Raw genomic sequence first — 288,358 nt, forward strand, 5'->3', positions numbered from 1 at the left:
TCGCAATTAGTGTGTCAGCGCACCGACCTTATCCCTATCACGCAAAAATGTGGCTTATTGGAAAAATGGTATCATTTGAATGTGTCATACACTGATGAATGAATGAAGAAATGAATGAATGAATGGTGTTTTATTTCTTTTCACATTGAAAAAGGGGAGACAGGACTAAAAGCTGGCGTACAATTTCACGAGGGTCCCGCCCCCTTATACGTTTGACAGCAGAGCACTGCAAAAACATCCCAAAAAATGCAACACTTGCAGCAAAGTAATATTGGACACCAGTGCACTTTCATCAAAAAGAAAAATCTAGCATAAAATTGGAGAAAATATATACTTACTTATATACACATACAATTTCGCATTTATGCATATATACACACATGCAGATGCATACGATATGCACAAGCAATGCACACAGATCTACATACATGCATGGACAGGTGTGCTAACACGCACTCATGACTGTAATATGTGAATAAAATATATGAGATTCTAGTCTATTTGGCATAACTGACAAAATAGTCTTATTTCATTATTGGAGTTGCATGAAGAATCAAAATCTTCCAGGGCGAGTTGATTAAGTAGAATGGGTACTGTAAGTGTTAATGATTGTTTGTAGTAGTTGGTCCGAGGTGTGCGTACGTGCCATTCCTCTTTATGCATAGTATCATGGATGCTACGGTCAGCTTTTAATTTGGCCAGAGAAAACACAATAGATTTATTAGACTTCAAGTATGACCTGTAGCTAAAAATTAAACAATAGTTGTATAAAGAGAATACAGGCAAGATTTGATACTTCGAGAACAGATTTGTCGTAGAAAATAAACGAGGGACATTGGCAATGTATCGCACTGGTCTTTTATGGAGCAGTGCGATACATTACGCACTCATACATACACGCACTCATGACTGTAATATGTGAATAAAATATATGAGATCCTAGTCTATTTGGCATAATTGACAAAATAGTCTTATTTCCTTATTGGATTTGCATGAAGGATCAAAATCTTCCTGGGCGAGTTGATTAAGTAGAATGGGCACTGTAAGTGTTAATGATTGTTTGTAATAATCGGTCCGAGGTGTGCGTACGTGCCATTCCTCTTTATGCCTAGTATCATGGATGCTACGGTTAGCTTTTAAATAGCCCAGAGAAAACACAATAGATCTATTAGACTTCAAGTATGACCTGTAGCTAAAAATTAAACAATAGTTGTATAAAGAGAATACAGGCAAGATTTCAAACTTTGAGAACAGATTTGTCGTAGAAAATAAACGAGGGACATTGGCAATGTATCGCACTGCTCCTTTCTGGAGCAAATGCAATTTCCTAAGGCTCACTTTGCTAGTAGGGCCCCAAACGAGGTTACAATATTGCAGAACTGACAATACTAAAGTATTATAATGTAAAATTTTAATTTTAACAAGAAGAAAGGATTTCAATCGAAGAAAGGATTTCAATCGACCTATTATACCTACAACAGAAGATAGCTTTTTACTTACATGTTCCACGTGATCATTCCAACTTGTCTTTAGCGAATGTCACGGCTAAGACAGAGACCGTGTTAACAATCTCTAATTGATCCGTTTCTATTTTAATGTTTACTGTACTTCGTAACTTTTTGCCTTTTTGCACATCGACAACAACTTTTGTCTTGCTGGCATTTATTCGCAAGCAGTTTGCATCAGCCCAATCTTTAGATTCTCTTAACGCTTAGTTCCCCTGAAGCTGTAGTTCAGTTTCTGACGTAGCAGTGATAAACATTGCTGTTTGAGCAGCATAAGAAAGAAATTTTGCCCGTTTTGAACTTTGTGGCATATTGTTTACAAACATTATGAACAGGAGTGGTCGAAGGACGCTTCCCTGCGGCACTCCAACTATTATAGCCCGAAGACTGGACTTTTCCTTTCCAACTCTACATATTGTGCTCGATGCAATAAATAAGATTTAAAGAGCTCTAAGGCGATACCACGGATGCCATAAGCTAGCAGCTTAGCGCGTAAAATTTTATGATTTGCAAGATCGAATGCTCTGGAAAAATCTATATATATTCCCATAAGTAATATTTTATTGTTGAACGCTTGTAGAATGGTTTGTTTATGAATTAAAAGAGCCGCTTCTGCGGAGCAATGCTTCCTAAAGCCATGTCGGAAATCTCCTAACAAATTATTTTTGTCAAGATATGATGCTATTTTTGCGTGAATTATTTTTCAATGCCTTTCGAAAATACTGGCAGGATTGAAATAGGACGATAATTGCGTAGCAAATTTTTGTCACCTTTTTAAACGGAGGCTGCACTAGAGCAATTTGCATGTCTTTCGGAAATTGGCCAGACGATAGAATTAAGTGGTAAATGTGAGTAAGAACAGGACAAATGATGTCAGGGACATGCTTTATAGGTCAGTTTGAATACCATCTGTGTCCTGCGATTTGATATTTTTAACAGAGCTTATAAAAGAAAGAACCTCAGCACAATTCATAGGAGTGAAGAAAAATTATTTCGCACTCATGTTTTTAATGGGCAATGCAAGTATCACAATGACTACTCTGTAAATCACTACAGGGGTTAACTTGTTGGATAAAGAAATCGTTAAAAGCATCTGCTAGTGCTGCGCCAGATAGCTGTTTGCCTTGATGTAGAAAGCTAACGGAAATAATGTGAGGTTTACCAGGGCCTAGCAGAACGATCAAATTTCTTCCTGTGACATCGGATCGCGTAGGCACCGGTTTTGAAAATAAGTTTTGTAGATAGAAGTTTTTAGCTGTTCTCAGTTTACTTGTAAGTTTATTTCGGTACGACCTATATTCTTCCAAACTAGCTGGCTATTTATGTTTAATAAAATGGGCGTACAACGCATTCTTATGCTTAATCATGTTTAATAATTCATAAGTAACCGAAGGTTTACGAGCTTTTGAAGTTTTTTCTAACTTTTTTAGTCGAAAATGTGCATGGTATATTTTTTTAAATGTAATGATGAAAGCGGAATATGCACTTTCACTATTGTTTGAATTTAAAACGTTGTCCCGCTGCTGCGAATTAATGGAGCTGCGAAAATCTTCCAGAGAACATGCCGTTATGGATTCAACATAGCGAATTGGTGTGCTCTTTTTTACTAAACGGAAGGTACTGTTAATATAACAATACCTAAATGGTTGCTGATATCTATATAAATAATATCCGCTATTACGTCATCAAAGTGTTTGTGATGAAAATATCTAACAGTGTGGCAGTTCCCTGAGTAACACGTGTTGGCGCTACACTCTAAAAACTAGGAAGGGTATCGCAGGAGTGAAGCTGCCGGTTCACTCTTCAAAGCGTCGTTTTACTCTCGCAAAATGTCGAGGAGAGTGAAATGCATTGTTCACTCTGTCACCAAGGAGAGAGTGAAATGTGCTTTTCACTCTCCCCTTCAGAGAGAGAGAGTGAAAAGACTCTTGCGACAATAGAAAAGAGGGACTCTTGCGGCAATAGAAAACAAAACGTAGCGTAATCTTCTGCTTCAACTGTAGGTGGCTGGCCCCGAACATGGCAATGTATCATTCATGCACGCTGAGCAAAGAACACATCGTTTTGCTTCTAAGAGAACAGGCCGCCGCAGTTCAAAGGAACGCGTAGCGAGCGCTCTACTTTTTCACTCGGAGTGGCTCCACCGCGCGCGCGCGCGCTCAAGACCGCGGAACAACACAGCACCGGAGAAAGGTGATCCGTCCAGCGAGCAAAGGCCAGCCGAGGGAGATCGTGTGTCAGCCATCTCGCATCGCCACGAAAACACGACAGTCGTTCGTCATGCCTTGGATATAACAACAAATCCTCCACGGTAAGTGAATTCTAACTTAGGTGCACATTCTCCGTATATATCATGCTATCGCCAGGAAGCCGTCGCTGCGCTTAGCCGACGCGATTGACAAAGGACTAGGCATACGCGCTGTGTCTCTCGATGTCAATCGAAAAAGCCAGTCGTCGCGATAACTGCATGTGATTTTATCACTTTGCCGTTGTCCGTAAGAGCTTTAAAAATCGCAAAAGCTGCCAGAACTATGGTATGTTCAATAAGACGCCAGGCGAGAGGACGCCTAAAATGGTTAGTTCACCAGCCCGTGATTCCGAGCCTATGCGGAGCGTGATTAGCGTGCGTTTTGTGTGTTTGAATTTATTCAGTTTGGCAGTCTACTGTGTACGGAACGCTGTTGAACTACGGAATCACATAACAGAAGGCGTCATTTTGCTGACAGCATGCTTTTTTTTTTATAAATAAACCGCGCGCTTGACGGTGTCTCGCGCAGGGGGAATCTGCGACCACTGAAGGTACGTGCAGCACCAGTGCTAGTTAGAAGCTTTGCCGCAGGCATTCAGCTGCATGCTGCATGAGGTCAGTTGGGCGCGTTATCTTGAACTGACTGAAAACGCATGAGGAATCCATGTTTTATGCTGCAAAAAGTATAAACCCCATATAAGCGATCTTGCGCGCGGCAGCTACAAGCGACGCGACGGAGATGGCTGTCGCGTTCGCTCGTCGCCTACAAGTCGTACTCCGTGCGAGCGACGATTTTGAGCGACGCCTCCGCGGTGTTGCCGGCATGAGGGCTGCAGTCACGCGTGACGCGTGCTTTAGTAATTTACGTTGATGTATTTTACTATAAAAAGTAGCATAAAATATTTCCGGAGGTCTTGCAGTACGTTCTTATCCTTGCACGTATAAAAATTGAATCATTTGCTCGTTCCGCGCGACAATCGGTAGTATTTGAGCGATGTATGTACATCCAGCTCCGGCTTCGCGCTATTGGCTAGTCACTCATAGCACTTCTGGGCGACGAGCGACGATTTCTAGATTTCCAGAACCGAGCCATCTGTTCAAGCGACGGCCCGTTTTGTCGCTCGAAGCCGTCGCTCGTCGCCGTCGCGCACTAAATCGCTCTCACAGTGTTTATCCCTAAGACTGAACTGTTTTTGCTCATTTTGAAATGGTGTGATTATAGGTCTGGTTTTGTCTCCTGTTGCGGTTTTCTTGCACGGTGCGAAACTGAAAGGATGCTTATGTCTACGAACTCGGTGAATTGTCGAGCAGCTAGTTACGCATCGGCATCGAATATAACGGCTGCTGTTTGGAATTACAATTGCAGGGGCGCTTTGCATACGCTTATTGTTTTGGACATGCCTGTGCATTTGCTAATATGAGTTGGCGTGTCAGAGTTATGTCATATGAACAGCTAAATCAGCCTTCCTCTGGGGGTTACAAGCGTATTGTGTGCATTTTGCTATAGCATGGCAGATCAAGATGTGTTTATCGCTTGAATATATTTAGTAGAGAAATAAAATATCAAAATAAAATGTTGCTTTAATTCCGTGTTACCAGTCTGTCGTACACAGAACAATAGGTTGGTGTAATAAACTAATAACTGCGGTTTAACTGCAACTTTTGCATGCCTACAAGAATCTAAAATGCTAGATTTCAAACTGCAGCAGTAGTCGGGTCTGTCAAAAATGAACTCCACTGCGCACCTCATGCATGAAAATAAGTTCATGCCTTTTAGTAAGCTTAGATGCAGGCCGCAGTGAACTTGTTAGTACTGAAATGTGGGTAAGCTTGCCATAACAAGCCTTGTTGTCCTTTTTTATAGGCACATCCATATATCCATTGAGCTGAAGGACAATATTTTCATCCCCACTGAGCATCATGTTTGCAGCTATAATCCTCAAATTATGGCTTCAGCAGTGGCACAACCAGGGATGGTGCGGGGGGGGGGGGGGGCACACTGGGCACGTGCTTAGGATGTGTCACAAGTGGTGTTTGCGATACACCAGACTCATGACAGACCTATGACGTCTGAAGATGACCAATATTCTATTCATTAGCAGGAGTATTCTAACATTCATGAACAACAAGGATGAACTGTAGTTTATTTGTTTTTTTGCTTAAATCTAAAAATTGAAGTTAGTTTAGCAGTTGACTGTTGCAGTCATTTGGATGTTTTCCATGCATTTCACTAGGCAGACTAAGAGCTAAGACTTTTTTCTTGCCATGGCCTTGACTGTCTTGATGTTGTTTTGCACCATGCCCTTGTGTTGACTTTTGCATACGATATTTTTCAGGCACCCGCTTTATATAACGCAAGAAGGCAGCTGCAAGGACGCGAGGATGTGAAAGAGCCAGTGCAGCGCGACTTCACGTAGTGCAGAGGACCCAATGCCAAAAAATCAAAATACATTGACATGTTATTTGGACAAGAAAACTAGTATGTGGGTATATTGGGTGTACCATTTGACCAAATGTCAACAAAATCAAGATACAGTATGTTACACGAAGATGAAAATTCTGACGTGCTCCAGGCAGTCATCTTAACATGGTATATTTATGTAATGTCTCTGATTGGAAAGTCAAATCAAGTATGCTCTCTGGAGACAAACACATAGCAGCAAGTGTCATTGAAAAGTTAAAAATGTGTTTTAAGAAAGCTGATTAGTTCTGAGAAGTGACTGCTTTTTGTCTTGCCTCTCAACAGATATATCCATGTGATAAAAAAATAGTGATACAATGAAATTGCATATTTGCTTAGCGACATGATACATACTTGCAATGAGCACGGTGCCTGTGTTTACTATAAAAAGCAACAGCCCATGCTTGGTTAGGTTAGGCCCACTACAACATGCAGGCATGGGTGATTGGCGCTTTTTTTATTTCTGTGTCGTGAGGTTTATTGACGTGCGTATAGGTGCAGTGGCACGCAGTATGGCTAGTACAAAAAAAGGGGGGGGGGGGGGGCAGATATATGTAGCTCACTGTACACGACACAGGGCAAAGGAAATCCGTGTTCAGCAACTATGTTAAATGCCATGTACGTAAATTTTACAACGCTACTCGTTCGAAGCGCGCACAGGTGCATATTGAAGAAAAGTTTCCAGGGTAGATAATTTAGTTCGTAATTTACACTAATTTTGCTCTAACCACGAGACATAATAATTTGAATATACTGCACGGAAAAACCTAGAGCGAATTAAATTGTGTGTCAGCTTCGTGTGTATGCATATAGTCTTTCCTATGCATTAGGTTTTTTGCGTAATGCTTTAACAGTTGACAGCCTATCTTATGATGTGTACTCTGTTTACATTACAGTTGTTTATTAGTTTACTCGTTTGTTTTGCGACTGATGAAATGCCGGCATATATATATTTTCAACATTTGACATAACCCTGTATGTTTTGCAGGGACAACCCAGGACGTGCATTTCTCAGCACCCAGTCAACTGCCAAAGTGACTCAAACACAGGCCACCAGTAAGTGGACATCAGTTGCAATTCCACATTATGCAGTTGGCGGCTGCCTTGTACGGAGGCTTTTTTTTAATGAGATGGTGATGTCGTTCTAATGTACATTTTGACCACAAAGGTGCGATCATGTCTCACAGAGGCATATATATGGTTGCTATTCTCTGCGAGGGACGTGTTCTCGTGTTCGCGAAGCATTTGTGTTTGGCAGTATTGTCGCCCAATGAGTCGGATATAAACACTAACTCGCCACTCCCGGCAAGTAGTTGCGAGAAACGGATTATGACGCTGTAAAGTTATTTCATTAATTCGAAGGAAAGTTTTGCAGCAGGAAAAAAGGTTGCTATTCCAGGTAAACATGTCTTTTTCTCACAGGTTATGTAGCCAAACTGTGGATGCATGAAATTCGTGACTTATGAATAGATTTTAATTTATTCTTTAGTAATGCTTCTAAAAGAGACTAGAAATAGCATGTGACTACCTCTGCAATCAGCAGACCATACATTTACAGTCATAAGTGGCAGTTCCATGCAGTCTCGCACTTTATATAACCTTTCCTTTCAGCAACATTGGAACTGGTGGCTGTGTTTTCAGAAGGAGAAGTGCACTTGACACTGTATATGTATGTGTGAATTCGGTTTTCTTTGTATGTGTCGGCTCACTGACAAACAGTGCAAAAATCTGTTGTACCATGAGCCTGACGATGCCTTCTGCTGCTAGAAATGCGGCACTTCGTATTTTATAGTACTGCATGACATTTAAATCAAAGCTACCACATAAAATGATCAAGAAAACTAACCGCTGTTATAGCTGTTTTCCTCAAAGAACGCTTGTCCTTTATGGGCTGTGTTAATCTGAGCTCTCCACCGATGTTTCAGTAGTATTATCCCTTAGTGAGTGAGAGATTGGGGGCAATTAATCGTGTTAGTGTTTAAGTGGTGTCCTAATTATGTGCATTTGTTCCAACAAAGTTGTCTAGATTAGTTTATTGTGTAGTGTAAAGCTTATGAAACCATCAGCAACTACTGAGTTGCTAACACGCATATGGATTTGTCACTATACAGGTGGAACTCGGCTGTACCACTCCAGTGCTGCGGAAATTGCCTTCACCAGCGGCTTTGCAACAGCTGTTTCGCAGCATGTCGGTATGTGTTAATTTATAATTATGTTGGGATGGGCTAGTATTATGGACCACTGCTACACTGTATTGTGACAGATCCATATGATAAGGGATGTAATGGGCACAGCGAAAACCTTTGAATTTTTTACTATGGTACATAAACAGGCTCTCCTTTTCGTCACTGCAGCAGGAGAGAAGGGCATGCAGGCACTCCTGAATGTACATATATTTCAAAACATGAGAGAGACATATACACACACACACACACACACACACACACACACACACACACACACACACACACACACACACACACACACACACACACACACACACACACACACACACACACACACACACACGCACACACACACACACACACACACACACACACACACACACACAATTAAACTAAAGGCAGGGACGTTCCATCTTTCATCTTGAATTGAATTGTGCAGCGCAAAAATACAACACAGACCACAGAGAAGCACACATGTTAACAGGTTTGATACACACGTTAGTTTAACAGATTTGATACTTCAAGTGTGCTATTTTACACAAGGGGGAAGGGAAAGGGGAGAAAATCTGAAAAAAAAGTGGAGTGGAAAAAAAGGAATCGTGCCAAAAAGCATGAGAAGCATCGCGCAGCCAGGATCACCAGCAGGACAACCTTACGTATAGTTTGTTTCAATCAACTCAGATCACATGCAGCCATTACTGCAATCAAGTTGTTTCCTTACGTCATATGAGGGAATGATGTGGGCCCAAAAAACTGTTTAGAGCTGAAGGATTATGTTCCATTCTAGCCTCATTGCCTGCTTTTTTATCATATTGTTATCAGCTGCTTATGTTAGGGATAAAAAGTAAGAGTACGAACTGTTTCCCGATTCGCCATTCCACACAACATGTCTTTGTGACTATATGTACATGCAGATGATCCATAGTTGAAAAATATTCAGTACAGTAGAATCTCATTACAAGATGCACTTCGTTGTAAGAGACATCTGAAAATGGTTTGGCTGGTTTTCCGATGTTTGCCACGTTAACAATACTGTATACAAGAGACACCTTTGTTACTAAGGATGACTTTTTAAGTATTCACTACTTCGAAGGGACACAACCCAGACACATTCACTTTGTGCACCTTGTGTGCTCCGAAGGGCGTAAAGATCACGCAATCCTTACACAAGTCAATCGCGCATGTCTCTTTTAGCATGAACCAGAAAAGGAGGGCAACGAGGACAGTCCAGGGCAGAAAGTGTCGGCAGTTCAAGCTGACGAGCGTCTAAGAGCACCTCAAAGGTACTGCGAGCAACAAGGCTTGCAAAGTGAAGTGTTTAAATTCCAGAAGTTGGGAAGGAAGCTAACACAATCTACAGTCACTAAAAAGCTGTGAATGTCTTCTTTAAAGGGCCCCTAAACCACCGAGGTTGAAATTGAGCTGCGGTGTTGCAGTTCTACACAATGAGGCAATGAACAGGTAGCCACGAGAATTTTTCGAAACGGTGCAGTAATAGTGGAGCTACGTGTGCTTGATTATCGAAAAGTAATCCCCACTCATTTTACTCTTTCATCTGGTACACGCCATATGGACAGTATAGTCTTTTCCTTGCCTAGTACACCTCCAAATGTTACGGGAAAGGCCAACACCAACGAGCTCTGTTGCTGCCGCGCTGGCCCGTCGTCCTGCGAGGGGTGGCGCTAATACAACGGAACTGTATGGTGACTCGTGTTGAAGAGCCTCATAGGGAGACCCTTCTGTTGGCGTTTCTGTTCTTTGCCCCCATTGGCTGCCCACAATGGCATCGCGCGCAACGCGACGAGAAAGAAGGAGTGTGTGTATTTGCTTGCAGGCCTTGCCGGCAGTCGTACACTTTCGTTCGACCAATCGACAGCACCGGAAACTGGTGACATCATCAGAGACAGCCTGGTGACGTCAGGACAAACTGGGGAGTGCAGCATTTGTCCAGAGAGGCGCACGGGGTCATTTTCTTCATATTGTGGTGCTCCGGCAGTGCTACGCACTCTGGCATTTGCCTTCGTCGACCCGCCGTGGTTGCTCAGTGGCTATGGTGTTCGGCTGCTGAGCACGAGGTCGCGGGATCGAATCCCGGCCACGGCGGCCGCATTTCGATGGGGGCGAAATGCGAAAACACCCGTGTACTTAGATTTAGGTGCACGTTAAAGAACCCCAGGTGGTCGAAATTTCCGGAGTCCCACACTACGGCGTGCCTCATAATCAGAAAGTGGTTTTGGCACGTAAAACCCCATAATTATTTCATTAATGCCTTCGTCGATCGTGACGGCATTCTGATTTCGATACGCGTGTTTACATGAAATGTTCAAGAAATGTCGAGAAGTGGTTTAGGGGCCCTTTAAGCCACCCTGAGCATTTATTCCTTCAGATATATCAAAACATACTTTAGTGATGATGCATAATAAAGTGATCTAGTCTGGCTCCTCAGGGTCTCAAAATTTTTGGTTTCGAGAGACATGTTTCCCGTGCCTCTTGAATATCTTCTGATGAGGCTTTACTGTAATATACAAAAACAATTGTGTAACTCCTCCCGGTAACTTATGTGCAAAGCTTGTGGTTAAGTCTTGATGTCCGTACTTTTTAGAGCTATGTTTATTAATTCATGCTGTTCTTATTGGTTCTTCGATGCAGGAGACAATGCCTACGAAATTATTGGCCCTGATCATGAGAGCCCTCACGGGGCAAACAACATCTCTGTTGCAGAAGTGAGCCCGATACCACTTGGAAGTTACCATGACAGATGACACGGCAGCAATAGATACAGAGACTGCCATGTCTACTGCAGCTGCAACAGTGTACAAGGCAAGCAGCAGCGCGTCAGCATCAGCAGCAGTGTCAGAAGGAACCACACCAGGCCTGGTAGAGCAACATGTGTGCTATCACTGACTTTTTTTGTAGTGGATACAACTCATTTGCTCAACATACAAAAGCTTTTCACCACGACTGTGAGCCAGTGTTATTGTGCAACAAGTGCAAGACTAAGTTAGGTGTTATAACAGAGTACAAGTATCACTTTAATATATGCAAATGCAAACATATTACAGTTGTTGCCTCCCCAGCCAGCCCACATAGTGACAACAATGTGGAACACATGGTGGGACACACCTCTCCCCCATTACAAGATAGTAGAGACTGTCAGTGTTGTTGCTAGATTGACTGGTCTTTGTAGGCAACTAGAAGGACAACACAGGTGTCATAAGATTGTTGTTGATGTTGTTGTTGAAGAGGTAAAAAAGAAGTTTGATGCAGCTGAAGTGCCAACTGATATTGAGCAAATCAAAAGCAACCACCTGAGAAAGCAACACTATCGAAATTTGGGTATCTATGTGCCGCCAACTCTGGTAAGAATGGCATAGGACAGAAGTGTGATGAAAATCACACAGACACTGCTGTTGCATCACTGGCCACAGTGAGCAGCGACTTGTAGGGCAAGAGAGTCAACTGAAACTAACATTATGATATAGTGTCATGCTCCCATGTCACCACTTTTCAAGTTATTTTGCAAGATACAGCTCAACCTCCAGAAACGAGACTGCAACTTGTCTGTAAAAAAGCTTTCACAAAAAATTATTCACAACACTATTAACATAGCAGTATCTTTTTTTTTTGTGTCAGTTCGAGGTTCCTGGCTGTCCATTAATGCAAAAATTGAGGAAAAAAAGAACATGTGTCGTACTTACACCTTTTTAACAAGTACGAGGGGGACAGAGCTTTTCTAGTCATGCATCTTCATCATACTATCAAGTTTTTAAATGCCTTTTATAATTATTATTACCAGTTATATCTGAGTGCATTGTATGCATGTAGCAGGTGTAAAATCAAGTCAGTTGGATCAGATGCCTTATCTGCAAGCGAGCCCTATGTTCAAGAAATTTGAATTAAAATAGTTACGTTAGAGACGCAGTCTTTCAGCACTTTATTGCCTGTGGTTTAAGCATTGCTCAATACTTTTGTGGGTGGCCATTTCAACCGGCACAGCACTGCGCTTTGCCACAGTCACATTTGTCTTCAAAGCGGTGTTTACCATTTGTGTTGATCTGTTTGTGTATGCATAGAGCAAGTTTTTAATTTATATTTTTCTGCATTCTTGTGCTTGCACTAAGCTTGTATAAGGCAGTTACAAAATGTGCGTCACTATAACGAACTGTTCTGTTGAGCTTACACTTGCAAATAATCGTGTTCAGATGGCCGCACTTCTATGCGAGTGCACCGCTAGCTTTGTGTATGTTCTCATGTTTGCATAAAGCTTATATAAGCTAGTTAGAAAATGTATGTCACTAAGCATTGTGATATTCTTTAAAGAACTGCTTGGTTGGTTTTACACTTGTGAATTAGTATTGAGGCGGTGGTATTCCGATGTATGCCCACTGCTAGCTTTCTGTGTCCTCACGTGTTTGTATTAAGTTTCTACAAGGGAGTTACAGCGTGTACGTCACTAAGCGCTGTGATATTTTTTAAAGAACTGCTTTGTTGGTTTTGCACCTGTGAGTAATAGTACTCGGGTGGCACTAGTCATGTGTAGGTACAGAGGGACCATTTGTATACATTATGCTCATGTAAAGCAGTTACAAAGTGTATGTCACTAATTACTGTGATATTTGTTGAATTGCTGTGATGGTTTTACACATGTGAATAATAGTGGTCAGGACACAGTACTTGGGGTGTATAGTTGAATTTATACACTGCCAAGACATGGGCTGCATACGTACCAAAAGAAATGTATGTCATTATATTGTTGTGATTATTACTGTTTGGATTTTATTAAACTGTAATAAAATTGTTTCTTGTATCTATTGAGGTATGGCAATTTGTCATGCAACCAAACTGAGGACCTGAACTTGTGCATACAAATAAACAGCTAATTTAAGAGTATACTGCTCATATTCTGCTAAACTAGTTTAACAAATCTTGTACTACAATGCTGGAAAAATGACAGAGCTGACTCGGATGTACAGAAAAAGTTCTGCACTGGCTGAAGGACTGCCCCACACTGGAGTTCGTAATGTTGCGTTTATTGGAGTAGAACAGAAAGTGCACTTCTATTAAAAATGCGACAGTCGGTGCAGAAACATAAGGCAGACGAGCGGATGTGGCACATTTTTTTTCAGGGCCATCCATGCCTACTACTGCATTTCTATTCTTCCTGTGCTCTGCGTATAAGCCCCTGTTCAGCCAAGGTTTTCACTCCATGACAGTTATTCTACTGGGTTCGTAGCAATATTGAAGAAAACAATTCAATGGTTTTCAAGGACTTTCGAGGCCCCGACACAGTAACTTCAAGGACCTCGTGCAATGTGTGTAGTAGTTTGGACAGGCAATAATTTGTTCAAGAACACCGTTAACTTTAATGCAAACAAAAGAAAACAAAACAAATCGCATTTCAGTGATTTCAAGCATTTGAAAGACTGCTAATTTGCCTTTCACCGCCCACCACTAAACGCACACAAGGAAGCATTTCAAGAAAGAGCTCAAAGTTTTTCTGCAATAGCACAATTAACTACTTGAACCTGCAAAATTTGCAGTTTTTGAATACTGTTTGGTTTGACAGTGTATGTGATGTCATCTGTTGCCTCAGCTTTTTTCACCATCAAATAAGCAATAGTCATTCCTAATTTCTTTTTATTGTGTCTGTCGCTCTCAATTCACTCTTCACGGCTTCTCTTCGAATGCCTCAACTGTTGAGCTTCCTGCTTCTGCTCCTCCAAGCACATTTGTCGCCGGTTCCATGTGCATAAAACTGGTATCTGCAGCTCCTTTGTAATTTCAACTTTAAGGATGTCGCTTTCCTTCTATTACCTCCAGAGACAATTTTCTGTGACATGCGAAAGAGTGTCACAGAAGGGAAAAAAAGCGCTTGGCAATATCTGCTAAGTCTAGCCAAGTGTACAAGTTTAAGGACTTTCCAGTACTTCTAAAAATTCAAGGGTTTTCAATGCCTTGAAAATTGCACTTCAGAAATAAAGGATTTTCAAGGATCGCTACAAACCCTGGATTCTAGCACCTAAATAATTTTACAAGCTTATTTTGGCATGGAGTTAGGAAATTCACGCTTTCTAGCTAACGCTGCACTATCTCTGTACAGTGAAGCCACGAGAGCGCAACTATTTTGGAGTAAAGAAAAATACTGAAAGCTTTTAATACCACACTTCTTTTTTTCTAGGGAGCTTCGTATTGCCTAGTTAAGTTTACGAATGTGCCTGGTTTTGGCGGGCGTTTCTTCGACATTTTCTGGAAGAAGCAGATGTCTAGCCCCCGTATTCAGAAATGTATCTTAATACAAAGCTCATGCTTGACTTGATATAAACGACGCCTGGTGCGAACGTCCCCCAAGACGCTCACTGCCTTTCTTTTGGTGCGTTCACGACTTGCGTCGTTTAGATCAAGTCAAGCATGGGCTTCAAGTTATGATGCATTTCTGCATATGGGGGTAAGCGTGTGCAATTCCGGGCAACGCACTGTGCCATTGACACTGAGAGGAAACTGGGAAAACAGAGTTAACCACTTATGCTCCTAAACTTTCGCGTACCTGTGGTGTGCGTGTATCGTGGAAGAAGAAACAGCGCAAACACAAGGACGAAAAAAAGCATCAACCACACGAGCGCTTCGTGGTGTGGCATGTTTTTGCGTCGTCCTTGTGTTGCGCTGTTTCTTCTAAAATGCTCAACCAACTAGCCGGCAAGTCCATCCTGTGCATATATAAATTGAACACACGCATGAGTGTAGATGGTCTTCGAAGCTTTTAGAACGAGCACTGCCACAGGATACGAGCAGTGCACGCGTAACAAGTGGACACATTAGTCATTTAAACAAGCGTACCAATGCATTTGACGCGGCTATCGGCATAAGCAGTCTCCAAATGCTGGAATGCATGCGCTTCAAAACGCTAACGATCCGCTGCTAATGCAGGACAACAGCTCACAGCGGACTGAACCAAACTCTAAACTAATGCACTTGAAAAGAACGCCTACACGGCAGCGTGAGGCACGTCGAAATGCCTGGTACTGGCGTCGCAGTTGCTCACCAGTATACGCGCGAATTAAATTCACATACGTGGATGGTTGGCGCAATACTTTGTATCCGCGTATTTTGGAGAACATGGACTGGAGAAGCACTCGATCATGAGCTGAACGGCACATTTTTTATTTTCCTGCGGTGACGACAAGCCGTGAATAGTTCTCACGTTGTCGTCTACGTTGTCTTAATTCGTTAGTCGTAGCAAGGAATGGAAATGATGCGAACGCACACGTATTCCAGTACACAACAGCACAGCACACTGCAGAGAAACCCCACCCACCACAGCCGACTCATCAAATACGTTTGGTATATATATAACCTCTAAAAGAACACGACTGGGCGTGGCGGCGCTGTGGTGTAATGGTTATGATATGTGTTTTGAATTGTACAATGCGAGTGTACGCGGGTTCGAATTCACATGATGTATAGAGCATTGTGATTCTTGATAAGTATGTGATTCCCTTGACAATTGTATTCTAATTAGATTGTGTGACTCCTGATTGGGAAATTTGCGAAGATATTTGCAGATTAAGTGTCAATTCGCTTTTTTTTTCTCCTCAGTGGCGTTCGTGACGCATACGCATAGGCCGCTTCAGAGCAGTCACGCCTCACGGTAGGCAGCAAATAGCCAGGAAAAAATGACTTTAAAATCCTGCATAACTTTGCTCACGCCTATTCTGAAGGCCGCTTGGAATCGGGCCAGTGTCTCTGAGGAGCCGCCTAGGGAACAGTATATCAGCGGCCCTAATTTGATCTGATTTCCTGCCTGCATGCGTGACCAGGACTTGGCTAAGAGGGTATTGGGAAGAGTACTAGCACTCTGTTTGGGGGAGTAGAAGTACTCGGTCTGGCGGTATACTATTAACCCTGCGGGGAGAGTATAAGCACTCTGCGGAAGAGTACTAGCACTCCCTGTGGGAAGAGTATTATCACTCTGCGGAAGAGTACTAGCAATCCCTTGCGGTGGAGTAACAAAACTCTGTCAGGAGGAGTTGACCTACTCTCTCTCAAAGAGGGTCGATCTACTCTCGAAAAGAGAGTGAAATATGGGACAAGCAGCTACTCCCTCAAAGAGAGTGCCCGGCACTCCCTTAGTTTTTAGAGTGTACAATTACATTGCTCAAACTGTTCGCGATTATCAGGTACTGAAATTGTTGCCTATAGTGCGTGTGCGTAAGCATGTCTACATTACACTCATCTCCTAAAAAAGATTAAAATTTTCCTCCACAACGTGACTGAAAAGCTTTCCCGTGCAACTGAAAAAGCAATTAAAATCACCGGAAGGTGGCCGGTAGATGACACAAAAAAGATTGCCGCTGTTTCGGAGTGTAAACACTTGGATATCAGAACTGATAGCGCCGAAATCGCCCACAATTTCACATGTGGTGCCCGCCTTAACAAAGATAGCAAGACCGCCTCCATATCTTCCTTCCCGATTTCAATAAAAACTTTGATAGCCAGGGGGACAAAACACTTGTGACATGTAAGCATTATACCCGTGAACGGCACATTTATTCTTTCCAGGCGCATTTCCATTTCATCTGTTTTATTTACTAATGAACGAACATTTTGGTGAAAAAAATGACAGTGATGTTTTTTTTGCATTCATCAGTATATAAACATAGTAAACTATGTATGTATGTTAACTAGTAAAAAACCCATAACTGAACACAAAAACGAAAAAGGAAAACACAAGAACGACTGAGCTTTCCTACACGACGTACCTTAAATCATCCAGGCTATTTGTGAGAACAGCAGGCGTCCTAGCCGATTAGCAAACGAATATTTTGCGGTTTCTTGTCCACGCATACTGCCATTTAAAATCTTTCCTCTTTTCATTCGCGGCACCGAATAGCCGGTCCATGGCAGGGCACAAATGCACGTTTACATAAACGGGCACTTTTGGTGAAAATCCGAAGGCATCGGAAGATAGCTTTTGTTTCCTAGCACTGTCTAGGAAGGAGTATCGTGATGATCTTCGGGCAAATTGAATGACAATGTTAGGAGCAGTAGTGTTGCCCGATGTTTTAACATGGTGGCAGATTTCAATGTCACAGTCCTCAAGGGGCATGCCTACTGCTTGTCCTAGTTTTTTGGCGATTTCTTTGATGCTTTTGTTCGAAGCATGTGGCACGCCCTTGACTTCTTCATTATTGCATCTCGAGTGCTGTTCACTGTGCATAAGTCTAGTCCATGTCGCTTCAGCTCGGCACACAGGGCATCATGCTGACACTCCAACACCCTAACACTTTCTTCTAAAACTTAATTTTCTCTTTTGGCTCGATCTGCGGACGCCTTCATTGACTCGTAGCCTTCGTTTATGAAGTCCAGGCTAGCCTTTCTTTCCCTGATGTTATTTCTTAAATCCCTCTGAAGGCTTTCCCGAAAATCACGAAATTCCTGCATCATTGTTCGCTTGAGATCCTCAAACAACTTATTCATTTCCTTTGTCGTAATGTGCAAGTACTGCGAAACTCAAAGCAGCAAGATTAAGCACAACACTACAACTAGATACAGAGAGTCAGTAATGCACAGCTTAAGAAAAAGTAGGCCCTATAAGAGCAACAGTAACAGCAGCAGCAGCAACGGCAGGAAAAGGTGACAGACACAACAAAAACTTGGTATAAACACACTGACTTGTACGGTGAAAATTTCAAGTGTAAGACAGGTATACACGCTTCCGCAAGCTGCTGCTGCTAAATGGAATGTTTCTGGGTCTTCGACGAGCTTTTAACGGCCACGCTGGAAACCACACAGGCGCATTACGATGCAGTCGGTGCAGGCGTTCCCACGAAGGAAACAGCAGGACGATATGGCTGGCGTCGCAGTGGTCTTTCAGCAGGATCGGTAACCGGCAGTCTGTACGGTAAAAATTTCAAGTGTCAGACAGGTATACACGTTTCGGCAAGCCGCTGCTTCCAAATGGAATGTTTCTGGGTCTTCGACGAGCTTTTAACGGCCATGCTGGAAACCACACAGGCGCATTACGATGCAGTCGGTGCACGCGTTCCCACGAAGGAAACAGCAGGACGATATGGCTGGCGTCGCAGTGGTCTTTCAGCAGGATCGGTAACCGGCAGTGTGTACGGTAAAAATTTCAAGTGTCAGACAGGTATACACGTTTCGGCAAGCTGCTGCTTCCAAATGGAATGTTTCTGGGTCTTCGACGAGCTTTTAACGGCCATGCTGGAAACCACGCAGGCGCAGTACGATGCAGTCGGTGCACGCGTTCCCACGAAGGAAACAGCAGGACGATATGGCTGGCGTCGCAGTGGTCTTTCAGCAGGATCGGTAACCGGCAGTGTGTACGGTAAAAATTTCAAGTGTCAGACAGGTATACACGTTTCGGCAAGCTGCTGCTTCCAAATGGAATGTTTCTGGGTCTTCGACGAGCTTTTAACGGCCATGCTGGAAACCACGCAGGCGCAGTACGATGCAGTCGGTGCACGCGTTCCCACGAAGGAAACAGCAGGACGATATGGCTGGCGTCGCAGTGGTCTTTCAGCAGGATCGGTAACCGGCAGTGTGTACGGTAAAAATTTCAAGTGTCAGACAGGTATACACGTTTCGGCAAGCTGCTGCTTCCAAATGGAATGTTTCTGGGTCTTCGACGAGCTTTTAACGGCCACGCTGGAAACCATGCAGGCGCAGTACGATGCAGTCGGGGCACGCGTTCCCACGAAGGAAACAGCAGAACGATAAGGCTGGCGCCGCAGTGGTCTTTCGGCAGGATCCGTAACCGGCAGTCTGTACGGTAAAAAATTCAAGTATCAGACAGGCATACACACTGCCGCAAGCCGCTGCTGCCAAATAGCTTCCAAAATGCTTCCAGGTCTGCTTGTTTATGTATGAGACATGCGCGTTTTGCTTTCCTTTCTACCCATGGGTTTCATTGAGCTGCTGGTGGTCGCAACATATGTGGTTCCGCAATTTCTCTACTCTTGTGTACGCGTCATCGAAGGCTGGGCTTTGTCGCTTCTTCTAAAGATGCACCAACAGGCCCCGCACCAGACCCTTCTGTTTGATACGCACGTGCTGTGGTGTGGGTGATGGCTTGGTTTGTTAGTTTGAATGCTGTGGTCAGTCTTGCGGCTACGTTGTATATCTCCGGCGACAAACTATTTCTTGCATTATTTTCCATGTTTCTAAACATAATGTTCAATTGGTAATAAACGTTGCATTGTCATATACCTTTAAATCTTTTGATGACTACTTCCCCTCCTTGCATGGCACTCAGTGGGTGCATCTTTTGCGGTCGCCTAGTGCACTATAGCGTCGAGCTATTTTATTTTGGTATTATTACAATATCATGACATCAAATTTGCGTACCCTTCGGCAGATGTATTGGGTGGTGATCTACAGCGTTGTTTGAACAGCCCACTACCCGCTCTCATTATTTATAAGAGATCACCTTTGCTTGATTTGAAAGGGAATAGCATTGCCTACCTTGAGAGGTTTTTATTGTAATAGCAAATATATGGACGCTGATGGCGCATTTCCGCCCTAGTCGTCGTCAGGATGTTTCGTACAAATTCCAAACATTGCAGCCGCATCCTGTATGCCGTGGGAGTGAGTGAAAACGTGCGAGAGTAAGCCGACAACCGCGGTCGCTTGGTCTCGTGCGCGAAAGGGAAGAAGGCAGGGAAGAGGCTATTGCACGCGAGGCAGCAAGTGGGAGTTCTACTCCAACGCCGGCTGCGTATGCAAAGCCTGAACGCGCTCGCGTGGGCCCTTCTTGAAAGTGATCTGCGGTGGGTACAAAGTCTAGGTGCTCCGAGAGCTGATGGCTTCGTGAGCTCTGTGTTCTCGCCGCTTAGATTAGATCACCTTAAAGGAAGCTGCAGCACGAAGGCTCGTTTGCTCGCTGCCGCTGCCGCTCTTACTCAAGTCAGCGTTCTGACAGTGACTGGCAAGGGTCTTCTGTAGAGATGTGCTCATGTTTGCAACCGTGCGCGTGACACCATGCTTAACAACTTAGTAAGCCAAGCTTAAGAAGTTTCACGACTACAATAGCTACGATGCCTACTTCATATTGCGGTCCAATAACTTGTGATGGGTATCATTGCTTCACCTTTCGAGGAAAACTGCAATATTTGTCTTATCAAATTGGTTGACAAGAGGTTAGCAGGGCGCAGAAATGGAACATGCTGGGGCCGTGCTTGTGCCGTTAACGTACGTAGATAACCGTGAGAGGTGAGCGGGGCTGGCGTGTGCAGTTGATCCACTTTGCGCAGCTTGCGGCGGCTGGTGGAAAACCACGGTGGCGTGTGACGGGGACTAAAGTGGGGAGACCCTATTCAAAAGTCACTTTCTTGCAGAAGAGTGATTGGTGTTTTTAAGTTTTATATATGCCCAAACGACCAGAAACATGTTCGGAGAAATTAGCTAACTATTATCAGTAGTTTGGCACTTACAGCGAGTTTTTCAACCCCTACTCTCATATTGGAAAACTGAAAGCACGTTGGACTCGTTTAGAAAATCGGTATTATCGAGGGCACAAGTGTTGGTGGTGCACTTTGCAGTGACCTTGGCAAAATTCGCCATGAGGGAAAAAGGCCGACGCCTCAATGAGTGAAACTGCGTGAACAAATGCTCGGATTAACGTCACATTTAACAGGGAGGTTTGTGTAAACGAAGTGAATCAGTGGCTTTGAAATGAACATTTGGTGCATTTTGGTCTGTGTTGGAACCCATACCTCCGGTGTGCGAGACGAGTACACTTTCGTTAAGCCATGGCTGGTCCATGGATCAGTCTTACTAACGGTGTGCCTAGTGCACGCCTGATCACACACGTCACGTGGTCGCAGAGACGCGCTTGTGTCACTGCTCGCGTGTTCTTCGCCGTCTTCTTCCACAGGTGGCTCCAATGCCGCTCATCACGCCAGCGTTCCCATACTGCCCCTCCTTCTCCGAAGGCACTGATGGCACTAGCCCACTACCAATAAGCGCAGCGATTTAGGCGAGTTCGGCGGTTGGCTCCGATGGATAGTTGCCCCAATTATCCATAAACACGTCTGAATCATGACAAAAAGTGTTCGAAGTGTGCAATCAGGCTTTCGCACTAACGTTCTACAAACGTGTAACACTTGCCTAATTTTTTCTTTAATTTACATATCATTCAAAATTATTTTTTTCATATTATGTTTGTAATATTCACAGGTACTGTTGTGCATAGTTGTGCGTTTGCTATTCTTTTAACATCTACAAATAGAGCCACAATGCCTAATGGGCTCTGTGTGGTGTTGTTGACATATTCAACGCGATTTGAAACATTTCTTTACAGTCTTTTTAAAGAAGACTGTTGCACCTGATATTACGCAAACTGTCATAATTTTCTGAATGAATAGTTTGAAATAAGATTTTGGACACTACTTTCTTAGATATACAAGCGCGCCACAAACTAGAACAAGTGAAATTGTTTCGACATTTTTGAATTTACAGCTTACTTTCCAAATAAATTTGGTCTAAATGGCCAATTTCAACGCGACAGCGTTAAGAGCTCGTGTCGCAGAAAAGCCGGTGTCGTCGGCGTCAGCCGTGAGTGATAAATCAAAGAAGGCACTTCATAAATGAAAAACATCTTGCAAGGAGGGTGGGACGGAGACGCTACCACTGAGCCACGAGCTCGATCGCTCAAAGCGGGACAAAATCGCCTCTAGTGAATGCGGTATTGCCTTAGAAACGTGCCGTAGAAAGTTATATTGCGGTGTATATCGGTAATTAGGACCAAGTAAATTACAGAAGTCGTAGTTTCACGAGTAGCGAAGTACGTTTCCGCTACATTTCTTCTGCGCACACGCAGAGCCATTTTGCGGCGAACACAGAAGACCCCCTCCTCGCAATGTACGACGCTGCCCCGACACGTAGCGCGCCACTCGCCCCATGATCGCGTCCGCCTTCATGGCGCTTCGCGACCCTGTTGTCCGTGCCGATCGAAACGTTTGGCTGGCGTAGATCGTTTGAGTAGGTGGTGCATATTTTCCCCACAGGGGCGCCTGCCTCAGCAGGCGTTTGGTGCGTTGCGACACCACGTACCCGAGCACACGAGGGTTCGCCCCTCCCGCCTTCTCCTTTCCTCTCTCTTCATCTTTTTCTCCCCACACCCCTTTCCCCGTGCAGTGCTGTTGAGGTGTCCTCCTGTGAGAGACAGTTACGGCACTGCACTTATCTCTTCCATTCTCTTTAAAATCACTTCACACAGTAGGTGGTGCGAACGGTGTGCGATAACGCTATCGCGTTCCACTCTTCAAGGTGAAGCTTAAGCGTCCTCTAATTTTTTTGACACTGGTTAGTTTTTCCAAACAATAATTACTTATTATTTATCACAATAAATTTATCCTTGTTCATCGCATAGGTCCCAGACTGCTTCATAAATGCCAAAGGTTTTCTAAATTCAGCAAGTTATTAGTCACCTACTATTGCTGGAGCGACTAGTCGTTGTAACACATTCTGTGACAAAAATTACCCGCCAAAATATACCACGAATGGTTAGGTAGATTTAATAGGACATACTTATTCAGAAAAAATACCTAAATCTTGGCTTATGATTAAACATTTTTTTTTAGATGTGGCCTTACACGTTTAAAATGCCACTAAAAAGAACCCTCAACAAAGTGTAGTTGGCAGAGCTATGTAATAGACTTGCTGAAAGGGCTCGACAGCGTAATAGCACTGCGTAATTTTTTTTAATGTAAAAAGAAAAATTGTTATCGCCGGCAGCACGGAGAAGCGAGTGCCAGAGCGATAGGCAGGTGGCCATCGTCTATCTTTCCGAACAGAGTGGTTTCCGGCAACTCCAGAAACTATTCTTTATAGTTCAGCGCATTAGTTCATGCTAAGGCTTACAGTTGACGTGGTGAAGCTTTCGAGGTTTTGTGACGTCGCGCGACAGACAGGTAAAGTGGCTGCAGCGTGACAAAAAAATTTGACCACGAGCAATAACTAATGACAACAAAGGTGTGTAATCTCAAATAACCTTTCTTTGTTCTTTTGTTCGGCCTAATCCTGCATAATCAGTGTTTACACTGCATATTAGATGAGATACCTTCGTAGTTTTTGCAGCCTCACGTGCAAAGCAGGTGAAGTGGGTTGGGTCCAAAATTTTGTGACCAATCCTGCAGAACGGAGAGAAATAGACTAGAAACAGAGTGGAAAAGCTTCACGTTAGAGTGCCCCTGCTTTTTGCAAACAAACACTATAATCTATAAATATATTGTGAAAGTCCGCTCTCCCTAGGTGTCTCTAAAGCATAAAGATATATTATTCTAACATCGTATCATATTGGGCAGCTTCATTTAGGGGCAAAACATTCAGGTTTGCTCGAAAACCGCCCGTGCAAAACCCAATCGTGCGAAGCGGGCCATACGTGCGCTTATACGCCAAAATCGCAGTCCTTTTTTACACGCCGCTTAATTTTGATGACACGCAGCGCTTCGTCGCCTTGCTACCGACAGAGCGGCTCTCCGAAGACAATTTCAGGTAAGTTTTTGTGAAGAAATCTATACCTTGTAATCTATACACTTCTACAGTCGCAAGACTGTATAACATTGCGCAATATGTACAAAAGGGGCTTTCTATTCAGCGGGACAGAAAGCGGACTTTTATTTCTGCAATTTCTTTAGCAGGCACACCGGTGTTGTGAATGTCCAGACTGCGGCCTTCCTCGAGCAGAATTCGGAACCTCTGCAGCAGTGACGTCATGTATAGGAACACCTCAGCGTTCGCCATGGACTCGCCCGGGCACATTCGCTTTCCTGGAAGCGAAGTAAACATTGGCACTATTATTACGTGCAGTGAACTCCTAATACTTTATCAACTTGAGTGAGGTGCTTTGGTCCAACAACGAATGTAGCTCTAATGAACGCTTCGATAAGGCGTCTCGTTTTCGCCAGGGGCGTTGTTTTCCGCTCCGGCAAAGAACCCAAGTCGAAACTTTGGCTCGAGCGACATTGCTTGTTCGAACACTGCTCATTACTTCAAGCCTCCATCTACCTGTGAACTTCTGGATTGTTAAGAATGACAGCGTTAAGTAGATGGTAGCGGAGAACTTCACATCATAATATACGTTTTGAGGCTTCTCCAAAGTATATGCGTTGATCTGTAGAAACTCTGATATTCTTGTCTAGCCATAGGAGCTATCTTGCACATGTTCGAGCGAGCCCAGTGTAAGCCCGCGCGTAAAACACCGCGATAGGCTGCGAATTAAACACCCGAAGAGGAGAACACTGGCATGAAAAATTATCTAAAAACGTATTATCTTACTTAAAATACTGCTCGTTCATTTTAAAGTATATATTTTTTTCAGTGTTTACTAGAGACAATCAACCTAATTCTGGTAGAAGCTGTTTCCCGGTGTAAACGCAACTACTTCAACAACTGTTGCCAGCGTCCGTAGGGTCGCAGTATATGTATGAAACGAATAGTAGTAAGCATGCATCTCCGACTGCTCGCTACCCCTATCACACGGTGTGTCCCTCTTATTCGTCATAATTTTTGGTTTGTTATATTTAAATGCATTTACCATTCTTTTAGAGGAACAGTACATTCAACTAGTTGGCAGGGAATCATAGCGCAAGTTTGCGCTTTAGGAATTATGCAGCACTCTTGGCCCACTTTCTGCATTTTGAGTTCAGCTGGTTCCGACCGTCCATCCGTCCGTCTGTCTGTCAGGGCGGTTGTGATAACATCGGGGTCTTTCCGTCATAGTCACACCACCTTCGTCATCAGACTCGTCATATCACCGTACAGTTCTCATCCCGTTGTCGTCAAGCCATAGTCGTCACCTGTCGTCGTACTATCGTCACCATTTCACAAACGCCAATTTGTCGTCACGCCGCCTTTCTCGTCCTATCGAAAACATTATTCCTCCATCATTCTATCGCAATCTTGTTGGCGTCATTCAGTTCGGACTATTCCGCCACGGTCCTTCTATAGTTGTGATTGCACCGTCGTCTCGCATCCGTTCTTGCACCTTCACTGTGGTCTCATTGTCTTCGATCCATCGTTCTCATTCCACCTTCCCCGCCTGATTCTGCTCTCCACCGTTGTGGACGGGCCGTCGTCGTCATGCCAGTGTCGTTAAATGGTCATTACTCATTTGCCGCCACACCATCGTTACCATGACGACGTCTGTATAGATCGTTATCTCTTGAGAATCGTCACCTTATTGTCGTCATGCCATCGATGGCGTAACGCCTTCATCGTTTCGCTATCCTTCATTCCTTGTCATCCCATCTTTGTCCCATCATTGGCATCATATAGTCGGGGTCATGGCCAGCCCTGGCAAGCGTCATAGCTCGGCATCAAGCAACCTTCCATGGATTATCGAGCGAAGACCCAGAAAGCTGGCTGGAGACTTACCAAAGAATCGCCACGTTCAACACTTGGAACTTCGGCGACAAGCTGCGGCATGTATACTTCGCCGTAGAAGACGCCGCCAATACGTGGATGGAGAACGGAGAGTCGAACCTGACAACAAGGGACCTGTTCCGCAATGGCTTCTTGCAGACCTTTACGAGGGTCGTGCGCAAGGAAAAGGCCCAAGCTCTCCTGGAAGCCCGAGTGCAACTTCCAAACGAAAGTATCACAATATGCACGGAGGAGATGACTCCCCTGTTCAGGCGCGCTGATCCCGACATACCAGAAGATAAAAAAAGTTCGATTCTTGATGGATAGTGTCTAGCAAGAGCTTTTCGACGGATTAATATGCAACCCGCCGAAGACAGTAACTGAATTTGCTTCAGAGGCCACAACAATCGAGAAAAGACTAGAAATTAGGAACAGGAAGTTCAACCGACGCATGCTCCCAATGAACTAAGCTGAAGTTCAACCTTTGGGCACCGATGACCAACGCGGGACCATCAGAGCAGTCGAGTGAGAGGAGCACCGGAGGATGTTCCCAAGATCGCAGCCTCGGGTTGCCCCGATCACTGACGTCACGCGAGAAGAAATCCAGCGGTTATTGGGATTTCCCGAAGGGCACCGGAATCGTCAGAGGCCCAGCCTGAAGCGATGACCTACGCCGCCGTTGGCCGCCGTCAAAGTAACCCTCTACGGCCGCGCCATGGCGCCGTAACGACACCGGTCCACCGTCCGCCGCGACCTCTAGCTCACCCACCCGTCGTCCAGCACAATTACCCAACGAAAACGCACGTCTGGCGTGTTCCTGACTATCGCCCGCTCGGATACCACTGCGGAGAAGTGGGCCACTTCTACCGCCCATACTGTCAAATGAGACTCAGAGGGTTCGCCGTCAACGCGCCGCATCCACAGCTTGGGGAGCGCCCACGTGACATCGCCGACTACAATGTCACCACTCAGACAAGCCTTCGACAACCGTCGCGTTCGCTGTTGCCAAGCCGCTACCTGTCGCTGCAGCGCTGAGTACACAATGGCCCAGCCTGGGGCCTGTCTGTCAGCCAATATCCGGAAAAATAAAAGCAGCAACCGATGGAGATGCGGTTGCTGTTTGTCGAACTGACGAAGATCCCCCCCTCCCCCACCGACGATGACGCCGAAGAGGCTATCTCCACGACATATCAACGAGAATCCGCTATACCGACGAACCCTGGAGGCAAAAATACGCCGACGAAAGAAGACCGGACAACGCGACATTCCAGCCACGGGTGAACAAGAGGCAGCCGTGATCCGACGCCAAGACCAAATTGTAACGCATGACAAAGAACCACCGTCATCTACGTGCTTCTCGACGGCCACGCAGTCACCGCTTTAGTGGACACAGGAGCCGACTACTCGATCATGAGTGGAGCCATCGCCGTCCAGATTAAGAAACACGGCATTCGAAGACCCTCAAATTCGGACAGCTGGAAGACACTTAATAACACCGACTGTAATCTGCACAGCAAGACTTACCGTTCTTGACCGGACTGACCCTCCCGCCTTCGTTATCCTCCAACACTTTTTAAGAGACGTCATTCTCGGCATGTCCTTCCTGATCCAACACGGTGGAAATATCGACCTGAAGTCGAAGTCGTTAACGCTACTTGAAGATCAAGCTATACCGCCGGAGCGACTTCGTAGTCACCACGCCTTTAGTGCGCTATAAGTTCAAGTGAGCATCCCTATTCGCTCCACCATTGCCATTTCCGTCGGCAGCGAAATACCCGCAGACGTAGAAGGCGTAATGGAGGGCGATGAGCGCCTACCGCTCAATCGCGAAATCTTCGTCGCAAGAGGGATCGCTCGAGTGCATGAAGGAAAAGCGAAAGTGATGCTGAGCAACTTGAGCCAGGAGCTCAAGCACGTCAGCAAGGGCACGACGATCGCATACTTTGAGGAAATTGTGGAAACCAGCAATGCGCTTGTCCTCTCGGGTTCTGCCGCATCTACCCCGACGGCCACAGTTTCAAACGAGACTTTGACATAAATCCAAGTGTCTTCTTGAGTAAGCAGCAACAGCTCGGAAGTCTCATCCGACAATACAACGACTGCTTTTTACGTCATCGAGGGTTCGACAAGAACCAAATACAAAGCATCCCATCAATTGCGCAAAAGTGCGCTCGACCACTCTCCCATAGCCCTTACCGACTTTCAAAACGAGAACCTGAAGCTGTACGGGAACAAGTCGACGAAATGCTGCGCTACGACATCATGCAGTCGTCGTAAAGCCCGTGCGCATCTTCTGTGGTCTTGGTGAAGAAAAAGGGGCAGAATCCTATGTTTCTGCGTAGATTATCGTCAACTGAACAAGATCACGGACAGCCGACGCATTGCGTCGGCTCAGCAACGGAAAATACTTCTCGTCGATGTATCTCAAGACTGGCTACTGGCAAATAGAAGTCGGCGAGACGGATAGACAAAAAACCACTTTCATTACGCCAGATAGCCTCTACGAGTTCATGGTCATATTATTCAGTCTGTGCTCGTCGCCTACAACGTTCCAGCGCGCGATGGACGCCGTGTTAGCAGGGTTGAAGTGGCAGACCTGTCTTGTGTTTTTCGATGACGTCGTCGTCTTCACTGATAATTTTTACGATCACTTTAGGCCGCTTGCGACAGTACTAGAGGTCATCAAGTCATAAGGGCTCATTCTCAAGCCAGAAAAGTGCCGCTTTGCTTACGATGAACTTCTATTCCTGGGCCATATCATAGCAAGTCTGAAGTATCCCCACAGCCCGCAGATGACAGCTGCCATCGCAAAGTTCTAGCAGCCCATCGACAAGAAGGCAGTGCGTAGATTCCTTGGCATGTGTGCCTACTACACGTGCTTTGGCAAGGACTTCTCACGCATCGCTGAGCCACTGACACATGTAACTAAATCTAATTTCAAGTTCTAGGGGTAAAAGCCGCAAGCCGACGCATTTCAAGAACTCAAACGACGCATGCAGTCGGCCCCGGTATTTGCGCACTATGACGAGGGCGCCGATACAAAAATCTAGACTGACACAAGTAGCCTACGCCTTGGTGCCATCCTAGACCAGAAGAAAGACGGACTTGAACAGGTGATATCTTACGCTACCTGGTCGCTGTAAAAAGCGGAATGCAATTATTCAACGACCGAAAAGGAATACCTCGCAATCATTTGGGCTACAGCAAAACTCTGCCACTACCTATGAGGCAGGCCATTCAAAGTCGTCAGGGACCATTACGCGTTGTGTCGGCTAGTGAATTTTAAAGGCCATTCAGGGTGCCTGGCGCGGTGGAGCCTCAGATTGCAAGAATATGACATCACTGTAATCCCGTGATGTCCAGGCATCCTATCCCGCGCCTCCATTGACCATCCGCGGCCAAACGACGATGGTGACGATGCCTTCCTTAGAATAATGAGTGCGGAAGACTTCTTTGAACCGAAGCGAGCAAGACCCGGAGGTAAGACGCCTCATCCAGTATTTGGATGGGAACCCCGACGTTGTGTCTAGGGCATATAACTGAGGATTGTCTTCGTTTCGCTTCACAACAAGGTACTCGTGAAAACCTTCTCACCAGTGCGCGCCAACTACCTTTTTGTTGTGCCCTCAACCCTTCGTCCAGAATTACTGCACGCCCTACATGACGTTCCAACCACTGGGCACCTCGTATTCTTCTAGACGCTATCCAGGACACAGGAAAGGTATTACTGAACGCGCCTGACCGCCGATGTTGTCCGTAACGTCAAGGCGTGCTGAGACGATCAGCGATGCAACACACCACCGAAAAAGCCAGTGGGATTACTACAGCCGATCGAACCTTCTTGCCGTCTATTTGAGCAGATCGCGATGGATTTGTTTGGACTATTTTCAACGTCAACATCCGCAAATATTTGGATCGTCGGGGCGACGGACTACCTCAACCGATTCGCTGAAGCTAAAGCTCTGCCGGAAAGTAGCACAGCCGAAGTCGCAAAATTCTTTGCCGAGAATATCCTGCTGCGACGTGGTGCCCCAGGAGTGCTCATCCCCGACAGAGGAACGGCCTTTACAGCACAGCTCACCTGAACCATTCTACAATACAGCCAGACAAGCCCCAGGAGGACAAATGCCTACCACCCGCAGACGAATGTTCTTACAAGACCTGAACAAGAACCTCGCCGACGTGCTGCAATATACGTCGAGGTTCAACACAAGACCTGGGATGCCGTCCGGCCGTACGTAATCTTCGCTTACAACACGGCGGTGCAAGAAACAACACAAATCACGCCGTTCAAGCTGGTTTACGGCAGGAACCCGACGACGGCTCATAATGCCACGTTGCCACACGTCACCAACGAAGGAAATCTTGATGTCACCACATATTCACGGACTAGTGGGCCAAGGCAGCGTCCTTGGCCCAATACTATTTCTTATTTATTGTAACGACATAGTTGATTTAGTAGAGGCCCCTGTCAATATTCGTCTGTTCGCAGACAACTGTATCATTGTTAACGATAATAATACAGTTCATGATCAACTATCTCTTCAGTTAGCCTTAAACAACATTCTTGAGTGGAGCAACAAGTGGGGAATGAAACTTAACTCAGATAAATCTGTGCTTCTACGTATAACAAACAAAAAACTACCCCTAAAATTTTCTTATTCTATCGGCCAAGATCCCTTGGCCGAAGTGAGCGAGTACAAGTATCTTGGAATTACAATTACTAATAACCTAAACTGGAATAGCCATATTGCTGCTACCGCCTCCGCGGCTTTCAGAAAGCTATGTCTACTTCCCCATAAGCTTAAACATGCATCCCATGAAGTAAAATCCTTAGCCTATACCACATTTATTCGACCCAAATTGGAATACTCGTGCGTTATTTGGGACCCGTTTACAAAAATCAACATTTACGCCCTTGAAAGGATACATAGAACAGCCATACGTTTTATTTTTTTTTTCAAATACGGCTTTCACACCCTTCAAACGAGGCGAAAAATAATACGCCTGCAGTTCCTTTACTCCTTGATAAACCGTAAATTTTCTTTAGATCCTAGTCCATAAATAACGCTTTCCGCATCCAGGAAAACCCGTCATTCCCACCCCCTCGCTCTCTCCCCTTACGTTGCCAGGACAAACCTCTTTAAATTTTTATTCTTTCCTCAAACCATAGAAGAATGGACCCTCATCCCTTTCCATCATCTGAACGCACCTGAATCAATTCAAACTCATGTTATTAGTATTTCCTAACTAACATTGCCGTTTCGTGTTATATTGTTTCATTTCTTGAATTTCATATTTTTGCAATTCTGCCTTTTATACATGTACTTTTATTTGTTACCATGCCCCTCCTGCTTGGGCCACACGGCCTGCAGTATGCTGTAAATAAATAAAATAAATAAATTTCCAGCGTGTCAAAGAAGCCTGACACCTCGCCCGCCTTCGGATTAAGAACCAGCACAGGACCGACAGCCCACACTACAACCTTCGACGACGCCCCGTCGAGTACCAGCCCGGCAACTATGTTTGGGTTTTGACCACAATAAGCCGACGAGGACTTAGCGAGAACCTTTTACGCTGCTATTCCGGACCCTACAGGATCATCGGACGCATTGGTGCACTTGACTATGAGGTCTTCCTAGATTGCATTTCGCTATCGCATAGGCACTCTTCACGACCGGAAATAGACCATGTTGTGCGACTTAAGCCTTTATACCAGCGCTAATGAACTTTAGGACTTTGCATAACTGGACTATATTGGACTCTGTTACATTGGACTTTGTTTCTTTGTTGTTTTGTTACTTTTGTTTAGCAAGTTTCATTTTGTGTTCCACTCTCCTGTTATGTTTGTAGCATCGGGATGATGCTTTATGAGAAGGGGTCATTAACGGGTGAACTTGTTTATTTTTTACAGGTGAGCGCTTTTCATCGCCTAACAAATGTTATCGCTCTGCGCAGGCCAGCGTCCCAGGACTATCTAATCCGAAAGCGGCCGGTCGTCAAGACAAGCCACCGCGGTCGCAAGGGACTGCCTTTGTGCACTGCGTCCGGGGCAACGGCAGATCATGTTCAATAGTTTCCTCGCTACCATAGTGGTGACACGCAGTACTATCTTATCATGCGGAAAGCAAAGATTTTGTTAACAGCTATGCCAAGCCGCCGTCGGAAAGCACTTTTCTATTTGGTTGGGATGGTTTAGGTCGAGGACAAAGTCGAGATAAATGGTCCAGCTGACGTAGACGTGTGTGCAGGAAGCTAGGTGTGTTCCACAACGAATATGTGGTATCATTAGCAGGCATTCGAAGTTTCATGCACTCGTGCACCTTGGATCGTCATACCTGCGCAAACAAACTTTCCGACTATTTGCTTGTTTCTGGGATGGTTTATTTGAATTTTATTTCGCAGACTCTTGTTGTTTAGCACTTCTTGAGGCGCACGTAGGTTGCTCTACTTTTGGCTGTTATTGCTTGGTGCAAGATCTGTATGGTGAATCATAAGCACTGTCATCATCTTGATGCATTCGACACCGAGAGCAGTAAGTCTAATCAAATGCGCGCGTGACAATAAAAGTGTTGCGCACCTGGAGTCTCAACGACACGTTTTGCATTAGCCTTACGTATGTTCTAAGGATATGGTTTTGGTATTTTATGTAATGTCTTACCGACTGAGAAGGCCAGAACCCCTTTCGGCCGCGTTAGCTGTACAGAACCGTCTTGCTTCAGGAACCTTCCGGGGTTGAATTCATTAGGTTTCTCCCATAGGTCAGGATTTCTTTGGGCCATCCACAGATTGGAGAGAATCACGCTGTGCTTGGGTATAAAGTGGCTGCCAAAATGCGCATCCTCAGCTGCCCTGCATAGCAGCAAAAATGAAGCTGAGCTGCTTACTTTGCAAATGCTATCACAAGCACAGACGTGATTATTTATATAAACCAACAAAATCACAAAGCGAGAAATTAATTATACATTATAGCCTTAGCATAGGAGTACCAAAGAAGACAATGTGATGCTTGTTTGTAAACGAAGGAAATCCGGTAATGTGGCAGAGTTAGAGTTAGGATGAGAGGGACAGCAAGAACGCTATGTATACACACACGCACATATATATATATATGTATATATATATATGTACATATATGTGCGGGTGCACTTTTTCGGCTTTTTCGGGGACCACTCTCACCGTCTAACAAATGTAATCCCTCAGCGCAGGGCCTGAGTGCATGTATCGGAAATTTCTCGAATGCTATCAATGGTTCTATTCGCTCTCTGTTGACAGTAAACGTTGTGTAATCTGATTACATGCATGCGCGCGAGAATGGCGTGGCACTTTTTGGAACACACGCGGGCGCGAGCGGTTACTCTGCAACCTTCGATGACTCTTGTATAAAAGCCGACGCGCTTGAGCGGCAAATGAGACTTTCCACGATCGCTGACTGTGTTCGCCGCTATCTCTGTGCTTTGATTGTAACTTGCATTTGTGGGCACACGTTCGCCGAATAAAAATTTAGGTTATTCACAGTTTCACTTCTGTGTTGTTCGCCGTCACTACTACGGGACATCTGGTGGAAGTGCTGGGTAGGTCTGGTCCCGGACGGTAATTCTTGCCCTGGAGATTCCAGCCGGCGTTATAAGGGGTTCTCCAGCGGTCCACATTTGAGGGCTGTCATGTGCAATCTTAACTTTCGTCAACTGGGCGGCATAGGGTCCACTCAATACCAATAAGTCTGCTCCTATGTGCACTAAAGCGGTGACTGCGTGGCCGTCGAGAAGCGCGTCGAGAAGCACGTGAAAGACAGTGGTTGCTTATTTCGTGTTGCAGTTTGGTCTTGGCGTCGGATCATGGCTGCGCCGCGTCAACCTGTCGTTGGTACATCCCGTGATCAGGTCTTCTTTTGCCGTCATATTCTGCGCTTCCAGTGTTCGGGGAGTTGGCGGCGTGTCCTTGATACGTCATCGACCTAGATCGTGAATTGAGGTGGTCGTCGGCTGGGGCTCTTCGGTCTTTCGACGTACAGGAACCGCACCTCCATCGGTTGCTGCTTTTAGTTTACCGGATATGCTATTGGCAACCGGCCCCGGTCTGGGCCAGTGTATGGTCTGCGTTGATATGACAGGTAGCGCCCTAGTGACAGGAAACGGGATGGTCGTCGAGAGCTAAACTGAGTGGCGGGGAGGCATTCGGCGATATCACGAGAGCGTTCACCTTGCTGCGGGCGCGGAGCGTTCGCAGAAATGTTTCGCTGTACGGGCACCAGCGGTGTACGTCGCCTACTTCTCCGCAGTGGTTGAAGAGCGGGCGGTGTTCGGAAGCACGCCCGACGTCTGTCTTCCTGGGGAATCTGTGATGGGCGACGGGCTGGCGTGCTGGTGGTGGCGGCGGAAGAGGAACTTGCAGCGTTGCGTGGCCGTGATGCGGGCGCAGAGCGGGAGCCTGGTGGCGTGCGATGGTGGCGTATGTCATCGCTTCCGGCTGGGGCTGCGGTGATTGTGGCTGTATATCAGCAGCGATTGCGGGCATTTGAGGCTGCAACCTTGCAAAGAGCTTCTGAAGTTCCTTACAAGCGACCGGTCTGGTGTTCCGAATGTCGTCGCGGCCGAGTGCTTGAAGATCATATGGCCTTGTCCGCACATGGAGCGCCTTCTCAATAGTTATTGCCTTGGAAACAAATTCAGAAACGGCCTCAGGTGGGTTGCACAACAATCCGGCGAGGAGCGCTTGCTTGACACTTCTCATCGAGAAGCGAACTTTTTTCTCTTTTGGCATGTCGCTGTAGGCAGTCAGAACAGGCGACGCATCTCTTTAGTGAAAATTACTATGTTCTCGTTGGGTAACTGAATTCGGGCGTCTAGGATGGCTTCGGACGTTTCCTTGCATACTACGCTCGTTAAGGTCCACAGCATGCCACTACGGAACAGGTACCATGCATGTTGTCAGGATCGACTTCAAGTTCTCAAACAACGTTATGGCGGTGTCTTCTAAGGCGAAGTATACAGGTCGCAGCTTGTAACCGGAGTTCCAGTTGTTGAAAGTCGCGATTCTTTCGTAGGTCTCCAGCCAGTTTCTGGGTCTTCAGCCGATGATCTATGGAAGGTTGGCGGCTCCCGAGGTTGCTGAAGCAAGAAGGGGCACGCTGTTGCAGCCGTGGGAGATGTTGACTTGGCCTTGAATTCTGTGGTCTTCTCGGTAACAGGCCCGTACTCTGGTAGCAGTGCTTGCAGCCTCGCAGATCCTTGATGACGTTGGTGTTGTCCTTCGGTGTCGGGCTTCGGTCCCGGCATTGCGGGGGCGTTCGGTACATGAACACACTAACACCTCTTCCAGATGTCACGTGGTAGTGACGTGGGAGAACACAGCAGCATAACTGTGAATAACGTTTTACTGGGCGAACATGTTCCCACAAAGCCAAGTTACAATCAAAGAGCAATGATAGCATGGAACACAGTCAGCGGTCGTCGATTACCTGATATGCCAGTCAAGATTGTCAGCTTTTATACAAGAGTCATCGAATGTTCCAGAGTAACCGCTGGTGCCCTCATGTCTTCCAGAAAGTATTGCACAATCTGCGTCACGCATACATGGAGTCAGATTATACAAGGTTCGTTTACAACGGACAGCGGATAGAACCATCGATAACATTCGAGAAACTTCCGGTGCATGAAGGCTTTTATTTCGCTGAGCGATAACATTTGCTAGACGGTGAAACATGGTCAGCCAATAAATAGAAAGTACACGTGTCAATATGAAATCATTGACTACTAAAAAACGGGCATTTCGGTTTCCGGTTTTAACGTCTATATATTGTCCAGTAGTATTGACGGTCAGGAATATAGTAACAAAACTGTGAATGATAAAACTAACTCTTTATTGGAGAAACCTGGCCCATGCACACAAAAGAAAACTACACTCAATGTACAACAATAGCGGCAAACCCAGTCAACAGCTCGTATATACTTCACAAGGTCCGCTCCCAAAATTCTTATGTCGCAACCCGCCGGCCGGCAGCACACCTCCAGCGGCAACGCGATCCCTCTGCTTTCTTTCAACGCGGTCACTTCACTGAGCGGTTAGGGTCCGTTGCTGCCGCTTGAAAACGTGGTGTCGTCCTTGTGTGTTGTGCTGCGCTTGTCCTGCCTCTATAACGTCTTCCGTGGATATCGTCGTCATGTCTGATGATACGCGCAATGCCGAGCCAGTGTTGTGTGCTGGTGTGCTCCGGCAATTCCGATATTGGGAAAAAAGGTGCAAGTATTTTCTTTCCCCAAAGATGAGGACACGCGAAAGAAGTGGATGAGACCCATTCCCCAAAAGTATTCCACATCAACTGCGTATAGTAAAGTAGAAGGTCCATAGCAATTGTATTCATGCTGCTATTTTTGCTCAGCAAGCAATTTTGTTTGTAGGTGAATGTAATACATGTTCTTGCAGCCAGCAAACAATACGAAGCCTTGCGAACTTATCGCATTCGTGACATCGCTATTTTTTTGTTGCTGTTTTTCTGTAGGTAAGAGAACGTTTTTTTTTTAACGCACAATTATTTCTGTGCAGGTATCGTGTAGCAGTTAGCCTGTGCAGGCTTTGTGTGGAGATTTGTCTAGGTATCTGTGCAACAGCTGGCCAGTTTGCTAGCAAACTGTGAGGCTACCATGCTTTTCAGTATTCTTTGCCAGCAGGGGAATGACCTTGCACGCGTTTCAAAGGAAGAAAGCACAAAAATAAACAGGAAAGCTCGTATCTTTACTAAGGAATGAAAAGTAAAAATTAACTGTATTGCAAGGATAAATTGCATAGTTGACGCATATTGGGTGTTAAAAAAGAATCCTTGTGAATTTTTTTATTCAAATACCCTAAAGGCCAGGGTAGGCATTACATAGGAGAGGAACAACAGTAAGCACAAAGCAACGCAGCACAACGATGTGTACAGAAGTCGTTGGCCCTCAGCAGCATGTTGAATAGAAAAATTCAAAATATAAAGACAGATAGCAACAAGCATCAACAAAAATTCAATTGTTACATACAGTAGCGCTACACTGTATATATACGCACATATAAAAGAAGGAGGGAGGGGAAGGATGAAGGTTACACCTCAAGGTGACGTTTACCGCTGGTTACAAACGCTTCGTAATCAATGACATATGCAACGGTGCCAGGCAGAAGATTCCATTGACGGATGGCTAGAACGAGTAGAGAATGAAAGAAAAGATTAGTGCGAGCAACGATGAGTTCGACTTTCAGCTGGTGGTCTATGCGTGGGAATATGCGATGCGCTGGCGTGAAACGGCACATAGCAGAGGTAGACTGGCGGCGATGTAATTTGTGGGAAAAGGACAGAAGGAAAGGGACAACTTGAGAGCTTTCTTCATTTCGGTCACACTTGCCGTACGCGAGTAGTTCTTTGATATGGATCGAGCGGCTTTGTTTTGAGGAGACTCCAATTTCGGTATTAAGTGTGCTTAGTACGGGTTCCATATCAAAGCCGCGTCATCAAACTTCTCGCGCACTAATCTGGTGTATGGTGAAATTTTTGTGCCTGCATTAGCTAAACGCAGATTGCGTCTGATAAATCCGGATATTTTAGAAGCCTGGCTAATAAGCGTATCTATGTGTATGTTTCACGGAAAGTCGGATGCGAAATGGATCCCTAAATATTTTGTGACAGGTACTGATTATACGGTCCTTCTGTTTAGAGTGTAATGACAAGGTTCGAGGTCAGATATTGTGGTAAATGTTAAGACTTGTGTTTTTGAGGTGTTAATTTCCATTTGGCATTGCGTCAACGCGGTTGGTTGATGGGCGAATCTATGCTTTTGATGTCCTTACGGCTCTTTTCTGACTTGTTTTCTCGTGCTATCAGTATTGCGTGCTTCTCTCGGCCGAGCGCCCTCATATTTTAGCTCTCTGTAGACTATTTTTCTTCTCTGCTCTCGAAATTGATGCACTCTATGTGAACATTACTATGGTGATGAATAGTGTTTAAAAACTGGACGCATTTGAATGTCATTCTGACAAATTGATAAGTGAACATCGTGTACGAAACAATTACTATGTATCTAATAGATATTGCGTATACGTGTAAATCATTTCGATATGTTAAAACCCTAGCTCTCCATCTGAACTGCCTTGTATTTATGAATAAACAATTAAGTAATTTGAATTTAATCTTATATAGAGAACTATTGCATTTCAGGTTACTCGTTCTTTGGAGCGTAATTTGCAAATTGTGCCATATTGAATAGTGTTGGCTGTGTTGACGTTATTTTCACTAAAGCATTCTGAATAATCGAAATAAAGGTTTAGCGATGCAGTTTCATATCAGTGTATTTTAACGAATGCGTTGATTGTTCCGATAAGTAATAATATCATTGTTAAAAGAACACCTCAGCAAATTGTCATTTGTTGGGTGTGTTGGTAAACACATATTGAAAGCCTATATAGTGCCAATGAACAAGGAACTTTCCAGTGCGAGAAAAGTTTGCGAAAATATGTCGGTTAACGAACCCGTACTGTAAGCCAGCTGTCAGATGATGTAGGAATAATCGTAAAGCACCAATGGGTTGCGTAGAAGCTGTTCTTTATGAGCTTCGGCTGTCCTGTGGGGAAAAATAGATAGGACAGATAAGAAGGTCTCTTAATGATCTGTTAAAAGAAGATAGTCTAAACGTGAGAAATACGCGATACGGTCACCCGTCAATTCGCTGTCAGGAATGCAGCTGGGCGCCAGTGTATCGGTCCTGCCGTGTTCTTGCGAATATGTGCGAGATTATTGAGGTTCAGGCTATCTGTGGGAATAGTGATACGTGTGTTAGTGCCCCTTCGGTTGACTTGTTAGATAAGGAGACACATTTTTTAAATGGATCAAAATTTAGATGATGTGGCGCCACTGTGCATGGGTTAAATAGGTGGTTGTTTCCTGAAAATAAAGTTGCTGAATTATCCTTGTTCGCAGGCGCTAAATATGCTTTCAAACTCAGCGAACGCCACCCGGCTTGAATCAAGTAGGGCACGACGTCTTAACGCTGTAGACAACCTTTCCAGGCTTCTATGTCCCAGCACCACTCAGGGAGCCTCCGTGCATGTGTGAATTGGTATTTATCGAGTGCTAGTGCGGAACCCAACTGAAGGACTGTGTGGCTTGTAAAGACAAAAAACGAATGTTTATGAAACCCGGCGGTATCACGCACTCAACGAATGAGGGGCAACGCACTGCGCTCGAGCAGGAGCGAGCTGGACGGCGCGCCGTGAGATTGCCCACATCACCTCACGTGACGCACAGGCCTGAGAACCCGTCTAGGATGTGCGGTACTGTGAAGAATCCTCTAAATCTGCTGTGCGGGTCAAGCGCATCGGCTTTTACACTGAGTCATTGAAGGTCGCCGAGTAATCGCTGGCGCCCGCGTGTCTTCCTGAAAGTATCACAGAATTCGCGTTGCGCGTACAATCGCGTCGCGCGATGTTCGGTAATAACAAACAACTGATAGACCCATCAATAATATTTTAGAGACGTCCGATACATGTCGGCGCGTCCTGCACTGAACGATAACGTTTAGCACTTGTCAGCCAGTGAAAATTGGTCAGCCGAGGAATATAACAAGTCCACGTGTCAATATATATATATATATATATATAGAGAGTTAAGTAGACGCGCGTATGAAGCGGTGTATTGACGTTTCAGCCGGGGTCCGGCCTTCATCAGAATACATTGCATGGTGTCAGTACAGTTAATATACACGTGCATATCAACCAAATGAAGATATGTTTACATGATAAACGAATAAAATGGGCGAACAAAATGCATCTAAATCGTTCAAACGACAGCTGATACGTGTATAGACCAATGGCGATTGCAAACATATCATCTAAAATACAAAGCATAAAAAATGCACCGAAATGAATTGCAAAAACCAATCGCCACGTGACAACAAAACGTCAATATGTGCTCAATATGTGCTATGTTATCAAGCAAACACAGACACAGAAAAAGGGGAACAGTGACGTACTAGTAGAAGAAGGGACAAGTGACGGGCTACAAAGACAGGCAACTCAATTTTCCTACACATTCATTCGCACCACACGCGACGGTAACAAACGTATAGATAAGGACGGATTCATGGGCTTCTCTATCATAATTCGAACGAAATCCAGATTCAAACAACGTGACTCTCAGTTTATCAAATGAGTGGTCAGGAAGATGCCCGTGTCTTGAGATGGGCAGGCTGGGCAAAGTGGTAGCGTGGGATTTATTATTGTTAAAGAGGAATCTGAAAGGCCCTTCTGTTTGTCCGATGTACCGTTTTTTGCACAGTGTACGTTCAAACATATATATTACGTTTTTGTGTCGCAGTCGAAATCGCCTTTGATTTTTAAACAAAAATTTGAAGACGTACTAGTAACCTGTTGCGATGTGACCATGTAGGGGCATAATTTACATCGCGGTTTTCGACAAGGATGGCATCCGATGGCATCAGGGCAGTCAGTCTTAGATGATGATGCTAGTATATCTCGAATATTTCTAGCTTTACGGTATACTGCTTTACGCGGATCAGAGAATATGTTTTTGAGGCGCTCACTTTGCATTAGAATATTGTGGTGTTTGTTTCATACACGCGAAACACTTGAGACTGACGCAGTGTGGGTTAGGACAAGATTTGTCTGGGGTGAGGGAGTCGGTTCGTTCTTAATGCAAAGAAGCGTCCTTCGGGCATGCACGTCTGCGCGTTTTAATATCATCCTCAATTATTTGTGGTGGGTAATTTTGTTTGGCTAAGGCGTTTATTAGGGTACAGCAATTTTTTTGAACCGTGATTGCCCAGAACAAAGTCATTTAAAACGTAAGGCTTGGCTATAAGGAATCCTAGTCTTGCAACGTTTATTTAACGTGGCTGCTATCGAAGTGCAAATATTGACATCTATCTGTCGGCTTTTTGTACAGGGCAGTAAATAGTTTACCATTTAGCACTGAAACGCTGACGTCAAGGAAGTTAATAGTAGCTGCAGAATACGTGTGAGAAAATGATATGGATGGATGGACATTATATGAAGGAAAGCAGCTCCTGTTCCCCATGAGGCCAAATCAGAAAAACATCGTCAATGTAACGTTTGTAATAAAAAGGTTTTAACGTCCTGGTTAAGAAAAATTCATCTTCTAGCTGACCCATAAATATATTGGTGTAGTTGGGCCCAATTCGCGTACCCATAGACGTCCCACTAACATGCACATAGTGCTGTCCTTCAAAGTTGAAGTTATTTAGTTCTAAAATAAGGGCTCGCAAAGTTGCCAATATATCGTTATCGATGAGTTTCTCGGGTGAGAAACACATTCGTAGCAATTGACGACAGCCATGATGCCATCAGAATGTGGAATGTTAGTATACAAAGATGCTACATCAAGTGTGACCAAAAGAGAACCTTGAGGAATAATGACATCGTTTATATCTTACAGGAAGTGGGTAGTATCTCTTACCTATGAGGCAAACGTAGCTGGGATATTACTAATCGGGGAATCTACGTAGCTGGACAAATTTTGTGTGACTGTACCTATACCAGAAATGATGGGACGACCTGGGTTGTTTATCTTATGTACTTTAGGTAAAAGGTAAAAACGACCAGCAACAGGACTTAGTGGAATTAGAGAATGAACCATATTGTCAGGCAGCTTCGTCCTCTTGACGAGATGTAGCAGTATTCTTTTGATCAGAGATCTATATTGCTCAGTGCGGTCATGATCAAGGCGTTTATTAAATGTATCAGCTGTCCTTTGAACGATTCAGATGCATTTTGTTCGCCCATTTTAATCGTTCTTTATGAAAACATATCTACATTCGGTCGATATGCACATGTATATTAACTGTACTGACACCATGAAATGTATTCTGATGAAGGCCGGACCCCGGCCGAAACGTCAATAAACCGCGTCATACGCGCGTCTACTTCACTGAGAATATTTAAACGGACCCAGAACTGCTTTGTTCTGGTATATATATATATATATATAACTATATATATATATATATATATATATATATATATATATATATATATATATATATATATATATATATATATATATATATGTGTGTGTGTGTGTGTGTGTGTGTGTGTGTGTGTGTGTCTGCCGTCTATCTAAAATTATTGTGGAATTTTGACCCGTCACCCGAAATCAACCACACAAAATGGCAATATGCAATCTTTACCGAATAATATATATGTATATGTATATGCATATATATATATATATATATATATATATATATATATATATATGCGTGTGGGGGGTGAGTAAAGAGCAATTCTTCAGGCTACTCTTCAAACGTGAAGAACTTGAGCGGTGCTACTAGGTAAAATGAACAAGGAGCTAATTTTAGCGGTTTCGACTGGCGGGCCGATATACATCAAGGTTTACAAGAAACAGCCCTTGGCACTGATAGTGAAGACAGCGAAGCGTGTGCGCGGTCGTTCTCGAATACATCAAACCGAAAGAAGCAGTTGTGACAGTGATTGGCTCTTTCTTAGCAGTCTGGCGGATTTAGTTTTCTTATTGGCAACGATGCACGGCAAGAGGTAGGCGGAGTCTCATGTATGTAAGACAAGGAGTCCAGAGAGAGAAAGGAAGAAAATTAAAATAAGCAAAATTAAAAACGGAAAAAACGAAGGATGCATAAGTCAGAGAAGGGCTGAGTGGGAGAGAGTAGTGGTAGCTAGGTTCCGGTTGACATGGCCCAAAGGAGGAGAAAATGGTCGCTTGGCACAACCAGTGCACGTGTCGCCGTTGTAGCGGGAGAGAGGGCAAGTTGAATCGGGCGGCGGGGGGCACAATAGACAAGGGGCCAAGGAGGAAGACAGAAGAGCGGCAACTTTTGGAAAGCAACATATAGTCACAGTACACATATACAAGGCATGGCCCGTTCCGGCGACTCCGTGGTCCAGCTGAGCTTGCGAAAAAGAAGAAATATATATATATATATATATATATATATATATATATATATATATATATATATATATATAAAGAATATTTACGCAGGAATCGCAAAGCGAGTGCTTCTTTTGGTTTATAGTTTTAGGGAGCCGGGTTTGGGAGCCCCGTGTGGTGCAGTTTTCGAAAGCTTACCGCACAATCGACACCACACCAGCTCGTGCGGATGGGCAATAAGTCAGTCAGAATGACTGCTGGAGTGGTAGAGGAAACTGCATGTATTAGTGTTCAGCTCACCCTCAGAGGAACACGTATAGGAAACAGCAAGCGGTGGCCAGCGTCTACGCTTTCGTGCAGAGAACACGTATTCGCGCACCCCACTGCATATCCCGGAGCAACGCCAGCCGCCCCGGACTCTCGTCAATTCCTTTAGCATACGTTCTAAATTTGCGAGTGAAAGACAATTCCCTCTGCTCGCGTGTGCGGGTGTGTTGGAAACCAGACTGCAAGATCAGGAAGCTCATGCGTTCATAGGAATGATCTGGCAGCCGAACGTGCCTGGAGAAAAGTAAATTCGGGAAATTTTTCACTTGCGCGTTGGGGTTTTGGAGGCGCATGCGAAAAGGAGTCTGTGTTTGTCCGATATGTTCCTGCTTACACACCATGCATTGAATTTTGTACACGACGTCACAGGTAGCACCGTCAATATATTCGTTAATTTTTATATGCAAAATTACTTCGATGCCTCAGCCATGTCAGTTGTCATGTGACGACACACTTTGCAGCTAGGTTTTCCACACGGTCCCCAACCGCTGGACGCGTTGGGCTTCTATGTCTTTGCCCGGATTAAAAGGTCGCTTAAATTTCTTTCTCCTTTACAATACATGAGGCGGCGGAAGGTAGGAGCGAGTCTGATGCTCTCTCTCATTAGGTTAAAATGGTGGTTGAGAATGACGTTGACCCGTGAAGCACTAGTGGTGCATGTGATTACCAAGTTGGGATCTGGCTGGGTATTGCTCTGGCTTATCTTTCCTCCCATTATGTAACATCGATCTAAGCAGCGGGTGCGCTCAATTGCACTATCTACTACTTGTGAAGGACATTTTTAGCATACAAGAGTGTATTTCAGTTCATCGCGGTGTCTCAGATTTGGAACGGATTCTTCAGAATCTGTGAGCCTGGGAGTAGGAGACGCTTGTTTTGTAGTGGTTGGGATGGCTATTATGGATATGCAGACATTGCTGATGATCTGTAGGTTCTTTGTATAGGGTCGCGGAAATGCGACCGTGACTTAGTGGCAGAGTGACGTCGAGGAAGCGAACAGCATCATGGAAGAAGTTGTGCGTGAAGCAAATTGACGGGTGCAAGGAATTGAAATAGGAATTCAAGTGTAGGTGACATTGTTCCTGTCGGCCCGCACAAAGAAAATATTCAGCAATCGCTTGTAAAATATTGGTACTAGGGTGCAGTATGAGAGCAAAGGGATTTCTAACGATGCCATCAAGGTTTTTGCATAATTTGGCACCATCTTCGTTCCCATGGCGATTCCTTTAATAGCAGATAATGGTTGGTGTCGAACTCGAAGTGATTATATTTAAGTACCAAATTCAGAATTGTCTCAATTGTATCCTTCTTTACATGGTTAAGTAGGTTGGAGCAAGCATAGGCGGAAACTCTGGAAGATTTGCCCTCGGCGTGCGGTAAGTTGGCGTACAAAAATGCGACATTTTGGTCTTTAAATATATATATATATATATATATATATATATATATGTATATATATATATATATATATATATATATACATATATATATATATATATATATATATATATATATATATATATATATATACTCTGACGAAGGCTGGTCCACCAGCCGAAAACGTTAAGTAAAGGCAGTCTTCCAAAAAGTTCGTCGTCTCTTTCCTGCGTATGCTACGTCGGGTCCTGCGTGCTGAACTTTGAAGAAAACCCCTATATATATATATATATATATATATATATATATATATATATATATATATATATATATATATATATATATATATATATTGCACTGAAGGTACTGGGCAGTGGGCATGGTGCTGGTGCAAGAGAAGACGACGAGAAGTGCCTGCTTCCCCGTTACGATATAGCGCCAACCTGTTTACGCCTAGCGCTACAACCTATATCTAGTTACCCTTCTTCTAGGCGAACACCCCCGTTGCATTTGGTGGAGGTGCTGGGTATAACAAGCAGCCACTTACGGCTGCTGGAATTGTAGTTGCGGCGGTACAGCAGGTTATCCCGAATGATGAAGTGCGTGGCTTGGCGACGAAGCGTCCGAGAGATCGGTGCTGGCGACTGGCTGGACAGGAAGTCAATAAGCGAAGAGATCCATCGGTCTTTGCGCTGCTCTGATGGCATGTCGGAAATGTTGAGGGCGAAGGCACCGCAGGTAGAAATAGACGAGTGGACAGGACCAGAGGGCAGGGGTGACCGGAATAGAGCGTCTGCGTCTGAATGCTTTCGGCCTGAGCGATAAACAACGCGGATGTCGTACTCTTGTAGGCGCAATGCCCAACGGGCAAGCCGACCAGTTGGATCATTTAGTGAAGATAACCAGCATAGGGCATGGTGGTCAGTCACGATGTCAAATGGACGCCCGTACACATATGGACGAAATTTGGCGATAGCCCAAATGATGGCCAGACATTCCTTCTCAGTAACCGAGTAGTTCGCCTCGGCTTTGGTAAGGGTGCGGCTGGCATACGCGACGACGTACTCTTCGAAGCCATCCTTGCGTTGTGCAAGAACAGCGCCGAGCCCGACATCACTAGCGTCCGTATGGATCTCAGTTGGAGCAGAGGGATCGAAGTGTCGCAGTACTGGAGGCGAGGTGAGAACGCGTCGTAGTTCTTGGAATGTGTCGTCGCACGCTGGGGACCAGGCTGATAGGTCAGAACTGCAGGTGAGAAGCTGCGTCAAGGGGGCGATGATAGAGGCAAAGTTACGGCTGAAGACCTCTGCCAAAGTTGCCGTGAAAGCCGACCAGGTGGTAAAATTGGCTTCATGATTGCGGAACCATAGGTTTGCCACGTCAGTCAAGTAAAAGATGACATTTGTGAGCTTGGCGCGGTCGTCCCACTTATTATAGGCGCTTACACGGTCATATTCGGCGAGCCAGTCTTCTACGTCGTGGTCGTCTGTGCCGCTAAATATAGCCGGATCGCGCTGCCGGATGACGCCAGAACAGACGATGGTGGGGGGAACGGCAGCAGCAGCCTGGGACGGTCCCGGTTCATCCATTGCAACAGCTGGTGGTAGCGTTCGGCTGCGGAGTTCCAGGATGTCGAAGAGAAACCCAGCAGCTCCACCAAATATATATATATACATGTGCGTGCGTGCGTGCGTGTGCGTGTGCGTGTGCGTGTGCGTGTGCGTGTGTGTGCGTGTGTGTGTGTGTGTGTGTGTGTGTGTGTGTGTGTGTGTGTGTGTGTGTGTGTGTATACAAAATTGCTTAAACATGGCCTGGAGTGCTGCCTGATCCCAGTGACCAGAACCGGTAACGCACTCCCTCACCAGAACAGGAGTGGCCACCCTGGTGCAGTACTTGGCCACAAACTCCTATATGAATACAACAATCAAACCCCGGCCCTCAGTCCCCAGCAGCTGCGAAGCAACTGACCACGGCGGCGGTCAGACCTGGGACGCAGCAGAGGGTGCTAAGGATCCCTGGATCCGGACAGGCCGCCATTGGAATCTGAACCTACCAACGTTTAACGCAAGAACGTTATCTAGTGAGGCGAGTCTAGCAGTGCTGTTGGAAGAATTAGAGGGGAGTAAATGGGATATAATAGGGCTCAGTGAAGTTACGAGGACTAATAGAAGCATATACAGTGCTAAAAAGCGGGCACGTCCTGTGCCACCGATGCTTAACGGAGAGACGAGAACTAGGAGTCGGATTCCTGATTCATAAGAATATAGCCGGTGACATGCAGGAATTCTATAGCATTAACGAGAGGGTGGCAGGTCTTGTTGTGTAACCTAATAAGCCGTACAAAATTAAGGTCGTACAGGTCTGCGCCCCTCCATCCAGTCATGATGACCAGGAAGTCGAAAGTTTCTGTGAAGACGTGGAATTAACGATGGGTAAAGTGAAAACAAAATACACTATACTAATGGGCAACTTCAATGCCAAGGTAGGCAAGAAGCAGGCTGGAGACAAGTCAGTGGGTAATATGGCATAGGCACTAGGAATATCAGGGGAGAGCTATTAGTAGACTTTCCGGAACAGAATAATATGCGGATAACGAATACCTTCTTCCGGAAGCGGGATAGCCGAAAGTGGACGTGGAGGAGCCCGAACGGCGACACTAGAAATGAAATAGACTTCATACTCTGCGCTAACCCTGGTATAATACAAGATGTGGACGTGCTCGGCAAGGTGCGCTGCAGTGACCATAGGAGGCTAAGAACTCGAATTAGCCTAGACCTGAGGAGGGAACGGAAGAAACTGGTACATAAGTAGCCGATCAATGAGTTAGCGGTAAGAGGGAAAATAGAGGAATTCCAGATCAAGCTATAGAACAGGTATTCGACTTTAACTCAGGAAGAGGACCTTAGTGTTGAAGCAATGAACGATAATCCTTAATAACGACAATCATTAAGGAGTGTGCAATCGAAATAGGTGCTAACTTCGTTATACAGGATAACAGTAAGCTATCGCAGGAGACGAAAGATCTGATCAAGAAACGCCAATGTATGAAAGCCTCTAACCCTACAGCTGGAATAGAACTGGCAGAACTTTCGAAGTTAATCAACAAGCGTAAGACAGCTGACAAAAGAAGTACAATATGGATGAAATTGAACATGCTCTCAGGAACGGCGGAAGCCTAAAAGCAGTGAAGCAGAAAGTAGGAATGGGCGAGAATCAGATGTATGCGTTAAGGAGACAAAGCCGGCAATATCATTACTAATATGGATGAGATAGTTCAAGTGGCTGAGGAGTTCTATGCAGATTTATACAGTACCAGTGGTGCCCACCATGATAATGGAAGAGAGAATAGTCTAGAGAAACTCGAAATCCCACAGGTAATGCCGCAAGAAGTTAAGAAAGCCTTGGGAGCTATTCAAAGGGGGAAGGCAGCTGGGGAGGATCAGGTAACACGACATTTTTTGGAGGAGGGTGGGCAGATTGTTCTAGAGAAATTGGCCACCCTGTATACGCAATGCCTCATGACCTCGAGCGTACCGGAATCTTGGAAGAACGCTAACATAATCCTAATCCATAAAACAGGGGACGCCAAAGACTTGAAAAATTATAGACCCATCAGTTTACCGTCCGTTGCCTACAAAGTATTTACTAAGGTAATTGCAAATAGAATCAGGAACACCTTAGACTTCCGTCAACCAAAGGACCAGGCAGGATTCCGTAAAGGCTACTCAACAATAGACCATATTCACACTATCAATCAGGTGATAGAAAAATGTGCGGAATATAACCAACCTTTATATATAGCTTTCATTGATTACGAGAAAGCGTTTGATTCAGTCGAAACCTCAGCAGTCGTGAAGGCATTGCGGAATCAGGATGTAGACGAGCCCTATGTAAAAATACTGAAAGATATATATAGCGGATCCGCAGCCACCATAGTCCTCCATAAAGAAAGCAAGAAAATCCCAATAAAGAAAGGCGTCAGGCAGGGAGATACGATCTCTCCAATGCTATTCACAGCGTGTTTACAGGAGGTATTCAGAGACCTGGATTGGGAAGAATTGGGGATAACAGTTAATGGGGAATACCTTAGTAACTTGCGATTCGCTGATGATATTGCCTTGCTTAGTAACTCAGGGGACCAATTGCAATGCATGCTCACTAACCTGGAGAGGCAAAGCAGAAGAGTGGGTCTAAAAATTAATCTGCACAAAACTAAAGTAATGTTTAACAGTCCCGGAAGAGAACAGCAATTCACAATAGGTAACGAGGCACTGGAATCGGTAAGGGAATATAGCTTCTTAGGGCAGGCAGCGACCGCGGATCGAGATCATAAGACGGAAATAATCAGAAGAATAATAATGGGCTGGGGTGCGTTTGGCAGGCATTCTCAGATCATGAACAGCAGGTTGCCATTATCGCTCAAAAGAAAAGTGTATAATAGCTGTGTCTTACCAGTACTCACAGGGCAGAAACATGGAGGCTTACGAAAAGGGTTCTACCTAAATTGAGGACGACGCAACGAGCTGTGGAAAGGACGTTATGATGGACGATGGGCTATGATGGGTGTAACGTTAAGCGTTAAGAAAAGAGCACATTGGGTGAGGGAACAAACGCGAGTTAATGACATCTTAGTTGAAATCAAGAAAAAAAAATGGGCATGGGCAGGACATGCGATGACGAGGGAAGATAACCGATGGTCATTAAGGGTTACGGACTGGATTCCAAGGGTAGGGAAGCGTAGCAGGGGGCGGATGAGATTACGAAGTTTGCAGGGACGACATGGCTACAATTAGTACATGACCGGGGTAGTTCGAGAAGTGTGGGAGAGGCGTTCGCCCTGCAATTGGCGTAACCAGGCTGATGATATATATATACATATATATATATATATATATATATGTGTGTGTGTGTGTGTGTGTGTGTGTGTGTGTGTGTGTGTGTGTGTGTGTGTGTGTGTGTGTGTGTGTGTGTGTGTGAGAGAGAGATATGGGTCTGAAATTGGCAACAATATTTTTGTCTCCTTTCTTGTGAATCGGTATTATTTTAGCCTTTTTCCAGTCGTGTGGTAGATTAGTAGTTGCTAGTGACTTACGAAAAATCTGTCCCAGATATCTACTGCACTACTGAGCATATTTTTTTAGGAATTCGTTAGGAATTTTGTCAGGGCCACGAGCTTTTTCAGGGTCAATGTTGAGGGGAAGATTGTAGATTCCGGTGTCCGTTATTATTAAGGGATCAAGCACTAAGGTGTACGATGGTGGAAGAAGGGGAAGTGTACCATTGTCTTCCGTGAATACTGACTTGAAGAAATCGCTATATTTATTTGCCGTTGCACTTGTTCCTTCGTCTGTTAGTTTGGTTGTTACATGCTCGGTACTGCGCAGATGTTTCCAGAATCTTCGTGAGTTATTTTTGGGAATTAGGAAGCTAAGAAGAGTGACGCTGTAGTAGTATTGTTTCGAATCTTTTAATTTTTTCCTGAATTGCCTAACTGCAGATTTTAACATCAAAGTATGTAGATGGTTTTGGCGTATTCTTGTTTGCCTTACGAAGCCGATTTGCGCGCCGTTTAGCATGGATGACTTCGCGTGTGATCCACGGATTCTTAAGGTGCTGTTTTTACTTTTGTATTGGAATATAATTAGTTATACAGTGCAGGAGAATGCTCTTGAAATGTAGCCACAAGGCATCTACATCAGTAGATTCCTGAGATGCTTTTTCCAAAAAGGAATCGAATTCATGCGACCGATAAGTTAGTAGGCTGGCGTCAGCTGCTTTATGAATGTTAAAAGAAGGTTTTACTGTAGACAAGGTAGTAATACAATGATCAAGCTGGAATGTACACATAGGTATACTGTGATCAGATATCCCATCAATAATAATGGTTGATAAGAAATATGAGGTCGAGGATATTTTTCGTTGAGCCTTGAACGCGAGTAGGACGAGTGACAAGTTTATGTAGGTTAAAATTTAACATTAAGTCTACTAGCACTTCTGAGATTTCTGATGTGTGATGCATTGTGGGCCTGTCTATATTAGCAAGAGTAAAGCCGCCCGCAAGAATAATCCTGGATTGATGGACATGACGCTGCATATATTCTTGAATTGCTGAAAGGCACGCACGGTCAGAAGAAGGGCCACAAATTCACAAATAGCCACTAATTCACAAATACACAATTCACACCAATTACAATTCACAAATAGCCCATGATACTAGAAAGAAACACGATGCCCATAGCTTCCGATGGCAGCGGAGTAGTGATATGCCGTAGTATTTTCAAGTCCGTATTGTTTGGCCCGCTGCTGCGAAGGGCCTTTTGGTAATTGCATCCCTAACGATGGCATCCCTAACGAGTTTCTTTATCGATACGCCGAATGGAATTCTAAATATCTTGCATTAATTTTCCGGTCTTCACTTCATAGCGGTTTTTTAACAAAGGTGTGGAAGCAAGCTAAAGTGATTCCTGTCCTCAAAAGCGGCGGTGCTGACAATTTAGCAAACTATCGCCCTATATCAATTACTAGTACCTGTTCAAAGATGCTTGAACATATCATCTCGAAACATCTGTTAAATTATATTAATGGATATAACCTGTTATCTATCCACCAACATGGCTTTCGCCAAGGCCTATCCACAACATCTCAGCTCATCGAATTAGCCCATGATCTTTCAGAAACTATTAACTCTCGGGGACAAACGGGTATGATCTTCATGGACATTGCGAAGGTATTTGATAAAGTGTCTCACCATAAACTACTAAGAAAAATTGATATTATATTCAATAATGCTGCTATAACACAATGGTTCTCATCCTATTTTCTTTCTCGCGAGCAATATGTCGAAACTAGTTGTACAAGGTCTCAGATTTCATGTGTTAAATCGGGAGTTCCCCAAGGCAGTGTTCTGGGCCCCCTTTTATTTCTCTTATTTATAAATGACCTCCCTAATGAAATAGACGTTTCCATCAGGCTCTTTGCAGATGACTGCATTATATACAATAAAATTAATACAGCAGGAGACCAGGCTAAATTACAAGCAAATTTACAGAACATAAAGAAATGGTGTGATGAATGGCAAATGGTGCTAAATCCATTAAAAACTGTAGTTATGACAGTCTCAAGAAAGTTAAATTTCTTAAACTACTCTTATTTTATTAATAATCATGAACTTATAAGAGTTCATCAGCATAAGTATCTTGGCATGATTTTCTCAAGTGATCTTCGCTGGAACCAACATATAGATTATGTGTGTGCCAAGGCCAACAAGTCACTCTGGTGTCTGAGGCGTAATTTACCTTTCGCAACTCAAGAAACAACACTTCTAGCTTATAACACATTAATTAGACCTATAGTTGAATATGCTAAGGTTGTCTGGGACCCTTACACTGCTATAAATATATCAAAACTCGAACGTTATTCATATTCAATGAATTCAATGAAGCGTTTGAAGCTTTTAGGTAGAAAGAAAAAAAATCTCATCTGTACGGAGCGTACAAAGTGAATGGTATGGTTAGGACAACGATACTACTTAGCCCCTATTGCATTACGTTTGGTACGACTCGTCATGTTTTGTTACAAGTTTGTAAAATTACGTTTTCACTCACCGCGAAAGAGTAGAGTGCATTAGTGTCGCAACACAAAGCACGGTGCATAGCGAGCACCGGCGAACGCTATGCGTTCTTTAATCAGTCCTCTTCTACACAATAGGGAAATACATGCACGCAAGGATTCATCATCAGCATCATAATCATCATCAGCTTATTTTATGTCCACTGCAGGACGAAGACCTGTCCATGCGATCTCCAATTACACCTGTCCTGCGCCAACTGATTCCAACTATGTTTTTGGTTACATTAAATTTCGGAGGTATTTTTTCGTACAGAACTCCGTGTTAATGACCTGGCCAAAGCAAGGATCCTAGTTCACTAGATCTACGAATGAATGGGGACGTTTAACAAAACAGCCACGGGGTGACCGTTACTTTATCTTGCTTCTGGAAGCGTCTAGGCAAAAGAAAGCCTACGCGAAGTTGGCACTATCTTACGGCTGCAGACGTTTACGTCATGCAGCGTCGTAACGCAAAAGAGCTCACGTACCTTGAATCATTGGTATTTGAAGCGGCAGACGATGGTAAGGCGCACGCCTCCACCGCAAAGTTGTTCGATTTCGTCTCCTGGCGAGACGACGCTGATGCGCGGAGGACCGCTGAAGCATGTTCATTGAGGTGCCGCACAACTTCGAAATCGTTTTTCCACATTACGTGGTCGGCAGTTGGAGAGCGCTGCCGTTGCGCCATATTTCGCAGCACGATGACCACGAGCGGCTAAATTACTACAACGAAACACGAGATTCTGCGCGCAGCCACTACATGTGCTCGCCGCGAACCTCTCCACAACACCAAGAAGGCGGGTCAAAACATCTGGCTCACTGCTGCCAGACGTCCGACCAATCTCGCGTATCCCGTGCGCAGTGCAGTATAAATATAAAGCTTGAATTCATTAGCTTTGTTTCTCCTTCTAAAAAGTATGCTGTGTTCAGTGAGGGTAACCTGTTAATACCGTGGATGGTGCTTGAGGGCTGTAAAAGATATGCGAATGCGTTGCAAAGCTTGTATATCGGTCTTCCCTCTTTGCTTATCTTGCTAACACGTTGGTAGGTAAAGGCATCATCCACTCGCCCAAAATGGACAGTTGCTAGTTCGGCATCTGCATTGTGTATGACCTGTCCGGGTTGCGAACTTTCAATTGCTAGTAAGTACAGCTGGGCGTGACACTTCCGGAGACGCCGGACGCTTGCGCTCATGCGCGAGTAAGAGCGGCTTCGAGAGAGGAAATGCGGGGATTCTTGCCCCTTGACTATATAGCTCTGCCTATAGTACTACGGAGGAGTATCTTAGCGCGTGTCGCATGTGTTTGTCCCTAGGCGTGCCGGCAGAAGTCGTGGGGCGCGGTAGTGCTGAACTTAGCGTCGCAAGTTGGCGGCTGGACTTAATTATATTTATTCAAACGTGTTTTTACTAACTGAAACAACATGTCATTATTTCGCATTATTAGAGGCGCCTCCTGAACATCAAAGTGGCAACGGGGACACGAAAGCTAGGACCCGGACTGGTCCGTGGGTTGCGGCTCGCCGAGGCCTGCGCGTGCCAGTGGTGTGTAAGAACGGCTGCCCACTATCGCGGACAGCCAGTTTTTTATGCGAAGACCTTCTGGCATGCTTAGGCCTCCACGGCTTAGGCTTCCAGCTTTGATTTCCCCGCTACCCTGGAGCGCCCTGGAGATCCTGCGCCGCCTGCTTTATTATAACCTCAGGTGTTCTCCTTAGGCATCCGTTTCCCGGTTACATGTGCCCTCCTGGGGCAGTGCTTGTAAAAGATGTAATCCTTCGTCGCGACGAAAAACCGACCTGCGAGTTAGGCAACAACGGTCAGAACCAGCGATCAGACACAGCGATCACCAAATCGGGCTCGACCGCACTCCGCAACGCCGGCATTCCTAGGGGACAAACGCATACAACACGCGCTAAGAAACTTCCTTCGTTGTACCTACGCAGAGTCACATATTCAAGGAGCAAAGGCCCCCAGATTTTCTCTCTCACACCAGCTTTTACTCGCGCTTGCGCAGAAACGTCAAGCGCCGCGAGACACACCACGCCCCGCTGTACGCACTAGCAATTGCAGAAATGCGTCTTGGTTCGAAGTCATTCTTGGTTCTCTACAATTCTGTGAACTTATCGAACTCAGTGTAGAACCAAAGGGTCTCAACTGCAGTTTTCTTAGGGGAGTAAAGGGCTAGCGTAGCACATTTTCATAATTTCGCAAATTTTCTCGGATTGTATATCTATCATTGATGAATGCATTTTGTATATTATAATGATGCCCTTAATGGGAATCACCTGGAAATGGTTGGAGGAGGCAGTATTAGGTCAAAGTGTGAAGCTGTGATAATACTTGAGGCTATTGAATCCGAAAATTTCCTTCTTGAATACCAAATCGCTTGTGCTCGCAAGCCACAAGGGTACAAAATAATAAGCGCAGCAACTGTGGTACTTTTCGCTTGAAGCCGTCTCTTGACCGGCACTTCTAAATTTAATTGACGGTTTAGGCTCATGAGAGTAAGGATCAAAATTGCCGGTTTCTTGGACAGTAACTATTTAGTGCAATAAAATTTCCGTCGGACAAGTTCTGCTGAAATTAACAAAATTAGACGATGTTTCTTTACTTTATAGATCCTCCCATAACTGCTTATTTCGATTGTTTGCTGCTATGTTATCCCCTTTTCATGGGACATCAACAAATGCACTTCATTGACATCAAGCCAGCCCGTTATTATTTCTACTCATACTGCCCCTCTTGAGCTCTCTGTAGTACTCTAAATATTTCCTAAGGACAAAACTATTTGTCTTCTCAATTTTATGAACAGCCTTTTTCATTGCAGCCAAGTTTAACAGATTCACTTTCAGTTTCAGTTCATTATCCTTTAGGTACAGTAAATGGGTTACAGGTTTCTTATGGCGGGCATTTTCAGCTACAGTTGTGAATCAAAAAGGAATACCTTTTATAAAAGAAGATCTTTTACCGCGAATTTCACCAGACCTGTAAGTAAAGAAAATTTGTTTGGTAGGCTACGCCGTATTGACTTCTAGGGGTAAGCAGCGCGGAAATAGTAGGACAGAAACCAAGACGTAAACACGCTTCACTTCGGTCGTAATATTTTCTTGCTCCTCCTTTCTAAATTTGTGTATCCGCAAGTTAAATCTGGGTACTTGTTTCGTAATATTGGGCGAAAGAAACTCGAACATGGTGTGAGAAAGTGCAGAATAAAATTTCTTTTGACAGACTTCCACATTTCTCCCGAGGATAGGGAGAGTGCCGATTCTTCACTACAAAAGTGATTCTTCTGTAGGCGTTTTCCGTCAGCGTACCTTTTCTTGCTGCCAGATTTACTGGACGAAAGGCGATTTCGAATAAATTAACTAAAACGTGTACGTAACACGTTTATTCAAAGGGATTTACTCAGAAACAAAAAAAAATACGAAAAGCTGCTAGAATTTTGTAAATGTTGAGGGAACAATGGCAGATGCAGTGATAAAAAAAATCTATATTACTGCAGAACAGAAAGTTGCTCTGGATAGACTGGCGCTCCGTTTGCGTTTCCAGTGTTGCGTACTCACTCTCTGGGAATACCAATGGGGGTCGGCGGCTTGCAGCGGTACATCTCCCATATAGCGGCCATGGTGAGGGGCATGGAGAGGCGATCCTCCCACGTGGGCAGCCGCTCACGGCCCACCACAGCGTCGATCTCGTGCTGTAGCTGCGCCTGCAGACCCTCCGGCTCGGAAGCGAGCTGCAGCAGGTGCGACTGAAGCACATTTGCCGTGGTGGCGGTCGCCGCAACCATCAGATCGCACACATTCCCTACCAGGCGGCTCTCTGCACAAGGTGCCAGGAGTTAATCAACAGGGCAGCGTGTTGGCATCAATGCACGAAATACCATTTATGTGTTTTATACTTTTTGCCTCCGCGAACATTTCACCACATGAAAGCGCACTCGTCTATGAACGCAATCCACGTGTATGTGGAAGTAGAAAGCCAGCAAGGCAAGGAGAAAACTTGTTATAATATTATACCATCCAAGGCTGGTTTTACACAATAGCTATTTTTTACCGTATTTCTTTGTATTCAGGGAATATACCGCGTCCTTCTCAGCAGAAAGTGGCGGTATAGTTCAAACATTAAACTCACCAGATCCTTGTAAATGTGAATAAATTTGCGCCTTCTAATTTCTCTGTTTCCTGTAACGTTTTCTCATGATGATTTACATGGTATGACGACTGGGTTTAGTCAGACAATCTTATTACAGTTTCGTTGATTGTAAGGGAACCCGATGGGAAGAAATGTGAATTTTCTCGAATATATCACGCACTGGTGTGCTGTCGCACATAGACACCACATCTTTCGAGAGGGTCTCACACTAAATATCTTTGGTGTTACTGATGCTTTATGGCTTATAATTTTACGTAAGGAACGACTGTCATGTACTAAGTAACACGAAGGTGCTAAAGAAACCCAATGCGGATACTTTTCGAAATATATCTTGGCAGGTAAAGTAAAAGGCTTGCATTTTACTTTACCTAGGCAGTGACTCCCTGAATTTATTTAAAGGGCCCTTCACCAGATTTGGCCATTGTAAGAAGACCGGCGCAGAGCGCAAATTAAGCTTAGAATTGTGGCTGCAAAGTACTGCGTGCGGCGAAACCAGTTGCAATCGAAATTGAAAGCCTCTTACTGGTGCTGAGGGAGCCCCGTTTTGCTCAAGCAGAGACCAGTCTACATGCGTCATTGACAGCAACGCAATTCATGATGGCACGTGGCTTCGGAAAATCATTTTTGATGCGAAAGCATCCAATGGTCATTGGGCGAAAAAGGCGACGCCTGCAGCATGGCGCCTAAATTCCCACTGGCTGCGACGCCACGTCACGTGCACGTCTCGACGCAGCAGAGCGGGCGACAAGGAACCCCTGCGCGCCAGCTGTTGCATGACTTGAGAGAGCACCGCCCCACGTCCCCCTCGCTCTCGCAAGCCTGTGCTGTTCGCGCGCTCGTTGTCCGCGCAAGCTCTCGCCTGCGTTCTAACTTCGCCTCTGGAATCGCTGGAAAAAAAAAGCAATGCATGAAAGGAACGGAATCAATTTCAAAGGAAAAGCGTTCGCGGCAGTGAGTTTCGAACCTACGACCCCACGCTGAGAGGCCCAGTATCTTGCCCGCTGGGATAAACCAGCACCTACTGTGCACTTTATAACACCACAATACTTGGAGAGAAATTTTCATTGCCAAGCCCAGCGTGACGAAAGCGGTGATGGTAAAATTAACACCACCACATCTTACTCGGGACCGTCTTTTAGATTCTACGGCAGTCGAGCAAGGTAGCATCACGTCAGGATCAGAGCGCACCGACCTTACGCTATCTAGGAGGCATTCGCCAAGCATCTCAACGCGCTCGCTTGCCGGCGACGGGTCGATAACTAGAAGGACCGCTCAGTGGCGTTCTATTGGACAGTAATGCTTTCGCGTTCCCAAATTGCATGCCCTCACATCTTTTGCCCAGTGGTTAGCTTCCGCACACAGTAAAGTTCTGGTAAATATATAAAAAGTACAAACGAAACGTGTAGGAGTACTTTATTTCTCTCGGCGCCTCATAAAAGAACGGCCTACTTTGCCGTCTGCTCATTCCCGTAGTCTTCCGAATAACCAGTGACGAACGAAATTTTAAACTACAGAGATACCCTGAAACCAACAAAAACCGTAAGGGTACGCTTGGAAGAATGGTATCAGAAGTATTATCAATACCAACTGATATCTAATGATACATAGCAGGCACCACGTCTGTAGTTCGCAACGCTTTATGCGCGCTATCGAAGAGCCGGTTGGGCCAGAGGGGGCCAAAATAAATATTACCACGAAGCTGTTAGGCCTAGTTCTCCCAGGCTTATCTACTATCGTCGTAAAATAAAACTCCAACAGCGGAACGCGTGGCCATAGGCCCAATTGAGGCCGCCTGCCTGTGGTTATGAGAGAGGCGCGAATTTTCGCTTCGCGATAGTTCTATTTTCCTTGGCGTTTGTTTTCTTGCTTTGCCACTGGAGCGCCACATTCATACTTACCACCGATTACACCTTGCACAGCGCTTTGATTTTGCTTCCGCCGATGCCATGTTATCAGCATCTGGTTGCGATGCGAACAGCGCAGAAGGCCGATCGGGAACGGTTGGTGTGCAACGTGAAGTTTTTAATCGCTCGTTTTTTCTGATAATGCGCACGACTTTAAAGCCACCAGAAAAGCTCAAATACACTGGTACCGATCGTGTCAAGCGTCATTTGAAACTGACAATGCCCAGTGTAAGCCCCGAAGAAAGAGCTCGAATCGTTGCTCTTGGCAGTCATGGTGTGCCACTACGTGGGATTACAGGGAAAACAGGTCGTGCACTGTCTACAATTAATAGAATTTGCCAGGCCTATACCGCGACGAGGGACGGCTTGAAAACTTGCCTCGTGGGCACAGGCAGCGGGCTACAGGAAACGATGAAGACCTATATATTGTGGCCGCTGCAGCAGATGCACCCAACATCACTGCTCGCGAGATTAAGGATACTTTCGAATTGACTGCGAGAACGTCCACCATTAGGCGCCGTCTCCACGAGGCTGATCTACGAAGCCGCGTACCATCGCAGAAGCCGCTGGTCTCAGCAGCTAATCGAAACGCAAGACACCTGCTTGCACAGAGCCATGCATCATGGCCTGCAGAGCACTGGTGCTGCGGGATGTGCTCTGATGAGCCTACGTTCTCGACTCATTGGGACCAGCGTCAGCGAATTCGGAGAGCCGAAAACACCAGTTTTGTCTTTCCTACCAAATACGCATGTTGACACTGCCGTATTCGATATCGGGTTCCTTTAATGATGCGGCTAAAATATTTCATATTGCAACACGAAAAGAGTCCTTTTATTTATTTATTTATTTATTTATTTATTCATTCATTCATATTTATTTATTTATTTATTTATTTATTTATCTGAATTACGCTCAGGGCCAAAGGCATTACAGAGGGAGTGGCTAGAAAAAGGACAAATACAGGCATGAGTCGCTCCTAGTTATAGAATATTAGCTAAAATAGTTTACAAGGTTTGTTACATTTCTAGGTACACAATGTTAGCTAAGGCACTGCGAAAAAGATAAGGATCAACAATGGAAGTGAGCGATCCGGGAAGGTGGTTCCAGTCCTGTGAAGTACACGGAATGAATGACTGAAGGCCATTTCTCGTACCGTAAAAAGCGATGCCAACCTTTTGTGCGTGACAAGTGCAGAGAGAGATAAACAAGCGGGGAATGAGAATGTCATTACGAACATTGGGCTGTAAAAAATTTCATGAAATAACAGAGACGAGAATATTTACGACGGGAGGTGAGTGGTACAAATTGCAGTAACTTTGTTTTATTGAGGTTACGCTAGCGAATTGATTATAATTACAAAGAATGAAACGGACACAGGTATATTGAACTAATTCGAGCGAGTAAAATTTTCACTGCTGGAGTCCCAGATAGATACGGCATATTCAAGCTTTTGTGTGCTGTATCGATATTAGGCACCTATGTGCATATCTTTTGTCAGAGTTCTTATCTAGGTATTTTCTCCGTGTCTGGTGATGAACCATATCACTATCAAATAAATTCTCCGTTTTTTCTTCTTTATTCAGGTTTGAGCCCTCGAATCTCCAACGCGTTGCAAGCAGCGGCCGCTGCTCCGTGAGTGTGTGGGGAACAGTGTCTAAAGATGGCCTTGGAGCGCTGGTTTGTCTGGAAGGCAGATTCAATGCTGAAGCTTACTGCGACTTCATCGCGAGCACCATGGTGCCTTATGCACTCGACGGCCGATTCCCCGACGGCCTCTACTACTTCCAGCAGGACCGCAGCCCCATACACATGGCGAAATCAGTAACGTGCCTGCTGGAACCACTTCGAGTTATGGTGTTCGAGTGGCCTTCTCAAGGTGCAGACATCAACATCCGCGAAAATGTGTGGGGTGCCATAAAGAAGGAACTTCCGCGGCGGCCACTCCAGTGCAGCTCCCAGGACACTCTGTGGGCCGCTGCGCAAGAAGAGTGGGGGCGCCTACGCACTTCGGACTTTGCGGCCCGGCTCTTCGGCAGCATTCCGCGACGAATGGCAGCTGTTGTGGCCGCTGGAGGTGATTTCACTTAGTATTATAGCTTTAGAAGAGGGAACCTATTTGTTACGTGATTTAAAACTGCCAGTGCGCGCGCGCAGGACGACTACACCTCTCGGGTAATGGTTCGTCGAGAGCCTTTCTATTCTCCTATCCGCCTAACCGATACGGTGTCCCTCTTCTAAAGCTCCCTGTTTGTGCATCATGAGGCAGCTGCAGATTTATCATCTAATGCACCTCACCGACATATCGGCAAGGCTTCCATGAATGTGTCTCGTAAGTGTGGTGCTGCAGTTACTGTGAATAAAGCCTTCTTGTCTTCGCACGGAGAATGTGCAGATTCCAGCGCACGTTTTCATTCACGTATATATGCTCCCGGCGGTATCGCATTTGAGCGATCATAAATGGCAAGACCTGTTTTCTTGAACCGGTCGACCTTTATTGGTTCGCACCGCAACGAGGCGTTGATAGCACGGCAATGATAGGAGCAAAATCAAAGCGCTATAAGGGAGCTATCAGCGCTCGCTTCACCCCCGCGGGCGACCGCCTCTCTCGCCAGAGAAACCGCGCTGCGGCAGTTGCGATCGGTGGTAGGTATGAATGTGGCGCTCCAGTGGCAAATCAAGAAAACGAACGCCAATGGAAATCGAAGCAAACTATCGCGAACCGGAAATGCGTGCCTCTCCCTCATAACTACAGGCAGGCGGCTTCAATTGGGCTTATCGCCGCGCGTTCCGCTGCTCGCGTTTCATTTGACGCCGATAGTACATGTGTTATGACAACTTATCATCATCAGGATTGCCTCCAGCGTTGTCGCCTTTTTCCACAGCTGGCTCGTTCGCGCCCCTCCGCGCTATCACGCGAACGGGCTCGTGCGCCTGCTCCCGTGCCCGTCGTCGTCATTAATTAATTCAAAAATACAAGGGCGTAACCAATTTACAGCGAATTACAGCGAAGCTCTTAAAGGCTAGTTCTCCCAGAATTGTGTCCAAATGTAGGCACAAAACTTCCTATACGTGGGCCGATCGCAAGGATTGTGCCATGCCAGGCCGACGCGTACCGGAGGTGCAGTTCACCATTAAGGCGTCCACATACACAGCTTCGCTGATCTTCCTTTAGTGAGTTGCAAGGCACTGATTCTTTTATTAAGCCCAAAATCTAGATGTCATAAACGTGACGTATGTTTTATTGCCATATGTAAAATTATTGTAAAAGAGCTTAAGATTATTGTATACATTGACTCCTAAAATGTAAATTTTGATTTACAAACGTGGACTTATACACGGTGAGTTTCCAAACATCAGGTGGACAGCTAAATGTGGCAGTGTTAAAATAACGTCGAAGCGCTACAGATAAATATCTGAAGAGCTCTACAGCTTCCTGAGCGCCGTTCTCGAAAAAACTTCATTTTTCCATAAATACAAAACCATAATGCCATATGTCCCGGCTTATATTATGCGATAAGCTTTAGACTGCTTCGTGTGCAGTTTGTTGGTGGGACCATTCACTGGTGCGAGACCGCCCATTCTTTCTGAGAACTACACAAAGTGAGAGCCATGTTGAGGATGATGATCCTTTATTGTTATAAAGTACGAGTTAAAATACACTCATTTATTTACAGGGATCCATCTTGACCACCTCCTTGTCTTCTTCCCCCTGCTTTTGTAGTCTCTTCAGTCTTCGTCACCGGAAAATCACATCCTCCCAGACTTCTGTTTTCATCCCTCCTGGGATGATAGGGTATCACATTTCCCACTCTTGCTAGTTCAGTTTCTTTCTTCTGGTCCCAAATTTCAAAATTTCAAAATTCCTTGTTGCTTTATGGTCTTTGCCACTGTGTAAAGCCCAGAAAACCTCGACTTCGGTGCATCTAAACTTCTTCGGACTAAAACTGTAACTCCAGGCTCTATTACAGGCATCGTCGAGCTATGTCGCAGATCGCAGTGTCTCTTCATGGTTGATCTGTAGCGTGCAAGCTCCTCTTTTGTCTTGCGCCTTTCCTGCAGATGTACTTTTCCAACGATTCCAAGGTAATATTATGCGTTGCATATTGCAATCACTCAGTTCAGCCCTTGGGCGCGGCCGCGCAGCCACCATTGGGGGTATGAGCCATCATAGTGGCTCATACCCCTACACTAGAGTTTAATGCGTTGCATATTGCAATCACTCAGTTCAGCCTTTGGGCGCGGCCGGGCAGCCACCATTGACCTTTAGCGCAACCACGTGACGTGACGTCACGACAGCCGGAGGAAAAGCTGGGCCCCAACTCGCAACGCAACGCAACGCGCGCAATATGCAACGCATTCTTAGCTTAACCAAGCTAAGCCTGGCCATTTTTTCTGCTGGTAGCCAAGTTGCTTCGCCTGATACAGCAAAGTTAGGCGTGCATCCTAATCCCATGGCATGAGAATGGTTGTGGTGCGTGACTGCTGCTTCCAAGGCATACTTCCATCCTCCACGGAAATTATGGCAAATTGCGACGAATGTTTTCAAGTCCCGAATGAGCCTCTCAGCTAGGCCGTTTCCTGCTGGATGCTAGGGTGCGGCAAATCTCAGGGCAATTCCTCTATCACGGGCCCGTTCTTGAAGCTTCTTACTGCGGAAGGCTAGCCCGTTGTCGGACACCACCACCCTGGTGTTCTTGAACATATTCCGCTTCAGTAACAGAATTGGCGTCTTCCTTTCCTGGCTTTGCAGCTGCCGCGCGTGTGCATTCATCTATTGTGACAGGGAATCCTTGACTCTTACTGACTCCCTCGCCTCGCTTTTTTTTTTGTTTTGGCAAAATCTAGATGAATTACTTCGAATGGTACTTAGGACTGATTAGCGATGACCATTTGGCTCCCTCTTGGACGATACTTGGCCTTGTTAATCTGACAGTGGTGACAGGTTTGCACGTAGTTCTTAATATCTTCCTTCATATTTTTCATGTGAATCGACTTTTTATCTTACAACAAGTTTTCCAAAATCCATCATGCTCTCCTGACTCTGGGCTGTCATGGTACAGCTTCAAAACCTTTCTCACCAAAGTTCCTGGCACGCAGAATTTGCAATTATCGCAAGTGAATTCTCCGGTGCCTTCGCACAAGCTGTAAACATGTCCATGATCAGATGTTCTCACTTCTGTGATGTGAAGCCTGGAAAGAGCATCTGCGTCAGGGAGCTCATCACCAGGTTGATGGCTTACATCGAAAGTGAACTGTTGTATTTCACCGATCCAACGCGCCACCCTGCCTGTAGGCTGGGTTAATCCCAAGAGGTAGGTTAACGCTCGGTTGTCAATGAAAAGCAGGAAGTGACGACCCTCTATGTATCTTCTGAAATACCGGATTGCCATCACAACCGCCAGAGCCTCTTTTTCTGTGGTCGTATAATGTTCTTGAGCTTTTGAGGACCTAGAATAATATTAGCCAATCACTTTGAGCTGGCGTCCTTGCTGTTATTTTGTGTCTCGTTGATATAGAATGGCCTCTGTACCGTATTGTGAAGCATCCGTGCACAGCTCGAATGGCTTGTTGAATTCAAATGATAAGAAGCCAACAAACAATGAAACCAAGGACAACATAGGGGAAGTTACTTATGCTTAATAAATGAAATAAAGAAACGTTAAATTAATAGAAATTAAAGTGGATGAAAAAACAACTTGCCGCAGGTGGGAACGGAACCCACCACCTTGACATGACTAATAAAAATCGGGACCCTCGGTTAACTCCCCCCTCTTCTCGTTTTTGAAGTCAGGTAGCACAAGCACAGGATCCGACGATATAGCTTCAACCAGGTACTCGTACGCTTTCTCACACTCTTCACTCCACAAAAATGGCACATCCTTTTGCGTCAGCTTGGTGAGGCATCGTGTCATTGAAGCGCAATCCTTTATGAACGCACGAAAATGACAAGCGAGTCCAAGGAAAACACGCACTCAGCGCAGGTCAAATGGCTTGACAAGCTTCTTCATCCTTTTTATAGGCTCCTCTTTTGTTGTTTTAGCTTTGCCGTCAAAAACTCTTCCTAGAAAGAGAACATTCGTCTGAAAAGGATTCACTCTTGTCCTTGTTAATCTTTAACTTTGACTTGCTGAGGGCTTCTAACACACATGAAATGTGTTTTTCATGTTCCTCTCGTGTACGTGAGTACATTATGATGTCGTCAATGAATACGTTACAAAGCTTTCCCAGGAACTCATCAAGAATGTCATTCATCATTTTCTGACAGCAAGCTCCAGAATTCTTCCAACCGAATGGTTAGCGGTTGAACATGTAGACATCGAAAGGTATTACAAAAGCAGTGTACTGCTTGTAACCTTCTTGTAGTAGCACCTGCCAGTATCCTTTACCGAGGTCGATCCGAGAGAACACATTTGATCCACCAGTTTCATTGATGATCTCGTCTATTCGGGGCATGGGAAAAGCAAACAAATCAGTCTGGCCGCTTACTTGCCGGTAATCTGTGCAAAGGCGAAATGGGCCATCGTCTTTTGGTACTATGCTGATTGGTGACGCGAAAGTGGATGTTGATGGCCTTTTAATGCCTGCATTTAGCATTTGCTTCAGTTCGGCCTTTAGCCAGATCTCTTTCTCGTGGGAGAGACTGTACGGCTTTTTACGTACTACAGTGACATCACGAAGCATAAACGCTACCTCGAGGCCATCTGCTGCTGGCGGGTACGTCTCAACACAAATAGGTTCGGGAAAATTTGTCAGTATCTCATCAGCATTTCTAACGCTTCGATGTGAATTTTCGATTCCACACAAATTAAGCTTAAATGATCCGTTAATGGTCACTTCGCCTCTCTAAGAAATATTCACCTTCAATCGCTTCATATCAGGTCTAGATAAAATCAACACGAAGTCAACGCCCTGCATGACAAGGGCATCGGCTTTCATGTGATGTCCGACAAATCCAACTTCTACTTCTGTCCAGTGTTGCAACCTTCTAGTTTTTCCATAATAGCTTTGTACACTAACTATTCTTCCTTCACACACCTTTATCGGTTGTACAACTTCCAGATTTACCAGGCTTACGGATGCTCCATTATCAACCAGGGAGTCCACACTTTTTCCATATACCATCATTTTAACAACTAAAAGATTTGATTTCTGCAACAAGCATGTGACCCCGCCTCGGGCATAACCTTCGTTGGCCCACGCGGCTCGGTGGCCTGCCAGGTTCCGTAGGCAACATTGGTCATCGCACCACAATAAACACCGACGAGCACAGCTGAAGCATAACTGCGAGTCGGCCTAGTTGGAACATATTCATATTTGTACTCTTTGTGCGCAAACAAACAGGGACGAAGAATAGGGGCAACACAAGGACGAGCGCACAAGGAAAGCGCTCGTCCTTGTGTTGCCCCTATTCTTCGTCCCTGTTTGTTTGCGCACAAAAAGTATAAATATGAGCACAGCTGCTCGGCGGTCAGTCATCGTTCATCACCGCCACGCGGCGGAGCGTCCGTCTAACGAAGGGTACCTGGAGCCCTCCCTTGTTCACAAACCTGGGCGGATCGGGACACTGGCGACGAGTACCCACGGATCGTCCCACGCCGCTGCGAGCAGTCAAACGCCGACCCCCGTGGCTGCCGCCATGCCGCTGTACGGAAGGCTCGAGCAGTTCGGATGAGATGGGTCCGCCTGGTCAATTTAGGAGGAACAAGTCCACGTGTTCTTCCGGGCAAACGACACACCCGAGGCCAAACAGCGGGTCATTTTCCTGGCTAGCTGCGGGACCAGCGTCTTCAGTCTCCTGCTCGGCCTTCTCAAGCAAGCCACGCTGCATGTTAAGACGCTGGGTGAGCTGCTCGCCATACTGCGCTCTCATTTCAACCCAGCACCGTCAACACTAATAGAGCGTTTCCGCTCCAACAACCGAAGCTGCCCGGAAGGAGAGACCCTCGGGCAGTTCGTTGCTGCGCTACGAGGGTTAGCGAGTGCCTGCGTATCATGGGACCAGCTGGACTCGCTGCACCGGGACTGTTTCTTCTGCGGCATCAACAACCCCGCCATGCAGACGCGACCCCTGGAGCTTCCCGACCTCTCGCTGGACGACGCCGTGAAGGCAGCACTGGCAATGGAAGCTGCCGCCAAGGACTCCGGCGAGATTGCCCGTGCGACTGGCTCACTGACGGCGAAAGCGGCGGTCAACAAGTTGGCGACAAAGGGCAGTACCTGCGGTCGCTGTGGTGGTGCCCACTCCCCCTCACAGTGCCAGTTCTTTCAAGCACAATACTTCACGTGCGGGAAAACTGGGCACCTGGCACAGGTATGCCGAAGGGGAGGACGAACAGCAAACAGCACCAGCAGCGTGGTTCAAGCCCAGGTACCACACAGGCCTGCGGCCAGGGTCGCCGTCACAAGGGTACGCGGTGGGGGCGTGCGGCAGCAGGCACAAGTTCTTTCGCGCCAAGGCAGGAAGCCAGTCTTCATGCGGCGAACGACGTCCCCAGCCCCCTACCCGAGTCCAAGTCCTTGTTCCAGCCAGGGGTGGGTACATTCGCCGGCACGACGGCTGGCATCTATGTACCTGTGGGAGCCCGACCATGTTTTTTCAAGCCTCGCCCACTACCGTTCGCCCTGAAGGACGGGGTCACCCAGGAGCTGCAACGCTTACAGCGAGAGGGCATCTGGGTGACCGTCAAGACGTCTGAATTGGGCGCTCCCATCGTACCATTCCTCAAGCAAAACGGCAGTGTCAGGATCTGTGGGGATTTCAAGGTTACCATAAACCCCGCCGCTACCGTCGAGGAGTATCCGTTGCCCCGGATTGAGGATCTCTGGTCAGCGTTGTCCGGTGGACAGAAATTCACCAAGCTCAAGTTCAAATATGCTTACCAGCAGCTGGTGCTCCAGGATGCCTCCCGGAAGTATGTCACAATATCGACAACTTTGGGGCTCTTCCAGTACACGCGCTTACCGTTTAGCGTGGCCTTAGCCCCGGCCATATTTCAGAGGGAGATGGACAACCCCTTCAGGGGCATGAGGCACGTGTCGGTGTACTTGGATGACATCCTAGTTACTGGCACCGACGACAGGGACCAGCTGCAAAACCTGCGCAACGTCCTGGAATGGCTGCAGGACGCCGGTCTCAAGCTCAAGCCAGAAAAGCGCATTTTCCTGGCCCACAGTGTTGAGAACCTGGGATATGTTGTTTGCCAGGCTGGCCTAGTCCCGGCTCCACGCAATGTTGATGCTGTGCTCAAGGCGCCTAATCCCAAGAACAAGAAGGAGCTTCTGAGCTACCTCGGCCTCATCAACTTCTACAGGAGTTTCGTGCCGAATCTGTCGGAGTATCTACAGCCGCTCCATCTTCTGCTTCGATATGGTCAGCAATGGGTCTGGAAGGAGCAGGACCGGGCCTTTCAGCGCAGCAAGGAGCTAATCACCAAGGCTCCAGTGCTGGTGCACTTCGATCCTGCCAAGCCTGTCGTCCTTACCATTGATGCGTCGCCGTATGGCGCGGGAGCCGTCCTGGTGCACCGGGACAAGGATGGCCTGGAACGCCCTTTGTCGTTTCCTTCTCGTCCGATTCATATTGCAGAGCAACGCTACAGCCAGCTGGACAAGCAAAGCCTGGCCCTCGTGTTCAGTGTCGAACGTTTCCACCAGTATCTGTGGGGCCGGAAGTTCGAGGCAGTCACGGACCACAAGCCGCTGTTGGGTCTGCTGGGGCCTGACGAGGCAGTTCCTGTGCAGGCATCAGCTCGAGTGGTATGCTGAGCATTGAGGCTGGCAGCTTAAAGTTAGCAACTGGTTTACCGTCCGGGAAAGGACCTGGGACCTGCAGATGCCCTGAGCTACCTGACCCTGCCGGAGGAGCCTGATGCTGTTCCGGAACCTGCTGAAGTGTTCAATCTGGAACACACGCACCCGGAGGTGCTCTCCAGATCAACGGTATCGCAAGCGACCAGCCGGGACCCAGTCCTGTCTCAGGTGGTCGAGGTGGTGTCCTGTGGGGAGGAATTCGTTCAGCAGGCTTGTAGCCACAAGGCTGCTGAGCTGAGCTTGCAGCAGGGCTGCCTACAGTGGGGTTCTAGAGTGGTGATCCCACAAAGTCTCCAGGCCAGGGTCCTGCAGTTGCTGCACGCGGGTCATCCTGGCGTGGAAAAGAGGAAGATCGTAGCCCGGTCCCATGTTTTGTGGCCTGGCCTCGACCAGCACATACCTCACCTGGTGCAGAGCTGCCAAATCTGCCTGGAGCATCGGCGGGCATCGCGTCCTGTGGAAATCATCCCCTGGCCGTTCCCAGAGAAACCCTCGTCTCGCCCACATGCGGATATTGGGGGGCCCTTCAGGCCTTACTTCCTGGCGGTGGTTGGCGCCTTTTCGAAGTGGGTGGAGGTTCTACCTGTCACCACTTCACCAGCAGGCGCGACCATCGCAGCGCTACCACAGGTTTTCGCAGTCCAGGGGTTGCCGGACGTCATCGTGTCTGACAATGGTTCTGCTTTCACCAGCACAGAGTACCCGGCCTGGCTGTCGAAGAACGATATCCGCCAGATGATGGTTCCGCCGTACCACCCTGCTTCGAATGGTGCAGCCGAGCGGATGGTACAAACCATCAAGGACCAACTCAAGAAGAGCTAGACTGGGGAATTCCGGACGCAGATTTCCCGGATAATGTTTCAGTACCGGACCACGCCCCACAATGTCACTGGCTGTGCCCCCTGTGAGCTCCTCCTGGGTCGGATGGTCAAAACACCCTTGGACGTCTTGCATCCGGACCTACGGTCCACAGTGCTCCTGAAGCAGGTGAAGCAGAAGCTGGCTGCTTATCAAGGATGCCGTCCCCGGCCTTTGCTGGTGTCGGGAGCTCCAGTTTACGCCAGGAACTTCCGTCCTGGCCCGCCCTGGTCCGCCGGACAGGTGGTGTCTCCTGCCAGCGCCTCATCGCTGATCGTCCGCGTGCCAGATGAGTCACGTGGCACAGACATGCCGACCATGTTAGGCCTTGCCTCGGGACCTGGCCAGCACCCTCGACTGCCACTTCCGAGTTCCAGCCCGCAGGAGGACTAGCGGCAGCACTAGTCGCTTCCAGCAGAGCACCGCCCACCCCGGAGGTGGCAAGCGTTGCCAGTGGTGCAGCACCCATTGGGCCGGTGTCAAGTCCGGCACCACTCACAGGGCCAACCACAACGGACCTTCCGGATGGAGCGAGGCTGTCTCAGGCAGCACCCAGCGTTGCCACACCCGGCCCGTCAACAACGGTGCCGAGACGGAGTACTCGATGACGGAGGCCACTGGACCGTTACTCGCCTGAGTAGCACGCACCGTCGACCCGGCTAGGACGGAGGCAGAGACTCGCACTTTGAACTTCGACGTTTGTTGTCGACAAATTGGGGGTAAGGGGGTGTAACAAGCATGTGACACCCCCTCAGGCATAACCTTCGTTGGCCCGCCAGGCTCGGTGGCTTGCCAGGCTGAGTAGGCAACACAGGTCACCACATCACAATAAACACCGACGAGCACAGCTGCTCGGCGGTCAGTCATCGTTCATCACCACCACGCTGGGTGCCTCGAGCGCTCCCTTGTTCATGAACCTGGGTGGGTCGTGACAGTTTCAAAAGGTATACGTTTTCCATCGCTTCACAATGGTCGGACTCGGTAATAAACTATTCTGCCGTTTCGCCGTGTGCGTCAATGCCTTTTGATCCGACCATCAATCAGACAATCACTGGACACATACTTAAGGCAAGCAAGCAAGTCATCCGTGGATGTTGGGCGGTTGACACAAACCTCTCTTAGCGATTCGTTAGTCATGCCTTGAATTATGAGCTGAAGGACTGCAGTGTCCGGTAGATTATGGTCGGCAATGTAGAGTAAACGGCTCTTCTCGAAAAAATAATCCATGAATGTCCCTTCTCTGTGTCTGAAAGCTATTGCTTCGTCCCACCTGTCAACCGGATTTTGCTCCAAAGCAGAAAGAAAACTTTCTTTCCACTTGTGCCATGAATCACGGCTTTGACTTGCGATACGCATGTCCCAAGATTTTCGGGCATTGCCAGATAAAAAACGACGCATGTTACACACTTTGTCGTCCAATGACGTCCAGTAGTTTTGCGCACATGCGTATTCACAAAATCTGAGCCACAAGTTGGCGGCATTTGACGTCCCATCGAAACTATCAGGTTTAAACTCGTCTTGATGTGGTTTCTATGCTTTTAGTGAGTCGCGAACTGCTTGTAGAATCAGTCGCTGTTGCTCATACTGCGCGATCTGCTGCTGCAACAGCGCTTGCAACAAGGCGTTATTTGTGTGCTCAGTCTCGTTCCTGGAATCTATCCTTGAGTGTCCCAGAAATATAACCTCAAATTCAGACATAGAAGCCTCGATTCGAATCACACCTTTCTCAACGAGGGCCGTTTCGTTCAGTTGACTCTTCTCAGTGATGATCCGAAGCAGTTCCGATGAAGTCGCTGATTCCTGAAGAAGCACTGGGTCTTTGCCATCAAGCTAGTGGGTCTTCACGGTCGCCTGCTCATCTGTTCTTCTCACCAACGTTACTTCAACCCACATAGTCGGCTGCGCCAAATATAAAGTACCAGTTCAAATAGCCTCAATTATTTACAGGGATCCATCTTGACCACCTCATTCTCTTCTTATCTCTCCTGTTCTTGTCTCTTCAGTCTTCTTCTTCGTCGCCGGAACATCACAATTTTCATTCCCTTTGAAATGGGGCGGCGACAAATAGTCACCTAGCCTGCTTGATTTATTCAGGTGTACTGTATATGTTTTTCGTTCTAGCAGTTTTATTTGCACATACACAATCATACTTAGAGCGCAGCACTTATGCGCCCGTTCTTGCGCCGAGCATCAGGGTTGTCCCTCGTAACCGAGCGGACTAACATGGCCAAGAATGAAAGCGAAGAGAGCGCGAGAAGAAAAGTGGAGGAGGAGTGTATGGCGAAAGCGTGAAAAGAAAAACTTGGTGGCGCACAAGGCGGCATCGCGGTGACGATGGCTGCTGGATGGTGCGAGATAGCGCGTATCGTCTGTATGGAAACAAAGCGCTGCATGAGCGGACATCTGTGTGAGGCGAATGCTGCGATTCTTGCCCACACCACACCCACGCGCCGCCTCTCGTGATGGCACGATTTGCAAGGCATCCGCGCAACATTTCGCTCCATTTGTAACGTGCCGAACGAGAATAGATTGTCCACGCCAGTGAACATACATTGTGAAATATATTTCTCATTAGGGAGAATAGTAATCGTATGTTATTTTCTTCCTTCAAAAATTCTGTGCCTACCTTTATCGCTACGTATGCCTGTAGCCGATCCAGTCTTAATTCCATCCCTGCTTTCTTCCTACCAATATTCTAAACGGCTCTTGCTTATTTATCTCATCTGCAGACTGGTTGATGTTTCAGTTCAGTTTCAATCCACGCGCTTGCTGAATGTATACGTTACCTCCAGGCCTCATTGGGGAATCTGTTCGCATTGGTTCACGAAAGTAGCGCCTTCCGGTGGAGAAGTACTAAGACTCTCCTTTTCTTCCCGCGCTTGCCTATTAGGAATTGGGCACTGGTCTCCACAAACCTTTAGCTTCCTGATGCTGGGTTTATTCGTCTCTCATCAAATATATATTTGGTCTACCCCATTATTATGCCTCGCGTTATCCTTGAAGAAAACAAGGCCATGTATGCACGTGCCATTAAAGATGAGAAGGCGAGCGCTATATGATGAATGCTGAAGAAGATTAAGCTGACGCGCTCAGTGATTATCCTTACGTGTACTAGGAAACTTAGTTTAGGACCGCCTGCGCAGCTGGGAATACGACATGCTAGAATGATGATGATGATGTGTGGTGTTTTGTGGCGCAAGGGCCAGGTTTGGCCAAAGAGCGCCATGACAAGTGGTAGTGTTAACGATGTATTATGGAAGATGTGACTTGGCTGTAAAGTGGCCTAAAAATAGTCGCTGTAAAGCGCACAAAATCTACGTGCTATAAAATTATGGCGATGACTAATGACGAACACTATGAACATTAAAATCAATTGTAAAAGAATGATGCATTGTTTAAAATATGCGAGATGTTAAATAGCTTACAGCACTACTGCCTCGCCAGAGCCCTTGAACCACAAGGGCCTAGAGGCATGTGCTATTCAAAATATTTATCGCAGTGGCATCCTCTGAAGAGAGGAAGCGCTACGAACGTGTGGGGATACTAACATGCAACACAACATCTTTCAAAAAACCTAAGACGGTGTTGGTGTCAAAGAGTGGTTCTGGACCAAGTAACATAACAGGATGAAGGGAGATGTGGTGCCGGTATGCTAAGAGAAAATGTTTTTTTTCTTTCGGCTTCGGCTTCCTGACACTCCAGTAGGACGTGGAGGACGGTCAGCCTCTCCCCGCATCTACCACAGGTTGGAGGCTCATTTCCCGTGAGTAAAAAGTTATGTGTGCCACAAGTGTGTCCTATTCTTAGACGGCAGAATAGGACATCTGTCCGGCGGGATTTTGTTACAGGAGGCCAGAAACCTAATTGTGGCTTTGTTACATGCCGTTTATTATTTGTTTCCAGGTCCCACAAGCGTTGCCAGTAGTTTCGCAGTTTTCTTCTTAAGAAAGGCTTCAGGTCTGTGACAGAGACCGAAGCAGTAGGATTAACTGCATGCATTGAAATTGATGTGGCCATCTGGTCTACTAGAACGTTACCCTCGATGCCCCTATGTCCAGGCACCCAGCATATAATCACATGTTGGTTAGATATATATGCTTTGCACAGGACAGAGTAGAGTTCAATAATTACCGGATTTTTATGGTTACAGAATGACATCAAGGCCTTCACAACACTAAGGGAGTCCGTATATATAATTGATTTCAAGAGTTTTGATTTCTTTATATGCTTTACAACCGACAAGAGTGCGTAGGACTCAGCCGTAAAGATACTGGTTTCCGGATGTAGTACGTCGGATTCCGAGAAGGATGGACCGACGGCTGCATAGGACACCCCGTCGTGTGACTTCGATGCATCTGTGTAGAACTCCGTGCAGGAATATTTGTACTGGAGTTCCCGGAAATGCATTTGGATTTCAATCTCCAGAGCATGCTTTGTGACTTGCAAAAAAGATATATCGCATTCTATTAGCTGCCACTCCCAAGGAGGTAGCAGCTTGGCTGGAGGCATTAGGCGGAGCTCGAGGAGTGGGACATGCATTTGATGACTAAGCTCCCTCACACGTAGCGAGAAAGGCTGTCTTACGGAGGGACGATTATGAAAGAGTGTAGCATATGTCATATCGTTAACGGTATTGAAACATGGATGTTGAGGGTTAGAGTGGACTTTCGGGAAATATCTTTGGCTGATGTATGTTCTTTGAAGATGGAGTGACCACTCATTTGATTCTACATACAACTTTCAATGGGACCTCTTCTGAGAGCGCCAGTGGCCAGTCGGATTCCTAAATGGTGAACCGGATCTAGCATCTTTAGCGCGCTCGGGGCTGCAGAATGATAAATCACGGCACCGTAGTCCAATCGTGATCTAATGAGGCTTTTGTCAAGATTCATCAAACATTTTCTGTCGCTGCCCCATGTTGTATGGGATAAAATTTTCAGTAAGTTCATTGTTTTTAAGCATTTCACCTTGAGATACTTTATGTGTGGAATAAATGTTAGTTTAGAGTCAAGTATGATGCCTAAGAACTTGTGCTCTTTGTTCACAGGGATTTGCTGGCCATACATTTTGATATTGGGATCTGCAACGAGCCCTCTTTTTCTTGTGAAAAGCACACAAGAACTTTTGTTCGGATTCACTTTGAACCCGTTTTCGTCTGCCCACTTAGACATCTTGTTCAAGCCCTGTTGAACTTGCCTCTCACATACAGTAAGGTTGCAGGATTTGAAGCCTATCTGTATGTCGGTTACGTAAGCAGAATAAAAAATGTCTGGCGGTAATGAAGCACGAAGGGTGTTCATTTTCACGATGAAGAGCGTGCAGCTAAGTACACCTCCTTGAGGTACGCCAGTTTCCTGTATAAAAGGTCACGACAATACATTGCCGACTTTCACGCGGAATGTACGGTTGGACAAATAGCTTTCTATTAGGACGAGCATATTGCCACAGATGCCAATTCCCGACAAGTCTCTCAAGATTCCATAGCGCAACGTAGTGTCGTACGCCTTCTCCATATCGAGGAATACGGATAGGAAATATTGTTTATGTAGAAAGGCGTCGCGAATGTTTCCCTCAATGCGCACAAGGTGATCGGTTGTGGACCGCCCTTCTCTGAAGCCACACTGAAAGGGATCCAGGATATTGTTGAGTTCAAGGAAATGCACAAGTCTGCGTTTAACCATTTTTTCAAAAAGCTTACAAAGACAATTTGTAAGAGCTATCGGGCGGTAACTTGCCGCCAAGGAAGGGTCTTTACCCTGCTTAAGAACAGGGACTACAATCGCATCTCTCCATGTGGATGGGAGGTATCCCGTAGCCCAAATAGCGTTGAAAAGCGTGAGTAGTGTAAGCTTGGTGTCAGTGTGTAAGTTTCTGATCATTTCGTACATGACTCTATCAGGTCCCGGTGCAGAGCTTTTGCATGTGTTCAAGGCAGCTCTCAACTCAGCAATACTGAACGGCCGGTTATAAGGTTCATTCTGTCTGGATTTTCGTGTTATTGGCTTACATTCTTCTATTTGTTTGTATTTCAAAAAGGATTGCGAATAATGGTTTGAACTCGACACGCTCTCAAAGTGTACTCCAAGTGAGTCTGCCTGATCTTTCAGTGTTTCACCTTGTGTGTTCACCAAAGGAAGTGAATATGTTTGTCGCCCGTTTATCCTATTAACCCTGTTCCAGACTTTGGCCTCATCTGTATAGGAGTTGATACCAGATAAAAACTGCTGTCAACTCTCTCTTCTGGCCTGTCGGCAGGTTCGCCTGCCTTGGGATTTTACTTCTTTAAAATTGATAAGATTCTCCGCAGTGGGGGAGGCGCGTAGCAACCCCCACGCTTTGGTTTGTTTCTTACGAGCGATCCTACAATCGTCGTTCCACCACGGGACACGCCGTTTGCATGCCAATCCATTTACTTGTGATATACATTTAGTGGCGGCATCTATTATGAAGGCTGTAAAATATTCCACAGCAGCATCAATTCCTAACGAGGACATGTCATCCCATGATATACTAGTTAAGTTACGGAATTTCTCCCAGTCTGCTGTCTCAATCTTCCACCTATGAGCCTGTGGTGGATATTCGTCTTCTTTATGTGTTCTTAATAGTATGGGGAAATGGTCGCTTCCGTAAGGATTATTCGTAATTTCCCATTCGAGTTCAGGCAGTATGGACGGGGAAACTAAGCTCAGATCAATTGAAGAAAAGGAGTTGTTCGCAAGACAGTAATATGCGGGTTTCTTCTTATTCAGAAGGCACACACCAGAAGAAAAAAGGAACTGTTCAATAAGACGACCTCGCGCATCTATACGAGAGTCTCCCCACAGGGAGCTGTGCGCATTGAAATCGCCAAGAACAACATAAGGTTCCGGCAATTGATCTATAAAGGATTGGAATTCATGTTTCGTTAATTTGTAATGTGGGGGTATGTAAAGAGAGCTAATGGTGATGAGTTTGTTTAGGAGAACAGCTCGAACCGCCACTGCTTCAAGGGGCGTGTGTAGCTGTAAACGCTGACAGGAGATACTTTTATGAACAAAAATGGCAACACCGCCTGATGATACGACAGCATCATCGCGATCTTTGCGGAACTTGACATACGGTCGGAGAAAGTTTGTGTGTTTTGGTTTTAAGTGTGTTTCCTGTAAACACAGCCCTTTTATATTGTGTTTATGGATGAGTTCTTGCACATCATCGAGATTCCTGAGATGACCTCTGACATTCCATTGCATGATTTGTGTATCCATATTTAAAGAAAAATTTGTGCTGTGTTTACGGAAACGGAGGTGGTGCCTTAGGTTACAGAGCTCTTTCGAGGCCCTGTAACGGGAGTTCTGCCCTTTCTGGAGCGTTCGAGGGAGCCTCGCCGCTCCTTAGGCGTTTGTTGCGCCTTGAGGACATGTGTAGTGTCCATTGCCTCTTATGAGGCGCCGGACACATGCTCTTGCGAGCGAGAAGTTACCAGGAAAGGTCCCGCCTTGGAGGGCAAGACCCCTGCGCCCACCAACCCGGAGGTCGATGGGGCACCCTGCGAGATTTGGCTGCGCCGGCTGTTGCCAGCGCTGGAAGGGGCCGGGGATGTTGAGGCAGCCCCGGCTGAGCCCACCTTCGGGGTCGATGGTCCCCTCTGCTGTGTTGACGGAGCAGCGCTAGCTGCAACCGCCGCGGGGGCAGATGGCGTATCTGTGGGTCGGACAGCCGCCGGAGGCCGTTGTGACGCTGCCCCCTTACGCGCCACATCGGCAAAGCTGCTCTTAGACAGGTATGACACCCGCCTACGTGCCTATTTGAAAGATATGTTTTCTTTGACTCTGATTGTCACAATCTCTTTGTCTCTTTTCCAGGACGGGCAGGACCGCGAGTATGCGGCATGCTCGCCCTCACAGTTCACACAATGTGGAGTGTTCTGGCACGTTTCGGAAGAATGTTCTTTGTCACTGCACTTGGCACATGTCAGCCGGCCTCGGCAGTTCTGTGAACTGTGGCCGAACCTTTGGCACTTAAAGCATCTAAGAGGATTGGGCACGCATGGCGTAACACGGCGTTTGATATAACCGGCCTCGATGGACTCGGGGAGGACACTAGAACCGAAAGTGAGTATCAGGTGTTTTGTCTTGATCTCTTTACCATCTCGCCTCATCTTAATTCGCTTAACATTTATGACATTCTGTTCGCTGAAGCCCTCCAGGAGTTCAGCTTCAGTGAGCTCTAGCTTGTCATCGTCCGAGACAACGCCGCGGGTAGTGTTCATGGTACGGTGCGGGGTTGCTGTTACTTGGGTCTCCCCAAATGACACAAGTTTCGGCAGTTTCTCGTACTGCTTCTGATCGTGGAGCTCCAAGAGAAGATCACCACTTGTCATTCTCGACGCCTTATATCCTGTTCCAAAAACTTCAGTTAAAGACTTCGAAACAAGGAACGGTGAAATGTTGCGCACTAGTTTGTCTGGGTTTTCCGAGTGAATCACAGGGTATCTAGGAAAGTTCTGGACTTGTCGTCCGAAAAACTGAAAGAGGTCTTCGGTGCGCCCTCATTTGTGAGGGCGATCAGGGAGTTTAGGAAAAGCGTTTTCCATAAGTACAGTAGGGTTTCCGGCCGCGATGCCGACCACCCACCATGGAGCCCAACAGGGGAACGTGACAGGAGTTCCTGCTAGAGAAACCCTGCCAACGCCAGCCGTACATCGCTGCTATAACCAAATACAGCATAACCAAGACTGGCTAGCTACACAAGGTTAACCCTTGCCGCCGGGAAACTAGGAAGTGAGGAGAAGTGATGAGAAGACAGGAAAGATGAAAAAGGCGAGAGAGAAAGACGAAGACTAGAGAGGAGGACAGGAAAAGGCGACACCCGGCATCGGCTCAACCCCCAGGATCCCCCTTTCCCCGGACACGGCTAAGCCGCGCACGGCTACACGCGGGAGGGTCCAACCCTCGTGTGCTCGGGTACGTGGTGTCGCAACACACCAAACGCCTGCTGACGCAGACGCCCCTGCGGGGGACATGCTAGAATGAGAAGGCGAGCATGGTTAGCCTATTAAAAACGAGACTACTGCCCGGGCGTTAGTAAATCATCAGAGTTGTTAGCACTTCCACTCGTAATAACATCATCATCATCATTACCAGCCTGGTTACGCCCACTGCAGGGCAAAGGCCTCTCCCACTCTCCCATACTTCTCCAACTACCCCAGTCATGTACTAATTGTGGCCTTGTTGTCCCTGCAAACTTCTTAATCTCATCCGCCCACCTTACTTTCTGCCACCCTCTGCTACGCTTCCCTTCCCTTGGAATCCAGTCCGTAACCCTTAATGACCATCGGTTACCTTCTTTCCTCATTTCATGTCCTGCTCATGCACATCTTTTTCTTGATTTTAACTAAGATGTCATTACCTCGCGTGTGTTCCCTCACCCAACCTGCTGTTTTCTTATCCCTTAACGCTACACCTAACAATCGTCTTTCCATAGCTCGTTGCGTCATCCTCAATTTAAGTAGAACCCTTTTCGTAAGCCTCCAGGTTTCTGCCACGCACGTGAGTACTGGTAAGACACAGCAGTTATAGACTTTTCTCTTGAGGGATAATGCCAACCTACTGTTCATGATCTCAGAATGCCTGCCAAATGCACCCCAGCCCATCCTTATTCTCCTGATAATTTCAGTGTCATGTCCGGATCCGCAGTCACTGCCTGCCCTAGGTAGATATGTTCCCTTACCACTTCCAGTGCCTGGCTACCTATCGTAAACTGCTGTTCTCTTCCGAGACTGTTAAACAATACTGTAGTTTTCTGCAGATTAATTTTTAGACCTACCCTTCTGCTTTGCCTCTCTAGGTTAGTGAGCATACATTGCAGTTGATCCCCTGAGTTACTAAGCAAGGAAACATCATCAGCGAATCACAAGTTACTAAGGTATTCTCCATTAACTCTTATCCCCAATTCTTCCCAATCCAGGTCTCTGAATACCTCCTGTAAACACGCTGTGAATAGCATTGGAGAGATCGTATCTCCCTGCCTGACGCCTTTCTTTATTGGGATCTTGTTGCTTTCTTTTTATAAAGGACTACGGTGGCTGTGGAGCCACTATAGATATCTTTGAGTATTTTCAGATACGGCTCGTCTACACCCTGATTCTGTAATGCCTCCATGACTGCTGAGGTTTCGACTGAATCAAACGGTTTCTCGTAATCAATGAAAGTTATATATAAGGGTTGGTTATATTCCCCACATTACTCTATCACCTGAATGATAGTGTGTATATGGTCTATTGATGAGTAGCCTTTACGGAATCCGGCCTGGTCCTTTGGTTCACGGAAGTCTAAGGTGTTCCTGATTCTATTTGCAATTACCTTGGTAGAGACATTGAAGGCAACGGACAGTAAGCTGATCGGTCTATAATTTTTCAAGTCTTTGGCGTCCCCTTTCTTATGGATTAGGATTATGTTAGCGTTCTTCCAAGATTCCGGTACACTCGAAGTCATGAGGCATTGCGTATACAGGGTGGCCAGTTTTTTTAGAACAATCTGCCCACCATCCTTCAACAAATGTGCTGTTACCTGATCCTCCCCAGCTACCTTCCCCCTTTGCATAGCTCCCAAGACTTTCTTTACTTCTTCCGGTGTTACTTGTGGGATGTCAAATTCCTCCAGACTATTCTCTCTTCCATTATAGACATGGGTGCCACTGGTAGTGTATAAATCTCTATAGAACTCCTCAGCCACTTGAACGATCTCATCCATATTAGTAATGATATTTGCGGGTTTGTCTTTTAACGCATACATCTGATTCTTGCCTATTGCTTGTTTCTTTTTCACTGCTTTTCCTGAGAGCATGTTCAATTCTATCCATATTATACTTTCTTATGTCAGCTATTTTACGCTTGTTGGTTAACTTAGAAAGTTCTGCCAGTTCTATTCTAGTTGTAGGGTTAGCGGCTTTCATACATTGGCGTTTCTTGATCAAATCTTTCGTCTCATGCGATAGCTTACTGGCATCCTGTCTAACGGAGTTACCACCTACATCTGTTGCACATTACTTAATGATGCCCATAAGATTGTCGTTCATATCTTCAACACTAAGGTCCTCTTCCTGCGTTAGGGCGGAATACCTGTTCTGTAGCTTCATTCAGAATTCCTCTATTTTCCCTCTTACCGCTAATTGATCGGCTTCTTATATACCAGTTTCTTACGCTCCCTCCTCAGTCTAGGCTAATTCGAGTTCTTACCCTCCTATGGTCACAGCAGCGCACCTTGCCGTGCACGTCCACATCGTGTATCATACCAGGGTTAGCGCAGAGAATAAAGTCTAGTTCATTTCTAGTCTCGCCATTCGGGCTCCTCCACGTCCGCTTTCGGCTATCCCGCTTGTGAAAGAAGGTATTCATTATCCGCATATTATTCTGTTCTGCAAAGTCTACTAATAGCTCTCCCCTGATATTCCTAGTGCCTATGCCGTATTCCCCCACTGACTTGTCCCCAGCCTGCCTCTTGCCTACCCTGGCATTCAAGTCGCCCATCGGTATAGTGTATTTTGTTTTGACTTTGCCCATCGCCGATTCCACGTCTTCATAGAAGCTTTCGAATTCCTGGTCATCAGGACTGAATGTAGGGGCGTAGGCCTGTACGACCTTTAATTTTACCTCTTATTAAGTTTCACAACAAGACCTATGGAATTCCTGTATGTTACCAGCTATATTCTTATGAATCGGGAATCCAACTCCTAGTTCTCGTCTCTCCGCTAAGCCCCGCTAGCAGAGGACGTGCCCGCTTTTCAGCACTATATGTGCTTCTCTTGGCCTCCTAACTTCACTGAGCCCTATTATATCCCATTTACTGCCCTCTAATTCCTCCAATAGAACTGCTAGACTCGCCTTACTAGATAACGTTCTAGCGTTAAACGTCACCAGATTCAGATTCCAATGGCGGCCTGTCCGTACTAACACCAGCACTTGAAAGTTGTAGCGTCGGCTGAGTGGCTCAGAGGTAGCATCCTGGAGGGCCAATTCATCGGTCGTAAGCTCGAATTTCGCGGGGTAATGAGAATGTTTCTTTCTATCTTTCAATTTTTTATCGCAAATGGTATTCGGATTCAAGCGACGACAATGCTGCACACCGGCAGGCATCAGAATGACGAGAAGAGTGAGTCTATAAGCGCTATCGCTGTCTTATAGCGATTGTTCCCGAGATAGCGATGAAGAAACTAAAGCAAGAACCTATAGTGTGTATTATGTACGAGAGCTATCTTGACCGCCACGAAGACGCTCCACGCTCTATATGTCTCTAGTTGCAGACATGTTCTGCCCACCATGTCTAAACCAATCTTCTCCATAAGGACTATAGTGTCTTAGCATGACACTTCGCAGAAGCGCATTGCTTTCATTCTAAAAAAAGCAGCAACTTCAGCCTGTCAATGACCCATTCAATGTGTAAACAGTTCGAAAGATGTTTTACGTTTTGTTCAATGACATTCAGCGAAGACTTTGGCTGCTTCTCACTGCTTCACGTGTGTGTTAACTATGCAATGAGTTCTGTCAGAAACTAGGGCAGTAAGGTTTGTCGGATATGCTGACCCATTCTATGACTCTGGGCTCACCTCCTCTCATACCGTGGTGACGGAGCGTGCGTCACAGACGGCACACGGGCGCTGCTGTTTGTTCCAGTGTCTACTGCGCCATTAAGCCCTTGTACGCGACGTCTACAACATCGTCTAAGAATTAAACTGTCATTTCATTGAGTGCCTGATTGCTCCACAAAGGGGTAGAAATATTGAACGAGCTCGAAGAGGCGCGCACCTTGTCATCATGAAAATGGCACTCAGTTTTCGCGTGAATCACTTTGGTATCGCGATTCTGTGGCTATCTAATAGAAGTGTAAGGCATGAAGATGTCATGTCATTTCGAGAATGAGCACCCGAAAACCAAGATTAGATGCTCATCAGCTGTTGGAGAGATAAGGTTGTTTTCTATTATTTGATGACGCATTAAATTCTCCTGTAGGTTGGAATGCAGAGATGTTGAAAATATCATGCGTCCTGTTGACAGCTTACCTGCAAATTATGGCTGATATTTACTGCACCTAGCCTAAACGATTGTGATGGGGAAGCATATTTTCCTGGGCTAGTTGGTATATGGTTATTGAGTACGAGAGCGAACGGGCAGGCCGGAAAAGGAACACGAAAGCAACTTAAACGCAGGTGCTGTCAACGTCGCTTTTCCACACCTTGCAAACATTTTTTGTGCCTTAGAGTTCCCCCCATTTTCGTTAAATATGATCTATGCAGCCTTCGTAGTTATACTTCGTACTGCGTGCTAATCTTTGCCCTTAAAACTCATAATGCCGCGGAGTGCTTCGATTCAGAATTTCCTGAAGAAACCCTTACAACCTAAGCATTCTGACCTTTGCGTACACGTAACCCCTAGCGTGGCCATTATTTTCATCGAATGTAAACTTCACAGCATGTAGAGCTTCTGCGGGAACCCGGAAATACAGCGTAATATGGCCGCATAACGCTTTCAAGCGCTTCAAACGTATTTCTTTTGCACTGAGTGAACTTGTTGTACACGGAGTTATTTTTGCATACAGACTTGCCAGCCATAGCATTATCAACATTTTCGCTAAGCTTGATTTCGGTGCATTTCTAGACATACCAGGGTTAAGAACAAATTTTGCACCCCTGGGAAAACACTTTTGTTGCGATAGCTATTATGTTGACCCTCCCGACAAATTTCCGTCATCGCCGTTGCCGTGCTGGTCCTTTGTAAGTTCCGATATGACGAGGAAAATAAGAACAATATTGAAGCAGGAGCCAGCGTTTCGACAAGTGCACTACTCTTTCTCAAGGCGACATAAGCTGTCTTCGGCAAAGTATATGTAGGTAAGTTTCTTTTAAAGGGGAAAGAAGGTAACGTGGGTGGATGATGCAACGACCGAGAGCGTGTTAGAGGCGAGGGTGTAGAAATAAAAAGAGGGACGTTCTGCACGACGTCGGAGGAGGAAAGTGTGGTAGCGTCGTGTGTCAGTCGGTTGACTTGTCACTGTAGGTCCCTTCCTTCGTGGATGCGGCCTAGACGACAAGGGAGAGGGGTGGGGAGAATTATCTGCTCCGATGGAGGTCAGTGGATTTTTGCCTTTCTGTAAGATAGAATAAATGTAGCGGCAGAAAATGATACTGGTGAAAAAAAGGTGAGTAATTGAGCAAGGAAACGAGAGAAAGGACTGAATTAAAGAAAAGGGAGGTGAGGAGGTTGTAGTATTATTGACATCCATTGGCTATGCTATCACCTATTCATTTTTTATTGGGTTGTTTAGCTTTATGTTATCAGGTTGTGAATAATATCCCAATCTCCCAGCCTCCATTTCCTGTCCTACATTTTTTCTTTGATTTAATTAGGTATTCACTTCACTTTTTTCCTCCACGATCAGCATTTTCTGCCGCTACTTTTACCTTCTCTTTCAGAGAGACCAAATTTCACTTACGTCCACCGTTACGTTCTTGTTTCCAAGTGCGCTGCCATATGCCATAATGGCTAACCAACTAGCCCACCAGTACGCCGTAAGCAATTGATTACAATTGATTATGACAGGCATAAAACTGATATATATGTATGATAGCTACCTTATATATAGATGCTTATGAGATATATTTTCAAGAGCAGAATGTTTGCACAAAACAAATATTAATTCACATTGCTAACGCTGTTGAAGACACAGCAGACGCAGCAGACGCTGTTGAAGACACACAAAGCCCGGTCCCTTAACTACTGGTAAGCAAGAGTGGGACACAGATCTACGAGCTTTTTATACCGAGTCGCAATTGAATGCAGCGCTTGCGATGGTGTACGCGGAATTCTTTGCCACAAGGTGGTGACTATGCGACTTCCTCTGATGAGTTTTGACAGGTTTTGTTGAAGTGTTAGAATAAAACAGGTAGTTCAAGCTATTGTTGTGGCCTAGTTAGGTTGCGACAAGATAGTTGTGTGCAATAGGAAGAGCAGCACTGAAACAGCCATAAATTTGAAATCGTTGCGTAAACCGGAGTTGTTGGAGCTGGCGAAGGCGTTGCACGTGGATGTCTCTGCTGCACTCCAAAAACCAGAGTTGATTAAGGCAATTGTCACTCTGGAGGTTGTGGGTGATGAGATTACGGAATGCCCGGAGATCAATAGAGAGAGGGAGACTGCAAGTAGTCAGACGGAAGAGCATGAACAACGGGAACGTAAAGAAGAGCAAACGCGTGAGTAGAGGGAACATGCACTTGAAGCGACTGGAGTTTGAAATCGAACGCGTTCGAGCAGTAGGACAGAGGAGCGAATGAAACAGTGCACTAATCACTAAATATGACAGAGGTAATGCAGCCCTTTAGGCTCGGATTGGTTTGTTCCTGGTGATCTTCGAGCGGACGTTACAGAAACAAGGGTTCTCCTGCAAATCATAGCCACAGCATCTGCTCACACTGTAGCCGGGTGAGGTAGCGGACGCAACTGCTCGCTTAACCTGAGAGGAAGCTCAGGATTATGATAAGGTAGAGTCATGCTTGCTGGGGATGTATAGGCTGTCAACGGAAGCGTTCCTGCGGATGTTCCGCGAAATGGAAACGGCTAGGAATGAGTCCTATACAGAGTTTTTATAGCTTATGTCAAAAATTGAGGAATGGCTTAAGGAACAAAAATCCTATGGTGATCCCATGAATGTTATTCAGTGCTTTGCACTTGAACACTTTTATAACTGATTACCTGAGAACGTGAGGTACTGAGTTGTGGATAGGCCAGAAGTTAACGTGGTAGCCGGAACCGCTGAACTAATCGAGGAATTTGTGACGCGTCGAGCTATCGAAGTCAGCGACGGTAAAAAAGGCGATCTCAATTTCAGGTTCGACACGAAGCTAGGGACTGAAGAAGAAAGTATCTCAAAATTTAATACTTCCGGTTCGGAAGGGAGCCCGGAAGTAAAGGCTGAGCAGTACAAGAAATTGGGAGAGGAAACCGTTTTATGGCTAAAACTGTCACAAACCAGAGCACATTGTTGCGCGGCATAACAGGCCGAAGGTAGTGTTTCTGAAGCAACTCGAACGTACCTACGCGGCCTTTGAGGTAAACGTGAAAGCATATCGCCTGCTGCGCGAGTGCGCGGCTATTACTATTGACATGGTTCACAGCTCTTATGTGGAACCTGAGATGTTCACAAATGAATGCGCCTAGATCAAGCAACTTGTAGAAGACCACAGTGCATGTCTTCAGGTCGCAGAGGTATTTATTAAAGGTCCTTTGGGCACACATGAGACGGAAGCTGCCGTATTGTCTACGCTTCCTACGCGCGTACTTACCTTCTCAAGTAAGTCGGATAAAATTCTGCACGAGAAACGGCTAATGTAACGGGAGGCTAGCGTGATGGCACTAACGAAATCAAACGATCGTGAGTTAGCTGCAAGGTTGTTTCCGCGACACATATCAATTTGTAAAGACTTGCGACACATGTAAGCGTGTGAGGAAGCAACGACACGTCAAATTGAAGTCGGCAATAAAGTAATGGTCCTGCGACCATCGCAGAAAGACAAGCTCTAGGTGCAGTTGGAAGGTCCCGCAAACGTGATTCAGAAACTGTCTGACACAAACTACGCTATAAGCCTCCCTGGAAAACGGAAGATACAGCAGGTTTATCAGTGTAATCTGCTCAAGCCTTACAGGGAACGGGAACCAGGTGCATGCATGATGGTAAACGTTCCCGAAAAGATTTTGGTAGGGCTTCTGGGGCTCGAGTCAGTTACTAATGGAGAAAACAAATTATGGGGTTTTACGTGCCAAAACCACTTTCTGATTATGAGGCACGCCGTAGTGGAGGACTTCGAGAATTTCGACCACCTGGGGTTCTTTGACGTGCACCTAAATCTAAGTACACGGGGGTTTTCGCATTTCGCCCCCATCGAAATGCGACCGCCGTGGCCGGGATTCGATCCCGCGACCTCGTGCGCAGCAACCCAGTGCCATAGCCACTCAGAAACCACAGCGGGTAACTAACGGAGAGGCTAGGGGACAACTAATCAGGGAACTAGTCTCCAAAGCGCTTATGGAGCACGACTAAATGACGGTGTTGCAAGAAATCTTGAAAGAATTTCAGGACTTATTTGTAGATAGGCCAGGAAGGATATCGGTTCTTACACGCGACATTCAACTCACTTCTTCGCAGCCCGTACTTTCAAAGACTTGTCGAGTGTCACCGCGCCAGCCTCAGATTGAGGGTGAGGATGTGAAAGACATGCTGACTTGGTGTGATCAAGCCTTGCTAGAGCGATACCCCGTAGCCTTTGATCTTAGTTGAAGACGCGGGCAAGGATGCCCGGCCTTGCATACATTACCGCATGCTAAACGCGATCACTAAACATCAGATTTATCCTATACCAAACATCAAAGAGCCCATCTAGAAAGTTAGTAGCACCCGATTCATTTCCACACCGGATCTAGATCGAGGCAATCGGTAGGTTCCGCTTGCAGGGCGGGCTAGCAAATAGGCCGCCTTCATATCGCGTTGGGAACATTCCGCACTAAGGTCCTAAGCGTGGGTTTTCAACGCTTATGAACAAAGTGTTGCGAGGACGGAAAGAGTTCGCCTTCCGTTACTTAGATGCCGCAATATATTCTGCATCCTGGTCGGTGCGTATGCAACCTCTGAGGGCATTGTTGGCCCTCTTGCCTAGAGCAGAGTTAACCGTCAAGGCACCAAAAGGCAAAATGGCGCAAGCGGAAGTGATCTGTCTCGGTCTCGTAATCGGACAGGGCTGTTGCCGTCCCTCTGAGCCAAAGGTGGCTGCGATAGGAGATTTGCCTCAACTTCGTAGAAAAACCGATTTGCGATCGTTCTTACGGGTCGCCGGGTACCATCAGTGGTAAATTACTACCTATTCTGCACTTGCTAGCACTCTAACTGATGCTCTTCAAAAACGGAGCCACAGACTGTCCTCTGGTATGAAAAAAAGGAATCGTCTTTCGACGCGCCGAAGAGCACGCTGACTCGTCAGCCCGCGCTAAGATCAACGGTCTGCACGAGGGAATTTGTGGCTCAATGTCATGCGAGCGAGCGACGCATGGGCGTCATACTATGCCAAAGAGAGAGAGAGCGAGAAGGAACACCCCGTCCTTTACGCAAGTTGGCGCTACTACGTACAGCGCTACTGCGAAAGAGAGAGAAATATATAAGGAAGGCAGGGATGTTAACCATTTAACAGTCTGGTTGGCTACCCTACGCTGCGGGGAAGGGAGAAGAGGAAGAGAGAGAAGGAAGAGAAAAGTAATAGAGATGCACGGACAGTACTTGAGTCAAAGCCGCTCGCGCAAATGAGGCGTTCTGAGAAAGCACCGTCGGCTGAGCCGATAATCGGTGGGGACGGTGCTCTAATGCTGTCCTTTCACTCAGAGGACGATAACCTAATTTCTTCAATGTATTGGACAAAGATTGTCTTTGTGCTTGAAATTCAGGACAGCGGCACATTAAGTGGTCAATGTTCTCCTCGCATCCACAAACAGCGCATGCAGGACTATCAGCTATTACAATTAGTGCTCAGTAGGCATTCGTGAAGGCAGCTTCGAGCCACCACCGACACAGAAGAGACGCTTCGCGTCGGTGCTGTCCGGCTGGAGGTCTGAGTTGAAGTGAAGGGTTTAGTATGTGCAGTCGTGGGCGCCTTGTATGTGCGGTATTCCCCTTGGCTAAGGACACCGGGCGGGCTAGAATGCGAAGTTGTCTCGCAGCGCCAGTCCTCGAGAGAGGAACGGCAGCGCAGCGGTCTTCTTAGTTTGATGTGCGAGTGGCCTTATCTGCCTCATCATTTCCAATGATACTGCCATGACCTGGTACCCATTGAAAAGAGATACCATGGCCTTTTCCTTTGAAGTGATGGACAAGTTCTACGATTTCGCACATGAGCTGATCATGAGTTACATGTTGACAAAAAAAGGCCGGCCTTGAATTGCAGGGGACCACCCATTTTCGAGGACTTTCAGCATTTGTCACATGAAGCGCGTCGCGGAGAGCCGCGAGCTCCGCACCTGTAGACGTAGTGATATGGGAAGTCTTGAACCACTGGGTATTCTCATCGTTAGTATAACTACAGTGCCATCGGAACTTGTCGATGTAGTTGATCCACCAGTATAGACGTGTGCAGTCGCTGTATTTCTCGTACAAGAGAAGTAAAGTTTGTTGCTTGAGTGCTGACAACAAGTCCGACTTTTTCTGAAGTTCTGGGATTATAAGGTTTACTTGAGTATGGCTCATACACCATGGAGGAATCGGAGGTCTAGTCTCAGGTGCGTAACCTGACCTGAGAGAGGCACGGTGTGCGAAGATAGTCGCACTGAATGTCGTGTGGGGTCTTTCTACAGGGAGACTTGCGAGATGATGGGTAGGGGTCCTAGCGAAGTGTCTTATGTGCCCACGCATTGTTTCAATAGTAATGTGCGTTCTAACAGTGTAATCATGAACGACTGCAACAACTCGAGTCGTTGGCGTATTCCGCGGTAGCCCAAGACATATCTTGAGGGCTTGGACTAGGATTCTTTGGGTTATATTCAAGTTAGTTCTGCAGGTGTTGGAGATAGCCGGTAGGCTGTACAGCAGGAATCCAGTAAAGAGGACCCTGCACAGGTGCAGCATAGATTGTATTGGCACTCCCCAGGTCTTTCCTGCTACGAATATTAACATAAGGCAGATTCCTGTCAGGCGTTTTCTCACATAATATACATCAGGGGTCGAGGAGAGATTTATGTCAATGACCACCGCAAAAAATCTGTGACTTGCGCTGTACGAGATCAGCTGTCTGTTCACGAATATCACTTATGGACACGTTGGTTTCCTGGTAAACGCCAACACTGCACACTTTTCACATTATATATAAAGTCCTTGTTCTCGAAGGTAGGATGATGTTAAAATGGCTGCCTTCTGAAGCCGCGCACACAGCTGCACTCGCATCACACCCGACGTCCAAATACAAATGTCGCCGGCATAGATGGATAGCCTAACGGTGCATGGAAGGATGTCTGCGAGTCCAATAAGTATTACATTGAAGATCGTTGGGCTCAGTACTCCACCCTGAGCCACCCCACGGTTACTGTAATGCTGGGAGGTCGGGCCGTCCTTGGTGAGTATGAAAAATTATTGCTTATGTTGATAGCCACTAATTCCGAAATATACCTTACCGCCAAGTCCTACTGCCTCTACCGCATTGAAAATCACTTTGTGCGTTCCGTTATCATAGGCTACTTGAACATCCAGATACAGAGCACCAATTTAGATAGAGTGTGCTTGTCTCCGGTGGGCTCTTCAAAAATTGCCTTGCTATATTGTGGGCCCTAGGCTCGTCATTGAAACGAATTATTGTCTTCTCAAATGGGTCAGACAGCATATTCCAAAAATGGCCGTGTCTTGCGTTGGAGTCCCACTTTACAGCAATATTCTTTTCAGGTACGGTATAAAAAAGGGTCTTTGGATGGCAATACCGATGGCCTAAGTCGAAGCGTCTAGATCGAGAACCAGCCTGAAAAGTTTCGTTAAAATTGTGTCTTTTTTTCCTGACGTAGGATTCGAAGGTTCTCATTTTGGTTTTTGCAGTTGATGTAATTCATGTGTTATGAAGCGTATAACAAATTTATGTGTGCATCTAGTACTGCTGAAAGTTCAGTAAAACTGACATTTGAGTGGGAAACAAGCCTGATGGAGATCAGGCCGAATTTGTCTCGCGCTTGCTGATCAAGTGGCAGAGTCTCCGTGTAGTTATAGCAGACGCATGCTGTGAACGGGAAGCTGCAGTAGATCCTTCTGAAGCACATAGACTGTGACCGGAATGCTGAGCAACCTTGCATAACACCCACAGTGTTTCGTGCTCAAGAGAGCTGTGCGAAAACCGACAACGGCTACAAGCACCCACCTGCGTCATCACTCTGGCCGCGGATGTCGTCCCCTGCTCATCGGAATCTCCTTGAGTGAAGGGGAAGTTGTTACGGTTCACTTTGCCTGGCAATGAATGCAATGAATGCCAAGCGCATGGGACACAGCGTGCCAAACCGTCAGGCTCGTCAACTTCAACAGATTTCTCTGTCCAACGTGGGCGAGGGGAGCATGCGCGAAATGTTCAAATTCGACTCTCCTGTTTCCAATGCTGAAGCCCTCTCCGCCAAGGGGCGGACTCCCCGTCTGGGTTACCCAGACGTGTCCTGACAAGGCACTCTGCAGTGCGGGCAGCCGAGGAGAATTCCAGGATTGTGTTGAGTATCAGAAATCTAGCGAGCCGCTGCGGGTCATCGCATTTTTTTCTATCCTCGGGTCAAGGTGCGCTCATGAACCTTATATTTCTTTTATTTGGAGTGCAGCATTCACCCGTAATGATGTATTAGTGGACCACCTCTTATTTGTATTTATTTAAACTTGCCTTCTGTGCCAAACCCTCACGGATAGTCGCCCGGGTTCGAGCTCCAAGCAGGCGCTGTTGAAGGCGCACAAAGCTGTGCCCCCTAAACGCCATGCTGCCTTGGATAAAAGCAAAAGAATGCAGTCAAGATGACTCGTCAGACTGATGTCGATAAGATGCTCAAGTATTTTGCAAGATACAAATGCTAAGAAAATACGGCTGCGATTGAATGTTAGTGTTTTCTCGGTAGTCTTGTATACATAGGGACAACATCAACGCATTTCCCAGAAAAGCGAAATGCCCCTTTTCCAAGGGTTACTTTGAACAATACGATCAAGAAAGAGGAAATCGAGACGGCACATTTCATCATGATGAAATTTGAAACTTAATTTCGTCCTGGTGCTGAGCAAACGTCAATGTCGCGCAAAAGCATTAGAATTCAAGCCTCCGAAAAGCGTATGGCTGTCATAGGTATATACTGAGTATTCCCTGCCAGATGAGCAACAGTTACAACTGGCTGCGAGAACGCCATCTGAAAAGAATAAAAATTTCTCCTTTGGGCTTGCCCTTAGCTCCATAGTTGACGCCGTTAAGGCATTCGTGACGGTATCTCGCGTTGTTGTCTGCGTTTTGATATGTTTCCATTGTTCTTCCGAATTTTTCACTTTCTCGCCTAGCCTGGACAAGTAATTCCTTATATGCCTTGGCATTTTTCTAGTTGTCCAGAAGTAAATTGCAGAACTGGATAAATGGGACAATTGCCAAGAAAACGATGCTTCTTCTATATCTGTTTGAATATAGCTCGTGAGCCCAGGTTCATTATTTCGCGGTTTGGCGGGATGATCTGTGACAGAACGAATGTCTGCGTCAGCGACTGCAGTTTGGTTTTAAGGATGTCTCATAACGCATTTACGTATCACGATGAGCTATGCAACTTGAATTTGGAGAAAAATTCATCCCCCTATTTCGATATAACAAGAGCCGTCTTTATCTTATGTGTAATATATTATTATAATAGATCATTTTGCGCGACAGTCGACCACAATATCCAATCACATTGCAGGAAATGTGTACAACAATGGCCTCGGGCACTTACTTATATGCCGGGAATGGCAAAAATAGAAGTGACAAGACTGGAATCACTACATAAAAATAAATTTAGCGCTTGGCACTATTATGGGTGAGTCTTGTAGGTACATCAATACATTGGAATAGGCAATTTACGTTCACCGTTCCAGCAAAGCTGGTATGCAACACACTTCACTACAGGCAACACGTTTCCAAGGTTACCATGTTAAAACTGGTTAATTAGAGTCACCAGCAAGCAATACATATGTAATTTTCAAACCCTGCAATATATTGTTCATGCGGTGAAAAGGTTGAGCGGTCCTTCCACAGGGTGGTTTGTATAACTAGCTCACAGCCCTGATTGAGCTTTTTGGTAAACGAATCGTGCATCGAACATTATCGCATGCGTCATCGTCAGCAGTAACTGAATCACCACTTAGTTTTTGTAAACAAGTAGAAAGACGGCACCCCTCTTATGATTGCTGCCTTTCCCGTATACATTATAGATAGAAGGAAAACTTTCCGGATTGCTTATTGCACTGTCCAGCCAAGATGCAGTGCCGTAAACGTTTTGTAGTTTTCTTGCTACCAAGAGTGAATGCATGTGATATACTTCTTGAAAACTCCGCCAGTTACGCAGTATTAACTATAAGTAATTCTTTTGTCTACGTTAGGACCCAGCTTTCCATATTTCTGCCGTGGCTATCAGGATATCAGGATATCGGGGTAACAGTGTGAGTTACGCAGTTATAAATGAACGTTGCATTGCCCATCCTAAATTTAATAAACTGCCAATTCGAAGTCATCCCCTTTTTGTTGTTTACGCCGTTTTCTAAATTATGACTTTATAATGCTGCAGTGGTAGATAAAATATTTACACCGTTCTTCTAGATGTGAATTACAACTCACTTTAGCGAAACACAATACGCTGCGTATCTTGCATTCATTCACTATATTAATCGTCTCACCTTCGTACATGAGTGGTTTAGTAGTTTGGTTGCGTTATTTTTTGCATGGAACTTTTTCGTCTTAGCTGGACTCGGTAGACAGATATAACATTGTTTCGTAACATTTGAATCACAAACAATTCGCATTGGGTGCTGAAAAGAGTATGGTGCCATCGTCGGCGTAAATAATAAGTTTAACAAGATAAATAAAATAAAATAACAAAGCTGATTTATCAATCTTCACAGCATCATTGACATATAAATTAAATATAACTGACCCAAAATGCCCTCTTAGGGAGCGCCATTACAAAAAGAATAAGTACTGAGTACTGAGGACCTTGCAAGGACACACACTATTTGCGGTTGTGTAGGATTTTAGCAAATCCAAAGACTTTCGTGGAATTACTCATACGAAAAACTTGCCTGCAAGAATGGATTAACTGAGAGAGTTGAACGCCTTTGAAAAATTGATGAAGAGGCCCAACGTGCTAATCTATCTCGTGTATTATGTTTGCTTTCAAAGTTAGCAGGGCTTTCTCTGTCAATCTTTCTTTTCGAAAACCGAATTATAGATCTGATTAGATACAGCGTGTTTCACTCAACATGAGCCAAACATTAAAAATATGCAACTGTCACGTAGGTGGGCCGAACCAAGGTAATGTTGCTTGCCGTCGCTTGAAGATGCTCAGATTATATTTTGCATTCCCCTTAATTAGATAAATAGTCTTGAATAAATAAACTTCTTAGGTATTATAATCAAATGAAAAGCTCGAATGAGAAAATTGTATAACAACATCAGAAACTCCCAATACAGCTTTTTGTTGCTTAATACGTCCTACATAAAAGTGTTTTTCCGAGTGTGAAAGAAGCCCGCGAACACACGAAAAATTTTTGCACCACTGGCTATTCGAGGCACTTCGCGTGTATTTTTATGTTTTATGTACCACGTCTCGAGCAACCGAAAGTTGTATAAAACTTTTTCATGCTTTCACGGGCGTCTTTCACGCTCGCAAAAAGTTTTATGTACCACGTCTCAAGCAACACAATGCTGTATCGGGAGTTTCTCATATTGCTCTACGATTTTCTCATTGATAGTTGTCATCTAAATATAACAATTAAGAAGTTAAATATTATTAGGACTTAATATATAGTTAGGCGGAATGCAAAGAAATAAGCTGGGTATCACCAAGCGCCGGGAAGGAGTATTACCTTGGTTCGGTCAAGCTGCGTGGCATTCACATGTTCATAATTTTTGGCTCAAGTTAACTGAAACACCATGTATGCTTGCTACAAAAGAAACCCAGTTATACTAGAACAAATTATACTTTCGAAGCCTTCAGAAAAAACTGGAAGAACTGAAATTTGCCTCTAGCTAATAATGCTTCGCTTGTCAGCCACTCTATCTATTACAAAGACCCTTGTTAACTTGATTTCTTCAAGAACGGTCGCAGAAAGCAGCGCAGGATTTCACCATCATCCTTGTTTATTGACCCTTATAAAAGGCCCCCGTTGTGCTATTACATAACGGGGAGCATACATGAGAAAAAGGAACGTTAAAACAGTCATGACTGAAGTAAAACAGTAACAATACCGTTTAGAAGGGTACAGAAGGTGAAATGCAGTGACAGTGAAACACTACCCAGCAAAACTCAATGCACTCAAAAAGGTGCGCATATGGGCTTCAGCGCAATAGCTGCATGTGCAGAGATGTATTTCAGTGGATTTATTTGCACTGTATTTAGGTCTAAGATAACACTGCAGCGTGCCTGTACGAGAAGACAAATTGTTCTCTGCGCTCGTCTAGTCGCGTTGAAACTGCGCTATTAATCCCAACCAACCCGCCAACGTGGTTTAGCCAATTTCATTTTTATCTGAGGCCTTGCTTTTTTGAGGCTCATAAAATTTCTGACGATTCCGTTTCAGCAGCGGACACTAAAAACAAACTGTCCCGAATGCTACGTCCTAAAAAGTGTATATGTGATCCGTTACAAAGCTTAATACTACAACCATGAAAGCATATGTTTACAAAATACCAGTTGAAATGTTCAGGCATTTGTGCCAACAGCAGGGTGACCGTCGACCATAATATTTTCTGAAGTTAAATATACCTATTCGTGACCCGAAATGCTGTTTATCACTTTCTGTGAAGCATCCTGCTGATATCAGCGAAAATGTTATAATTATAGGCAAATTTCGCCTACCTCAGCTAACTGTTTAGTTTCTTTCGCAGCGCTTTAAATTGCTGCTTAGGTGATTGGCACCGCGTACGCAATAGTACATGACGGAATTCATTTTTTTAAATACCATGGTATACGCGGGTTATCCATTTGCTATCCATGGCTTTCTGATTTTTTTACACTGCCTGTGTGTTGTAAACAAAAAATGCTTGTTGTTAATGTAAAGAAACGTTTCACGAAACCTGCGATAAGTTTCATTTGTGCCGGGCATACGTGCTACATGAGACCAATCACACTTGCTTATTACACGCTTCAACGATAGCAAGACTGTTTCAGGCAGCCACTGAACGACCAGAGGCTCAAACCGGCACTTGTCACTTCTCTTTCTACCTAATACAGGTCACTCAAAACTGCTGCTATTTGGTACCCATCAGCGATATAGTGGTTTTTACATTGCATTGGTAAGTCAAGAGCTCACATCATCAAGCGTGACCTGAATAGGAGTACTAAATGCAGTATTGAAACTTGTACAGCTAAAAATTCATGTGAACTCTGCCGCTGCACGTATGTTTTCCGGAATGTTAATATTTAGGTCACCACCTCAAACAAATTTACAGTTATTCACTGTATGATAGTCAAAGAAACATTCTATTTCAGTAAACCAAAGAATTGGTTTGTGTTACCACTTGCAGGGCGGTACACAAGACATATAAGTCTTGTATTATGGAATGTTAGTACTCTATTATCACTTGTAACCTTGGTAAAATCTGATGCTAGAGTATAGGTGAGACATTTTTTGACGTACATACCGACACCGCCACCTCACTGGTGAGGGCTATTCAAAGAGAAATTGATGTAACCAGGCAGACTAAACGTGTTATAGCCATCATCATACCAAGTTTCTGCAATCACTCTAGTAAAAAATAGAAAACTAAATTTACTAAAATCAGATATTTTCGCATGATTACAGGCAGCGGAACGTGATTTTTATTGCAGAACCGAGCAATGATTCAAATCACCTAGGTTTAGCTGAGGTGGCAAAGGAAATGCGTGGTAATGCATGTTGTAAGGTTTTGCATTTGACAGTGAAAGCGTATTTACATGTGAAAGTGGGCGTCTATTAACAAGGTCAGCCATGTTTGAGATAAGAATCATAACAAGGTCATCGCATCGCCTAGCGAATAGCTTTACATTAAATGTTCAAACCGATTTCCACTTGTGCTCTGGCTTTCGCTTGATAGCCATACCTAGTAGCTGCTTCTGCATACGGCATAAATGTTCATTGACGTACACGAGATGCAAGCTCCTAAGTCCGACATCCGAACGTGTGAGCCTCAGATTTTTGGCTTTCTTTAACATGATATCATGTTTCGCACGCGATTTGAACTGCACTATAATGTTGCCTTTCTCGGAGGACTTTCAGGGAACACAATGGAGGAAGGCTCTATCCTGAAACTGTCCTGAAGTACAGCCAGATAAACCACGGCAGGACGATTTAGTACCTACCAACTGCAGAAGAATGGCTTCACAGAAAGCCTAAACAAGCACGTCACCGACTTGTTAGCTATGTATGTATGTTGACAGAGAACACAAGACGAGTGATGCCATCCCTCCGAAACTAACCTTGGTTTACAACGCTACAGTGTATGATACACCCTAAATCACTCTGTTCTATCTCGTTTGCGGAAGGCACCCGACGGCGTCTCTCGATGCCATGCTATCAAACATGCGCGACGAACACAATCTCGACGTCACCGCCTATGTCATGATCGAGCGTGCCGAAGAAGCCCGACAGCTCACCAGCCTCATCAAGAACCAGTATAGGATCAACCAACGACAACACTCTCTTCGACAACGCTACATGGAGTATGAGGCCGGCGACAATTTTGTGATTGCGCCCCAATAGGCCTATGTGAACTTAGTTAACCGTTCCTCCCCGCACTCACATTTTTTTCCCCCTTGCCTCGTTCGACCTGTCTTTCTCTCCTTCATCTTTTTCTTCCCATTCCCCCTTCCCCGTGCAGTGCTGTTGAGGTGTCCTCCTGTGAGAGACACTTACGGCGCTGCACTCATCTCTTCCGTTTCCTTTCCTAAAATCACTTCACACACACATGTTAGTTCAGGCCACAGAAGATACTTCAACCTATTGGGGCACTCGAGTATGAGGTCGTGCCAGCCGGCCGGCATTACGCAATCACAGAGGCATCGCGTACTACCTGAGGTTGTTCGCGTGTGACTTACTTTCTCCTTTTATGGACCATTGCTTTATTTTTCGCGCTCGTGTTATGTTCGCAGATATTTTTTACGAGGAAGACATTGACATGCGTACTTGTTAGGCTTTTTTCGATGACCACTTTTTCATCAATCTAACATTTGTTCAAATAATCGCTTGGCGCAAGACGCGCATGCGTGTATCAGAACATTTTTGATGATTATCGCCGATTCTATCTTCTGTCCAATAAAAGAGAATAGCGCAAACCAGGAGGACCACAAAATGACAGGGACACACGCAGATGCGCTATTCTCTTTTACTGGACATCTCACAACTTGCGCCTACATAAGCTTTACTGAAATTCGATCGGCTGTGTACGTTGTCGCCAAATCCTGTCTACACAGGTTGTATGCGCGACGCGAATAATGTATACTCGGAAGGCACGGCACCACCCGCGATGACATTGGCATCTGCGACGAGTCATGTAGTAATAGCCCACATGCTTCACCCGCAGATCCAAGTTTCATGATCGTCGCATTTCCGTTTCATTTATTTATACCCTCAAGGACCAAGGCATATGTTCGTCGCTATCGTTTCGTCCGGGTGTGATTTGTTTGTGTGAGCTCAAGATCACCTAACAAATAGTTTTGTGACTTGGTATTGTGTCACGGTGTAATTCCTCACCGTCACGACAGCGTCTCAATATTAACATGCACGCGTACTGAAGAACATCGCATAGTTAAGTAGCACGTGAAGCGGGCAAGTTATCTGCACCTCTACTGCCGTCAGGCTAAGCTACATGCAGAAATAACCTTCAGCAGGAGCCGCCTAAAGTTCATGTAAATTATAGGCTGAAGGCCTCTATCAGCGATCTCGAATTACCCTTGTCTCCCGCTTGCTGGTTCCAACTTGTGCCTGGAAATTTCCTAATTTGATCACCCCACATTCAGATATGACCCCACACGCAGGAATACACCAGAATTATTTAGTTTTGCACTAATATAATTCGTCTACCCGGGAAAATAATACAAGCCGGATACAATGTTGGCTTCACAGACAGACAACTAAATGAAATATTTAGAAATTATATAGATGCACAGGTACCTGTGAAACACTCGTCATCGTCTTCACGGTTCTCAATTTCCCTCAGGAAAGATTCCACGAAGCATTCATTCCGCTGCCTTTCTCGAATATTGATGTACTTGGGTACTTCTTTGCTAAAAAAAATTACAATGGAAACAGTTTTCAGTATCATTCTCTAATATTGTATGATACTGTGATTATTATTACTCCAGCTAAAATATAATATATATACCATATCAAGCGGTTGCACCATACCATTTCGTGGCTGACTTCCTCGTTCACTCTAGAATTCTAGTGAAAAAACACACTCATTGAAAGCTTTATTTGTCGGTTCTCAAGCCTAAAATACGGATTGCTGTGTTCGCCGCTGCAAATACATCCCCATTAAAAAAAAAAGGCGCTTTCTGTTTCATCTCAAGGCATAGCAATAAAAGCGATAACCAGGTTGCTCCGGACCTCGTCGCTGGGAATTCTCAAAAATGCAAGGGTGCGATATGGTCCAGCAAAGCTCGACCTGGCACAAGAGACAACTGCTGCTTCGAAGCAGTAGCGATGCCCTCGCCGATACCAGATTTCTCACACCGCTGCAGTAGTGAATGCCGGCCGTGACGTCATTGACGTCTTACCTTCATGGTGCACGAGATTGGACGGACAGATAATCATTGTTCTTTGTCAATGTCGACTGAAAGGAATATATAGAGTTAGCAACCCACGGAAGGCAACCGTTCGTTTCGTTTTCCGGATGAGTTACCACCCTCACCGCTGCCGGCAGGTAAACAAAACCTAAAATATGTGATTGCATAAACTAAAATGTACCAATTGGGCTACTTGATGCAGTGTTTTATAACCTATATAATAATAAAATGAAACAACTTTCGTAAGAAAACGAAAGCGTTTTCCGTCACCTGAGCTTGTCGGTTTTGTCGGGGATCAGAAGGCGAGATAACGGCGACTGACGGCTGCTCCGTCGGCTGGCTTAGCCGTCCATACTTGGTGTGTGTGTTGTTACGTGTCGTTTGCGTATTCCTTGGTTTGGCGACAATTTTAGCTTTCATTGGACGACCTACCATTCGAGACTTCGGAATCGTATGCATTAGAAGGATGTCAAGAAACGACTATGTCGGGGAATCACAGGACTTGTGTAGGTTTGTGATGAATGACAGGCCCTTCAGATTCCTTTATAATAAATGAAAGGGAAACTACGGTTTGTGCCTAGTTTCCGTCACTGGCACGCTGTAGGAATAACACGCAAGAAGGCAGCGCTACACGGGTAGCGACACTTGCGCAACGCGGATCGGCAGTACCATTGGCCAACCAACGGGAAGGCCGATGAAGCGAAGATAAGGCTAAGAGACGGACTGCCGGCAGGACAAGCAAGGGCATAGCCTGCAAGGGAAAGAATAGTGGAGTGCGAAAGGAGAAAAGCGTGATGTTACCGGCACTTTTGCTGTATTTGGGATTTATTCATAGGCCGGCCAGAGCCAGGAGAGGAATGGGTGCAGACTTACGTAATTCTGACACAATTTTACGCGGATAATGGGAGGCACACAGTGCTTCTGCCTGTTGTATTTAGCTTGACACTTTCTGCTTAATTCAGTATATGCGCACACAGCTGCTCCAAAATGCTATATGGATGCAGAACGATCGTGCCAGCAGCGGAATCCAGAATGCTGCCTTAGCATCGGTAAGCCAGTTGGATGTCGTGTGACCCCGTGCTAATTGGCTTAATTTCTTTTTTTTTTTTTTGCAGCCAAGCACAGTGGGCATGTCGATGTGAATAACTCTAGGTAAACAAAGCCGCTGCCAAGCTCACAGTTCAGTCAATCAAAAATTGCTAGTAGTTGCATTATCTCGTCTGGCCTGCCGTTATTACTCTCAAGATATTGTGCCCATAGTTTGCATGAAAGTTTTACAAAGCAATTGGGAAGGTTGAAATCCGCGGGATAGGGCGACCAACCAAAACTGTAGCGGAATTCAGAAGCTACTTCAGCAAGTGAAACGCAGGTGCTCAGCAGGAAAATAATAGCCATTGTAAGTAAAAAGAAATGACAGTGATCACTCGGTACTTGCGCCAGATGTCTCACCGCTTCGAAGATGTGGTCGTGTAATATGAAGTCGCCGTAGCGCTGTCTGTCCCCGATAAGCTACCTGGAATGTGTACATCGATGCTAAAAAGCGGAATAAACTAAGCATGAAAGAAATCCGCGTAGTATCAAGAATAGACGACAATGCGTGCCTTGTGAGGTTGAGGTTGTCACTCTATAAATTAAGTATAGGACAAATTGTGAGATGTTTGAAAGTAAGATTAAAAGACCCCGAGGCATCTGTCAATTGCGTAATATCTCCATTTAGCACATGATGGAAGTGGCGGCTGTGCCCGAAAATTCAGACAACGGTATTTAAGCAGCAAAAATGTCAATTCACAATGAAAATGGCAGCAGTATTTTTTTCGTAAAAAGAACAAATATAATTTTGTCAGCTAGACCCCTACCAAGCTTTAGGACAATGACTTTGATTTTTCGGATACTTTCATCCCTGCGTTCAGGACTGCCTGTTTGTTTCTCCTGCCGCTCATTGCGCATGCGTGGTTTCTGCTAGGTGTGTATGCATTCGTTCTTCTTTTCCTGCAGCGTTAAGTTGTGAGTTCATCGCCATGCTTTTGTGGTCATTCTCAGTGTACAGTGCTCACGGAATGAAACGCGTCAATTTAGGGCTAAGTAATGCGCATACTTTCGCTTCAACCGGCTGCAGTTCGTGTCACATCGACGTAATTCTGGCGCGTACACTTACATCGGAGTCCTCGTCACCTTTGGTGACCAAATTCCTAGCGACATGACATTGTGCTCTCGCGTACTTTGCACATACGTAGGGTTGTACTAAATGCTCCGTGTCCTATTTCAATCCGTGAGCACTGTACATGTGCGGTATTTGCAGCGTTTAAAGTTATGCATTTTATCCAACTAGACCAAGGGCACTATAACTTAAAACTATTGCAATATGTTTTTATTCCAATCTCCTGACATCAAATTGGCGTAACCACCGACGCAAGCATAGGGCGGTGACCCACAGGGTCGTGTGAACAGACTAATCAAACGCTCTCTTAGTTTATAGGAGGTCACTTTTGGGACGTAAATCCCCATACGCCTTGTGTGTACCTCAGCCACAGACACGCGCTGAGATAAGCGCTATGCTTTCATTTCCTTTAACCAGTTCTTACACAAGTCATGTGACCATTCTGGCTGTATATATTTCATGACTGTACGTTAAACAGTATTCATTCTTGGTCATGGGACGACGAGCGTCTGACTGTCTGACATGGTGTCAGAAGTGGCTATGTCAAAGCCGACTACGATGTAGCGCTGCAACAGCCCGTCAACAAGCGAACGAGTACCTTCTTCCGCAAGATCAAGTCCTCCCGGTGACAATCGTCAAGCAACGCTTCAGCATGGCAGGAATCAAGCCTCCTAGGCCTTCCGACTTCCAGAACGCTGCGGACTGGCCCGCCTGGATGGACGAATTCGACGACTACAGATTCGCATCCGGACTACATGAGAAACCAGACGAAGTAAAAGTAAGGACTCTTCTTTATACAATGGGCAGAAAGTCACGGGAGATTCTTCGGTCGCTAAACGTCAAAGACGAAGAAATGGAGGACTTCGAGCTCTTAAAGTAAAAATTTAAGGGCTATTTCGTCCATACCAAGAACACAGTCTACGAGAGTGCTGGCTTTAATCTACGCCGCCAACAACTGGGAGAAACAGTAGACCAGTTTGCAACCGAGCTTAACAGGTTCGCAGACAGATGCGAGTTCAAAGAAATGAAGGAACGCCTAATAAGAGACCGCTTCGTAGTGGGACTACGAGACCAACTTCTCTCGGAAGAACTACGGATGGATCCTAATCTCACGCTGAGCACTGCTTTGGCAAAAGCGCGTACGTACAAGCGAAACGGTAAAGAAACAGCAAGCCGACCTAAAAGAGCACGAGGGCGCTATCTCAGGAGCTTGCGTCGCCGCAGTAAAGCCCGAGAAATCCCCTGGAAAGGACAAAACGTTTACACGGTATCAGAAGCCAGCTTATCGTGGAAAGTTCTGTAGTTCATGCACCGGACCATTTCATCCGAGAAGCAATTGTCCAGCGAAACAAGAAAGATGCAGGTTTTGCTGAAAGTTGGGCCACCTCGAAAAGGCGTGCCGAAAAAAGAGACAAGCAGACGGGAATCTTGACGACATTGCCGAAGCTGATAAATTTCTTGGCACGGTCGAGCAATCGGTGAACACACCGTCTGAGCACTTCGTCACGGTACTGATAAACGACCATAAGCTCCGCATGAAAGCAGATACGGGAGCCGAAGTGACAGTCGTCGGGGAAAATTTTCCTTTACTTCCGCGTTCTGTGGACAAAGCAGGTGATCTTAAAGGACCGAACAATGCAAGCATCCGTACGATTAGATAGTTTGACGCTGAAGTAGCTTGGAAAGACAACTGTTTGAAACTAACCATTTACGTCGTCCACAACTTGCGCACAGCCTTGTTGGGACTACCAGCTATCAAAGCACTAGAACTCGTTCGCTTCCTAGATGACCTAGAAACTGCTGGCGACATCGTAAGCCGGTGTCCTAAGATATTGCAAGGCACGGGTTCCATGTCTGGAGAACATGCCATACGTCTCTTTCCAAATGCAACACCGTACGCCCTGTTTACACCCAGACGGATTCCTATTTCCACGAAGCAAAAAGTCAAGCAAGAACTGGGCAGGCTAGAGCGAGAAGGAATGATACAAAAGGTCGAAGAACCGACAGAATGGTGCGCTCCTATTGTGCCCGTAATGAAGCCGTCTGGAGCAGTAAGGATATGCGTCGACTTAACTCAATTTAACCAATTTGTCAGACGCGAGCGTCATCAGCTACCAATGGTAGAGCAAGTTATGGGAAGCTTCCAGGAAGCGAAGGTCTTTTCTAAACTGGACGCGACTTCTGGATTCTACCAGATAAAGTTTTCCGAGGAGTGTCGAAAGCCCACCACTTTTATAACGCCGTATGGGCGGTACTACTACCGCAGGTTGCCGTTCGGCATCACATCCGCACCGGAATTTTTCAAAGAAAGTTCTCGCAGGTCGTCGAAGGCCTAGACGGCGTACTAAACTACATGAACGACATTCTGGTGTAAGGCAAGAACAAAGTGCAACATGACAACCGCCTTCGTAACGTGCTCGACCGACTAGAACAAACAGGAGTAACCCTTAACAAGAAAAAATGTTGTTTCGCTGTTGAGCAAGTAGCATTTCTGGGCATGATCTTTGACACCAATGGTGTGCGCCCCGATCCTGAGAAGACCAGAGCAATCAAGGAGTTGCCTCGACCCCAAAACGTCAGAGGTTCGTTCCTTATTAGGCATGATTAACCACCTCGCAAGGTTCATTCCTGATGCTGCGTCTATATCGGCGCCTTTGCGCAGCCTCCACAACAAAGACAGCGACTGGTGTTGGGGAACTCATCAAGAGGAAGCTTTTGAGAAGATCAAGACTACTCTCAGCTCTACCAGATGCCTGGCAAGGTACAACCCCATGTACTCGACAATCGTTTCCGCGGACGCGTCTTCGCAAGGACTTGGCGCCGTACTACTCTAGGATCAGCCATCTGGCGAAAGACGCCCAGTAGCATATGCCTCCAGATCGCTCACAAAAACAGAGCAGAGGTATTCACAAATCGAGAAGGAAGCGTTGGCTTTTACCTGGGCAGCAGAACGTTTCGACGAATTTCTGAGAGGCCTCACCTTTTTATTTGAGACAGACCAAAAGCCCCTCCTTCCGCTCCTCGGTCGCGATCCTCTCGATTTCCTTCCACCAAGAATCCAAAGGTTCAGAATGCGTCTTATGCGGTACTCGTTCACGCTCACATACGTCCCGGGTAAAACCATCGCTACAGCGGACACTCTTTCTCGAGCCAGAGTGATGAACACGGGACTGTCTATCGGGAATTGTCTGAAGCTGACGTCTCGACTCACGTGGATGGAGTCGTCCGATATGCTCTCTCAGATGACATGCTCGACTGCATACGCTCAGAGCAGGCAAGGAACCCCGAGTGCGCATCGTTGCTCGAAGCTTGCATGCAAGGTTGGCCGGCAAAGGATCGGCTACCGCAAGTTCTCAAACCATTCTGGGTGCATCGTGGCAACATCACGGTTTGCAGGCAGTTGCTTCTAAAGGACGCCAGACTAGCATTCCCAAGATCTCTGCGGAATGAAATGCTTCAGAGAATCCACGAAGGGCATCAAGGTATTGCCCGCTGCCGCGCAAACACCAAGGAATCAGTCTGCTGGCCAGGAATTAGCCAGGAAATTGCAACAACCGTAGCCAACTGCCAACCTTGTGCTGCAGAGCGCGCGCAATTTCCCGAACCGTTGATTCCATCTGAAACAACGGAGCTTCCATGGGAGCAAAGCGGAATTGATTTATTTGAGATCACAGGAGCTGTCTATTTTGTTCTTGTCGACTACCATTCCAGGTATACTGAGCTGGCCCTGCTGGATCAAGGGACATCGTCACAGGTGGTCATCCAGCATCTGAAAAGCATCTTCGCCAGGCATGGGTTACTGAAAACGGTAAAATCAGACAACGGACCACAGTTCATCTCATTTGCTTTCATTGATTTTGCAAGAAAATACGGCTTCAAGCATGTCACAACGAGCCCTCGTTACCCACAAACTAACGGGGAAGCTGAGCGCATGGTAGGGACTCTCAAAAGACTACTGAAGAAAGCGCCGGACCCATACATTGCCTTGCTGAATTGTAGAAACACACCGGGCCCAACCAGCGCAACTGCTAGTGAGCCGCCGCTTACGCTCACGAGTGCCATCCGCTTTAAAACCGCGAGTGGTAACCGTTTCTTGGAAAAAGCAGGACGAAAAATTCCGACAGAAACAAAAGATGTTTTTTGACAAACGTTATGCTGCGAGACCTCTTCCCAGTTTATCCACAGGCAACCAAGTATGGCTGAGAGACAGATGCGCCGAGGGCACAGTCCTTCGTCCTTCCTCGACCCCAAGAACCTACTGGGTCCAGACTGCAGCGGGGACCGTACGCAGAAACAGACGCCATCTGTTCCTGCTTCGAAACGGAGGAGAAACCAGTCCCGTCCCGGCCGAACAGCCTCAACAAAGCAGCCTGCCAACGGACACGACCGACAACGCAGACATCGTGGCTAAGCAATTGATCGTCCGACACCCAAGAGACCCTTCCACCGAACGAAACTTCGAGACCCGAGCAAAGAACTACGCGATACGGTCGCGTCGTACGAGCGCCGGAAAGACTCGGCATTGATGACTGATTTGCAAAGTGCTTTCCTTTCTTGGTAGGCACACAGTGCTTGTAAAACGGGGAAGATGTGACGTCATCCTGATACGCCCTGTGTACCTGAACCGCAGACACGCGCTGAGATAAGCGCTAAGCTTTCATTTCTTTTAACGAGTACTCACACAAGTCATGTGACCATTCTGGCTCTATATATTTCACGACTGTACATAAAAAAGGATTCATTTTTGGTCATGGGACGACGAGCGTCTGTCTGAGTGTCTGGCAACTTTTGTTTGCTTTAAAAACGAATAACCTTGCCTACACTGAGGGGCTTGTCTTATCTAATTGGCTGGCCAGAGGCTAGGGGCACGCTCCAGTGGAGAGGGATTTGATGGGTCCGAACCACGGAGCACCGTGGTCCGAGCCGCTGCACTGAATATCGATAACCAGATGAAGAGGGCGGTGCGGGCGTCTGCGATTGGTCCCCTTTCTCTTGCTTAGCTTGCGGTGGCTCGTCGACAATCGCGGCGGCGTGCAACGGAAGCTTAAGAATGACGCTGAAACGGATCCTCAGCAAAGAAGAGTTGACAGAACGAAGTCGTAAACTTGCCGAAAGTTCTGGAAAAAGCTACACGGCCACGCAAGAAGTCTTATTACACGCAAATAAACCCATGCTCTCCGGCAGGGGCGAGTAGCCAGTGCCGGAGCGATCGGCGGCAGCCATCTTTTATTACTTCCGGAACGAGGAAGCCTGCGCCTATTCAGTACAAAATTCAGTTTTGTTCGGCATATTAATGCATCTTTAACGCGTACGCGTCACTTTCACGTGGTAAGTTTTTGCAGTTTTGCGACGTCGCGTGAGAGGCAGGTGAAGTGGGTGCAGCCCGAAAACTTTTGACTAATAGCCGAGGGCTAATGGCGAAAAGGCGTCCAATCAGAAATAACTGTTCTTCTTTTGTTCAGTCAAATCATGCATAATCGGTGTGTGTACGTCATATCAGATGGGGAGCTATCGCGGTGTTTCTGACGTTGCGTGACAGACAGGTGAAGTGGGGGTGGTCCAAAAACATTTTTTACCTATCCCGGTGAGCTGATTGCAGAATTCGAATAGAAAACTTTTGAATAGTTTTACGTTATAGCGCCCCATCTTTTATTCCTTTCGGAATTTAGCAGCCCTGTGGCTATTAAGAAAAAAATTCAGTTTTGTTCGGTATATTAATGCATCTTTTACGCATACACGTCACTTTAACGCAGAGTGCTCTCGCAATTTTGTAACTTCGCGTGCCAGGCAGGCTAAGTGGGTGCAGCCCAAAAACTTTTGACCAATAGCCAAGAGCCAAGGGCAAAAAGGTGTTGAATCAGAAATATTTAATTTTCTTTTTTTCGATCCAATCATGCATAATCAGTGTGTGCGCGTCATGATGGGGCGCTATCGCAGTTTTCGTGATGTCTCGTCACAGACAGGCCAAGTGGGGGTGGTCTGAAAAGTTTTTCACCAACCGCGGAGGGCTGACTGCAGAAGTGAAATGGCAAAGCTTGGAAGAGCTTTACGTTATATCACCCCAAGCATTGGCGCATGTCTGTGATAGACGCCTTTAAACCGCGTGCGTCTATTTCTCGTACAAAAATCCCTCACGTGACCTGATCCTAGGTGCCTAGGGACAGCATCGTTTAGGGATTTTTAAGAAGGCGCGATGCTGACGCCGAGCGACGCCGTGGCGTGTTCGTCCTCGGCGCCATCCTTCTCTGGACCGCGCGTTGTTCGACATTGCTGATGTTATTGTACGTGCGTTGCTTGTGTGTTGGTTGTAGGTTCTGTGTTACTTGGCGGAAAGCCGTGAGTAGTGGCGGTGCGGCAGTGCGGCTTTCGCCTCGCTGAGATCTGGCACTATAGAATCTGCGTTGTGTGACTCGTGCTTTTTTGAGAACCCAGTGGTGGCGACAATTGAAATATCCAAGTGGCCTAGCGCCTCGGCAGCGAAGTTCTACGAACCGCGATGTGGCGTCGCCGTGTCCGACTTTGCTTAACGGACATCGAGGGATGTGCTGCTCGCTGCAAGTCATGTAAGTGCAAGTGCGTCGACCGCCCACTGTTCAGCGCTGAATGTGTGTTTGGTGTGCTGTGTTTCAAACGAGTGGTGCAGCCGTGCAGCTGGGGTTGCGGAGCAGCAGAGTGGCTTAGGGGCTCCGTTTGCGCGTTCACAGACATGTGCTCCCGTCTTGGTCTCATTAGCGGCTGTCGCGGGATTGTGGTGTGCAAGCTCCTTGCCTAGTATGAAGTTTACGATGCTAACACACCGCATGTTAACCTTCTTCAGCGCTATGTCATTTGCATGACAGCCGAGTTGAAAACGAGACATATGTCTGTGTTCTTTGCGTTTGTGTGTTGTAAATTACGTTCTATTGTGGAAGTTCTGGGAGTCTTATTAGCAAGGAGTGCGAACGTAAACATAAACACATGTGTGTCTGAAATTTTGAATTACCCATAATACCCTTTACGACTGATAAGTGGGCTACACGGCCTGTGTGAATCAGCTACCGTATGTTGCGACGCTCTTCCGTGTGGTAGACTGATGCATGGTGCGCGTTCATTTCTGTACTGTTGTAAAAAAACATTTGTTTATTCACTCAATACAAATGTACGGCTTCTTTGCCGCAATACATTTTAGTTACGCGGTGAAGCATAATAAAAGTGGGAGGGGGCCGCTATCAGCCAGAATAGTATGTCCACTTAAGCGACCTGAGAGGCGGCGGGTGCGCGAGTGTATAATTAAAGTACTCTTATTATGTCCAGTGACAGTGCCCCTTTTCACTTTTAATGTGCTTCACCGCAGTACATTGCTTAGGGTTCACCGCGAAATATTAGTGTGTTGCGAGAAAGATAATCGGAAAAAGCCTAATTATGCAACGTTTCTTTTGTAGCTTCTACACCGCAATGCAGGGGTGTAAATAAGCATAATGCAGTAAAGCATACTAAGAGTGGAAAGGGCACATAGGTTTGCACTGTGATCATTATTTTCAATTGTGACATAATTTGCAAGTGCATCTGTGCTCGTGGTACGCTTCATTGACAATTTTTTGTACACGTTTATTCGTGGCACGTCCTACAGCAGTTGTATAGACCTAACGTTTGTATCAAGGAGCCTTCTGTCTTCAGCATGCTGGTCGATGGATCTAGAGACTCATGGTATTGACCACCTCCCCACTTACGTTCACTTAATTTGAGCTGGTTTCGCCGTTCAGCCTCGCGTTGCATTCGTCAAACAGACTGGACTTTATTTAAGAGCTCTGTCGAAACCGCCTGTCAGAGTATATCTCCATCCGAAATAGAGGACATCAGTTCCTCTACCCTGCGGGAAAAAACCAGAGAAGTCAGCATACCGAGGCACAGATCATCGGTCGACATACACAATGAGGCCCTTCGTGCAATCCGTCGCCGCGCGGAACGGGGATACAGAAGAACAAAGTCGCCGTCAGATCTTTCGAACAGTCGCCGAGCTCAACGACATGTTCTTCGACATCTGGAGAAGCTTGACAGACAGCGTTGGAGGGCATTCTGTGGATCCCTAGATCCAAGACAGCCTCTATCTAAGGTCTGGCGGGTCATACGAAGTCTCCAGGCCACTCCACAACAGACACCCATTCTGTGCGGTGGCTCTACATCAATGTGGGACCGAATTGGAGGTAGCAGAGGACTACTGTAAACTCATTGTGGACGCATCTAATGCAGTGACTTCATCTCTTGTCACCATCGCGCCCCCGTCACCTGATGAGCGGCTCGAAGTACCGTTTACGATGCAAGAGCTTGACGCTGCGATTTCGGTTTCTCGACGCTCATCGGCACCAGGACCAGACGGAATAACATACGCTGCACTCTGCTATCTTGGCGCCGAATCACAACGTCTTCTTCTATCTGATTATAACACGACGTGGGAGACAGGAAATGTTCCAGATTGTTGGAAATGCAGTCGCGTCGGAGCACTGCCTAAACCAGAAAAGTGCCCTAACGAGCTTTCCTCCTACAGACCGATCGCCTTAGCCAGTTGCGACGGCAAAGTAATGGAAAGAATGGTCTTGTCATGGCTGGAATGGTTTCTAGAGAGCAATAATTGCTTTCCTGATTTTACGCACGGATTTAGAAGAGGCCGTTCTGCCATTGATGGTGTTGTCGACTTGGTCCCCACTGTTTAAAAGGAAATAAATCGCCGTCGGTTAGTTGTAGCTGTTTTTCTGGATATTACGGGTGCATACGACAATGAACCCCATTATGCAATCCTTGATGCACTGGAAGATTTAGACGTCGGTGGCCGGCTATATGCATGGGTTGTTAGCTACCTCAGTGGCTGCACGGTGTATATGTCGACAAGTGATGGCGGCACCGGACGGTACCATATAGATCGAGGTGTTCCACAAGGGGGGAGTTCTCAGTCTAACTCTTTTCAATGTTGCATTGATTGACCTTGCATCCGAACTTCCTAGCACGGTGAAGATTAGCGCTTATGCGGACGACATATGGATATGGACGTCTGGAGCCACCCGTCCCCAAATGCGTGCCAGGCTTCAACGTGCAGTGACAATCACAGCTAAGTATCTGCGGCTTCAAGGCCTCCAACTCTCAACAGAAAAATGCTCCGTGATTACATTCATGCGAAAACCAATGACCAGGTATCCAATAATCGTTAACGGAGTAGCGATACCTACAGTTACACGCCACAGATTTCTAGGCGTAGTCATAGACCGGGGATTATCTTGGTCAAGACACGTCGCCGCACTGAAGTCAAAGCTGAAGTTTTGTTCACGTCCTCCGCGTCATTGCAGGAACGAGATGGGGCCCCTCGGAGTCGTCATTACTCCAATTGTACCAAGCACTATTCGTAGGATATATACGGTACAGCTTTCCGGCGCTCTCAAGCATGGGACTTAGCTGTGTGCGCGCGCTGGAGAGCATTCAAGCTCAAGCATTGCGCACATGTTTAGGCCTCCCACGATGCACGTCAAGCAATAGAACAATAGCGGAAGCTCGCGCTTGTCCTATGGGGGTATACTTGCTCTGCGAGCCTCTTCGAATGTACCTTCACGTGTTGACCCGACACAGGCACCATCCTCTGTCATCGCTCCCTGCCACCCACCCAGGTTCCAGCTTTTCAAGGACTATATCGCGCCATCAGAGTGTTTTGCCGTGAAGATTTTATCCCGCCTGTATTCCGAGAATACCCCCGTGGGTTCTGCCTAAACCTGTCGTTACATTGCAGATCCCTGGAATTACTCAAAAGTCATCCGTTGTATCTATTGGCCTCAGGCAACTCACCCTGTTGCACATTTCTGCAAAGTACGGAGATACTGTACACGTGTATACCGATGGCTCTGTCACACCATACGCCTCCCCTGCAGCCTTCGTCATTCGACATATGATCATCGCTCGGTGGTTTAAACTAGACCATATCTTGACATCAACTGCCGCAGAACTTGTTACTATCCGGGAGGCACTTCGGTTTCTCTCCGAGGAGCCTCCTCGCGCATGGACAATATTCTGCGATTGCAAGCCAGCTCTTCAAACGATTGACTCTGTCCTCAGACAGGACCCGTATTATTCCATGGCTATAGAAATTACAGAGCCTCTCGACCACGCAACTACAAATGGCCACAATGTCACCTTTCAGTGGATACCCTTACACTGTGGCCTGATCGGGAACGAACAGGCAGACGCTGAAGCAAAAACTGCTTTAGATAATGCATGTGAAGTACGCATTTCGTTCTCACGAACAGACACAAACTCCCTACTTCGTCGCATAAACCGCAACTCTACGTTGGAACACTGGACCTAACCAGATCGACGACACAAGCGATTGCACAAATGGGACGAAGAAAGGAAATTTCGTATGCTTCACAAGCTCAAAAGAAGCCACACGAGCATGGTGCACCGGATTCGCCTTGGTGCCGCATTCAAAACTGTTATAGACATATGATAGGTGCCAGTGATACTAGCCCAAACTGTGAATGCTGTGAGATGCCAGAAACACTTGAACATATATTGTGTGTGTGTCCCGCGTAGCGCAAGAACGACAGCTACCTGTCTCTTCGATTGCAAAGATCCATGAGAGACAGCTATCAGACGAGCTTCTTTTAGGTCCTTGGCCTAATGCAAACAGCGCAGCCCTGGTAACAAGAGCCGCTATAGCTTTTTTCCAAGCTACTGGGCTGGACGCACGGCTTTAGAGATACAACTTTCTGAATTTGTATATACGCATCTCTTCCTTATACCATCATCATTCATCAGCCCTTACCCTCCACGTCCCTTTTCCCCAGTGTAGAGTAGCAGGCCAGAGCAAGTTATAGCTCAGGCCGACCTGTCTGCCTTTCTGTAAATAAATTTCTCTCTCTCTCTCTCTCTTTGTACATTACAAATTCATGTTGCAGGGAAGCTTACTAAAGCACATTCGCCATTTTGTAACATTATTCACCTTCAATGCAGGAGCGGATTCAATGCGGATTCTTGCCCCTGCTTTTGGCTGGACTGCACATGCTCTTTGAGAATTGATTCATTGTTCATAAGTGCACTGGTACGTTACTCTAAACTGGAGGGCTCAAGTTGATATGGAAGCACATTTTTTTTTAAGGGGACAAGATGTTGCCGAGATGGTTGCAGCACAGCTTTTTTTTCTTCCAGACACCTTTTCTACTTGAAGCTTCCATTGCAGTCTTTCGAGCCTCTTTGAACAAGCACATAGTGTATATAAAAATTGGACACTGATTGGGAACATCACCTAAATTCATGCCTATCTATAGTAAAAAGATGTAGCACGACCAGACAAAATAAAAGAAGGGGGCGGGCTGCAGCAATACTAAGTGTTAAATGGTGCTTTATCCTTTCCCTTGAGTTTTCAGTTTTTATGGATCCTCCGCAGTAACCATGCGAGTGCCGAACTTGAGCTTGTTGGTTTCAAGTCTCATGGTTGTTAATAACAGAACAGCCCTTGTTCGTGATAAACGAACAAGGGCTTGGAGGCATCCGTTCACCTTGCTTGCCTCATGGTGCTGCTTCGTAAGCACCGTGAGCATCCAGGCCAACTAGGAAGCCAGGTTTGTTGCAATTGCTTCTGAACTGTATTGCCACCAAACCAACAGTGCTCTCAATGACAGCTTTTGGACAGTAGAATGCTTGCACCCAGCAAAGTCGTAAGAAGGAAGCATTCAGGATGTGCAAAGTGGGCTTTTGAAGGTGGCAGCATTACTGAAAGGGCTTTGCCCATCTGCCCTCTTTATGGATACACAAAGATGATTTCCTCTTTAAGGGGGATTGTTTCATAGGTCGTTACATGGCAACAGTGTTGGGTGTTTAGTAGCTTGTCTTTGCCCACTGTTAATAATCTGTTCCTTCTCCAGTGCCCCTGTGAAGTACCTACTTTTTGGACACAATGTGCTCTCCATGCATGCATGTATTTTTAGCTTGTAAAGACGTCTGTTACCGCTTGCCTCAAGCTGGTCCTTGCTGATGTCGCCCAAGAAAGCATTGGGGAGTATGGCAATGTACACTTACAAAACACTGTTGATACCAGTGAAACCAAATTATTGGAGCTGCTGTTCTTTTTTTGTCCACTCCATCCTGGTTAGTTACAATAAGCAATGTCCGAGCAGAAGGCAAATGTAGTTGGTCATGCATAGCCTGCGCACTAATACTCGTTGGCATGTTATGACCTTAGCACAGTGTTTATATGTAAAAACCTTCTGATGTGTTGATGACTTCCTTCTCTTTATCATACTTTGCCTGATGGAGCCAGCAAGTGGGTCAACCAGATGTTCAACAGGCTTCCCACTAGTTTTCGCAGAGTCTCCTTTACCAGGGTGCTGCTCATAGATATCTGTTTTTTGACCTTGCACTGCACTTCCACCATGGCCACACCTACTAAACATATAGCATGCGATCAAAAAAGTGCTATACGTCATGTTGCTCTAAACTCGTGACATATGTTACAAGGCCTTGAGGAACACCCTCATTTATTTACGCCCTCCTCATACAGTACGAAGCTTCGCATGATAAGTGCAATGATTAACATCTACTGCTTTTTCAGTGTTATTCCTGTCCAGTTTGCTGAAAGCTATGCCGAGTGTTTCAAATGCAAAAGGCTGTTGCCGGACAAGTGCATAAAACAAGGGTCGCTATAACCACATATGTCACACAAAATGAAAGAAGGGAACTCAGTGTACAGGCGGTTTTATTCATATCCAACAAGCTTGGTTCTCCCTCTGGAAGTGGGTCAACTCAACTTGCCCCAAAGACATGGCCTGTGACAAACTATGTGCCAGATGCTGTGTCCCCTCCAGAGCTGAAGATGTGTACAAGATCCTAACACCCTGCAGCAGCTTCTACACTGGGCAAACAGGTCACTATAAAAACGACTGCCTTTACTAACATGCTAATAACATCAAAACAGGCAGAAATTTGGCTATTCATTGGCCCCAACTGTAGGTGCAAGCTACTTTTCCACCACGTGTGTGTTGTTCACAAGAACTCGAGCTATACAAATGCAGATAAGAACAATGATGTTTGAAAGTAGTAGAGCTGCACTATATTCTACACAAGCAGTGCTACCTGCACCGTTTGTACCTTATAGCCACAATTCATGGCTGCACCACCATGCAAAGGCACTATTCTTGAATAAATTTCTATATATTATATTTATGGTGGCCATATATAGCAAATGTCACATGTGTCATGCCACCAGCAGTGGGTAGCAATCTTTCAAGCTTGCGTGAGAGAGGCAAAACAGAAAAATACTACAATCACACTCAAATGTAAAACAGCCTTGGACACAAAAAACCTACATAATTTTGTACAGAATGAAAGGGCAAGACTCCATCTAAGAACAGTCTATGGCACCACATACTTGACATGGTGTAAAAAATGTTGACATGCCCTACCCATAAAGAAAAAGCAACAAACACAGGAAACACGCCTTAAAATGCAATGTGCAGAGTCTGAAACCAAGAAAAAACAACCCGAAAAAGGTTTCGCTAAGTCTTTCAACGATTAAAATTCTCAAACTGTCTCATCACTTCTTAATGAACCTGCACAGCTGAAAAGGAAGGAAGGAAAGCCCAATAGCCGGGCCACAGAAAATGTCGCCAAATAATTATACTTTGCTTACCAAGGACACCTGAGGTTTAGCTGTGGTCTGTGTATAAATTAATTGTGTATAAACTTTTCTTGTTTAGAACGCTTTAGCGGATAGGGAAAAAATGACCATAAGAGCACCAGGTGTATGCGTAATTATGCACAAAAAGCCACTGCTTTCTTACCTTTACTTTTTTTCTCTCTACTTCTAGTCATGAGTATTTAAGTGCCATAATAGCACTCCTTACAGCTTACTGCAAAACACAAAATTGGGCAAGTTGTGCAAGTTGTGGCATAAAAAAAAATTACAGTTTCACTCAGTGTGAAACAATGATGCAGTAGCTGGTGAAATATGCGCTGGAAGCTTACTTCATGCAGTGTTTGTTGAAGTAAACACTTGCCTATGCAAGTCGGTAACCTCCTTGACAAAGTCAAATAAGTAAGAGTCGTATTTATTTGTGGGAGTTGTGCCTCTCAGTGTGGAAGTGGAAAGACTCGTCTTTTATTCCTCCTCTTTCATATCTGGACTTGGTCACTGGTCTACACCAAAACAACCCTTTAGCTTCTTACTGCTGAATTCGTTGTGGTTTTCTCAAATCTACATTTATGCTAACCCATTGCTAGGTCTTGCGCTTAATCAAAGAATGAATCAATGAAATGACTTAATTCTCAAAGAGCATGTGCAGTCCAGCCAAAAGCAGGGGCAAGAATCCGCATTGTGCTCCTGCATTGAAAGTGAATAATGTTACAAAATGGCGAATGTGCTTTAGTAAGCTTCCCTGCAATATGAATTTGTAATGTACAAAAAATTGTCAATGAAACTTGCCACGAGCACAGATGCACTTGCAAATTATGTCACAATTGAAAATAATGTGCCCAGTGTAAACCTATGGGCCCTTTCCACTCTTAGTATGCTTTACTGCACCATACTTATTTACACCCCTGTACTGCGGTGTAGCAAGCTACGAAAGAAACGTTGCATAATTAGGCCTTTTACGGTTATCTTTCTCGCAACACACTAATATTTCGCGGCAAAGCCTAAGCAATGTACTGCGGTGAAGCATACTAAAAGTGAAAAGGGGCCACTGTCACTGGACATATTAAGAGTACTTTAATTATAGACTCGCGCACACGCCGCCTCTCAGGTCGCCGAAGTGGACATACTATGCTGGCTGATAGCGGCTCCCTCCCACTTTTAGTGTGCTTCACCGCGTAACTAAAATGTATTGCGGCCAAGAAGCCGTACATTTGTATTGAGTGAATAAACAAATGGTTTTTACAACAGTACAGAAATAAACGCGCACCATGCATCAGTCTACCACACGGAAGACCGTCGCAACATACGGTAGCTGATTCACACAGGCCGTGTAGCCCACTTATCAGTCGTAAAGGGTATTATGGGTAATTCAAAATTTCAGACACCAATATGTGTTTATGTTTACGTTCGCACTCCTTGCGTGATAAGACTCCCAGAACTTCCACAATAGAAAGTAAATTACAACACATCAATGCAAAGAACACGGACAAATGTCTCGTTTTCAACTCGGCGGTCATGCGAATGACATATAGCGCGGAAAAACGTGAACGTGCTGTGTGTTAGCGTCGTAAACTTCATACTAGGCAAGGAGCTAGCACACCGCAATGCCGCGACAGCCGCTAATGAGACCAAGACGGGAGCACATGTCTGTGAACGCGCAAACCCTAAGCCACTCTGCTGCTCCGCCACCCCAGCTGCACGGGTGCACAACTCGTTTCAAGCACAGCACACCAAACACACATTCAGCGCTGAACAGTGGGCGGTCGACGCAGTTGCATTTACATGACTTGCAGCGAGCAGCACATCCCTCGATGTCCGTTAAGGAAAGTCGGACACGCCGACGCCACATCGCAGTTCGCCGAACTTCGCTGCCGAGGCGCTAGGCCACTTCGATATTTCAATTGTCACCACCACCGGGTTCCCAAGAAAGCACGGATCACACAACGCAGATTCTGTACCGCCAGAGCTCACCGAGGACAAAGCCGCACTGCCGCACCGCCACTACTCACGGCTTTCCGCCAAGTAACACAGAACCTACAACCAACACACAAGCAATGCACGTACAATCACATGAGCAATGTTGAACAACGCGCGGTTCAGAGAAGGATCACGCTGAGGACGAACACGCCACGGCATCGCTCAGCGCTAGCATCGCGCCTTCTCAAAAATCCCTAAACGATGCTGCCCCTAGGCACCTAGGATCAGGTCGCGTGAGGGATTTTTGTACGACAAATAGACGCGCGCCTTTAAACCCTATGTAGCATTCAGACCTGTCACCTGCGGGGCTCAGCAGCCTACCGATGATCCGTGCCTGCGTGCGTGGGGGGGAGCGTGATGGCGGCGGCGCCAATGGCGCAATCGCGCTTCCACAGTTCCTATATTGTCGCAACATGAGAATGCACCACCACTACCTGGAAGCACGTGATTTTTTATTGCAATTATATGCAGAATCGAGGCAGGTTTACGCCTTTGCCGTAGACGCTCATCTTGAGGTCATCGTGCGGTCCTGCTGTCGATGGTGGACGCGCCACTCGACTTCGAAGGAGGAGGAGGAAGTTGCCATAAGAAGAGCAATATTCCAGTAACTGTCTCACACGCGCTGCACACCCACACCGCGGTGTTGAGGAAGGAGCAGCGGGGCAAAGGAAGAGAAAGAGCACACGGAAAACAGTAAACTTGTGTGTGGTGCCGTGCTAGTTCCATGCTACGGAACAAGCAAGCGGTAATGTTCGAGTGCAACAGAGATTCAGGGTGGATGTATGCGGACGATGCGGACCAGGGCAGAATTTTCGATGTCTATCGCGAAGTGGAGTCAAGCGCAAAATGGCCTTGTGCTCAGTGTCTGTTGCCCTTGAGGAAACCCGAAGACACGTCGCCTAGGTGTTGAGGCATTCGTGTACGGCTGCGTACGATTCGTTTCCCCTTTGTCAGCTGATAGTTGTAGAAAAATGGGAGCCACGGCCTCATCTGCCCGGCAGTGAAAGCGTTTCCTGGAGGCCATACGACCATGCCCGAGTGGTCTTTGGTATGCTCGCACACATCCTATCTTCAGCTAGCTCAGGAAGACTTCCAGTGGCACTTCTTGTAGGAGAAGGCCGTCGGCGATCCTAGAGTCCCGACGCTTTGTAATCAGAGCCCGGCGAATGGCGAACAGGTCTTTGTCGAACGATGATGTGATAATTGTTACCGCACTGTGTTATACCCTTCTGGCCAGTTCGTGAGCAGTCTCATTGCGAGCGGCTACTATATGAGTGGGCACTAACATGAGCGGCACGTTTTTGTCCTTCTGGACCACTTACCGCAGCCTCCAGTGGAGCGATGCGGGAAGACGGACATTTCGGTGGTGGAAATGCTAGACGCATTGCAGTGCATCCTTCAAGTTGCATACGATGCCAGTTCGGGCGACTTCGCTTTTCTCGACAAATGCGACAGCGGCGTGGCCGATGGCGCGCGACAGCCCCGTCAATGCAGAAGAAGACCCGGGCAGCAGGATAAATATGCAGGCAGCTGGCAGTCTCCTGCCTTAGGGGGAATTGCAGAGCGCTTCTTTTGTTTTTGTGCCGGAAAGACTGGCTTTGCCTTTAAATATGATTGCGTGATGGCTCCAATGGTTCGTCCAGGTCGAAGTTCGGAAACTGCTAGCAGACTAATTGGATGCTTTTGTCCGCCGCAAGTGCCACCTGCTCAGCAGCCTGGCCAGGATGGTTGTATCATTTGTTGCGCGGTGCAGGTTCTCTATGTGGTCAGTGCGCCACATAGAGAAGGCGCACCAGTCGCTTGGCCTTGAGTGGCAGTGGCCATCCATCGGCCTCAGCCTACATGCGAACCACATGAGAGCTAGCCGGCAGACCTAGTTGACTAACGTTGCCCGTAGGTATTGTTGGTGTGACAACAATCGCCATTTGTGTATTTGTCCTGTGTCGCTGTTCTGTACGGTGGCGTGTGCGCTAAGTCCAAGGCCCTCAGTAAGCCTTGCCTAGGCAGAAGCGCAAGGGTTTTCGGTAAGCCAGACTAAACTTGTCCTCCTCCCTCTGGCAAAGCTCAAGAATATGGTACGAGCAGAATACGGTAGCACAGGCGACGGCGGTATGTAAGGGCATGTCCCAAGTTACCGAGCGGCAGTGCCCCTGGCTACCAGCTGGCACACCAGCCTGGTTGTCCTGCCGAATGCCGCTTGATAACTTGACACCAATGTCTTCGAGGACTGGCTGCAGTCAATGTCAACGCTCAGGAACTTGACACGATCTCGCCATGGTAGCAGTGGGCCCTCATGATGGACTGGCCGGATAACTAAATTATTATTGATTGTTTATTCTGTTGGCATTGTGAACATAATTAATTCGTTAAGCTTATCATCATCCGATAGGCCCGACAGCAACAACTCGATATTTCTAAAACGATGTGATGTACTCACAAAGTACCGAACGCAAGAGCAGACGACATTGCGGATGTCCTCAATAAGAGGAAAGGAAAGACAAGGGAGGCTCGTGCAGCGAATGAAAAAGGGGCTCGCGCAACAGATATCGCTGGAACGCCGGCGCGACTAGGGCGACAGGGCCTACGGAACCCACATCTACGAGTGAGGTTCACTTGACCGGGCGTCTGTCTTCGGGACCGAGAGTGCCTCGGGTCGTTGCACGGCACGAGACCTCGAAACTGCCTGCTGCAGCCTCGAAGCCGCGTCTACGCGCGAGGTTCGGGAGAGCGAGCGTCCGTCATCGAGACGAGGAGCGCCTCGGGTCGTCACCTTGCACGAGGCCTCAGGTCGGCCTGCTGACATCTCAGAACCCGCTTCTACGCGCGAGGTTAGGGTGACCGGGCGTCCGTCATCGAAATGAGCGCCTTGGGTCGTCGTCTTACACGAGACCTCGGAGTGGCCTGTTCCCGTCTACGGAGCTGTGGGTCGTCCACCTCTTCCTGCCCCGTGCTGCTGCGTCTTCTCTTCCACGCCGGTCATCACTCTACCAGCGAGTGTTCCACCTCAAAGACTCTATGAGTCTCGCCACGCTCTGGACCTCAGCCGCAACCTCCTGAGGGTACATTTTTTTTTCTTTCCTTGTTTACGAACAACTTGACATGCGTGGTTCTAGTTGAAGGCATTCTACGTGTTTACGTGCCGTCTAATATAATTGTCGTGTTTTGCTAATCATGCACTGTCTCCTCCATCTTCCTCGCGTCACACGCCTTGCGACCTGACGATCCTAAACATCACAAACGAACAAAAGTGTACACGTTCATCTTTCTGGCAAAAATTGTTCAGCAATCTCTGGAAAATGGTGTCTTACCCCAGCAATGCAAAGCCGGTAATGTGGGTTCGATATACAAATTGGGTAAAAGACTTTCACCCTTATACTACAAATTCATTTCCTTAACTAGCATTCTCTGCAAGATATTGGAGTATAATTACACCCACAATTTTCTACCTTTCTTCAAAGTAATGCTTTTTTCACATAATCACAGCATTCCTTCCGACGCTCATTTTTCTGCTAAACGCAACTTCTTTACACGCATTCAGTGCATGCTATACTAGAACAGGGTTCCTGTGCTGATTGTATTTTTCTTGATTTTTCCTAGGCGTTTGACAAAGTAAATCATAAATTATAAATGTGTGAACTCTCCTTACTCAATATGACTTCTAATCTACCACTATGATTCGACTGCTTTCTTACGAATTGCTTTCAGTTTGTTTCTATTAACGACCACAATTCACCACTATCTGAGGCAACATCTAGTGTTCATTAGGGTTATGTTTTAGGTCCGTTATTTTCAAGTGTCTTCGTTAATGCACTTATATGCCGACAACTGCGTTATTGACCTCATTGACGAGCAAGCCTTGCAAATCAACCGTGATTCTGTCCGCATTTGGTGTAAAACTTGGAAAATGAAACTTAACCTTACCTAATGTAATATAATGCGCAATTCACGTGCGAACACTTGTCCTCAGTGTTACAACTTACACAATTTTCACTAGGGACAGTATCTGTCTATCAAGTATTTAGGTGTTCTCATATCTGCTACTGTGACTTAGAAACCTCTCATTTACTCAATGATCTGGAATGCTAACCAAACGTTAAGGTTTCTCAGGTGCAACTTTTCTAAAGCGCCTGCCTCTCTAAAAATACTCACGTTCTTCGATCCAAATAGAATATGCAGCTTCAATCCGTGACCTTAACCAAGCTAACCTTTCTAAAGCCCTTGAACCTGTGCAGAGTAACGCAACTAGCTTTATCCTTTGTTATTACAAGCACACAGCTATCGTAGCACTCATGAAAAATAACTTATCATTGGCATCGCTGTCAATAGGCCGAAATGCTTCCCGTTTTTGTCTTCTCCATGAAATTTACGATAACACATCTTTGTGACACCAGCTCATTTTAATACCCACCTCTATTTCATCTCGGGGTGAACACAAAAATAAATCAGATGCATTCGTTGCTATGCGATTACCTTCTCTAGTTCTTTCATGCCACGCACAACTGAAACCACCTGCCGGCTCCTATTGCATGTGTCACCACCAATACGCTTTTTGGGAAATACCTATTTGATCATTTATATTGTGATACGTATGGCACTTCTTTCTCGTTCTAGTACGCATAATATATATCTGCAATAAAGATTTGCAATACATCTATTCGCGAGGTGCACACTCACTAGGCATCATACATTATGCATGCAGCTCGCATAATGTTACCTTATTGAAAAAAATGTGAACGAGAATCTACGAGAAATGTTGTACGCTATTATTTCTCCATAGACTGTACGATTTCTCGCCGACTGAACGATTTGTCGCAGGCTTAACGATTTGTCGTACAACACGTGTGTATGAGATTGCGTTCTTGCCAATGAACGAGATTCTCATACATCATGAACGAGTTTGTTTGCACGAGCTGAGTGCATACAAGATGAACGACCTTGTATGACCTCCAAGAGTATGAAGCATAAAAAATAGTGGCACTTCCGTTACAAATTTACTGTAATAATTCAAATAGTATTCTTGTAAGTGGTACTACATGCATGATCACTTGTGCTGACCATACTGCTGTGTTGTCTTGCTGTTATGGCTTGTTCCCAATTCAACGGTAAAGAGTGATTTTGAGGTGAAAATGTTTAAGCAGTCCTACGACGGCCGACAAATGGAAGAAATTGAAACAAGACAAGGGGCAGGGGGAGAAAAGAGAATAAAGAAGTGCGATAAACAAAATGGAGTCGGTGTTGTGAGGCTACCAAGTACAGTTTTATTAGATTCCTCATGTTTGACGTAGTAGTTCTGCGGAAACCCGCAAGGTGGAAAGAAGTAATGAATAAAGGGAAAATCAGACATCCACCCTTTCGTAGCAATTGCTACAAAGAAAAGCCATACGGGTTCCTAGAAAGAAAAGCCTCTGAGTTGAAGAAAAATTCGTCCTGGTCCGGGACTCGAGTCCGGGACTCGAACCCGCGACCACCACCTTTCCGGGGTTGCCGCTCTACCATCTGAGCTAACCAGGAGGATAGAAGATGGCAGGGTGAAGTCGAGTTTGTCGACAACACGAAGCAAAGGCAAATGTTTGACGTAGTAGTTCTGCGTAAACTCTTTGTAGCAATTGCTACAAACGGGTGGATGCCTGATTTTCCCTTTATTCACATTCCTCATATACATCAATGACATCACCTAGAATAATACATCAAAACACGGTTATACGCGGACGATTGCGTGGTTTCTACTGACACAGACAGTGACGTTCATGCTTTGTCCCTGCTGGGTGACCTTGACCGGTGCTTGTTTGGTGCCGTAAATGGCACATGAACGTTAATCCTAGTAAATGTAGTTGTATTAACTGTAGCGGAAAATGGCCTAACGTTCTCCACAACTATAATTTAGAGAACGTTTTAATCGAACAAGTATATTAGGCAAAATGTCTTGGTGTTTTCTTTTCTTCAGATCTTTCGTGGAATAAACATGTGGACATCACCACTTTAAAAGCTGGACGTGTTCTTAATTTCATTAAAAGGAATTTTAAAAATCCCCTCAAGATTTCAAACAACTTCTGTACTTTTACACTGTTCGGTGAATTCCAGAGTACACTGCAGTAGTCTGAGACCCGAACATAATTTTTTTGGAACAAGCTCGAAGCAACACAGAATTGTGCTGTGCGGTTTGTTACTAACAAGTATAGTCATGATGTTAGCGTTACAGGTCTAAGAGACACTGTCTCTTGGGACACTCTAAAACTCCGGTGCACCTTTTCTATGTGCTTCGATCCTTTTGAAAGAGTGTGTGTTGAATAGGTGGCAATAAATCGAGATGTGTTCCGTCAGCCACCCACGTACATATACGGACGAAGGGACAACAACGAAAAAGCTGGCGAATATTCATGCCGGACATCTGCGTTCCAAGAGTAATTTTTCCCCAAACTATTAAACAGTGGAACGCCCTTCCTGTCTAATTGTTTTCATTGAGTATGCCACGCTCACCTGCTGGTTCCACTTTTGTGTGTTCACTACTGTAATCACGCCAAAAAATATTTTATGCTGTGCTTGTAACTTTTTGCGTTTACTCATGTATAACACCCCCCTAGAACAATGCCTCAGGTCGAATGTACGTATTTTAATAAATAAATAAACGCACCAAAAAGATGGGCCATGCCAGCCGGGGGAGACGGAGCTGAGAAACAGAGCAAGCGAGATGCGGTGGCCTGGGCCAGACACAATCTTTCAGGAGGCTAACAGCAGCCAGAGCGACAAAATGGAGCGTCAACGAACGAGGAGATCTCGGAACAAGAACGTCTTCCACTCCCGTCACCCAGCAGACGCACAGGGATCTTCTAGGGCCGGCCTGGCGTCTTCTCCTCCAACGCAAGCGTTCCAGTTACGCAGTCACGTCGGGTTAGTGCAACGCCAAACTGCGAGCTCACTTATGCAGCACGAATGCTTTGCAGAGACGCTTTTATATTGGCCTCGAATGCCGAATGTTCGTGTTCATGTATTTGCACTTTTTATGTTTGAATATATCTGCGCGTGCCACTCCTGTTGTTATTGCTTTATTGTTGCCCTTGAAGGCATCTCTAACTATTACAAATGAGCCTGCTTCCTTGACCGAATCATAACAGTCATCCTTACCAACCTCAAGCCTCTCTCGTTTGCACTATACATTCCTTCATCGTCAACCACACGCCAAGAGAACTGCGTCACCTAGCTTTCCTCGGCGAATGAACGACTGACATATTCTATGTCAAAGACAGCCTCAGCATCGCAGCGGACGTTTACAGCCAAATCACTATCAACGACAGGTCAGGTTCAGGCCACGACAGGTCTGGTTCACCTCTGCTTGCCCTCGCTCGCGGTGGCACACACTCCCGCTAAGGACGAACCAGTTGGCTAGTTGCTTATGGATGTCTATTTGATCACAGCGCAAAATAAATGGACAGGGGCCGACACAGTAGACACCACAATGTGCTGCACTAACAAAGAGGAGACACTAACAGTGTTTTGTGGCGTCTGCTCTGTCGGTCGCTGTCAAGTTATTGTGTGCTGTAATCAAATAGGCAAGTATCCGACCCGGTGCTTCGACGCCTCCGGTCTTCTACATCACTCAGCCTGGAGCAGGTCCCCTTCCCGGACCATGGTGGCACGCTCTGGTGCGATGTTTCACCTATTGGTACTCGCATCTTTGTTCTTTCTCTTCGTCATGCTGTTTTGGATTGGAGGCCCTCGCCCTGCCATCCAGGCGTACGTGCCACGCAAGAACTTATCACCGAGCATTACGTATGGCCTCCTGTGTACGCTGACGTGTGTGTTCGTGTTTGCACAGCCTGCAAGCGCTTCGACACACCATGTCTCCATGGGGACAATTTCCATTCCCCGATACACGCTTCCATACCATTCACCTGGACATCGTCGGGTCGCTGAAACCACGCCTTGGATATACGTACTTAAGTGTATTGATCGCTAAACACGGTGGCCTGAAGCGGCTGTTACACCCAACATGGCGGCGGCAGACACAGTTGCCCATACGTTCTTGTCTACCTGGATCAGGCATTTTGGTGTACCGTGGACGATGACTGCTGACCGCGGCAGACCGTTCAAGTCCGCGCTCTTCCCATTCCTTTCTCTTCTGGGCTGTGTGCGCACTTACACAACTCTTCATCACCCGGCACCCAACGGCATCGTGGATGGGCCCCACCGGCAGTGTAAAGCAACACTTGCTGCTTAGCCTCGCGCAAGCGATTGGGTTACACACCTACCAATCATGCTGCCTAACATTTCATCTATCCTCCCACCAGAGCTCTCGTGCTCAGACAGACAGACAGACAGACAGACAGACAGACAGACAGACAGACAGACAGACAGACAGACAGACAGACAGACAGACAGACAGACAGACAGACAGACAGACAGACACAGACAGACAGACAGACAGACAGACAGACAGATCCCAGTAAGTAAGTGTGGTACGACGAGAATACTAATCGCAAGAAAATTTTTGATTTTTCCATCCCATTCACTCAGAAGGCTGGGTATTTTCGGAGCTTCACCTATAGAGCCATCTCAAAGAAATATCTCTAGAAATGAGTCACAGGAGAATTCTTGTGGAGAATTAGCACGACTTCTGTCAGGGAAACTTATGCTGTGAAAGCAATGCAACATCAGGCATGTCGCAATGACCAGCCTATATTTCCCGTCTGTAGCTATATAGTTATTGTGCAACAATCACTGCGAGGGTATTGCTGTTTTACTTGGAGGGGAAGTTAAAGAACACATAATTTTAGTACGTCAAGTTGTAGCCTTTCCAGATACGCTCTAAAGAATTGCAATGCTCTTAAATAGTAATAGTAGCCTGCAAATAGTACGCGAACTTTATGTATGACACTTATCTCCGCTAAGCTGCAGGCAGCACGCTTTGAAAAACGAGATTCGTGCAACAAGCCAGAGGGGCGCACACTTACCTCATGTAATCCGTAAATTCTTCAATGTTGCTCGATATGGCTGAACTGTTCCTTTTCAAGGAAAGACGATGGCCCAACCACTTTATCCAGGCGGGCAGATTTTCGAATGAGAAATCCAGGCCCACCCCCGACAATGCCGCCACAAACCTAGTCAGTCGCTCCAGCTTCGGATCATCCAGGTCGTAGCGGGTCCCGACCAAGTAGAACAGAATATTGTTCAGCAGGCTGGAGGTCAAGAGTTCTCGAGGAATCACCGGCCTCCCTCCTAGCTCAGTGAGCTTCGTCACTAAGTGATGTGCTTGTTCCTGCAGAGTGCACGATAATGTTTTCGCATAGGGGTAATATATTCTTCAAGCATACTAAGACGCGAAGCTATATTGTCACGTGGTGGTGACGTTGAAGAACACAGTAGCAATACTGCGAATGACAAAACTAACTTTTATTGGGCGAACCTGTGCCCAAAAAGACACGCTACACTTATAGCTCCACGATAGCGGCGAACACAGTTGGCGATCGTCGAAAATCTGATCAGCGGGTCAAGCACGTCGGCTTTCATAGATCAGTCGCCGAATTTTCCAGAGTAATCGCTGGGACCCGCATGCCTTCCACAAAGTTCTACGCCATTCGCGTCGCACATACATGCAATCAGATTACACAAGGTTCAGCGACAACAGACAGCGGACAGAAGCATCGATAACATTCTAGAAACTTCCGATACATTTAGACGCGTCCTGCGCTGAGCGATAACATTTCGTGGACGGTAAAAGCGCTCATCCGTAAAAGGTAAACGAGTTCACGTGTCAATTCCCCGCTCTCAAAAGGGATTGTCCCGATGCTGCAAATATAAGAGGAGAGTAAAACACAAAAGGACACTTGTTAAACAAAGTAACTGTCATGTTTCCGCGACGAACGACATCGTCGTGAACGTGAACGGGAATCGACCCCCGCCTTTATTCCTCCGTAGTATGTATACATATGTGTGCATGCCACGCATGCGCAGGCCATCACATCAAGGGCCGTGGCATGACAAGAACTAAACACGATAACACAGCAACAATTATGCCACATCTCCCCTTTTCCAACAAAATAACAACCAACTAAATAATGACAAACAAAGTCAAAAGAAACGTACTGCATTACATTCAGATATCCCGTAATGGTTTGGTTTTCTACTGAATCGTGTAACATATTCGCCTGGAACCTGCGGCGAAACATTACACTGATCCTGTGTGGGGTCACTTTGGAGGGCTTGGAAGTTAGGCTGATCGCTGACTTCTGCATTTTCCAGCCTAGGGGGAAACTCGTATGTCTCGTTGTACGAGTCTGGAATTCTCCTTGGCGCTTGCTTGACTAGAAATTTCCTGTTGCGTTCGATTTGGATGCCGCTCTCCGACGCGACGACATACGACCGCGGCCGTTTTTGCCGCTGACAGATGACGCCTTCCCGCCTGCAGTCCCTGACCCAGACAATATCACCGGCTGCCAATGGGACAAGGTGTCCGGCCGCATGACGGCGGTCATAATTTTACTGCTGCCTTTCCCGGACAACTGCATCCTTCTTCCGTACCTCTTTCAGGTTGGGTGTCTTTGGTACCAGCCTGTTCGGATGGAGAGGCAGGGTTGTACGAAGCGGCCGCCCCATGGGCAGTTCCGCTAACGTCTTGCCTGGTGGTCCCGCGGTGTCCCTGTAGGCTAACAGAGCCAAATAGGGATCATGAGACTTTAGCAGCAGCGCTTTTAGCGTTTTTACCATTCGTTCTACCTCTCCGTTTGCCTGCTGGTACCTAGGGCTACACGTCACACCTTTGAAGCCATAGGCCTTCGCGAATTGCTTAAATTCTTCACTGACAAATTGAGCACCGTTATCCGTGACAAGCACTTCGGGTATACCGTGCCTAGCGAAGACGTCTTTGACGTGAGCAACAACACCAGTGCTGGTGAGCGATTTCAGTAAACACAATTCTGGAAATCGAGATAGAAAATCCACTAAGCAAATAATTACGGCCGTTAAGATGGAAGATATCTGCTGTGACTCTTTGCCAAGGCCGAATAGGTGTCTGGGTTGGGATCATTGGTTCATTCGGCTGTTCTCGAATCTGCGAACACACGAGGCAATTGACAACCAAAGAAGCAAGTTGAGAGCTCAAGGCCGGCCACCAATTAGACTCCCGTGCTCTCGCCCTGCATCTCACAATACCTTGATGACCTTCGTGAAGCAGGCTTAACATTCGATTCTGGAGCGACTGTGGCACAACAAGGCGAGTGCCATGCATGAGAACCCCTTTACAAACGCTCAATGTCGCGCGATACTGCCAATATGGCCTCATAACGCTTGATAGCTAAGTTGGGCCCGGCCAGCTTTCACGAAGATAACGGCACAACGTACGGCAGGTCTCGTCCTTTGCCTGCTCTTCGGCGACCAGTCTAAAGTGACCCGATTCACCCAACTCGGATAACGCACCATTACCAAACGAGTTCACTTCATCCACAGAAAGGAATTTCTTGGTCACCGACTTCGCACTGGCACTCTAGAAAGTGCATCAGCAATTTCCAAATTTTTCCAATGAACATTTTTCCAAGCGCTCCGACCCATCCAACTATCGCCCGATCTCACTTACATGTATTGCCTGTAAACTTTTCGAACACGTCATTTATTCCCAAATAGCGTCCCACCTCGACAGAAATTCTTTTTTCTTTAGCAAACAACATGGCTTTCGTCCAGGCTTATCATGCGAAACACAACTTTTTGAATTCACCACAGATCTCCACCTAAACTTAGATTCTTCATTTCAGACTGACGTAATTTACTTAGATTTTTCAAAGGCTTTCGATCGCGTCCCTCATCACCGACTAGTGTCCAAACTTTCATGCCTTCACCTCGACCCACTAATCCTATCATGGATCATTTGCTTCCTGACAGATCGCCTCCAGTTCACCGGTGTTGGCGGTCGCTGTTCAGATACTACCAAAGTAACATCCGGTGTACCACAGGGATCCGTCCTCGGCCTACTCCTTTTTCTAATATACATTAACGACCTCCCAACAGACATACCATCCACAATACGTCTATTCGCCGATGACTGTGTTATTTACCGTCGTGTCACTACTAACACTGACCAATCCATTCTGCAAAATGACCTAAATTCTATTGACAAGTGGTGCTCACGCTGGATGATGGAACTAAATGTCTCCAAATGCAAGTTAATGCATGTATCACGTAAACGCTCTTCATCCGAATTTCTATACTCTTTGGGCTCTGTGAACTTATCTGAGGTCGACAGTTACCGCTACCTTGGCATTATCATCACTAACAAACTAAATTGGTCGAGCCACATCCAACAAATAACAGCCGATGCTTCAAGATCCCTTAACTATATTAAAAGATCCCTATCCTTGTCTCCTCCATCGATTCGTAAACTAGCATATGAAATTTTCATCCGTACCAAATTAGAATACGCGTCTACGATTTGGAATCCACATCAAAAGTACTTTATTGACACTTTAGAAGCTACTCAATATTGTGCCTCCCGCTTTATCTTGTCGAATTATGACAACACTATCAGCGTTACTAACTTAAAGTTATCTATTGGTCGACCCCTTTTAGCATCAAGACGCATAATTTCGCAACTCTGCCTGTTCGATAAATTGTACTATAACTTTCCTGACCTTCGTTCCTGACTTTTATTTCCAACCATTCGTTCATCACATCGTCTATTCAATTCTTTATGCATCCAACGCCTTCATGGTTCTACAAACGTTTTTAACAAATCCTTCCTTCCATTTGCAATACAACAATGGAATTCGCTCCCGGAATCCATTGTTGTAGAGCAAAACCCTTCGAAATTTCGTGAGTTACTAACCACCCATATTTGCAACTAATTATGCAAAAACCTGTCCTTTTTATTGTCTTTTCAGCTGTTGCTTTTTTTTTTTGCTTTGTACATGACTATTCATTCGATGTTTGTATTATTGTTTTTCCTCCCCCTTATGTAATACCCCACATGGGGCCCTTAAGGGAATAATAAATGATGATGATGATGATGATGACATCAAAACTGAATTGCATCAGACGCATTCGGAATCTCTGAATGCGCGCCGGTACCTAATCTAGGGGAGTCTTTCCTAGCAAAGTCACTAGCGGTTTGTGATCCGTTTCCAGCGTTATGTGTAGTCCACGCACATAACTTTCGAGACGCTCAGTCGCCCATGTTAGAGCTAGGGTATCCTTTTCAATTTGCGCGTAGCGCATTTCTGTTGGAGTCAGGGTTCTTGAAACAAATATACCTGGCCGTCTCTCTTTGTTTCGTTGCACCTAAACCTAAACTGCACCTTAACCGTACGACGACGCGTCTGCAGAAAGAATCGTTCGATTCCGTGGATCAAACTTTGACATACACCTATCAGAACAGATAGCACGTTTTATGCTGTCAAACGCCATCTGCGGACTCGTAGCCCAAATCCTCTCACTGTGCTTGTGCAGCAACTGACGTAACGCTGCAGTCTTCTCAGCTAAGTCTGGAATAAACTGCGAGCAATGATTTGCAAGACCAAGGAATCTCCGCATATCGGCAACATTTTCAGGTGGCTTCATATCAGTGATCGCTACAACTTTTGCAGGATCTGGCAGTATGCCATCTTTCCTCACTCGGTATCCCAAAAAAACATAGCTATTTTACACTGAACTCACATTTCTCACGATTCAATGCTATGCGGGCTTCTGTCAAGCGTGCTAAAGTCTGAAACAATCGTTCATCATGCTCTTTCTGTGAAGAACCAAATAATAACACATCGTCCATTAAATTTACGACCCCCGGCATCCTAACAAGAATTTCATACATTTGCCTTTGAAAATATTCAGGAGCAGAGGTTAGGCCAAACGGCAGGCGTTCAAAGCAATAGAGTCTTTTAGCAGAACGTTTTTGACGGTCCGCTCCGCTCTCGCGTACCCGCTCACAGTTAGCGGAGCGGCGGACGAAGAATCAGTTTTAGCGGAGCGCCCGGCTGCGTCCGAAAGGCATGTGCTCGCCTGACGCGCCACCTTGCTGCAGAAGGTAAAACCGCTATGAACATAATACTCAAGTTGTAAGAATTGCCGCAATAAAATAATATATTTGGAATTACTCAAATGTCTGAAGGCATTTCACGCAATACATTGCATTTTCATTTATTATATATGTATATAATCCTTACATTAACGAAGCCGTTACGCTGTGTTGTAGCCAAGGCAAGGTTTATTGCTATTTCAGTACACCTAAAACGTGGTCCTCATAAACAAACGCGCGCACATGGCAGGGTTCTGGAACGGGTTCATGGCCACAACCTCCCGAAGTAGAAGATCTTCGTGTCTCCTAAAGTGTACTCTAGGTTTGCGCTTTACAAATCCCCATTCAAACGAGCTCGTTGACGGGCCAGCAGCACTGGGGGCAGCCATTTTGCTTCGCTAGACCCGCTTGACCCGCTCGCCGCGCTCCGCTGAGAAAGCTTTCTAGCGGAGAGGGGGCTCCCGTCCGCTCGCCCGCTCACGGCTGAACGGGTCGCGCATGCGCACTTGCTCTTCCGCTAGCCCGCTGAGCGGAGCGGACCGTCAAAAACGTTCTGCTAAAACAGCCTAATAACGTCCAAAGGGAGTAATAAAAATGGTCAATAGCTGACAATCCTTGCTTACCTTTACTTGATGGAATCCCGAGTTAGCGTCAAGTTTAGAAAACACAGCTGCTCCGCTTAGTAACCCGAGTGTCTCATCAACAGTGGGGAACACAAATCGCTCACGTTTCACCCACTTATTGAGTTGGGTTAGGTCAACACATATTCCCACTTGCCCGGACGGCTTCAAGACGGGCACTATGCCAGCACACCACTCGGTTGGCCCTTCGACTTTACGAATGACCCCGTTCTCTTCCAATTCTTCTAGCTCGCGTTTCACGCCGTCCCTCAGCGGGATGGGTATACGACGAGCGGTGTAAATGGCATAGGGCACCGCGTCTGCTTTGAGATTAATACAGTATTCTCCTTTCATGGCACCCAAACCGCAGAACAAAGAGCACGTTTGCACAGCTTGGACGGGCGAGAGCACGTTTACAGAGCTTGGTGGATCGAAACTTTGTCTACTAATTTCACTGTTCCCAAAGCTTCTATTGCTGGCAAGCCTAAAATGACATTACTCGCCGAGTTAATGACAAAAACGCCCTGCCTAGCCAAACATCGTTTCCACAGAATGTCTGCATTGAACTTTCCTTTCAGATTTAACATTTCATTGCCTGACCCCTTTAAAATTACGTTGGAACGCTCTAGAGTCTTGGGTACGCCAGGAAACGATGCTGGAACAACGTTTACCTCTGCTCCTGTGTCAATCCTAGCAGACACTGTGACCCCATTAATAGCGACCTGAACAAAACGAGATCTTGCAATTGTACCAGCTAAAGTCCCAACAAAATGGATGGCACACTCTGTTTGCTCACTCAATGTAGCTGTTCGGAGAACACTGCACAAATCTACCTCGGATGCGCTTGCTTCGGCGATCGTGAAGTTCTGCTTTTGTTGGCAGACCGCAGCGAAATGTCCCCGTCGTTGGCACCTTTAGCAGATTGCCCCTCTTGCAGGGCACGATGAGGTCAAATGACGGATCCTGCCGCAAGCCGCACACTTTCGGACGTCTTCTTTGGCCCATTGGTCCTCTGGACGTCCCCGGCTTGCTCGTTGATGAATTCCGTCGACCTCTACGCTGGCTGGTTGGTCGTATGGACTGCTGTGAAATTCCTGCTGTTGTTGCTGTACCGCTTCCTTCATCCTTGCCTTTGTCAGTGCCGTTTTCAGAGTCAGTGCAGCATCCATTTGTAGGGCCTCGGACAACTTTGTGTCACGTATTCCAACCACGAAACGGTCGAGGATCATCCGTTCTTTCATCACGCCATAGTCACATTTATCTGCCAAAGTATGTAGGGCCGTTACATACTGGTCCATCGATTCACCTCAAACTTGGTTGCGACGGTGAAAACACGCACTTTCGTAGACCGAACTGCGCGTGGCAATGAAGTAGACGTCGAAACATTTTTTCACCACTTCATAGTCCTTTGACTGTTTTTCCGGCAGCTCAAAGGTCTTGAATACGTTGCGTGCCTGCCACCCCATGGTATACAACAGCGTGCGTACCTGAGCCTCTTGAGTTCGCTCATTAAGGCCGGAAGCAAATCAATAATCATCGAATTCTTGCATCCAGGCCGGCCACTCTGAAGCCTTGTGAAAGTTGAAGCTCGTTGGTGGCTGTACTGGAAAGAGCTGGCCCGAAATACCACTTTCCTCACGCGCCATGGCTCGAAGCTCTTGTTATGTTATCGTGTCCGAGCCAAGGACGCCGACGATGAAGGTCGACCGTACCTGTATCTTCTCACGTCGCCGGTGGTTCCACCCAATTGGCGAAGGACACTTCTGACACCATGTCGTGTTTCCGCGACGAACGACACCGTCTTGAACAGGAACGGGAAAGAACCCCCGCCTTTATTGCTCCGTAGTATTCTACATATGTGTGCATGTCACGCATGCGCAGGGCATCGCATCAAAGGGCGTGGCATGACAAGAACTAAACACGATAACACAGCAACGATTATGCCACAGTAACAACAAAGAAACAAAGTCCAAGGTGACACAGTCCAAAATGAAATAATAAAAAGTTCAGCTATGCGACGTCCCCACATTAGCGCTGGTGAAACGGCTTAAGACGCACAACATGAACTGCTTCAGGTCGTGAGCGGCGCCGCTGTGAATGCGAAATGCCGTCTGGCATGACCTCATAGTCCAGTTCGCCAAAACGTCGGGTGACCCTGTAGGGTCCGAAATAGCGTCGTAATAGTTTCTCACTGAGTCCTCGTCGACGTATTGGGGTCCAAACCCAAACACGGTCACCAGGCTGGTAGTGGACGCACCGTCGTGGGAGATTGTAGTGTCGGCTCTCGGTACTTGCACACTTCGACGAGGACGCGGAAACCGAAATCCACACTGACGCCAGTAGCCTAAGCCACGGTGCCGTCCTAGTCCAGAGGAAAGACGGACTTGAAAGGGTGACATCTTATGCTAGCTGGTTGCTGTCAAAAGCGGAAGGCAATTATTCTACGACTGAAAAGGAATGCCTCGCCATCATTTGGGCTATAGCAAAATTCCGCCCTTACCTATATGGGAGGCCATTCAAAGTGGTCAGCGAGCATCACGCGTTATGTTGGCTAGCTCACTTCATCCTTCAGGACCTTTCAGGATGGCTGGCGCGGTGGAGCCTCAGACTACAAGAATACGACATAACTGTAACCTACAAGTCCGGACGGAAACACCCGGATGCCGATTGCCTATCACATGCCCCCATTGACCCGCCGCCGCAAAATGACGAGGATGACGACGCCTTCCTTGGAATAATAAGCGCGTAACTTCGTTCTAGTCCCAGGCTCCACTACTTAAATCTAGTTTGGCTTTACTTCTAAGCATACGGAAAACCGCCTGCTTCTTGGCCAATCCCCCATTGTGGTTATGCCCCACTGTCTGGGACACAAGACAAGACAAGACTTCGCTGAACAGCAACGAGCAGACCAGGAGCTAAAAAGCCTCGTCAAGTATTTGGAAGGGTAAACCAACGTTGTCCCTAAGGCATTTAGGCTAGGATTTCCTTCGTTCCGCTTCAAAACAATGTACTCGAAAAGAAGAACTTCTCACCAGTCCGCGCCAATTACCTTCTTGTTGTTCCGTCGGCGCTGCGTCAAGAAGTACTGGACGCTCTACATGACGATCCGACCGCTGGGCACCTCGGTTTATCCCGGACGCTATCGACGGTGCAAGAAAGGTATTACTTGCCGCGCCTAACCGCCAATGTCACCCGTTACGTCAAGACATGTCGAGACTGTCAGCGACGCAAGACACCACCGACTGCAGCCCATCAAGCCTCCTTAACGACCTTTTCAGCAGATCGGGATGGACTTCCTGGGACCGTTTCCGACATCAACTTCCGGAGATAAGGGATCGTCGTGGCGACGGACTATCTCACCCGCTTCGCTGAAACTAAAGCTCTACGGAAAGGCAGCGCAGCCTAAGTGGCGAAATTTTTCGTCGAGAACATCCTGCTGCGACATGGTCCCCCAGAAGTTCTCGTCACCGACAGAGGAACGCCTTTTACAGCAGAGCTCACCCAAGCCATTCTGCAATATCGACAGGCAAGCCACAGGAGGACAACTGCCCACCACCCGCAGACGAATGGTCTCACGGAGCGCCTGAACAAGACCCTCGCCGACATGCTAGCAATGTACATCGACGTCGAGCACAAGACGTGGGATGCCGTCCTGCCGTACGTAACCTTCCTTAAAACACAGTGGTGCAAAAAACAACACCGATCATGCGATTCAAGCTGGTTTACAGCAGGAACCCGACGATGACTCTCGACGCCATGCTGCCGCACGTGCCCGACGAAGAGAATCTTGACGTCGCTACTTTTCTCCAGCGCACCGAAGACGTCCAACAGCTCGCCCGCCAACGGATCAAGAACACAGAAGCAATACTGTGAAAGATAAAACTACCTTTTATTGGGAGAACCTGTGCCCACAAAAACCGCCCACAGTTATAGCGCAACGATAGCGGCGAACACAGTCGGCTATCGTGGAAAATCTGATCAGCGGGTCAAGCGCGTCGGCTTTTATAGATCCGTCGTCGAATGTTCCAGAGTAATCGCTGGGACCCGCATGCCTTCCACAAAGTTCTACGCCATTCGTGGCGCGCATACTTGCAATCAGATTACGCAAGGTTTAGCGACAACAGACAGTGTATAGAAGCATCGATAACATTCTAGAAACTTGCGATACATTTAGACGCGTCCTGCGCTGAGCGATAACGCTTTGCGGACGGTAAAAGCGCCCACTCTTAAAAGATAATCGAGTCCACGTGCCAATATGATCACTTTTATCGCCTGGTTAGGTGTGCTGTTTTGGCATCTATTTCGTCCACGCATCATATATATATATATATATATATATATATATATATATATATATATATATATATATATATTGTATATTGTAGTGGGTGACATGCATGTGGTGCTGTGCGGACTGCCACCGCTGCGGCGCGAGACCCGAGATCGGGCTGCTGATGCGAACAGCTAGGACTCGCGATCAAGAGCCACTTGCGATCCCGCGTACGAGCTGCAATAAACCCCCTTTCATTTGGTGGAGGTGCGGGGTAGACCTCGGAAACTGGAACTCCAAAGCCGGGCGCTACCGACTGCTGCAACCATGCCTGACGAAATCACCCAGGAAGATGCACCACAGCCTCCGGCGGTCATCGTTTCCGGTGTGTTGCGCCAGCGTGATCCTGCCATCTTTAGCGGCACCGATGATCATGATGTGGAGGATTGGTTGTCATCTTACGAACGGGTGAGCCAGCATAACAAGTGGGACGACGTCAACAAGTTGCACAACGCGCTGTTTTACTTAACCGGCGTCGCGAACCTCTGGTTCCGAAACCACGAACACGATTTCGCAACATGGAGCACATTCAAAACAAGTTTCGCAGAAGTGTTCGGGCGCCCCGCTGTGCACAAGCTTCGCGCAGAACAATGCTTACGGGGGCGTGCGCAACATCACGGTGAAACTTTCACAAGTTACATCGAAGATGTCATTGACCCGTGTAAGCGCGTGAATCCGTCAATGTCAGAACAGGACAAGATAAAACACACTATGAAAGGCATTGATGAGGACGCCTTTCAGATGTTGTTAGCGAAGGATCCGCGTACCGTGGCCGAAGTTATCAATTTGTGCCAAAGTTTTGACGAGCTACGGAAACAACGTATCTTAGCTCGGCGCCAACCGCCTACGGAAGATTCGTTAGCCGCATTAATTATTGGCGAATACCACACAACTTTGCTGATGCAAATAAAAGAATTTGTGCGCGAGGAGGTCGCACGACAGCTCTCGATTTTGCTGACCACAGAGAAGCCTTCTCAATGTTTGGCTCCAGCCCTCCGACAGATAATTCAAGAGCAAGTGACCGAAGCTCTTCCACCTCAGCCGGTTCCACTCTTCCACCTTCCGTCAGCCGACTCCCGTGGCTGCGCCTCTGACGTATGCTGAAGCCGTTGCACGGGCGTCTCGTCTACAGGGGTTCTCTCCTCCGCCTTCAGCGCCTCGCCCGCCTTCGCCTCGCCAGCCGGCGGACCCCTTTTTCAGTGCACAGCAGCAAGGTCCAAATCCTTGGCGCACTGCTGACAACCGCCCAATATGCTATGCCTGCGGTACCCCGGGTCATGTAGTGCGCTTTTGCCGCCGGCGCTTGCCGGCCTTCGTGGGCACCCCGCGACGACCCAGCTCCGACTTCCGACCTTTCCGTATGCCTTCACGACCACCACCGGAAGTCTATGCTGCTGATGACATACCGGCACCGCAGTCACAGCTCTACGGCACTCGTCGCTCGCCTTCCCCTCGTCGGCGCTCACTCTCACCCATGCGTCGTAGACCCAGTGCCAGTACTACTGAGGCGGAAAACTGACTTCCGCAGTTCCTGAGGCCTAAACTGTGTCATCGGCGCAACATCAAAGTCCTCGTTTTTCCCCCGCTAACGCTATTGAAGTGTCCGTTGATGGCATCAAGTCCATTGTGCTCGTCGATACAGGTGCTGCTGTATCCGTGATTAGTGAGAAGCTTTGTCGTGCATTGCGGAAAGTGACCATGAAGCCTTCGGTTCCATTGCTTAGAACAGCCAGTCCGCAACAAGTACAGCCAGTCGCTATGTGCACTGCCAGGGTGCTGATTCGAGACATGTTGTATTCGATTGACTTCTTTGTGTTAACTTGTTGCCCCCACGATGTCATTCTCGGTTGGGATTTCCTGTCGCGCCATCATGCCGTCATTGACTGTGCACGTGCTGAGGTTCAGTTCTCCGTTCTGTGCGATTTGCCATCTCACGACTTTCAAGTTCAGGATCTTAGCACGATCTGTGTAGCTTCAGATATTGACCTTCCTCCTCACAGTGCTGTATTTGTCCCTCTTTCATGCGCATCGCTTGCCGAAGCGACGGTCATGTTTAAACTCGCTGCCGTCTTCATTCGCCGGCAGCCTATATTGTTGCCTTTCGCCCTCCTCACGGTTCACCATGGTGCTGCAGAAATACTGATTTCAAACCCAAATTCGTACACTTTGGCTTTGCACTGTGGCGAGACTATTGGTACCGTGGAGTCTGTGGACGCTGTCGCTATTGTGCATTTCCCTATGGCCGACGACGTAGATACTGCCAACGTAACAGCACTGACACCTCATGTGCCATCTAACCGAGTACCACCGGATGTTTTTTGTCGCTCCATTGCCGATGACCTCGAGCCGACACAACGTGAGCGACTAATTACTCTTTTAAATGATTTTCACGCCTCTTTTGACTCGAACCAAGCATCATTAGGCCGCACAAGTACCGTCTCTCACCACATTGATACGGGACATCCCGCACCATTACGCCAGCGTCCGTACCGCGTGTCATCCACCGAGCGTCGTGTCATCACCGAGCAAGTTGAAGACATGCTTGACCGTGGTGTTATCAAGCCATCCTGCAGCCGTTGGTCATCGCCCGTAGTACTCATTAAGAAAAAAGATGGCTCGATTCGTTTCTGTGTGGACTATCGTCGCCTCAACAAGATTACACGAAAAGATGTCTATCCTCTACCGCACATAGATGACGCCCTGGATTGTCTACATGGTGCTGAATTCTTCTTTGGACTTACGATCGGGCTATTGGCAAATGCCAGTGGATGAATCCGACCGCTCGAAAACAGCTTTCATTACGCCTGATGGCCTGTATGAGTTTACAGTAATGCCATTCGGCCTCTGCAATGCGCCCGCGACAATCGAAAGAATGATGGACAATATTCTGCGAGGCCTCAAATGGAAGACGTACCTGTGTTATTTAGACGACGTGGTAGTTTTGTCCCCTGATTTCACCACTCACCTCTCTCGTCTACGCGAAGTCCTTACTTGCCTTGCCACCGCCGGCCTTCAACTTAACTTGAAAAAGTGCCGCTTCGGCGCCCGCCAGCTGACTATACTTGGCCATGTCGTTTCCAAAGACGCCGTCCTTCCCGACCCTGATAAACTTTGTGCTGTCGCAGAATTTCCGCGGCCGACTACACTGAAAGAGCTCCGAAGTTTTATCGGCCTTTGCTCTTATTTTCCACGCTTTGTGCGCAATTTCGCCTGCACCATCGCTCACCTGACGCACGTAGAGGAAGATAGTTGGGAGCATAGGATAGCGTGTACGTACACACACGCAAACACGACACATACACACAGAAACACACACACACACGCACACACACACACACGCACACACACACACACACACACACACACACACACACACACACACACACACACACATATATATATATATATATATGTGTGTGTGTGTGTGTGTGTGTGTGCGTGTGTGTGTGTGTTTCTGTGTGTATGTGTCGTGTTTGCGTGTGTGTACGTACACGCTATCCTATGCTCCCAACTATCTTCCTCTACCACGTGACTACACACTTCACACACATGCCTTTTTTCCCTTTGACGCGCATAATGCTAACGTATTGATAACAGAAAAGTTAGATCGGAAAAAGAGTAATATAAGAAAAATTATGAAGAGTTAGCGAGAACGAACACACTCGCAGAGGAATGACCGCTAACTGTCCCAAGCGTTCACACAGTACAGTCGCTTTCAGGAAGCACAGTTGGCCTTTTGTGGCGATGTGCATACAATAGTGCTTAGGCCGAGTTTCCGCGATATTTTCTCCCAAGAGCGGTCTACCGTCGAAGCGGCTAATGGTAGCTCACGGAGCAGCGCATTGTGTGCAGAAGTTGCACAGAAAGTGCTCTACTATCCCGTCACCCAACTGCACGCCGCGCTATTCGCCATTCCTAAGAAATTCCGAATGCGACGCCCAGCCATATGCAACACATTAACATTGTTTTGCGATGTGAGGGTTCAGGTGAGAGAGAGGGCGATAATTTATTTGTTTATTTATTTATTTATTTAATACATACTGCAGACCAATCTGGTCCAAGCAGGACGGACAATACAATTTACAGAATATCCGGTTTACACAAAAGGCGAACAACAACAAGAAAAGAAGCATGGTAGTACCAGAGGAAAGAACACAAGAAGACATAAACATCTAGTCATATAGTGCGTCATAAGGTTCTGTTAGGCTATTCCAGTCGGACGCAAAACGCGGAAAAAAGGAAAACTTATAAATATCTGTTCTTGCGAAGTAAGCGGTTACAAAGTGTGTTTCGTAATGTCGCGTAGGTCTTGTGGCTAAAGGGGAAAGAAACTGCGTCTGATCAATAGCCATTTTACCGTTAAGAAGTAAGTTTAAGAAATTCAAACGACATTTTTTTCTTCTCAATTCAAGTACCTCAATGTTGTTAGCTTTCATGAGCTCAGAAGGAGAATCAGTATACCTGAATTTGGAACAGATAAACCTGACAGCTTTTCGCTGAATCCTTTCTAATTTCTTAATGTTAAGCTTAGTATAAGCATCCCAAACAATAGAGCAATATTCAAGCTTAGGTCGAATGAATGTGAAATAAATAAGAAGCTTGACATTAGGAGGAGAATTACGAAGTTTATGTCTTAAATAACAAAGTTTGCGAAAAGCTGAAGAGCAAATGTTATCAATGTGCAGATTCCAAGAGAGGTTATTAGTGATTGTCACTCCTAGGTACTTGTAACTGGTAACCTGTTTCAAAGGAAGAGACGTCAGGTTATAAATATATTTTAGAAGAGTTTTCTTAAGCGTTAGACATAGATAAACAGTTTTATCGGTGTTAACAGTCATGCCAAAATCTGTGCACCACTTAGATACATTAATGACATTAGAATTCAACTCAACCTGATCATGTACAGCTCTGATTTCACGAAATAAGACAACATCATCTGCAAATAACCTAATTTGAGTTGCAGGAGTAATTACAGAGACAATGTCATTTACATATAAAAGAAACAGCAAGGGTCCCAGAACACTTCCTTAAAGCAAACGTGATTTTACAGCAAGACTGCAGGAATGTAAACCGTCAATTGAAACAAACTGCGTTCCGTTATGTAAATAATCGGAAAACCAAGAGATAAAAACGTCGGGAAGGTTATTATTTACGAGCTTATTGAGCAATTTATCATGAATAACTCTGTCAAATGCATTGCTAAAATTTATGAATATCGCGTAAATGTGTCCACAATTATCTATGCGTGCTGCAAATGAATGTACTACCGTGACCAATTGTGTTGCAGTAGAGAAATTTCTTCTAAATCCGTGTGGAAAGCTTGAGAGTATAGAGTTTTCTTCAAGAAATTGAGTGATGCGTTTTGCTACAACGTATTGCAATAATTTACAGCAAGAAGATATTGAAGATATTGGGCGATAATTTTCTAATAACCAACGGTCACCTTTTTTATAGACGGGTATAACCTGACCTGTCTTTCATTCAACAGGCAGCCTCGCACTTAATAGTGAACATCGAAACAAGATGACAAAAAATTCAGCGATAGTTTCGGCATAACGACGAAGAAAAATATTGGGCAAACCATCAGGACCGCAAGTCAATTTTGTTTTCAGATTTAATAGCATTGTGACTACACCGTGATATGAAATAAAATCAACCTGGGACGCCGAAAATGCCCCGTGACGCAGATTCACGCTTGCACTTGCCTTTAAAAACACTCCAGTACAATAAGTATTAAAATACTCAGCGATGACTTGTGGATCTGTAATAGAGATGCCATCAGCCGAAACCTGCGTCACGTGGCTGTCAGCATCGCTCAAGTAATCCCAAAATTTTATTGGTTCATTATTCATCAAGTTGGGCACAGTTGTTGTGAAAAAGAACTCCTTAGACTCGTGAATTGCACGTGTGAGATCGTTTGTGATACCATTAGTGATAATAGGATTGTGAGTAGACCTTTTAGCCCATTTTAGTTTCCGTCTCAAATGAATAATTTTTCGCGTTACCCAAGGTGTACGTTTATGCACTTTCGTTCGCTTGTTTGGTACGAACGTATTCAAACAATAATTGCACTTATCAGCAAACTTTTTCCATAGAAAACATACATTATGATGCTCTTCAGCAAAATCAATCAGGCGATTTTCCGTATGTGCAATCACAGAAGCATCGTTAGCTCTGTCGTAATCTCTGAAATAGCGTATGCTACTAGTTTTGTGAGAAGCAAATTTCACTAGGGGAATTAACATATATACAAGACAGTGGTCTGATAAACCTTCTTCAACTATGACAGTGTGTTCAGTAAAATCCCGGTTTGTAAAGACCAAGCCTAATATCGAGCAAGATGAACCCTGGATGCGAGTGGGCTGTTTAACAATTTGAACCAGGTCCTGAGTGAGCATTATATCAAAGACAATATTCCTATTTTTGTTGAATTTGCTAGTTCCTTGCAGTCGCTCCCAGTCGACGCTGGGCAAATTAATATCACCCAGCAAAAAAACTTGCTTATTGCGACAGAAGTACATACACTCTCGCAATTTAATTGGGTAATCAGGAGTACAACCAGGTGGCCTGTAGCATGCTATCAGGATGAAGCTATGACCCCAGCAAGATATTTTCAAGCACAAACACTCAAGATCGTGGAAGCAGTCGAGTACCACTGCCTCAATTGAAGACTTAAGAAGGATTGCTACGCCCCCGCCCCGCGTTCCCTGTCTCTGCGAAAAACTTTATAAGAAGGAAAGCCTAAGTCGTCTGCTATGTCGCTGTGCAACGAAGTTTCAGTAAGGACTGAAATGTGTGGGTCATGTTCAATTAACTTTAATTTCTGGCTATCTTTCTTGTTAATAATGCTCCGGAAAATAATATTTAAAAGTCTCAGGTACTTTTTCTTTGGCTTAGCACGAGTAACATGACTAACGGTTTCATTGTAGAAGTGTGATGAAGTGCTGCTTTGGATACTACTGCTAAAGTTTTGTGCTGCATTTGCATGCAACTGCGCGTCAAAGGGCAATTTGGTTTGTTGTTTTCGTTTTGTGCAAAAGTACTTTGTCATTTTTGTTCTCATCCCACACATAGGCCACGTTATTGATTACAGTTTATCAAAAGCCAAAGAAACCTTATCATACTTTTCACGGTTTGTTTTTGCACTTGCCCATAACTTTCTTCTGACCTCACGTACTCTAAGCGAGAAATCTTCGCCAATAGAATATTCAGTATTTTTTTTAGTTTATAACCTTTCTTTAGAATTTTTACTTTATTACGGGGGTCCGTTAACTTGAGAATCACTGGCCTTAACTTTCTAGTGTTTAGTCGGCCCAACCTGTGAATGCGCTCTATATCAATGTCATTAATTTCAAGAATTTTCTTAAAAATACCTTCATTGAAGTCCTGTTCAAGTGATTCGGTATCCTCTTTCTCAGATTCCGGAAGACCATAAATGATTAAATTGGATCGTCTGCTCGGGTTCTCTAAATCGTCAATTCGCGCCTCAAGTGACTGAATTGTGTTACTGATGCGTTCAATTTGATTCTGGCATGAAGAAACTTTCTCTTCCAAGACAGCCAGAGCGTCCAATTTAACATCAATAGCGGATAATCTTATGTCTTTGATTTCTTTGATGTCGGACGCCATCAATTTCAGTTGATTCGCAATTTGTGATAGGTCAGGACCAGGATTTGGCTCAATATTCCCTCCAAGTAACAACAACAGCCGGAGTGAATACAGTACCACATGCGATACAAAACTCATAAATGGAGAATCATCATTAAGGAGAATAAGAGGCACTATTCACCGCAGCAATAAAGAATGAATGAATTATTGAATTCATCTGTGAAGAAAATGGAGTATCGAACATAGGGGGAAGCACGTCTTAGCACATTGCGAAAGGGGCGTGGGACATCAAGCGAAAAAGGAAAAGAGTCCTGGTGGCATGCGAAGTCCCAATTAAGGGTCTAGAGAATACAAGCGGGTGTTGGTGAAACGAGTTGAATTCCAGTGTAGATGTGACTTGTGACGAGCAAACGATTGTAGTCACCACCCAACATCCGTCATTTGCCGTGGTATAGGCGCCCGCACTTCATGGTAATAAACGTTTCCTGAATATCATTCTTCCCTATTACTTCGTCATCGGCCATACCTCGTTGCATATTTCTTAGCGGGAGGCGCTGTGAATTAAAACTCCGCTGTCGTGACAATAAATTACCACTTGAGAACAAGTCATACTTTTGACATTTGCGATTGTGGGAATACAAGAAACATGGGTTCACCAAAACGCTATTCTAAACAGGCAATTTGGAATAGCGTTTATCGTCTTAGATACGTCAAAGGCAAGCATTATACCGCAAGTTACTGTGCGCGTCCCTTCATAACTGAGTTCACTTTACGGAAACGCCCGCATAATAAGACGTTAGAAGACAGGGAGCTGTCTTGGATCTCGTGACAAACACATCCAAGCTGACAAAATGCATTAGGAGCCGTCCTGTGGTTTCTAGGCCGACATGTCTCGTTAGATTCTTGGAGGCCGGAATCCCAACGCCAGACGGTCCACGCTCTGCTCCAGGAGCTCAGTACTAGCTGCTTGGATGGCTGACGGCAATCGGAGGAAAATGTCTTGGGAACTTTTCGTAAGTACTAATATATGCTAAGGCCACAAAGACCAACTGCGCTTCTCAAAAACACCTGCATACTGTATACGCATGCTTGTGATTGGGAGAGGTCATTGCTCTTGGAGTGTGTCCATACTGGCTATGCCTTCACTATTCTTATTATCTTTTGTTTACTTATCTTTTCCTTTTTCTTCCTTTAGTCAGTGTCAGCGTGCAAAGGTGGAATCCAAATGAATTGTTCGGACGTGGACAGGCTTTTATATATGCTAAGGATATTTTTATTGAATTTACTTTTTTAGCCATCCGGTGAAACCTCAATGATAAGTAGTACAAATTTTGTTTTTGTTATGACATCGCGCTAATATCCAATTTCCTGTATTTTGCTATCTGTTAGAGGAAAAATTTGGTTGTGATGTGTAAAATATCTTGTAACAAGAGTAAACACGATCGGAGCAAAAGTCTATAGTCAATTTACCCTTATTCACTCAATGAAAATGTAGAATGTATTTATTGTCTCGTAGAAGTGACAGCGAAAAACAAAGACAATTCCAAAATGGTGAGTCGCCAATCTAACTCCATATTTCGCGCACTTTTGCCCTGAAAGAGAGGTAACGCTGAAAGCACAACGATAGCGGTGGCGCATTGTCACCCGTCGCTAGAATCTCATCTGCAGGTCAACGCGTTACTTAGTCAGGCATAAATATACGCAAATTGCAGCGCAATCCCTGGCACTCGCATTTTATCGTCAATCTACGCAAGTATTCGTTTCACGCGCGAATTCTGAGTAGAGAACTTTTTTTCCGTATAAAACTTGGGAAATCATTCTGGAAATTTCGCATACATGCAGGTGCATCTTGCGCCAACAACAACATTGTAACAGTGCCTAGACGCACAAGAAAGGTCACCAGAAAAAGTTAACAGCCTTAACTATTACCTCTAACGTGGTCTAGGGTCCCCAAGGCTAATTGGAGCACCGACATACCACAAATATAAGAGCTGAACACTGTTCCGATTATTGGGAGATAGAAATTATCGGTAGCATGTTACACTGACGTAACATATTTAGGCAAAAGCCTGCTGCACACGTGGTAATTCATTGAGTTATTAGATCGGAGGGGTCAGACTTCTTGCAAGACATAACGAGAAGCTGTGTGAAGTAAACGTATTTCGCTGTAGATCAACCTCCTCAACTACAGATATGAGCAAATAACGCTCAACCTAAAGGCTTTTTTTCTTGTTCTTTGTTTCACTTTCCGTCTTTTGACCTGCACTAGCTTGGCGAACGGATAGCAGCCACATCCAAGTTCTGCATTGTGACGCGCTGTCTGCCAAGGTGTCTAGCCAGGAAGGGCCAGGAGTGAGCGCACGCTGAGAAGCGTACGTGTGACTAGGTTTCGCATGGTTCGAGTTGCATGTTCAGAACGAGCCGAAATTCGCAAGACCCACCCGCCATGATAAGCTGGGCGGCCGAAGTTTCAACCCTACCAGAGCGGCCGCGGCGGAGCGTTAGCAGAGAACAGCCGGCTTCTTCTGGAAGTAGTTCATTCTTATCGAGATTTCGACGCAGATTTTTGTTCACTTCCGCCTGTTTAGAACCGCGTTAATAAGTATGAAGAGCAACACTAGGAAGAACTGGACAGATCCAAAAACGCTTCTTGATTTATGTGAGCTATCATTTAATAGCAGCCGTTTATGTAAATCTTGCATATGACGGCATATGCAACAAACCGGCGGCTTCGAACCCGCTGAGGACACGACCTCCTTTGAACAGTGAGCATTGGAGAAATATGTGACTTCGTGCTTGTGAGGTCGAGGCGCCTTGCACGAATGCACAATTTGGCTTGGGTGTTCGCAGCAGCGTGCTCTATCCGCCGACCACCAAGACCGATGGATCTTTGAGGACCCCTTCAACACTTCTGCCGGTGTGCGTTGCGCTGTGCGACACAATGACAATACCGATGTTCTCGCACACTATAACAATGGCGCACAACAACGCATCAAGAAAACACGTATCGCTGTATGGTATGTGAATTACATAGAGAAACGCACGTGGTGCACGCAAGTAACGTTTAACGTCAACTCACCGCACTAGATTGCATAAAACGCTGAACAACTTACATCGATACTTACAGTACGTGGGATTGGCATAATCTTTTAAGACTTCTTGGCATTTTCAGTATTTACCGCCGTGCACCCGGTGACGAGCATGGTGCGCGTTAACAAAGTTACAGCAAAGTAACTTGGCAGCAAAGCAGCACAGAGTGCAGAGTTCGGAAGAAAGGAAACGCATGCAGGATGCATGACAGTTATTGTTTGAGGAAAAGAATACCCCGAAGGCTGAATAATTTTTACAGTTCACATATATTTCATTTTGCACTGGCTATAGGAGCTCAGCGAAAGCAGAAAGCCGCAAAGCACGAGCTTTACCTGGTTTACCTGGTAGAATATTTTGAGTATTCCCTTATTCAAAAATATGCAATAGATATTCGCCAGAGGAATACCGGTTAATCTCAATAACGTGAATTTTTTTGGAAAATCCTGTAGCATATAATTGCCTCTCACATTTACAACCATGTTTGTTCAAACAACCTGTTTTTCTCGCTTCAGCACGGGTCCAGTAAAGGTTTGTCATGTGAGACGCAGATTTTAGCATTCATAACTGACTTGCATGTTAAAATGGAACATATAATGTACATATTGATAGCATCTTCCTCCACTTTACCAAAGCGTTAATTCATGTATATAACCCATTATCGCCTGAGTTCAATGTTAACCACACTAAGATAGATAAAACTCACTGACTCGAACTTGGCCCCGCGACCTTCTTGCTAATAGCCTGCAGTCTACAATCGTTAACAATCGCTCTCCGCCCTTCTCAAAGTCACCTTCAGCGTACCACAACATCGCGTTCTGGGGCCACTGATATGTTTAATATACATTAATGATCTTTCCAATGAGTTAGCATTGCGAGGGCAAATTTTCGCAGACGACTGCGTTGATTTATTTATTTATTTATTATTACCTTCAGGGCCAAAGGCATTAAAGAGGGGAGTGGGCTACAGCAAATGGTAAAAAAACAAATATAAGCATTTATAACGTTTAATTACAATGGCTTTTGAGTATACAGTTTTATCCAGGGTTTACAGCATCATGGTAAATTGGTCGCACACTAAGATATTAAATTGATAAATACAAATTCACTTAGGTTACAACCGTACAGTAAACCTGCATCGATTACACAATGTTAGCTAAAGCTGCTAGAAATATTTGGTTATCGTAAATGGATGCGACTTCACCAGGAAGATGGCTCCATTCCGGGGATGACTAGAGAAAAGATGACTGCAAGAATGTTTTAGTGTGGCATGATTCAAGACCAATCTTATAACGATGCTCGATTCGACGCGATACATGTTGTGGCTGAAAAATAAATCGTTGAGAAGTGTAGAACCATGGTATCATTGGTGAAAAATAACGAAATGTGCGATTTTACGACGACAAAAAAGTGGGGTAAGTGCAAGATTGGTTTTCATGGCAGACACAATTGCAGTTCTGTTGTAATTACGTGAGATGAAACGAACTGAATTATTTTGCACGAGTTCTAAAAAAAATTATTTTTTCAATGGCAGGATCCCAAACAGCGCATGCATATTCAAGTTTCGAACCTATAAGGACGCATTTTTAGGGATGTAGGGGTGTTTGAAAAGTTACGGCGTAGGTAGCCGAGTATGCGGTTAGCATTGCGGATTATGTAGTCGGTATATATGAATATTCCCAGATACGTTCGCAGAGATATGCACACCTTGCTATTTATAAGAGTGAACTGTTTCCAAGGCAACATTATTTAAGTAGTATGTATGCATGATGTTAGTTATTCGCAATATACGCATCACTTTACATTTGTCAACGTTTGGTTCCATTAGCCAATGTTCGCATCAGTTAGCTGTACTAATTAGATCAGACAGGAGGTGGTTAGTATTCTCTGCATTAGTTATTTCACGAAATATGACACAATCATCAGCAAATAAGTAAATGTTAGATGATAGTGACGAAGGGAGGTCTTTAATACAAATGGGAAACAAAAGATACCCGAGCACCGACCCTAGTGGTACACAAGAACTTACGTCTCGGGATGAGGAGTTATTACCACGCTATAACCAGCCCCGACAACAACCTCATTCTTCCAAACTGCCTTCAGCTTATATTATATTGACAGAACACTTGGTGAATGCGTCTGAGCTCATCTAAATGGAAAATGATATCTTTCACAAGTAAACACTCAATCTTTAGTTTCCCTTATCGCATAAATAATAACTTGATCTTACCGGCAATTTCCTAGAAGCACTTGGGCATTAATCTCTACCAAGCCTTTCCAACACCCCTCACGTTGCCACGATATGTACTAATATTCCAAAATAATTACGGTACTTACGCCAAAAGATACGTAATTCACCCTCCTAGAACCGCAAGCATGCTTACGGTCGTTTCTTCGCCCGAGGCTAGAATTTCCCTCTCAAATTGGGTCACGTTATCGTACCTAACAAATGACATTGTTAAAATCAGTTAAAAGGAGGTCCGCTTGACCTATGTCAGGTAACTATAAATATAATTGAAGCAGGTCAGAAGTAAAACTTGATATTCAACTCCCGCCCTTAAAGGGCCCTTGACGAGGTCTGGCCATTTTGAGCTGATGAGCGCCGTGCATACAATGCGGTCTAACGATCGTGCCTGCTAATTATTACATCGCTACACGCGGCGGAAAGACCCGAGATTTGAAAGCGAACGTCGCTTTGCCATCTCCTCGCGGGCGCAGCGCTCCAAGCCGTACACGTGACAGTGCGTCTACGTACATCTGTATTTGCAGAGACGTCGCTTTAGTGACCTGTCACTTCGATAATTATTGAAAGCAACATCTGTTATTTGTGTAATGTGTTGCATGGATAGAGGAATTAAGGTATAGAGAAATAATAAGACACGCAAACCGAATGTCTGCGTGTATTTGTTTTACTTCGAACTGCAGCAAGAGAGACGTACTTCCGTTTTGTCTGCTTGTTCCCACGTCGGGCTGTCGTGCCCGTTGGCACTGAAACTATGCCACCTGCTGCCGTGTTCCAGCGCGCGATCATGCTATGTGATCCACTTGTGTCTTCCTTAGTGTTTGTGTAGCACTAACTTGTACCGATGTGTTCTCGTGCACAGCGCGCCAAATCGTGCGCTGCGCGAAACAAGAAAAACAGCTCGCATGGAAAGCGATCAGCGGAAGAGCGCCGCGCAGTAAGAAAGCGAGAAAAAAGAAGAAGGCGGGGCCGGTGACGTATGCGTCATGCGATCCTCGGGGTCCGGTGTGGGAGAACCCAGGGAAAGAATTTCGCTCGCGGAGGCTAGACGGGGCGAGTGGAGAGAGTGTCTCGCTTGGCAGTGGCACTCGCCTCCTGAAATCATAGCTTCGCGGCATTGAAACATTTCTATCTCTGCTAATAATGAACTGATTTGAAACATTCTTGCGGCTGAACGCTCCTTAGAGGAAACGTGACAACTTGCAGCGTATAACCGAGATTTGGTGTGGGGCCTGATGAGGGGCGCTTTAATAGGAAACTTTACCTCAGCCCCAACTCCCATGCCGTCTGTTCAAATGCATGTAAAGTGCAGAAACGCTTTTATGAGAGAACCAATGGGCCAAGTTTTACTATATTTATTGCATCTGAGAGAGAAAGGTAAATGCTACTGACTGCTGGCAGCAGAATTTCGATTACGTGCGTGAACTTTCTGTATGAAGTTTTGAAAAATTGCTAGGTTTGAAAAAATAAAAGCGCGAACTTTACAAATTCCGAGCTCTGCCTTTAAGAGAGATACTGCAGTTCTGTAAACTTTCGACTTGAGCATCCTAAGGGAAAAATTCGATATGTCAATTTATATCTTACGTGAATTTTTACATTGTTTGCAAGGACTTTGCAAAAGTTCTAGCTGAAAGTTAGTGTTCTATTTGAAAGCCATTTATAACATATGAATTTTGGCCGCGTTATATGTACTATAAGGTACCATTTACCAAATTGCGATATCGTTTTTTATTGCTGAGTTAGAGAGTTATAAATATGATAGTTTTGTTTTTCAATATTTGCGAAATTTGTCAATTTTTACTGAAAAATTGTCGACCTCAATCGAAAATTCGCAAATAACCACCAGATTTTAAGTTTTTTTTTTTTTATATGCAACAAACCTAGTCAAATTTGGCGTAGTGGTTGCCGAGAAAAACGATTTCTCCTTCCCCATGTATTTAGATAGGACCCCCCGAACAAGAGCGCTCTATTAAGTACTCGTCGTAAACTTGAACTCTTATCATTACTTCGCAAGCACGTTCATGCCGCTAGAACATCTTTTTTACGACTTGAAGCCGCACCTTGCACACCATGCAGATTACAGAATCACCTCAGCTTCACGCGCATCTACGGGAACACTGATGCATTCGACTGGTCGGCGCTAGCTCATGCCCTCCGTCTATGGAACGCTCCCCTTCCTGGTTTCTTCGTCTCTAAACCAAATCTTGATAAATTGCGCCCCCTCATAACTTCAAGTTCCACTGCGTGACTCAAACAAAGCTTATATGTCCTTCTTTTTTCCCAGTTTTATGCGTTCTGTACGCTCTCCTACTCAAATATAAGAGTTCACTCTTTTGCTTATTATTCTTTTATTTTTAGCCGACGATATTGTAGTGACTGTTATTGTACATTGCTATTTCCCTCGCTGAATCAACTGAATCTTTTGGTCTTCTTTTCTAATATGTATGCTACCGCTTCCTACTATATTTGTACAATGCTCTGCGTGTGCAAAATATCTCTGTACATTTTACTCTATTTCTTATGTGTGCGGAATATGTTTTGTTATATACTCACTTAGTCCATGGTTTGACCCCCTTACTTAATGCTTCTTACGAGGCCTCTAGGGAAATTCTAAATAAATAAATAATAAAATTAATTTCGTAAGGCTAAACAATTTTGATGGCGGCTTAGGTCGAATGCGGTGCAGCTATATTTATAGCCAGTTTGGAGGCAATAACATTTTTTGCGTCTACACTGAAAATGTTCTCGGATCACAAGTAACTACGATGACATTTACACTGATAAATGTTCTCGGATCACAAGTAACTACGATGACATTTCACCATCCTGAAATTTCAACGCTCAGTCAGGCACCTTCACAACTAAGCACGAGAAGCAAAAAAAAAAGTAATTTCCAATATTAAATGAGGCATTCACGTCCGTTGACGAAGTAGGTGACGAGGATTAAATGATGTCATGACGCGGCAATTACCGGAACGGCACGTCTTGGCAAGTGCTTGATGGGCAAGACATGCCCAGCATAAGCAGTGACTGGCCGTGACATTCAATTCCAAATGTCGGTTCATTATCGCCACTGGGTCATCACGTCTTAGATGCTAGGGGTGCGTGCCGTCTTTCTGCGATATCAGCGCGCTCCGTTTAGGCTTTTCCCTGGATTGAGCCATGAAATTCATTGACGAATAACTTAAATTTTCATGTCGGGATTCTTAGGGAAATTGGGAATTACAATTTGACTGCCTCCAAATATATCATGTAATATTCTGCGCTGAAGGTTTTATAAGAGACAGGTATTTAACGAATCCATGTTATTTATTCTGCTGAGGTTTACGTCATCTTCGCAATGCATGTCAGTTTCGCCAAGGATTTTCCCCGCAAGGCCGCCACGTTCACTATGCTCGTAGACATTTTATTTTCAAACAAATGTGCTGCATAAAAAGAACCCTGTGCGTGGAAAGTAGTGAGCCTTGGTTGTGCGGTTCTTTTATGCCTTACTATGATTTCCAGCATACCGTGTGGGCTGCGCAAATGAAGAAGTTGAATAAACGGAAGAGTAGATAACAGCAGGCTTGCCTGTATATGGGAATGCATCGATTCCTTTCCAAAGCCAAGGTCGGTCAATATCTTGGTGCACACTCGTCTGTTCTTGTGCCAGTGGTCGCCACTTATACTCCCGAACCCTGCGTGTATTGCAAAGCCACCATTACCATAGCAGGGCAGCTGATTGGGGAAGTTGTTGATCCATAATCGTGAGTGTGCAGCGCAAAGGTTAAACGTGGACGACAATATTGACAAGTAGCATTTACTACCAAGCGAAGTTTTATTATCAATATCTACAATTTATACAAGGGAGTAAAACAGCTATCTGAAGAACATCAACTACTGAATAGGAGGCGTGACTGTTGGGCTAGTTCATCTTGCGGTATATTTATGGTATTATAGCGCAAGTTATTACACGGTAGCAAAACAACAACGTGGATAAAGACGGGTGCTAGCAGCAACTGTTTTTGCACAAGCCACTCACTGGTATTCGTACACTTTGTAGCGCATGTGCGCCGTCGCATCAGCGCATGTGCAGGGTAGACACCGCGACTCAACGCTCGCGCGTATCAAAGAACGGCTTGCTTGAATTCATACTGACACGAATACCAGCCGGTGGAGCCTTCTTTAATACAAACAGAGACATTATTTTCATAAAGAACGGCCTCCACAGCCAAGCGAGACGTGCAACAATTGCTGCTGCTTAGGGTTTTTGTCACACAGCTTTCCGTCTAGCTAATGTCCATTTTCTCACATGGCCTTGAGATAGAGCAAATGACTCCCGTGGTGCAATTTTACAAAGGAAAACTCATGCCTCGTTCGGAATCCAAGTTTGGGGCAGATCTGAGAGACCGACTTCTTTTTCAGCTTAGCAGTGGCCAAGAAAACCTAAGAACCCCCACGTCCACCGCAACTTCTTGTCTATATATGGCGCAAATCGGTATCAGTATGTATGCGTCGACAATCTGGTATCACAAAAATTGAAATTCGAATATGGCGTCCCTCAAGGATCTATCTTAGGACCCCTCTTATTTCTCGTATATATAAATGAGATAACGTCAATACCAAACTCCCCTGAAATAATAATGTACGCTGACGACCCTAATATCTTCTTCACTGGCAGTACAAAAGAGGTCATAGAATCATCAGCTAACAGTTACCTCTTACACCTCTCCAGGCGGCTTAAAAGCAACGAGCTGAGTTTAAACACATGCAAAACCAAATATATAATTTTTAAGCCAGCAAATAAAAGAGACCCCTACTGTGTTCATCTGAACTTTGAGGACAAGTTACTGGAACATGTTACAGAGCAAAAGTTCTTGGGCGTGTGGTTTACAGAGGACCTTACATGCAATACTCACGTTAACAAATTAAATAGTGAGCTATCTCGAGTTACTGGCTGCATGTATAAAATACATAATATACTACCCACCTGGTTCAAACAAACATTATACCACTCACTTTTGTATTCAAAACTCAGTTACGGCATTTTAGTCTGGGGAACTACAACAACTTCAAACTACAACAAACTAATCATTGTACAAAAGAAAATATTCAGAATGTGTGAAAACTATGTGGGTGACAAACAAGTACTCCCAACAAAACCGGTCTTCATTAAATATAGCATGCTTCAAGCAGATCGAGTTTATTATTTCAAACTACTCCAGTGGATATATAAAAATAGCCTGCACACAATACCTGTCGACAGTTGCACCTCATACCCAATACGTAGACCACACCATCTAAAGCCCGCCACAAGAACTAATTACGGAAGGCGAACATTGAATTATCAAACGATTAATATATTAAACAGTGATGACTTTAGCGTACAATACACACAATCATTCCACAAATTCAAAAATGACTGTAAAAACTAATTAGTGGGCAGTGACATTGCATTTTCATTTTGAGTAACTTGTGGTCATCCCTGATAACACATGTAACCTTCGTTATGTTACAGATTTTTCTCAGCGCTTGTAAATTATATTTACCATTGTGTCGGAATTTACATTGTGCATTAGTCTAAACCTTCGTTCTTTTCAGAAATGTTTGAATGTACTGATCTATTTACTGTATATGCTATATATTTTCGGACCAGTGATTCTATGGTTTTCTTTTCTTCGTTGACTTATGATGTAAGCCAATTTTATTGTTATATAATACTTATTGTTTAGGTATCTTCTGCTTTATCGAAATCTATCACGTTGAAGCAAAAGTAATGCTTTGGAGACATGCATTCTGAATAATCGAATTTTTCGTTGCTGTGTGCTATGTGTTAAAGATACGTTTGGCAAATATGTATGTGAATAATATGTCATGCTGCCTTGAACTGTGAGGGCGCAGAGGCTCTGTCAGGCATTTTTGCCTTTACCTCTGCCCCCTACACGGAATGCGTGAAACCAACAATAAAACAAACAAACAAACAAATTCTCGTCTCCCCTTCAAGCACCCGGGCTGTACCCTATCTCTTACACTTCCAGGTTTTCCTCTGCAAGAGAGACTCGTTAACATCAAAAACGGCCGTAGTAGAGAATCCCATTGCCGAAACACGGCTTACTTGGAAATCAAACCTATCCTGCGCGAGATGTGAGCGGGCATGACTTGAGGAGGGCAGAAACGACATATTGCCATATATAGCCCTTTTCACTATATTAAAGTGGCTGCAATGAAATGGCTGATGCCCTTGCTTGGCACGTGATAAGTACGCCCAACGCACGTGGTCCAGCACTAAACTTCACTCTAATGTTCAGAAATCGCAACGCATCCGCGTCAGGAATATGTTGAATGATAGCCATCCCTTGCCGGAGTTGGCTGAAAGCATTTAAAATTGAAGCAGGGAATGTAAGGGCACTGTGACGAACTAAAAATTCATCAACATATCGTAAAACCAATTATTGCCCTCAATTACTGGCACAGCGATGACCGTCGTTGAATGACTGATGAGTGAGTAGCAAAAAATATGAACAAAGCAGAAAAAAACAAGTGATGCACAAAGCAATGTAAAGTTGTACGAACAGCGGAGGCCGTACGTGAGACTTCCCCATCCCAAACACTGAACCTGTTAGTCTGAAAGGCAACGGATTGCTCGCTAACGCATGTACTTTGCTCCGGTTCCATTCTTGCCGTCTTGAAACTCATGCCATCATCCCGGTGCTTCTGAATAACTGAGGTTCTTTCAAACCATGCCGTACATCCACACGTGCCAATACGATGCGCCAAAACACATTCTTTGCCGTTCCGCCCATTGCTTGTTCACACAAACGCTCATCAAGGCATCTGCCAGTCTGCCCTCCGTAAGACGCTCCGCACGAAAGAGGAATTCTGTACACGACCTTCTATGTACCGCTAGCATACTAGTCATTTGTCTGAACCTACAGAAGTCTTTACATTCTTTGTCGGAGCACTTCTTCATTCAAAGCTTCAAGAGCGAGTTGTGGGGCTCAAAAGTCGCAGTTTCGCCCGAAAGTCGAAGCATCGATTGTGATAGCAAGTTAGTAGACAGCTATACGAAATAAGCATAGTAGTCCGGTCGGTTGTATAAGGTCGTAAACATTCGCTCACTAACTAAATTAACAAGATATATGTCACGCATGCACAGGCACACAAAAACACAGCTCACTCGATTAGCGCGATCCCTCGCCGTTAAAACACTGCCGTGAGGAGGAGCGGCAGCAGCAGTGAGTGAATTTACCTTCACGCTGCCTCTCTCTTCAACGCGAATTGAACGACTAGAACACAGCACACACGAAGCTACCAGCCCACGGGGTACCCAGACTTGGTACTCATGGCAGGTCGCTTTCAAGGTAGGGCCCGCGCGGCCATGGTCAGTCCCTCCATAGCAGCCGCCGTCGGAGCCCTCCCCCAACCGCGGGCATTAATCGTGAGACGGGTTCTGCCACATTTTTGTCGCGGACATGGTTCAACAGCAAAAAAAAAAAGAAAAAACCACCAGTGAAGGCCATACACTGGGGCCTAACAAAAAAAAAGAAAATTAAGATTGAAAGTAAATCCCTGCTTACAAAACAACAAGAACTGCTTCAAAGCAAGCCTAATTGCAGGTCCATTTTCATGAGCCAAGGCTACAGCACGACGGCCCTAGCCAACAGTTCAAATATCAGGCGATACGGTAAGCAGTTCGGAAACCAGCAGTTCGAAAACGCAAAACTATTCCAATCCTGCAATCAGCCCTCCGCGATTGGTCAAAAACCTTTTGAACCACTCCCACTTCTCCTGTATGTCACGCGACGTCACGAAAACCGTGATAGCTCACCATCTGATAGGACGTGTACACACTGAATGTGCATGATTTGACTGAACAAAAGAAAAACCGTTATTTCTGATTCGACACCTTTTCGCCATTAGCCCTCGGCTATTGGTCAAAAGGTTTCGGGCTGCAACTACTTCACCTGCCTGTCACGCGACGTTACAGAACCGCAATAGTTCCCCGCGTGAAAGTTACGTGTACGCGTTAAAGATGCATAATTATGCCGAACAACACTGAACTTTCCTCTGCCGCGGGCTGCCCCGTTCCGAAATAAATAAAAGAAGGCTGCCGCCGATCACTCAGGCACTGGCTACTCGCACCTACCGGATGCCATGGGTTTATTTGCGTAAAATAAAACTTTCGAGCACAAACGTTTTCGAGCACTTACGGCGCGTTTGCGACATCTTTCTGCCAACTATCCTTTGATGAGGATCCGTTTTAGCGTCATTCTTAAGCTTCCGTTGCCCGCCGCCCCAATTTTCAACCAGCCACCGCAAGCTAAGTAGAGGAAAGCGGACCAATCGCAGACGCCGGCACCACCCTGTTCATCCTGTTATCGATTTTCATGCAGTGGCTCGGCCCATCGAATCCTTCTCCATTTTAGCGTGCTCCTCACCTCTTGTCAGCCAATTAGATAAGACAAGCCGCTCAGTGTAGACAATGTGATTCGTTTATCAAGCCAACAAAAGTTACCTCTTATGAACGAGGTGAGCGTTTGATTGGTCTGTTCAGACAACCTTGCGGGTGACCGCCCGATGATTGCGTCGGCGGTTACGCAAATTTGACGTCAGCTGATTGGAATAAAAACATATTGGAATAGTTTTACGTTATAGGGCCTCAGGGCCGCAAACTAACTCTGGATTAGGACCGCCTACTTGTAGGCAACAATATTTACTTGTAGAACAATAAAATTACTACGCCTATACCTATTCAGTTTTTGCTGACTACTCGTGTACGCGAGCATCAAGACCGTTTAAGGTTGCTTTCTTGAATGCATGGAGCCTTGCTCATAAAACTATTCAGTTGAACAATGTTCTTTTTTTGTATAGTTGTAGTGCGCTGGCACTGTAGACATGAAAAGTCGATTCAACGGATCCGCTAATATGGGAAATAGATTGACTCGGATGGCTGAGCCCGTCGGTTTGGAGACCAATAGCAGGAACAGCACAGCACCGGGACGGGGCGATGCTCGCCCCCGTAGAAAGCGGTGCGACCGAGCCCGGAGCCGTATCGGGACCTTCCTGTGGAAAGCCGCAAATTTGTGCCTGGGCTTCACGCCCAAGATTCTGCGTCAGTGTGCAGAAAGCAGCCAACTCAGAACTGACATGGACTTGGGGAATCGGACTGTCTAACCTAAGCACAGCACTGCGAGGGCCGTGGACGGTGCTGATGCGATGCCTATGACTCTCTTGATCGGATGTCCAAGAGAGTGCTGGTTATATCGGTCGTTTACCCGCGCCTATTCTAATTTCTTCACGTTTACATTCACAGCACTGACAGAAATCACATTGCGTCAGCATCGTCACTGAAACATTGCTTTCGTCGGATAATAAATAATCAGGAGTAGTTCCCCCGTCGCAGGCATCGCAATCGTCGGGGAGGAGGGGCTGCCGCATTATTGAAGAAGTGAAATAAAATACATACGCCTGGACGTTATTCCTGAACGCGGAACTACCCCGTGTAAGTTGGGTTTTTAATTTTTTCACAGCCACTGGTGTTGTTTTCAGGCCCCAGGGAGGCCCCTGTCCTCTTTGCAGTTTTCATGTGAGCCTTTTATGTGAGTCAAGTCAATCTACGGTGCATAGAACGGAAAGCTACTGGCACATCATCATCACTGAGTAGTGACAACGCACGTCTCCTTCAATACACTACATTTTTTCACGGCTTAAAACAAGTAAAGATGATTTCAACACGTGTCACTGACACAGCACTCTATTTTCTAATAAAAATTACTTTGATGAAGGAAGTGCTGATACTGCGTATGGAACCGTGGGCGAAATGATAGTCAGCATAATCAAACACACGAACTGGTAAGACAGCAATCACTTCACCGGTCTTTTTTTCACACGTCTGCGACAGATGATGAATTATTTCTTGATAACTTGCACTTATCCTTGGGAGACTTCACCATCACCACAAATTATTACCTTTAAAAGCCCATTTCGGAGTATCACATAAAGGAGAACAAATACGGAAAAAGCCATTGCATCTATACAAATTTGGTCAAAAAATGCATAACATGCACGATAAGATACATAAACTGAAAGAGTAAAATAAAAAAAAAAACTAGGGTTAGACAATGAAAGCTAAGTACCAGTTGTATTTTTCATAAATTATAATTTCAATGTTCTAGGACACTTAACTCAAAGTATTCGTTGCAATATTTATTTCCAGCAAGCATAAATGGCTGGTTAATGGTTAAAGTCTTAATACCTCAATACCGACGCAATAGGTCTGCAATACCGACGCAACAGTACCTCCCGCACCCACTTCTCACGGCCAGGGCCCACTAGAGCCTTTTCGGTGACCCCAGCAGGTTCGCAGGACCGATATATCGCGCACCACCGATCGCCAACCATTGCGCTACAATTGTGGAGAACCAGGGAACATTTTCCGCTTCTGCCCTCATCTTCAAGCTGGCTACCAGAGACATTAACCTGCCTCTACGCGCCATCAGCTTGATGAAAACCGTGGTTCCTTTGACGACGGCGTTGCAGGGAGGCAAGTGAGCTCCGCCAATATACGATCACGTTTGCCGTCTCCAACACGTTTTTTCATCGCCCAAGCGTCGCAGTTTTGCTGACGTGGGGTCTCCCAGCCCACGGCGGCGAAACTGAAACCAGTGACATCCGGAGGGAAGGTTTCACGTAATCGAATTGCCAAAAATTCCCCAGTATTGCCAAGAGCGCAGCAGATCGATGACCTATCAGAGCCGAACCCATACAAAATTGTGAGTGCCGGCCTCCTTGTAATCGTTGATGGGCGCGACGTAATGGCCTTAGCTGGCACTGGTGCTGAAATTTCAATAATGAGTGAGCCGAACTATAACGAGCCAGACAAACTTAGGAAGGTTAAAATGTTGTGGAGTGGCCTTTCCAGTCGAAATGCCAGAGGTAAGCTCATGATGGCTATAGGCAAATGTACGGCTAGGCTCGCGAACTGCAGTATAGCTTTTCTCGCTACCTTCGTCATTTTACCACCGGGATACAAACAGCCCATACTAGGTATGAACTTCTTGCGGGAATATGACGCTTTGTTCAACATACCTGACGGCGTGTTCACTTTTTCCACTAGTAAAGAGAAAGCGACCCACGGTGCAGAATCACAACGCACAACTTTAGGTGACGCCGACGAACATTTGTTTATACCGCCCCTTTCATACAGTCTTTTCCGGTTATTTGCTACGCACAATACAACGAAGACGGACAAGTAACGACACTGCTGCTGCGTCAAGGTATTGCCATAACTCCTAGCACTGACAACTTAACAGAGGTATGTGAAGACGCGCTGCTGACAAATTTCACCAACGAACGCCGGCACGTCAGTAAAGGCACCGTGGTAGCATACCTTTACAAAATCGACAATGCTCAAAGCTGTTTTTCTGCTCAAGAGGAAGAAATGGCTGATATGGCATGACATGTACCCATCGGCAACGTTGGCCCAAGTTTAACGCCGAAAGATGGAGAAAGGCTTCTCGAACTGTTTCCCCAATTTAAGGATTGTTTCTCCTCCATGTCTCCAGCTGTCCGAATGCGCTGAGTAAACACCGCTTAATCACGGAGGAGACCGCAAGACCCATTCGGAAGAAGCCATACCGGGTGGCTCAGAAAGAACGCGAGGCAGGTCCAGTTCCAGAAAATGCTAGAGGATGATGTCATCAAGCCATCAAAAAGCCCTTAGGCAGGGTCAGTGGTGATAGCATAAAAGAAGCATCGTAGCGTGTGGTTCGGTATTGATTACCGCAAGCTAAACCATGTTACAAAGAAAGACGTTTATCCGCTGCCAGGCATAGATGATTATCTCGACAATCTACGGCAAGCGTGTTTCTTCTCACCGGTGGGTCTAAAAAATGGGTACTGGCAAATCGAAGTTGATGAGCGTGATCTAGAGAAGACTGCTTTCGTGTCACCAGATAGGCAGCACGAATTCAAGGTTCTTCACTTCAGTTTGCGCTCAGCCCAAGCCACGTTTCAGCAACTAATGGATACCGTGCTGTCTGGCCTCATATAGAAAACCTACTTGACGTACTTGGACGATGCAACTGTTTTCTCGGCCATATTCGAGGAACATGCTAAACGGCTCCTCTCCGTTCTTCAAGCCATACGGTACTAGATTCACTTTGAATGTAGAAAAATGCCACTTTTTCATTGAAGCACTTCAGTTCTTGGGTCATGCGGTCACTCTTGAGGGCGCTAGACGTGATCCCGATAGAATCGCTGCCGTCAGAAAGTTTGCATGGTCCATGGACAGGGAGACTGCGACGCTTCCTGGGCCTCTGCGCCTCTTATCAGCGTTTTATCAAAAGTTTTGCGCGCATTGGCTCTCCGCTCACCAGTATCACAAGCGAAGACGTTGCATTTATAACGGGAGAGGAGAAAGAAGCGGCATACAGCGAGGTACAGCAGCACCGGGAAACCACGCCTGTGCTCGCTCACTTCTATGAGGATGCACCTACATCAGTTTACACAGATGCCAGTAACGTGAGCCTAGGCACCGCGCTCGTTCAGTGGCAAGACGGCGCTGAGCTGGTCATTGATTATACGAGCAGTACCCTGTCACGTGCAGAGCCCGACTACTCCGCCACAGAGAAGGAATGCCTGGCTCTATTAGAGGCAGTCAGTAAGCTTCGCCTGTACTCCTTCAAGTGCAATGAGCGACCACCACTTTCTGTGCTGGTTGACATACGTGAAAGACTCCTCTGGACATTTGGCACGCTAGACAGTGCTACTTCAAGAGTACGACATGACAGTGTTCCTTAAATCGGGGAAGCAGAAATTAAATACAGCCTGCCTCGCAATATCACCAATTGAATCACCAGGCACTGATAATGTTGAATACGCAGGGCTTTTAGCAGTTGTCTACCACGTTGTCTCGTCAAGAACAAGACGATCAAGAGCTCCATTCATTAATTGGTTTTTCTTTAGAAGGCTGACTTACATATGTGCCAAAAGTGTTTCTAAAGGGACTATCGCCGTTCCGCTTGCGCAATGGCATCCTCTAAGAAAGAACTATTTTTCTACAGGGCACAACTACCCGTTAGTCAGCCAATATACTCCCCGGAAGGTAATCCTGCAGGCTTGCCACGACGACGCCACCTCAGGCCGCTTCCGCTGCACACGGACATTGGCACACATCACAAGCAAATATTACGAGCGAAAGCTTGCAGCACAGGTGAAGCATTACTTCAAGATATGCCTGGGCTGTCAGCGACGCGAAGTACCACCCACTAAACCCTTCGACCTCTTACACCCGGTTGCAGTGCCGTAGCCGCTCTTTGCCCTAATTTGAATGGACGTTTCGACCCATTTCCGACATCTGCCAAACGGAAATAAATGGGTTATATCCGCGACAGGCTACCTCACTAGGTACACGGAAACCAAGGCACTTCCGAGTGGCACGGCAGCAGAGGCGGCGCAATTTTTTATTCAGAACATAGTCCCAATACACGGTGATCCAGCTGTCGTCACAACTTACAGAAGAACCGCTTTCACAGCGGAGCTGGTACGATGTGTGCTCACGCTCAGTGACATGGCGCATAGGAGGATAACAACATACCATCCTCAAAGAAATAGGATTACCGAAAGACCCAAAAAGACCCTCGCTGTCATGCTCTGTAGGTATGCCGACGTGGAGCACAAGAATTTGGACAAAATCCTGCCGTATGTTACCTTTGCTTATAATGCGGCATGCCAGGAAACTGCAAGAGTGGCCATGTTTGGTCTTTTCCATGGTCGAGAACTCATGACGATGCTTGAAGCTAGGCTGCCCCATTATTGTACGGATAAAGAGACTGACGCAGCGGATATTACAGAGCGCGCCGAGCAAGCCCGACAGCTCGTGCATGTTCGAATAACAAGCCAGCAAGACTGTCACACCCGCCCGTATTACCTCGACCACATATCTGTAGTTTATCGACCCGGCCACAGAGTTTAAGCGTAGGCACCTATTAGGTGCCGTGGCCTCTCTGAGAAACTTCTATAGCGGTACTTTGGACTGAATAAGGTTCTGCGCCGCCTGAGCGACGTCACCTACGAAGTCATTGCTGACACCCCACCTTGGTCTAAGCGCCGCCAGCATGTAGCTGAAACTGTTCACGCGGTGCACATGAAGCCTTTCCAAGTAACATGTACGGCGTGCATGTGTGCACTGACTACTGTTCGCATCGGGGCGATGCTCGGTCCAGAGGGAGGTCAAGGCTGCGCCCCCGTCTACATCGAGTCACGATGGTGACGACAAAGACGATCAGCTCAAGAGTGCGTGCAGGCTTAATAAAAGAAGACTGCATTCCCTACTCTCGGGTGTGCGTATAAAGTGCGACAGGACGACGTATCGCAAATAACGTTCCCCTTGTCAGTGAACCGTGAAGTTATTCATGCACATAACTGCATGAATGTAGTTTAACATATTTGTCTTGATATATGCCTTATGTTTTTCCATATTCTCGTGAATAATCAGTTTAGTCAACTTTCAGTGAAATGAACTATTTGCTTGGGACCCCTGAAATTCACTCGAGTGAGAGTTCAGTGTAATTCTCCCGGCTTGACATCACAGCATGTCTGGCGGCGTTTCAACCAATCGCGTTCAACCGTGGTTGCTAAGGCCTTCTAGATTTTCCATGTAAGCGATGGCAAGCACGCTTATATCTATTCTACCGGAAGGTACCCGGTATCAGCGCACGTCTGCCTCCCACAGCAGCGGCGGATACTCCGCTATATCACCAACGCTATGGTGGGAGAAGGAGCGCCCAGAGACCTTCGCAAGTGGCTGTAGGTGAGGATCCATATAAAGAAGCGAGCGCCGGGTCGTGGTATATCTCAACACATGCTAAAAACAGGCCGCACCGGGATTCAAACCCAAGACAACTCAGGTGGACTTCCTGCGATTTCACCACTTCGGTTCTTTTCCAGTAATTTGCAATCGTAGTTACTATGGACTTATTATAAACAAGCTGCACGCATTAAGTGGATACTTGTTTCGCGCTTTTTATGGTCTTAGCAGGTATATTGTCACATAACAGTGCCGCTGGAGAACACAACAGTATAACTGTGATTGACGAAACTACCTCTTTTTTGCCCGAACTTTTGCCACTAAAACCAAGGGACAATCCAAGCACAGTGACAGCAGCGAACGCAGTCGATGATTGAAGAAAACCTGATCGGTGTGTCAAGCGCGTTGGTTTTTATACGTGAGCCGACGAAGGTTCCAGGGTGATCGCTGATTCCCGCGTGTCTTCCAGGAAGTACTACACCATTCGCGTCGCGCATACAATGATATTACACAAAGGTCGGTAACAATAGACAACGGATAACAGCATCGATAACATCGATAGGCCACCAGCGCTGATCGATAACGTTTAACAATTGTTAGCTGGTGAAAAGCGGCCACCTGAGAAAGATAAACAAGCACATGAATCAGTGCCAGCCTCTTAAAAAGCATCGTCCCGATTGTACAAACATAATAGGAGAGCAAAAAACAAAAGCACATTTAGTAAAGAAAAAACAAAGCAACACAAAAACACAGTAGAAAAATTTGTTAGCGCGGGTAGAATATCTTAAAGCGCGCAACCTTGGCCATTTCAGGTCGTGAGAGGCGCCGCTTGGTTTGCGAAATGCCGTCTGGCCCGACCAAATAGTCCAGTGTGCCAATGCACAGGATGTTCTAGTAGGATCCGAAATATACGCGTAAAATCTTCTTACTAAGTCCTCATCAGCGTATTGAGGTTCAAACTCAAACACTGTCATCAGGATGGTATTCCGCGCAGCAAAGATTGCAACGCCACCGGTCGGTCTTCTTTTGGTTCTTGATACGCAGGCGTGCGAACGGTCGGGCATCTTCGGCGCGCTGAAGATGGGCCGCGGCATCGACATTTTCTTCGTCGGTGACGTGCGGCAGCGTGGTGTCGAGAGTCGTCGTCGTGTTCCTTCCGTACACCAGCTTGGAAGGCGTGATCTTTGTTGTTTCTTGCACTGCGGCAATGTAAGCAAAGGTGACACATGGAAGGATGGCATCCGCCAGCCGCTCCGTAATACCATTCGTCTGCGGTTGGTAGGCAGTTATCCTCCTGTGACTTTTCCGGCGGTATTTCAGAATCACTTGGATAAGCTCCGCTGCAAAAACCGTTCCTCGGTCGATGATGAGCACTGCTGGGGCACCAGGTTGTAGCGCAATATTTTCTAAGAATTTAGCAACTTCGGCCGCACTACACTTAGGCAGAGCTTTCGATTCGGTGTAGCGCGTGAGGTAGTCGGTAGCTACGACGATCCGCGTATTCCTGGATGTTCACGTGAGAAATGGCCCCGAAAAATTTGGAGCTAGCTAAAGCTTCGCCTTTAAGAGTGGAACACTATAGCATTCAAACTTCCCTTACTGCTTCTCATGCTTAATGGTAGCTCCAGCTTATGTAGCCGCAATGTTTATTGGGAGAAGCTGGCGCCGAACGCTCTGCACCAAGGCGAGCTTTCTGGTATAAACGCGGCCTCTTCTGTGGGCTGCATGAACGGATTTTATGAGCGTCCCCTTTGGAACGGGTTGTCCCACCAAGCTCTTATTATGTTGCCTATTGTCATACCTAAGCTAAACAAAAAAAAAACAAAGGAAAAAAAGGCCCGCGGTCTGGTGGAGGTGAGATCATTTGTAGTCGTGTGAAGGAACCCGGCGCGCTGCTCTGGGGCCTCGGGATGGACCTTGCACGCACCATCGCGGACGTCGTGGCCCGTCTATGGATAGTAGAAACGCTGGAAAAGTGATCTGTTCGAGTTTCCGCGTAACAGAAGTAGCTTTTCTCGTATATTCACATTACAATCCGACGCTATTATGTTAGCAAGTTGTGTTTAACTCGCACTTTACAATTTTTCTATGGTATTTTACTTTGAGAAATTTCAATAATTCAGTAACTTCCTCGCGCTACACAAAGGGTCTGCGAGTTGGCTGTGCCTAGTTGGGTTTGCATGGCTCGGAAAGATTTTCGCCGAAACAACGATCGATGCCGGACGTAGAACGCTGGACACGGAACGCCGACGCCTGATTTTCTGCGATACGCGGCTCTTCACGCTGTCGCGTTAAAAGTCCATACCGATATGTTGGAAGGGTCGGCGAGGAGGCTCGCTTGGTGTTATCAGTCCCGCTTGCTTTACTGCTGCTGTCTCGCGTCGCTGGCAGTCCCGGCACGTCTTGACGTAACGGGCCACGTCGGCAGCATGGCGCGGCCAATAGTACTTGTCCTGTATTCTTGTGAGCGTAGGGGAAAACCCTATGTGACTGGCAGTCTGATCAACACGCCGAGCTTGCAGGCATTCTGGTGGGAGTGCTGCGGGCACAACGAGAAGGTAGTCTGCATGGACTAGTGAGTTCTTCTTTACGAGGATGCAGTTCCTACGCGAAAACGAAGACATCATTATCATCACCAGCCTATTTTATGTCCGCTGCAGGACGAGTGCCTCTACCTGCAGTCTCCAATTACCCTTGTACTGCGCCAATTTATTCCAACTGGCGCCTTCGAATTTCCTAATTTCATCACCCCACCTAGTTTTCAGCAATCATTCACTGCGCTTCTCTTGGCACCCATTCTGTCACTCTAATAGTCCACTGGTTGTCTACCCTACGAATAACATAGCCTGCTCAGCTTCTTAATATCGACTAGAATATCGGCTACCCCCGTCATCGGCTTCCCTTCTCTTAATTGAAGACCATACAGGCCTAAACAACCTCCGGACAAAGTAGGTACTGCCTTCCAAGTACTCAGTAAGACCACTTAGTTACGGGTCATTTCGCTGCTGTTCTGAAAAGTCATCGGCGCTTATTGTCCCCAGGAAAGTGTCTTTGCCTTGGTCGTCTTGCCTTGGCGAGTCGATGGAGCCGCGAGTAGGCAATCGAAATAAAGCGTTTCCGTGCGGACTTGACTGCGATGACGTCAAATCCTCGCAATCTAAGGCTCCACCCTGTCAGGCGCCCTGAATGGTCCTTTATATTTGCCAGCCTGCGCAATGCGTGCGGTCACTTACGACTCTGAAGGGTCTGCCATATATTGTTCCTCCTTTTCCAAACCGTCATCCAACTTGCCCCATTAATGATATCTTAATTAGTACAGAAGGTGTCTTAAACCTCAAACTTAATCTTGATACAAAGAAAAGGGAAGGGCCTGATGGAATCCCAAATTTGTTTCTCGGTCGGTATGCCTTATGGACTTCACGCTACCTTACTCTTCAATAAATCACTAACTTCCGGCATAGAACCTTCATCATGGAAGATGGCTGAGGTGCTTCCGTTACATAAGTTAGGTAGTAAGATGCATCTTTTTAACTACCGGCCAATATCTTTAACACCATATTCATGCAAACTACTAGGGCATATAATATACAAACACATTATGGAATTTCTTGAATCAAATAACATTCTCTCTAATGTATAGCATGGATTCAGACGCGGTTTTAGCACCATAAGATAACTTGTCGAGTTCACGCATGACATAACTTCTAACCTGTATAAAGGATTTAAAATTTACGTTATATTCATAGATTTTTCCAAAGCTTTCGATACCGTACTTCACCCAAAACTATTGTCCAAACAAAATGCCATTCTTAACAACCCTCAATTACTGAATTGGATAGAGAGTTTTTTGTCTCACCGCTCTCAATTCGTAAGCTTTAACTCGATCAATTCCTCGGTGGTGGATGTGTAATCAGGCGTCCCTCAAGGAGCGGTCCTACTATTCTTACTATATATTAATGATTTACGACCCGAGATACCACCTAAAATCCGACTCTATGCAGACGACTGCGCATTGTATGACATCGTTTCATCTCCCTCTGAGCATGTTCGCCTTAGTTAATCATTCGTCAGATTTTCCAAATGGTGTGAAACATGGCAAATGAATATTAACTTCCTAAGACTGTCGTTATGTCCTTCTCTAATAAAGCTAGCCCGCTGTTTTTCAGCAACAAATTTATTAATAATTTAATTCAACGCGTTTCTGAATATAAATATGTTGTTACCCGCCGTGGTTGCTTAGTGGCTATGGTGTTGGGCTGCTAAGCACGAGGTCACGGGATTGAACCCCGGCCACGGCGACCGCATTTCAATGGGGGCGAAATGCGAAAACACCTGTGTACTTAGATTTAGGTGCATGTTAAAGAACCCCAGGTGGTCGAAAGTTCCGAAGTCCCCCACTACGGCGTGCCTCATTATCAGAAAGTGGTTTTGGCACGTAAGACCCCAAAGTTTAATTAATTTTAATAAATATCTTGTTCTCACGTTCACCACTAACCTGCCCTGGTCAAAGCATGTTGATTCCATTACGACTAAAGCTCTACAAAAACTCGCTTATTTACGTCGTACTCTGTCTAATTCTCCGCGCCACACTAAATTACTGTTGTATAAAACTATTGTTCGCCCTATACTTGAGTATGGTACTATTGTTTGGAATCCCTACAAGCAGTACAAAAAAGCCATTAAATTTGTCTACCGACGTTATGACCACCAGTTCTCACCATCATCAGCCATGTCCTCACTCAACCTAACATCTCTCGCCCAAAAGCGACACGTTCATTCTTTAAAATTTTTTAATGGCATTATTCATTCATTTTATCGCCCTCCAGTAATGAATGTATCACCTTTGCCAAAATCCGTTCTAGCAGGAGACATCACGCGCTTAACATTACACCATTTTTTGCACGCACTAATACTTTTAAGTATAGCTTGTTCCCTAAAACAATTGAAACATGGAATTCGCTACCAGGAACCAACCGTTCTCTACCATTAAATGAATTCTTCTCTGTGCTCCCTCAGCATTGCGCCTAAACTTTCTTTCTTTGTTGCCTATTTTATTTATTTCTTGTATTCTAGTGTATTATCCACTCCTGCTATAGCCCCAACAGGGGCTGCAGTATGTGTAAATAAATAAATAAATATAGTTAAGGACGAAAGTTTACAGTAGCCGAAATAATTGCAATGCATTCTTTTAGAGCGCAGCTGTTCGGCTGCGGCGAGCGTCGGCGTTGTCTCTCGTAAATGTGGAAACGAACATAGCGAAAGATCAACGTGAATGCTGATCGCAGCGGAAGACTAATGATGGCGAGAGGGAATAGGGCGCGATGAGGAAAGCAGAGGAGCAGAGTGCAGCGCAACCGTGAGGCGCAATTCGGAGAAGGAGGGCAAAAGCGCGAGAAGAAGCGCAGTGTCTCGCAAGACAGCTTTGCAGCGACGATGGCCATCAGATGGCGCCAGACTAGAGCGCGTCGCCTGCATGGAAACAAAACGCTCACCCACGCGTCACGCACGCGCCGCCTCTGGCGATCTCCCGATTAGCGAGGCAGTCACGCCACCTTCCGCTCCATTTGCAACGTGCCGTACAAGACAGATTTTCCGCACCAGCCGATATGTCGCGAAATGAAAACAATGAGAGCAGCATTACAGGCAAGTTGTGTGTGTTCTACTTCTCTTACGTCCGAGTCTTTCTTTTTTGCCTAATAGTACTTGAGAACTAAAAACACGTATACAGCTCCGCTCAAACTTTGCATTAACGAGCATCGCAATCGCCGGCGATTTTTCTTCCTTCGTAGAATGATTGGCTTCCAATATCAATAGTGAGCGGCTAGCGTAAACTATGACCCTTTGGAGCCTGCCTTTCCTTTGTACAAAAACGGCACCGTGGCCTACGCTGCTTGCTTCGGTGTGGATCTCCGTTACGGCGTTAGGGTCGAAATGGGCGAGTACTGGTGGTGAGTGCAGGCATCGTTTAAGACCTTGGAATGCTTTGGCTTGCAGGGCTTGCCATTTGAACTCGACGTCTGATTTCTTTAAATAGGTCGATGCCTCGGTGATTCGAGAAAATTCCCTGAGAATGGCTCCAAGCCGCCAGAGGTGGCCATCGAAATTGCTGGCAAAGTAGAAGACGTCATCTAAGTAGACGAAACAAGTCTGCCACTTTAGGCCTGCCAGGACCGTATACATCACGCGATGCATCATGCTGCAGGCGGAGGACAAAGTCCAATTGCATGACTTTGCACTCGTAGATGCCGTTGGCCATGATGAAAGCGTTCTTCTCGCGATCCCTCTGGTGGACTTCTATTGGCCAGTAAACAGTCTTGGGATCCACACAGGAAAAGTACTTAGCATCGCAGAGGCGGTCGGTCTAATGCGTCATCCAGCTTTGGAACGGGGTACACGTACTTCTTTATGATTTAGTTAAAGCAGCAATAATCGATGCTGACGCACGGAGTTCCATCCTTCTTCTTGACTAAGACCAATGGAGACACCCGCAGACAGACGCAGCATTCCATAGATTTGCTGCTTTGTAGCTTCGCATTCCTGCGTCGAAACTCGGTACGGTCTCTGGCGGAGTGGCCTAGCATTTTCTTATGGAATTATGCGATGCTTAGCAACTGGCGTTATTCGAATACTTGATGACGACGAGAAGCAGTCATTGCATTGCTGGAGTAGACCTTGGAGTTGTTCGTGCTTATCGCTGGGAAGACATTGCTTAATAGCGAAAGGTGGTTCAGGAATACACACCATAGTTGTAGCCTCGGTAGAATCAGAGAGGAAAAATGGATCGCTCACAGTTGCAAATTCCTAAACCATGCAATCTTAGTGCGTTCGTTCAGGTGCTCCTAGGTGTTCATCTGCATTACTTGCGCCTTTCCAGCGTGCAACTGAACGATAACCCTCGCGACGCTGGTTTCACGGTCGAGTAGCAGGTGTTGGTCGTTCGTGACGCTGCCTCCCTTTGTTTTCCGATGCTTCTGCTCCGATGGTAATCATGATGCTGGCGGGAGCCGTAATTCTGGCTTGACCGTGAAGTACACAGCCAACCTAGACGCAGTAAAGGTAAAAACACACGAATTAACGCTGGTGCTCGTAAACAAATAGGCAGCTATAGAACAGGAAGATGAAAATACCATCATCATCATCATCATCAGCCTAGTTACGCCCACTGCAGGGCAAAGGCCTCTCCCATACTTCTCCAACTACCCCGGTCATGTACTAATTGTGGCCATGTTGTCCCTGCAAACGTCTTAATGTCATCTGCCCACCTAACTCTCTGCCGCCCCCTGCTACGCTTCCCTTCTCTTGGAATCCAGTCCGTAGCTCTTAGTGACCATCGGTTATCTTCCCTCCTCATTACATGTCCGGCCCATGCCCATTTCTTTTTCTTGATTTCAACTAAGATGTCGTTTACCCGCGTTTGTTGCCTCACCCAATCTGCTCTTTTCTTATCCCTTAACGTTACACCCATCATTCTTCTTTCCATAGCTCGTTGCGTCGTTCTCAATTTCAGCAGAACCCTTTTCGTAAGCCTCCAGGTTTCTGCCCCATATGTGAGTACTGGTAACACACAGCTGTTGTACACTTTCCTTTTGAGGGATAGGGGCAACCTACTGTTCATGATTTGAGAATGCCTGCCAAACGCACCCCAACCCATTCTTATTCTTCTGGTTATTTCAGTCTCATGATCCGGATCCGTGGTCACTACCTGCCCTAAGTAGATGTATTCCCTTACCACTTCCAGTGTTTCGCTACCTATCGTAAACTGCTGTTCTCTTCCGTGACTGTTAAACAGTACTTTAGTTTTCTGCAGATTAATTTTCAGACCCACCCTTCTGCTTTGCCTCTCCAGGTCAGTGAGCATGCATTGCAATTGGTCTCCTGAGTTACTAAGCAAGGCAATATCATCAGCGAATCGCAAGTTGCTAAGGTATTCTCCATCAACTTTTATCCCCAATTCTTCCCACTCCAGGCCTCTGAATACCTCCTGTAAACATGCTGTGAATAGCATTGGAGATATCGTATCTCCCTGTCTGACGCCTTTCTTTATAGGGATTTTGTTGCTTTCTTTGTGGAGGACTACGGTGGCTGTGGAGCCGCTATAGATATCTTCCAGTATTTTTACATATGGCTCATCTACACCCTGATTCCGTAATGCCTCCATGACTGCTGAGGTTTCGACTGAATCAAACGCTTTCTCGTAATCAATGAAAACTATATATAAGGGTTGGTTATATTCTGCACATTTCTCTATCACTTGATTGATAGTGTGAATATGGTCTATTGTTGAGTAGCCTTTACGGAATCCTGCCTGGTCCTTTGGTTGACAGAAGTCTAAGGTGTTCCTGATTCTATTTGCGATTACCTTAGTAAATACTTTGTAGGCAACGGACAGTAAGCTGATCGGTCTATAATTTTTCAAGTCTTTGGCGTCCCCTTTCTTATGGATTAGGATTATGTTAGCGTTCTTCCAAGATTCCGGTACGCTCGAGGTTATGAGGCATTGCGTATACAGGGTGGCCAGTTTCTCTAGAACAATCTGACCACCATCCTTCAACAAATCTGCTGTTACCTGATCCTCCCCAGCTGCCTTCCCCCTTTGCATAGCTCCTAAGGCTTTCTTTACTTCTTCTGGCGTTACCTGTGGGATTTCGAATTCCTCTAGGCTATTCTCTCTTCCACTATCGTCGTGGGTGCCACTGGTACTGTATAAATCTCTATAGAACTCCTCAGCCACTTGAACTATCTCGTCCATATTTGTAACGATATTGCCGGCTTTGTCTCTTAACGCACACATCTGATTCTTGCCTATTCCTAGTTTCTTCTTCACTGTTTTTAGGCTTCCTTCGTTCCTGAGAGCCTGTTCAATTCTATCCATATTATAGTTCCTGATGTCCGCTGTCTTACGCTTGTTGATTAACTTAGAAAGTTCTGCCAGTTCTATTCTAGCTGTAGGATTAGAGGCTTTCATAGATTGGCGTTTCTTGATCAGATCTTTCATCTCCTGCGATAGCTTACTGGTTTCCTGTCTAACGGCGTTACCACCGACTTCTATTGCGCACTCCTTAATGATGCCCATGAGACTGTCGTTCATTGCTTCAACACTAAGGTCCTCTTCCTGAGTTAAAGCCGAATACCTGTTCTGTAGTTTGATCCGGAATTCCTCTAGTTTCCCTCTTACCGCTAACTCATTGATTGGCTTCTTGTGTACCAGTTTCTTTCGTTCCCTCCTCAAGTCTAGGCTAATTCGAGTTCTTACCATCCTGTGGTCACTGCAGCGTACCTTGCCGAGCACGTCTACATCTTGAATGATGCCAGGGTTCGCGCAGAGTATGAAGTCGATTTCATTTCTAGTCTCACCATTCGGGCTCCTCCACGTCCACTTTCGGCTAACCCGCTTGCGGAAAAAGGTATTCATTATACGCATATTATTCTGTTCTGCAAACTCTACTAATAATTCTCCTCTGCTATTCCTAGAGCCTATGCCATATTCCCCCACTGACTTGTCTCCAGCCTGCTTCTTGCCTACCCTGGCATTGAAGTCGCCCATCAGTATAGTGTATTTTGTTTTGACTTTACCCATCGCCGATTCTACGTCTTCATAAAAGCTTTCGACTTCCTGGTCATCATGACTAGATGTAGGAGCGTAGACCTGTACAACCTTCATTTTGTACCTCTTATTAAGTTTCACAACAAGACATGCCACCCTCTCGTTAATGCTATAGAATTCCTGTATGTTACCAGCTATTTCCTTATTAATCAGGAATCCGACTCCTAGTTCTCGTCTCTCCGCTAAGCCCCGGTAACACAGTACATGCCCGCTTTTTAGCACTGTATATGCTTCTTTTGTCCTCCTAACCTCACTGAGCCCTATTATATCCCATTTACTACCCTCTAATTCCTCCAATAACACTGCTAGACTCGCCTCACTAGATAGCGTTCTAACATTAAACGTTGCCAGGTTCAGATTCCAATGGCGGCCTGTCCGGAGCCAGGTATTCTTATCACCCTCTGCAGCGTCACAGATCTGACCGCCGCCGTGGTCAGTTGCTTCGCGGCTGCTGGGGACTGAGGGCCGGGGTTCGATTGTTGTATTCATATAGGAGGTTGTGGCCAAGTACTGCACCAGGGTGGCCAATCCTGCTCTGGTGAGAGAGTGCGTTACCGGTTCTGGTCACCGGGATCAGGCCGCACTCCAGGCCTGTTTGTGCAATTTTCTCAACACACGTTTTTTTTTTTTGTTTGTTTGTATTTTCCGGTGGAGAATAGCGCGGCACCGGGATTTGAATCACGGTCCTCTTGCACTGGAGACGGATACTCTACCGTCCCCGTAGGAGTTAAATTAAAAATTAATTTATGGGGTTTTACGTGACAAAACCACTTTCTGATTATGCACGCCGTAGTGGAGGACTCCGAAAATTTCGACCACCTGGGGTTCTTTAACGTGCACCTAATTCTAAGTACACGGGTGTTTTCGCATTTCGCCCCCATCGAAATACGGCCGCCGTGGTCGGGGTCCGATCCCGCGACCTCGTGCTCAGCAGTCTAACACCATAACCACTGAGCAACCACGGCGGGTCCCGCAGGAGTTGTACGCCTCATTTAACCTACAGTGGTGCCCTACTTGGTCAGTCAAGGTGGACCAATCTGAGCTCGGTTATACCGCATGGATGGCACTCGGCTAGAGAACCTGGTATTTATGACCTGCACATGTGAGTGTGAGGCCATACATATTTGAAGATCTATATCTTTCTTCTTTTTTTTTTTTTTAGGAGGGTTCCCGTACAGTGATATAATAAAGGAAAAGACATTAAAAGAAAGAAAGAAAAAGAAAGAAAAAGGGGCAGAAAAAAAAAAGGAACATAACAGGTGATTTGAACTCGTGACCCTTCGATGTTGCCCGGAAAGATAGCTCAGTCGGTTGGTTCGTCAGGCCCCAGGCTACTTTCAAGCGCCACAGCTCCTGCTCCGAGCCTCACACTTACGTGGAAATGTTGTCATGCGATGTTGTCTGCGTGTAGTAGTTGAGAGAGCCAGTTTAAGGGCGGAGTAGTTGGAAGGCATACTTTCTAGGAAAAATGGCCGCTCAAGGAGAAGAGCGAACTCGAGCGGCTTTAGAGGCTAGGAAAACTGCCTTAAAATATTTAGACTTGAGGGAAAGCTTCGTTAACAAACTATAACACGGCAATCAGCACTCGAATACGACGAGAGAAATTACTGAGACGTGGAAAATTCCCTTGAAAAAAAATCTGGTTTGCTAGACAAATGCTTGTATGTATTGAACCTCTTAAAAGATGAGGGGTGAAATATGCGCTCACCGAGAGGGCATCTTCAGCACGAGACATCCACAAGGCACCTTACAGAGATGTGGAGAGCTTCGCGACCGGAACGAAGCCTCCCTTCTCCGCCGGCCAAGAGGGGGAAACGCGCGTTCCGATCGCTCAAGGTTGCGCGGACAAAGCATAACTCTAGCGTCTAGGAAAAGCTTAACCAGGTGCGATGGCGGCACGCATAGCGTGGGAAGCTAGCCGCCAGAATAACTATACCAAGGACTGCTACTGATGAGGGCGAAATACCTTCGTGTAATTATAATAACCCTAATAGGACTACTTTCGAAAAAAAAAAGGAAACGGCCCAGAGGGCTATACTACGAGAGCTATGACTGATAGTTTTCTATATATATATATATATATATATATATATATATATATATATATATATATATATATATATATATATATTCATCTCATCTATGGGACCGCATGCGCGCGCTGTTTCTTTGTCTCTGCGTGTAGTACAGTTAAGAGAGCCAGTTTAAGGGCGGAGAAGAAGAAAGAAGAGGAAAGCAAAAACTGCAGCGCCGTGGTTTTAAAGCGCACCCGTGGTAGAGAAACGGAATGCGATATAAGCGTGCGTAGCCATGATACGCACACGACAAACTGCCTTAAGATATTTAGACTTGAGGGAAAGCTTGGTTAGCAAACGATAGCACGGCAATCAGCACTCGAATATAATTATAACCCTAATACTAATTGTAAATATTCATCTCATCTATGGGATCTAATGCGCGCGCTGTTCCTTTGTCTCTGCGTGTAGTAGTTGAGAGAGCCAGTTTAAGGGCGGAGTAGTTGTAAGGCATACTTTCTAGGAAAAATGGCCGCTCAAGGAGAAGAGCGAACTCGAGCGGCTTTAGAGGCTAGGAAAACTGCCTTAAAATATTTAGACTTGAGGGAAAGCTTCGTTAACAAACTATAACACGGCAATCAGCACTCGAATACGACGAGAGAAATTACTGAGACGTGGAAAATTCCCTTGAAAAAAAATCTGGTTTGCTAGACAAATGCTTGTATGTATTGAACCTCTTAAAAGATGAGGGGTGAAATATGCGCTCACCGAGAGGGCATCTTCAGCACGAGACATCCACAAGGCACCTTACAGAGATGTGGAGAGCTTCGCGGCCGGAACGAAGCCTCCCTTCTCCGCCGGCCAAGAGGGGGAAACGCGCTTTCCGATCGCTCAAGGTTGCGCGGACAAAGCATAACTCTAGCGTCTAGGAAAAGCTTAACCAGGTGCGATGGCGGCACGCATAGCGTGGGAAGCTAGCCGCCAGAATAACTATACCAAGGACTGCTGCTGATGAGGGCGAAATACCTTCGTGTAATTATAATAACCCTAATAGGACTACTTTCGAAAAAAAAAGGAAACGGCCCAGAGGGCTAACTACGAGAGCTATGGCTGATAGTTTTCTATATATATATATATATATATATATATATATATATATATATATATATTCATCTCATCTATGGGATCGCATGCGCGCGCTGTTTCTTTGTCTCTGCGTGTAGTACAGTTAAGAGAGCCAGTTTAAGGGCGGAGAAGAAGAAAGAAGAGAAAAGCAAAAACTGCAGCGCCGTGGTTTTAAAGCGCACCCGTGGTAGAGAAACGGAATGCGATATAAGCGTGCGTAGCCATGATACGCACACGACAAACTGCCTTAAAATATTTAGACTTGAGGGAAAGCTTGGTTAGCAAACGATAGCACGGCAATCAGCACTCGAATATAATTATAACCCTAATACTAATTGTAAATATTCATCTCATCTATGGGATCTAATGCGCGCGCTGTTGCTTTGTCTCTGCGTGTAGTAGTTGAGAGAGCCAGTTTAAGGGCGGAGTAGTTGGAAGGCATACTTTCTAGGAAAAATGGCCGCTCAAGGAGAAGAGCGAACTCGAGCGGCTTTAGAGGCTAGGAAAACTGCCTTAAAATATTTAGACTTGAGGGAAAGCTTCGTTAACAAACTATAACACGGCAATCAGCACTCGAATACGACGAGAGAAATTACTGAGACGTGGAAAATTCCCTTGAAAAAAAATCTGGTTTGCTAGACAAATGCTTGTATGTATTGAACCTCTTAAAAGATGAGGGGTGAAATATGCGCTCACCGAGAGGGCATCTTCAGCACGAGACATCCACAAGGCACCTTACAGAGATGTGGAGAGCTTCGCGGCCGGAACGAAGCCTCCCTTCTCCGCCGGCCAAGAGGGGGAAACGCGCTTTCCGATCGCTCAAGGTTGCGCGGACAAAGCATAACTCTAGCGTCTAGGAAAAGCTTAACCAGGTGCGATGGCGGCACGCATAGCGTGGGAAGCTAGCCGCCAGAATAACTATACCAAGGACTGCTGCTGATGAGGGCGAAATACCTTCGTGTAATTATAATAACCCTAATAGGACTACTTTCGAAAAAAAAAGGAAACGGCCCAGAGGGCTAACTACGAGAGCTATGACTGATAGTTTTCTATATATATATATATATATATATATATATATATATATTCATCTCATCTATGGGATCGCATGCGCGCGCTGTTTCTTTGTCTCTGCGTGTAGTACAGTTAAGAGAGCCAGTTTAAGGGCGGAGAAGAAGAAAGAAGAGAAAAGCAAAAACTGCAGCGCCGTGGTTTTAAAGCGCACCCGTGGTAGAGAAACGGAATGCGATATAAGCGTGCGTAGCCATGATACGCACACGACAAACTGCCTTAAAATATTTAGACTTGAGGGAAAGCTTGGTTAGCAAACGATAGCACGGCAATCAGCACTCGAATATAATTATAACCCTAATACTAATTGTAAATATTCATCTCATCTATGGGATCTAATGCGCGCGCTGTTGCTTTGTCTCTGCGTGTAGTAGTTGAGAGAGCCAGTTTAAGGGCGGAGTAGTTGGAAGGCATACTTTCTAGGAAAAATGGCCGCTCAAGGAGAAGAGCGAACTCGAGCGGCTTTAGAGGCTAGGAAAACTGCCTTAAAATATTTAGACTTGAGGGAAAGCTTCGTTAACAAACTATAACACGGCAATCAGCACTCGAATACGACGAGAGAAATTACTGAGACGTGGAAAATTCCCTTGAAAAAAAAATCTGGTTTGCTAGACAAATGCTTGTATGTATTGAACCTCTTAAAAGATGAGGGGTGAAATATGCGCTCACCGAGAGGGCATCTTCAGCACGAGACATCCACAAGGCACCTTACAGAGATGTGGAGAGCTTCGCGGCCGGAACGAAGCCTCCCTTCTCCGCCGGCCAAGAGGGGGAAACGCGCTTTCCGATCGCTCAAGGTTGCGCGGACAAAGCATAACTCTAGCGTCTAGGAAAAGCTTAACCAGGTGCGATGGCGGCACGCATAGCGTGGGAAGCTAGCCGCCAGAATAACTATACCAAGGACTGCTGCTGATGAGGGCGAAATACCTTCGTGTAATTATAATAACCCTAATAGGACTACTTTCGAAAAAAAAAGGAAACAACGGCCCAGAGGGCTATACTACGAGAGCTATGACTGATAGTTTTCTATATATATATATATTCATCTCATCTATGGGATCGCATGCGCGCGCTGTTTCTTTGTCTCTGCGTGTAGTACAGTTAAGAGAGCCAGTTTAAGGGCGGAGACGAAGAAAGAAGAGAAAAGCAAAAACTGCAGCGCCGTGGTTTTAAAGCGCACCCGTGGTAGAGAAACGGAATGCGATATAAGCGTGCGTAGCCATGATACGCACACGACAAACTGCCTTAAAATATTTAGACTTGAGGGAAAGCTTCGTTAGCAAACGATAGCACGGCAATCAGCACTCGAATATAATTATAACCCTAATACTAATTGTAAATATTCATCTCATCTATGGGATCTAATGCGCGCGCTGTTGCTTTGTCTCTGCGTGTAGTAGTTGAGAGAGCCAGTTTAAGGGCGGAGTAGTTGGAAGGCATACTTTCTAGGAAAAATGGCCGCTCAAGGAGAAGAGGGAACTCGAGCGGCTTTAGAGGCTAGGAAAACTGCCTTAAAATATTTAGACTTGAGGGAAAGCTTCGTTAACAAACTATAACACGGCAATCAGCACTCGAATACGACGAGAGAAACTACTGAGACGTGGAAAATTCCCTTGAAAAAAAATCTGGTTTACTAGACAAATGCTTGTATGTATTGAACCTCTTAAAATATGAGGGGCGAAATATGCGCTCACCGAGAGGGCATCTTCAGCACGAGACATCCACAAGGCACCTTACAGAGATGTGGAGAGCTTCGCGGCCGGAACGAAGCCTCCCTTCTCCGCCGGCCAAGAGGGGGAAACGCGCTTTCCGATCGCTCAATGTTGCGCGGACAAAGCATAACTCTAGCGTCTAGGAAAACCTTAACCAGGTGCGATGGCGGCACGCATAGCGTGGGAAGCTAGCCGCCAGAATAACTATACCAAGGACTGCTGCTGATGAGGGCGAAATACCGTCGTGTAATTATAATAACCCTAATAGGACTACTTTCGAAAAAAAAAGGAAACGGCCCAGAGGGCTATACTACGAGAGCTATGACTGATAGTTTTCTATATATATATATATATTCATCTCATCTATGGGATCGCATGCGCGCGCTGTTTCTTTGTCTCTGCGTGTAGTACAGTTAAGAGAGGCAGTTTAAGGGCGGAGAAGAAGAAAGAAGAGAAAAGCAAAAACTGCAGCGCCGTGGTTTTAAAGCGCACCCGTGGTAGAGAAACGGAATGCGGTATAAGCGTGCGTAGCCATGATACGCACACGACAAACTGCCTTAAAATATTTAGACTTGAGGGAAAGCTTCGTTAGCAAACGATAGCACGGCAATCAGCACTCGAATATAATTATAACCCTAATACTAATTGTAAATATTCATCTCATGTATGGGATCTAATGCGCGCGCTGTTGCTTTGTCTCTGCGTGTAGTAGTTGAGAGAGCCAGTTTAAGGGCGGAGTAGTTGGAAGGCATACTTTCTAGGAAAAATGGCCGCTCAAGGAGAAGAGCGAACTCGAGCGGCTTTAGAGGCTAGGAAAACTGCCTTAAAATATTTAGACTCGAGGGAAAGCTTCGTTAACAAACTATAACACGGCAATCAGCACTCGAATACGACGAGAGAAATTACTGAGACGTGGAAAATTCCCTTGAAAAAAAAATCTGGTTTGCTAGACAAATGCTTGTATGTATTGAACCTCTTAAAAGATGAGGGGTGAAATATGCGCTCACCGAGAGGGCATCTTCAGCACGAGACATCCACAAGGCACCTTACAGAGATGTGGAGAGCTTCGCGGCCGGAACGAAGCCTCCCTTCTCCGCCGGCCAAGAGGGGGAAACGCGCTTTCCGATCGCTCAAGGTTGCGCGGACAAAGCATAACTCTAGCGTCTAGGAAAAGCTTAACCAGGTGCGATGGCGGCACGCATAGCGTGGGAAGCTAGCCGCCAGAATAACTATACCAAGGACTGCTGCTGATGAGGGCGAAATACCTTCGTGTAATTATAATAACCCTAATAGGACTACTTTCGAAAAAAAAAAGGAAACGGCCCAGAGGGCTATACTACGAGAGCTATGACTGATAGTTTTCTATATATATATATATATATATATATATATATATATATATATATATATATATATATATATTCATCTCATCTATGGGATCGCATGCGCGCGCTGTTTCTTTGTCTCTGCGTGTAGTACAGTTAAGAGAGCCAGTTTAAGGGCGGATAAGAAGAAAGAAGAGAAAAGCAAAAACTGCAGCGCCGTGGTTTTAAAGCGCACCCGTGGTAGAGAAACGGAATGCGATATAAGCGTGCGTAGCCATGATACGCACACGACAAACTGCCTTAAAATATTTAGACTTGAGGGAAAGCTTCGTTAGCAAACGATAGCACGGCAATCAGCACTCGAATATAATTATAACCCTAATACTAATTGTAAATATTCATCTCATCTATGGGATCTAATGCGCGCGCTGTTGCTTTGTCTCTGCGTGTAGTAGTTGAGAGAGCCAGTTTAAGGGCGGAGTAGTTGGAAGGCATACTTTCTAGGAAAAATGGCCGCTCAAGGAGAAGAGCGAACTCGAGCGGCTTTAGAGGCTAGGAAAACTGCCTTAAAATATTTAGACTTGAGGGAAAGCTTCGTTAACAAACTATAACACGGCAATCAGCACTCGAATACGACGAGAGAAATTACTGAGACGTGGAAAATTCCCTTGAAAAAAAATCTGGTTTGCTAGACAAATGCTTGTATGTATTGAACCTCTTAAAAGATGAGGGGTGAAATATGCGCTCACCGAGAGGGCATCTTCAGCACGAGACATCCACAAGGCACCTTACAGAGATGTGGAGAGCTTCGCGGCCGGAACGAAGCCTCCCTTCTCCGCCGGCCAAGAGGGGGAAACGCGCTTTCCGATCGCTCAAGGTTGCGCGGACAAAGCATAACTCTAGCGTCTAGGAAAAGCTTAACCAGGTGCGATGGCGGCACGCATAGCGTGGGAAGCTAGCCGCCAGAATAACTATACCAAGGACTGCTGCTGATGAGGGCGAAATACCTTCGTGTAATTATAATAACCCTAATAGGACTACTTTCGAAAAAAAAAGGAAACGGCCCAGAGGGCTAACTACGAGAGCTATGACTGATAGTTTTCTATATATATATATATATATATATATATATATATATATATTCATCTCATCTATGGGATCGCATGCGCGCGCTGTTTCTTTGTCTCTGCGTGTAGTACAGTTAAGAGAGCCAGTTTAAGGGCGGAGAAGAAGAAAGAAGAGAAAAGCAAAAACTGTAGCGCCGTGGTTTTAAAGCGCACCCGTGGTAGAGAAACGGAATGCGATATAAGCGTGCGTAGCCATGATACGCACACGACAAACTGCCTTAAAATATTTAGACTTGAGGGAAAGCTTCGTTAGCAAACGATAGCACGGCAATCAGCACTCGAATATAATTATAACCCTAATACTAATTGTAAATATTCATCTCATCTATGGGATCTAATGCGCGCGCTGTTGCTTTGTCTCTGCGTGTAGTAGTTGAGAGAGCCAGTTTAAGGGCGGAGTAGTTGGAAGGCATACTTTCTAGGAAAAATGGCCGCTCAAGGAGAAGAGCGAACTCGAGCGGCTTTAGAGGCTAGGAAAACTGCCTTAAAATATTTAGACTTGAGGGAAAGCTTCGTTAACAAACTATAACACGGCAATCAGCACTCGAATACGACGAGAGAAATTACTGAGACGTGGAAAATTCCCTTGAAAAAAAAGTCTGGTTTGCTAGACAAATGCTTGTATGTATTGAACCTCTTAAAAGATGAGGGGTGAAATATGCGCTCACCGAGAGGGCATCTTCAGCACGAGACATCCACAAGGCACCTTACAGAGATGTGGAGAGCTTCGCGGCCGGAACGAAGCCTCCCTTCTTTGCCGGCCAAGAGGGGGAAACGCGCTTTCCGATCGCTCAAGGTTGCGCGGACAAAGCATAACTCTAGCGTCTAGGAAAAGCTTAACCAGGTGCGATGGCGGCACGCATAGCGTGGGAAGCTAGCCGCCAGAATAACTATACCAAGGACTGCTGCTGATGAGGGCGAAATACCTTCGTGTAATTATAATAACCCTAATAGGACTACTTTCGAAAAAAAAAAGGAAACGGCCCAGAGGGCTATACTACGAGAGCTGTGACTGATAGTTTTCTATATATATATATATATATATATATATATATATATTCATCTCATCTATGGGATCGCATGCGCGCGCTGTTTCTTTGTCTCTGCGTGTAGTACAGTTAAGAGAGCCAGTTTAAGGGCGGAGAAGAAGAAAGAAGAGAAAAGCAAAAACTGCAGCGCCGTGGTTTTAAAGCGCACCCGTGGTAGAGAAACGGAATGCGATATAAGCGTGCGTAGCCATGATACGCACACGACAAACTGCCTTAAAATATTTAGACTTGAGGGAAAGCTTCGTTAGCAAACGATAGCACGGCAATCAGCACTCGAATATAATTATAACCCTAATACTAATTGTAAATATTCATCTCATCTATGGGATCTAATGCGCGCGCTGTTGCTTTGTCTCTGCGTGTAGTAGTTGAGAGAGCCAGTTTAAGGGCGGAGTAGTTGGAAGGCATACTTTCTAGGAAAAATGGCCGCTCAAGGAGAAGAGCGAACTCGAGCGGCTTTAGAGGCTAGGAAAACTGCCTTAAAATATTTAGACTTGAGGGAAAGCTTCGTTAACAAACTATAAAACGGCAATCAGCACTCGAATACGACGAGAGAAACTACTGAGACGTGGAAAATTCCCTTGAAAAAAAATCTGGTTTGCTAGACAAATGCTTGTATGTATTGAACCTCTTAAAAGATGAGGGGCGAAATATGCGCTCACCGAGAGGGCATCTTCAGCACGAGACATCCACAAGGCACCTTACAGAGATGTGGAGAGCTTCGCGGCCGGAACGAAGCCTCCCTTCTCCGCCGGCCAAGAGGGGGAAACGCGCTTTCCGATCGCTCAATGTTGCGCGGACAAAGCATAACTCTAGCGTCTAGGAAAACCTTAACCAGGTGCGATGGCGGCACGCATAGCGTGGGAAGCTAGCCGCCAGAATAACTATACCAAGGACTGCTGCTGATGAGGGCGAAATACCGTCGTGTAATTATAATAACCCTAATAGGACTACTTTCGAAAAAAAAAGGAAACGGCCCAGAGGGCTATACTACGAGAGCTATGACTGATAGTTTTCTATATATATATATATATATATATTCATCTCATCTATGGGATCGCATGCGCGCGCTGTTTCTTTGTCTCTGCGTGTAGTACAGTTAAGAGAGCCAGTTTAAGGGCGGAGAAGAAGAAAGAAGAGAAAAGCAAAAACTGCAGCGCCGTGGTTTTAAAGCGCACCCGTGGTAGAGAAACGGAATGCGATATAAGCGTGCGTAGCCATGATACGCACACGACAAACTGCCTTAAAATATTTAGACTTGAGGGAAAGCTTCGTTAGCAAACGATAGCACGGCAATCAGCACTCGAATATAATTATAACCCTAATACTAATTATAAATATTCATCTCATCTATGGGATCTAATGCGCGCGCTGTTGCTTTGTCTCTGCGTGTAGTAGTTGAGAGAGCCAGTTTAAGGGCGGAGTAGTTGGAAGGCATACTTTCTAGGAAAAATGGCCGCTCAAGGCGAAGAGCGAACTCGAGCGGCTTTAGAGGCTAGGAAAACTGCCTTAAAATATTTAGACTTGAGGGAAAGCTTCGTTAACAAACTATAACACGGCAATCAGCACTCGAATACGACGAGAGAAATTACTGAGACGTGGAAAATTCCCTTGAAAAAAAATCTGGTTTGCTAGACAAATGCTTGTATGTATTGAACCTCTTAAAAGATGAGGGGTGAAATATGCGCTCACCGAGAGGGCATCTTCAGCACGAGACATCCACAAGGCACCTTACAGAGATGTGGAGAGCTTCGCGGCCGGAACGAAGCCTCCCTTCTCCGCCGGCCAAGAGGGGGAAACGCGCTTTCCGATCGCTCAAGGTTGCGCGGACAAAGCATAACTCTAGCGTCTAGGAAAAGCTTAACCAGGTGCGATGGCGGCACGCATAGCGTGGGAAGCTAGCCGCCAGAATAACTATACCAAGGACTGCTGCTGATGAGGGCGAAATACCTTCGTGTAATTATAATAACCCTAATAGGACTACTTTCGAAAAAAAAAGGAAACGGCCCAGAGGGCTATACTACGAGAGCTATGACTGATAGTTTTCTATATATATATATATATATATATATATATATATATATATATATATATATATATATATATATATATTCATCTCATCTATGGGATCGCATGCGCGCGCTGTTTCTTTGTCTCTGCGTGTAGTACAGTTAAGAGAGCCAGTTTAAGGGCGGAGAAGAAGAAAGAAGAGAAAAGCAAAAACTGCAGCGCCGTGGTTTTAAAGCGCACCCGTGGTAGAGAAACGGAATGCGATATAAGCGTGCGTAGCCATGATACGCACACGACAAACTGCCTTAAAATATTTAGACTTGAGGGAAAGCTTCGTTAGCAAACGATAGCACGGCAATCAGCACTCGAATATAATTATAACCCTAATACTAATTGTAAATATTCATCTCATCTATGGGATCTAATGCGCGCGCTGCTGCTTTGTCTCTGCGTGAAGTAGTTGAGAGAGCCAGTTTAAGGGCGGTGTAGTTGGAAGGCATACTTTCTAGGAAAAATGGCCGCTCAAGGAGAAGAGCGAACTCGAGCGGCTTTAGAGGCTAGGAAAACTGCCTTAAAATATTTAGACTTGAGGGAAAGCTTCGTTAACAAACTATAACACGGCAATCAGCACTCGAATACGACGAGAGAAATTACTGAGACGTGGAAAATTCCCTTGAAAAAAAAGTCTGGTTTGCTAGACAAATGCTTGTATGTATTGAACCTCTTAAAAGATGAGGGGTGAAATATGCGCTCACCGAGAGGGCATCTTCAGCACGAGACATCCACAAGGCACCTTACAGAGATGTGGAGAGCTTCGCGGCCGGAACGAAGCCTCCCTTCTTTGCCGGCCAAGAGGGGGAAACGCGCTTTCCGATCGCTCAAGGTTGCGCGGACAAAGCATAACTCTAGCGTCTAGGAAAAGCTTAACCAGGTGCGATGGCGGCACGCATAGCGTGGGAAGCTAGCCGCCAGAATAACTATACCAAGGACTGCTGCTGATGAGGGCGAAATACCTTCGTGTAATTATAATAACCCTAATAGGACTACTTTCGAAAAAAAAAAGGAAACGGCCCAGAGGGCTATACTACGAGAGCTGTGACTGATAGTTTTCTATATATATATATATATATATATATATTCATCTCATCTATGGGATCGCATGCGCGCGCTGTTTCTTTGTCTCTGCGTGTAGTACAGTTAAGAGAGCCAGTTTAAGGGCGGAGAAGAAGAAAGAAGAGAAAAGCAAAAACTGCAGCGCCGTGGTTTTAAAGCGCACCCGTGGTAGAGAAACGGAATGCGATATAAGCGTGCGTAGCCATGATACGCACACGACAAACTGCCTTAAAATATTTAGACTTGAGGGAAAGCTTCGTTAGCAAACGATAGCACGGCAATCAGCACTCGAATATAATTATAACCCTAATACTAATTGTAAATATTCATCTCATCTATGGGATCTAATGCGCGCGCTGTTGCTTTGTCTCTGCGTGTAGTAGTTGAGAGAGCCAGTTTAAGGGCGGAGTAGTTGGAAGGCATACTTTCTAGGAAAAATGGCCGCTCAAGGAGAAGAGCGAACTCGAGCGGCTTTAGAGGCTAGGAAAACTGCCTTAAAATATTTAGACTTGAGGGAAAGCTTCGTTAACAAACTATAACACGGCAATCAGCACTCGAATACGACGAGAGAAATTACTGAGACGTGGAAAATTCCCTTGAAAAAAAAGTCTGGTTTGCTAGACAAATGCTTGTATGTATTGAACCTCTTAAAAGATGAGGGGTGAAATATGCGCTCACCGAGAGGGCATCTTCAGCACGAGACATCCACAAGGCACCTTACAGAGATGTGGAGAGCTTCGCGGCCGGAACGAAGCCTCCCTTCTTTGCCGGCCAAGAGGGGGAAACGCGCTTTCCGATCGCTCAAGGTTGCGCGGACAAAGCATAACTCTAGCGTCTAGGAAAAGCTTAACCAGGTGCGATGGCGGCACGCATAGCGTGGGAAGCTAGCCGCCAGAATAACTATACCAAGGACTGCTGCTGATGAGGGCGAAATACCTTCGTGTAATTATAATAACCCTAATAGGACTACTTTCGAAAAAAAAAGGAAACGGCCCAGAGGGCTATACTACGAGAGCTATGACTGATAGTTTTCTATATATATATATATATATATATTCATCTCATCTATGGGATCGCATGCGCGCGCTGTTTCTTTGTCTCTGCGTGTAGTACAGTTAAGAGAGCCAGTTTAAGGGCGGAGAAGAAGAAAGAAGAGAAAAGCAAAAACTGCAGCGCCGTGGTTTTAAAGCGCACCCGTGGTAGAGAAACGGAATGCGATATAAGCGTGCGTAGCCATGATACGCACACGACAAACTGCCTTAAAATATTTAGACTTGAGGGAAAGCTTCGTTAGCAAACGATAGCACGGCAATCAGCACTCGAATATAATTATAACCCTAATACTAATTATAAATATTCATCTCATCTATGGGATCTAATGCGCGCGCTGTTGCTTTGTCTCTGCGTGTAGTAGTTGAGAGAGCCAGTTTAAGGGCGGAGTAGTTGGAAGGCATACTTTCTAGGAAAAATGGCCGCTCAAGGCGAAGAGCGAACTCGAGCGGCTTTAGAGGCTAGGAAAACTGCCTTAAAATATTTAGACTTGAGGGAAAGCTTCGTTAACAAACTATAACACGGCAATCAGCACTCGAATACGACGAGAGAAATTACTGAGACGTGGAAAATTCCCTTGAAAAAAAATCTGGTTTGCTAGACAAATGCTTGTATGTATTGAACCTCTTAAAAGATGAGGGGTGAAATATGCGCTCACCGAGAGGGCATCTTCAGCACGAGACATCCACAAGGCACCTTACAGAGATGTGGAGAGCTTCGCGGCCGGAACGAAGCCTCCCTTCTCCGCCGGCCAAGAGGGGGAAACGCGCTTTCCGATCGCTCAAGGTTGCGCGGACAAAGCATAACTCTAGCGTCTAGGAAAAGCTTAACCAGGTGCGATGGCGGCACGCATAGCGTGGGAAGCTAGCCGCCAGAATAACTATACCAAGGACTGCTGCTGATGAGGGCGAAATACCTTCGTGTAATTATAATAACCCTAATAGGACTACTTTCGAAAAAAAAAGGAAACGGCCCAGAGGGCTATACTACGAGAGCTATGACTGATAGTTTTCTATATATATATATATATATATATATTCATCTCATCTATGGGATCGCATGCGCGCGCTGTTTCTTTGTCTCTGCGTGTAGTACAGTTAAGAGAGCCAGTTTAAGGGCGGAGAAGAAGAAAGAAGAGAAAAGCAAAAACTGCAGCGCCGTGGTTTTAAAGCGCACCCGTGGTAGAGAAACGGAATGCGATATAAGCGTGCGTAGCCATGATACGCACACGACAAACTGCCTTAAAATATTTAGACTTGAGGGAAAGCTTCGTTAGCAATCGATAGCACGGCAATCAGCACTCGAATATAATTATAACCCTAATACTAATTATAAATATTCATCTCATCTATGGGATCTAATGCGCGCGCTGTTGCTTTGTCTCTGCGTGTAGTAGTTGAGAGAGCCAGTTTAAGGGCGGAGTAGTTGGAAGGCATACTTTCTAGGAAAAATGGCCGCTCAAGGCGAAGAGCGAACTCGAGCGGCTTTAGAGGCTAGGAAAACTGCCTTAAAATATTTAGACTTGAGGGAAAGCTTCGTTAACAAACTATAACACGGCAATCAGCACTCGAATACGACGAGAGAAATTACTGAGACGTGGAAAATTCCCTTGAAAAAAAATCTGGTTTGCTAGACAAATGCTTGTATGTATTGAACCTCTTAAAAGATGAGGGGTGAAATATGCGCTCACCGAGAGGGCATCTTCAGCACGAGACATCCACAAGGCACCTTACAGAGATGTGGAGAGCTTCGCGGCCGGAACGAAGCCTCCCTTCTCCGCCGGCCAAGAGGGGGAAACGCGCTTTCCGATCGCTCAAGGTTGCGCGGACAAAGCATAACTCTAGCGTCTAGGAAAAGCTTAACCAGGTGCGATGGCGGCACGCATAGCGTGGGAAGCTAGCCGCCAGAATAACTATACCAAGGACTGCTGCTGATGAGGGCGAAATACCTTCGTGTAATTATAATAACCCTAATAGGACTACTTTCGAAAGAAAAAAGGAAACGGCCCAGAGGGCTATACTACGAGAGCTATGACTGATAGTTTTCTATATATATATATATATATATATATATATATATATATATATATATATATATATATATATATATATATATATATATATATATATATATATATATATATATTCATCTCATCTATGGGATCGCATGCGCGCGCTGTTTCTTTGTCTCTGCGTGTAGTACAGTTAAGAGAGCCAGTTTAAGGGCGGAGAAGAAGAAAGAAGAGAAAAGCAAAAACTGCAACGCCGTGGTTTTAAAGCGCACCCATGGTAGAGAAACGGAATGCGATATAAGCGTGCGTAGCCATGATACGCACACGACAAACTGCCTTAAAATATTTAGACTTGAGGGAAAGCTTCGTTAGCAAACGATAGCACGGCAATCAGCACTCGAATATAATTATAACTCTAATAATAATTGTAAATATTCATCTCATCTATGGGATCTAATGCGCGCGCTGTTTCTTTGTCTCTGCGTGTAGTACAGTTAAGAGAGCCAGTTTAAGGGCGGAGAAGAAGAAAGAAGAGAAAAGCAAAAACTGCAGCGCCGTGGTTTTAAAGCGCACCCGTGGTAGAGAAACGGAATGCGATATAAGCGTGCGTAGCCATGATACGCACACGACAAAGTGCCTTAAAATTTTTAGACTTGAGGGAAAGCTTCGTTAGCAAACGATAGCACGGCAATCAGCACTCGAATATAACCATAGAGAAATACCATAGAGGTAATGAAAGAAACCTAAAGCAGGCTGGATGAGATAGTGCACCAAGGACACCTATAGGTAAATTACTCCAAGTAATAGGTGGCATAATAAAACAAAAAGTCAGCTGGGAAACGCCTAACTCAACAGATCAGATAAAATATGCTGAACTGCTAAAGCTCATAAGTAAGAAATAAGTAAGCCATATTTGATGTCTTACGCCGGAAATATTCAGGAAAGAGTAAAAATGGCCACAGCATGAAGGCGGTAAGAAAACTAGACATAGGACTGGACAAGATGTATGGCGTGATAGATAAGTAGGCTAATGTCATCAGCATTTTTGATGGTACAGTAAAAGCAGGAGAATAATTCTATACTGCCCTATACAGTGCCCAGAGCTGCCAAGAAGCCTCCACTGAAACACGTGATTAACAGGATACACAGGCTCTCGCTATAATCAGTGATGAAGTGAGGATGTTCTTGTAAAACATGGTGCCGGAAAAAAGCATAATAGGAAGATGGAATAACAGTCAATTTATTCAAAGGTGGAGGATATATGCTTGAAACGCTTGCTGACTTTAATAGGCAAGGCCCGACAACTTCAATTGTACCAGAGAGCTGGAAGAATGCCTACATTGTACTAATCCAAAAGAAGCGAGATGTTAAGGAATTGAAGAATCATATGCTCATTAGCTTGCTTGCAGTATTGTATAAAACATTCATTGAGATAATTTCCAACAAAATTGCGGCAACACTTCACTCAGCCAAAGGTACAGGCTGGCTTCAGGAAGGAATATTGTACCATTGATCATGTCCATGTCATCAATCAGGTAATTGACAAATGTGCGGCGTACAATCAAGGCCTTTACATGGTTTTCATAGATTATGAAAATGCATCTGATTCAGCAGAAATGCAATCTGTCTGGTAGGCATTGCGTAATCCAGAAGTACAGGAGGCATACGCGATTATATTGGGAAATATCTACATAGATTTACAGCTACCTCGCTTCTCTACAAGAAAACTGGAAAATTAACTCTTGACGAATGCATGAGGCTTGCAGACAACTTCTCCAGTGCTATTCACTGCATTCTTGGAAGTATTCAAGCTATTAGACTGGGAAGGCTTATGAGCGAGAATCAACGGCGAATATCCAACAACGTTTGGTTTGCAGATGGTATTGTCCTCTTCAGCGACACTTGGGATGAATTGCAAGAAATAAGTGGGGACCTTAACCTAGAAAGTGTAAGAGTGAGGTGCATTATGCGGCAGACAAAGGTATTGTCCAATTGACTTTCCAGGAAGCAAGAACTCCGGATCGCCAGTCAGCCTTTAGAGTCTGTGCATTATTACGCTCATGTAGGTAAATTACTCAGAGGGTACCCTGATCATCAGAAGGGAATATACCGGAAAAAAAAACGGATTGGATTACATGCGGCAAGCGTTACCAAGTACCGACTGGGAGCCTGCCACTGTGGCTGAAAAGAAGTGTACAATCATTTCACTCTACCGGTGCTAATACATAACGCAGGAGCTTGCAGGTTAACAAAGAAGGCTGAGAAAAAGGTAATGACCGAGCAAAGTGCGATGGAGCGAAAAATGTTATGCGTAACGTAACGAGGCAGGAAGATAGTGGTGTAGATCAGAGAACAAACGGGGATAGGCAATTTTCGAGGTTGGACCATTAGAGTTACAGTAACGACGCAGAGGGAAGGGAAGCGCAGTCAATGACAGAACGAAACTAGGTGGTGTGATCAAATTAGGAAATTTGCAGGCGATACTTGGAATCAGCTCGCACCAGACACAGCTTATTGAAGATCACTTAAGGAAAGGCGTCCGTTCTGCAGTGAATATAAAAAAGGCTGATAATGAAGGTAACATTAACATTACTCATTTGCCGCACTCCTTCAATACCTTTCTTATATTGAGCATGCCATCCTAATGTCGCGGCTTTGACAAGAACAAGGTAGTTGTGTACATTCCGCACGGCGTTTGTTGCCAGTCATTGCCTGTATTTACATGTCCATCTCTACCACTGAAGCACGGGCTCGCCAAGCATTCCGCGCGTTCCATACATCCACAGTAGACTTCAGTGGTCAGGGAGAGAAAGAGAGAGAGCAAGCACAGGAAAGGCAGGAAGGTCGACCAGGCGATGCTGTTCGAATTGGTTACAGGTGCAAAGAAATAACACCCCATTCATGGCTGTCCAGGTCACCTTCTTCCATTTGAGAACTAGTAATACTGAAGAGGATACGCGTGGGCTATACTATCCCACACATCGTGCCCTTCTGTTTACAATATCTTCCCTTCTCGGAACAAAGAAGTTAAATGGAGAAAGCAGGCGGTAAACTCGAACAACGCCCCCGTGCCTCCGCTCTGCTGTGGCGGGTCGTTGGAGTCCATGTCTCTAGCATTGTCTTGCACAGGAGCTCCTGCCGTGAATCAATTACGAATGTGCAGCAACTTCCATGATGCAACACCTCGACTTCGTAGTCAGTGGCTATCAGGTCACTGTATAGCCAGTGCTTTACACGAGGAACAAAGGTATCACCTGCCAACATCTCGACAGATCTCGACTCTCTGATGGACGTTGGATAAACTCGTGTAGATCACAGCTTGCGCACTTTGTCAGTACACATCGGTTTAATTGCACTCCTATCAACTCGGCGCTTAAGGGAGTCAGCGACGTTGCGCTTATTCAACAAACATATGTGGCTGAGCGTCTCTTCGTGACGGCTGGCATTCATCTCTCTTGTTCACTTACGGGAGTGCAAAGTGTTTCTCTGTAACTGTACGTGGCCCCGTCTGTCTACTTTTCCAGGCGGTTCTTTTAGATGTAGGTGAGCAATGGTATCTTCTTGTTCACGAGCTACATGCATGTAAGTCAGCAATGCACTTAGCGTTAAGCCCTGCCCACTGGTCGGGGATGAATTCGTGATGCACATGCAAGCCTTGTCTTCAGTGAACTTTTCTACAATACAGCCACGAAGATGGGTGAGATTTGAAGTGCAGGATGAACTGTCGATGTCGCAGCTGGCTGGAATGTTGGTGATAGTGCTTTCTTTTCCTGCTGTGTTTTGCAGAGCTCGTGGCGCTTCTTGTTGAAAACTCATTATGTTCAAATAATTTTTAACAACAGTTTAGTTAAGTATTCATATATCTAAACAGTTGTGGTTAAAAACCTTTTTTCCAGCACTACTTCAAGACACGGACGAGTGAAAGAATAAAGGATATGTGCTTGTCCCTGTTTTGAAGTGGTGCTCTGAAACATGGAGTGGCACGCTTGCCCTATTTGCAGTTTTATTAGGATTGTGGATAATATAACACAATGCTCACTCTGTATAGCGAGTATTTCGCGAAATATGCAACAATCACATGATTCAACGTTTGTTGTACTCTTTACCAACCTTTACCACGTCAATGTACGGCACGAGTAGACTATCTGACAAATCGCCAGGCCACTCACAGGGAGAACGATAAAAAAACTTTCTGTACATTAAATTCTGGTATACACCGCTTATAACAGGGCGCTTAAAATACCATCTGGCTTCTGTTCTCTACAGAATTCAATACTCCTCCCCATTTTCCATCATGTGATTCCCCAACTATGATGCCTAGGAACTGAAAATTACAGCTGAATATGAAGTTGGCCTTCAAAGTTTTGAAAGATCAAGATATGCAACAGCCCGCGCTTCAAGCCTAAGTAAACGATGATTACCATTAGCGGAATGAATGACGGCCAACGAAAGGAACAGTTGGCAGATGTGTTGAAAACAGGCGAGTAAAAGAGATGCGTGTCGACATAAGAATAAATACATGCAACGTGGTATCGGTGAGCAACGCTACTACGCGAACACTCCTAGATAGACAATTCGATTGTTTGCGCTGCACAGGTGACCTTTTGTTGGTCAAAAGCAGTGCTTTTTCTAACAGTGCTATTTGTGTTCCTCCAATGTGCGATGCCTTTAGAATACTGTATCTTACGAAGTATGTTGGTAAAAGCAATGGTAATGTTCGTGAACTTACTCAATTGCTTAGCCTGACTAGCCACCAATATGGTGCACTGTCATTCAATTGCGCTATGGGGCTACAATAAACATGAGGTGGTGCGAGGAATTGGGAAAAGTGTTGTAGTGCCAGCGCTGACGGTCGTAAACGTAATTATGTGTTTAAATGAGATACCGTGTCATAGGTTAAGATTAACCAGGAGTAGGGGTGCCGACCAGCTTTGAAAGCTCAAGGTGAAACCACAAATGAGGCAGTGTAAGCTGACACGGATAGGGCTTTATTAGAAGTTGCACAAGCGCAGAGCAAGACTAGTCTTGAAGAAATACCAAGGGCCGCGGATAAATTCAAATGGCCGACTGAAGCGCGCAAATATCTGTGCCTAGAACGCGGGGACGCGGAATATAGGAAGAGGTCAACAAAACTGTCAAGCAAGTACAATATACTGCAAAATGTAAATAGACTAGGATGAACCATAAAAAATAAAGTAAGAAAAACAGAGGCGATTTATTGGATGCAAAGATGGAAACAAAGAATACCATCGGTGCTGACAAAAACGGCACGAGAGAAGTCGATAGAGAATGATTGTATGATAAGGGAAAGAATAGCGCCTTGTTATTTGAGGCCCAAGCTGGCTGCCCGAGGGCGAAAACATACTGGAGCAAATATGTGCCACATCATTAGGCATGTGTGTGCTGCAAGAACCCTAAAAACACGAGGCGCATTTTAATGCAATGCAAAAATACTCACCCAGTGAGACCTGTAGGCAGTGTCCACAGTTCAGAAGCCTTCGGATTCGAAGAAAATGGAAGAACTGTTAAGCAGTTGAGATAGGCAAGTGTCGTTTATTGTGCTGGTGAAAGCAGCTCACAGGTCTGCGCGGCACGCGGAGCACAGTAGCAGCGCAAGCTGGGGCAGCGGCTTGGTAGTAGTAGAAGTGGCAGCAGCGGTAGTTGTAGTAGAAACAGCAGCAGAAAGCTTTTATCGTACAAAATATGACGAGCGATCTTCACGCTGGTCGGGGTTCTAGGGCTCGGCTGGCATGAGCTCTTCGGCTCGCCTGGAGAACGGCCACCCTCTGGCCTTCTCTTCCGAGCTTCAGAGGCCTCCACCCTCCTCGCCTCGTGGTATTGTTAATGTTTTTTTTGTTTTTTTTTTGTTTTGTTTTTTTTGAAGCGCATGGACGCATTCTTGTCCAGCTTTCCGCACAGCGGTCCGCTCAGTCCGATGCTGCCTGGTTGCAGGCGCATGAGGAGCTGTACAATTCACTTCTCCAGACGCGTTCTTACCATGAGCTATACGACACCGCGGTCACTAGAAGTGCGATGTCTGTCTCTAAATATAATTGGCACTTTCAGAATGGCGCACGAGATATAGCTCTTCCCTATTCAAAGAGCAGCTTTAGGAAGTAATTAGTGAGAATTATGATCAAAGATGTCAAGGTTTCCATTCCACATGCCTTAAGTTACCGTCGTCCAAGGGGAACTTCACACAAAAAGAAAACTCACCCGTTGTCTTGTTTTGAGCCGTCCATTGAGAAGGGCGGTTCAGTACTTCCTTCTTGCATAGGTATTTCTCAATGGATGCCTGATCCGTCAATACAATGATGTTCGTGGCACCCATCTTTATCCTGCAGGGCATAAAATTCGGCCATCAAGTTTACACATCGCATTTAGCGTAGGATAATAAACGCGGCACTATTACATAGCTCCTCAGAATTATTTATTCCTTTATTTACTCAATCAAAATACCTTACGGCGCCCTACGTGAGGCACTAAGCGAGGACGTTTGAAAAATTGAAGAGTACAAAGAACTGAATTATTGAAACAACTATCGAATTGAGGCAGAAAGGTAGCATAAACAAGGAACATTTGTACACTTTAATATATTGTATATCCTGCGCCTGTTTCATAATATCGTGAAAGAATCTTTTCTTGCTGGCGTGCACTGGAAATTATTCGAAATTCGCCGGGGGTTATAATCAAGTGTCTTCTGCATATTTTATTAGGTTTCTCTTTATTCCAGCTTTTTAAGCAATATGCGAGATATTTTTCCTATCTGTGGTTTGCTTCCTTTGTTTAAATACTGTAAAGAATACTCTCCTTTTATTTTGTTCATGTTGATACATCAGAATAAATTTTATAGTTACTTAAGTGTTTGTTTTGCTTATGTCTGCTTCAATCCTCTGATCCAAAAAAGTTTTGGCGTGTAATTAACCCTAAAGATACGGACACTGCAATAACCCTAAAGGACGCAGATGGCTGCATGGTGCCCAATGAAGCATGTGGTGACCTCTTGAACAACACTTTCAGTCAAGCTTTTACCGACGAACCGCCACTCGACCAGTTTTGTACCGTCCCTCTTTCTACGATAGCTCATCCAAGCGAGCCCATCACCGTTACTGCAACAGGTGTATCACGGGCTATCGACAGGCTCCCGCTTAGCTCCAGTCCTGGACCAGATGGCATAAGTTCTAAACTACTAAAACTAACTTCCCACGTATCAGCATTCATACTGTGTTTAATTTTCCAACAATCACTGGATACCGGCTGTGTTCCACCTGATTGGAAGTCTGGCCATATCATACCTATATTCAAATCTGGTGATCCCTCATGTCCAAGCAATTACCGCCCGATTTCACTGACATCAGTTTGCTGTAAACTCCTTGAGCATATAATTTACTCCCACATTATGAGTCATCTTAATGCAAACAATCTGTTATTCAAAAATCAGCATGGCTTCAGATACAAACGGTCTTGCCAAGCACAGTTGTTCGAACTAACCACTGACCTACATGACTCTTTGCACAATTTGCTTTATACTGACGCAATATTTATTGACTTCTCGAAAGCCTTCGATCGTGTTCCCCATAAACGGCTAATCATGAAAATAAACAGCCTTAAGTTAGATGAGAAAACTACCCAGTGGATTAACGAGTTTTTATCTGGTCGCTCTCAGTCGGTAACTATTAATAACAACCAACCTACTTTCTGCCGCGTTAGGTCAGGGGTACCTCAAGGGTCAGTATTAGGCCCATTATTATTCCTAATATATATTAATGACATAGCTACGAATATAACTTCAACAATACGGCTGTTTGCCGATGATTGTGTAATTTATAGACAGATAACCACCCCTGATGACGTTGCCATATTACAAAAAGATTTAACCACATTAGCTGAATGGTGTCGCGTATGGAAGATGGAAATTAATGCAGAGAAAACTAAGGTCATGACATTTTCTTCCAAGCTAACCTTTCCATCTAACGTATACACTTTACGCAATTGCATACTCGAACGAACCTCTTCCTTTAAATATCTGGGCGTTATTCTTACATCTGACTTAAGCTGGGCCATGCATGTTGAGCATATTACTAACAAGGCAATAAAAAAACTTGGCTTTTTAAAACGCCGTCTGTACCTTGCAAACAGTGACACAAGACTTCGTGCATACATCTCCCTTGTCAGAACAACCCTCGATTACGCCTCAATTATTTGGAACCCTCACACAGCTAACCTTTCTGATTGCATCGAATCAATTCAAAATAAGGCCGCCCGCTTTATTTTGCGCTCCTACTCTCCATATCAAAGTGTGTCAGCATTAAAGCAGACCCTTAATCTTCCGGATCTTGACACACGACGGAAATATTTCCGTCTGTCTTTTTTTCACTCCCTTTACTATAGTGGTTCATCTTCTTCATCTGCTCCCATCTTACCCGCCCATTATATGTCCACCCGCAATGACCATGTATGCAAAGTGGCTCCCATATTTGCTAGGACCAAAAAATTCCAAAATTCCCCTTTCGTGTTATCAGTGAACGAATGGAACGCCCTACCTGAAGATATTGTAACAATCACTGACCCGTCTGCCTTCCAATCAGCCCTGCGCACATTTTTAAATGTATAAAATGTTCAGCTGCCACTTCTTGACTGGCCTGTGTTACATATATGTATAATTTCTAAATTTCCATTTACCCGCACCCACCTGCCACTTGCGCCTTGTTGAAAAGTGCCATGTACAGCAAATATGAATTGTACCATGTACTCTCACCCAAATTACTTTTCGTTTTTTTCCCCTCTTTTTTTTTTCATCTTTCTTTTAGAAAGTGTTTCTTCTACCGAAATCTGTGCTTGTTGCCTTCAGTCATTTTTATTACAATATCATGTGTGAATTGTATCCCCCCCTATGTAATGCCTCTCGGGGCCTTTAGGGTATTGAAAATAAAATAAATAAAATAAATGTGATGCCGTTGTTACGGTGGCATGGCTTTGTAATGCACTGTATGTCTTTTGTGATGGGCCTCATACTCAGAAAGTGGTTTTGGAACGTAAAACCCCATAATTTAATTTTTTTTATTTTATTTTGTGACGTCACTTAAGACGGTTTCCTCCGCAAATTGTTCTGAATCCAGAAAGAAGAATTATGTCTCCAAGTAAGCACTCGGTTACCGTTGCCTTGGCGGCCACAGAACCCTCCCTGTGTGTACCAACCAATTTAACACTTTCGCCAAATATTCCCTGCGATAACCTTCAACGCATATCTAGCACACTATTTCGCTATATTTTATTGCTTGCGACTCATTTGCCCAAATCAAAGTCATGCTCTGTAATGTTCAAATTTTGCGCTATGAATCTCCAATACTTTTTATTCTTCCATCACAACCAACCAGCGAAATGTCTAGTCAGTGTGCCTCCCCCCTCCCCCCACCGCCCCGCGCTTTCTTAAGTAACTTAATATCGCGATAGCAATATTACGGCCACTTGAGGCCCATTCCCTAGATCGCCATCACCGCAGCTCGTGCTGTTTCGCGATTGACAAAGATGTCCTATTCGTCCGATGTCGTGCACCATCGAGGGGCCACGTCTGCAAAGCGTAATCAACACTGGCCAGCGTTCTGAGATGCCTGTCAACTGCCGGGGCACTGTTCCTTCTGTCCAACAGCAATTGCCTTCAGTGCAGTATTGCTCTAACAAAATGTACTCTCGTTCAACTTGAACACCATCCAAGCAGTTCAAACGCAAAGCTAAAGCTTGTTCTTGCCAAGTCGTCGCTCACCGCGTGAAAATGAGTATTTCACTGATTCCTTCTTTTCGCAAGCACGATAAGGATATTCTGAAGGAGCCTGCGCAACGTGGAAGGAGCGAGCTTGTTTCGCATTGCTATACCTAGAAAATCAGGTCGTCTTCTTTTTTGCATTATTTCAAGTCATTGCTGGACGTAGCGAAAGAGAAGAGCTCTTCCTTACACACAAGTAAAGTGCCATGCTAACTGTTACAAAGGCACAGGCCGAAAGGCTGTGGATTTTCTCCGGGTCGAAGCTTTTATATACTTAGGGGACCATGAGCATTACTTTGACGATGAATTATGTTTGCTTGCACAGGGTTCGCATACTGAAAGACACCTTTGTGCAATATGTGGAAGTGCTGCTATTTTCCGTAAGCACTACTGAGAATTTATGGAAAGTTGTTTTAGACATTACCATTTTCTTGGACAAAACATCTCTACTTAGGCGAGTGAAAGTACGCAATACGGCCAAGCACACGCTATCGTAACGAGACACTATTTCTTTTTCATGTGGTCGCGTCGTTGTAGACTTTAGTAAACTAACCATCCCGGGACAATATAGTCACGAGAGACGTGAATTTGTAGTAGACCTTAGTGAATGAGGCATTGCAGAGGGCTCGAAATGTGTAAAACCGCAGGCAGGTTAGGGGTAGTATACCGAGCTTGCAGCTTAGCATGCGACAAAGTAATCACCCTGACAAACCGTACTTCAACAAACAAGTGACAAAACAGCGCAAACGAAAGAAAGTATACGGGTAGTTCTGCATAACGGCAGGGTCAAACGGAAGAGGGGGCTCGCTAGCATGTTCGATAATGAGGCATGACATGTCTGCAAATCAGGAGTCTAGAGAGACGCGCTGGCTCAATGAGAGAATTAATCTCTGCCTAAACCTCGCAATTTAGGTTTTGTTGATTATGTTTTATTTTTAACCACATATTTTAGACGTGAGAACATGAATTTTCTCTTTTTAAGCAAACGCATCATTTATGGGAGAGAATCGCAACGACCATATTCCCAAAGGGGAATAAACTTGAGATATTAGAACGAAGAGATTAAAAGGTGCTGCAATATTTTGATTGTATGAATAGTATAGGTGTTAGAATTCGCGGATTCCTAAGCATGCAGATTTGGTCCCCATGTCCACCTAGGCAAAAAGTAAAATAAACAAAAAAATAGAAATGCCGTGCAGGAAAATAATCTATTGCGATTTAGTATTAAATGTGAGAGAAATGCGTTATCATTAGGTCGCACTTCTTTGGGGTCTTGTCAACACGGTTTAAACCCTGTTCACCACATTGCAAAGTGTTCCTCAGGAGCCCACTCGATACGCGTCCTGCCTCTTCGAGTAGCCAAGTGCAAATGACGGTGATCCGTAGCCCAGGACCGTCCGTTGCACTAGATATATACATATTTATTTATTTATTTTTCAAAACCAATTTGTTCAGACATGTTTACAACATGCCCACGAGATGTTTCAGATAGAGGCAAGTCCTGCATGCTTCCTGACAAAGGTCAGTAAATTGATCAGTCAGCGACTAAGCAACAAAGAAATATCAGAAACAATCATTGAACTACGGTAATACAATTAGCAGGATACCATTTCAAATAATTATTAACTACAGGAAAGGTTTCCATAACCCGAATACAACCAGACGAAACGAGAAACTAATACACGGCGTCGATTTTGGACAGGTACGACAGTTTATGAAAAGCAAGCACAGGAACACATTAAAGATGATTAGTAAGTAGACATGGTGCTACAATCACAGCCATAATATGATTAGGCGAAACATACATAGGCAAGAAAACACAAAACGAAATGACACGTCAACCCACTTGTGAAGAACATGCTCCTGGGAGCCGAAGCAGCAACCAAAGCTTGAGCCGACGACAAGGTCAAGAGGGACCAATCGAAAGGGTAAATGTATCCACCGAAGCTCATACGCCAGCCGTGCCAACTGCCAGATGTCGCCAGTGAAGTGCTGACCAGCTGGTTGGCGCGTTCTAGAGCAGTGTGTCGACCTCTCTACAAACATGATTACATTACTCGCTACACGCTTCACTATGCAACTAAGCAGAGCACTGGTTGTACAACCTGGATTACAAAGTTGTCTTACTTTTCTTGTTCAACTGAGAAAGATTTTTGCACTCTTGAGCCACGTTTAGCAAGAGAGGATAGCTATTGCATAAATGTACGCTGTGGTAATCACTTGATTGAGTTCTTTATCTTGTTAGAGGCCAAACGGAAATTAGCGAAGAAACACGTAAGTTATGCTGCTGATTACAGCAAAAGTAGCGATTACTAAATGATGTGAAGTCTTGCCTAATTAAGGAGTATATGTAGACGGCCGTATGAAGTCTATAACAAAGTGGACAGAGCAGGATATTGACAGTCCTAAATTCATTACTATCATGAGTCAGCATACAAGAGAATATTTAAAATTCTCTATTGTATCACAAGGTGATCGGATCTCTTTGGTTACGTGTTCCTCATACTACACTACAGAAATATAGATGAGAATAAGCAAATGAAAACAGTTTTTTTACAGATGAAAAAGGAGGTACTTAGTGTGATTTATCTTACCATTTGTGCCTGCTACCTTCATTTTACCATAATTTACGTGATTACTCCAGCTTAATCGCTGGTAAAATAGACTCCCAGAAAAGTGGCCGAGGTTTGTTTGTCGCATTTCTACATTATCTAAAAATAACTTTACATTGTGGCTACTGGGGATATTTTTAATATAGAAAATATTGTCACGTGGTAGTGACGTTAACGAACACAGTAGCAATACTGTGAAAGACAAAACTAGCTTTTATTGGGCGAACCTGTGCCCACAAAGACAGGCTACACTTAAAGCACAACGATGGCGGCGAACACAGTCGGTGATCGTCGAAAATCTGATCAGCGGGTCAAGCGCGTCAGCTTTTATACAGCAGTCATCGAATGTTCCAGAGTAATCGCTGGCACCCGCGTGTCTTCCACAAAGTTCTACACTATTCGCGTCGCGCATAGATGCAATCAGATTACACAAGTTGCGGGGAAAGACAGCGGATGCAACCATCGATAACATTCCAGAAACTTCTTTTACATGCAGGCACATCCTGCGCTTTGCGATAACCTTTGCTAGGCGGTGTGAAGTGGTCGCCCGATAAAGATAAAGAACTACATGTGTCAATATGAACTGCCTTTCTTTAACTTTTCATTCGATTTCACTTATACATTACCAAACTACAAATTCCTTGCCATGCAGCAGATCGCTGTTTATCTAGAGATCCAAACCAGAGAAAAAGGACAATAGTGTCATCAGCATACATTATAATGTTCGATATGTAGAAGGTATATTTAGTATATCGTTATTGTTTGGAGTAAACAGTAGAGGTCTGAAAAATGATTCTCGGGATATGCCACACTTTAATGTGCCTGTGTCAGAGGGGAAGTCGTGTAGCTGTGCGTATTGGGCTCCGTTCGTCCAGTAACATCGTACCAGTGTATCAGCTGCATTGTGTATTACATATCCAATTCTTTAAGGAGAATGTTATGTCTCACAGAGTCGAATAACTTGCGCAGATCTCAAGAAAATGTCAGTTGTGTAAAGTTTTTTTCTACACTTTGATATAATGCGTTGTTGATACCTAATAAAGCAGTTTGAGTCGACTTCCCCGATTGAAAGCGATATTGCGAATCACTGAGAATGTTCTTTGACTGTAAAAAAACTTGCGTTACTGCAAACCCTCTTCGCATCATTACAAAAGTGCTAAACAGAAATTGGCGTATCACTGTTAAGGTCGCTTTTCTTTCCACTACTGAAAATGACCGCAACGCGTACTCTCTTTAGTTTATCTCGGAACAATCCAGTACCTAGCAGGTGGTTAAGAATATAGGTCAGTGGGCTTGGAAAACTTCGAAAAGCACCTTTGATGGGGCTATTGCGATATCGTTATATCCAGGCCAAGACGCATTTTTAAGAAACCCTTTAATAGCAACAATTTCTTCTTCTGAAGTAGGCCTTATCAATTAGGAATCATAATGGTTTAGGGAAATTTACCGATGGAACAGTTAAGCGGCTGATGGTGATCTGGTGCTAATGTATTTGCTGGGTTTAAGAAATGTATGTTGAATTCATTTGCGAGTGAGCGACCAGAACAAACAACACCATCATTTCGAATCAAACGCCTAGCATCTGCTGTGCAATGAGAGCTTTAATACCTGTCCATAGCAAACGAGAATTCTGCGCCATAACTGGGAAACTATAGCGATAGATGAATAATATTGCCTCTTTAGAGCACAGCTCTTAATCCCAGACCACACGAACGCTTGCGGACGAGCGCAAGCTCGCGTCCACCCGCCCGCGCATTAGCAGACGGTACGACACGGCTCGTACGCGTCGAAACGCGCTGCGATCTCGGTCAACAGGTCCTCTCTGTTATCGCATACGTAGGCGCAGGCGCACTACGCAGCCATGCTGTGGTGCATTCAACTCCTAGCGAAGCAAATGCAAGGAACTGCTCAACCTTTCCTTTTTGTGCTGCTCTAACTGCTATTAAAATATTACGCCTGCAGATATCGAAGCATTTTGAAACATTGTCGATGACAAAGTACGAAGTGTTGTCTGCCAAGGCGTCTATGAGCCGTTAATATCACCGCCCCAGATTTCCTCACGGTGGCACCGGCACCATCGACACAGCTCCGTGAGCAGCTACCTAGCTGTTCAATTTCATTATCTTCCTTCCTTCGGCGGCAGCGAATTGTCTTGATGCCAGCTACGCGCTAAATCGGCACCATCATTGCGTGATGCATCGCTTCTGCCACCAAGCAAGCTTTCGGCGGCACACGTTCACTGCTATATTGACACTAACTTTAAACTGCTTGCCTTCCAAAAAACTGCGCGCATAAAAATCGAAAGCGGACTGGCCACAAGGAGCGTGCTCACGGGTAGACAGCATTGACAGCATCACAAAAGGCTAGGTGCGGTCAGGTTGACTTTACAGGTTTGTGAGTATCGATTGACGGGCTAGTTGCTTCGTTATCACAGAAAGGAGAACGCTTCAAGTTGATAGTACAGTTTGTGGGTGGTTCCTTTTTTTGTGTCCCGTCTTGACGCACTATTCTTTCTGTGACTTTACAGATGTTCTTTTTCTGCGTCACTTACGCCTAGCAAGAACGTTTACTTTGGAAATGTTTGTTCGCATGGCTCTTACACAAGAATGTTCAATCAAAATTTATTTGCTCGGCTGGATAATTTCGAGGACGAGCTCCAACCTGCTCATTTTGTTCAGCCACCCAAGATCAATTACAGAAAATTTATTAACGTAGCCTTGTTAATTGCGCACACAGCTTCTCAAATTACTCCGCATTCAGAGGTTACCAATCTGAACACTCGAATGATAAGATTATGTCACCAATGCTTGTGTTGGTTTATTAGTTTTGTTTGGTGCAGTCAGAAGCAGCCGGAACAATAATGGTCCAGTAGCTAGGCTTCTTATAAAGCAAGTGTGAAAGCTTACAGGTTATCTTGGTGCAAATCGACTAGGTGAGCATAAGCACATGTTCCCAACCATGCACATTTGCCTTCATAACTGATTCTCCCACATTGTACGAGAAGCGCCTCAGTGCTATACGGTGCATACCACAAGGTGTGCAAAAACATTGTGAGCACTCTCGATTAGGTTTATGGGCGGTGGTGGCATCCGGCTCGGTTTCCTGGCATCATCAGGAATAAAAACAGCTTCCTGGGGGAAAGCATCGAATACCTTTTCAGTAATTTATAACATATGGATTAGCGCGGACAAGTACGTTAGAAGGAAAAGTACTGAAGTATTAGGATGGAGTGTTTTGCTGCATGTGTATTGGCTGTGTAATGCTAAAATCTAAAGAAAAGAATATTGTGATTTTGTGACATTTAATGCTGATATGAAATATCAACTCCGACACAGTGTCCGTGGTGGAGCTGGCCCCTGGACTACAGGGCTACATCGAACTACGAAATACTTGTTTGATAAATACCAGTAATCGAAAAGTGTTGAGCTCTTGAATTTTAGGAATGTTGGCGCCACTGTGTAGTCTTGGGAGCCCTTTTTACCACGAACACTATGTTACAGCTAATATTCAAAGCAACTATATACTATATCGGGGGGCAGCATTCCTTAGCGTATAACCAATTTTACAAACTTACTACAAAGTTATGTAGGTGGTATCGTAACGGTTAGCGTGTCCAGCTCCCAAATGTCTAATACTGCGAATACATGGGCTCGAATCCTGGTGGTTTGCTTGAGAAGACAGCTTTCTCTGTTCTCTTGTGACGCCGAAGCTCAGAATCAGGCGGTAGCCTGACGATAACGGTCGCCGTCAGCGTAACAGAATAAGCCGGCGTGCAAGGTCACACCTAAAGCCGAAAGTATATTCACAGGAAATGCAGCATGCTGCTGTCCACAAAAAAAAATGAAGAGTAATGAGGGGTGTTGTTGATCGAGGGTGTAGACAAATAATATCACCAAAGACAGGACCTTGCGCCTATCCCGGTGATCAGTCGAAATCTACATCGACAGCCTGTGAACTAGCGTGTAATTTATACTTCATTAAGCTCACTGTGTGTTTGTGCTGTGTCGAGCAGGAGCGTGTAGTGTTAGAACTGACACTGGAGAGAAAGCGGTGAACGAAGTCCGCGAAAAGTACTTGAGGATAGCTATATTGAACGTCAACGCTGCTTTGAAGAAAGCCTGCTGAGTTGCTCAGGCCTCCAGAAAGACTTGAGTGGTAGCATGCCGTTGGGTGTATTTGTTAACCCGAGCGATAGACACACACTTTGCGGAATAAATAGAGGAAAGGAGCCCAGTGAGTTGGACGGCCTTATCGAGCTCAGGCACAGTTTGAAAAATGAATGTGGCGAAGTGTGACGCACACAATAGTATATGCCATCCTAAATGAATCAGCGTAGCCCTACTTCCACGACACGCCATGGTGGCCTGCCACCAGGACATCATGTAGTTGCGGCGATGACAGTTTACATTTGGTGCTTGAGAATAAAAACGAGAAGATCAGAGACATCCGAAGGACGTTTCTACGGTAAAATAGCACATCCCACCTAGGGCATCGTAAGGAGGCATCATAAGATCGAGCACTACGGCGCTTGTATATCTTGTTCAGGAGGATGTCAGCGTTTCGTTCTGCGTTTATTTGTGAGAAAATGAGTTGAAGTAACATTTATTTGCTTCACAAGGGCGGGTGTAATCAGACAACAATCGAAAGCATTTCATTAGAGCGTGCCTGAGTACACTGTGGAGATTACGTACTACAATGGTAGCAAGAATACAACCTTTTTAAAGAATATAATTCTAAAGTGAGTTCGTTTATTAATGCAGTGTATTAAAAAGGAAGTACCGCCACAGTATACCTGTAGATGGTGCAAATAATGAACAGGTTAAAAAACAGTCTCGTAGGTCGTTAGTAAACTGAACAGACCGTTCGCGCTCTGGCAACAGGATAAGGCTGCTTCTGAAGGCAGAAAGTCTTGTGTGCAATTAAGTCAGCCACTTGGCTCTCGCCGCTTAAAAATCCCGCAAATGACGCCACGGGGAGGAAGAAGTTTGGTTCGACACAGTCGCACTGCTGTCTCCCTTCCTAATTTTTTTGTATTTTTTAGGCGTTTCGTCAAATAGAATTGTCGAAGACGTTGGACGACTTTCCAAGATACCTTCCCTACCAAAGGCCGGGGGGGGGGGGGGGGCTTCGCCTTCCATCGCTTCGATAGGAGCAGGCAGAAGAGCCCGATGTGGTAGTGGCGAGAGCTCCGTCATGACTACGCCTGATCTGACACCGGGCCAGAGGCAACCGACTGACCCTGAGAGCAACCGTGAACGTAAGCGATATAAGGCTACAGAAACAGACGACGAGTCTACGCTTGTTGATGATTGTGACATAGCTGACACCACAGATCTGGACGATGAAGGCTTCAGGCTTGTGCATCACCGCAAGGAGAGGATCGTCGGAATCCCAGTGATTCTTAACCCTGCATCAGAAGGAGTCAACCTGAAAAAAGTGAATCTATTGTTGTGTCTAAAGAAATTGAGAAAATTCTTGGCTCATCGCCAGTTAAGAGCCGATTTACTGCTCAAGGAGCGCTGCTTCTAGATGTCCAGACAGAAGAGCATGTTAATTCCCTTCACAGTTGCAAGTCAATCTCAGGGACTGCAATCTCAGCACGAGTGCCGAATTCGTACCTGCAAAACACGTGTATTATTAGAGGAGTACCGAAATGGTACACTGATGAGGAACTGTTGGAATACCTAAAGCCACAAGGTGTTTACCATGCAAGGAGAGTCACGCGACGCGTCCAGACTTCCGCATCCGATTGGGAGTCCAGCCGAATCAGCACCATGGTTCTTACGTTCACTCCAAACAAAGACCGTCCAGAGAAGATCTACTTGGTCTTCACAAGACACGAGACCATCGACTACGTTGAGACACCACCTGGGTGCGACAAGTGTAAGCGCTATGGACATGTGGCCAAGTACTGCCGTGGTGAGCAGATGTGTAAGAGATGTGGAGGACCGCATGATTTCAAAACCTGCGCGTGGAGTGACAACTTTCTTTGTGGAAACTGTAGTGGTAGTCATCCAGCTAGCTGTAGCAAGTGTCCTACAGGGGCCGCAGCAATAAAGCGAAAGAGAACGTTTATCTTGGGGCTCACAGGAAAGGATGAGAAAAATACGACGAAGAAAAATACGGAGAATCGCAAAGAGTCAGACGAATTCAAATGGAGCTCAAAGAGTGAAACTGATTTCCCAAGCCTGAAGCCTTCTCCATGTATCCAGAACACAGTGGTACCATCGCACAGCGGACCAGCTAAAGCAGTCAAATCAATGAACAGAGGCCCCGTAGACGAGAAGACTGCGGAACAACCGGAACAGCGAACTTATATGTGTGCACTGCAGCGACCCCAGTCGCGTTGCGATGAAAAAACACCGCAGGAGGACTGTCAGCAGGTGCTACGTGCTCTCTTCAAGGCCTTGCGATCCCAAATAGAGAAGATGCCAGCGAGCTCGATGAAGGACATGCTCGAAGTAGTCCTGGCTCTCGAGTCCGTGATTCTAAGCTCTGCCTCTTCTTAAAAGCGCCTAGCAATATGGATGCGGTCAGGACACAATGTTCACCATCTCGCCAAAGGTGCCACCTATTATGCAATGGAACTGTGTGGGTCTTGCGTCCCATTTACCTGAACTGTCGCTTTTCTTACGCAACATGCCTGTGCCAATATTGGCCCTGTCTGAGGCTGGTCTTGCAAGTTCCAGATCAACTGCCGGTTATGTCGCACATGGAAACAAAAGTATTCCGACATTTCCGAACGGAACGCCATGCTATATATCAGACGTGAAATACCGCATTACGTTCTACCAGTTCAAGACATTTGCAGCAGTGCTTTGGAAGTCACTGCTGTACAAGTGCGGCTGGGAAACCGAAGCTTCAGCGTGGCCTCCGTAATGTGAGCTCTCGCCTGCAGGTCTTGATGGGAGAAATTATAAGAGACCTCTGCAGCCGCTGCCCAGCTCCGAGGATTATATGTGGGGTCTTTAACGCGCACCGTACTCTCTGGGGTTACAAGGCGATTGACGCACGTGGAAAGCAAATTGTTAGTGCTTTAGACACCGGGGGACTCTGGGTGGCAAATGACAAACAGCCAACGTTCTTTCGACCACCGGCCTCTTACAGTGTCATTGATTTAACATTACACTCCGCGGACATCCTCGCATCGTCAACGACGAGTAAAGATAGAATGGGCAGCGACCATTTGCCTGTGTTCGTTAACATTGCTGAATATAAAACCAACGGCCGAAGATACTGTCCGTTGACGCATTGGGATATGTACAGGGACGGCCTAAGCGAGCCATCTGGAGACCTGTTCGCGGACATGCTACGTAGCAAGAGATTAGCTACCGCTGAGCTGAAGCTACCCGACCACTTCCCCGCTCCGGATCTAAAGTTGAAAAATCTAGGCGCTGTCCGTAGAAGAGCGCAACGGGGGCTGATAAGGACGAAGAGTGACCCAACAATGAAAACTATATATAACATGATTAACGGAGTGATTCGATGTTACAGAAGGAAACTAAGAAGAGATCAATGGGCAACATTTTGTGCAAACTTATCGGTCTTCACGCCAGTTCCAAGGTTATCGTGGGTCGTTAATAACCTTGCTGGAAACTTTCGACCAAACAAGCCATTTGAAGCCCTAGCATTGAAGTTAGGCAAGACGCTTGCTTGTCTTGTGAATACCTTTGCTGAAGTATACTCTTCCGGCAGGTCAGCCGGCACAACCAACCCACCTCCGCCTCTATCGTCGTCTCTACGGGATGCTCCTTTCAAACTCAGAGAGTTGGAACTAGCTATGAGCAGCCTCCGACGTCGCTGTGCGGTGGGACCTGACCTTATCAGTAATCAGATGCTGACTAACCTACCGGTTGAGAGACGACGTGATTTGCTGGCATTTTTAACCAAGTGTGCGCCAGCGGGAAAATCCCACATTTATGGAAAGTAGCATGGGTGGTACCGGTTCTGAAGCCTAGAAAGAATCCTGCAGCTCTGGACTGATACCGACCGGTATCGCTGACCTCCTGTGCAGAGAAGCTAATGGAGAAGATGGCGTGCAAAAGACTCACTTGGTATGTGGAGCAGAGTCGAAAGCTACCATCCTGCTTGACTGGGTTTCGGCAACGTCTAAGCGCTCACGACAATGTGCTAGACCTGCTAAGCCACATAGAACATTACAGTGCGGATGGCCTGTTGACGCTTGCTGTTTTCATGGATGTTTCCAAGGCTTACGACTACGTGTCTCAAACAGCCATCATCAGCCAGTTACAAGTTATAGGCGTCACGGGTCATCTCTTGCACTTCATACATACGTTCCTCAATCAATCATCGTCGCATATGAGTTCGTCTTGGGGACACTTTGAGCGATGAAATACGTATATATCGCAGCGTGCCACGGCGGATTGTATTATCTCCCTCATTATTTGACATCGCCATGACTAGGCTCCCAAGAGTACTAAACCATCGAACACCAGTGAAGATATCTATTATGCCGATGATATTTGCACATGGGTCTCCGGCTACCAGCACCGCCGCCTCGCACGAATAGCCCAGTGAGCAGTAAATGGCATTCAGGGCCATTTGGCAACGATTTCATTATCACTATCAGCAGAGAAATCATCGTTCGTACTATTTCCTGGAGTGAAAAGAAAATCTACGCCCATGACACTGAATTTGGATGGATACCAGATTCCACAAGTCACCAACGTCCAATTTCTTGGCGTTAGCTTAGCCCACAGGCTACCCGGGCGCGGCGGTGTGGACCACGTTGTGGCTTCATCGTCACCAGCGACACATGTGCTCACGCGAGTCGCTGTCATACGCTGTGGCAACCACCCGACGTCGATGCTACTGCTACATACAGCGTTGGTTACCAGTCGGATCATGTATCAGCTACTTCTGATGTCACCCTCAGATAGCCAATATGAGCTCTTAGAAGCCATCCACAGAAAAGGTATTCTACTTTGCCTTGGAGTCCCTCAGTCAGCATCAAACAAGAAAGTGCTCTACGAAGCTGAGTCACGCCCTCCGCAACTTCAGGCTTCCCAGGCTCTCACGATCCAGCTACTACGATTTAGTGAGTCTACGCCCGGCAAAGCCCTGTTACGACGTATAGGTAACAGGCCGCGCTCACATTTTTATGCAGCACTGAACACGCTTCGCGTCTTATGATTGCGCTGCTCGAGACAGAGGGAAAGGATAGAATCACCCTGGACATTCGAGGACATCACATGCAACTTAAGTGTACCACGATGGCAGTCAAAGAGCTGCATTTCATCTGCAGAAGCAGGTCACTAGTCCTGGAACATTTGAACACGACTTACCCGAATCACCTACAAGTATGCAAAGATGACTTTGTCAAAGCAGACGAAGACCGCTGCGCAGCAGCATTCTATACCCCCTCTCTAAGATAGCCCTGGTCTGGCCGTCTGGACTGTATAGCCTCGTCGACAGTTGTGGAAGGCGTAGCAATACCTTCTGCTCTGCACAAACTCAAGACTGCCTTTGCAGAATGTGGTTATCCTTACGGACTCAAAGGCCGCGTTACAACAACTATACCGTTGTCTGCCATCCCTCAAGTTCCAAGCAAATCACTAGCCATCGTGAAAGAACTAGACAATACAGGTTTCGCCGTAAAGTTTCAGTGGATTCCCTCCCACATTGGTATTTCTGGCAACGAAAAAGTTGATGCGCTTGCATACGCAGCACTGTATCATCCTCCCAAAATCAGGGCTCCGAAGAGTAATCAGGTAAAATAATCTGACATTCTAAATCACTTTGGGTCTCTTTGGTTTCCACCGCATATGCCCTGCGTAACCAAGAGATTTCACCGAGAGGAAGCCTCACTTCTATATCGAATAAGGACAGGATCTGCTAGTACACCGGCCTGGTTATTTAAGAGGGGGCGAATCAGTTCTCTGAACTGTACGGCATGCAACGAGACAGGAGACATTGAGCACTTCTTGTGGTCCTGCCAGAAATTCCAATATGAAAGGAACGCTCTCCTGAAGAATCTGAAAAAAAACGTACCTTCCACATGCGTGCCTGCACCTTATATTTCTCGAGGGATCAGTTATAGCCCGAAAAGAAACTTCACGTCTCCTTATCGAATTCTTAAGAGAGACTGGTTTGATGGGTATATGGTGAAACCCTTCAGCGGTTTTGTAAGAGACGCTCGGGCGGAGCAATGGCCGGCCTTGATCGCCAGGCTAAACCCGCCTGTTGCTACAATTCACCACCACCACCCAAACGCCACGACGACACGCCACTGTACACCAACAAATAAAGACAACTTTTTAAAGTGAAGCTTTCGTAGCTTCTTCCTTCGACTTTTCCACGGGTGCTGTTGCTGCCTTGCACGCCGTGTCGGAGGAAGGTTCAGAGCGTACATATGAGCATCGAAAAGAGGAAAGGCAGCGCAAGAAACCAACACCCTCTAGAGAACTTAAGGCCTTCTGGCTGTACCCTCTCCCCTTGAGCTACATGACGCAAAAGAGGCCCAGAAGTTCTCTACAGATTGCTACAAAGCTACGAGTGGCGCACCTGTGTTGAAAATGAGACATGAATGACCGAGTGGGTGACTACAGCGATAAGAATTCGATTAGTTCCGGGAACCCTGCCACTCCTTGGATAGCTTCGGAGTTAGAAAAGCCTTGGCATGCTGTGACATGCTTCCAAGCGCACTTTTTTTCTGGACGTCAACCATGAATGTAGTCTCTGCGCTTGTGCTGCGATTGCGGTTGTATGTCCGGCAAGCCTCCATTGCCGCGGAATGTGTATTACGTTCATGCCAGGATATGCCTACTACGTGCTTCGTGTCCAATTGCTGGAGCAATTACAAACCGGGGCCGAAAAATTATGCGTTCATGTTCCCGCAAGATCAATGACAGAATATTGGGTGCCAATGCTAAAGCAAAGAAAAGCTGGAATTCTGCGGAATAAGGCAGCTGTCTCTTTTTAAATAGTTGCACGAATGTTTTGTATCTCCACTGCTAAACTCATTTGAGGTGTTGTAAATATGGTGACTACGGTAGTGTATATAATAATGCCTCAAAAGCGAAATTAGCCGTTAGAGCCTAATCTAGACTGGAATAAATACAGGTGTCCCGAATGTGAGGAAGGGCACACCAGTGAAGTTGTCATGAGATATGAGTAATGATGCAATGCTAACATTTTGTTGAAGAACTTTGTGGTCGCAACTTTGTGGCTTTGACGCCGACGATAAACCATGGAAAAGAAGCTACTCTGAAGAAGAGGGCAGCACTGTGACTTTTCAATACAAATCATGCTCCCTGTCATAATTAAACCCAAAATTCGTTCTCAGTCCTAAGGTTGAACCATTTCATTTCTTTATGGACGGGCAGTTTATTAATGCAGCACGTAACTAGTTTTCCGTAAATAAAATTATCTTCGAACACACTCTGTTCTCTGCGGGCCATCTGCTCAACTTTGCCTAAGACGAAACAATAACTGCACTCTGGTTAACGTTGCCCATAAGGGCGCGATTCCTTCATTCAACCTGTATCCCTGAGCATGCCGCCGGCGTCTTCTCTGTGACGTCACTCGCCGAGCGCTCAGGCCTTCTCTTGTCTAGGTGGTGTTGAAGGAACTAGTTTGAACCTTTCAATCGCGTTACATGTGCATAGTGCCCTCTGGAGCTCCCTGGGCGGCGTCACATTAGCCTCTTGACAGCTGTAATGATCCGCGAGCCCCCGGCAAAGGCATTGCAAGAACTGCAGCGCTTACCATTATCCTAACATGCAAGTCCTGGAGAGAGGTAGGTAGAACGGTAGAGAGCGGGCAGGCAGAAGAGGCGGGGAATGGGCAGAACCGGGGTATTCGCGAAGCGACTCAAAAACACCTTTGCCATTCTTCGCTCGCAGTTCTCATACAGAGCGGAAGGACGGGACAGGGAAAAGACAACGTGAGAAGATAACGAAACTCTACTACTCTAGACACGACAGCGGTTGCAGGCAAACTGAAAGCATGGTACCATACGTTTCTGCTATTTCTAAAAAATAAACACCATGTAAATTTGTCAAGCGGACAACTGACGCAGGCCGTGCAGATGCAAAGCCACAATAATTACCGTTTTAGGTGACACTACTAGTGTGGTCGCACGTTAAATCAACACTTATGTGACCGGCGCGGTAGCTTGAATCCTATGGCCTTGCTTGAAGTCGTGGGTTTCAGCCCACCGGAGGGAGCCGGATTTCGACAGGAGCGAAATGCAAAAAACGGCCGTCCACTTTGATTTCGAAGCACGTTCAAGGTGTCAAAGTTAATCCGGAGTACGCCACTATGGCGTGCCTCATAAGTCGATAGTGTTTTGGCACAGGGAGCACCATAATTCTGCCAACAGATCTACCTCGATGCGATGTGCATGTGATGCAATGACAATTCTCAACCCTCTCACAGGTTAGGAACAATGGCACACAACAACACCTCAAGCAAGCACGGCTCGGGGTATGTTGTGTACTACGCATACAAAGAGCAGTAGTGCACGTAAGGTAACATTCGGGCCACCAACTCACTGCTCTCGTATTACACTATACGTCGAAGAAACACATTCGCAGTCAGCATCACCGCTAATTAACGTCAATCAAGACACACAACACAGACAGCTTCGCTTACATCGATTTGTTGAGTGCGTGGGATCCGCATATTAAAGCGAAGGTTTCTTTGCCTCTTCCTCCGACTTTCCCACTGCTCCTGCTGTGGCTACTGCTGTCAGCCACACCGCGTCGTGGGGAAGGGGGGAGGGGGTGAGGGGGGAGGGGGGGAGGGGGGGGGGGGGCGGAGGTCACAGCATGTGCGTACATGACAGCAGCGAGTCAAAGAGGAAAGGCAACATCAGAAACATGATTTCACCGCACCGCGTAGAATGTGCACAATACCTGTCACCACTTTAACCTCTTGACAGCAGTAATTATCCGTGACTCCCCTGAAAAGCATTCCACAAACTGCAGCGCTTCTCTTTCTACTAAGGCGCGAGTCCTGAGGGGACGTAAATAGAACTGCAGGGAGAAGGAAGGTGAAGAGGCAGTTTCCATAAAAGGAGTGGGGAGGGCGTTGACTTGAGAAGGCAAGAAAAGCCTACTACTGTACGATGGTGGTTGCGGGGAAACTGGATAAGCTAAAGTTCGAGGTACTGTACGGTACGTTGCTGCTACTTCTGAAAAATAAACACCATGTCTATATGTCAAGCGGGCAACTGACGCAGGGCGTGCGGAAGCAGAGCCGCATTAATTAAAGCGCACCGCAGGGTCGAGGCGACACTATGGAAGCGGTCGACCGTCAAATCAACACTTCTGCCCATCGCGGTAGCTTTGCGGCTATGGCATTGCTAGAGGTCGCGGATTTGATCCAGACCGCAGTTTCATCGGAGGCGGAATGAAAAATGCCTATGCACTTAGATTTTGGGACACGTTAAAGGACATCACGGTGTCAAAATTAATCCGGAGTCCGCCACTACGGCGTGACTCATAATCCGATTGTGATTTTGGCACATACAGTCCCATAATCCAATTGAAGTTTGCTACTTCTGCCACAATGCCAAGTGCCATGTGAGCTAAGGACTATGCTCAACCCTCTCAGATGTTATGAAATATGGCGCACAGCAAGGCCACAAGCAAACACCTCTCCCTGTGTGTTCTGTGTACTACGCAAACAGCCGTGGTGCCCGGAAGTAACGTTTAACATCAACTCACAACTCTCGTGTTGGACTAAACGTTAAAGAAATTAAGCTTTAGCCGTCAACATCACCGCTAATTATCGCCAATGAAAGCATCCAGCACGGAATGTTTCGCTTACGTTGATTCCCACAGTGCATGTGATCTGCATAATTTTTTAGACTATTGATGTATACGCTTAAGAATAATGGCGCTCATTATTGCAATATTTGCATTCGCAGTGAGCAAAAGCGGCGGCCGTGTCCACGGTACAATTGATTTAAACGCCTTCAATCCCATGGCCATTATATCGTTGCCAACTTCCGTGGGATTGTAGTCGTAAAAATGGGATACAAGTGACAGGGAAAACAGTAGGTTGAACGGCAAGAAGGCAGAAGCTTGCGCAAGACCTCAGGGAAATAAAATGACTTTTTGAGCCATGCTATGGTTTCAACATCTATTAAAAATCCTCCAATATATGCACAGACGCCGAAAAAAATGCGGGCGTTTTGGGAAAGGTGAAACGGCTAGAAATGTCAGGACAGCATTTGCCTAAATATAAAAGGTGGCCTAAATATGACAAACCATAACGTTGACAGTGTGGGCAAATTTTGGCACAAATAAATTCGCTGTTGAAGCAGTTCAGCTGAAATGCGATAGTGCGAAATAAGGCGAGAATGTCGGTAAGAGTTGAAGTACGTAGGTCGTCTGTCCGACGCCAGCGCCCGGCAGCTGTCAGGCGAGCGCACGTACAAGCGAGATACCTGGTCACCCTGGTCAATCGTTACAGGGTGATTCGGGTCTTAATTAGTGGACGCGTCACATTAAATACACCACATTAAATACAGTGCAAACTATGGTGTCATTCTTCGACGGCTGGTACTGATTCTCGCGCAATGAGGATGGGAACAAATTGTCTCACGAGCCGACTGTCACCTTCCACGAACTGCCAACATTACTTGCCCTCCGTAGTTGCTTAGTTTTTATTGGGTTCGGCTGCTAATCATGAGGTTGCGGGATTGAATCCCAGCCACGACAGCCGTATTTGGATGGGTGTGACATGCGAAAATACCCGTGTACTCAGGGTTAGGCATGCGTTAAAGAATCCTAAGTAGTCCAAATTATTCTGGAATCACTCACTACGGCGTGCCTCATAAGAAGATCGTGGTTTTGGCACGTAAAACCCCATAATTTATTATGTAGCATTCGTTAAGGATGTCCTTGGCAGTCGCACAACTCTTGAATATAAATAAGTGTCAAGAGTTGTACGGGAGCTCTTTGAGTATGTGGGTAGCCTTTATGGTGTTCGATACCTGCTAGTCTCCATTGTAGCTTTATTACAAAGGCGGAACGACAACGTGGTAGACAATCTTGAGAACAGACAAAACCCGCATACGTTATTGCACAATAAATTTAAATAGCGGTCTTCCTTCACGCCCGTGGATAATCGTGACTGGAGACTACCTTGAGAACTAACTACGAGTACTCTATATGTCATACACAAGGGTGTACCTGGCTTGGTGGCCAGTAAATGTGATGTAATATTGCGAGCAGCTTCGGTCATAGCATGCTAACGGACGACGATGCAGATACAGTTTGCTCAATTCTTGTGTCGTGACTTTTTCGTTAAGGTGGAAACTCAACATACCCATGTTGACATGAATGCACTTAAACACTTGCCTGGCCATCGTAACCCACTACGTTTGACGGAACACGTAAAATAACGTGGAAATGCACCTTCATTTCATTCAACGAAAATGAAATTCCCAATCAATGTTATAGGAGCATCGTGAGGACAGAAATTACAGCTCCCTTTTTCTTTATCATTCCCAATAAATGCATGTTTTTCAGCGCCCGCTACAGACAGAGGCTTTCTCGCCACTCGCCATTGCCAGACGTTTCCACTTTTAAAACGAGCAGAAACGCGCGCTCGTAAAGTTCACCTGCCAGCATACGCCGCCCGCACATGTTGCGTGGTACCGTTCACCAACGTTAGAGTAAATTGTGTGGAGCGGTGTTTGTCAGGTGCATTTCCACGTTATTCTACTTGTTCAGTGAAACGTAGTGGGTTACGATGGCCAGGTAAGTGTTTAAGTGTATTCGTGTCGCTTCTCTGCAGAATGAGCGTGCAGTCCGACGATACGACAAGCAATTAACACGCAAAGCTTTCTTCGGCCCGCAAAGAAACGATGTTTTGTGCACGGGCATGATCTTGACCCCCGTACGATGGATTTTCTGCTACATTGCTTTGAACGCTAAATCTCGAAACGCCTACAGAATCGACTTGTGATCATTTGAACAAACAGTTATACTGACAGGCAACGAAAACGAATTTCATGCCTCTTACAACGAAATACTCATGATATCTTTTTTTTAACTGTCATGGCATCACAATATTTTTTTGTTCGACTGCCCACACAGCCCCACAGCCCACAGCCGAGGAAGCAGACAAACTACGAACGCAGCAAGCCGGAGCAACAAGACCTATTGCGGGAAACATGTCACATTATAGAAAACCGAGACTTCCACCTTTGCCAGTGGACGACACGAAGATCATCTATAGACCTAAGGCGGGATTACAACTCTCCAAATAGACATTGGTGGCAGTGACGAATGCCATCGGCCGAGCTAGCAAGTTGCCCGAAAAAAACTTTTAAGACAACACTCGGATTCAACTGCAATATGCCGAGAATATAATAATCCCAAGTACACCAAACAAAGACATAGCGTATGACATGATCCTCACCATTACCAGCATCCAGCTTGGAGGGTCCATTTACGAAGTTAAAGCACATGTAAGGACACCAGAGGGCAACAGCAAAGGCGTAATCTACAACATCCCGCCAGGCACGAGCGAAGAACTACTACAGGGGCTACGAGTACCCGTAAGATACACGGTTCTCGCAGCAAGCATGCTGGGAAGTTCGTCAACAGCACTCATTTACCTCGATGGACCGCACGTCCCATGCAACATCGTATATAACTACGGTGACTACCGCTGCAAACCATACAGGAAATCTGTGCAATACTGCAGAACCTGCCGAGAACTAGGGCACCGGCAAGATATGTGCCCGAAACCGCTTATCAACTTCTGCTCCATGTGCGAGATGGAAAATCAACCGGAAGAACATGATTGCCAACCCAGTTGTAAAATCCGTCAACAACCCCATAACACAGCAGGGAAGGGGTGCCGGCATAAACTGAAACCAAATCCACTACCGTACAAGATCATACTGCAATGGGAAACAAGCTCCAAGAGCAGCAACGCAGATGGAACTCAAATTCAGACTCAGACTTCCCGGCACTATCCGTATTAAGCAGTACCTCACTACACAGTCTACACAGATCCAGAAGTGACTCCATATCAACAAGTGGTCAAGCAAGCGATGGACCCCGGTCAAGATCATGATCTGGATCCCTTACACGCAACCCACGAAAGCGAGTCACGTATGCAGACGCTGCAGGAAGAAACACACGAGCACAAGAACCCACGGAAACCGAACGAGACCTGGGAGCACAACTCCAAAATCAGCAAGCCCTCATTGACAAGCTCATACAAAGGTGCAAAGAACAAAACACCGGCAATCAAGCCTCGAACCCTCAAGGAATGCCAAGCATCCAACCGCCCCTTACGGAAGGAAAAATCAAGGAAATGGTAACAATGGAGGTGCGGGATCAGATACAGGAGGCCATGGCCATTTTTGCAAAGAAGATAACACAACACCTTAAGCAACACATCACCGCTCAGCTAGCCCCTATACATGCTACCCTCGAAGACCTCAGCAGCTTCATGTCCTATGCCAAGCATAACCACGTAACGAAAGCCACAGTAGAAAAGCAACTCAACAGCCCTGACATGGCTTGCAAGAAAGCACGTAAAGACCTCCACAATGCAGCCACACCGGGATGCATAGCCCGGGGCGAAGAGAACGATAGCGAACAAGATGGCGAGTAATACCAAAAAGAGATCACCACAACTCCCAATGAAGCTGTGGCAGTAGAAGTGTCGCTCTATGCGAACGAAAAGAACAAACCTCCAAGAACTGACCAAACTGGAACAACCAGATATCATCGCTATCGAAGAAACTTATCACCCCAATCTGCGCATACAGGGATATGATACACACACCGGATCTCAGAGAACAGCCATCCTGACGAAGAAAAATGTCACCACGCAAGATCACACAATTCAGAGAACAACCGTGGAACAAACCCTACTGGAAGTGCTACCTGAGAAGAAGACGCACCAAAGACCATACGTGCTATGCTTATATAGCCCACCCAAAGATCCGTTATCCGACTTTGTAAACTTCATCATGCAAGCCAGAAGACTATCTAAAGGCCATAAACTCGTAATAATGGGAGATTTTAATGCCCCCCATACACCATGGCGTTACCAGAGCACGACCAAGAAAGGAGCGTGAGTGCACAATTCAGCGCAACAGAATCACCTCACCCTCAGTAACGATCCTAAAATAATGACTCGAATAGGCAACAGTGTGTCCAGGGATAGAAATCCCAACCTCACCTTTACAATAGGAATATCCAAGGCGGAATGGACCCGAATGGAAGAAAATCTCGGCAGCGACCACCACATCCTTCAGCTTGAAATCCTGCACCATAAGAAGCCGAGCAGAACCGGAACGGCAAAACTGACGGATTGGATGGATACGCTGGCCGTAGGCTCTCACCTTCTACATCTTTGGGATGCCAGAAGAGGACTACTGAGGCGGTGGAAAAAGATGAAACTTCACCGCAAACTGCAGAGACGGATCGCTCACATAAAAAAGCAAGCAGAAGAATATGGAGATCAACTCAGCAGGCAGAACTGGCATAAGCTGTGCGACCAACTTCAAGGCACACTCAGCATGAAGAAGACCTGGCATATACTGCGAGCCCTTTTAGCTACCACTAGAACCAAGACCCAGTAAAGACATGGCCTCAAGAAAATCATTAACTCCCATCCAGAAACTGAGAAACTGAAACTGAAAAATAGTCAAACGTAAACTTGTCGGAGACAATGCCCCTAAGGTTACCGATTTCCGAACGTGCAGAGAGGAACCAAATCTCACCCTCGACAGCCCTTTCACGCTTCCTAAATTCCACGCCGCGCTTGCCAAATTCACCCATAACACATCGCCAGGAAATGACAAGGTGACCAACAAGATCCTACGACACCTCCCAGATAAGGCCGTAAATGGATTCCTCGACTACATGAATAACTGCTGGGAAAAAGGTGTGCTGCCGGCCGAATGGAAGCACGCAGAAGTCATTATGATCCCAAAACACAAGCCACTACAAATCAGCAACCTACGGCCCATCGCCCTTACTTCCTGCGCCGGAAAGCTTCTCGAACACATGCTTCACGATCACCTCACCACATACCTGGAAGACTCAGGACTGATGCCCGACACGATGTTTGGTTCCGAGAGCTCCTCTCAGCACAACATATACTACTACAGCTCAACGAAAACCTCTTGGACCACCTAGAACGCCAGAAAAAGTACTGCATATTAACAAGAGATGTAAAAGGAGCCTTCGATAATGCGAAGCATGAAGTAATCCGCCAAAATCTTCAACACACAAACTGCGGCATCCGGACCAACCAATACGTGCACGACTTTCTCAAAGATTGCACGGCTACGGTGGGTATCGGCAATATACGACGCGACAAATTCGAAATTGCCCAACAAAGCAACTAAACAAGGGTCAGTCATTTCACCTTCGCTGTTCAATCTCGCCATGATTAAGCTCCCACAACAACTCGATGGCATCGAAGATTTAAGCCATGCAATTTACGTCGATGATATAACGTTATGGACAAAAGCGTCCACAACCGGCCAACAGAAAACTACCCTCCAAGAGGAAATCGATCAGAAATAACAGTACCTCTCAAAATGTGGTCTGCAGTGCGCCCCCGAAAAATCAGAGCTACCTATACTCAAGGCAAGGACCCGGGCAACACCACTAGGCTACGTCGCTCCAGATCACAACGTCAGACTCAATGGAATCGATATCCCTCAAGTTGGCTCCATCCGCGTCCTTGGTCTCACAATACATAAAGACGGTTCTGGCGCAGCTACACTTGTGACGCTTCAGAAGACCCTAACGCAATTAACCCATCTCATTCGGCGCGTAACCGCCCAAAGAAAAAGTCCTAAAGAGCAAGAAACCGTTTAATAATCCAAGCACTCCTTATAAGCCGGATCACATATGGCAACCCCGTATCTACTCCTCAAGAAAGATGAAATTGAAAAACTCAACATCATCCTCAGAAAAGCAATCAAGAGCGGACTAGGACTCCCCAGTACGACCTCAACTACGAAACTCCTCAAACTTGGCCTCCATAATACCTGGGAAGAAATGAGCGAAGCGCACAAAGCCAGCCAGCTGGAATGCCTTAAGCTGGCTAAAACACGCGGAGCAGTACTTCGCAAACTCGCGTATAGCGAAAACTTCCTAGCAGACTCAGAGGCGAAAGCCCGATTGCCGCCACTTCTTTGTGACTCTCTATCAGTTGCTCCAATACCTCGCAACATGCATGCCGCATACCACAAAGACAGAATGGATGGATGGATGGATGGATGGATGGATGGATGGATGGATGGATGGATGGATGGATGGATGGACGGACGGACGGACGGACGGACGGACGGACGGACGGACGGACGGACGGACGGACGGACGGACGGACGGACGGACAGACGGACGGACGGACGGACGGACGGATGGATGGATGGATGGATGGATGGATGGATGGATGGATGGATGGATGGATACAACGTTATTGTACGTCCGGCAAGGTTTAACGCGACCCGGGCTCAGGTCTCCCACGGGGGAACGTCAAGGCCCTGCCTCAACGCCGCCTCATGGGCTTGCTGGACTGCCCACGTCTGGTTTCCGAGGTCTGAGCTACGCAGAGCGGCGGCCCACCTCGACAACCGGGTCTCCGGAGTAACTGCCATCCCTCCTATAACTACATTGCACTCCCACAGCATGTTTTTGAGTGTTGCTGGTCCTTCCTGGCGCAATTTGCACGTGTCGTCCTGATACTTATCTGGGAAGATACGTTTCAGACGGAATGGATTAGAGAAGGTGTTCGTCTGTAGTTGTCGCCAGGTGACGGCCTGCCTCCTGTTCAATTTGGGACTCGGCGGTGGGTATATACTTCTGGCGTTCAAATATGCGCTGGTTATGTCGTTGTATCTGGTGTACCTTAAAGCCCCTCAATTTTCCAAAAGTAGCGCCATTCTTAGATCTTTCCGCCACCCCGCTCACCCAGGCGCTTCCTCCTCCACTTCTCCTGTCGCCCCATCCTCCTCCGCTCCCCGATTGGCCAATCGGTGTCACGTGAAAGCAGGCGCCGCGCTTTTGTATATTTTTTTCTTTCCGACGCAGAGCAGGCGCCGCGCTTTTGTATATCTTTTCTTTCCAGCGCGCTGCGACCCCCATTCTTGGGCCTGCGCGACGAAAGTACGGCAGGCGATTTGAAGGAGCGCGGTAGTGTTATACAATCTGTTAGGGCCTAGTGCTTAATTGCGATGCCGTGCTGCTGCGCGTACGGTTGCCACAACAGACCCAGTGTCGGCAAAAAGCTTTTTGCTTTACCATCCGCCGCGCGCAACGCAAAACGAAGAAAAGTGTGGGTTCACAAGATCGGGCGGGCTGACTTCGAGCAAGTGGCAAAGAACGCGCGGCTTTGTGGAGAAAATGCCACGGCTCCTCCAACCTCTTCTTTTGACGCCCGTGTCAAAACGGGCCCGTGTCCAGTGCATTGGGGGCGCGTTAAAGAACCCCAGCTGGAAAAAAAATTAATCCGGAGCCCCCATTATGGCGTGCCTTATGAGATCGTGGTGTTGGAATGTAAAACCCAAGAATCAACTTTTTTTCTCTCTTGCGCGCCTTGACTGTTCCAGTTAACGCAACACTGCTTCCTTGTGAAAACTTACAACGCAAAAGAATACAGACGCACGTAGTATACACAGATAAAATTAGCACTTCAACAAAAGTGTTGCTGGTGCCAATGAGGGGAGGGGGATAATTATTTTCTGAACCTCTTTCCAGTTGTCCCATCAAGTTCCTTCTTTTTTTTTTCTATCAAATTCTAACCATTTGCACTGTAATAAATAAATAACGATTTCATATGCTGGTACGTTGTTCAAATTATCTATACCGCCTATGTGTGAAAACGTTGCTCATGGCCACCACAACCTGTGCATGAGCTACGTACATCTGTAAAAGGCGCGGAACAGAAACGGCCCTGCTGCCAGGCATTGCTGACCGCAGACAGTCGCAATCTCTCACGCCACGGCCGAACAAAAGTATCCTGCAGGTACGTAAATTAACCTACGAAACCACGTGCACATACTTTCACGCTGTCAAAACCTGAAACTCTGGTAATTACTCGCGTGTCTGAGCACACCGCGTGCTTGTGTCGTGTTTCAGCAACACGAACTTTCAACGTGCGCGCGCTTTACGCCTTAAATACGCCTTGAATATTGGTGCTTTTCTCTATTTCTTCCGCAAATCCGACACGACATTCTTAAGGCCAGTTACCGACTGACAAAGCAAGATCTAGATTGAAAAAACTGCTCCGCAGGACTCGAACGAACTTTTCCGCGGATTTCCTCCCGTAGCGTGTTAGCCGTCGTCTGCTACGGCAGGCCCACCACCGGCGGCGCCACCGTCGAGGCCGCGCCGAGCGGAGGAGGAGGGAAGTGAATGGCGCTACTTTGGGAGATTGAGGGGCTTTAGTGTACCTGTCCCGTTCTGCTCGAGAAGCGTTCGCCATCGTGCGAGAGGCGTTGCCCTGTTCGGCGCGGCGGGTCATGTCTCGCGCCGTCCGCTACGCCGTCTCGTTTAGGTTCGGGAGCACGTCGCCTTCCATGGTGACGTGCGCGGGGAACCATATGATCCTCGAGCTCGTGGTTTTGGATCTGCTCGCTTTGGCCAGAATGGACAGGGCTTCCTTGGAAATTCGACCTTTGGCAACATTCTTTACTACCGTTTCGAGTCACTTTGTACGACTTCGCATTCCTGTTCTGTGAGCGCCAGCGCAATCGCTACTTCCTCCGCTATTTCCGAGTGTTTGGTCTATACACTGCATGTGGTTCTGATTTTTCACTCAGCGTCTATGGCTACGGCGGTGTATTTTTGGCCGTTCGCATATTCGGCTGCGTCGACAAAGCGCGCGTTTCTCTCCCTGCCGAATGAATGGAGCAGAGCCTCGGCTTTTGTCTTTCTTATACCTCGGTTGTGATCGGGGGGCACGTTTCTTGGTATGGTTGCCACCGTAATGGTCTCTCTGATTTTGTTGCGGATTTGAATTTCTGGCCGTGCTGGTTGTGGTACGTTATGCCGAGCGTGTTCATAATGTACCTTCCCGTCGTGGTAGTCGACAGGCGTTCGAGCTGCGAGATGCGTTGTGCTTCGGCTATTTCTTCTAGGCTGTTGTATGTGCCCAGCTGAGCCAGGAGCTCGGTGCTCGTCGATTCCGAGAGGCCCAGAGCTATCTTGTACGTTTTCCTTATGAGCGTGTTGATCTTGTTCTTTTCCGCGACGTACCAGTTGTGGTAGGCGGCTACGTAGGCGATGTGGCTGACAACGAATGAGTGGATCAGTCGAATGACGTTTATTCCTTCATGCCCACGTGTCTATTGGTTATTGTCTTTATGAGTCTCGTGGCGCTGGTGACTTTGCTTTCGACCTTCCTCACGGTTTCACCGCTAGCTCCGTTGGCGTCAATGATCATTCCGAGGATTTTGATCTTGTTTACTTTGGTGATTGCGTTTCCGTCTTTGGTGTACAGGCCGATTTCTTCGTACTCCCGGGGTCCTGTGTAGCTCTTTGGTGGCATGCCTCTGCACGTGGGCCGGTAAAGGAGTAGTTCGGACTTGCTCGGGGAGCATTCGAGGCTCGTTCCTTGAAGGTACTCTTCGACTTTGCGAATGACCGTTTGTAGTGCGTGTTCAATTTGCCCGTCACTGCCGCGGTCCGCTCAAATCGTTATATCGTCTGCGTATATAGCGTGGTAGATTACTTCGATTTCCCGTAGTTTGCTGGGAAGGCCTTGCATGACTAAGTTGAAAAGGAGCGGAGATATAACTGAGCCCTGGGGGGTACTTGCACTTCCCTGGGTTCGTTCTTCGGACTCGAGGTCGCCAAGCGTCAGGTTGGCTTTGCGATCGTTCAGAAAGTCCCTCACGTAGTTGTAGGCCCTTTCCCCCAGGTTCAGATTTGACACTTCTTTAAGGATCGAGTCGTGAGCGACGTTGCCGAAGGCTTTCTGCAGGTCTAGCCCTAGGATGGCTCTGGTGTTTCTTGTCTTGTCGTCAAGGATCTGGTTCTTTAGTTGTAACATGACGTCCTGCGTGGACAGGCGGGATCGAAAGCCTATATATCATGGTGGGGGGTAGGCTTCCGTCTCTTCTAGATGGCTGTTGATACGGTTCAGGAAGGCGTGTTCCAAGACCTTACCCACGCACGACGTGAGAGAGATTGGGCGTAGGTTCTCCAAACTCAACGGCTTTCCGTGCTTTGGTATGAGGAAAGCCTTGGACCTCTTCCACAGCTCCGGAATGCGGCCTTCTCTCCAGCACTTGTTCATATAGACCGTGAGTTTGGTGACATATTTGTCGTCCAGGTTTTTGATCCCTTTGTTGTTAACCCTGTCCGGTCCTGGGGCTGACTTGTCGTTGAGTCCTTGGAGTGCCGTTCTGATTTCCGCCTCACTGAAGTCTAACTTGGGACTAGGAGTGCAAGTCTACCGGCCATGCTCGACCGTCAGTCGTTGCGGGAGGTACTTGTCGCAGACTTTCATGACGATTTGCTTCTCGCTCGCCGCCCCTTTTTCTTTGTGCAGAAGTCTCTGCATGTCGGCTCTTTGCTTGGATTTGCATTGGGTTTCGCCCAGCAGGTGTCTCAGCAGTCGCCACGTACTTCCGTTGTGGAGTTGGCCATCCGCGGCGTTGCAGACTTCGTCCCACCGTTGCTTGCTCAAGGTTTTGCAGTGCTCTTCGATTTGTTTGTTTAAGTCGGCTATCTTCTTTTTCTCAGCTTTCGATTGAGCTGCTGGCCTCGCCATCGTGTTTGTATGGATTTCTTGGCTTCCCAGAGGTGGGCGAGGCGACTGTCCATCTTCTCCGTCAGAAAATCAGGAGTGATGCTTTGCGTGGCCTCCCCGACATCTCTGGTGAAGTCCGTGATCCATCTTTCAATGTCACCGATTGGCTCGTCATCTTGCCTGATATCCCGGTGCTTGCGGAACTTCTCCCAGTCTGTCCATTTGAAGCTTTTGACTGGGAGGGTGGTTCCCGCTCGGGGGATCGTGATGTCGATGATCATGTGGTCGCTACCTAGGTCTTCTAGGGTGTTTCTCCAGGTTGCCCTCACGATGTTTTTGATCATTGTTAAGTGCGGTTTGGTATGTAATGCAACCGAATTGCCCATACGCGTTGGGGTGCTGGAACCCGTGATATGCGTGTATTCCAAGTCTTGCGAGTCCTGCTATAACTGTTTGCCCTTGGTTGCGATGTGGCCGTATCCCCAGGCATGGCACGGCGCGTTGAAGTCCCCACCCACTATTAGCGGGTTCAGGCCGGCGACTTCGGCTGCCTTCTTGAGCAGGAAGGGAAAACGCTGCCGTCTTTTGGATGGGCTACTGTATATGTTCAGTATAAAGATGCTATTCTTTTGCGTTCTATTAGGAATAATTTATATCATCATATGCTCGGCCTGCGGGCCTTTAATCTCATGTTCTTGAGTACTAGGCCCTTTCTGATTAGTGTGGCGATGCCCCTATCTTTTTGGAATTTAGGGACGAGGGCGCGGTAGCCCGGGATGTTGGCCGATGCGCCCACGGTTTCTTGTAGCATTATCACATCGGGTTTGGCTTGGATGTTTCTTACATATTGTTGTAGGACAGGTTTTTCCCGGCTATACCTCTGCAGTTCCACTGCCAGACCAATAGCACTTTATCGTGTCTGGCCATCCTGGAGTCTTCGATAAGGAGCTGTTGAGAAACTGGAGCGGTGCGCGGGGGGTGGTGCCACCATGGGAACGTCTGAGATTACGGGATTTACATTATGAGTTCCCGTGTTTGGCTGTGGTGATTGCGACAGGGACGGTGCCCACATCGCACATTGTTCGAGCTTGGCCACCCTGGTTGTGAGGCCGGATATGGCGGAAGACAGATTGCCGATTGCACTTTGTAGTTCGGTAAGCTTAGCTTTTATTTACGATCTCGCCTGTTCGGCGCGGCTGGTCTCTTGGCTTTGTACGGCTCACTTTCTCGCGGGTGGGGTTCATTTGTCCTGTTCCTCGCCATTGTTGCTCGCAGCAGGAGTGCTGACGGGAGTGGGTCTAGGGGGTTGCGCGGGAGGCGCGACCTTTCTCAGTTGGCACGTTACAGCGCTTAGCAAGAAATACTCAAAGAACCCCAACACGACATATACAGGTGCGGCAAAATACCCAGGTAGAAGAGCATACGCAATTACCGTGACCAACAAACAAGGGAAGGAGCTAATCGCTGCCACCATACCGGCCAGAAATCCAGAAACGGCGGAGGAAGTGGCCATCGTTCTCGGCATTGCCACATGCAAAGACACAGCTATCATCTTGAGCAACTCCCAAACGGCTTGTAGAAACCTACGAAAAGGCCAAATTTCTGCCACAGCAGTGAAGATTCTGAAATAAATAACAAGACGGCAAGAACTACCCGAAACTTACGTCGCATGAACCCAAGGCCACGAACACCTGGAAGGCAACGAAGCAGCACATGCTGTCGCCCGAGAACATACCAGCCGGGATTTCCTGCCGCACGTTCCCCGGAAAGCGACGAGGGTGGAGGACATCCCCATCGACTACGCCGTAATATTGCAACATTACCGACTCGAAAGAAGACAATATCTTCTACCACATCCAAAATTAAGCAAGGAAGAAGCCATCGCCCTCCGCACACTACAAACAAATACGTATGTACATGGAATTATCATGCACCGAATGCACCCCACCAAATTGTCATACCTATGGCGGTATTGTGATGTGCCAGACACGCTCCTACACATGGTGTTGGTGTAGCCACACCGCGAGAAAAACAGTCAGGATGATGCCTCAGAACCGCTACAAGCGATATAAGAAACGTGGTAGGCAATGTTAAAGGCACAGAGCCTGGAAGATCAGCGAAGTGTGGTGGACCGGGACCGGGCTGCGGCATTAGTCAATGGCTTTCTTGACTAAAAGAGCCGCCCACCTAGGGGGAAGAAAGAACACTTTCTCGCTGTTTTTTACAATAAACGTTCGTTCCTCCTCCTCCTCCTCCTCCTCCTCCTCCTCCACTGGAAGTCTTCCTTCGTCACACAGATGCCGCTAAGCACCAGGAACCACCGATGAACAGCCAAGTATTGAATGAATGGATTTCTACTGAAGCTTCGCTACAATGCATATCCCGTGGAGGAAGTGGAAGAAGTCTAGATAGCAAATAAGAATTTCAGCAACATGCTAAATTCACCTCAGATTATTAGGTACCGTTCTGCGGCCGGTGCTTCCCTAATGGGAACAGAAACTTGCCGCCTGAATTTAAAGCACGTGAACTGGATGGGGGAGCGTTGGTTGCCCGAGTAGTATATTCGATGGGACTTGTCGAAAGATGGCCATCTATCAAAGTTGGCTTGCTGCGGTTTCGACTGTAGGAGAGGTATCCATGTGACAGGGATGCTTGTACTTCACAAGCACATATATCCTGCAAGACAATTCTGCAAAATTTATTGAATATTATTAGGCGGGGTTCTGCTGAACCTGTCCCCACCATTACTCCTCAAGTTTAAAGAACACGAGCTTGCTGTCCATACCTAAAGCAGAGTGGATGAGGACGTTGAAAAACTATATGGTGCGCTTTGCTCTAACTTGCCAAAAGCAGAACATCTAACGAACTTGGTTTGCTGCGCTGGCGAAGATTGGAGACGTATCGATATGACAGGGATGCTTGTATATGAAAAGACCAGACAACTTTCACAATAATTCTGCAAAATTTAACGCTGTTAGTAGCCGTTCGGCAGAAGCATCCACCACACTGCAACCAAATGTAAGGAACAGGAGCTTGCTGTCCACATTTAAAGTAGACCGGGTGGGGGCTTGGCAAACTACGCGGTGTATTTGTTGCGACTTAGTGAAAGGTAAACATCCAGTGAACATCGCTTGCTGCTCTGTCAAAAATTGGACACGTCTCAATGTAACAGGGACGCTTGCATTTCACATGTGCTGACGTCCTTCAAAATAATCCTGCAAAATTTAACGGAAATTGCTAAGTACCGTTCTGCTGTAGCGGCCACCGCCGCTGCTGCCCAAATCTACGTCTACGGCGCAACGAGCTTCCCACACTTACCCTGCCTACACTGTTTTTCGCCTTTGACGCTCACATTGCTAGCGCATTGAAAAGTCGTACATTTAACGCAGAGGCGGATCATTCATTCTGATAGCTAAATAATAAACAGCTATACGAAGTAAGGTGAGAAGTTATATCAGTCATATAAACTGCTGTAAAGATTCGCTTACTGACAAAATTAAGAAGCATGGTGCCCCACGAAGAGAAGCAAACATCAACTCAGTAAGGTATGCGACCGGGCTAGTTAGTGTTGGTCTATGATGTGTGAAAGCGCGAACTTAGACAAAGGAAAGCAAAGCGAAAGACGCCACAAGCGAAAGCAAGCGGTGACTCTCAACTGATTTTATTTTCAAAAAGAGTCCACATATGTACACGGGTGCACATCCGTAATTTTGCCCGCTCTTTGAGGAGGACAGGTGTCGAGCGTTTTCCGTCTTGTCAATGGTATCAGCAAGCGCCAAAGTAAAATCGCACACGCGCACTCTTTTTGAAAATTGAGATCAGTAAGCGCTTGTCTTCGTTTGTCGCCTCTTTCTCCGCCCTTTGTATACGGTCACGCGGTCACACGTCGTGAAGATTTAATGTTTGTCGCTCGATGACCACGGCCTCTAGCTGTCAGAACGCTGACGTCATGGAGCGGCCGAGCAGCGAGGTAATTGCCGTTCGTACTGCTTCTTTCTTTCCACGCCATGCGCAACCACGGCCAGAGTAAACGAAGCGAAAGATGCAAATCTCCATTTTCCCCATAAGCCCCTTCCTCTCTCACTCACTGTAGGCCAACATCTTACGCACGCGAGATCAAGCCACCATTCTTCGCGGCTCACCCTCGCAACTACGGCATGCAGCGCTCGGCAGCGATAGTATCGTACTTCGGCTTTATATGGAACCTCACGGCGACGCCGCAGACAGCAGCGATGGCGGCGGAAGCGCATCGGGTTGTCCATATAATTGCTCGTTTAAAACCTCGTTTCATCGACGTTGCCAACTGGCATAGGACACCACAAAAACAACGAAGCTACTGAATCGGGTTATCGCAACCTTCGGGAGTTCGGCAGCAAGGTCGATCCCAATAGTTCGCGAAGCTCCGGGCGAAAAGCGGTTCAGAACAACTTGTCACCAACATCAGGTCATGGGAGCAATGATTGAAGCGCGACTATGTTTGGAGGGAATAAACATTGGGAAAGAAAAAAAAAGCGTTTTCCAATTAAAGCTAGATGAAGAGTCATTCAACAAAAATAAAATTCATTATTAATTTTATATATGCGTGACGAGTAAACAAAAGACAACTTGTAAGACAACAGACAACTCGCTGCTATCGCTTGCGAAGCAATGTAGCTCTTGAAGTATTGAGAAAGGCGCGCTCGTTAAGAGGAACTTTCGCTCGGGTGCTCTTATCTAAATACATGTAAAATGAGAATTCGTTCTTCTCGGTAGCCACTGCACCAAATTTGACGAGGTTTGTTGCATTTAAAAGGGGAACATTAAATATATTACCTGTTTGTTCCGAATATTTTATTTAAGTTGTCATTTTTTCATTCAAGATTGGCGAAAATCGCGAATTTTCAGAGAACAAAACCATCAGGTTTATAACTGTGTCTTTCGTCAAAGAAAAATGATAGCACAATTCTGTGCATCGCATCTAACAGTGCATCTAAAGCGTACAAAATGGACATATTACGCATGAAGCTCAAAAATATTTAGTAATATGAAAATACAGCTTTTGCAGAACCCTTTTACACAACGTAAGGAATTCACGTAAGATAAAAATTTACATGTCGAATTTGTTCGCTTTGAATGATCTAACGGATGCCTTTTACAGAACCCCGAGATCTGTTCTTGATGCAGATATTAATTTGCAAACTACGTGCTTCTATTTTTTCACACTTTCGAATTTTTGAAAATGTTTTAAACAAAATTGACGCCCTAAATAGAAGATCCGCTTCCAAATGTACTATAATTTACCTTCCTCTCTCAAGAGCAACAAATTTCAATAAAATGAGTCCAGCAGTTATTTTAGAAAAGTGTTTCTGCGTTTTACATGTATTTGAATAGGCCGCGTCGGAGTTGGTGCCGAGCTAAAGCTTCCTCTTAAGTTCATCTGTTACAACCTAACACATTTCGCTCTTTTGCTTGTCGACGTTTATCAGAATTTGGTGGCGTGGGCAGCTTCATCGTTTCTCAACCCGTTCAGTTGAAAGTAGTAAGTTGCGACCCCCAGATAATTGCTTACTCAAGTTGTTTTCGTGCGTCTGCACAGGCCAACGGGCTTGGTGTCCGACAATAGAACTAGCACTCTACACCTAAAGCTTTCGTCGGCCTCCAAAGAAAGTATGTTCGGTTCAGGGAAGCGATTTCAACACCCGCACGGCTGACCTTTTCTCGCATCGCTTTCTGCGCTGAAAGCTGGAAATGCTATCAAGTCGAATGTTGGGGTATTTAAATACACAGCTCTGAAGGCAGACCCCGAAAACAACTTTAGCGCCTTGGCGCACAAAATAACTTCACTTCTGTTTTTAACAGATATCGCGTCACACTGTTTTTTCTTTCACCGGAAGTGTTGCCTACGCGTACAGATGGCGCTAAGCACCATGAACCGGGTTCGAGTGTTTCGTGGGATTTTGTGGCGGATAAACGTGTTTATCAGGGGCTTCATGGCAGCAAGGAAATCATAGCTTTCTTGTGCATGCATTGAGCTTGCTTTTGTTTTTGATTTGCAGATTTTTTAGCCTTTAAATAATAATTTTGTAGTTTTCTCTGTTTTTTCCTGTGCGCTGGTATGTTTCCGGTAAATATGGTTTTGCAGGATAGTCAGAGCGTCCTTTCTCGCCACGTGCTTCAACACGTGCAACCGTGTGGGACGTTAAGTCTTTACAAATACCTTTAAACATTAGCTTTGAAGTGGCAAGGCTAATAGCTATTAGTGTTTTTACTGTGTGTGCTTTGGTATCAGGAGTACTGCATTGGTAGGAAAGTGAGTGTTGCCGCCTGGCTGAACAAAAGCGAACCTTAAGCCTGTACGGCACTGATTGCTTTTAAAACGTTGTTGACAATTGCTTTGCGGAATTTTAAGGATTTAGACTCTGTGGGTATCGCTTTTTACTAGAAGGCACGTGCTCTGAAAGCTTCGGTATTTGCATTAGAACAAGCCGTGCAACACATGCCAAGAAAGCCGGAAAAGCGTGCAGAGTGCGGAGGGTCCCTCAAGACAGACGAGAAGATGGATGAGAATGGAGGCTTTCAGGATGAGCTTGTCAAACAGGTCGAAGAGTTTAAAAATGACCTGAATATGGAGCATGATGCACGGAAGGTGGTGAAGAAATGATTTGAAGCAGCCGAACAAAAATTGAACAGGGCCGCCATTGTGAACAACAATTGTCGTGACAATGGAACGATGTCTCTCGAGGTGACAGGAAACGGAGTGTCAGCAAAGCACGTACAATGCGTGCCACCTAGGGAAGGGGTAGCTGGAAAGAGCGGCACCAACCTTGAGGCTGCAAAACAAAAAAATCAGCAGCACAGTGGTCAAGTCCTTGCAGTCCCCTTGTCAAGTCCGCCTCACGCGGAGAAGGGCAAAGTTAAGCAGGGAGAGGTAGAAGAGAGTGAAATGGGGATTATCGACGGTGACTCAAACATGGCTAGGTGTTCAGAAGCAATTTCGGAGAGGGTGAAAGGCAATAAAAGAGTGGCGGCATAGACATTTCCAGGCCGGACACTGGGTTCTGTGATGGAGCGAGCAAAAGCAAAGCTCTCGGAAAATACCCACGTGCGCATCCTTGGCAAAGTAGCAGGTAGGCTAAATTACGTCCTAAACAGTAAAGGGACATGACTAGCTCCGCGCTTGGCGAAGGGGGGTAGACGACTTGCGGGACGTGTCCCCTCACGTGCACATCGTGGCTTGCACCGTGCCGGAGGTGCCTGCACGGGACAGTCTCGTACAAAGAGCCGTAGTGGCTGTTAATGGGGCGATATGGAAAAGGAGCCGAGAGAAACGTTCCCATGTTGTCGAATTAAACAGGGAAGTGAGACGGTATGGTGGTTTTGAATGAGATGGGATCCACTTTAATTATAGGCTTGCATGAGAAGTCGGCTGGCTACTTTCTATTCGTGCTGTTACATTATTAGGCGGGAGGGGGGCACGGGCACTGAGAAGGCCAGAGTAGGTAGTAATGAAGAAGGCCCATCGGAGAACCTCTTAATAGCATCGCCGTGAAAAGCAGAAAATGGAGGAATACAGGAAAAGGAGCTCGCCATGCAATAGGCTACATAAACATTCAAGGCAGCTGAAGAAAGGAAAAGTGGTCAGAGATTGAGTAACAGTTGAATAGAGAACAGATGGGAGCGTATGCGGTTACAGAAAAGCACCCTAAAGACACGCAAGAGTCTCAGTGATTGTGAATTATGTTTGGGAAGGGTGCAACAGAACTAAGTGCAAAGAGAGGGAGGAGGAGTCCGAGTGCTCATCTATCAGGGAGCCAAAAGAAAAATGTCAAGAACGTCTTTCTTTATCAGGTACAATGAGGGGAAAGAAAACTTGGCGGGGAGTAACGTATCTGTTGACCGGAAATAATTGCACAGAGAAGAATCAAGAGTTAGTGGATGTCCATGTGCTCATATTAAGGGCTCCGGGAACGATGCTGAAATTATCCTACTAGGTGACGTGAATGCTCACATACCGGATATAGATGCCTATACTGATAACAACAAAAAGTCAATGCTAGATCTTTGTGGGCAACATAACCTCCTTATCGTGAATACAGAGCTTAAGTGTGAAGGGCAGATCACGTGGATGTAGGAAACCGGGAATCACCTTTCGATGACAGAAGAAATTCATGATAAGTTGAGAGAAATGGTCATTGACGAGGAGGGGTATAGCCGCATAAGAAGTGACCATAAAGGAATAATTGTGAAGTTGGGAAAGAGAGCAAGGATTTCAAAATGGCCAGTCCAAATTAGAACGTTGAACAAATAACAAATATGGTCACAAGAGTCGAGAATGAACTTCCCGAATGGCCAACGAAAAAGTGGGAATATAGATAGCTTCTAAGTGTATTAACGAAATAAATGCGGAAAGAGAAACAACATGGTCGTTGGAAACGAAAAAAGAAACCGAAAAGCTGGTGGGACAGGGAGCTACGAGAAGTGATCGCAAAACGACAGGAAGCATCCCGAGAGCACAGGCAGGCAAAGAAGGCGCAGTTACCGTAGGATGAAGCGACCAGTAAATGAGAAATATACCGGGAGAAAAATTCTTTCTTCCAGATACTGGTGAAAGCAAAAATAAAAGATGAAACTGGAAGTTGGTTCTAAGAAATACGTGAGAAAAAGAAGCCCTCACCTAGATTAATTTGGAACCACATGAAATTAGTAGCCAGGAAATCAGCAACAATACAACAACATATCCTAGACGAAGATGGAAACAAACTGGAAGCGGAAGCGCAATTAAATTACACCCGAAAGATAACAGCCGAATCTTTCCAAGGCATTGACGTGGTTGTTTAAAAAAAGCCGAAAAGAAAATTTTCAAGCATAGAGCCAAAGGGCTGGACGAGGTTCCCGTTAGGCTGAATAATGAACTAGGAAAAAAAAAGCAAAAAAACTCTGGTGAAAACAGTGGAAAAAACGTTAAAAGATAGACGAATACCAGACAGTTGGCGACAAAGTATAATGAATTTAATTTATCAAGGTTAGATGGAAAAATAATTCGCTCGTGTAGACCGTTCACCATTACATAGGTAATATACAGGCTAGTAATGCAGGCAATTAAATTAAAGCTGCATGCATGGGCAAAGAGTAACGGAATTTCGGGAGAACTTCAGAATGGCTTCAGAATAGGTAGGTGTTTCGATTATAACTCGTTTGTTCTTAGTCGGTGTATCGAAATATCAAAAGTGGAAAGAAGTCCAATATATGTGGCCTTTTGAGACATTACAGGAGCGTATGACAACGTAGACCGCAACATTCTGTGGGATATTCTGGTAGGGGAAAGCTTAGGTGACGGATATGTACATCTTTTGAGAGAGATTTACCTGGAAAATACTGTTCGTGTTGCTTGGGAAGGGATGAGGAGCGAGGAGAAAGTTGATATCAAGAAGGGAGTGAGGCAAGGGTGGCCTTTATGCCCAATGCTGTTATGATGTACATGATGAGAATGGAGGAAGTAAGATCGGGTTTAATCTCTCATACAAACAGGTGGGTACAGTAGTAGAGCAGCAGCTTCCAGGTTTATTTTATGCGGACGACATTGCGTTGGTAGCTAACAAGCAAAGTGATTTATGACGTCTGGCTAATATCTGTGGACAGGAAGGCGAGAATTCAGGTTTGAAATTTAGCGTTATAAAATCAGGTGTTATGGTATTCAATGAAAACAGTGAACAGACAGTGGCAATACAGGGCCAGGAAATACCTTGGGTGAATGAATATAAATACCTTGGTATATGGATAAACGAAGGCAATACATATGTGGAAGCACAGGAAAAAACAATAACAGTAAAGGGGAAGAGAAATGCAGCCATAATGAAACACAGAGCACTGTGGGGATACATAGGTTCGAAGTGTTCCGGAGTATGTTGAAATGTGCAATGGTTCCAGGACTGACTTTTGGAAATGCGGCTGTTTGCTTTAAATCATGGGTACAATCAGGAATCGATGGCAACCAAAGGTCAGTGGGACGCCTCGCATTGGGCGCTCACGGGGAGACTACAAATGAAGCTGTGCAGGGTGGTATGGTTTGGACAAGTTTTGAAGTGAGGGAAGCTCAAATTAAAATGGATGCGTTCCATCCACACACAACTGTCTGTTCGACCATGCACAAGAAGCGTTGTCGGGCTTGCGTTGTTGGAGTTGTTTATTCAATTCCCCTATCATGCGGGGAGAGTTATATAGGCCAAACTGGTCGCTGCCTTGACGAACGGCTAAAAAGATATGATTACAATGTGCACCATGCTTTACAGTGACACTTCGGAATTCACTGTCGCGACTGTTGGTGTAAGCCGAATTTTTATCGGTGTGAAGTGCTAGAAAAAGCACCGATCACAACTTACGCGGGAGATCATTGAAGCTGATCTCATAGCAAGGGCTGGCTGCACGTGCGTTAGCGCGCCATCTTTGTGCCTAGTTTCACAGGGAGCAAGATTTCTTGATCAGTTTAACCTTGCACGACAGAATCGGGCGTTCTGCAACTCGTGATGGTGTAGCCTTCTATCGGTGTTGCGTTTTCTGAAGTCTTGCGACGATATGTCCTGATGCTTTCTTGTGGGTATATATTTCGTGCAACTTGCCAATAAACCAGTTGGAAGTAAGCGCTCCTTTCCTTTATCTGGCCGGCTCGGCTTGTTTCTTCCTTTGTATGCTGCGCTGTACCAGTTTTAGGACGCTAAAAGGCCTCATGAAATCGTAGAAGCGAGTTGTCCATAATTAATACCAACCCAAAATATTATACTGAAATCTAATATACGTCAGCTTTCATAAAGTACACCACCTTAACCAGAGCCACATGTGAAAAAAATGAAAATTCAGAAGAAAGAAAACAGTCAAAAAAGCAAAGTTCACAGGAAGGTTCAGGATCGCGAAGAGGGATAGAAAAGGGCTACTGGCCGATTTTCCTCGTGGATGGGTTTATCCAGAGGTAACATTGACATAAAGTCAATACCAAAGAGATGGGTTGCTTCCGCAGAGGAGCGTTAAAGGTCCATGCACTCGGCATTGTCTCAACCCGCAGGGCCCCTTTTCTCGCACACGGCTAAGACGCACATGCCTTCGAAAGCGATTTCCTTGTGTGCTCGCGCCTATAGTGTCGCAGTATTGAAAGGCCAGCTGTCGCAAAACCCATGCGGGCCAATATACCTGTGGTATAGCGCTGTATCTTTAAAAAAATCCAAGCAGGGCAAATTAGCAACTGAATTCCAGTCAAGCGCCTCTACAACAAAGCGAGCTGTACAACGAATGGTTTCGGAAGCCCTGACCACTTCGCTAACCAAGGCTTTCTGTATTTGTAAACAAGAAGTGATTTTAATTGGTATAGTAACAAAAGAGTTATATAAGAGCACCGTTACCTGACTACCGAGCCGTACTTCTTCGCCCAATGTACACAGTCCCGAAAGTAAAATCGACGATCAAGCGACAGCAGATGTCCGACAAGTGGGAGACCAGGTGGGCCGGGTGGCAGGCGCCCTCTTCTACATTGCAGATATGTAATGAAAACGTATGCCAGCAGTGCCACAGTCGTCACAAGAAGTGGAGGCTTGCTGAGAAGTGCCAGCAGTGATTCCTGCGTAAAAGATAAACAAACCTGCTTTTTTATGTTTTACAGGTTGCAGTGGCAGTGGGCAATACAATTCGAGGTGTGTAGTGCACAAGTTATTCAAAAGAGGAGTTTTCTTGTTGTCTTTATTCAGCAGAACTGAGATTCTTCAACTACGGCGGAATATAAAACATTACGCTGGGGAAAGAGCGACTTCTTTAGGAGGGAAAGCTCAGCATCTGTTTCCTTTAGTAAAAAGCTTCTGCTGGGCTAATTAATGTAGATTGCTGGACGGATATCAGTATTCGTATTGTGCTATTGGCTTTCCTTTGCTTTATAAATCGTTAGTTCATTCATCTGTGTTATGACCCAAATGAAAATTGTCTTTGCTGCACTGCTTCGCCACTATCCATATACAATGGAAACTTCACACACAGGGGTTGCAGAATGGTTTAGGCGCTTTTTGTGCTTTGCGAGATGTCACCAATTTCCTGGTAAAAATTAAACCATCACCCTTTGCTAGGGCGTGTTTCATAGCCGTAGCGTCGCTTTGGGCCGTTTGACCCCCGAAACCAACACAGAAGGGCCAATTTATTTCTTCAAACTGTTAGTTTTTTCGCCAGTTATGGTACCCATTTTTCTGCCCTCGCTACACAGCGATTGCCTGTATGTGAGTTGGAACGCCCGATGTTGAAAGTCATATGACGTCACCAGCGCCTATAAGTTGCGGTGGACTTACTTCGGCTGCAGCAAAATGTGAAAGCGGCCGTCACTAACCATCAGATTATTTACTGCTATTGCAGAGTTATATGTATACGTCTCGCATTGTGCGCTGGTAAGGTTTCTAGTTGGCATTTAAGCATAGCTTGTGAGTGACGCAATACACAATAAGAAAAATGGTTGAGAATAAAGTTGTGATCTCTTTAGCGGATTAACACCAGCATTGCGTGGCGTTACACGTTGCATAGGAGGAGAATAGCCAAAAATTTTATGCGTCGCCGTTAGTTCTAAGCTTTTATTTACTTTACAAAACCTTCGCCTCACATACATTCCTGCACGTACATTGGATCCGCCAATTTATTAATATACACTGATGATTGGAATTTACCTAATTGAAGTAGACTCAACAACTTTCTTATGAAAAATCAACAAACTGCGAGCAGCGTTTATTTATACAAAAGAAACCCCAATTACCCTCACGACTGCACGCAGCTGACCGGAAGCAACAACATTCACTTGCGCAAAAAAAATTAAGTCTATAAAGGCCGCTAGTTGTAGTAAAACTCAAAGCGAAGTGCACGCTATGCCATGAGAAAACACGACAGGGTATCATGTCTTTAACTACTTTGCTAATATGAACGACGCCATGTTGGGGGCTTTCCGCCAATGGCGGAAAAGCACCACTTGAATAACGCAGACCTATCATATGTGTTGGCATTGACAAAGCACGCAAAATTACTACCTTCTAACCAAAAAAAGACACAACGCTTTAAATTGACTTTATGGATAATGGAAAAACACGGGGAAGGCGGGAGATGGAAATTCAAGACGATGACCAAAACGAGAACAAGGTGATAGCCGGCTCCGGCTTTTCACCTTGTTCTCATTTCGCTCATTGTTAATCAATAATACTCAGTATTTCGTGCGTGAATTTTTCTTTGCTACTATGCTTTCTTACTTCCCTTATTTTTAGCTGCTTTTGTTAGCAAAAATAGCAGCTGTATGAATTTAAGTTGTCATTAACGGTATTGTTTTTCTTAATAGCAAGCGGTGGGAACACTATAACAAGATTTTTAGAGTCCGAAAGTGCTTAGCTTGTAGTGCTACAACTTGCTTATGTTCAATAAGCATTTAAATTTAAACAACGTCGCTAGAATAACCGGACCTTTATTTACCTTCTTTTGGCTCATATGTCCCCCCGCAGCTTGTCACGTGTATTTATTTATTTAACATTCCTCACAGGCCCACAGGGCGCTGAGTAAGGATGCGTTTAGCTATTAGAATGAAAGTACAAGGAAACTAGTAAGGAAGAAGATCACGAAGCAAGTGAACGTCAAAACGTAAAGCTACAAGTTTAATTGTAAAATACAAAACAAGGTTTCAATGCAAGTGAACAAAACAAAGATAAAGAAAAAAAGAAAGAAAACGCAACACAACAAGATACGTTTGCGAAAAAAGTACTAAAAGAGCGTTTGAGTGCCAGTGAAGAAGAAAATGCAACACATCACAAAATAAACCAATTAAGAACCTAAACGACTAATCAATGACACAGCGCTATTGCAAAAAATGTGGGTTCATTCAGGTTCTACTTTCTGACGTCTTGTCAACTTGTCTTTAGACCTCTGAGCAAAGCAATTTTTGTCACCAATAAGTACCGGCTTCATAGGAACATCTCACTGTAAAACACCATCTTTGCATCTATGATTCATTTTTCTGTGTCCTACAAGCAAGTAGCAACTTTATGTTGTCACAAAAGAAACGAGCCCATGAACAAATTATCCAGAAACTCTCGACTATGATTGGCAATATAAGCTAATAGACCGAACAAGAAAAAAAGCGCACGAGCAGGCGAACGGAAAAAGCGAAAGAGAGAACAAGCGAGCGAGTGACAGATCGAGAGAAAAAAACAGAGAAAGAGAGGGCAAGCATTTTCCTGTTGCCTGAGCCCGACTACCGGCATTCATTCTACCGACCTACTAGAAAATTGCCGAAAAGGCCAAGGAATGCTTCCCGCTGTAAAAGAGGAATGCAGGAAAGCCGACAGGGCAACTGCTACGTGAACAGACTGCGTACGAGTTCACCCAGCGCCTTCGTGTGCGGTGATAACATCGACACTCCTGTCACAGCCGCCGAAGCGCTGTGCGCTAGATTGTGTTCGCACATATCGTTTCAGCAGCCGTTTCTTTTTCTAACTAACCAATGTCTGAAACGGTCGCCTTGACTTCATCGTCATTGTGAATGACAATTACGACATCAAATGTACCAACTACAGCTATTGTTCTTCACAACCTACTGGTACCTTGGAGTTGAGAGCGCAAAACATAGACCGGACACGAGACGAGAAGAAAACACCACAAGCGCGGACTTTCAACAACGTTTATTCGAAAGAGACAGGGCTTCTTATACCTTTGCCCACACGTGTCACAGACACGTAATTGCACATCATGTGAACCACGCACTTTTTTTCACTCAAGATAATGATTGTATGTGCAGAAGCTCAAGTTCTTTTTCTTAGTAACAGGGACGGCGTGCTAACGCATTGGTCACGAAGTCTGGCAACCTCGGCTGCCTCTATTATCTCCTGAACCAGCTGGTCATTGTGTTTTTCCAGACTTCACAGCGTCTGAATTCTATGGCATAATCTTTGGAGGGGCAATCTATGACGTGGATACCTAGACTCCTGGTCGCCTGCTTGACGCAAAGTTCATGTTCCTTTAGCCTTTCGTATTGTGCATCTTGAATTTTGCCCTATATACTTTTTTCCAGATTTCAAAGGTACCACGGCTTTTGTGCAATCCACTAAACGGCTCTGGCCATTTATCGTGCACCCTTGCTGCTTAATCAGCTCTTCTCCGTTGACGCGTCGGCAGAGGCTTTAACTCCCGCTTTGCGCCACATCTTTTTCAAGCGGTGAGATATGTTGCGCGTGTATGGCAGGGCCAAGGTCCTTCGCTTTTCTTTTATTTTTGTGTTCTCGCCACCTTGCTCTCCATTGGGACGGTCGAGTTTTAGGTTCTTGCTTATTTATTCTGCAACAGACCCAAGAAGGTGCCACATTTAAGCAGCCCCAGTAAGGTGGTCAACCTGTCGACGAAAGCTTTGTTCCATCGAGTGGATACACAATTTTTTAAGCGCATTTGCTAGACGAAGGTTTGGATTGGTTCTATTCACCAGTATTGAATACGCTCATTGGAATGGCACTGGCGCCTTGTCGCCTCTGGGTTCATTGATCACCTAATATTCCCACGTGTGCTTGATTATCTTTCTCCTGTGATCGCTTTTTGAATGCTAATCTTCATCGTTCAGCGCAAGACGCTCATGCATGATTTGGAACTTACGCGAATGTTATCGTTGACCTTATTTGTTGTGTATGTCCTCGCCCAACCTCGCATAATCAGGTATCATGCGCGACACGAATTGTGTAGTCGTTTTTGGAAACTACAGGGCACCCGCGATTGTACAGGAATCTTTGACGGGTGATGTATAAAAGCCGACGCTCTCGACCAACTCATCAGATTTCGACTATCGCCGACTATGTTCAACGCTATCGTTGTGCCTTGAGTGTAGCTTGCTTTTGTGGGCACAGGTTCACCCAATAAAAACGAAGTTTTCTCATTCATAGTTTTGATAGTGGGCCATTCACCGTCACTACTACGTGACATTTGGTGGAGGTGGTAGTGCCTCCATGTACCGAACGGAACCGCGATCGAAACCCGAAACCAGAGGACAACACCAACGTCACCAAGGACCTGCGAGCTAGCCATAGGCAACAAGAACTGCTACTAGAGTACGCACCTCTCCTCGAGAAGACTACAGTGATCAAGGCCAAGTCAACAACCCCAATGGCAGCCCCAGCGTGCCCCATCCTGCTGCAACAGCCTTGGGAGCCGCCAAACTTCCGTGGATCATAGGCTGAAGACCCTGAATCCTGGCTGGAAACAACGAGAGATCCGCGAAGTTACACAACTGAAGTGGCGACGATAAGCTGCGCCACGTCTATTCTTCGTTGGATGACGCTGCTCCAACCTGGTTTGAGAACAGAAAAAGAACCCTAGTGGCGTGGAAGCTATTTCGTGAGAACATCGTAAGGGCCTTTTCGAGTGTCGTACTAAAGGGAAGGGCCGAAGTTCTAGAAAGTGCGACTGCCGAGCGAGACATCGCGATCTTCACGGACGAGATGACTCGCCTCTTCCGCCTGTGCGACAGCGGCATGCCTGACCAAAACAAAGTTCAGTTCTTGATGTGGCTTGCGAAAGAACAACCATTCGCCGGATTAAGACGAAGCCCACAAAAGACTGTCGCAGAATTTCTTCCTGAGGCCACAACGATCGAGAAGACGATTGAAATGCGCGCCAATCATTACAACCGCCATGCGTGGACCACAAACTACGCCGAAGCTCAAGCGCTAGGCGCCGACGACCTTCGACAGACGATCAGAGCGGTTCTACGGGAAGAGCTGCAGAATTTGTACCCATGGTTGCAGCCCCAGGTCGCCTCCATCGCTGACGTATTTCAAGAAGAGCTTCAGCGGTCAAGTGATGACCTACGCCGCCATCGCACGTCATCAAGGTCCGCCTTCGCGACCACGCCAGGACCCGTAACACCGCAATTGCGTTGTTCATCGCCGAGGCAGCCAGCCCGCCCGCCCGTTGCACAGCGCAGCTACCTGAGGAAGACGGACATTTCGCGAGCCCTCGACCACCTACCACTCTGCTCTTACTGCGTGGAAGCTGGCCATGCCTATCGCCGTTGACAATACCGCGATTTGGGAGTGAGAGGGTTCACCGTCAATGCTACGCATCCACAACAATGTGAAAAGCCACGGGATATCGCTGGCTACCTCACCGCCCCGCAGTGGAGCCCTCTGCGTCTGTCCGGTTCACCGTTATCTAACTGATACCTGTCGCCGCAACGCCGACCATACACTGGTCCAGCCCGGGGCCGGTCTCGAAGCCCATATCAGGAAAAATAAGAGCAGCAACCGATGGAGGTGTCTCCGCTGCCGACGAAGACGCCGAAAAGACTATCTCGACGACGTATCAACGAGACGCTGTCATCTCGAAGAATGCGCCGAGAAAAGAACACCTGACCATGCGAATTTGCAGCCACAGGTCAACACGACGAAGCCGTGATAAGACCTAACTAACCTAACTCCATCGCAACACAAAGAACCACCGACCACGACAGCCTTCTCTAAGGACACACCGTCACCGTTTTAGTGGACACAGAAGCTGACTACTTCGTCATGAAAGGACCTATCGCCACCGAGTTGAAGAAAGTTAAGGCTAGATCAGAAGGCTCTCAAATTTGAGCCACTGGAAAACACCTAGTAACGCTGAACAGAGTCTGCCCGGAAGAATTACCAATCATGACCGCTTCTACCCAGCCACCTTCTTTATTGTCCAACAGTGTTCAGGGGACATCAGTCTCGGCGTGGACTTCCTGAACCAACATGGTACAAACATCTACTTGATGTGGATGACGCTGTCCGAAAATCAAGTGATACCGCCGGAGAGCTCTCGCAGTCACCATGCCTCGGTAATGCTCGAAGGCCAGGTGAGCATCCCGCCTCTGTCCACCATTTTCGTCTCCGTCGGCACCTAACCACACGCAGACAGAGAAGGCGTCATCAAGGGCGAACAAGCTCTACTTCTCGGCCGTGAAATCGCTCGTCTGCTTAGAGGAAAAGCGAAAGTGGCGCTGACGAACTTCATAGAGTTGTTCAAACACATCATCAAGGGCAGGACGATCACCTACTCGATCGTTTGCTTAAACGCAAACATGCCGTATACTTTATGATTATTTACCCTTGCTCCAAAAAAAGGTCATTGCCTAAATTTTGCTTTTATTTGAGATTGATGTTGTCAACTCCGTCACGGAAGGTCTTCAAGAATTTAATTAAATTAACCCGGCAAGGCGAATAAGCGTTTCTCATGTGGAAATAAATTCGGGTCATTTTTCTGAAATTGTGGTGCTGCTCAGGCCTATTGCAGACGCCACCGACAGGTTGCAATAGGATGGAGTGACGTTATTTGACCTATATATCAGTATTAGTTCATGCTACGCGCAAGTCAAGAATTACCCGTCTTCTGAGTAAGTATGCTATTCTTGGCCCGATAAAGTAGTAGGAAGGAAATCAAAAAGCAAAATACTGTTATCATAATCTTTGTGTAAGAAGCGAGCTTCTTTGACATGGGAATGGCTCGCGACTAATTACGCATACCCATGCTATTTCACTACTTTTCCTTGTTTTTCGTCGCTTCGTCCTCTTGGCAATGAATTTTGATAAATAAGAATAATGATAAAATTTCGATGTCCAAAAAAGAAGTTGAAGTGTAAATGAGTGCGTCTAGTACTGTTTTGAGTCGTTTGAATCGAACAGAGACAGCCTTTACTTTAATGGCCATTTGGCGCTCTAAAGCCTAGAGACCTGAGCAGCAGGGTTATTGGCTGCAAAGTGGTGGGTGGCGTGTTCTTCTTTAAAGCGGAGCTTTCTATGGCTCGGCGAAATTACCTGTCCACAGAAAAGTATCATCATCAGCACTGGCTCGAGCGCCATCTTCTTCCGCGGCGGGCTCGTTGGCTCGTGCTGGGCACGCACTCGTGCCGCAGCTCCCGCGTTCGTCGTCGTCGTCTGCTTCCACAGGAAGCAGACGACGTCGCTATGTTGCCGCTGATCATTCCAGCGTGGAAGCTCACTTGTGTCGTCGTAATGGGGAGGCCGCGTTTTCAGGGGCATGAGCCATTGCCTAAGAGAGTATGAGCCAGTCATTGTCTTACGTAACGGATCGATTTAATTTTAAAGCAATTTAATTTCTAGGAATCGTAAGCAGCAATAGCGGGCGAATGCTGCTAACCAGACCGCCGAGCAAACTCCAGACATCGAATGCAAGCGACAGCGGCAGACTGCGGGCATACCGTCCGTGAAGTCATTCTTTCCATCGCAGCCGAACGTATGTGTAACCTCATAATTAAGAAATACTTTTTTAACGATCGGGAAACAAAGTGGCAAACAACGTTTCAGCTCCGCTGATTAACTATTTTCGAGGAGTGGAAGGACTCATGAAATTTTTTTTATTATTGATTACAATTATGTCTGGCTGTATACCAAGCGATACCAGCATAGCTTTTTGATAACATAGTGTTGTGATTGTAGTATATATTTTTCTCTCAGCTCAGTAACTAAATACATCATTCACTTTCAGATTTCCTGATCTAAAAGCTAAAGTCCTGGAGAAACTGAACAACCGCTTCGAAGAACTGCTATACGACGACTTTTCCATTGCTTCAAGCGTGCTCCATGCACGATAAAAAGTCCGAGTACTTAATGCATCGGCTGCCCAAGGGCTTCCAAAGGCAACAGCAACAGAAGCAATAGCCGCTCTTGAAAGGCTACTCGAAGCCCACGTGCAGGTAGCTCACCTTGTTGTTTTGTGAATGGATGGGAGTGAACCGATACTTGTGTTGGAATCAATCTCATGACTAATGAAGTCAAATGTAAAGATAGAAATGAACGTGTATGCAGGTACCAAACGTGTCTGCCTTTATGGCATGATATTGTGACACGCTGACGGAGAAGATGGTTTAATCATCGTCGGAAGAAAACAATGTTCTGGGTTTCACGCGCTGGCTACCATCTGGTCAGCTGATATAATTATTGTTAATGTTCTGTAAATACACGTCTGACTGTTTTTAACCCCGTAACATTTTTGGTGGAGGTTGCGGCACCATTTTCAAGACGGATTTACGCAGCGGGCGCTCCTTGGCTACATCTACAATGCCAGCTCAAGGCGAGGATGCTTCGGCCCCGTCGGCACCCACGCCCACCATCATTCTAGCACAACACCGCGACCAAGGAATCTTTTCTGGCACCGACGACACTGATGTCGAAGACTGGCTTCAACTATATGAGCGGGTGAGCGCCAGCAACCACTGGGACCACGCCATCATGCTCGCGAATCTGATATTTTGCCTCGTGGACACGGCACGCGTCTGGTTTCAGACCCACGATGAGGAACTTACCAGCTGGGACATTTGTAAACAGAAACTCAAAGATTTGTTTGGCAAGCCAGTTCGCCGTCAGCGCGCCGCCTAAAATGACCTCGCTTCGCGTGTCCAGACGTGCACAGAATCCTATCTCACTTACATCAAGGCTCTGTGCCGCAAAGTGCATCCGAAGATGTCTGAACCAGATAAGGTTGCACATGTCATTAAGGGCATAGCAGACGATGCCTTCCAGCTCCTTGTCTTCAAGAATTCTTCCCCTGTGCAAGCCATCACTACCGAATGCCGGCGGTTTGAAGAAGCCAAGAGTCGCCGCATTGCCGAGCCATTTCCCCGCCTTCCCAACACGGCTGCTACGTCCACCTGCGAAGACCTCCGCAGTCCGCCCACCCGCAATCGCTCTGATGACATCATCCATGTCATCCGACGTGAAATAGAAGCCGCATTTCCTGTCACGACCCCAACCCATGGCCCCGACAATTACCAGGCGACCGTCTCATTGATACAGTCCGTCGTGCGCCAAGAATTGGCCAACGTTTGCTTGACCAACGTCTGCTCAGTTAATCGGCCTGACTACACTCCGTCCAGCACTGTCGTACGCACCCGCAGCCTGAATGCCCCAACGCGCTATCGCAACCCGGCCGAATGGCGTACTCCAGAGGACAGGCCTATATGCTTCACTTGTGGCCGTATCGGCCATATTTCACGTCACTGCCGGTCTTCGTGGAATTCGACCCCCTGGTCCTACCTCCCACCCCACGGCCCTCAACCTGCTCCCAGGTTCGCCCCGCAAACGCAGCCAGCAAGTTCTGGCGACACTTCTCATCCTACTCGCTCTAGCCGCTCTCCTTCGCCACGCCGCCGCTTCTCCCGATCGCCCCCATCTCGCCGATCACCGTCCCCTAGTTCCTTCTGACGCACCCTTCCGGAACACTAACGGGTGCAGCACCTGGAGGTGATGCTGCCAATCTGACCCGACGCAAAAATCCTCTTTTGACCTTGCCCACACATCGGAATCTTATTAACGCGAACGTGCATGGTGTACCTGTTAAGGCACGTTTATAGTCCGACGTTATCGGCGCGCGGGCGAGCGTCGTTCGCGGTCAGTCACGCTACGTCGGTTGCGCTGCGCCAGCCGAGATGCCATCCCCGCTATACTTCAACGCGCACGCCGTCGGCTACTATCTTCGGAGAATGCGCAGAACGTTCGCCAAGTCGCGCGCCGTCCGCACAAGCCGTCTGCGGAGTTGTGGTGGCGCCTTTTTCTTCGCGCGCAATGCATTGCGGTGCGAGGGTTCCGCCGATTCCAACGCGCGAATGGCTCAGGAGCCATGTCGGCGCCGGGCCCGTCGGGGCGCGTCGGAAGCCGCCGGTGCGCCCGACTATAGAGGGGTCGTTTTCGCCGACGTGGCGTAGCGTAAAGGCCCGTTTATAGTCCGACGTTATCGGCGCGCGGGCGAGCGTCGTTCGCGGTCAGTCACGCTGCGTCGGTTGCGCTGCGCCAGCCGAGATGCCATCCCCTCTATACTTCAACGCGCGCGCCGTAGGCTAATATCTTCGGAGCATGCGCAGAAGGTTCGCCAAGTCGCGCGCCGTCCGCAAAAGCCGTCTGCGGAGTTGTGTTGGCGCCTTTTTCTTCGCGCGCAATGCATTGTGGTGCCAGAGTTCCGCCGACTTCGACGCGCGAATGGCTCAGGAGCCATATCGGCGCCGGGCACGTCGGGGCGCGTTAGAAGCCGCCGGTTACGTTGGCTGCGCCGGTGCGCCCGACTATAGAGGGGTCGTTTTCGCCGACGTGACGTAGCGTGCGCGCGCGCGGGCGTTACGTCGGACTATAAACGCGCCTTAAGCGCGCGCGGCCGTTACGTCGGACTATAAACGGCCCTTTACGGCTCTGATTTACACTGGCGCGCACGTATATGTGATGAATGCTCAGCTTCGGAATCGTCTCAAGAAAGTCCTCACTCCTGCCCCTTCGCCTGTGGTCTAAGTCACCAACGGTGGAACACCAGCCGTTATTGGCATGTGTCCGGCTCGCGTGACTGTCGCCGGACATCATACTTCTGTTTTATTTTATGTACTAGAACACTGCCCTCACGACTTCATCTTGGGCCTTGACTTTCTGTCTACACATTCCGCTTTGATAGACTGTTCTGCTGGTGTTGTGCAACTCGCCCTACCTGCTGCTATTGACCCTCCCGATACAGCTGTGTTCCACAGAGCATATTCGTCTCCCTCACCATGCCATTACATACATAGGTGTCTCCCCCGTTCCACCTGTCCCAGACGGCGACTACATCGTATCTCCGAATCCGGATGTCCTGCTCTCGCATAATGTCGCTTTCCCTCACTTCGTCGTTACCATTTAGGACAACACACCCTGCCTTCCGCTTGCGAACTTTGCACTCTGTACACAAGTACTCCCACGCGGAATATCCCTCGCGCAAATAACGCCAGCCAGAGACTGCCACATTTCGGCTTTAACGTGTGACAGCTCCTCGTCTTCAACGCTTGCTTCGCCCCCTGTCGCTTCAGATTTGAATTTCCTAATAAAAATGATTGCTCCCGACCTTCCTCCCCAGCGTGCTCAAAAACTACGTTGCCTCCTTGCCTCATAGTGGGACTAATTCGACCTTGGAGAACGCCCTCTAGGATAAACATCTGTCGTAAAACATCGAATAAACACCGGTGATGCGAGCCCGATCCATCGGCGACCCTACCGCGTCTCGTCTACTGAGCGACATACCATCCAACACGAAGTTGACAAGATGCTTTCACGACACATCATCGAACCTTCTTGCAGCCCATGGGCATCCCCTGTTGTACTAGTTTAAAAGAAGGACAACAGTTTTGCAATTTTGCGTCAATTATCGACACCTCAACAAGGTAACAAAGAAAAACGTCTATCCACTACCACGCATTGACGATGCCCTGGATTGCCTGCATGGAGCACAATATTTTTCGTGCATCGACCTTCGCTCCGGCTACTGGCAAGCTGCCGTTGATGACATGGACCACGAGAAGACAGCTTTTATTACTCCCGGTGGCCTGTATTAGCTCAAAGTGATGCCTTTCGGTTTATGTAATGCCCCGGCCACATGTGAATGAATGATGGACGCCCTCCTACACGGTTTCAAGTGGTCTATCGGCCTCTGTTACCTGGACGACGTGATCGTTTTTTCTCCGACTTTTGCGACACACCTCGAGTGCCTATCGACGATCCTATCTGTTTTCCGTCAGGCGGGGCTACAACTAAATTCGTCCAAGTGCCACTTCAGTCGTCGTGAAATTTCTGTGCTTGGGCATCTCGTTGGTTCTTCTGGTGTACGCCCTGATCACGATAAAATACAGGCAGTCAAAGACTTTCCCGTGCCAACATGTGCCAAGGATGTTCGCAGCTTCTTGGGCCATTGCTCCTACTTCCGTCGGTTTGTCCGAAATTTCGCGAACGTTGCGCGCCATCTCAATGAGCTCCTCAAGAAAGACGCTGCATTCATTTGGGGCCCTGAGCAAGCTCGTTCTTTCACCGAGCTGATTGGGCTGCTTACGTCCCCGCCCATTCTCGCTCACTTTGACGCGTCAGCTCCAACAGAAGTCCGTACCGATGCCAGTGGCCACGGTATTGGAGCTATCTTGGCACAGAAATAACAAGGGCGAGAACGTGTTATTGCCTACGCCAGCCGCCTTCTTTCCTCTGCGGAGAGCAATTATTCTATCACCGAACGCGAGTGTCTGGTTCTCGTTTGGGCAGTGGGTAAATTCCGCCTCTATTTGTACGGCCGCCAATTCACAGTCATCACTGATCACCACGCTCTGCGTTGCCTTTCGTCCCTCAAAGATCCTTCAGGGCGCCTTGGCCGCTGGGCTCTGCGCCTCCAAGAATACTATTCCGTTGTACAGAAGACTGGCCGGTTACATCAAGATGCGGACCGCTTGTCGCGCCATCCTGTCGACCCTCCTGACATTTCTGCGGCCGGCATACATGTCACCGTCCTCTCTCTGGCTGCTTTTCGCGACATTGGAGCCGAACAACGTCGGGATCCCTCCTTGCAACACCTTATTCAACGGCTCACTTGAACGACGCCCGATCCTTCCCTTCGTGTGTTTGAACTTCAACATGGTATATTGTACCACTCTAACATGCGCCCCGACGGCCCTGCCCGACTCTTCGTTGTGCCTGAGCATCTGCGTCAGACTGTTCTCGCCCCGCTTCATGATGTACTGACTGCAGGTCACCTTGGCGTGTCACGGACTTATGACCGCGTTCGGGGGCGCTTTTTTGGCCTGGTCTATACCTTGACGTCTGCCGTTATGTCGCTGCGTGTGATCTCAGTCAACGACGCAAAAAGCCAACCACACTCCCTGCTGGTCGCCTTCAACCACTTGATCTACCATCAGAACCATTCTTCCGTGTAGGTGTTCATCTTGTAGGCCCTTTCCCTACGTCTGCTTCGGGAAACAAGTGGATTGCTGTAGCAACAGACTACGCCACCTGATATGCAATCACACGGGCTCTTCCGACATGCTGTGCAACCGATGTCGACGACTTCCTCCTAGAAAACGTCATCCTTCACAACGGCGCCCCTCGACAGCTCCTCACCGACCGAGGCCGCTACTTTTTTCTAAAGTTTTGAATGACATTCTACACTCGTGCGCGACTAAACACAAACTTGGTACTGTTTACCATCCACAAACGAATGGTCTAACCGAGCGCCTTAACCGCACCCTTACTGACATGCTGTCCATGTATGTCTCCGATGACCATCGCGATTGCGACGTTGCGCTGCCGTTCGTTACTTTCGCCTATAATTCGTCTCGCCATGATACCGCCGGCTTCTCTCCATTCTTCCTCTTGTTTGGCCGTGACCTACGTTGCCTTTCGACACCGTTTTGCCTGCTAGTCTGAATTCCACATCCGAGTACGCCCGTGAAGCCATCCTCCAAGCACAAGAAGCTCGTCATATTGCTTGACGTCGACTTGTGGAGTCGCAGGGCAATCAGAGACGCTTATATGACGCCCGCCATCGTGACGTCCATTACACACCGGGCGCCTTGGTTCTCCTTTGATCGCCGTCGCGACGCGTTGTCCTCTCGGAGAAGTTACTTTCACGCTACTCCGGCCCTTACCGTGTCTTGCGTCAAGTAACTGACGTCACGTACGAAATTGCCCCCCTTGAGCCAACCGGGGCTCCGCATCGCTCCGACGTGGTCCACATCGCGCGTCTTAAGTTGTATTACTCGCCCGCCTCCTAACCAGCACCGAGCCGGTGCTTAAGCCTAAGGGGGCCATGTGACACGCTGACGAAGATGGTTTAATCATCGTCGGAAGAAGACGATGTTCTGGGTTTTGCGCGCTGGCTACCATCTTGTCAGTTGATATAATTATTGTAAATATTCTGTAAATACACCTCTGACTGTTTTTAACCCCGTAACAATATGCTCAGCAAATTCATAATTTGTTATTCTATTAAACTAATGCGACTCACATGATGTCGGTTTCGATTCTGAGGTTCGCTGAACGTGATATGACAATGCATGAAAGCGCATTAGAGTGTAAAGTGTGAATATCGAGTGCTATTACGAAGAGGTCTTTCTCATCTAGTTTTACAAATCGGCCATGTGTTCGAAACTCACCGGGGTCAAAATTTCAGTTTTGTCGTGTGCTTACACACTTATGAAGCGAAATGTGTGAATGTTACGATCTTTATTCCCAAGCGCGGCTGTCGACTAGACTACCAACTAGTTGACAGCCGTCAACTAGGGGGTATTCATATTGTCCTCTGATACAAGCTGCACCATGTGCATCTACCGAAGTTATTGTTTGATCGCAAGGAGAGTAACTTTCTATTGCGTAACTGTGCCGATTCTTTTACTAACACTTCCCTGCGAAAAGAGACAATCTCAGCCTTAAACATTGCTGTGACGTTCGTGATTTTCACTGTTGAGAATAGAAATGGAGCCTTTCACAGTATTGGATGTAATAACATTGCTGAATAATTCGGCCTTAAAATGACGCATTACGAGCCTTGCAATATTATCGCTTCCCTCGCGTAATATTTCAAAACATTATATTTCGAATCTTGTAACCTTTGTATGCCATTCATGTTTTATTTTGACGCTTGTTTTCAACAAGGCTGAGCAACCAGAACTGACAAGCATCGTTGCAACAGTCTGAACGTACGTGGGGCAGGAAGGGATTGGCGATGCACGCGACCCCTACGCACTATTAGACGCCGTTTGTTTAACTGCACATTACGAGCAATCGCAAGTCGAGCAGCACATCTACAGCGGATGACGTGTTAGCTTATTGGCAAACGTATGGGGAAACATTCACGCGTCTCGCAAAGCTAGCAGTTGTGTGCTTAGGAGTGCGCTCGTCATCTGGAGCTGTGGAAACGTTATTCTCCACGGCAGAGGCACTGCGACGCGAAAGACGAGCTTCGCTACCTGCACGCACCGTAGAACAGCTGGTGCTCATATTCGAACATATCCGGAAGGAGAGCGCTGGCAAATGATTTTCCGGATTCAGGTAGCTGCAAATAAAGTCTCTCTGCTCCACCGGGGGAAAGACAGAAGCAACAAAGCTTTCATTAACATGCCTAGCATTTTCCAGGGCTTTTGGCTTCTCTCAAGGTGTAGAATCCCTCAGACCCTCAACACCTGATGACACGCAGCCTCCAGCTGAAACAGTGCCGACACAGTTTGCCAAAGACCCAGACCCGCCGTCATCCCAACACGGCTGCTACGTCCACCTGCGAAGACCTCCGCAGTCCGCCCACCCGCAATCGCTCTGATGACATCATCCATGTCATCCGACGTGAAATAGAAGCCGCATTTCCTGTCACGACCCCAACCCATGGCCCCGATAATTACCAGGCGACCGTCTCATTGATACAGTCCGTCGTGCGCCAAGAATTGGCCAACGTTTGCTTGACCAACGTCTGCTCAGTTAATCGGCCTGACTACACTCCGTCGGCAAGCGAGAAACGCGGCCGGCCGTTATTACAGACCACAATCCCCTGACCGGCTGGAGTGCAAACCGGTGGAGTGCAGTTTGCACTCCACCGGCTGGAGTGCAAACCCTACTGTCTTTTAGCGCGATAGCGTTAAGGGCTCCTGTCGCAGAAAATCCAATGTCGGCGTCCGGCGTCTGATGTTGACATCCTGTGAGCGAAATTGCCGTATATATTTAGGTATATGTGTATGCCACTCTTGCTATATGACGTGCCGTATATGCGGGTTATATTGCCGCATCAATCTACCACCAAAGTTGCTCGTACCTTTCTTACATTCTTGACAACAATATACCTCGGAATATTGAGAATGGCAGCCCACAAACAAATGTCATGTAAGAAAATGCCGACAGCGCATGTCTTTTATGTTAAATCTTCTCATAGTGACATATTAACATTGCGAAACAATCACAGAAACCAGAAACTTATGCAACGCTTAGTGCGACTTCGCAATAATTTCGGGATAGGCCCACGCTAGAGGCCGTGCCTCTACCGGAAAGCTCGCATTCGTGCAAAGCGCCAGTGTTTCCCAATAAACATTAGACAGGTTTAGATAAGTGCACGCAACTATAGCGTACGTTACACGCTATAGTATAGCGTGCGCTAAGCAGCGCACGTTTTTTACAGCTTTAGTCGGCCTGCGAGATCTTCGGATCTCAGAGGCCATATACCGTCACTATGGCTATCTCCAGACTAGCGATAAGCGGCTCTGAAGGATGGATGGAAGTAAAACCCCGTGATCATTTGAAAATAGTGACACTCTCCTGCTCACGGCGCTTTCCTCCTCGATTCTCCTCACCTCACCTCAGGAGGAAAAGTGCGCACGGCGCACTTTTCCGCGGACTGGGCTTCCGCGGACGGGCCGCAGGATTCTATGGAGGCGTGTTATTTCGGGCCAGTTGCGCGCCCCAGTGGAGTGGAAAATTTTGAGAAATGCTAATAACAGCATCAATAATGCTGGAGGCAACGTTTATGAGGAGGTTGGTTTTTTCTGACAACCGGATGAACGGGGTATACCGATGTAAAGGGACCTTTGAGGTGAGTTCTATACTCCAGACAATTTTTCTGCCACGTGATCAGAGGCCTTACTTTGTGCGTCTGATTTACTATTGCTTGTGACTCCTCCCTTTGTGTGTGGGCTTATTAAGCGAAAGCCTTCAACCTCTGTTTCAAGGTCCCGTTGTGAGCTACAGAAAATATCATGTGACCGAAGGAAGGCGGGAAGCGAACCAAAGCATGTGCAGCCGTGTATCAGAGATTATTGATGATTAGAAAAATAATGATTAATTAGTGGTTGGATTAAGATGAATTTGGGTGTATTAAGGATGATTAGCTGGATTAATGTGGATTAAAGTCGATGAAGGTGGATTAGGGTGAATGAAGGTGAATTAAGGCGCACTGGAGAGGTTTAAGGTGGATGAAGGAAGATTAGGGTGGATTAAGTGGCATAAAGGAGGACTGGGTTGGATTAAGACCGATGAAGCTGGATTAGGGTGGATGAAGGTGGGTTGAGGTGCATTCAGGACGATTATAGTGGATTAGGGTGGATTAAAGTGCATGAAGAAAGATAAGGGTGGATTAAGAAGAATTAAGGTGCATTAAGGAGAATTATGGTGGGCTAAGGTGAATTAAAGTGTGTGGCGACACACTCCGCGCATATTTCTGCGCACCCTCCGTCTTCTTATCATCTGACCCAGCATAACACAGCCGCACGCTGGACTGCATGGTCGATGAAACATAGCGCCATCGCACGTCACCCGAGGTATGCGTCACCGACGGCGGCTATAAAAACAGGTTGCCTGGCTGAGAAACACCGCTTTCTACCTTCCGCTACTGGGACGAACGTAGCTTGGTATGCCCGTCCGCTGCCATCGTTAGTCCAATAAAGAGTCGTTACGCTTTTATGTTAAGATTCGTCCTTCGGCAGACACGACGTCCCACATCTGGTGACCCGGACAACGAACAAGAACGCATCGGCATGGACGAGCAAGACGCCATTCAACGACAGCTGTAACTTCTCAACAGACAGCTTCACACGCATCAAGAGGTCATCCAGAAGCAAGAGCAACAGCTTCAGAAACGGCACGACCAACTCAATAGTTCCATGCAGCAGCATCCTGCCTGCTCCGCCGAGGACGTCAGAACCCCGGCAGATGGCATCCCGCACGCAGCCCCGCACGGCGTCTGGCGTGTCGCGGCCAAGCTTCCACCGTTTCGGACCGGCTCGCCCGAGATATGGTTCACCCAAGTCGAGGCCCAGTTCTCTCTCGCGCACATCCCCCAAAACCGGACCCCCTATGATTATGTCGTCGTCCACCTTGATGCCCGCTACGCCAACGAGGTCCACGATATCCTTGCCAACCCACCAACGGCCAACCTTTACAAACACCTCAAGACTGAACTCATTCGCCGCCTATAACTCTCGGAAGACCAGAAGGTGCGACGACTTCAGTCCGCAGAACTTGCCGAGCACAAGCCTTCGCAGCTCCTCCGCCACATGCGTGCTTTCGCGGGCGACATGGAAGTCCAGGATTCCTTACTGCGAACACTTTGGCTTCAACGACTTCCACCGCACGTCCAGGAAATTCTGCAGGCTCACCTTACGCTACCTGTCGGCCAACTTGCCGAAATCGCTGATCGCGTCATCGAGGTCTCTTTGCCGCCGTTGTCGCCCGCCGTCCAGGCTGTCGCCGCACCGCTGAACACCATAGAGCTTGCGCGCCGTATCCACGTTATCAACTGACCGCTCAGCTCCATTCAACGACGCCTGGATCAACACTTGCCGACGCGCCACCCGCAAGGCCTTGGCCAGCACACTACCCCGTCGCAGCAGCCTGGTGACGACAACCGGTGCTGCTACCATCGACGCTTCGGGGACAGAGGACGACGATGTCGACCACCCTGCTCCGCTAGAAATCAGGGAAACGCCAACGGCAGCTCGTAGCCACGGCTGCGAGCTGCCAACCTGGGTGCCGTCACATCTTCGTCACCGACCAAATTACTAAGCAGCGGTTCCTTGTCGACAGTGGTTCCGACGTTTGCGGCTACCCGCAAGTCCATCTTCAAGGTCCCCGTCCTTCTACGTCTTTCGAGCTCAGCGCAGCAAACCGGTCCACAATCAAAACTTACGGCTCGCTCCGCCTGCACGTCCAGCTTAAAAACCTACGCCATGACCTTCATTGGAATTTTGTCATCGCCGACGTCACCGAACCAATCATCGGCTCAGAATTTTTGGCGCACTACAACCTCCGTCCGAACTGCCGCCACGACCGTCTCATCGACGCGACAACGGGACATTCTGCGCCAGGACAGCGAACGACTACCCACCAGCCAGGCATCAAGGTACTCAGTGTCGAACATAATTCACCGTACCACGCCATCCTCGCCGAATTTCCCTGTTTGACGCGCCCCAGCAGGTTGCCACGTGATGTGCAACCACACCACTGTGCACTACATCCGGACAACCCCAGGCCCCCAGGTTTTCTGTCACGCCCGTCGCCTTGCCCCGGACCGCATGCGCATAGCCAAAGCAGAGTTCGAAGCCATGCTCCGGGAAGGAATTGCGCGCCCCACCGACGGCCCATGGGCCTCGCCACTTCACCTCGTCCCGAAGAAGACCGAAGGCTGGCAGCCCTGTGGGGACTACCGTGCCCTCAACGCCCGCACCATTCCGGACAGGTACCCTGTTCACCATATACACGACTTTGCCCATTGCATTTCTGGCTGCCACGTTTTCTCCGTGCTAGCCTTGGTCAAGGCCTACACACAGATACCTGTCAGTCCGGACGACGTCCCGAAAACTGCAATCATTACTCCTTTCGGCTTGTTCGAGTTTCCCTTCATGAGCTTTGGCCTGAGGAATGCCGGACAAACCTTTCAACGCTTCATCGACGAAGTCGTCCGCGGCCTCGACTTCTGCTTCGCCTATCTTGACGACATATTTGTCTTTTCCCGCAACACCGACGAACACCACAGGCACCTTCGTCTGCTTTTCCAACGCGTCGATGACCACGGCCTACTCGTCAATGTCCCAAAGAGCACACTCGGCGCTTCAGTCGTCAAATTCCTCGGCCATGAAGTTTCATCAGAGGGAACTCGACACTTACCTCAACGCATCTCACACATGCAAAATTACTCAACCAACCACCGCTAACGACCGTCGCCGTTTCCTCGGCATGCTCAACTTTTACAGGCGTTTCTTGCCACACGCAGCCGAGTACCAGGCTCCCCTCCACGATGCCTTGACTGGTCTACGTGGAAACCCGCCCGTCATGTGGACACCGGCTTTAACGCAACCTTTCAAAAAAATGCAAAGCTGCTCTTTGCACCGCCACACTTCTCTCCCATCCTGTGCCAGACGCTCCCTAGGGGCTCTTCACGGACGCCTCTAGCATCGCCGTAGGCGCCGCAACTATGCAGCGCGTAGACAACAACTGGCATCCCTTGGCGTTCTTCTCCGAGAAACTCTCAGCTCGCAAAACGACCCCTTCTGCGGCCTGTCTCACCGACGAAACCACGACCCCCGCCCCGTCGAGTTCGACAGCTTACTACAGAGAACGTCTGGCGATATACGAAGCAGTTCAGCACTTTCGCCACATTCTCGAAGCACAGCACTGCACTATCTACACCGACCATAAACCTCTGACCTACGCCTTCTCTCAACGCCGCGACAAACTCCCGCCGGTCCAGCAGAACCAGCTTTCGTTCATTGTCTAATTTACCACCGACATCCAACATGTCAGCGGGAAGGACAACGTGGTCGCCGACGCGCTTTCACGTGTCCCTTCGCAGATAACAGCTGATGTCCTCGCCGAGGCTCAGACTACGGACGCCGAACTGCAGGAGCTTCTTAAGGGCAGGTCCTCGTTACAAATGCAGCAAGTCCCCATACCTGAATCGACAATGACTATCTACTGCGACATATCAACAGCACGAAGCAGGCCTTACGCGCCCCTTTCCCATCGCCGTGGCCTCTTTAACCAGCTACATAATCTCAGCCATCCCGGAATACGCGCATCTGCACGCCTCGTGGCCGACCGCTATGTCTGGCCCTCCATGCAGCGGGATTGCCGCACCTGGGCGCGCTGCTGCTTTCCATGCCAGCGCGCTAAAGTCACCAGGCATGTCACTTCACCACTCGGCGCATTCCCCCAGACCTCTGGTCGGTTTCAACATGTTCACCTTGATATCGTAGGGCCGTTGCCTCCAACTGGACGCTATCGCTACTGCCTCACCGCCATCGATCGGTACACTCGATGGCCTGAGGCATGGCCCCTCGAGGGAATCACTGCGGAAGACGTCGCCTCGGCCTTCTTCGCCGGCTGGATTGCCCACTTCGGGCCCCCTCGCCGCGTCACCACCGACCAAGGACGACTCTTCGAATCCCATGTTTTCCGGCTGCTCGGGCTGACCATCGGGTTCGAACGCTCGCGGACCACCAGCGACCACCCATGCGCCAACGGGATGATCGAGCGTTTCCACCGACAGTTCAAAGCAGCCATCATGTGCCACCCGGACTCAACCTGGCCTGAAGCCATCCCAGCCGTCACCCTAGGTCTTTGGGCCACCTTCAAGCCCAACATTCAGGCTACACCCGCAGAGCTCGTCTACGGGGAATCCTTCCGTCTCCAAGGCGAATTTCTTGCTGCACCGCCATCCACCACCGCGACGTCAGATCCCACCGATTTCATCGCCCGGCTCCGACGCACCATTGCTGCCCTCCGCCCGTCACCTGCAGCTCACCACTGTAAGACCGCCCCTTTCGGCTTCAAGGATCTGGCAACGTGCTCGCACACTTTTCTCCGCGACGACACCGTCCGCCGGCCTTTACAGCCACCTTACAGCGGACCCTACCCAGTTCTCCGTCGCAACAACAAAACCTTCACCCTGCGCATTAAAGGGAGCGCCGTCCGCATCTCTATCGACCGGCTGAAGCCGGCCTACACCGATTCCGCCGAACCAGGGGATACCTGTGCACCCACAGACGTCCATCCACGACCGCCGACATCGCCGCCTGATTCTGTCACTACACGCAGTGGATGTCGGGTACGCTGCCCAGATTTTTACAAGCCCTGAGGGCTCTCCACTCCGCGGGGGGGAGGGGGGGAGTGATGTGGCGATACACTCCGCGCATATTTCTGCGCACCCGCGGTCATCATCTGGCCCAGCATAACACAGCCGCACGCTGGACTGCATGATCGATAAAACATAGCGCCACCGCCACATCACCTGAGGTATGCGTCACCGGCGGTGGCTATAAAAACAGGCTTCCTGGCTGAGAAAGACCGCTTTCTACCTTCCGCTACTGGGACGAACGTACCGTTGGCATGCCCGTCCGCTGCCATCGTTAGTCGAATAAAGAGTCGTTACGTTTTTACGTTGGGATTCGTCCTTCGGCAGACACGACATCCCACAAGTGTATGAAGGAGGATTAGGATGGATTAAAGAGGACTAGGGTGGACTAAGGTATATGAATGTGCATTCGGGTGGATTAAGGTGAATTAAGGATGATTATAGTGGATTACGGTAGATTAAAGTGAATGAGGAAGCATTAGGGTCGGATAAGGAGGATTAAAGTACATTAAAGAGCGTTAGAGTAGATTAATGTCGATTAAGGTGGATTAGGGTACGTTAAGCAGGACTTTCGTTGATTATGGTGGATTAAAGTGAATGAAAGAGGATTAATGTGATTAAGGAGGATAAGGTGTATTAAGTCGATGAATGTGTAATTATGTGCATTATGGTAGACTAATCGGTCCTAATACTCAGTGAACCCTAATTAACCTTAGTCCACCCTAATCCACCTTAATGCTCTTTCATCCACCTCAATCTAGCTTAATACTCCCAATTGACCTTAATACAACCTAACCAACCTACATCGCTCCTATTGCACCTTAGCCTACCATATACGGTCTTAATGCTCCTCTATCAACCATAATCCACCATAATCCGCCTTATTCCGCCTTCATCCACCCTAATCCTCATTCACGCGCCTTAAACCAACTTACTCACATCACATCACTTTATTTTCCTTAAAGCCCCCTTTGGGGTGTTACATGAGGGGTGGGTGTACAAGATACAGGCGTTCACAGAAGTCGAAAATGTGGATGGACAGGTTATGGCAGCGACATGGTGGGGAAGGCCGTTCCAGTCAGTTGCTGTTCGTGAAAAAAAATGAGTTCATGGAGGTAGTAGTACGGGCTCGTGGGCGCAAAACTTGAAGAGGGTGACCGATGCGATGGGATATGCGTGGTGGGGGTGCGCAGATGTATGGTTCTTGTCTTAGGGGCGAATAAAAAAACTTGTGATACAAAACAAGACTGGCAATGCGACGGTGAGCAGAAAGATCAAACAAACCTGATTGTTATTTTAGAGATGATATGCTAACGTCGAATGAGTATGAAGAGTGAATAAATCTGGTAGCTCGGTTTTGTACAGCTTCGATGGCATTTGTTAAATATGCTTGATGAGGGTTCCAGATCGGCGATGCGTATTCCAGTTTAGTTCTGATAAGTGAGATGTATGCTTGTAGTCTGACGTGTTGAGGGGCTTTCCTCAGGTGACGTTTTAAGAAACCTAATGTTTTATTAGCTGATGATATTAGGTTAGTTACGTGCAGTCGCCAAGATAAGTCATCAGAAATAGTGATACCTAAGTATTTGTAAGACTGGACGAGGTCAACAGGGGAGTTGGGTTGCGACGGCGGTGAAAAGACATGTACTTAGGTTTGTTAGGGTTGAGTGTCATCATCCACTGCGAACACCAGTTTAGCACGAGGTTTAGGTTTGCCTGAAGGGATTCTTGGTCAGAAGGGTTAGTTACCAAACGATAAATAACGCAATCATCAGCGAACAAGCGGATATGACAAGATACGCGCTGGGGTAAGTCGTTAATGTAAATGAGGAATAACAAGGGACCGAGGACGGAACCCTGCGGGACGCCAGAGGTGACTGGGAGCGGGTTGGAGGATTGGTTAATAATGAAGACAGACTGAGAGCGATGAGTGAGGAATTCATTAATCCACGATGATGTTTGGATGTAGGTTGAACTGGGAAAGTTTAAGAAGCAAGCGTTGGTGAGGTACTTTATCGAACGCCTTAACGAAGTCTAAGAAGATGGCGTCAGTTTGTAGATTAATATCAAGGTTGGCGTGAATGTCATGAAGAAAAATGGCTAGTCGAGTCTCGCACGAAAAACCCTTACGAAAACCATGCTGTGACGGATGAAAGAAGTTATTGGAATTTAAGAATTGCATGATTTGGGAGCAAATGACATGTTCCATGATTTTGCAGGGCATATTTGTTAATGAAATGGGCCGATCATTAAGAGGTGAATCAGTATTACCCGTTTTGTGCACGGGAACGACCTTCCCCACTTTCCAGTCGTCTGGAATGGTTCCTTCGGAGAGTGATTGTGAAAACAATAAACAGAAAATACTGCAAAAGCCTGGGTTAGCGTTTCCTAAAATTTTTGAATTGATGTCATCTATGCCGGCGGCGGATGAATTTTTTATTTTATCTATTATGCACGAAATTCCACTACTGCTGAAAGTTATGGCATCCATGGCTGTAGTAATAATAAGTGGTGATGTAAAACATGGTGCTTCGGATTCCTCGGTAAAAACAGATGAAAATGCAGTGTTAAAGATGTCTGCACAGTCGGCATCAGCCATGATTTCACCAGCATTGTTAGTGAGGGTGATAGCGCGCGCTTCCTTCCGGTTTATCACCTTCCAGAATTTCTTGGGTTTATCAACTATCAATTCTGGTGGTACTACTTCGTAAAATGAGCGCTTAGCACTTCCGATCTCGGCCAAGTATGCGTTCTCAGCTTCATAATATTTTTCCCTTCATAATCCTGCTTAGTAGTCCCAATCCACCTTAATACATCCTAATCCACCTCTATCAAACCTAATCCAGTCCCATGGTCCCTAATCCGCCTTAATCTACCCTAATCCATCCTGATTGGTCTTAATCCTGCGTTAACAACTCTAATCTACTTTAATTGACCTTAATCTTCCTTTCCTACCTTAACTCTCCCTAATCCCTGTTCATGCACCCTAATCCACCCTAAAATGTCTGAATACCCTTTCATCAACCCTTCACCTTAATCTACCATGATCCGCCTTAATCATCCTCCACCCACCTTAATCTTTATTCATGCATCTTAATCCTTCTTAATGCACTCTAATCCACCTTAATCTTCTTTAATACACTCTAATGAACCTTAATTCTCCCTAATCCACCTTATTTTAATCACTAAGGATTCATTAATTAACTTGGGTATTCATTCTCTTATACAGAGGTGGACATGCTTTGGGTCACCTCTGGCCTTCCTTGGGTCACGTGATACTCCCAGTTTATAACGCGACCTTGAAACATAGAGATCTAAAGGCGTTCGCATTAAAACTTTAAAAACACTCGATGTTGACTAGCTAATGCTCATCACCTTCAATACCCCGGTTATATTTGCCAAAAATTTTTTCAGGGCGCAGAGCAGAATCTATAATGCTGCACTACCGACTGAATAACAACAGTTGGCGACGTGCGAGGTGATGGAGCCGCCCCAGAATATTAAGCATACTGAGGACAACCGCATTTTCATGCAACGTACAAAATGCCGCAACAAAAACGCTGGTCAGCAGGCCGGAAGAATGAAAAAAAAATGCAGCATTACGGGATTCTTTGCTATGAGCTATAAGAAAGATGCCTCACCTCGCAAACAACGCTGTTCTTTGTCGGAACAAAGTTATTACGGCAAATGTTATGCAGCCACTGCTTCCTGCGCAAGCCGTCACGCTTTCCTTGTGGTATCATAAAAACGGCATAACCATCTTCAGGCTTCTTGCGGCAGTTATATGCGCAACAGCCAGGCATAGCACTAGCCCATAGAGCAGGAAACACAGCGTTCAACGTTCGCTACGCCGAACTAAAGCGCCGAGCTAGGCTTACTCAGGAGAAAAATGGCGCGAACGAAAAAGAAAAACACAAGAAAAAATCAAGATACAGGCGTTTCCAAGGGCAACGGCAGGGAGACCAATCGTCGTGCAGAGGGGGCAAAACTGGTTACCACGGGGGAGGGGGGACGTGCAAGGGGCGAGGAGGAGGCGAGGAGGTCGCGCGCCGGCGGCAGAGTTCAAAGAGTCTCGCTACTTTCAAATCATCAAGGTACTTTACATGGAAGGAGGAGGCTTTTGAGCTTTTGTGGCGGATGGACGTGCTTTTTAAGGCTTCGTGGCGGCGACGAAATCATGTTTTTGTGCATGCTTTGAGCTTGCTTCTGTATTTGATTTTTACTGATTTTTCTAGCCTTTAAATACCAATTAAGTAGTTTTCTTTCTTTTGTTTTTATTTGTCCCACTTGTTCTGTCCGTCTTGTTTTCGTCTGCTGGGGCGTCTTTCGTGTACATTCTGGTCTCCCAGGATAGTCAGAGCGTCCTTTCGCGCTACGTGCTTCAACACGGGCCTTCAAATAGCCTTTCAATAGTAGCTTGGCAGTGGTAAGACTAATAGCTATTAGTGGTTTTACTGTGTGTGTGTTGGTAGGAAAGTGAGAGCGTGGCCGCGTGGTTGAACACGTGCGAGAACGTGTCACAAACGTGGCGAGATTTTAAGTCTTTATAGCCTTTAAATAGTAGCTTGGAAGTGGCAAGACTAAGCCATTAGTGGTTTTACTGTGTGTGTGTTGGTAGGAAAGTGTGAGCGTGGCCGCGTGGTTGAACACGCGCGAAAACGTGTCACACCTTGAGGGGCTCTGAACCACTTTTTATCGAAGTGGAGAAACACATTTGAAGTGAAGACAGGCTATTTCAGAAAGACATTGCCGCAAAATGTACTTTAATGCGTTCAGTAGAAGCGGAGTTATAGGCAATCAAACACGGCCTCAGCTGTGCTCTCCTGCCTCCTCCAATGCCTTGCACTGCGAAGGCTTCGGCGGAGAGATCACCGTGGCGCGCCGTTCAAATTTCTGATTTGGTGCCTATGCGGCTCTAAAAGTAAGCCAAAGGCGGCTGTGCTCAGAGAGCCGCAGTGCGCTTAGCCACTGCACTCGTGGCGGCACCTCACGGCAGCCGCGGTGTTGTCGAGCGCAGCAACCAATAGCAGCCGCGTATTGGAGTGTCCTTTATGATGAAATGGAGCACACAGAAAAGAGCGAGGAGCATGGGGGTTTTTGAAACGAGAGCGTTTTGAGAAAAAGGTGATTTCGCGCTCCGTTTGCGAGCTCCACGGACCGCGTACGACAGCAGAACTTGGCTGAGATGTTCATAGCAGCGTATGCTACCCGCTGACTATGTTATTTCACCAAACCCGAGGGGTAGTTCAGGGCCCCTTTAAGTCTGTGCGGCATTGATTGCTTCTACATGGTTCGTAAAAATTACTTTGCGACATTTTGAGGATTTATATCCTATGCGCGTCCGGTTTTACTCGAAGTCACGTGCTCTTATTAGAGTAATATAGTGTTATAGTATTTGCAATAGAAAAAGCCGGGCAATACATGGGAAGAAAGCCGAGAAAGCGTGAAGTGTGCGCGGGGTCCCGCAAGGCAGATGAGGGGACGAATGAGAATGCAGAGGGGAACAGAGGCAATCAGCACACACTCTGATGTCGATGCGAGGCTGAAAAAAATGAAGGCTTTCCAGGAAGAGCTTGTCAAACAGGTTAAAGAGCTCAAAATGAGGTATATAGGGAGCGTGTGCACGGATGGTACTGGAAAAAGACTTGAATCAGCCGAGGAAAAGCTCAACATGGCCGCTCTTGTGAAAGAGAATCGTCGTGACCATGGAACGCAGTCCCCCGACGTGACAGGAGAGGGAGTGCCCGAAGTACGTGCAATGCGGGCAACGTGGTGATGGATTAGTTGGAAAGAGCGGCACCTACCTTGAGGCCGCCGCGAGGAAAAAGCAGGAGCGCATGGATCAATGCCCCTTGTCAGGTCCGAATCACGTGGAAAAGGACAAAGGGAACCAGGGAGAGGTAAGAGAGAGTGAAATGGTGATTATCGCCGGCGACTCAAATCTTGGTAGGTACTCAGAAGCAATTGTGGAGTGGGTGAAAGGCGATAAAAGAGTGGCGATATGGCCATTTCTGGGGCGGACCCTTGGTTCTGTCATGGAACCAGCAAAAGTAAAGCTCGCGGAAAATGACCACGTGCGAACCTTGTCATAATAGCAGATGGGCTAAATGACGTCCTAAACAGGAAAGGGACAGGACTAGCCCAACGCTTGGCGAAGGGGGTGGACGACTTGCACGAATTATCCCCTCAGGAGTAGATCGTAGTGTGCACGGTGCTACAGGTGCCTGTACGTGACAGTCAAGTACGAAGAGTCGTAGTGGCTGCTAATGAGGCCAAACCGAAAATGAGCCGAGAGAAAGGCTTCAAGGTAGTCGAAGTAAACAGTGAAGTGAGAAGCTGTGGTGCTTTTTAACAAGACAGGATCCACTTGAATTACATGCTTGCACGAAAAATGGGCTGGCGACTTCCTGGTCGCGTTGTTGCTTCTTTAGGGGGCCCATGGGCGCTCAGGAGGCCAGAGTAGGTAGTAATCGAGAAGGTCCCCTAAGAGAACCTCAGAATAGCATCACCGTCAATAAAAGAAACAGGAGGAAAGCAAGAAAGAGAATTCGCCATGCAATGGGCTACACAAATATGCAGGGCGGCAGAAGAAAGGAAAAGTGGGCAGAGATTGAGGAGCAGGTAAATAGAGAACAAATAGGGGTGTATGCTGTTACAGAAACGTACCTTGGAGATTAGGAAGAGCCGCCAGTGATTGAGAATTATCTTTGGGAAGGGTGCAACAGAGCTAAGTCCGAAAGAAAGGGAGGAGTCAGAATGCTCATCCATCAGGGAGCCAAATGGAAAAGAGTAAATTGAAAATATCAAGAGCATCTTTGGTCATCAGCTACAATGAGTGGGAAGCAAACTTGCTTGGGCGTTATGTATTTGTGGACAGGAAATATTTGCACAGAGAAGAATGAAGGGCTAGCGGAATGCCTAAGTGCTGATATTAAGGGTTTCGAGAATGATGCTGAAATTATCCTATTAGGTGACATGAATACCCACATACAGGATTTAGATGGCTATACCCACAACAACGGGGAGTCAATGCTAGACCTTTGTGAGCAACATAACCTCGTTATGTTGAATACAGAGCCCAAGTGTGACGGGCAGATCACGTGGGAAGTAGAAAACCGGCAATCCAGCATTGATTACTGCCTGATGACAAAAGGAATTCATGATAAGTTGGGAGAAATGGTCATGTATGAGGGAGGGTATAACAGCATAGGGAGTGACCTTAAACGTATAATTTTGAAAATGCGATATGTAGTTGGGAAAAAGAGCAAGGAGAGCAAAATGGCCTGTTCAAATTGAACGCAGAACAAATAACAAGTTTAGTCACTAGGGTCGAGGATGAACTTGGCCAATGGCCAAGTTAAGAGTGGGAATATAGTGAACTTCTAAGTGTAATAACGACAGAAATATGGAACGAGAAACAACATGTTCGTTGGAAAGGAAAAAAGAAAACGTAAAGCTGGTAGAAGAGTTGGTTCGAGAAGCGATCGCCGAACGACAGAAAGCATCCCGAGAGCACACGCAGGCAATGAAGGCACAGTAGCAGCAGGTTGAAGTAGCCAGTAAATGTGAAATATACGGGGAGAAAAAGTCTATGGTTCAAATACTGGTGCAAGCAAAGATAAAATATGAAAGTGAACGTTGGTTGTCAGAAATACGTGAGAAAAGGAAGGCGGCATTTAGAATATTTTGGAACCACATAAAATTATTCGGCAGGAAGTCAACAATACAACATATCCTAGACGAAGATTGACACAAACTGAAAAGGGAATCGGCAATAAATTACATCCGAAAAATAACAGCCGAATCTTTCCAAGGCAATGACGAGGATGTCTTTGAAGAAAAAAAGGCATGAAAGTCATCCAGGTGGGAAAGGAGCTGGTGCTGAGAAATTTCCACTGAAAAAAAGCCGAAAAACGTTTCCTAAGCGCACAGCCACAGGGCGAGACGACGTTCCCGTTAGGCTGATAAATGAACTAGGACCAAAAAGTAAGGAAGCTCTGGTGAAAGCAGTGGAAAAAACTTTAAAAGATAGACGAATACCAGACAGTGGGCGACAAAGTCGAATTAATTTAATTTATAAAGATAAGGGGGAGAAAGACAGAATTTACTCGTATAGACCGTTGACGATTACATCGGTAATATACAGGCTAGTAATGCAGGCAATCAAATTAAAGCTGCAAGCATGGGCAGAGAATAACGGTATTTTAGCAGAACTTAAGGATGGCTTCACAATAGGTAGACGTTTTCATGATAAATTATTTGTTCTTACTCAGTCTATTGAAATAGAAAAAGTAGAGAGCAGACCATTACATGTGGCCGTTTTGGACATAACAGGAGCCTATGACAATGTAGACCGCAACATTTTGTGGAATATTCTGGAAGGGGAATGCTTGGGAGACGATTGTCTACAGCTTTTGAGAGCGATTTACCTAGAAAATACCGTTTGTGTTGAATGGGAAGGGATGAGGAGCGAGGAGAAAGTTCATATCACCACGGGACTGAGCCAGGGGTGCCCTTTATCCCCGCTGCTGTTTATGATGTACATGGTGAGGATATAGAGGGCGCTAGAAGGAAGTAATGTCGGGTTTAATCTCTCATACAAACAGGCGGGTACAGAAATAGAGCGGCAGCTCCCAGGTTTATTTTATGCGGACGACATTGCGTTGCTAGCTAACAAGCAAAGTGATTTGCAACGTATGGCTAATATCTGTGGGCAGGAAGGCAACAGTTTAGGTTTGAAATTTAATGTTAGAAAATCAGGGGTATGGTATTCAATGAGAACCGTGAACAGATAGTGGCAATACAGGGCCAGGAAATACTCGGGTAAGAGGATATAAATATTTTGGTATATGAATAAACGAAGGCAATAGGTATATAGAAACACATTTAAAAACGATAACAGTGAAGGGGAAGAGAAATGCAGCCATAATGAAGCACAGAGCGCTATGGCGGTAGAATAGGTACGAAGGGCTCTAGGGTATGTGGAATGGTGTAATTGTTCCAGGAAATATTTTGGAAATGCGGTTGTTTGCTTTAAATTAGGGGCACAATCCGGACTCAACGGCAACCAAAGGTCAATGGGAAGCCTCGCATTGGGCGCTGTTACGAACGGCCTACGGTGGCTGACGAACTAGAGGAGAAGCGATCGCCGAAACCTGCTTGGCCCGCTGCGATGACTCACTCTGTCAAAACAACAATGCGCCGAGTCAACAGCCCATCGGCACCACCATGTCTCTTGCGACGACTCGCTTTGTAAGGACCACAATTCGCCGCGTCCCCAACCGAGCTGCGCCGGGATGTCTGGACGCTGTCGGCGGACCAAGTATTGTTTGTGGAGTCGCCGTCAGCTTCGCGGTTTGATTGGACCGAGGGAACTCCTGGGGAAAGATGTTTTGTGGCACCACCTCACGAATCTTAGAAGTCATCAGTGAATGGGCAGACGTGGCGGCCACTGCCTGCGGATTCAACACTGGGAAGAAGAGGCGCCTGCTCGGGGCAGGACCCTTGTCTGCGCGAACCCTCTCACGTCGGCGTGGTCAGTGAAACCTGTGCGGAATTGACTGTGTAAACCCTCCCCCTCCAAGGCGGGTCGGCGACGATGACTTCGGACGCTCCCATCGGTCGAGGGTTGAACGGCTGTTTTCCCTCACCTAGGGATCTAGGGAGGACAGAGTGTATTTAAGCAGCCGTCGTCGGCTGTTCGGGGTGCATTCTTTTTCAGTCATGCTAAACTGATGAACAGTAACATTCTCATGTAAATACTGTAAATAAATCCCATATTCCTCGTTATCGATGAGAACAAGTCTCTCCCTTCAACAACGTCCTCAGCGTTGAAGAGTTGGAGGACGGCATGGGCTAGCTACCGTCTATTTCATTTAATAAAGGGAAAATCAGACATCCACCCTTTCTTAGCAATTGCTACAAAGGAAACCCATACGGGTTCCTCGAAAGAAAAGCCTCACAATCAAAGAAGAATTGGTCCTGGTCCGGGACTCGAACCCAGGACCACCACCTTTCCGGGGCAGCCGCTCTACCATCTGAGCTAACCAGGCGGCTAGCAGATGGTACGGTGAAGTCGAATTTGTCAACAACTTGAAGCAAAGGTAAGAGTTTGACGTAATAGTACTGCGCATTATTACGTCAAAACTATTACGTCAAACTATTACGTCAAACCGAACTATTACGTCAAAGAAACATTACGTCAAAGAACTATTTCATGCCCGTAGTCGTGGTTTCATGCTCGTGGTGCATGGTTTCACATGGTGCTGTGCCTGCGGTGAGTGCTTAGTTTTAGCTTTGACTCTCTAGGCTTCTTTTTGTGGTTGTTCTGTTTCGAACAGTAGGGAAGCTGGATTGTTGATCGTTATCTAGGCTGCGTTTTCCTACTTAGGTTTAGCGAGCAAGACCAAGGCAGTAAAGCAGCAATGATGGAGTTAAGGACACTACTGAGAGACGAATTGTTGATTGTTGCTGAGAAACTGGGCCTAAAGGTAAGCAAGGAAATGCTAAAATCGGAATTATTGCAGCTGATTTCCGAACAGGCCAGTGAGGAGGACATTGAAATCGGGTTGGAACTTACTAGGAAAAGACAAAAACGGGACAGGCAAGGACGGGATAGAGACATAGAGGAACCCGAGAAAGATCGCTAGTTAAGAAAAATGCAACTTGATAAGCAAACATTTGGAGTTGTCTCAAGGAAGCAAAGGGGCTCTGGGACGATCAAGTGTGGCAGAATCATACAGCATGGACAGGCTGTTAAAGCCATGAATACTTTGTTTAGCGCAAAACGACAGAGACAAGAAAGACGACAGGACAAGGCGCTACTCTCAACTGACATCATTTTATTGACGCAATAAAATGATGTCAGTTGAGAGTAGCGCCTTGTCCTGTCGTCTTTCTTGTCTCTGTCGTTTTGCGCTAAACAAAGTATTCATGGATTCGCACCAACTAGCCCGCCAACGCATTGTGTTAAAGCCATTTGAGGTCGGCAACGACATAGGATTGTTCCTCGAAAATTTTGAAAGAACTTGCGAGAAGATGAACTTCGGCCCGAGTAAATGGCCACAGCGGTTGCTGTCTATGTTGTTGTGTGAGGCTGCGGAAGTAATCGCCAGACTCAGTGCGCAAGATGCATATGATTATGCGAAGGTGAAGGCTAGTCTTTTGAAAAAGTACCACCTTTCGGCCGACGTTTTTCGGCAAAGGGTTAGAACCACGAGTAAGAAGGATAGCGAGCGGTATCCGGAGTTTGCATATGGCTTAAAGGCAAACCTAGTCGAGTGGCGGAAAAGCGCGGATGCATACGAGAGCAGAGACATTATTATTGAAGGTATGTGTCTAGAGCAGTTTTACGAAAGCATCCCACAATCTGTGAAGCTGTGGGTGCAAGACGAAGGAAATGTAAACACTGTGCAAAGAGAGAGAGAAACAACTTTATTGAGCCGAGCTCGACATCATCTTAGACGCTGTCGACGGAAGTGGTTTCCTCTTCACGGGACCCATATGCTTCCCTAGCCGCCTGGCCCCTGGAGATCAGGACGAGCTGGTCTTCCAGTGCGGGGCTGGTTAGCAAAGTCTCCCATCGCTCTGTAAGGGTGGATGAGGGATGGGGTAGGTTAGTGGGGCAGGTAAGAGGTGGGGGGATTGCCTTGACGAAATCGCATACTCCAATGACGTGTTAGAGCGTGCCTAACTGAGTCTTGCAGAAATTACTTTCCTTCTCGTACCTTTCCGGGAACATCTTGTTTTGAAGGTAAGGGTGCGGGAAGGATCTATCTACCTGTAGATCGCTTGCTGTGCTCTGCTAAGCGATTTGTGAGGATCGGGTTAACGGCGCCTCTCCGTCTTGGAATGGCTCGTAATGCCTCTATAACTAATTATGGACTGTGGCTCACCTTCCTCTACTCGGTGTTCCATCTCTCGGGCGAACTGGCGGGCAAGTTCATTGCCCTCCAGCCCAGAGTGAGCCGGTGTCCATATCAACTCAACTTTCCTTTCAGGTACGTCGCATTTACTGTTGAGAATATCTAGTGCCACAAGGGACACCCACCCCTTTCTGTAGCTTTTATACGCCTTTTACGAGTCAGTGACAATTCTTCCCACCTTGGGCTGCGCGAGTGCTAGCGCTATTGTGGCCTCTTCTGCCACCTCCGGAAAATAAGTCTTGGTGGAGGCCCAGGTTACGAGCACATCGCGCGTCATAACTGCTATTGTGGCTTTCGATGAAAACTTGGGTAACGAAGTGTCTGTGAAGAGCGTGACCTCCTCTTCCTCTTCTACTATTTGATCTAAAGTCTCCGTCAAGGCCGCTATACGAGCCGCTCTGTGGCCGTCGTTACGACCGACCTCATGTTTTGAGGCAGCGGCTTACTGTCGAGTTTATGCGCCCACAACCTGGGTAACGGCCCCGTTCCGTCCACTCTGCCTCTTGCCAGCCCAACTTGGCAAGAACGCGACGTCCCACCGAAGTTTGACTGAGTCGAACTCTTTGATTAGAGGGATGAGCTGCTATTAACTCTTCAATGACGTTGTGCTTGGACATGCCGAGCAGCTTGTCCGTCGAAGAATGCTTCGGCATGCCCAGCGCCATCTTGGTTGCCTTGCGTATAATGACGTTCAACTGGTCCCTCTCTTTCTTGAGTAACTTGAAGTACGGCGCCGCGTAAACGATGCGCGACATCACGAAGGCCTGGACAAGCGTCAGTGCTTCGTCCTCCTTCAATCCTCTTTGTCTGTTTGTGACTCTTCTGATCATGTTCAAAATTTGTTCCGTTGAAAACTTGATTTTGTCGATCGACGCCCCTGCCTTGCCAATGTTCTGGAAAATGACACCCAGAATACTTGCTTGCGTGGTTGGCGTTAAGGTCATCCCTTCGATGGTGATGCGGACATTCTCTTGCTCTCTTGCTCGCCACAGAGGTGAGAATTACTCGTCATCAAGCCAAGAAGAAAGAAAGGAGACCAATAGAACGTCCGCATCACTTCGGAAAGGGCGGCTGAATTAGCCGAAGAGTACGCAACGCATAGATAGCTGAACGCCGAGGACGGAAATTGGATGGACCGCGGAAACCGTTGCCGTTCAAAAAGGGTTCGCAGACTAGGTGACCGGAGCCTGTAGACGCGGAGGAAAAGCCCTAAGAAAACAGCGAGAAGTAAAACGGGGAAACCATACAAAAAGAGCAGAAAAGAAAATTCGAATCATTTAGACCGATCCGCTGCTATAAGTGCCACAAACTAGAATATATCGCTGTAACCTACAGGAAGCCTAGCGTAGTTTTTTCCTACGTGGATGAAAAAGACGAGAACATGGAACATTTAAGACCATATCTTCACGACCTGCAAGTTAATGGGAAACCATGCCGGGTGCTGCGAGACAGTGCCGCCACTATGGACGTTGTCCATCCTTCTTACGTGACGGTAGATGACTTCACTCGAGAAGTAGCATGAATAAAACAGGTTGCAGAAGAACACAGCATGCGTCTGCCCATGGCTAAATTCAAAATCAGTGGACCATTCGGGGAACTTGTGACCGAGGCTGCAGTTTCCAAAATTTCGTCGCTGCAGTACCTTTACATTTCCTCGATTATGTCGGATCAGTTACTGCATGACAAAGGGCTTTAAGTGGGAGAATGTGGAAGTCAGCGAGCTGGTGCATACTGACCCTTGATCCGCCTGATTTTCGGCTGGAAACCCAACTCATGCGAATACTGTCAAAAGCGCGTGTACTACTTCGGTGGACCTGAGCTCTTTCAGAGGGAAGCATGCAGGCGTCGTACGATCTTACAAAGTTTTTTTACGTCTTTCAAGCAGCCAGGCCAGTAGTATTCCATGAGCAATCTTTCCAACCGAAGTTCAGGCGGATCAAGGGCCAGTGTTCATCAGCTCGCTGACTTCCACATTCTTACAAAAGTGCGGGGTGAAGTTGATACACAGCTCCGTCTATCACCCTCAGTCATATACTGTAGAGATGTGGCATTCAGTGATTAAGCGAGTGTTGCGGGCGCTCTGTTACGAGCACAAGGAGGACTGGGAGAATTCTCTTCCGGCCACTTTGTTTGCTTTGCGAACAGTTTCTCATGAAGCTAAAGGGTTTTCGCCAGCAGAACTAGTGTATGGAAGGACACTCCGTTCTCAACCGAGAATGTTAAGAGAGATGTGGTACGAAAGATGAGGGAGTGAAACAGTGGTAGAATGCGTGCTAAATCTACCGGAACGGCTAAGCGCAACCCAAGAACTAGTCGACAAGAACATGGGAGTAGCTCAAAAGAACGCCAAGCTCCATTACGACAAGAATGCGAGGCTTCGTACGTTTAACGCCGGAGACCAGGTAACGATCATCAAACCTTCAAGAAAGAACAAGCTTGAAGTTCACTGGGACGGATCCGTTAAAGTGTTGCACAAACTTTCACACACTAACTATGCTCTGAAAATGCCCGGTCGCAGCAAGTAGGTGAGGATATACCACTGGTATTGGATGAAGCCGTGCGTAGAGCGGAGCGGGGTTTAACTGTACTGTCAAAGAGCAGGATGACACTAGCACCAAGTTTAATGAGTGTAAGGCGACCTCCAACTCTGAGATCAGCCATGAAGAAGTAGTAAAACCTTCGGTAAGCTCGCACGCTCTCAGACTCGAGCAGATAGATGAGCTAAAATGAATGTTACGGAATATCTAGATAGATTCAGCAATCGGCCAGGTAATACCGAAGCAACAATGCATGAAATAGAGCTGACATCAACCGAACCCGTAAAATCAAAGCCTTACAGGGTGTCTCCACGATAGAGGGAAATTATGGAGGCAGAGATACAGCGCATGCCAGAGTTGGGAGTTATTGAGCCCACTGAGAGGGTCTACACGTCACCGCTAATACTTGTAGAAAGGCCTCATAAGGATCCTCGTCCGTGTGTTGACTACAGGATGGTAAATGCTATCACTAGGGATCAGCTGTACCTAATACCCATCATTGAGGAACGAATTAAAAGAGTTAGCCGTGCTAAATACATTTCAACTACAAATCTCGCGAGGGGATACTGGCAAGTTGCCCTTTCAGAAAGTACCAGCCACTATGCCGCATTTATCTCACCTGTAGGCATTTTTCGCCCTCTCGCCCTCAGCTTCGGGCTGAAGAACATGCCGTTTAGCTTCTCTAAGTTAATGTATGTTGTCCTAAAAGACTTGCAGGAGTTCGCCTTGCCATATCTTCATGATGTAGCAATTTTTTTGGACACCTAGCAACAGCACATATCGCACCTCAAGCAGGTGTTCTCACTGTTGAGGGAAGCCTGCTTAACGCTGAAGGCGGAAAGTGTAGGTTTCGCTGCTCGCAGATTATTTATCTGGGCCATGTTGTCTGTCAGGGCACGAGACGGCCCGCCGAGCTGAAAATAGCTACGATTGGAGATTTTTCACAGCCGCGCACGAAAACAGACATCCGTTCATTTTTGAGACTTTTGGGGTACTATAGACGGTACATGTTGAATTACTCGCAAATAGCAAGTCCTTTAATAGACGCCCCCCGAAAGGGAGCACCGAGTAACGTGCACTGGGCTAAGAACAAAGAGAACGCTTTCCAAGGTTTGAAAACGCTATTGGTTTTTCGTCCTGTGCTTCGCGCGCCAGACTACACAAAGGAATTCATAGTTCAGTGCGACGCAAGCGACAGGGGTATGGGCGTGGCACTTAGTCAGGTCGGCGACGATTAAGAGGAACGTCCTCTATGCCAGCCGTAAGCTAACTGTAAGAGAGGAAGCCTACAGCGCTTCTAAGAAGGAATCTGCTTGTTTAGTTTGGGCAGCCCAGAAGTTGTCGTGTTACTTGTACGGAGCGAGGTTCATCTTCGAAACCGACCACTGTTCTCTGACGTGGCTCAGTCAAATTTCACACGAAAATAGTCGCTTGCTCCGATGGAGCCTCACTCTCCCAGAGTACAGCTTCTCCGTTAGATATAAGAAGGGAAAGTTGCATAGCAATGCGGATGATTTGAGCAGGCTAATTTGAATTCTGCGTTTAAGGATCCCGCCTAAATTTTGGGGTTGTTATTCTCAATCTTGTTAAGCGAAGAAGGTCCACCTTCATTTAGCAGGACTCCATCCATGACGGACTGGATTCCAAGAGAAGGGAAGCGAAGCAGGGGGCGGCAGAGGTAGACGGATGAGATTAAGAAGTTTGCAAGGACAACATGTCCACAATTAGCACATGACCGGGGTAGTTGGAGAAGTATGGGAGAGGCCTTTGCTCTGCAGTGGGCGTAGCCAGGCTGATGATGATGATGAGGATGATGATGATTATTATCATGTTGATGATGATGATGATGAGCCGTTGAATTGTTAAAGATTATGGGGTTTTACGTGCCAAAACCACTTTCTGATTGTGAGGCACGCCGTAGTGGAGGACTCCGGAAATTTCGACCACCTGGGGTTCTTTAACGTGCACCAAAATCTAAGTACACGGGTGTTTTCGCATTTCGCCCCCATCGAAATGCGGCCGCCGTGGCCGGGATTCGATCCCGCGACCTCGGGCTCAGCAGCCAAACACCATAGCCACTGAGCAACCACGGCGGGTCGTTGAATTGTTCTCCTTGTTGGTATAACTACAGCGTCACCGGGGCTGATTAATACATTCACTGAAAGGGCCTTCGCGCATGGGGCAATGTCCAGAATGTCCAGAAAAGCTTAGCGCTAACTTTTTTTTGCTTGAGTTATTCTCGAAAATCTAACCGAGCGGCCACAGATATTTTGGCATTCACAAGAACATGATAATGAACATACTTGAACGTTCCTACTACACCACGATTAAAAAGAGGCTCGAGCTCAAGGTCTACACTAATAATAAATATGTCAGCTGTGGCAATGAATAGAACAAGCATTTTCTCAATACAGAACCCAGACAAACGAAGACACAGCTCCGTAGACCGGGACTGCAACACGTCACCTGAGTTCATAACAAGACAAGGACCCAAAACCTTAAAGGACAAAAGCTGCCCCTGCAGAAATCCAGAGATCGCATATTGACAAATCCCCTATTCTGATACAATTAGGCAAAAGTGCGCACCAACCTTGTGCGCCTTGAAGGTAAACAACACCCAAAGCAAGGCGTTTTTCGCTTTGTTCACTGCAGCACACAGTTTCATGAGCTTAAGGTTTTGCAGGAAGCTAACGACCTCTTTCTTCACATCGGCAGGGTGTCCTTTTCTTTATTTAGGCTCACTCTCAAAAGAAGTTTGTGCGCATTGGGGCTTATCTTATCCTACAACAACATTCGTCATCCACCTTGCTTGTGTTTCCTTTCTTGAAAACTCTGCCCCCTCTACTGTCCTTGCGAGATCACACGCTAATCACACGCATGCCGTTCGTGACCTGGGAGTATAGAGCTCGCAGCGCTTATGACAGTGAATGAGATCAAGGTATATGACGATTATTGTCGTGGCACAAGATAATCCCTAAACGCGGCAAACTTTCTGAGAATGCTATTCTACAAGGCTTGTACGAGTTTTTTTTTTTTAAATTAACCGTCTGACCCGACCGCGAAGTTATCATTGTTATCATCCTTATCATGCTTATCAGCCACCAAAGGTCTTAGGCCATTCGCGATAAAATAGTCTACCACGCGGAGCGCATCAGCCTTCGAGGCTCCCCTACTTTTAGATGAATTGACGAATTGCGGACATTCAGCGACATACCAGACACTTTCTGACTTGACAACCCTATCAGTCACCTTACGTGTCATGCTAAACTGCTAAGCTGACTTCAATGGAGACTCCTAGTAGAACTTCGGCCTTAATACCAGTGTCCTCAGGTGCGTCTCATCGATGCAAGCGTCCACCAAGTTGACCACTATGGCAGGAGGAGGCTCTACTTTCTGCTTCTTGGGAGTGCAGGCTAAATTGCGGCCCTTAGGAACTCCGCAATATGGTACTTTTTCCTGCAACTTTCATACTCCATGCAAATCTGCCTTCCGATATGGTCCCTGCAACAATACTCTTGGAGACAATCAACACATAGTCTTGCCTGCCTCCACCCCTCCGATGAGAGAAACCGGCATATACACCTTTTATGTAAAGGCGAAGGCCAATGCCATCTAAAATGCCTAGAGGACCCACGGGCAATGCAAATAAAAAGCCTTAGCTTTCTGCAAGACCTTAAGCTGGAAAGGCTGTGTGCTGCAGCGAAGAAAGAGAAGAACGCCTTGCTTTATATGTTAGAATGCACAAGGTTATTGAGCCCTTCGCGCAAATGTGTCAGAGCACGAGACTGGGCGGTACTCAGTATCGTTCATATTGTTACGGAGATGTTTAAAATATAGAAAGGCTATATTTACGATAAATATACAGGATGAGTCAGATTAGCCAAAATGGCTGACCACCAACACGCCGCAGCCAGCGTTTCCGATCTTCTTCCTCTCGCATGTTTCATTCTTTTGTAACAGGACCCCCGCGTGGCAAAGCGCCGACTTGGCGCATGGTAGGCGAGGAATTCCGAGCGAAGTATGGGTTCAGTCGCGAAACGTGCAGAAGGTCAACAGGCGTGTGACTTGAGGATACATCAAAGTGTAGCGGTGAAACCTCGTAATTTACGTCGTTAACTTGGCGTAGGACTTCATAAGGCCTTGTGTAGCGAGAGAGAAGCTTCTGGGACAGGCCAACCCGACGAAATGGTTACCGGAGGAGCACCCAAGCACACAAGCTCACAGTTTGGCTCGAGATCTCGCGCACCGAGCCTCGTCCGCAGATGCGGACGGCGTGAATGAGGAGGAGAGACACGAGGAACCCTGCGAGACTTATTATGAAATAGCCCATCGGTATCGCTTGAGGCGCCGCGCGCTCCAATCACCGGCCAAGCAGCTCGACAAAACGCAAGCGGTCGCATTTCGGCGACTTCAGACAAATAGGTACCCACACCCAAAATGCATTTACAAAATCACAGGAGGCAGGGAAAGCGACAAATGTAGGCTCTGTTCAGAAACAGGAACACTCACACACATAATGTGGGAATGCACCTCGCTCCCGTTCTCTCATCCCCCCGTCAGCAGCGAGACTGACTGGACAGCCTGGCTCAGTTCCGGTGACGTCGACCGACAACTTGAACTGGTGGACTGGGCGGAAAAGGCCAAGGAGGCCCAGGGCCTTACTTTATGAAGACGGTGCAATCATCGACCTGAAGCCAAAGTCGATACCGCTATCAGATGATCAAACGATACCGCGGGAGAGCGTGCGAAGTCACCATGCCTTGAGTGTATTTGAGGACCAAGTCAGCATCCCGCTTCACTCCAGCATTGTATTACCGTCGCAAGTGAAACACCCGCAAACGTAGAATGCATTATCGAAGGTGACCAACGTTCTTCCACTTGAGCGAGCAATTCGCTTCACAAGAGCGATCGCTCTACTAAACGGAAAGAATCCGAAAGTGATGCTGACGAACTTCAGCCAGGAGTTCAAGGCCATCAAAAAGGGCACGACGATCGCACATATCGAGGAGGTTGTGGAAGCCAGCAATGCGTCTGTCCTCTCGGATCCTGCCAGATCTAGCACGACGACCACAGTTCAAAAACCAGATTTTGACATGAATGCAAGTCTTCCCATGATTAAGAAGCAACTGCTGCGAAGTGTCCCCTAGGATACAAAGACTTCTTTCCGACGTCATCGAAGATTCAACAAACACGAGTTGCAAAGCATCGCATAATAACTAAAGAGTGCGCTCCACCACTCCGCCAGAGCCATTACCGAGTTTCGACGCGAGCACGTGAAGCTATAAGGCAAGAAGACAACGAAAGGCTGCGCGACGACATCATCCAGCTGTCCAAACGCCCGTGGGTATCTCATGTAGTCTTGGTGAATGAAAAGGACGGGACCCTGTGTTTCTGCGTCGATTATCGCCCACCCAGCAAGATCACACACAAGGACGTATACGCCCTCCCATGGATGGACGACGCATTCGATCGACTCTGCAATGCTAAATAATTCTCGTTGATGTATCTCAATGCTGGTTACTGGCAAATAGAAGTCGACGACAGGGATCACGAAAAGACCACCTTCCTCACGCAGACGGCCTCTATGAGTTCAAGGTCGTGCCATTCGCACTGTACTTGGCACCTGCAACGTTTCAGCGCGTGATGGACAGGGTGTTAGGAGGATTAAGATGGTAGATCTGTCTTCTTTACTTCCATGACGTCCTGGTCTTCCCGTGAAATTTCGACAATCACCTTATGAGGCTTGCGACAGCACTAGAGGCCATAGAGTCATCAGGGCTCCCTCTGAAGTAGGAAAAGTGCCGCTTCGCTTACGATGAGCTTCTCTTCCTTGGCTACGTCAGCAGCAAATGTCGAGTCCTGTCCGACCCGCAGAAAACAGCTGCCATCGCAAAGTTCCAGCAGCGCATAGGGAAAAGGAAGTGCATAGAATCCTTGGAATATTTTCCTTCTACAGGCGCTATGTCAATTACTTTTCACGCATCGCTGAGCCGCTGAGAGAGCTAACAAAACCAATGTCGAGTTCAAGTGGGAAACGCCACAGGCCGACGCAATTCAATAACTCAAACGACGCATGCAGTCGCAACCGGTGCTTGCGTGAGATGACGAGTACGCCCATACAGAAATCCGCACTGACGCCAGTAGTGCGGTCCTAGTCCAGAGGAAAGGCGGACTTGAACAGGTTATGGTTTAGGCAAGCAGGCCACTGTTAAAAGCAGAAGTCAATTATTCTATGACCGAAAAGGAATCCCTCGCCCTCATCTGGGTTACAGCGAAATTCCGCCGTTTCCTGAGGCCGTTCAAAGTCGTCAGCGACCATCACGCTAGCGAATATAAAGGACCCTTCAGTACGCCTGACATGGTGGAGCCTCAGGCTGCAACAACATGCTAACACTGTAATCTACAAGTCCAGATGAAAACACTCTGATGCCAACTACCTGTCTCGTGCTCCCGAGGACCAGCCGCCCTATGACCTAGACAGGACGCCTTTTAACGTACACTATGTGCAGACGACTTTCCCGAGCAGCAGCGAGCTGACCCGAAGCTCAGAAACCTTGCTGATTAATTTGCAAGGCAAGACTGACTTTGTCCTGAGGGTATACAGGTGTGGATTGCCTTCGTTTTTTTTACTAAGCGACGTCCTGGTGCAGAACGTTTGGTCGACCCGCTCAAACTACCTTCTCGTTCTGCCCGCAGCACTACGGCGAGAAGCCCTGCACGCCCTGCCCGATAATCAGAGAGATAATCAGAGAGAGATAATCATTTCGCTGGCAAAATGATGTTCCACGTTCGCCGCCAAGGTCGGTGAGTGGTGGCGCTAGCTAACACTCCCAGCGTTCTACTAGGAAACATAAACACCCAAGAATGTGGATGGGCAAAAGGCGCCGCGGTAGTTAAATTGGTAGAAAACCGCACGCAAAATGCGAAGGTTGTGGGATCGTCCCCCACCTGCGGCAAGTTGTTTTCTCATCCACTTTCCTTTCCATAAATTTATCGTTTCTTTATTTCATTTATTAGGCACAAGTTATTTCCCCCATTTTGTCCTCCGTGTCAGTGTTTGTTTCTTCGTTATAATATGACGAATAAAAATCGGGCCTCTCGGTCAGCCCCCTTTCTTCTCGTTTACTATGCAACCTTAGTGTCATGGGAGAAACATATTTGGCGTAAAGAGCAGAATTCCTTATGCGAGGTCTTTAAGGCAATAAAGGTACTTGGATGCATAATACTTGAAACATACCAGGGTTTGTCTATGACGTCTCGACCTGCGGAGAACTGATTTTAGTTGCGGAGTAGGACGAGCATCATTACTCGTAGAGGAGGTGGAATTCTAAGTATCGCTGTTCCGAGTTCCTTCGGCAGCCCTATCTTTGGACGGTATGACAGACGTAATGCATGCCGATGATTGTGCAGATGATGAGCCCGGTTGCGTTGCTGAAACTTTAGGTAGAAACGGAGTGTGTGCAGGCGGAGAACCTTTACCAGTAGGCGTTGGAAGGAAAGGTGGGAAACTATCATCAAGTGATGAGTAGTCGCTGGAATGAATCCTTTCAACTAAGCTCTGTTGTGTCTGATATTTCACGAGTTTGAACGCATTTCAACGCTCGCCATTTTGAAGATGAATATATATTTCGACCTATCCTACGGTGAATCTTGAACGGACCTGTGTAATTAGGCCCAGACTTTCGCGAGTTACATATACGGAAAAAATCTGCTGGTTGAAACTGAGGGTGTTTTGTTGCGCGACGACTGTGTGCGTACGTTTTGATATTTTCGTGTTTTTTTAGCACTCGGGTTTGCACTTCCTGGCGCAACATAGGAGAAGCGAATTCCGGATGGAGTGTAGGCATGTTTCCGATATCGACTAAATTTCTTGGTTGGCAAATATGAAGTAGCATAGACAGAAAAACACATGTATTCATATGCGGAATAAACCTGTAATTTGCCAAGTATTCTCAGGCCGCAAATCCCAGGTCTCGTTGCTCAAACATTGCAATCTAAATGAATTCTTTTAGGGCAGGATTGATTATTTCTTACTGGCGATTTGCCTGTGAGTACTAAAGTGAAGACAGAAATGTTTCATGCATATGTCTTTCAGGAAGTTTTCAAACTCAGCGGAATCAAACTGCAATTCATTGTCAGGCACGATGACATCAGGAAACCCTTCTCAACTGAACGTAGAAATTAGAGAACGCATAATAGGTTCGAACGTGACTGAAAGCATGAAAGCAACTTCAGGCCACTTGGAATGATAGTCAACTATGACTAAAACAAAACATGCATACTGTGGAACACGATCAATAGGACCTATTATGTCTATGCCTAGTTTATCCCATGGTCGAAGATGCCATTGCACAAGCTGAAGTTAGCACAGAAAAGTAAGCTCTGGTACACAGAATGCGCAGTTTGCATTTTGCTTCATGCCAACAGCTGAGATTTTGGAAAGCGTACTTCGAAGATTTTTGTCATGCTCAGCTTGTGTGGACCCCAATTTAAAACATCGTCTAGGTAGCACACGATACCTGGACAGCCTTTTAAAACAAATGACATGTTCTGCTGGAAAGCGGTGGCGCAGTTCCCAAACCGAAACACACACTGAAAGCGGAAAAGGCCGTCATGAGCAATAAGATTGGCAAGTTCACGGCTTTTCTCAGAAAACTGAACCTGACAATAAGCCGATAGTAAACTTGCTGAAAACAATGGCATCAGCAAGTCGATGCAAAAATATATCTGTTATTGGTAGCGGAAAGGCATTGACCAAAGTAGCCCTGTTAGGTTTTCAGAGAGTCGAAGAGAGTTGTCCTTTTACCGCACCACGACAAGCGGAGAAACCCACTCGGACACTGAGCCGTGTTTGACGATGTCAGCTGTTTCCAGTCAATGCAGCTCAGCTGAAACTTGTTCGTGGTGTACCAGGAATAAAAGGCGGAGTTTCTCAGCGACTGGTTGCACCGAAGGTCGCTGTCGAACGCCATGAATAAAGCTCTTTAGTAGTCCCAGTTGCCCTGAGAATATATGCGAAAATTCCTCTGGGCCATTTTGCAGCAGAGACGATGACTTGACATCTGGATCAGCTCGAGTTCCTGATACATGGTGACAAGTGAGCGACGACCCCTGTATGCCTATGCCCAGGCCTTACATGGCGTCGAGGCCCAGCAGAGAGGGTCGTTGATTCGTGACATGGAAGGCGATCCTTGCAGTTGTATTGTGGTACTTCACCACTGCAGAGAAATGTCTACTTGTATATTTCGCGCTATGAATAGTTCTTGAGTCATTGGCTGAAAATACTCTTTGTTCAGGTCGATGTTTATCAGAGGAACTGTATATTCTGTGTCGAGAAGAAAACTTGAGCGGAGTGTTTGCTACGAACACTTCGGCATGAATAAGTGCACTACGATGACTGGGTGCCTGTGTTGTAAACAGGGAGGGACTGCCAACTCTGCTTCAGCAGACGCTGAAATGAGCCAAGCTCTTGTAGGAGATGCTCCATGTGCTCAACTCCGTGACCGGCAAACTGACATGTATTACACGAGTTTGTTGCAAAAGCTGCATGTGACATTCCTGGCTGGGCAGCCTGTGTCGGAAGCTAAGTGCCCAGTTCGTCCACACCGGTAGCAATGGAGAGCCGCGTCTTGACTGGTTTGGTGATATTTTGGCCGGGCGCCATATTGGTCGGCTTCTAAAGATTGCGGCTTCCCATCATGTTGTTGGGCGCCATCTTGAGCCCGTCAGGCCGAGGTAGAGGCTGGGCGAGGACCGTCACCTTGAGCACCCGGGCAAGGAAGGCGACGGTTAGCGACGCCATCTTGACGCACCTACGAAATGCGATGCAAGGGCGGACCGTTGAAGATGCTGTGAACTTGCATGACGCTTCTTCCAATTTCTTCCGCCTTCTTTATCATCAATGAAGGTCCTGGTAGCCGCGACGCCTTCTTGGATTTGGTATCGGAGATACCCGTCATGCGAAGCGCCGGAAGCACAAGGAGGCGCCAAAGAATGTAGCGAAGTCAGAAAGTCCTGGAAGGACTCTGCCGGTTGCTGCTATCGGCCTCTGAAGATAATGCGATGGACGAGGCTATCGATGTTGCCTTTGTAGTGCTTGTCCAGTACGCGGATAATATCCTAGACTTGTGACGAAGTCCGCTTGCGACGGTAAGTCATAAAAAAGCGTTGGCCCTCTCAGCCTATGATCGACCACAACACAGCTTTCTTCCTCTCCTCTAGTAAAATATCGCCTCCCGCCGCCAGTATAAACGTCTGGAACGAGGGCTTGCACGTTTGCCAGTGTAATGTAGGCGTACCGGGCGCAGCAAAAAAAGGGGGCGGTGGCGGCGCGAGCGCCGTAGCTGGAGCACCGAACAAATAAACTGTAGCTTAGGCGGCGTAGTTTCCATGCTTATAGTAAAAGTAGAGCTGAGATGAGAAAGAGAGCAGCAGTTTCGCAAAGATTTACCTCGTCGCCATTTGTATTTGCATGAACATGTAGTTGCCTTGTCGGGGCCTACTGGGTAAGCCAAGGATCGAGGGTGTCAAACACAGCAGAAAAATGAGTACTTCCTTCGAAGGGGACGAAACGTGGACTGGGTTTATTTCAGCAGCGAGAAAGGGTATACGGCGCCGCACGCATAAGCTTGTGCGTTTTAGATTGCGTCCAATTCATGGAGAAATTTGTTCCTCGCTGATTGCCAATACAGCTAAGCGGCGCAGAACTAAGAAAAAGCTAAATGAACTACTATATGACGACGTTCCTTTGGCCTTCGTCAAATGCAGTGGTAACATGGCCGGTCATTGCTGCTTGACTGTTTTGATCATTTAAAGCTAAGTTTAAGCAGCAGGTTAGGACGAGCCTCTCGGAAAGGTAAAGGGCCTAAAACGACGAGGGTAAAATAAGGATTCAGTACATCAAAAAGTCGTAGGTTTAGAAGGAGCCCATATTCTAACAGATTGTATTTGGAAGACACTAGAAGAAACAAAGGAATAAAAATTCCAATGTTCCAAACTACTGCCATTTCCTGATCCTTAACTTAAATATAAGTAAGAGAAAAGTAAACGTTATATTATATGGACCCGGCGGGTCCATATAATTGCTCTCGCAAGAAGGGGCATCAATTAAAAGTAAGAAAAATGGCTAACATTGCGTCCTCACTTCAGCGTCAATTGAGGGAAGCAGAAAGCAACTTGGTGCAGAAACCCCGCGGAGTTTGCGAATAGTAGGACTCAATTTGCTACTTGTCTGTTTAATGCAAAGTGCTTTTGGCATCATATCCCGGATTTCTTCGTGCGTCAGGCTGACCGCTGATTTAGACCGCCAACGTTGTGTCAGCGGGCGCAAATCTTTTTGTATAAACAATCAATAAATCACGGCATAAGATATTAATTTTCACGCATATTGACTTGGCAGAAACTGTTTTTGAAAGCTCTTTACAAAAAGTAACGTGCGTTTCATAGCCTCTCTGCCAAAACATTGATACGCGTGAGCGTAAAAACGACTTTGACAACCGGTTGAGTTTTCCATAGTCGACACAGAAGCACAAGCTTTCTTTTTCACCAAAACCACAAGCGATGCCCAAGGATTCTTAGATAGCCAAATGATGCTGTCATGGAGCACCGTCATCACTTCAATTTGTAGTATTTCACGTTCTTTTGGAACTACACAGTACGGAATTTCCCTAATGGGTCTTCAGTCAGCTTTAGTGACGCTGCGTTGTTTGATAAAGGCGTTTGGCCAAACGTTCACGCCACTCTCGACTGAATATGGCCTCAACAAAATATTTAAGCAATTCTTTGGTTTCGCACATTTTTTGTGCAACTTACCTTGTTCAGTAAAAAACAAATATTTATCATTGAGAATGTGTGCTTCCGTTGATAATTTCCCTACCATTAAGAAAAGGTTTAAAAGAACGTAATAGCCCAAGTACTGCCTTACCTGCCTATAATATCTTAAACACATAAGAGGCGGCAGCTCAAAAATATTTGTCCAAAAATTATACAAAAAATAATCACCATTTGACCAATAGCAGTGCTGCCTGTCGTGCCCCACCATTCGCCCTAAGCTTGTCGGTCATGGCTGTGCCAGTACTTTCTCTAGTGGCGCTTCTGCGATACGCCACTGTCGGCCCTGCGCTAGTTGTGGTGTCGGCATAGGTACCATTCCGTTCGGCGCGCAGTTTGTGAGCTGCTTTGGCCTTTTCTATTGCAGATATTTTACTCCACAACTCCTCTATCTAAATGGCCAATATTCATGGGTTTTCACCTTTTATGTGCGCTTTCGTACGTTCACATCTCCAAGGGTCTGAGACTGATAATTGCCCTCTTGTGACGGCGATAACGAAAGCATTTCGAAAATCGGCGTGGTGAGCTCCACTTCCACAGCGAATATTCCGGGAACTATGCATGCGCTTCTTGGTCATGGTATGGGATCATTCCACTCCTGAATACGAAGATAGAACCGGCGTCTTCCGAAACAAGCGGCTCCACGGTTCCAGCGGGTGCAGGTTCATATGCTACAGTAGCTTTTCCGAGGGCATGACTCCGAGAACAGTCTTCGTTGAAGTTTGCGCCACGCCAACCTCGTGGGAATTTATTTTCACGTTGGTACTTGTGGTAATGGTTCTCTAGTAGCTGCGCCTGTAAAATGAGGGTTCTTGATGAATATATTCGTCCTCTTCTTGGGAACCTAGATGAATTTCACAAGTTCAAGCTAGAACAGAATAAACAAAAACGTGGCCAAGTGCAGCAAATCCTTAGCTGATGGAAATTGTTTCGTACAGCGCTAGGTATTTCATTGCCTCTCCCAAAAGCTGGCCCAGCAAGATGTGGTCCGCTTATATATGTAGACATGTACAGGCTCTGCGGACACCGGCCCATCATACTGAAGAGCAAGGTCATAGCATAGCTGAAGCAAACGGCAGGCGGCCCACCTCGCAAACCTTTAGCCGCTTCGATACATAGGCTAGCAGTGTCTGTCGAAGTACTGCCCCCCCCCCCCTCTTAGCGGGAGCCATGAGCCATGAGCCCCGGGTGCACGGGGCCAGTGGGGGAGGGGTGTCATATACGTCTGAAGACACCCGAAAATTGTCGATATCCTCGCCTTCCTCGACTACACACGGGGGGAGAGGGGTGACAGAAGAGCTAAGGGCCCCGGGTGCCAGACGACCTAGCTACGCCACTGATTGAATATAATGCGTCATTCTATGAATTGATTAGTGTGCTATAGTGTTACCTGCGGAACGACATTATATGTTTATATTTTATGTTGGATAACTACAACAAGTCAACAATTATCTCCATGAAGGCCATGCGAGGATTCCTAATTAAATATACCTAAAAAACATGCTGTGAGCACACATGTGAAAAATTGACTAATATTTTTCTGTTCCGCCTGGTTAACAGTTCGATCATATCTCTTTCCACTTATGGTAGCTGTATAAAATACATCAACTAGTATCGATCAGCTCACATCCATCAACATCAACCAGCTTATACCCGCCGTGGTGGCTCAGTGGCTATGGTGTTCGGCTGCTGAGCTCGAGGTCGAGGGATCGAGTCCAGGCCACAGAGGCCGCATTTCGATGGGGGTGAAATGCGAAAACACCCGCGTGCTTAGATTGAGGTGCACGTTACAGAATCCCAGGTGGTGGAAATTTCCGGAGTCCTCCACCACGGCGTTCCGCATAATGAGAAAGTGTTTTTGGCACGCAAAACCCCATAATTTAATTTGACCAGCTCACAAAACACTAAATGCGCATATAACCTGAGAATTGGGAAGCATAGTGCAATTACACCACATCACAACCTCTTCCAAATACACTTACAAATATTAACGTGAATGTAGTCGTTCATATATGCAGAAAAAATAAACGCAAGTGACAACAAATAGTCTCTACTATGCACTTTATAGACCGACAGTGGTCGCTTCCAAATCAGTGACGAACCACATACCAGCTCAAAAGCATTTTTTCATGCTCTCATTCAAGCCACAGCAAAAGTACTGAAGAGGCTGAAAGCCCTCCAGGATGCATTAAAAGTTCTCGCTTGCCAGTGCCACGGTGCGGCAAGGAAGCCCGGCACGTGAACCACTGAACTTACGTTCTCTCCGTGCGAACGGCACGGCCGGAGCAAAACGTGCCAACGCGCGCAATCTCTGGGGCCATGGGCACGCCATGGCTCGGCACAATGAGCGCGTACAGTTTCGCGAATTTCGCTCGGGCAACATCGCATTCCAGTACCGTTTACAGCGACATTCACACCATGGCCGCCGCGTCGCGCGCTTTGTGACAAACGCAGCCTGCGACACCTACTGGCAGCGTTTAAGGCGCTGTGTCGGAAAGGCTGTCATTCATCTAGTTTGGCGCGTCCTTTGTAGAGAGGCGCGAAAAGTCTCCAATACACGAACCATAAGAAATGATTCCTCTAGAATTTCGCCCCTGAATACAACAAACATTCGATTTTCATGCACCATCGCAAATGTTCTTAAAATTCCGAAATAATATACACAGGAGGGCCTGCTCATATCATAGCTGTTCTTTCATTGTGTTGTGACGATGGTGCAGTTTCGCAAGGTTACTGTACAAATGGCGGTCCTAAGAGTTGATCCGTGCCAGACGCTAGATATGGCGGATTTGTTAGGCTGCTGAGTTGCCACGGACATAGGACGGGTTCTTAGGTGCATTGGTACTCCGCTCACTGAATAACACTTGCAGTTTAGTAGGTGGCACGAAGAGTAAATATTTTGTTTCCTTTGCCATACCCGCACGGTCATAAAAAAATGAAGCATTATAAAGCTTAGGGAATCCACAGTCGAATAAGCTCACTAACCTAAACCAAGAACGTGCCTAACTATAAAGCAATTAGGCACACACAGGAAAACACAGGAAAACCAACAAAACACAGGAAAACCAACGTGCACCCGCAAAAGGCTTAAACCACGACTGCAATACGTTTTTCAACTGAAACTGCGCTACAAACGAGTCGTAGAGCTAGACAAAGACAGGACGAACGCAGTCCTGCCTTCAATCCTGTCTATGCAGTCCTACCTTGGTGTCTCGTCCGTAGCGCAGTCTACGGTCATAAAAAAATGTTTTACCAACTAGCCTCTCAACACACTCTCCTCGAGTGCAACAATACAGCGTGCCACAACAACTGCGTAGCATGACAACTGCTCGAGACAATTCCGTATCAAATGAAAACAGGGGGAGTGGAACCGGCGACCTGGCAACAACCCTTATATATTGTTTACTGTTTTCGCAGATTGGCCTCATGGACGTTTTTGGGTTACGCTGCACTTCGGCATCAGCGTGTGCATGCGGCGAAGCCCGACTGGAAGTGAACTGCGCTGGATTGCCTTTTACGTGGCTCTGGGACCACCAGACGTGCGCGGCGTTGGCTGAATCTGACTTCTTCCCACTTCACGAATGGCAGCTGTGTGCCCTGGGAAACGCTAGCGGTATCCTTCAGCTACAAAAGCCTCGAAGCGGCACTACGACGATGGGCCGTGGAACCGGCGACATCGCATCAACCCTTATATATTGTTTACTGTTTTCGCAGATTGCCCTCAT

The 288,358-nt window shown here is 46.5% G+C and overlaps 1 protein-coding gene, 2 long non-coding RNA genes and 1 pseudogene across 3 annotated transcripts; 1 reads left to right on the forward strand and 3 right to left on the reverse strand.

Moving 5' to 3' along the window:
- The first annotated feature begins 6,001 nt into the window (after nt 1–6,001).
- LOC140219631 (uncharacterized) lies at nt 6,002–13,242 on the forward strand. The gene is made up of 3 exons (XR_011895911.1): nt 6,002–7,270; nt 8,326–8,406; nt 11,050–13,242. It is a non-coding gene; the product is annotated as an uncharacterized lncRNA (long non-coding RNA).
- A 10,766-nt stretch (nt 13,243–24,008) lies between these two features.
- On the reverse strand, nt 24,009–125,254 carry LOC126535625 (cytochrome P450 2U1-like). Its single transcript, XM_072289559.1, has 5 exons — nt 124,960–125,254; nt 97,615–97,727; nt 55,562–55,820; nt 32,441–32,631; nt 24,009–24,185 (listed from the first exon to the last, which is right to left on the reverse strand). Exons 1-5 carry the CDS (start codon nt 124,962–124,964, stop codon nt 24,010–24,012), a joined length of 744 nt encoding a protein of 247 aa, XP_072145660.1. The 5' UTR covers nt 124,965–125,254; the 3' UTR covers nt 24,009.
- A 519-nt stretch (nt 125,255–125,773) lies between these two features.
- LOC140219520 (uncharacterized) lies at nt 125,774–132,267 on the reverse strand (annotated as a pseudogene).
- A 19,198-nt stretch (nt 132,268–151,465) lies between these two features.
- Nucleotides 151,466–236,511, reverse strand: LOC129385984 (uncharacterized). The gene is made up of 3 exons (XR_011895912.1): nt 236,347–236,511; nt 194,105–194,226; nt 151,466–151,565 (listed from the first exon to the last, which is right to left on the reverse strand). It is a non-coding gene; the product is annotated as an uncharacterized lncRNA (long non-coding RNA).
- Nucleotides 236,512–288,358: the final 51,847 nt, after the last annotated feature.

The sequence above is a fragment of the Dermacentor andersoni genome, chromosome 7 (assembly GCF_023375885.2).
Source record: "Dermacentor andersoni chromosome 7, qqDerAnde1_hic_scaffold, whole genome shotgun sequence".
In the NCBI taxonomy this organism is placed as follows: Eukaryota; Metazoa; Arthropoda; class Arachnida; order Ixodida; family Ixodidae; genus Dermacentor; species Dermacentor andersoni.

Bases quoted from the DNA above. Each gene is read 5' to 3' on its own strand.
- LOC126535625 (XM_072289559.1), bottom strand. The intron at 55,821-97,614 runs GTACCTGTGCAT...CACCTTGTGCAG, and splicing joins CGATGACGAGTGTTTCACAG to AGAGCCGCCTGGTAGGGAAT. The intron at 24,186-32,440 runs GTAAGACATTAC...CTTCGCTTCCAG, and splicing joins GGTTCTGGCCTTCTCAGTCG to GAAAGCGAATGTGCCCGGGC.